Genomic DNA, 277,065 nt, shown 5'->3' with positions numbered 1-277,065 from the left:
ATAACCTCGCAAGAAACTCAGATCATGAGCAATTAGGGATGAACAATATATGTTGCTCTTACTAGTTGTGCCAACATCCCACTAAAGAGTAAATCTAAAAATGAGCAAAAATAGAATGGATAGGCAAGAAATTCTGGTTTTGACAGTAATGTCTTCATCTTATAAAAAGATTTTAAAAAGGACAGAGATAGTAGCAATTTATTAGATGAGTGGAATCACATCTTAAACCAAAGCAGTGTATCAGAGTTTAAATGTTAACTATAATTGTCAGCTGGCAGCATCATTCATGTCTGTATGCACTAAGTAGGAACCTAGGAGCAGGAGACCATTCAGCCATTGTAGTTTATCCTCTCATTTAATTGATCATGGGTAATTTGCTTTTTAACTCCATCTATCACCTTGGTTCCATATCCATAACAGCCTTACTCAACAGAAATTTATCAACCTCGGTTTTGAAATGTTCACATGAGTTTCAACCCTATGAGATTTTTGTTTTTGTTTCTATTATTCTGTGCATGAATATTAACTTGCTGACATCACCCCTGAACTGCCTGGCTCTAATTTTAAGATATGTTCTCCCCACTGTCCCCATTCTGGACTCAATGGTTTAATGGTAGTATCTCCAAACGGTAATTCAGAGGCCTAGGCTGAGGCTCTGAGAATACAGATTCAAAGCCGACACAACAACTGGTGGAATTTAAGTTAATAAATCTGGAATCAAAAGCCAGTCATAATAATAGTGACCTTGTAATTATCCATTGTCCTTAAAATTCAACTAGTTCACCAATATCCTCTAGGAAAGGAAATCTGCCACTCCAACCTAGTGTGGCCTTTTTGTGTCTTCAGACCAACATCAACGTGGCCGACTTCAACTGCCCTCTGAAGTATTCTGCAAACCATTCAGCACAAGGACAATTAGGGATGGACAACATATACTGGACTTACCAGTTATACTTACATTCTATAAAATAATAAATTTTAAAAACTTTTCCTCCTCCCTTACCATAAAATGATGATTTAACTCCATGTACCTGATGAAATATTTTAATCATCCTAACTCCCTCAATAGAACACCTTGTAATTTTCCACACTCAATTTTTATATAGTTAATCCAGGCAATGACCATCTCCAATAAGGGCTGAAAAATGTGTTGCTGTAAAAGCACAGCAGGTCAGGCAGCATCCAAGGAGCAGGGATTCCTGAAGAAGGGCTTATGCCCGAAACGTCGATTCTCCTGCTCCTTGGATGCTGCCTGACCTGCTGCACTTTTCCAGCAACACATTTTTCAGCTCTGATCTCCAGCATCTGCAGTCCTCACTTTCTCCATGTCCAATAAGGGGCAATCTAACCACTGCCCCGTGACATTCAATGCTGTTATTATCACTACCAACATCCTGGGGATTACCATTAACCAGAAATTCAACTGGACTAACCATATAAACACAGTGGCTACAAGAGCAAGTCAGAAGATAGGATTACTACAGCAGGTAACTCATCTCCTGACTCCCCAAAGCTGTCTATCATCTACAAGGCCCAATTCATAGAGTCAGAGTCAAACAGCACAAAACAGATCCTTCGGTCCATCTCATCTGCACCGACTAAATATCCCAATCTAACCTAGTCCCATTTGCTAACATTTGACCCATATCCCTCTATTTCCCTCCTATTCACATGCCTATCCAGATGCCTTTTAAATGTTGTAATTATACTCACCTCCACCACTTCCTCTGGAAGATCACTCCTTACACGCATCACCCCCTGTGTGAAGAAGTTACCCACCAGGTCATTTCAAAATCTTTTCCCTCTCACCTTAAACCCTTTAGTTTTGGACTCCCCACCCTAGGAAAAATCATCTTGGCTATTCATCCATTTCCCTCATGATTTTGTAAATCTCTATAAGGTCATCCTTCAGCCTCCAATCCTCCAGGGAGAAACGCCCCAGACTATTTAGCCTCACCCTGTAACTCAAACCCTCCAGTCCCTGCAATATCCTTGTAAATCTTTTTTGTACCATCTTGAGTTTAATTACATCTTTCCTATAGCAAGGCGACCATGAAGAGGAAGGGTTTAGAGGACTTTAGGCCAAGTGCTGGCAAATGGTACTAGATTAATTTAGGATATCTGGTTGGTATGGACGAGTTGGACCAAAGGGTATGTCCTTGTGCTGTACATCGCTATGACTCCATGATGCTATGACCAGAATTGTACACAATGTCTTATTGGCGACAGCCTCACTTCTGTCCTGCACAGCTGCAACATGTCATCCAAATTCTTAAACTCAATGTTATGGCCACTGAAGACAAGCATGCCAAACATCTTCTTCACCCCTCTGTCTACTTGCAACTCCACTTTCAAGGAACTATGCACATGCACCCCTAGGTCTTTTTCTTCAGCAACCCCAGAGCCCGACCATGAAATGTGTAAACCCTGACCTGTACAAGTCAGGATTGTGATGGAGTACTCCTCATTTGCCTGGATGGGTGCAGTTCCAACAACACTCAAAAAGCTTGACACCATCCAGGATACAGCAGCCTGCCTGATTGGTACCACATCCACAAGTATCCAATCCTCTTTCACCGATGCTCAGTAGTAGCAATGTGCACAATATACAAGATGCACTGCAGAAATTCATCAAAGATCCTTAGACAGCAACTTCCAAACCCATGACCATTTCCATCTAGAAGGACAAGGGCAGCACATACATGGGTACCCCATCACTCACCACCCTGATTTGGAAATAGATTACTATTCCTTTACTATCACTGGTCAAAATACTGGATTCCTCTCCCTAATGGCATTGTGGGTCAACTGACAGCATGAGGACTGTAGCAGTTCAAGAAGACAGCTCACCACCACCTTTGCAAGGGCAACTATGGATAGGCAATAATTGCTGACTGGTCAGTGACACTCACATCCCATGTCTGAATAAAAAATAAAGAAATAAAAAGTCCAGCTGTAAACTGAGTACTACCTGGGGGTTTCACTTTGTCACCCACCAGATGGGACCATCCCAATGAATGGAGAAGAGGACTCCACATATGGCACCAAATCATCTTCCTCACAATCTTTTTACAGTATCCTCAGGCACCCACCAATCACAATATCCACAACAGATTTACATCAGATTTGCCTTGTATCAATGACTTCCAATGCATTCTTCGTCAAAAAGGAGATGTCATACCCTCCACTATCTTACAAAGAAATTAACTTGCACGGAGACTGGTCAGCAGATAAGAACTTATGGGATTCAGGGCAATTTGGCAAATTGGATCTAAAGTTGGCTTAATGGTAGGATCTTAAAAATGTGTTGCTGGAAAAATGCAGCAGGTCAGGCAGCATCAAAGGAACAGGAGAATCGACGTTTCGGGCATAAGCCCTTCTTCAGGAATGAGGAGGGTATGCCAAGCAGGCTAAGATAAAAGGTAGGGAGTAGGGACTTGGGGGAGGATGCAAAGGTTGACAGTCAAAGGTTGTTTTTCACTGGAAACTTGCAACCACTGGCATTCCACAGTGTTCAGTGATGGGTCCCTCGTTGTTTGTAGTGTGCATTACTAATCTAAACCAGTTGTTTTAAACTAGCATGAGGTGAGAACCGTGCTGTGAAATGTTCAGGAAGTAGCGCCACTTTATCTTTTTGTCGAGACCTAATCCGTGCTTCCATTTTCTCTGGAATCTCAGATTCTATTATGGAAGACAGTATCGCTTGCTGCCAGGTGCCCATATCGATTGCACAAATGCAAGTCTCCAGAGTTATGTAGGGATAGAAGTTGAATACCCTACAGGTGCAGAGTTTCAGTGCCAGCCATGTGCAGGAGAAGGGAAATCCACTTGATTAAAATGGTTCTGATATGGATTTATTTGTCTCATTGAAGTATGCCTTGATACTGAAAAGGTTGGTAACTAGAGGTGGTATGATTAGTGAACTTGCAGATTACATGGAAACTGGTCATGTGATAAATAGCAATAATCAGGAGTAGACAATGATGAAGCATAATGTCACTGCAATAGTAATTCAGAACCTCAGGCTGAAGTTCTGAGCTTAGAGATTTCAATCCCATCTTGGCAGATGGTGAAATCTGAATATAATACAAATCTTAAATAAAAGCTAATCTAATAGTCACAATCCAAATTGACAATTAATTAAAATCCTGTCTGGTTCACTGGTGTTCAGAATTCCGTTAAAAACATTTTAAAATTCATGGTGATTGAGGAGATAGGGAGAATTTGATTAGGGTCCTCGAAAAAAGCATTCAGTGCTGTCAAGAGAATGTACACCAAGGGGAATGTTCATTAAGAGACACCCATTGCCCTTGCAGCTGACTTCTCTGCCCAACTATTTCCATGACCCATAACAGACAAAACCTCCAGTCTTAATTAGCCAAATTATTTAGTTGTGACTAAATAATTTGGTCACTAGGTCACTATCATCCTAGGACTCCAGTGCCTGTCCTTCTTGCAGCAGCCACATATTTCCCAAAGGCTTTGTTAAATCTTGGAACCCCTACAATGTGGAAGCAGACTATTCAGTCCATCAAGTCGACACCAACCTTCCAAAGAGCATCCAACCAGGCTCACCCCATCCCTGTAACACTGCATTTCCCATAATTACTCTACCCAACCTGTACATCTTTGGACTGTATAAGATAGTCACCAAAAATATAGAGCAGCAATTTCAAGTGAACATAAGGACATCAGAGCAGGAGTAGGGCATTTGGCAATATGAGGCTACTCCATCATGCAATAATATTATGGCTGGTCTGATTGTGACCCTCATGCTACTTTCCTGTCGGTCCTTTAAAGCCTTAGCTCTGTTTCAATCAAAATATTGTCTAACCTTTGATATTGCACTTACTCTGGTCGCTACTTCAGGCCAGTCTAGTGCCCTGGACTTCTTTGGCAGATCTGGGGACAGAGGATGGCTCTCCTCTCCACTTCCTCATCCTCCAAGATCTCCAGTTCACTGTTGGCAAAGTGGGGCACAAATTTGTCTCTCTCAAATAATTATTTCAAACTGCACATCAATAAATACACCAAGGGCAGTTCTTGTTTTATCTGTCGAGCGCAAGATTGTAAAGAGCAACATTGTGAAGATCGGATCATACTAGTCAGGTGACCAGCAAAGAACTGAGCGAGTAAAGTTACCAGGGCTCATCAGGGTAAATTCCCTGAAATTGCCACTTCTGTTGGGACATTAGATTGGGTGCACACTTACTGTGTCAGGTAGATGTAATAACAAAACACAAAGCGCAAATCTTTGAAAAGTTTTATCCAATGTCCTGGAAAATGTTAACAGCAATGTTACTGAAACAATCCTATCACATTGCTGCCTGGAGGTGCTTGCTGTATTCAACTGAATTCTGTGTTTCCTTTATTACAACAGTGACTAAACTTCAATACTTATGACTATATCTCTCTTTGGGATGTCCTGGTATGTTAAAAGGTGCTACCCAGATGCAAGTTCTGTTGTCTCTTCTTACCCGACTCAAAATTTGTATTTCATTACTTATGTAGAAACACAAAGAAACATGTCTACCATAAAAGAGTGGAGTCCTCTGTGACTTGCTTATAATCTATAGGTTTTCACTCACATGAAGTGTCAGCAATGAAATATCTTATAATACTACATACAAGACATATTATTATCTTACATCAAACTGTCAAATTTCAGATTAATGCAAGCTGTGTTGCAGCTAATGAAACTACTTCACCTTTTATTCACTGTATTTCCTTTCCCCTGACTGCTGTATAGCTTTTACCACTGTATTTTAAAAGAAAAGCATGAAATGAGAAAGAGGTCACTCAGGCCATCAAGTCTGCCATGTTCACATAGAGTGTATAATCTTTCCTATTGCAATCTGTGCCAAGTTCACATCTTCAGGCACAGTTCAAACAAATAAAGGACATAGAAAGCCCAACAACCACAGGGAAGTAAGTCTGATCTCAGTAGTGGGGAAGCTTCAAAATATAATAATTGATTGTCACTTGGAACATATGCAACATAATTAAGGACAGCCAGTATAGATCTGCAAAGGTGGGCGGCAAGGTGGCACAGTGGTTAGCACTGCTGCCTCACAGCGCCAGACACCTGGGTTCAATTCCCGACTCAGGCGACTCTCTGTGTGGAGTTTGCACATTCTCCCCGGGTCTGCGTGGGTTTCCTCCAGGTGCTCCAGTTTCCTCCCACAATCCAAAAATGTGCAGGTTAGGTGAATTGGCCATGCTAAATTTCCTGTAGTGTTAGGTGAAGGGGTAAATGTAGGGGAATGGGTCTGGGTGGGTTGCGCTTCGGCGGGTCGGTGTAGACTTGTTGGACCAAAGGGCCTGTTTCCTCACTGTAAGAAAAAAAAATAGATCTGCAAAGGTATATCATGCTCAAGTAACTTGCTGGAGCATTTTGGTAAGGGTATGAAGTCACATGTAGACCAGACTGACTAACGGCACTACTGAAAAAAATCCAAAGAACTGTGGATGCTGGAAGTTAGAAGCAAAATGCATAAATTGATGTAAAATATCAGCAGGTCTGGTAGCATTTGAGGAGAGAAAGCAGAGTTAACATTTCGGATCAAGTGACTCTTCTTCAGAACTGATTGTAGCTAGAAAATGGTTGCTACTTTTGTATTCAATACCTGAACTAATAAAGGCAAGATATGTCTTATTAACAACCCTATTTCCAAAAGTCACTGGACTCTGGGGCAGTTCCAGCAGATTAGAAAACAACAAATGTGATGCCACTATTTAAAAAAGGCAGTAGACAAAAGATGGGGAATTATAGATCTGATAGCTTAACTTCTGTAGTGGGGAGGATGCTTGAGTCTATTATCAAGGAAGAAATAACAAGGCATCTAGATAAAATTAGCCATGATCTTATTGAATGGAGGAGCAGGCTCAAAGGGCCAGGTGGCCTACTCCTGCTCCCAGTTCTTATGTTCTTATTTCACTTGCCCTTCTGCCTTCAAGGATCTATGGACATGCACAGCAAGGTCCATTTGATCCACAGTACTTCCCAGGATCCAAACTTTCATCATGCATTCCCTTGTCTCATGACTGATCCCATCATTCAGGCACTGGGAAAATTCTGCCTAGGACTCCTTCAGTCTCGCTATTGTGTCAGCATGAATTATGGGCTCAAGTCTCAGAGCTGAGACTTTAACCACAAACCTTCTTAATCAAAGACAAAAGCATTGCTCACTGAGCCACAGGTGACACTTCACTTTGAAAGTAAGGCAAGTAAATGTAACATATTTTCACTCTTCATACCTTGGCTGTCAGTAAGGGCATTGTGAAAGGCACTTATTATGAATGATTTGGAGATGCCGGTGTTGGACTGGGGTGTTCAAAGTTAAAAATTACACAACACCAGGTTATAGTCCAACGGGTTTAATTGGAAGCACACTAGCTTTCGGAGCAACATCACCTGATAAAGGAGCATCGCTCCGAAAGCTAGTGTGCTTCCAATTAAACCTGTTGGACTATAACCTGGTTATGTGTGATTTTTAACTTATTATGAAGTGAGTGTGGGAGTCTATTAAGCAACATTCTTAGACATGCATTGTCTGACATAATATCTGGACAATATTTGACATAATATTTGCCTCCCTCCTGCCAAATACTGAAACACACTTCCAAGGATAAGCTTTGTCCGGTTGAGGCCAATTAATTCAGCACAGATTGGGGCTTTAACCAGGGATTTGTAAGACCCAACAAGCAGTGCATTTAGCAACTGAGCATCAGGGAAATTTTAAAAAATTTTGAAGACGGGACAATTTATCATTTTTTGTTACATATTCAGTACCTGTGCTACCTGAATAACAGAGTTTCTCATTTTCTCTTTTTAAATGCAGTATTAGAACATAAGAAGTAGAAGTGGAAATCAGCCATCTGCCCTGTTGAGCCTGCTTCACCATTCAATAAGATCGTGGCTGATCTTTTCATGGACTCAGCTCCACTTATCTGCCTGCTCACCACAAACCTTAATTCCTTTACTGTTCAAAAATCTATCTTTGCCTTAAAAACATTCAACGCGGTAGCATCAACTGCTTCACTGGGCAGGGAATTCTACAGATTCACAATTTTTTGGGTGAAGAAGTGCCTCCTCAACTCATAAATCTTCTTCCCTTTATTTTAAGGCTATGACCCTAGTTCTAGTTTCACTCACCACTGGAAACAACCTCCCTGCTTCTATTTTCCCTTCATAATTTTATATGTTTGTATAGGATCCCTCCTCATTCTTCTAAATTCCAATGAATATAATCCCAGTCTACTCAATCTCTCCCCATAAACCTGTCCTCAATTCTGAATCAACCAAGTGGACCTCATCTAACGCCAATACATCCTTTCTCAAGTAAGGTGACTAAAACTGTAGCCTCACCAGCTCCCTACACAGCTGCAGCATAACCTCACTATTTTTAAACTTCATCCCTCTAGTAATGAAAGATAATATTCAATTTATCTTCTTAATTACATACTGTTTTGAAAGTTTATTTTCATTTGAAAACCTTCTATAAGTAATCTTCTGGTCATTTGTGTTTTCTTAAGTGTTTCTACATTTGAATGCACACCTCTAGCTTAAGTTTTCCAAATATTTTTTTCCCAAATATTTGAATGACTATATCTGCTGTCTCAGCCTATGACATCTGTTGTACCATGCTGTCCTCTGCTGTTAGATCTGGAAAATACAACTGTTTATTCAGTACTGGAAGTACGGTAGATAGTAATTTGCACATTATCTGGTCAACTCTGAGATTTTAGCATCAATCATTACTAAAAGAATAGGAAGAGAGAATCCAGGTCTATACATCACCACTCACTTTTGTGGTATACAATCAACTCAAACTATAATGGATCAGATGGTGTTTGTGACTTACAGTACAAGGCTGTTCAAGTTGGTTCTGAATTGTCATTTATGACTTTCTTGTTAAAATTTTAAAAAGGAGAGATTTGACTGGTGTGGAGAATGGAAATATGACTCCTGAAAATGGAATGATGTGTATCAAGTATGCCTATGGGGGGTCACAGAATATTGCTGCAGCACTTTGCTCCAACTATTTCCTATGATGGAGAAGTCTAGAACAAGAATGCGTAACCTTTAAAATAGAGCTATACCACTCAGGGTTGACATCAGAAAGCAGTACTTGATACAAAGTGTAGTAGAATTCCGCAAAAAAATTGGAGGTTAACTGAAAACATGCAAACCGCGAGTGTTACATTTTTGAAGGTAAGGATGTTAGGGATGTGGGGTTAAGATGGACTAATGGGGTTAAGAAATGTCATGACCTAAATGAATTGTAGACCAGTTTTGAGGGGTGTCCTACTCCCTCAGTACTGCAATGGGAATAAGAGCTAGATTTTGTGTACACATTTCTGGTATTTGAACCCATAATCATTCTGGGACCATCAACACTCCATGTACCTTCAAGCATTGCTTTAATTTGTTACAATGGATAAGTTTTCAATTTTGAGACATAATCCCAGCCAAAGATATTCTTGAAGCAGAAGCTGAAAAAATCAAGAGGGTTTCTATTTTTTGATCTCTCCAGTGAAGATGAACAAAAATCCAGGATCAAAAATCAATGCCACACAGTGGCAAGTATGATGGAGGGGCGACAATTAATCAGGCATAAGGCTGGCAAATGAGAACCACACAGCCTTTTTGCTACTTCCTCAATTAGGTCCCTGCTGCTACTATTAACCCAGAATGGGTAATGAGGGATGAAGTTGGAATTGGTCCCTCAATCCGCATCTGCAGTCCTCACTTTCTCCCAGCTGATTTTAACCTACTGCGAGTCCTCTTACAAGGATGCCTTCCTTGAAGAAGCTCTCTTCCTCCCTCTACAAGGATTTCAGTGAGTCCCTCTCTCACTGCACACCCCAGGTCATCTCCTCTGCCCAGAAGATTCCTGAAGAAGGGCTCATGCCCAAAACGTCGATTCTCCTGCTCCTTGGATGCTGCCTGACCTGCTACGCTTTTCCAGCAACACACTTTCAGCGTTGGTCCCTCAATGTCAAGAAACGAGCTCTTGCAAAACTCCGTCCTTGCGCATAATTCCCACTTTGCCTAGGTCTAAAATGGTTCTCAGCCTCAGGTAGATGTAGATCCAGCAGCATCCATTGCCCTCATAGTTGCATTGCCAGGCTGCTGAACAGCCATGCAGGCAGGACTTCCAGCCTGAGGTTCTTAATCTTTGGGGAAAGCCTTATACTGCTAGTTAATTATGTAGAGGACAGTGCAGGGGAGAGAGGGAGAGAGAGAGAGAGAGAGAGAGAGAGAGAGAGAGAGAGAGAAAACCTGCACAGTTACCGCCTTTGCTGTTTGAATTCGTGTATCGCTGGACATCGGAGTGCATCTGGGAAAATTAACAAACAGTGAAATTCACAACTAATCTTGGAGGAACTGTTGGGCGAAGTTCACAGCACAGAATCAGATAAGGTAATTATTGTTTTAAGTCTGTCCAATAGAAAGGCTGCAGTAGTGGGTACAGTGGATTCTTTCTTGATTATATGTTTTTGGAGATAAGTCTCTTGATTAAACTTAAAATATAAGCCATAGCTATTAATTTAACCTGGGGCAGTGTTTGTAGAAGAATAAGACGGTGTTATTTTCTGGGTCTGTAGATTGTGAAGGAGCAAAAATGGCCTTTGCAGTGATATGTACTTCTTGTCAGATGTGGGAGTTAAAAGAGAGTTTAAGGGCTACTGCAGATTATGTCTGCCATAAATGCTGTTGGATGCAAATCTTATCAGATTGAGTGGATCGGTTGGAGAGGCAAATAGAAGCGATGAGGAATTTGCAACAGCTACAGTATGTGATGGATGGCAGTTATAGAAAGGGGAGAAAGTCTCAGATACAGTCACATAGATGGGTTAACTCCAGGAAGGGTAAGAGAGGTAGGCAGCTAGAGCAGGAGTCTTTTGTGGATATACCCATTTCAAACAGGTTTGCTGTTTTGGAAAATGTAGGGGGTGATGGATTCTCAGGGGAACATAGCACAAACAGCCAAGTTTCTGGTTTTGAGACTGGCTCTAATGCAACGAGGGGTACGTCGGCTTCCAAGAGATCAATTGTGTTAGGGGATTCTGTAGTCCGAGGTACAGACAGATGTTTCTGTGGCCAGTAGAGAAAAAGCAGAATGGTGTGTTGTTTCCCTGGTGCCAGGATCAAGGATGTCTCAGAGAGGGTGCAGAATGTTCTCATGGGGGAGAGGGGCCAGCAAGAGGTCATTGTCCACATTGGAACTAACGACATTGGAAGGGAAAAGGTTGGGATTCTGAAGGGAGATTACAGAGAGTTAGGTAGAATTTTAAAAAGGAGGTCCTCAAGGGTAGTAATATCTGGATTACTCCAAGTGCTACGAGCTAGTGAGGGCAGGAACAGGAGGATAGAGCAGATGAATGCATGGCTGAGGAGCTGGTGTATGGGAGAAGGATTCACATTTTTGTCTCATTGGAATCTCTTTTGGGGTAGAAGTGACCTGTACAAGAAGGATGGATTGCACCTAAAGTGGAAGGGGACTAATATACTGGCAGGGAAATTTGCTAGAACTGCTTGGGAGGATTTAAACTAGTAAGGTGGGGAAGGTGGGACCCAGGGAGATAGTGAGGAAAGAGATTGATTTGAGACGGGTACAGCTGAGAACAGAAGTGAGTCAAACAGTCAGGGCAGGCAGGGACAAGGTAGGACTAATAAATTAAACTGCATTTATTTCAATGCAAGGGGCCTAACAGGGAAGGCAGATGAACTCAGGGCATGGTTAAGAACATGGGACTGGGATATCATAGCAATTACGGAAAGATGGCTCAGGGATGGGCAGGACTGGCAGCTGAATGTTCCAGGATACAAATGCTACAGGAAAGAAAGAAAGGGATGCAAAAGAGGAGGGGGAGTGGCATTTTTGATGAGGGATAGCATTACAGCTGTGATAAGGGAGGATATTCCCGGAAATACATCCAGGGAAGTTATTTGGGTGGAACTGAGAAATAAGAAAGGGATGATCACCTTATTGGGATTGTATTATAGATCCCCCAATAGTCAGAGGGAAATTGAGAAACAAACTTGTAAGGAGATCTCAGCTATCTGTAAGAATAATAGGGTGGTTATGGTAGGGGATTTTTACTTTCCAAACATCAACTGGGACTGCCATAGTGTCAAAGGTTTAGATGGAGAGGAATTTGTTAAGTGTGTACAAGACAATTTTCTGATTCAGTATGTGGATGTACCTACTAGAGAAGGTGCAAAACTTGACCTACTTTTGGGAAATAAGGCAGGGCAGGTGACTGAGGTGTCAGTGGGGGAGCACTTTGGGGCCAGTGACCATAATTCTCTTCGTTTTAAAATAGTAATGGAAAAGGATAGACCAGATCTAAAAGTTGAAGTTCTAAATTGGAGAAAGGCCAATTTTGACGGTATTAGCAAGAACTTTCGAAAGCTGATTGGAGGCAGATGTTCGCAGATAAAGGGACGGCTGGAAAATGGGAAGCCTTCAGAAATGAGATAACAAGAATCCAGAGAAAGTATATTCCTGTCAGGGTGAAAGGGAAGGCTGGTAACTATAGGGAATGCTGGATGACTAAAGAAATTGAGGGTTTGGCTAAGAAAAAGAAAGAAGCATATGTCAGGTACAGACAGGATAGATCGAGTGAATCCTTAGAAGAGTATAAAGAAAGTAGGAGTATACTTGAGGGAAATCAGGAGGGCAAAACGGGGACATGAGATAGCTTTGGCAAATAGAATTAAGGAGAATCCAAAGGGGTTTTACAAATATATTAAGGACAAAAGGGTAACTAGGGAGAGAATAGGGCCCCTCAAAGATCAGCAAGGCGGCCTTTGTGTGGAGCCACAGAAAATGGGGGAGATACTAAATGAGTATTTTGCAACAGTATTTACTGTGGAAAAGGATATAGAAGGTATAGACTGTAGGGAAATAGATGGTGACATCTTGCAAAATGTCCAGATTACAGAGGAGGAAGTGCTGGGTGTCTTGAAGTGGTTAAAGGTGGATAAATCCTCAGGACCTGATTAGGTGTAGCCGAGAACTCTGTGGGAAGCTAGAGAAGTGATTGCTGGGCCCCTTGCTGAGATATTTGTATCATCGATAGTCACAGGTGAGGTGCCGGAAGACTGGAGGTTGGCAAACGTGGTGCCACTGTTTAAGAAGGATGGTAAGGACAAGCCAGGGAACTATAGACCAATGAGCCTGACTTCGGTGGTGGGCAAGTTGTTGGAGGGAATCCTGAGGGACAGGATGTACATGTATTTGGAAAGGCAAGGACTGATTAGGGATAGTCAACATGGCTTTGTGCGTGGGAAATCATGTCTCACAAACTTGATTGAGTTTTTTGATGAAGTAACAAAAAAGATTGATGAGGGCAGAGCAGTAGATGTGATCTATATGGACTTCAGTAAGGCATTCGACAAGGTTCCCCATGGGAGACTGATTTGCAAGCTTAGATCTCATGGAATACAGGGAGAACTAGCCATTTGGATACAGAACTGGCTCAAAGGTAGAAGACAGAGGATGGTAGTGGAGGGTTGTTTTTCAGACTGGAGGCCTGTGACCAGTGGAGTGCCACAAGGATCGGTGCTGGGCCCTCTACTTTTTGTCACTTACATAAATGATTTGGATGCGAGCATAAGAGGTACAGTTAGTAAGTTTGCAGATGACACAAAAATTGGAGGTGTAGTGGACAGCGAAGAGGGTTACCTCAGATTACAACAGGATCTGGACCAGATGGGCCAATGGGCTGAGAAGTGGCAGATGGAGTTTAATTCAGATAAATGCGAGGTGCTGCATTTTGGGAAAGCAAATCTTAGCAGGACTTATACACTTAATGGTAAGGTCCTAGGGAGTGTTGCTGAACAAAGAGACCTTGGAGTGCAGGTTCATAGCTCCTTGAAAGTGGAGTCGCAGGTAGATAGAATAGTGAAGAAGGCGTTTGGTATGCTTTCCTTTATTGGTCAGAGTATTGAGTACAAGGGTTGGGAAGTTATGTTGCGGCTGTACAGGACATTGGTTTGGCCACTGTTGGAATATTGCGTGTAATTCTGGTCTCCTTCCTATCGGAAAGATGTTGTGAAACTTGAAAGGGTTCAGAAAAGATTTACAAGGATGTTGCCAAGGTTGGAGGATCTGAGCTACAGGGAGAGGCTGAACAGACTGGGGCTGTTTTTCCTGGAGCGTCGGAGGCTGAGGGGTGACCTTATAGAGGTTTACAAAATTATGAGGGGCATGGATAGGATAAATAGGCAGTCTTTTCCCTGGGGTCGGGGAGTCCAAAACTAGAGGGCATAGGTTTAGGATGAGAGGGGAAAGATATAAAAGAGACCTAAGGGGCAACTTTTTCACACAGAGGGTGATACGTATATGGAATGAGCTGCCAGAGGATATGTTGGAGGCTGGTACAATTGCAACATTTAAGAGGCATTTGGATGGGTATATGAATATGAAGGGTTTGGAGGGATATGGGCCGGGTGCTGGCAGGTGGGACTAGATTGGGTTGGGATATCTGGTCAGCATGGACGGGTTGGACCGAAGGGTCTGTTTCCATGCTGTACATCTCTATGACTATGACTCTAATTCAGTGGGCCTTCACAAAAGAAGTGATGTGGGACTCTCATCAGCTCTCCTGACAGTGGTCAAGACCATGGTTGAGTCCATTAGATACCTCCTTGGGTGATTGGACATTGGAATGAGAACAGGACCAGCTGTGACACGCTATCCATGATCAAAAGACTGCTGACACTGACTACTTAGATGTGCACAGGAAGAATGGTGAGACATTAAACCTTCTAGGATAGAGAATCTATAGACCCATATTTCACATTCAGAGCCGTCAAAAGAGAACACAAGCAGGGAATAAATCCAGGAAAATTGGTGTTAACTTGGTTTTGATACTAAAGCACAGCTTGTGACTAATAGCAATTTATAGGAGCTGAATGAAGCAAATAGCTTTCTCTTGTTGTATATTTCCTTATGCTCCTGCGGTTATGCTTCCAGTTGGTTTCCTAATTATTCCTAACTTCTGGTAAATTGCACTGCCATTTAAGTGAGGCAAGCCTTTGTCTCAAATACACAGGGGTAAGTTCTAATGTCATCAATCGAGCATATTAGAAAAATGTTTGGAGTTTGTTTGTACTTATCATGAATGCTGTTAATGTTTTCTGCAGCGCTCCTCAAGTTCTTCCAGGTTGTGTAAAACACAGGGTAAATTCAGATTAAAACTGCCTCTTCACTGCTCCACAAATGTTTCTAAACCTCAGACAATGTATGCCTCAGGCAAAGGGTTGGCAGCAGTGCACAATTCATATTCTGAGTCCCCTGGTTTGTTAAAAACTACATTCAAAAAGCAATTGGCTGTTATACTGATTACACACAAGGCATTTGCCTCTGAAAATTGTGTTTAAAACTAGCCAAATTCTAGCCAAAGTTTAAATTGCAGTCTCTACAATTTGTGGCAGTGCTGCCCTTACAATAGCTCATTGTAAGGGCAGCCTCATTGGGAGGCTAGCAGTGTTGGTGTGGCAATTGAAAATAGCATTTTGGGATGCAGTACGAATAATTTGATAAATGACAAAGTAAGAATCGTGTTTCTACAGAATCTTCTATGACACCCCAAAACATTGCTTCCAAAGTGATTTCTTGAATAAACAAAGTTTGGGTTGTACTTTAGGAAATGCAGTGATCATTGCACATACAATTTGTATCAAACAGTAATTTAATATGAACCAGATAACCTACTATTCAATTAATGGTTCAGGGTTGAAGATCAGCTAGTTCGCCATTGAAACCATCCTCTTCTTTAAAATAGTGTTCATGCATCTGTTATTTGTACTGTGAGGGCAGACTGAACCTTAGTTTAACCTTTGACCTGAAAAGTGTGCACTTCCAGTAATACAACCATACCCCCTCCCACAACCCTAGTAATGTCCTGCAAATGTTGGAAATCTGAAATAAAATTTTGGAAACATCCACAGGTCTGTGACATTTGAGATGACCCGTGTACTGGGAAAAGCCTGTATTTCTTCAGTACTATTGACTTTAAGAAGAAAATAGACTGAGAAGTATTTTCAAAGTTGGTTAACGTGTTTCCTGCTGGTGACATTACCAGATTCCAAGAAAGGCCCTTATAATTTGGAGATGTATTGGGGTGAACAGCTAAGAAGCAAAAGTAAATAACAAAATAATTGCAGCAGTATTCAGTTTCAGCCTGTTCTGCCCCTAATGGCTTGTATCATAGGATCCTAGAGGAGGATACAGATATAGTAGATGCATTGGTTGTAATTTTTCAAGAACTATTGTATTCTGGAGAATAGAAGATGGTTAGAAAACTGCTAATGCAACACCTTTACTCAAAAAGGACAAAGGCAAAAAGCGGGTTATTATAGGCTGATTAGCCTAACATCTGTTGTTGAAAAAGGATTGGAATCAATTATTAAGTAAGTAATAGCAGAAGGTTTGGAAAATCATACTCTAATCAAGCAGAGTCTGCATTGCATCATGAAAAGGAAACTGTATGCTTTATTGGAGTTTTTATTATATTATTTTATTGGAGTTTTTCAAGGAAGTTTCAACCAAAATGGATAGAGGGGAATGAGTAGATGTGTTGTATTTGGACATCCAGAAAACATTCAACAAGGTAGTTAACAAAAGATTAAGTCATAAGATAAAGAGCCAATAGTGTTGGAGGTGTATATTCGCATAGATCAAAAATTGGTTCATGGACAGGAAACAGTGAGTGTGGATAAGGGGTGAGGTGCTTCTTCAAGTTGGCAATTGTGAGCAATGGAGTTTCACCAATGCTTGAATGCAAGTGTTCACAATTTAAATTAATAATTTGGGGGAAGGAAGTGAACGTACTGTAGCCACATTTGTAAATGACACTAAAATAGGTGGAAAGGCAATTTACAGCAAGATATTGATAAGATAAGTAAATGGGCATAAGGTTAGCAAATGAAGTATAATACGGGAAAATTAGAAATCGTTCACTTTGGAACAAAATATTATTTAAGTGGGGGCAGTGTCCTTGGATATATTTAAAACTGAGATAGTTAAATTCTTGATCGGTAGGGGAATCAAGAGTTATGGGAAAGTACAGAAACGTGGACTGATATAAGACCACAAGAAGCCGAAAGGAAATAGGAACAGGAGTAGGCCCTTTGGTCATCAAGCCTGCTCTGCCATTCAATAGCATCATGCAGAATCCTATTGAATGGTAGAGCAGGTTTGAGGACCAAATGACCTCCTCCTGTTCCTACTTCATTTCGGTTTCTTATGGACTTATGGAGTCAAATCAGTTGGATGAAAGTAAGGAATTCTATAAAGTGGAGATGGAGTTGGAGAAAACGTAAGATTACACGTGGCTTCATACTTTTAGGGAATAATATCAGTGCTTTTAAATAAGTAGGGTGTTTTTATTTTAGTGAGTGGTTCAGGAGGGTTTAAACTCAGAGGGTGGGAACCTGAGTTATATACCGGTGGTGAGAGTTGGAGATGAGGCAATAGCAAGACGTAGCGCAGCCAGTGGGAAAGAATTTCCTGGGAAAGAATCAAGGGATCGGTTAAAGTATGTTTGCTTTAATGCAAGGAGTATCAGGAATAAAAGTGATGAGCTTAGAGCATGGATCAGTATCTGGTGCTATGATATTGTGGCCATAACAGAGATGTGGGTTTCTCAGGGGCAGGAATGGTTGCTGGATGTTCCAGGGTTTAGAACATTTAAAAAGAATAGGGAGGGGGGGAAAAAAAGAGGAGAGGGACTGGCACTGCTAATCAGAGAGGGTATCACAGCTACAGAAGTTACCATTGTCGAGGAGGGTCTGCCTATTGAGTCAGTATGGGTGGAAATTAGGAACAGTAACGGAGCAGTCACCTCATTAGGGGTTTACTACAGGCCCCCCAATAGCAGCAGGGACATTGAAGAAAGCATAGGTTGGCAGATTTTGGAAAAGTGTGAATGTAGTAGGGTTGTTGTAATGGGTGACTTTAACTTTCCCAATATTGATTGGAACCTCCTTCGAGCAGATGGTTTAGAAGGAGCTGTTTTTGTAAGGTGTGTTCAGGAGTGTTTCCTAACTCAGTACGTTGACAGGCCAACGAGGGGAGAGGCCATTTTGGATTCGGTGCTCGGCAATGAGCCGGGGCAGGTGTCAGATCTTGCGGTGGGAGAGCATTTTGGTGATAGTGACCACAACTGCCTCACATTCTACATAACTATGGAGGAGAGAAGCAGGCTCCTCTCCGTGACTCCTTTGTCAGATCCCGCACCCCCCCACCCATCCCCCACTCCCACCAGCCCACATCCCACTCCCAGCACCTTCCCCTGCCACTGACAGAAGTGCAAAACCTGCATCCACATTTTCTCCCTCACTTCCGTCCTAGGCCCCAAAGGATCCTTCCACATCCGACAGAAATTTACCTGTACTTCCACACATATCATGGGGAGACAGGACACCAGCTTGCGGATCATTTCAGAGAACATCTCTGGGACACCCGCACTAACCAACCCCACTGACCTGTGGCTAAACACTTTAACTCCACCTCCCATTCCACCAAGGACATGCAGGTCCTGGGCCTCCGCCATCGCCAAACCCTAACCACCTGACACCTAAAGGAAGAATGCCTCATCTTCGCTTTGGGACCCTGCAACCACATGGGATCAATGTAGATGTCACCAGTTTCCTCATTTCCCCTCCCCCCACCTTATCCCAGTCCCAAGCCTCCAACTCAGCACCACTCTCTTGACCTGTCCATATTCCTTCCCACCTATCCGCTCCACCCTCCTCTCCAATTTATAACCTTTCCCCCAACCTTCATTTAACTAACACATTCCCAGTTACCTTCCCCCCAGCCCCATCCTCTCCCATTTATCTCTCAGCCCTCCTAGCCCACAAGCCTCATTCCTGATGAAGGGCTTATGCCCAAAACGTCGATTCTCCTGCTCCTTGGATGCGGCCTGACCTGCTGTGCTTTCCCAGCACCACATTCTCGACACTACTTATTCATGCTCAAGTCTCTAGAATGGGAAGTGAACCCACTAACTTCTGACCCAGACGAAATAATACATCCCAACTAATATTTAATAAAACTGTTTTTTTAAATGCATTCAGAGATACAGGCTTTGCTCTCTAGGTTGACAATTATTGTATATTCCTAATTACCCTGGTGCTGAGCTACCTACCATCTTGGATCATGAAGTGCTTTTGCCCGAAACGTTGATTTTCCTGCTCCTCAGATGCTGCCTGACCCAGTCTATTTGGTGTAAATACATCAACAATACTGTGAGGGAAGGAGTTTCAAGATTTTGACCTCGCAACAGTGAAGGAAAAGCCATATATTTCCGAATGATAAGTGGCTTGAAGGAAAACCTGCAGCTGATTGCTGTGAATCATTAATTTTCTGCCAATGTCCTTCTACAGACAGTAGTCATAGGTTTGTAGAATGCAGTCTAAAACGCCTTGATGACTTTTTGCAGTGCAATTTGTACATAACTGTTGCTACTATGTGTAGTGGAGGAAGTGGAATTTTGAGGATGTGGTGCCCACTAAACGGGCTACTTGGTCCTCGATGATGTCAGCCTGTCTGAGTGCTATTGGAGCTACACTCATCCACCAATAATATACAATCATATACCTGGTGTGCAGACAATTGGGAGTCAGGAGGTGAATTATTCACTACAGGATAGACCCAACCTGGTCTTGTAATCAAAGTATTTGCTGATCCTGTTCAGTTTCTGGTCAGTAGTAATCTCCAGGTTGTGGATAGTAGATTCAGCTATGTTGAAGCCATTGAATGTCAAGGGACAATAGCTAGATTTTCTCTTATTATAGATGGTCATTCCTTGGCACTTGTTTGGCATGAATGGTACTTGTCACTTGTTATCAGTCCAAGCCTGTATAATCCAGGTCTTGATGAATTTGAACATGGATCACTTCTATATCTGAGGAATTCCAAAATAGTGCTAACCATAGTGCACCATCAGAGAGCAGCATCCTCATTTCTGACCTTATGATTAAAGGTGGGTTAATAATCAAGCATGTCAGATGATGGGGACACTTCCTTGAAGAACTCCATCGGTGATGCCCTGGAGGGAAGATGATTGACCTCCAACAAGCAAACCATCTTCCTTTATATTTTGATTCCAACTGCAGGGAGTTTTCCCCTGATTCCCATTTACTCTAGTTTTTCTTGGGCTCGTTTAACTTTTTCAATTGTGACCTTGGTGTCAATGGTGTCCCTCTTACCACACCTCTGAAATTCAGGTCTTTTTTCTATGTTTGAACCAAGATGTAATAAGATCAGGAGTAATCAGTGAGTAGGTTACTCCTAAACCAAGTCAGCTGAATTCATAGCCCTTCTTAATACATTTCCTATCACCTTTGATGAATGAGAGTAGATTGATTGTTGGTAATTGGTTTAGTTGGTTTTGTCCTGTTCTTTGTGTGCAGGACATATCTGGGTAATTTTCCACATTGCCAGCTAAATGACAGTGTTGTCGTGTACTCAGAAAGTAGTAGACCTATAATTCCAAAAGCTTTCCAAAACTGATGTTTTCCTCATATCTGGGTCTGTTATAGGCAAATTGCTACAACTTAATTACTTTGATAGCTTTAGAGGTTGTATCATACAACTAGTTTTCCCTAGGAAAATTGTAAGCATTATATGAAAGAAGGGGATTGAGGCTAAGTGGATTCAAAAGAGCTGGTACGGACTTAATGTAATGGAGGTGCCACCTCTCAGATAAGGATTTGTTTGCCCTCCTTGGTGTATACAAATGAGACAAGAGAGCCATCAAAAAAGAATAGTGGAGTTCTCCAGGGTATCCTTTCTAATATTTATCCCTCAATCAGCCTCACTAAATACAGTTTATCTCATAATTTTCATAATTCTGTTTGTGGGACTGTGTGGTGTGGAAATGGACTGCCACAAGCCCTAATATTACAATAGTGACTATAGTTCAAAAGTACTTCATTAGCTATTATTCTTAGGTCATAAAGGGCCTTATATAATTGCAAATTGTTACTTCCTTTTTTCCAACAGCAGAAAAGTTTGAAAATCATTACCGAAGTAAACAGAAAATGAACAAATCAAAGTAGAGACAATGAAAATTAGGAAAAGAAAGACGGGCAAAAGTAGATAGAAAAAGGGAGAAGTGAAGAATTCAATAATGACGGTGCCCAGCCTAGTAGCCCTTGTGATGAACATAGTCTGTGTCTTGAGTGCGTGGCATACGATTCATGAAAATCTCACCCTGAAATCTTGCCTGCTATTGACCTTGTATATGATGCAAAGATACCTTGCGAGAACAAGAGGATGGCAATAGCAGAGAATCACAGAAAAGTGCAGCACAGGAAGACACTATTTGGCACATTAAGTCAGCACCAGCTTGTGAAGAAGTCAACTTAGTCTGACTCCCCCACTCTTTCATGATACCCCTTCATTTGTTTCCTTCAAGTATTTATCCAATTCTCTTTGGTTATCTGTATCCACCACTCTATCAGACAAAGAACTTCAATTTTTAGCCAATGGTTGGATATAGAATTTCTTCCTTCTGAAAACTCAGGGTTTTTTTGTCAATCACCTAAAATTTCTACTATCTTATTATCTACTTTTCAGACACTGAAATCAATTGAATGAAATTATTTAATCACATTGAACTATTCATGTTTATAAATTTCTCTAACATGACTTTCTTTAGCCTTCTCAACTCCAAGGTCAACAAACCCAGCCTCTCTAGTCTATACCAACATAATTATAATCACTCATTCCTAGAATCATTCCAGTAAATCTCTTCAATATCATCTCACAACCTCCATAATCTTTATAAATCGTGGTGGTCTGAAACAGACCTAATACTCCAGACAGGGCTAAGATTGCATTTTATGTAAGTTTATCATAACTTCCTGGCTTTTGTACTCTACACCTCAATTTATAAAACTAATCCGTCATGCCATTTTCAAAGATTTAGAATCATACACCAATATTTCATATAAGCTGTGTGGCTGAAATTTCCCTACAAAGTTTGTGCGAAGATTTGTAGCTCGGGTGCTCGTTGTTGTGGTTCTGTTCGCCGAGCTGGGAATTTCTGATGCAGACATTTCGTCCCCTGTCTCGGTGACATCCTCAATGCTTGGGAGCCTCCTGTGAAGCGCTTCTGTGATCTTTCCTCCGGCATTTGTAGTGGTTTGAATCTGCCGCTTCCGGTTGACAACCGGATTCAAACCACTACAAATGCCAGAAATTCCCAGCTCGGCGAACAGAACCACAACAATTTCCCTACAAGTTGACCTCTGAGTTACAACCTGTTTGTAGCTCAGCAAAAGAGTCTATTGGGGCCACACCTGAATTAATCATCCAAGCCCTTCAAAGTTCTAGATGGAACTCTGGAGCCTCCAAGTATTTCTCTTCCCACATCCCCTTTAAATTTACACCACCTAGTATGTATTGGCTTTACTAATTCTCATTACCAAAAGGTATCACTTCACACTTTTCTGCATTGGTTTTCATCTGCTCTGTATCTGACCCTTCCATTAGCCTGTCCAGCCTGTTCTCATGAAGTTTGGCAAAACACCTTCACTGTTGAATGGACTTTCAAATTTTGTGTCACCTGCAGATTTCAAAACTGTGACCTGTAATCCTTAAGAGCAAGGGCAGAGATTTTCTGAGGAATGAGAAGTTGACCACTGGAGCTTAAAGCAGCAGTGGACCTGATTAACAATGAGAGGGCTGGATTTCAGTTTTGGGGTGGGTGGATGGGGTCAATTTATTTCATCAGCAGCAGCAGTGGCAGTAGTGGGAAAGATGCTTTGAAGGTGGAAACAACATTTGCTGCCAGTGTAGGACCTCAGTGCCTGGGATTCTGCTGGAGGTCCATCAGGTTTACCTAGTAATCGCCTCACACAACAGAAGGTCTTCCTGATGTCAGCAAAATGCCTGCAGGGACATAAAGTAAGAATAGGCTACCAGGCAGCTCAATTCGCTGCCCAGTGGGTGATTATGCTTTTAAGCTTTCCAATGTAGGTAACCAGCCATGTTGGCAGGAGGAAGTGGGCTCATCTCCCAGCGCCTTTTCCCACAAAATTACCAGGGCTCAAGTCTCACAGTCTGTCTCCAATGGGCCAGAAAAATGAAGAAGGGGTGGGGGCAACACGACGCCTGGAGGAAGAGCGACTCATCTTCCGCCTAGGAACCCTCCAGCCACAGGGGGTGAATGCGTATTTCTCCAGCTTCCTCATTTCCCCTCCCCCACCTTTTCTCAGTCCCAGTCCTCAGACTCAGCATCGCCTTCTTGACCTGCAATCTTCTTCCCGACCTCTCCGTCCCCACCCCCTCACCTTAACCTCTTTCCACCTATCGCATTCCCGGCTCCCCTCCCACAAGTCCCTCCTCCCTACCTTTTATCTTAGCCTGCTTGGCACACCCTCCTCATTCCTGAAGAAGGGCTTATGCCCGAAACATCTATTCTTCTTCTCCTTGGTAAAAAGGAGTGAGTGGGAATAGAAGCATCTTTTTCAGGATGGCAGCCAGTGACTAGTGGAGTTCCGCAGGGGTGTGTTGGGACCACATTCACGTTATAGGTTCACAATTTGAACAAAAGAATTGAAGGCATCGTTGCTAAGTTTGCATTTGACATAAGGTGCAGAGATTGGTAGTGTTGAAGTGGGAGGCTGCAGAGGGACCTGGTCAGGCTAGGAGGCAAAGAAATGGCAGATGGAATGCAATGTGGAAAGCGTGAGGAACGAAGGAAGAAGAGACTATTTTCTAAATGGGGAAAGGCTTCGGAAATGTGAAACATTAAAGCACTTATGAGTTCAGATTCCATGTTCTCTTAAGGTTAAAATGTAGGTTCAGTTGGCAGTTAGGCAAGCAAATACAATATTCGCATTCATTTTGAGATGGCTAGAACGTAAGAGCAGGGATGTACTGCTGAGGCTGGAGAAGGCTGTAGTCAAACTGCACTTGGTATATTGTGAGCAGTTTTGGGCTCTGTATCTGAGGAAGGATGTGCTGGCTTTGGAAGGTGTCCAAAGGAGGTTTACAACAATGATCGCCAGGATGAATGGTTTGTCATATGAGGAGCTGTTGAGGATTTCGGATCTGTTCTCGATGGGGTTTAGAAAGATGAGGGGGATCTCATTGAAATTTATAGAATACTGAGAGGCCTGGCTAGAAAGAACATGGAGAAGCTGTTTCCACTAGTAGGAGAAATTAGGCCTGATGGCACAGAGATTGATAGGTTCTTAATTAGTAAAGGTTACGGGGAATAACATATTCAGCCATGATTGAATGGCAGAGCAAACTCAATGGGCGAATGGCTAATTCTGCTCCTATATCATATTTGTATGGATGGAAGATTGTGTCTCGTTAGCCAGCCAGAGTAAGCAAAAACAGCTTTTTTCAGATTGGCAAGATATAACAAGTAGCATGCCACAGAGATCAGTGCTGACACCTGTTTACAATGCATACAAATGATGAACGGACAGAAGATTTGGTTGCAAATTATACACAAAGATAGGTAGGAAAGTAAGTTGCGAAGAGAATGCAAGGAGGCAGCAAAAATACCAATGTTAAGGGATTAGGCAAAGATGTGGCAAACAGCACTTCATTTGGAAAACTGTGAATTTGTCTATTTTTGCAAGAATGAAAAAGGTTGGACAGGTTAGAATTGTATCCACTGGAATTTAGAAAGTCAAAGATAAACTCATTTGAAACATAAGATCATGAAGATCTTGCCGGGGTAGATGCAAAGAGGATGTTTCCTCGTAGGGAGAATCCTGAACTAAGAGATCACTGTTTAGAAATCAAGGGTCACCATTTAAAATGCAAGTGAGGTAATTCTTTTGAGTTTTCAGAATGGTTGGAACACTTTTCCAAAAAGATAGTGAAAGAATAGGGCAGCATTGGTAGATTATTGACTAACAAGGCAAAGATTATCAGAAGTAGATGGAAACATGGAGTTAAAGCCACAATTAGTCAGCCACAATGGTGAAACAGGCTCAAGTGGTTGAACAGCCTACTCCTGCTCCTAATCTGTTTGATTATATTCAACTACAATCTGTAACTTCATAACTTGAAATATTCCGCACGCTTATCAAATTGGGAGACCAACCCTAGTTCAATGAAGAGTGCAGGAGGACATGCCAGGAGCAGCACTAGACCTAGCTAAAAATGAGGTATCAATCTAGTGAAGCTATAACATAGAACTATTTGAATGCTAAATTGTGGAAATAGCAAGCAATAGACAGGGCTAAGTGATGCCACAAAGAAAGGATCTGATTTATGCTCAGCAATCCTGCCACATCCAGTAATGCATAGTCATGGAACAACTAGATAACCAACAGAAGGAAGAAATATCCTGATTCTCTATCATTGGGTAGCCCAGAGGAAGAGGCTGAAGCATTTGCATCCAACTTCAGCTGTAATTTTCCTGAGCTCCCCAGCATCATAGATGCCAGTCTGCATCCAATTTAATTCACTCTATGAGATATCAAGAAATATTTGAATAAAAGCAAAATACTGCAGGCTCTGGAAATCTGAAATAATATGGAGGTGCTGGTGTTGGACTGAGGTGGACAAAGTCAAAAGTCACCAGGTTTATTTGAAATCACAAGGTTTCAGAGTGCTGCCCCTTCGTTAGGTGAAGTGGAAATCTGAAAGAAACACAATGCTGGGGAAACTGAGCAAATCTGGAGCACCTATGGAGACAGAAACAGCAAACATTTTGAGTCTGGTATGATTTGAGTACATTTCTTTCTCCACAGAATCTGCCAGACGTGTTGAGTTGCCCCAGAATTCTATGTTTGACATTAAGAAACAGCTAGAGACGTTGGTTACTGCAAAGGGTGCCGACAACTTTCCAGCAACATTACTGAACATTTTTGTTCCTGAACAAGTTACGTCCTCAGGCAAGCTGTTAAACTGTAGCTACAACATTGGCATCTATTCTGGAATTAGAAAATTGCCCAGGTATGTTCTGGACACACGAAATAGGAAAATCTGACCCAGCAATTAACATGATAACATCACCTTAGTTGCCAGCAAAGTGAACAAGTAGTAATTGATGTAGCCATCAAATGCCACTTGCTCATTGGTGCTCAGTTTGGGTTCTGACTAGGGCCATTTTGCTTCTGATTTCATTACAGCCTGAGTCTAAACATGGACAAAAAAGCTGATATCCAGAAGTGTGTTCAGACTGACTATCTTTGACACTGATGCAATGATACACCATCTACAATATACTCTGCAATAACTCACCGAGTTATGTATCTACAGTAGATACATAAGAACATCATCTAAAAGTTCTCCTCAAGGCCACACACCATCCTGATTTAGAATTATATTGCCAATCTTCCACTGTTGCAGAGTCAAAATACTTTCTAACAACACTTGGATGCCACTACACTTCAACGACTGCAGCAATTCAAGAAGACAGCTCATCACCAGCTTCAATAAGACAATTAGGGATGGACAATAAATAAAGTCCTAGCCAGCTTCATCAACATGCCTTCAAAAAACAGATTTTTGAATGACTCATCCAGTTAGTTCCACTAGTCCACTTTTTCCCATAACCCTGCAATTTGCCCTTTTGAAAATTATCTTCCAATATAATGCCTGATGAATGGAGTTAATTTTAAACCAAGTTACTCTGTTGTCTCAGGCTGGAAGAATGGAATACTATCCTTCATTAGTCTCTGATATTAGCAGCCTCACCAGTAAATTCTCTACTTCACATGCCATTAAACATTAACAAATTAACAAGTAGATTGAACAATCAATTATGAAAACAATACACTTCATGGTCCAGAACAAAAACAAAATTCAATCACAGTTTGAGGTAGGGATTTGATGGGATATTTATCAATACTGAGATAACTCACTCATGGGTGGTCTGTTTGATTTCACTCAGCAGTGCAACATCACTAAACAGAGCAATATTTCATTTCTAAAATTCATTATCAATCTTGGCAATGTCAGGTAATGATAAACGTGATATCCCTTGTCACCCAGCAACCGACTTTGCATAAGCCAAGAGCCTTGGCAAGAGTCTTACACTGGCGATTGGTCCAGGATGCAAACATCATAGCAGTTTCTTAATTATTTAGCACAGTCCTGCATTACCTAGCTGTTGTGATCACAAATTATTTTAATGTTAAGAGAATTGAACTGTTTCCTGTTCATACTAATTGGAGAGAGTTCAGAAGATTTACCAGGATGTTGCTGGGACTGGAGGATTTGAGTTATAAGGAGAGACTGGATAGGTTAGGACTTATTTCATTGTAGAATTGGGGATTGAGGGGTGACCTTATAGAGGTTTATAAAATCATGAGAGGCATAGATAAAGCAAATAGCAAAAATCTTTTCACTAGGGTGGAGAGTTCAAAACTAAGGGGCATATTTTTAAGATGAGAGGAGAAAGATCTAAAAGAAACCAGAGGGGCAAAGTTTCGCACAGTGTGTGTTTCATATGTGGAATAATAATGAAGAAATACTACAGGAAATGGTACTGCAGGTACAGTTACAGCATTTAAAAGACATTTGGACAGATACATGAATATGAAAGGCTCAGAGAGAAATGGGCCAAATGGGACTAGTTTAGCTTGGGAAACTTAGTCAGCATGGATGAAGTGGACTGAAGAGTTTGTTTCCATGCTGTATGAGTCTACGAGTCTAAAGACACCCAGTTCAAGATACGACCCTCTGAGTGCTATGTGGGTGCAATCCATGCCACTCTGAACCTGTGGGAAACTCCAATGATGGCCCAAAATCCTAATGCCCTCTCGCTTGACACCCCACAATTGGTGGATTCTGGAAAATTGAAAAAAAATCAGTAACCTGCCCACAATTCATTTATGAGTTGAGGATTGTGAAATGTCACAAAGCTCCGCAGTAACTCCCCAAAAAGATCAGGGAAAAGATCAGTCTATGCAGCTGCAGGTCCAGCAGTTGGTGCAATTATGGCATGATGGCCTGGGACATCCTGAGTTGTCTTCAACACTTGTTGTAATTTGCTTGCAGCGACCTGCACCTGAGCACTAATACCACTTTTGACTAGTTGGGTTAATTGGCCTGTTTCTGGCCTGAAATCCTCTATTTCTATATTAAAACAGGGTCTATCAAATTAACCTGTCATGCCCAGTACTGAGTTGAATCTCCACAGGATTTTATAAATGGATACTGACAAAGCTGACAATTATTTCCCATCCTTGGTAAATCGAAGAAATTGCCTTGGCCTTTTTCTTGAATTGTTATGGATAAACAGATTTTAATGGGTGGAAAACTTCCCAGCCCTTGAGCAGCATGCAATAGAGAATTGGGGTAATATGGCATGCATGAAAGAAACCTGATTCTCTACATTGAGAAAAAAAAAGTCCCATAAATGGTTTCAATAGCAAATTCTGAGTTTTGCTAGTAACTTCAATGCATATTGCCACTCATTATAAGCTAATCAAACCTCATTTATATGCAGTTTGCAATTCCTCAATGCACTGGTGAGAAACTAGACTGCCCCAATTCTTGATCTGAAAGTCAGAGCCAACCTGACAAATACAGCTCATCATTTGTTCCTTTCGGCTTTCATCTTAAGATACAAACACCAAGATCTCATTGCATACACTTGTGAAGTCAACATCATCATAGCAGATCTTGGACTAATTTACAATACACCACCACTATAACTTTGAAGCTCATGGACACACAATATGGCTATGGCCCTGTTGGGTTGCTTTGCACAAAGGGGAAAACACCTATTTCATTCATCTCGACAAATGCATTTTATGGTTCTTAGCTTGCTATCTTAGTGCTTGCTCACTTAATACTTAATTGAGCACTCACAGCATCTCTGCTTTGCCTTTTAGCATCTTACTGCTTCAATGAGAACTTACAGACTTACAGCATCTCTGGCTTAACTTGCATTTTAGTGCCGATGGAAAGACAGACAACATATCACAGCGGCCACCACTGAACAGTCAACAGGATAGAAATGTTTCTTTACATCACCATTTGTTATGGTTCAATAGTGGATTTGGTGGGATGTAACAAAAATAACGCTATGGGTTAAGTGATCTAAATTGACACATTTATTAGTAGTTTTATATATAAATATATGAACATTAATTAGTACATATATAAAGCAGTAAAGATTAATAATCTACTTGAGATATTTTAGAAGCATTTGCAAACTAATGTGTGGATCTATTAGCTTAACCTACATAACATACATATATATAGGCTCTACATGTTAGTTAATCTGGTTACACATTTATTAACAACAAATGTACCATAACTGTCCCTTCTTTCAGCCTACTTGGGACCTCGCTTTACGACAGCTGGTCTGGAGAGCTTGGACTTCTTGGCACTAGTTGTGATCTCAGTCTGATGTGGAGTCCAAGGAGTGCTGTAGAGTCCCTGATATTAAATTTGATTCTGGGTGCATTCAGTACTTTCTCAGACATTCCATTGTGTAGAAAACCATCCTCCAGGTGGCCATGTCACATGGTTCTCCAACAGTCGAAATAATTGTCTTGTACTAAACCAGTAATTTTCCACTTGTCTTCAGTTCATTGTCATGTACAATTAACCCTTAACAATTAATGCTTAATGACATGGTTTGAAGATATAATTTTTAATCCTACCACTACACCATGTTACATCAGTGTTACATCTGCAAAATTCACCAATGACCTATTCTAAAAACACCAACTGTTTCAACCAAATGGCCACATCTAAATATCAAAGAGAACTGACCATAGCAGAGTAAAGGGTGTGGATCTTTGGGTTGCCACACAACTCAGTCAAGAGTATTGTCTAATCCCAGTCCAGGGAATTGGCTTCAATCAGACACATGATGTGATCAAGACCCAGAGATCCTTGCCCTTGAATTCCATGGATTTAACCACAGTTCTGTAAATCAAGTCCAATCAATCCAGGGATCACAGATAAGTGGTCAGGAAGCTGTAGAATTATTAGTATGGCAGTTGGGCAACCATCATCTGGGGGTCCGCAAAATGAGTTAGATAGGAATGGGGTGGGCCACTGTCGGTTCTAGAGTTTGGAAGGGCATTATCAGGGCAGTCCATGCAATATAGTGAAACTGGGAAACTCATGTGAGGTTGGAATGTTTTCAGCTATGACACTGACTCATGACAGTGAAGGACAAAATTCCAAAGGATGTGATCTGATATATTGATTGGGCATGGGGTACTCAGAGGTAGACTGGATTTCACAACTTACCTGTATCCTGGCTTCAACGGACAGACTGTGGATAGTGATAGTGAGCATGGCAATGTGGAAGAGAAACAAAGATCTTGAACAATAGATGGAGCCTGGAACTCATTCACAGGAGCATGACCTGGATTGCATGCCAAGCTTGAATGATAATTGAGCAATAGTCACCACCCATTCCTAAATGAGTACGTGCTTCCTTGTTAAATACATAGACTGTAGAGATGTACAACACGGACACAGACCCCTCGGTCCAACTCATCCATGCCGACCAAATATCCTAATTAATCTAGTCCCATTTGCCGGCATTTGGCCCATATTCCTCTAAATCCTTCCTACTCACATACCCATCCAGATGTCTTTTAAACTGTTGTAATTGTACTGGCCTCCACCACTTCCTCTGGCAGCTCATTAAGGCTTTCGACAAGATGTGAAAAAGTTGCCCCATTAGGTTCCTTTTAAATCTTTCCACTCTCATCTTAAACCTATGCCCTCTAGTTTTGGACGTGAAAAAGACCTTGGCTATTCACCCTATCCATATCCTTCATGATTTTATAAACCTTTATAAGATCATCCCTCAGTCTCCAACACTCCAGGGAAAATAGCCCGAGCCTATTCAGCCTCTCCCTATAGCTCAAACTCTCCAACCCTAGCAACATCCTTGCAAATCTTTTCTGCACTCTTTCACGTTTAACAACATCTTTCCTACAGCAGGGAGACCAGAATTTAATGCAGTATTCCAAAAGTAGCCTAACCAATATCCTGTACACCTGCAACATGACCTCCCAACTTCTACACTCAATGCACTGATCAATAAAGGAAAGCATATCAAACACTGCCTTCACAATCCTATCTAATTGCACCTCCACTTTCAAGGAACTATGAACTTGCACTCCAAGGTTTCTTTGTTCAGCAACACTCCCCAGGACCTTACCATTAAGTGTATAAGTTCTGCCCTGATTTCCCTTTCTAAAATGCAGCACCCCACATTACTCTGAGGTAACTTTCTTCGCTGTACACTACACCTCCAATTTTGATGTCATTTGCAAACTTAGTACCTATACTTCCTATGTTCACATCCAAATTATTTGCATAAATGATGAAAAGCAGTAGACCCAGCACTGATCCTTGTGGCACACCGCTGGTCACAGGCCTCTAGTCTGAAAAACAATCCATCCAACACCAACCTATCTTCCATCTTCGAGCCATTGCTGTATCCGAATGGCTAGTTCAGTCTGTATTCCACATGATCAAACTTTGCTAACCCAGTCTACCATGACGAACCTTGTCAAAAGCCTTAATGAAGTCCATATAGACCCCATCCACTGTTCTGCCTTCATCAATCCTCAGTCACTTCTTCAAAAAAAAAATCAAGTTAGTGAGACACGATTTCCCACACACAAAGCCATGTTGACTATCTTTAAATCGATCCTTGCCTTTCCAAATACATGTAAATAAACCCTGACCCTCAGTATCACCTCCAACAATGTACCGACCATGGATGTCAAGCTCACTAGTCTATAGTTCCCTGGCTTTTTCTTACCAACTTTCCTCAACAGTGGCACCACGTGAGGCAACCTCCAGTCTGCTGGCACCTCACCTACAGTTGAAACCTTTGCCTCTTGCCAAGTTTGCACTCGTGAATGATCATGTAGTCACACCTACGCACAGCAGCCATACATATAGAATATGAAAGAAGGTAAAATATATCATAAGGTCTTCATATTAATAAAGAGATCACTGAGGCAAAAGGTGAAGTGCAAAATCTTGTCTACACTCACATAGTTGAGAGATCCCAAAAAACTACTATCCAGGATTCTTTTGAGGTAAGCCTCACAAATATAACCTCCTTCCTCCTTGTCAACCATGCTAAGAGAATCCATTGTAAAGAAAAAAGAAAACCATGTTGGAATTGTTGGTGTGCATGATGCAATGTCAGTACAGATGCAACAGAGACAGAGAAACTGGGCAAATAAAATTGAACCATTATATGAAGTAGAGTTTCAGGAAGTACAATTGAAGTAGCTACGGAATGCGAATGTCTGTAACAATCATGAATGGGTTGCCTGTCTCCGTAAACAGACAAAAAAAGTTGAGGAAAGAAAGGGAAGAATCAGATATAAGCCTGATGAAGGTGAGGGTAGGATATAGATTAGAAACAAAGTCAGTGAAATGTTATTGTTCATAGTGGCAACAGGAAGCAACCCCAATACAGTCCTCAATGTACCAGAACAAGAGATGTGACGGGTGCCTAGGATTGGAATAAAAACAGTTCCATATTACCCACAAAAATGCAGGTATCACTAGAGGCCATGTGAGTACCCACAAAACCACTTGTTAACTTTAACTCTGTACACAGAATTTAAAAATCACACAACACCAGGTTATAATCCATTTATTTGGAAGTACAATCTTTGGAGTGCTGACCCTATGAAGGAGCAGCACTTCGAAAGCATGTACTTCCAAATAAACCTTTGGACTATATAACTTGGTGTTGTGATTTTTAATTTTGTCCACCCCAATCCACATCATCTCTAAATACTGTTTGATCTACAAAATTGTTCGAGTTTAATGTTTATTTCAGGTTTCAGATTTCCAGCTTCTGCCATTTTTTGTTTTGATACTTCAGACTCACAGTTTTGAACTCCTTCACAAGCTGAAATATTTAATTAAAATTTTGAAATTGTTTGGGAAGATAGATTTGAAGACCTCCATTAGGCCACCCATTATCCTTTCTTGTACAGAGAAGAGCTGAAGCCCATTTGTTCAATGTTTTAGATACAAAAACAGAAATTGCCGGAGAAACTTAGCAGGTCTGATTGCATCTGTGGAAAGAAAGGAGAGCCAACGTTTAGAGTCCAATGACCCTTCATCACATATTCAGATACTGCCAAACCTGTTGAGTTTCTCCAGCAAGTCCTGTTTTTTTTTTCCAGGATTTCCAGCATCCAGTTCTTGATTTTATATTATCCCAATGTTGCATAATGAGGATCATTTTTCTAATGTTGAGGATAAACTGTGTAAATCCACCCTCTCTCATATTTTTAAGATCATTTTTATAAAATGGAAAATAGAACTATTGAGGGGAGGAGAAGGCCTACTGGTATTATTGCTGGACTATGCGTCCAAAGAACCAGATAAGGTCCTGGGGACCTGGGTTTGAATCCTACCATGGCAGATGGTGAAATTTGAAATTAATAAGAATCTGGATTTAAGAATCTAATGATGACCATGAAACCACCTAAGATTCTTGGGAAAATCCATCTGGTTCACTAATGCCCTTTAGGGAAGGGTAACTGCCATTCTTACCTGGTCTGGCCTCCATAGGACTTCAGACCCACAGCAATGTGGTTAACTCTTGACTCTGTGCAATCAGAAATGGGCATAAGTGCTGGCCCAGCCAGTGACACCGTCCTCCTGTGAATGAATGAATTTAAGAAATGGTATTGAAATCTTAAAGGCTGAAATCAATAGATGGGTAAGAGATCAAGAGATTTTAAGCAAATATGGGTAAACACAATTAGCACAGAGATGAATCTTGGTCTACATGAACACCAGAGCTTCTCCTCCAAGATGAGGGTGAGAGTGACATTACACCTTCGGTCACAGAGGATGCCATTACTTACGAAAGAATGGCTTGTTCATTATTTCCTCATAAGCTAAATCATCTCATTTCTGGTATCATTTTTGTCAATCATTTTTTCACATTCTTTTGTTTTTCTATATTATTTTGATAATTTGAAGAGCTGTGCTATGCACTGGATTCCATGACAATAAGTTAAAAAAAAGATTTTACACATTCTCTAATACCTTCATATTCTTCTCACTATTTGAAGAGAATGACTGCGCACATTACTCTGAGACAAAATATTTTAAAAATGATGGACTAGAGTGGAAAGCAAGAAAAATGTGGAAGTCATACATATGGCACAGCGTGAGGCTGCGAAAAAAAAAGACTATTCAATTCCTTGGCACGATGGCAAAGAGTGCAGCATGTTCTCCTTAAAGCTTTCATGGTGTCTTTCATTTTGTTAAAGTCGCCTACACAATGTATTAATGAGATCCTTTTCTATTAATGCATTCAAACATCTTGTAGGGAGCCTGGCAGTGGTGGCAGCATAGGAGACGGTAGAGAGAATCAAGAATAATTAAAGATAATGGAAAAGCAGAATCTTGTCAATTTCAAAATGCTGTAGGGAGAATAAGATAACCATCTGTCCCAGCAGGTCATGTGGAGAGAACCTGATCACGCATGGAATTGCAAAAATTTATCAGTATGTGTTATTTTAATTAATTATACACCATTACAGAATCACGCAAATGAATCAACCCCCTAAGCAAAGGAATTTTTTTTACATAATGCTACCGACCATCCCAACCACTCACATATCAAAATTATTTGTGCCCCTTTTTACAGGGGCACTACTTAAATGGAAAATCTTTCAGATAACGTTGTTTTTGCTTGTTTACAGAGATATGTCACCGCCACCCTTATTGTGACCAAACTAATCTTCGTCAGTATTCATCGAACCAAATTAAAACATGGCTGTTTTCCCTCTGCTAATAAAAACAATCACTTGTCAAACAATTATGTGTGAACATGTTTATTTACGTTTAAGCTATGTATTAAAAACCTTACAATTCACAACTTTCTGCCCACAAACCAAATACATGAATTCTTTTATCAGCATATTCTATGAGAACATGTCTATTTGTATTGCTTTTCATTGGAGATGGCACAATTGCCTTACAGTTTCGATTCCAGCCTTGGGTGACTGTCTGTGTATCCATATCTGTGTGGGTTCCTGTCATAGAGTCATAGGGATGTACAGCAGGGAAACAGACCCTTCAGTCCAACTCGTCTATGCCGACCAGATATCCCAACCCAATCTAGTCCCACCTGCCAGAACCCGGCCCATATCCCTCCAAACCCTTCCTATTCATATACCCATCCAAATGCCTCTTAAATGTTGCAATTGTACTATCCTCCACCATTTCCTCTGGTAGCTCATTCCATACATGTACCACCCTCTGCGTGAAAAAGTTGCCCCTTAAGTCTCTTATCTCCTCCCCCCTCACCCTAAACCTATGACCTCTAGTTCTGGACTCCCCCATCCCAGGGAAAAGACATTGTCTATTTATCCTATCCATGCCCCTCATGATTTTATAAACTTCTATAAAGTCACCCCTCAGCCTCCGATCTCCAGGGAAAACAGCCCCAAAATGTTCAGCCTCTCCCTATAACTCAAATCCTCCAACCCTGGGAATGTCCTTGTACATCTTTTCTGAACCCTTTCAAGTTTCACAACATCTTTCCAATAGGAAGGAGACCAGAATTGCATGCAATATTCCAACAGTGGCCTAACCAATGTCCTGTACACCCACAACATGACCTCCCAACTCCTGTACTCCATACTCTGACCAATAAAGGAAAGCATACCAAACACCTTCTTCACTATCCTAGCTAGCTGCAACTCCACTTTCAAGGAGCTATGAACCTGCAATCCTAGGTCTCTTTGTTCAGCTGGGTGCTCTGGTTTCCTCTCCTAGTCCAAAGATGTGCAGGTTGGGTGGATTACCCATGCTATATGTCCTCATGGTGACCAGGGTTTTGTAAGCCATGGTTACAGGGATAGGGTAGAAATGGGATGCTCTTTGGAGGGTCAGTTCACATCTCATGGGCTGAATGGTCTCTATCTGCACTGTAGGGATTCTATGATTTTGTGATCAGGGAATACCTATCCCACTCTTGTTTTATCATTCATAAATTTTATTTGTGTTAAAATTAATGTGTGAATGCTTACAAAAAGGAGAACCAGTTAGGAAGATGAGGTGATGGAAACTGCTACAGGTATACAGAAGTACTGGTGGGGATGCAACAGAGATGCTAATGATTCACAAGGAGTCACAGTTTTGAGTCTCTTTTTTTCCACATGATCTTGCTCCAAATAATACTAAATTCCTCCTTCAAACTGCATTCCTGGTGTTCCCTTAAATCAATACTATCCACTGTTCTCGAAATGTTAATAACACTAAGTGCCTTAAGATCTCACGATTCCTCTTAACAAAGCCAAGCCTGATCAGTTGTTAGCAAAACATCCCTGTTCACTGTCACTAACAACTTTAGCAACTCAGGTGATTTTTCCTTTTAAAATAAACACCATAAAAATTCATGTTGTTGTCACAAAGTATTTAGCTGTTGTTTAAATACATAATATTGTTTCCCAAGTCAGAAGGCTCAAGTCCCATCCAGAGACCTGTGCACAAAATCAAGACTGATATTCCTACTGTGATTTGGAAGTGCTGGTGTTGGACTGAGGTGTACAGAGTTAAAAAATTCCACAACACCAGGTTATAGTCCAACAGGTTTATTTGGAAGCACTAGCTTTCAGAGCACTGCTCCTTCATCATGTATTGCATTTAAATTTCCAGAATGCATTTGGTTGTGGAGTAGAAGATCATTGGACACAATTTATAGCAAAAGTTTATAGTGTGATGTAACTGAAATTATATATTGAAAAAGACTTGGGTTGTTTAAGTCTCTCACCTTTTAGAATGGGCATGTTGGTTTCAGTTCTTTCATATGTAAACCTCAGAATTCTTTTTTTTAAAAAAAAGTTACATTCTCAAGTGAACTTTAACAACAGGTGCCATATTGGCCCAGATAATGCATTGAAGGTGTGAGGCTGTCTGTGCCCTAATGTTGACTGATTCTAATCTAAAAACGGAATTTACAGAAGCTTACATGGATTCACGCAGTTTTTGAGCAAAATAAAACATAATTCTGCAAGTACAAATTCACCCCACAAACTTACATATGCATGTGCGAGGAGGTATGAATATATGAGTGACAGCGTGAGTGTAAAGGGATACAAATCTGTCAAAGAGTTTGTGGGTGAGTGCATGCGTGAGAATACAAGAGAGGGTCTGCATGACTGCATGGGTCTGTAGAAGTGAGTGCCTGTGTCTGTGTAGTGCAGTGGGGTCACCTGTAGTGTGACATGAACCCAAGGTCCTCGTCAAGGCCATCTCCATGGGTACCGAACTTGGCTGTCAGCTTCTGCTTGGCCACTTTGTGTTGTTGCCAATCCTGAAGTCTGCTTTGGAGAACAGTCACCCGAAGAACAGAGGTTGAATGTCCAGGACTGCTGAAGTGTTCTCCAAATGGGAGAGAACACTCCAGTCTGTTGACTGTCGTGCAGTGTCATTCATCTGTTGTCGTAGCCTCTGCTCGGTCTCAGCAATGCACCATGCCTCAGGGGATTCTTGCCTGCAGCATATGAGATCGACAACATTGTCTGAATCACGAGTACCTGCCATGTACATGGTTGGTGGTGTCCCCATGTGTAATGGTGGTACACATTCCTCATGTATACTGGGACAGCAGGGTTGTCATATTTTGTATAATTAGAACAATGTCTTATCTGATATATTCCAGAAAGCTGGGTGCACTGAGTAGGACTGGAGTCAATTTTTACAGAGACATACAATACATGCATATGATTACAAATTAGGAGTACAGAGGGACAGGCTACTTGGTCCCTCAATTCTGCTTCACCATTCAATAAGATCATGGCTGATCTTATCATCTCCTTCAATAATCTTTGACTCCATTCTTAGTCAATGCCATTTTCAGTCTGTTCTTTATATATAGAGTAAAAGCAAATTCCCACCAACTGCATATAATTAAAGACAATTACAATGCAATAAGAGCTTCTGTCTCAGGAGAACATAAAAGGTAAGAACCACTATTCAAAAAAGTATAGGAGGTTCTCAGCATACTGGCCAATAATTATTCATCAAAGCAACACATCATTAGAACAAGGGTGAAGTCAGGAAAATCACAATCACCAGAGTATACAAGTTAATTATTGGAACTGTGGGCTCACAAGGGCCTGGGTCCTAATGAACATCATTCTAGGATCTTAAAAGAGGTGTCTACTGAGGTAGTTGATGCATTAATGTTAATTTTCTAAAATTCTTTCAGCCAAGGTCCCATGAGATTGGAAGATAGAAAATGTAACCCCTTCATTCAAAAAAGGAGGGAGACAGTTAGCTTAACATCTGTTGAAGGAAAAATGTTAGTAGCTATTATTCAAGTAATAACAAGACATTTTGGAAGTAATCAGGTAGATAAATAATTAGGTAGAGACAACATGATTTTGTGAAAGGGAAACTGTGTTTGACCAATTTATTGAGTTCCTTGAGAAAGTAATACGTGCTGAGGATAAAAGGGAATGAATAGATGTACTGCACTTAAATTTCCAGAATGCATTTGGTAAGGTGCTACAAAAGGTTGTTATACAAAAAAAATCTCATGGTGCACAGACAAGCATATTGACATGGATAGAAGATTGAATGGCTGCCAGAAAGCAGAGAGTAAATATAAATAGGACTTTTTTAGTTTGGCAAGTTTTTTTTTTAACAAGTTCACAGATATCCATATTGCTTCCTTTTCTCATCCAGAATAGGAAAAGTTTATCAATTTTGCTTCCAATTGCCAACCTGCCCTCACCTCCACCTTGTCCATCTCCTTTCTCTTCCTCAACATCTCTGGTGATAAGCTGGCCACCAATGTCTACAACAAACCCACTGACTCCCACAGTTATTTTGATTATACATTCTCATACCTTGCTTTCTATAAAAGATTCTATTCCATTCTCTCAGTTTCTCAGTCTCTTCCACATGTACTCCAATGCTGTCAACTTTAACAAGGAGGCCTCCAAAACATCCACCCTCTTTGTCAACTGAGGATTCCTCAGCACAGTAGTTGCAAGACCCTCAGCCAGTCTTATCCACTTCAGCCCTCACCCCCTCTTCTCCCTCCCACTGCAGCAATACGGTCCCCCCTTATCCTTACCTACCATTCCACCAACATCCACATCCAGAGGATCATTAGCCACTATTTCCGTCACCTCCAGCAAGATGTCACCACGAGACACAAATTTCCCTCCCCTCCCTTGTCAGCCTTCTGCAAGGATCTTTCCCTCTGGGACAACCTAGTCCACTCCTTCTTATAGAATCATAGCAACAGCAGAAAGAGTCAACCAACTACATGTAGTTGACAATCCTTTGGAGAAACAAACATTGATGCTGATGTTGTTGCTACTGCTGAAGGCATGTCAGGCTTTACAGGACTAAGAGATCACATTAGCTGGAGCATTGAGCTGACACCAAATCAGCTTCCCATGCTGACTGATGTCTTGCTCTGCAAGTGTCCAATAAGCATCTTGCCCATCAAATCTTTTAATTGCCTTAAATCTCAATCAGATTATCCATTACTCTTTAATTTCAAGCAAATTGAAGCCCATTACGTAGTGTGCTCAAATAAGTTACTCCTTGCCTTTCAGACCAATGTCATTCTTGCGAGTGCACTATACCCCTTACAAACCTTAATGTTCGCTAAAGGCTTTATTGTTCCTATTGACTAAATACATTAAAAATTGCTGGAAAGAAACGTCAAGTGCTGTTTGATTAACAAAGGTCTTCTCAAACAGCAGCCTTGCATGCATTTAAAAAAGCAAAAGAACGAGTCATTCACCTTAACCCAGAATAGAAAGGAAGCCAACTGAATAGGATTAAGGAATTTCATTAAGAAAAACCTGGAGCAGAAAAAAAATGCTCTAAAGTTGAAACCAATGCTGAAATAGGAACGCTGAAAGGTGACCAGAAGATAGATGTTCACTCTTGATACTTCAAGCTATGCAGATAAAATTTAGCTAATGGCTGTTAATAGCTTATTAAACTAGATGTAATATATTATCTTTTTTAAGAAACATGAAAATACTTTGTAAAAAAATTGAAAGAACTGCAGATGCTGGAAATCAGAAACAAAAACAAACTGCTGAAAAAACTCAGGTCTGGCAGTATCTGTGGTGAGAAATCAGAGTTAACATTTTGGGTCAAGTGACTTCTTCAGAACTGCAGGTAGCTGAAAAAGTTGTTCTTAATGCAGAAGATAGGGTGATGGGGTTTAAGGAGTAAACAATAGGTGGAGCTAGAGTCCAAATGGACAGGGAAAAAAGAAGAATTGTATAAAGGCGTGGATAATAAATAATTGCTAGTAATGACAAATAGTGTCAATTTGTGCGCATGCACTCATGCAGAGGTAGCTTGGGGAAGATGCTGAAGTCCTAAAATTGTTGAACTTGGTATTGATTCTGTATAGGTGTTCTGTGAAACAGTCACCCAATCTTTGAAAATACTTTGTGTTTTGCAAACTCAATGCAACCTTGAATGTGGAAATAGAACTGACTGTCACTGGAGTTGAATCCTCCCAGAAATTGCTCAATGCTTTGAAAGTGCTTATCATTGCATTATTCTAAATATTATATGATCATCTTGTAACCAGACTAATACTTCATATTTTCCAATATCAAAAGTATGTTGTCCATAATTTTCGATATCTATAACCAGTAGGTATACTTTCTTGCTGGCAGCATATACTTGGAAAATGGGCCCTCTTAAACCAGAGATATGAGGCTTTTAATGCTTTACTATCAGTTTGCCAGATGTAAAAAGCATAAAATACCACCTTGATTATATCTCTGCTTTTAATATTTTTACTTAGAAATCTCATTGACATTGCTCATGTAAACAGAAAGGTCAAACTGCTGGAAGCGGGGTAGTAACACTATTAAAACTCAAGAAAATAAGAAATTGATGTAGCATAATTGAAGCAAGTGATAACACAATTATCTACAGTCCACACCTAACATTTATAGTCTGCAATGATCGTTCCAAAAGTGATGAAATGTAAATATTCCTGATCACAATATCTTGTAGCAGTAAAATGCATTGACATTTATGCACAAACTGTACACTAAAATTAACTTAAGTTAGCACCTCACTGGGACCACTCAACTTTTGTGATCACTACCTACTGCACCATCATATCCATTTTATAACCTTTATATCTAATATATCCATTTTATAATTTGAGTGTCAGCTTTAATTCAGATAGAGGCACTATCGCATCCAAATCAAAAGGCTTTGGGTATGAGTTTCATTCCAGAATTGAATGCAAAAATAAGAGTTAACACTCTAGGGTAGAACTGTATTGAGTAGTACACTATCACATGAGCTGCCTTTCAGCTGAAATATTAAACCAAGGCCTCTTCTACCAGCTTGAGTCAGTCATTGTAAAGCATCCTATGGCACTAGTTTGAAAAGAAGGGAAGTTATCCTGTAATCTTGGCTAATATTTATCTATCAAACAATCAATCACGAAAGCAGATTGTCTGGCCATTATCACATTGCATATACCTTACTTCCTACATTAGATTAGATTACTTACAGTGTGAAAACAGGCCCTTCGGCCCAACAAGTCCACACCGACCCTCCAAAGAGCAACCCACCCAGACCTATTTCCCTACATTTACCCCTTCACCTAACATTATGGACAATTTAGCATGGCCAATTCACCTAACCTGCACATTCTTGGATTGTGGGAGGAAACCAGAGCACCTGGAGGAAACCCACGCAGACACGGGGAGAATGTGCAAACTCCACACAGATAGTTGCCTGAGTCGGGAATTGAACCTGGCGCTGTGAGACAGCAGTGTGCCACCATGCTGTCAACAGTGACTACACTTCAGGAAAAGTACTTAATCATCTGTGAAGTACTCCGAGATGACCGGAAGTCATAAACAGTACTGGCACATCCATTATATAATCACTGTATCTAGTTTATCCATCACTGGAAATGCCAAGGCCCTCCAAAGCAGGTCTTGATTCTGAACATTACTGATTCAACACATATATCCCCAGTTTGTTTGATAAGCAAGCAAAAGGGCGGACAGAATCTTATACGGGCCAGAACAGCCTGAACGATGGCAAGAAATGTGACAGGATTGCACGCAAAGTCCAGTGAAGCCAATCTTGATATTGGGAGAAACTTGCTGCATTTTTATGCAACTGATGTCAAGATGAAATTCTCAATACACAGGTTGAGATGCCTGTTGGGGGATTGGGGTGTGGGGGTGGTTATTGCTCATTAACTCTTATTAACTGCACATCTTACCTCATTAACATGCAGCTTCCTTTTTTCCAATCCCACCAAACAGATTGGACATGAAGAATTCTCAATATGGAAACAAAAGTAGGTACCTGGTGACATCAGCTGACCACTGGCTGCAAACAGCTTCCATGTTGGTCACCAGCTATATGCACCCCTCACCTATGTGCATTGGCATTCAACAATTGCTAACCCCCTCAGAATCTTGATGGCACCTCTCCAAGCTACTTGCAAAGTTCAGACCCACATTTTGGCCACACCAGAAGTTACGCTTAATATGCTGTCATTTGACATGCAGGGACAGGAACCCAGTTCATGGACTGAATCAGGCTACATCTCAGGGCTGCTCACTTGCTTTCAGTGCTCATTCACTTAGTGTCTATGTGAATAGTCTCAATATCCCTGCCTTGATCTAAGTTAAAAATCACACGATACCAGGTTATAGTCCAACAGGTTTAATTGGAAGCACACTAGTTTTCGGAGCGACGCTCCTTCATCAGGTGGTAGTCACTACCACCTGATGAAGGAGCGTCACTCCAAAAGGTAGTGTGCTTCTAATTAAACCTATTGGACTATAACCTGGTGTTGTGTGATTTTTAACTTTGAACACCCCAGTCCAACACCGGCATCTCCAAATCGTGCCTTGATCTACTTTGTCTATTAGCGAAGCCATGTGCCCAGGCAGATTTTCTTGCTGATTCAATCTGCATAATATGCCAGCAATTAAGGCAGCAAATATACACCACTTGTAGCAAACCAGCATCCAGGTCTCCTGTCTTGAAGGTACAGTCCTCACCAGTTAGCTGTCAGTCAAAGGGTCCTGGCACAGTAAGTTAAGAGCAGTCTCCAATCCCAGTACAGGGAATTAGTGATTTTCAGGTATTTGATTGGGTGTTCTTGGTCAGGGCCTCCACGGTTCTGCAGTCTAGGGAGTGGGTCACAGTCGATCCTATGACTCCAAACTGTCCAATGCAGAAAATACAGCTAATGCAGTCAGGGAGATGTACAAACATCAGTCAGAGGTCTGGGCACTTCTCATCCAGGGCTGTCATGTTAAGTAGCTCAAGGGGATGGCACATAGTCAGTCAGTCAGGTCTACTCAGAGAAACTAAGGCAAAAGGGCATTGAGGACACTGCTGTGGGAAAGAAATTCAGGATACTATTAGTGGAGACTGCAGGCTGGAGGGAAAGGAATGATAACTATAAAGTGGTGGGGGGATGGGGAAGGGTTTTTCAACTGTTTTTGCAGGAGGTAGAGAAAGAATGGAATAGAGTAATGCCGGAAGTGAATTTAAACATGGTTAAGGTCACCTTGGCTTCAAGGGGGGAGAAAGCGTACGAGCAGACCTGGGCATGGTAATATCATATGCCAGGGGCTGGGTGAGAAGATGGGCAGATACAGACTCAGACAGATTCAGTTAAAATCTGGAGAGGTGTGAAGCCAACAGGGTTCAGAGGAAGGGCTATAAGGAAGGGGATCAGGATGTTGCAGGCTCAACAACATGTAGAGGCAGAGGATGAAAAACCATTTCTTAATGATACTCCCCATTGTACTGGAAAATGAATGGTGTGGTGAAGAAGAAAATAGCTGCAACTGCACCTGTAGTGGGCAGGGCTAGTGTCTCAACTTGTGAGGAAAAAGCTGCAAGATTCAGTGATGTGAGATCCTGTACAGGGCAAGAACACTGCACCCAGAGGCATGATCTGTACAGGGCACAAACCTGTGGATTCCCTCAACACTGGCAATCCTAATGCAGAGTATGTTGCACACCTCTCATGAGACATTACTGACCAATTTATTCAGCATCAACACTTTTGCACACAGAGGCAAATTTAAGAATAGGGATGTTTGACCAGAAGGGGCAATGATGTCTATTGTTCCAAGTTGCTCGGCTGTGGAAGTCCTTGGAGGTTTGGTCGGGTAAATTTAGGGGTGTTTTTGAGTCGATGACCGAGACAGGCAGGAGGTCTCCTTGTCAGAGACAAGTGAATCCTCTTTAGCTCAAACTCCAATTTGTTGTCACCATGTGAAGAAGAGGCACCAGAAGGGTCTCTCTCCTCTTATCGCCATGCCTTCACGGTAAGACCAATCACTGTGACAATACAGTGCAGGTGTGTGTGTGCATCTCCAACAGGTCCTCTGGGTGCTGGATCTGGTTCTTCACGGCAATTGTCAATTTGTCCATATGGACTGCCAGACAACTGCATGTTTCAATCAGTTGGGTCTCCATGATGAAGTCAAGCTGCTTCTGCTTTATGACAGCCATTGCACTTGCAGTAACTGCCTGCTGCTCCTTTTCGTCCCTGCACATTTGGAGTAAGCCTCTAATTATCAACACTATGGGGATCTCACCAGCCTAGGGCTGAACAGGTGCCTGATTTCCGGCTGTCCTCCAAGTGCCACTGAACTGGCGTGTTTCTTCTAGGGCCAGCTTCGGAGCTATTGCAGTGAGATGCCCACCAATTTGTGCTCCCAAACTCTGAATTCTATTCCTTGGAAGTCTCATCAAATGGATCAGCTTTTTTCACTACTGGGACTGTGAACATCCTGCTGGTACCTACAAGATACAGGAGTGGGAAGATGTTGTATACTACCTCTAACCATTGATTGCAGTGAGTGATACTGACAGTGAGATTAATGAGAGTTGCAACAGAATGAACAGCTGTATTTACACAGTTGACAGGTCACAAGTGTTTTAGCATCTCAGAAGAAGAGATATCAGTCTTCTTTTACAAGAGAGAGGATTGTCTCCATATAGGAGATGACAATGTTGGCCACTCTGCACCCATCCTGGATCTGCTATCCATTGTGCACTGTTTTCTCATGGACTAAAAAGGTGGGATTGTGTACAATGAAAGTGGCTGGTACTGCTGTTCATGCTGGTGAGGTGTTCCGGGCAAATAAATAGGTACAGCAGAGACCATGCACTAGTAGTAGCATCTGTAGAGAGAGAGAAACAAAGATAATGTTTTGAGTTTGACGTGTGACGCTTCAGAACTAGATTTTGAAGAAGAGATATTGGACTCAAGATATTAACTCTATTTCTTTCCCTACAGATGCTGTCAGATCTGCTGAGTTTGTCTAGCACTTCAGTTTTATTTATTTCCGATTTACAGATTCTATATTATTTTAGCTTTATTTGTGTTTGGTAAGATATGGCAAGAAAACTCACTGGGCCTCATGAGGAGAAGTACTCCCCAAATCCCAACAATACTGAAGATGCCCAACAAAACACAACTTTCAGCTGGATAGTTTATTTATGTTTTAAAAAACAGATTTAGCAGGAAATAGTTCTAACATTTCACCCTGACAAAACATATCTGGGTATTTAAAAGTTTAGATTACTGAAAACAAGCATGCTGATCCATGCAGACATAACACAATAAAATGTTGGAATTCTAAAAGAACAAACCAAATTTTGAATACAATAGATTGGACAGTTTACTTCAAAACAACTTTAGAAACAATTGAATATTGAACACACTTAAAATACTGCATAAAACTGCCCTCTTCTGGCAAAGCACCTTTAATGCTATCAACTGGAATAATTAAATTTCGCTCAACAACAATGCTTTTGCTTTATTTTCCACACTATGTTTACATCAGGATTAGCAAAGTTATAAAAATAGCAAATTAGAGTCAATCATTCCTTTATAGCATGCACTCAAGGAATTCAGTTTTGCGAAATGCACAAAGTCAGGTCTTAAAACATATCCCAACAGATTTCACTGGCAGAATGTTCAGTGTACCTGCTTAAACCTTTAGAAAAATGCTACTAGGATTATACAAATATCAAACCTGAATGGTTCAATGTACTGTATCCCTTGGACTATGAGTTCATCTGTTAAATCTGATCAATGTAGACCATTAGTGGACTGCATTGCCAGACAATAACATTGGTGACCCTATGTTAATGTTCCTCATTGATTTTCTATCCAGAACTACAATCCTGACCATTCTGATATCAACAGCCGCTCTCGAGAATAATGCAACATTTTCAGGAAAAGCTTAATAGTTATATCCATATAACTGTGCATGGTCCTTTACATTGCACAAGGGCCAGATGACTAGAATTCCTCTTCCACCTGCAAAACCAGGCTAACCATTGACAGTACCTGTTCAATAATAAGGACTGCAGATGCTGGAAATCAGAATCAATAAAACGTGGAGCTGGAAGAGCACAGTAGGTCAGACAGCATCAGGAGAGCAGGAAAGTCAATGTTTCAGGTCAGGACCCTTCATCAAGACTGGGGAGGGAGAAAGGGAGCTCAGAAATAAATGTGGGTGAGGTGGAAAGGTGGATGGGATGGTGATAGGTGGATACAGGTAGGGGTTTATTATGACTGGTCATGGGAAGGGCAGATAGGTGAGGAGGAAGATGGACAGGTTGGGTCAGGTCAAGGAGGTGAGGAGTAGACATGGGAGATTTTGAAGCTGGTGAACTTACTATATGCTCCCAAGGCAGAATATAAGGTGCTGTTCCTCTCTCTTTAGACTATTCCCCAACATAATTTAGTCCTTATCCCTTCCCTCACCCTATCTTCTACATAGAAACCAATATTTTCCTAGCTGCGATCATTTCTGAGAAAGGGTCACTGGACCCAAAACATTAACTCCGATTTCTCTCCACAGATGCTGCTAGACCAGCTAAGGTTACCAGCAATTCCTTTTTGTTTCTGATTACAGCAATCACAGCTCTTTCAGATTTTATTTAGGTTCCAGAGTTAACTTGCCACTGTGATTGCTTGGCACAACTTTTTAATTTGTTCCTAGTCAGCCATCAGTCCCTCACAAATTTGAGCATAAGTGTATCCACAACCTTTGTCCCTATCCTAACGTGAAGTAAGACCTGTTCACTTCTCATTCACTTAGTCACCCACACTAGCTCCTGGTCCAGCAATACTTTGATTTTATCATGACAATATCTTGGGTACAAGTCTCTCCATGACATCTCCTCCCACATCTCTGAAACCTTCCCCAGCAAACGGGCTCCCAAGATCTCAGCATTGTTTTGATACTGGCCTCTTGAACACACCTTGACTCCTTGAGCATCTCTGAATCAGTGCAGCCAAGTCCTCATGTGTCGAGGTCCCAAGGTCTTGATTCCCCTCCTTTAACCTTCCTCCTTTTTCCTCTCTTAATATTTGTGACGATCCTTTAAAAACCATTGCCTGAATTGGTGGTCACTTGCTCTCCATATCTTCAAATACTATCTTTATAACCCTTTTATTAAAATTCTTTGGGAGGTTTTATTACTTGGAAGGTTCTTTACGAAGACCCGTTGCTGTCATTGATAAAAAGCCTCGCATCTCACGGGACAACCGTTGAAAGTTGCGCGTGCGGGGGCAGTTGAGCATGCGCAGAATGGGGGAAACCGCTGTTTCGGTTATGAGCATGCGCGCCTGGCCTACGATCGGTTTTTCGGATTTCCGGGGGAGTTAGTCTCATGCGGTGAGCATTTTCTGATAACGTGGGGTGTGCGGCTTTCTAAATCACCGGTCAGCAGGAGGAAGCCTTTAAAGAGCGTGCACGATGGACGGTAAATCTCCCTCACCGCTGGCTTCGGTGTTCATAGAGCCTCGGTTCGAGAGTTTAAAACGGAATGTTCTGGAAATACAAAGCAGGAACATCAGTGTTCAAGAGAGGGGCCGGAAGAACTGATTCATGTCACCGCTTCCTTTTATTCTTTCATTCCACGTGACCTTCAGCATTTATTTCCCATTACTAATTTTCAGTGAGCGAGTGGTGAACTGATGTGCTGTCGGTATGCACATTATAATGTTAGGGGGGGGGGGGTAGGGAGTAGGTTTCCAGGATTTTGACCCAGAGATTGTAATAGGTGACTCAGCAGTTAGGACTGCTGCCTCACAGCGCCAGGGACCCGGGTTCGATTCTCGCCTCGGGCGACTGTCTGTGTGGGTTTCCCTCCGGATGCTCTGGTTTCTTCCCATCATCCAAAGATGTCCAGGTCAGGTGAATAGGCCAGTCTAAATTGCCAGTAGTGTTAGGTGTATTAGTCAGTGGGAAATGGGTCTGGGTGGGTGACTCTTTGGAGCGTTGGTGTGGACTGAAGGGCCTGTTTCAATGCTGTAGGGAATCTAATTTAAAAATTCTATGACTGTGGACTGTGAAGTAGTGTTTCAGAACTATTAACATTTTTAGAAAGAGAGAACTTCAGAAAGTGTAGATGTTGTATTTTGATCTGATATCTTGAGTTAATGAGGCACTTTTTAAAAAGTTGAAAAATGCTGGATATACTTAGCAGGTCAAGTGTCTGGAGAGAAACGTGATGCTTCATTTAGTATTTGAAGTACTGTCAATGTTATTAGGTAGGAAATCCAGCAGCCAATTTGTGTACCACAAATGCCAACCTAGGAGAAAGTGAGGACTGTAGATGCTGGAGATCAGACTTGAGAGTGTGGTGCTGGAAAAGCACAGGTCAGGCAGCATCTGAAAAGCAGGAGATGCGATGTTTCGGGCATAAGCCTAGATTCCTGATGAAGGGCTTATGTCCGAAACATCGATTCTCCTGCTCCTCAGATGCTGCTTGACCTGCTGTGCTTTTCCAGCACCACACTCTTGACAAATACCAATGACCAGATGGCAGTAAAACAGTTAATCTGTGGGATAAACCTTGCCCAAGACAGTGGTGGCTAACTTCCTGTTATTCAAAATTCAAAACACCCACCTGATGATGCAGATTGTAGCTTTGTTGAAGTGGCAGCTGTAACAGTGCATCCACTTTTGCCAGCAAGTGTGGATGACACCCCTTGCCTGCTTAATAAGGCTGCAAAAACAGATTTTGCTGGAAAGGCTCAGGAGGCCTTGCAGTATCTGTGAAGAGAAATCAGTTGATGTTTCAGGTTCAGTTAAGAAGGCTCACCAGACCTGAAACGTTAACTTGGATTTATCTTCGCAGGTGCTGCAGACCTGCTGAGCTTCAGCAGCAATTATGTTTTTCTTTCTGATTTACAGCATCCACAGTTCTGAGTTTTTTAAAAATTTAATAAGCTAGCATCTTAGTTCAAATCCGAATAGAAACATGAGTTACCTGGGTCAACTGCTTAGCAGGCAGCTCTGCTAACAGTGATACTATCTTCAGTGCTCAAGCCTTTGGAAAGGATTTTGATGCCATAATTGCTCGAAGGGGCAAACAACGTGCTACTTTTAAGGTAAGAAGTCTGATGCTGGAAGACTGACTTACAAAACCAAAGTATATTTTTTCCACTTATTCCTATGGCATTGTTTTTTTTTACAGCCAGCAAGAGTGCAACTTCAGATTTGGAACATGCAAATTCTGTTTTATTGTTAGGAGCTTTCATTATTGTTAGTGATTATGAATAAATGATGAGTGAAATGTAACTGAACTAGAAATGTTATGATATTTTGGAAATATCTTAATTTGATTTTTTTTTCAATTTAGGTAAAGAATCAATTCTAGAATCTATATTCTTGAATTAATCAGAAACTGTCAATCTGAGAGGATACTTATGGCAACAGAAAGTATTATCCGGTCCAAGCAGACTACAGAAATTGTTGATGGAATCCTGACTGAGGTTGTGTGTACACTGTTCAGTGATCACATCTTTGTGGTGGTTACGCAGTATGGCAAAATGGGAACATTGATCTCTGTTGCACCACATTGTGTGGCAAATGAAATCAGCAAACCCACACTTAGCACAAAGATCCTCATGGGAAAGGATGAGGTAAGAAGATCAAGGGACAGGGAAGGTCTGAACAGGCTGGCTAGGTTGAGGGGTGACCTAATTAGATCTTTAAGAATGAATTGGTAGGATAGACATCAAAAATGCTTCCATTTATAGAGGAAACAAAAAAACAGGGCCATAAATGGCACAGTGGTTAGCACTGCTGCCTCACAGCGCCGGAGACCCGGGTGCAATTCCCGCCTCAGGCGACTAACTGTGTAGAGTTTGCATGTTCTCCCCGTGTCTGCGTGGGTTTCCTCCGGGTGCTCCGGTTTCCTCCCACAGTCCAAAGATGTGCAGGTCAGGTGAATTGGCCATGCTAAAATTGCCCGTAGTGTTAGGTAAGGGGTAAATGTAGGGGTATGGGTGGGTTGCGCTTCGGCGGGTCGGTGTGGACTTGTTGGGCCAAAGGGCCTGTTTCCACACTAATGTAATGTAATGTAATCTAATCTAATCTAAATAATTTATTTAATTAACACGTGCATGCCTGTGTAGCATTCATGAATATGTCATTCAGGTAGCTCACAATTTAGGCCCTTAAGATACTGTGTGTAACTGCACAATAAAGATACTATGTATTGAAATTAAACAGACTGTCAACATCAAAAATTGAGATTAAATTTTCTTCAATAAATTCAGAAGGATTGATTTTATCCTGGGAGTGATTGAGGTGAAAGGCATTTAAGGGGAAGCTAGGTAAACATACCAGGGAAAAAGAAATAGAAAGATGCTTAGAATTAGATGAAAAGGGAGGGAAAAGGCAAATGTGGAGCAAAAACAAAGATCCATACCATTTGATCCACTGCCATAACCTACATACAGTGCACTGCTTATCTTAAAAAAAAAAATTGTTCACTATTTGCTATGTTTGTTATCCCTGTGGTCAGTTTAGAACCTATTAATTTAGCAAGATAACCTCAGATTTTTTGCTGACTAAGTAATCAGTCTTGTTCATCTTACCTGGAAAGACATTTACTGAGAACAATTTTTTTTTAAGTGCTGTGGGATTTAGACATGAACTTTGTAGTCTGAATTATGTAGCTATGTGAGCAGCCTGAAAAGCTTATTTTGGTACCCTGGTTGAGATTTGGAGTTTAATAATGGGGAAGTGTTGTTATAACTGTAAAGGATGTTGGTGAGGCTGCATATGGAGTTTTTTGTATACAGTTTTGGTCCTTCAATTTAAGAAAGGATATACTAGATTATTGTAGAATAAGAAGAAACTTGTTTAGGCCTGAGATGCAAAGCGATTTTTTTCCGAGAATAGTGAATATTGAGAATTCTGTATCCCAGAAGGCTAGATCATTGAAAGTAGTAGTTGACGAGAATGTAGAATTTTTAAATAGTGGCATCACACTGGCACTGAAATTTGTATGTAGCTTTGAGTGGCAGACAAAGTACTTATTTGGCTTGTTGCAGCATCCTGTAAGGGGAGTAAACTGCAAATGAGTTCACTGAAAAGTAGAAGTGTAAGACAACTTGCTTCACCTGCTTTTTTAAATTTGAGACATCTCCAACTTCCAGAATAATCTGCAGTAAACTGGATGTCATTCAGGTTTAAAAGTGGTGTTGCTGAGAGGCTCTTTCATGAGTCTTCATGATATATTGAGAATGATGATTTCATCAGCATAGCACTATCTCTTGGGATCATTTTGATACACCCTATCTGAGCATCAAGCCAACAGTGAGCTGATGCCTATGGTTCTGTTCACCAGGATTGATGTCTACATGCAGAACTGTAGGAATCCCATTGGTCTGTACGCAATGATAGCCCAACCAATCAGCACCCACATTTCATGCTGTATAAATAGAAACTTTTCAATTCTCTGCTTTTTGCATTATCATCCTGATGAGTGCAAAGTGAAAAGCTTTGACTGTCTCTGTTATTGGCATTGATTTTATATTATGATTGTCTATTCATCTGTTCAGAAATTTAGCATATACTGTGACCTTGAGTATTACCATTATATGTCCTTTCAGAGTGCTTGACTGTCTTATTTCACATCAGTGGTCTCCCACTTCCCCCCAATTGAATGTTTCTGATATGTTTCAGCTTTTAAATTGATGATGTTGAGTGTTCACGTTATTGTGTACTTACAAAACCTTTTACTGTTTTTCTTTACAGCCTCTAATCCATGTTTATGCAAAGCACCTTGTGACTTTTGTGTCTGAGGAGTCTGGGAACAAACCAGTGCTACTTGCGTTGGCCCTCAAGGATGCAAATTTGGAGAGTATTAAATCTATCAAAAAATTGATTCAGAGTTGCCGACTCTGGTGAAATTCCCTAGTTAGACAGCACGGCTGAGACTAACTAATTTTTGTAAAAATCTGCTGTGACTTCTCCATTCATGGGCAACAATGTCACAACACAGTTTTCTACTTGAAGGGATGTTACTGAATGGAAATAAGAGTAGCTCCACTGTTTATTTGATGGATGACCATTGAACTGGGAAGCTTGTGTTTGTACTTAATTGAGGAACATCATTGCAACATTTTAAGACTCCACAAACTCCCAAGGCAATAGATACCTGATTTTTAATTCAGACTTATAATTGGATATTGAAAGTAAAATAGGACACTGGTAAAGGGACAATGACTGGCTAGATTTTGCATTCTGCTCTTGGAGAGGCAAAGAATTAGTGGAAATATTGGGAAATGTATTGGAATAAAAGCTTATGAAAAGGATTCCTTGTTAGTCAGTGCCTGTGGTTCTGGGCAGCTGTTTTCAGACTAAATCACAATGTTTTAACTGCTATTAAACAAGTAATAGCTTCTCACTGGTGTCCCAGATGAATTCATTCTATGGTTCCCTTTAATTTCTTGTTTAGTTGCCTCCTGATCTGGGATTCTTTCCACTTGAAAGGCTGCAACAAGCTGTATTAGTCTGGATCACGGGCAGCACGATCTCACTTCAACTGGCCATAGGTTCAAGCTGCTAAGGGTGCATCATCTCAACTGAAATCTCACCAAAACTGGGAGAATTATGTTTTTTCAAAATGTACTTTTTTCAAGATGCAAGTTAAAAATGCATAATTATGTCAAAACTATAATCTAGAGACAATTTGGGCATTTTGACATTCATCAGATCAGTAACTAAATTTAACTTTTCCGAGATTGTCGGGTCCCTTTGTTGGAATGATCATTTGAGATGCGTGCCAGTACAACCTTGGTCTTTTCACCTGTCAGATAGTGCCTTTTTCGCATAATATGGTGGCCCAGTCAGCTTTCATAAGGATGTTTGTCGTGGTTTTTCATCCTTGCTTTTGCAAGTCCAGTGCTTCATCCAGTGTGAAAGGGGCCTATGGAAAAAATGCTTATGGTGTTAGCATGAATCATACTGTGTACACCATACATTCAGATGTCAAGGATGTGATGCTCTCACATCTCTCCACACTATCTGATAAAGAAACGGAATGTGTCCATAAGCACTATTAGATATAGGAACAAAATGAGGCCATTTGGCCTACTGAGTCTGCTCCAACATTCGATCATGGCTGATCTATTACCCCTTTGATCCCCTTGTAAATCAAGAACCTCTCCATCCTGTGACTTGGCCTCCACAGCTTTCTGTGGCAGTGGGTTCCACAGGTTCACTATGCCAGCTGAAAAAATTTCCCCCTTCTCTGTTACAAAAGGTTATACCTTTGCTTTGAGGCTGTTTGTCAGGTCCTAGTCTCTCCAACTCATGGAAACACACCATGCCAGCTCCATCCAGCCCCCTCAGTATTCTGTAATTTTCAATGAGATCCCTCTCATCCTTCTATACTTCATTGAGTACAGTCTTTAAGACAAACTCTTCATCCCTGGGATGATTTCTGGACCTCCTTCCATGCCAGTAGATCTTTCCTTCGATATGGGGCCTAAAACTGCTCTGAATATTCTAAATGGGGCCTGATCAGATCTCAATACAGCCTCAAGAGTACATGTCAGTTCTTATTTTCTAGCCCTCCTGAAATGAAATTTTAAAAATCACACAACATCAGTCTAACAGGTTTATTTGGAAGCACGAGCTTTCGGGGTACTGCTGCTTCATCAGGTAGTTGTGGAGAATAAAATTGGAAGACACAAGTTTACAGTGTGATGTAACTGAAATTATATATTGGGCATAGGCAACATTGCATAATGGTGGTATCTATCTCATATGCTGCAGGCGAGGATGCCCTAAGGTGTGGTACATTGGTGAGACCAAACAGAGGCTACGGCAACGGATGAATGGACACCACGCAATAATCAACAGACAGGAGTGTTCCCTCCCAGTCGGAGAACACTTCAGTGGTCCATAACAGTCGACCTCTGACCTTCGAGTGGCCATCCTCCAAAGTAAACTTTGGGGCAGGCAATGACGTAAAGTGGCCGAGCAGAGGCTGATAACCAAGTTATCAGATGGGGACCTTGGGTTCATGACACACTACAGGTGACCCTATTGCACTACACACACAGACAGACGGACACACACACACACACTCCTACAGACTCATATACTCACGCAGACCCTCTCTCATATATTCCCAGACACACCCTCTCACACTTGTACCCCTTTACACTCACACACACATACACACTCTCTTACAGACACTCATAATCCCCTCTTTCCTCCCCTGCCATACATGCACATACAAGTTTGTGGGGTGAATTTGTACTTGCAGAATTACATTTTACTTTGCTCAAAAATTGCATGAATCCATGTAAGATTCTGTAAATCCTTTTTTTAAGATTAGAATCAGTCTGACCATTGTGGTACAGACAGCCTCACATAGGGAAGCTAACACCTTCAATACATTATCTGGGTTGACATGACACCAGTTGTTAAAAGTTCACTTGAGAATGTAACTTTTAAAAAAGGTTTTGCGATTTACATATGAGAGAACTGAAACCAACATGGTTTCTCATTTAAAAGATGAGAAGCTCAACAAACAATCCAGGTCTTTTTCAATATATAATTTCAGTTACATCACACTGTAAACATTTGCTATAATTTCTGTGTCTTACAATCTTATTCTCCACCACCATCTGATGATGGAGCAATGCTCCGAAAGTTAGTGCTTACAAATAAACCCATTGGACTATAACCTGGTCTTGTGATTTTTAACTTTGTACGCCCCAGTCCAACATCAGCGTCTCCAAATTCTAACATGAAAGCCTTCCTAACCTGCAGACTAACATTGAGAAAATCTTGAACTAGAATCCCTTTGCTTCAGATTTCTGAAGCCCTTCCCCATTTAAAAAGTAATATACATTTCTAGTCTTCTGACCGAAGTAAATAACCTCTCACTTTCACACATTACGTTCTGTTCGCTGCTTTGCCCACTCACCTCGTTATATCCAAGTCCTTCAGCCTACCTGTCCCTCTACCTAACTTTGTTGCTAAGTTTGCAGATTACACAATGCCCTCAGTTCCACCATCCAGATCAATTGTTACTGTATAATGTGAATAGTTGTGGTCCCAACACTGACTCCTGCAAAACTCCACAAGTTATCAACTGCCATCCTGAAAAATACCCCCTTTTTCTACTTTCTGTATTTAGCCAGTCAGCCAATCCTCTATCCAGTACCTTGTCCCTAATACCATGCAATCTTATTTAACAGCCTTTTGTGTGGTACCTTATCATAGGCCTAGAAATCCAATAGATCAGATCCACTAGCTCTCAAGTCTAACTTGCTTATTACCACAAAGAATTCTAATAAATTTGTGAAGCATAACCTCACCCTATTTCACTTGCACTTCAGCTGCTCAGCAATCTCATCCTTAATAATTGACTCTAAAAGCTTAGTCATAGTTATACAGCGTTGAAAAGGATCCTTCTTCAGTCCGACAAGGCCATGCTGACCATAGTGTTGAACTAAACTAGTACCACCTGCCTTATTCAAATGTCTTTTAAATGTTGTAACTGTATCCACATCCACCACTTCTTCTGGAAATTCATTCCACATATGAGCCACTATTTTATTTTAAAAAAGCTCTTTATTTCAAATTTCTCCTCTCACCTTTTAAAAATATGGCTCCTTGTCTTAAAATCCCCAAACCTAGGGAAAAGACTCCTGCAATTCACCTTATCTATGCCCCTCATTATTGTATAAAGCTCTACAATGTCACTGCAGTGAAAAAAGTTCCAGCCTCTCCAATAACTCCAACTCTCCCAATCCTGGCAACATCCTGATAATATTTTTCTTCCAAGAACAGGGTGATCAGAATTATACAAAGTTCTCCAGAAGAAGTTCTCACCAATGTCCTAGACAACCTCAACATGACCTCCCAACTCCTATGCTCAAAGGACTGAGCAATGAAGGAAAGCATGCTAAACACCTTCTTAACCATCCTGTCTATGTGTGACACAAACTTCAAAGAATTATGTACATGAATTCCTAGGTCTCTGTTCTACAACTACCCAGAGCCCAACTATTAATTGTATAAATCTTGATGTTGTTTGTTTTACCAAAATGCAATCCTTCACATTTATCAAAATTAAATTTCACTTGCTACCCCTCAGCTCATTGACCTAATTGATCAAGATATCTTTGTAATCCTAGGTATCCTTCTTCATTGTTCACTGTGCCACCAATTTTGGTGTCATCAGCAAACTTATCAATCATGCCTTCTATATTCTTATCTAAGTCATTTAAATACATGACGCACAAATTGGACCCAGCGCCGATCTCTGTGGAACACCACTGGTAACAGACCTCCAGTCTGAAAAATAATCCTTCAGCACCATTCTCTGACTCCTGCAGTTAAGCCAATTTTGTATCAATTGGCAAGCTCACCCTGAATCTCATGTGATTTAACTTTACTAATTAGTCTACCATACAGAACCTTGTCAAAGGCTTTACTAAAATCCAAGTAAACAATGTAAAAACAATGACTGCAGATGCTGGAAACCAGATTCTGGATCAATGGTGCTGGAAGATCCCAGCAATTCAGGCAGCATCGAGGAGCTTCAGCAAAATCGACGTTTCGGGCAAAAGCCCTTCATCAGGAATAAAGCTAACAATGTCCACCGCCCTGCCCTCATAAATCTTCTTGGTTACTTCCTCAAAAAAATCAAGATGCTGAAACACGATTTTCCTTGCTGAATATCCCGAAACATTCCTTCGCTCTCCAAGTGCATATAAATCCTATCTTTCAGAATCACTACCAATAACATTCTGATCATTCATGTCAGACTCACCGGTCTAGTTCCCAAGCTTCTCCTTACATCCCTTCTTAAACAAAGGCACAATAGTCACTTTCTAGTCATCCGACACTTCAGCCATAGTTTTAGACAACACAAATATTTCTGTAAGGGGCTCCACAATTTCCTCCCTAACTCCCCCCAACACCCTGGGATACACTAGAGCAGGTCCCAGAGATATATCCACTTTTATATTTTCTCAGACCCCCAACACTTGCTCTTCTGTAATGTGAACTGTTTTCAAAACGTCGGTATTTTATTTTCCTGAATTCTCTAGCCTCCAAACTTTCTCCATAGTAAGAACTGATGTGAAAAATTTATTTAATATCTCTCCCATCTTCTGATGTTCAACACAAAGATAACCTCTTTGATCTTTAAGGGGCCCAACTCTCTCCCCTTAACCTTAACTGTCAAGGCTATCTCATATCCCCTCTTTGTCTTCCTGATCTCCACTTAAGAATGCCCCTATACTCTTCATATTGTTCAAGAAATTCATTTGAACTAAGTAGTCTATATCCAAGATATGATATTTTTATATACTTATTAATGCCTCAATATCTTTATCTGTCCATTGTTCCCTAATCCTCCCAGCCTTTCCTGCTAACAGAAATATAATGACTCTGAATTTTTGTTATCGCACTTGTGAAAACTTCCCACTTATTAAACTTTCTTTTACTTGCAAATAATCTACCGCAATTCCATCTTACCATCGACTGAAGTCAGGCTAACAGGCCTATAGTTTCCTGTCTTCTATCTCCCTTTTTTCTTAAATGGGAGGGGTGTGTGTGAGAGAGAGTGACATGAGCTACTTTCCACTACTCTGGGACCCTCTCTGACTCCAATGATTCCTGAAGATCACCATCAATGTCTGTACAATATCCTGAGCTATCAGCTTCAGACCTTTCACCTTCCCCAGCACTTCCTTGTTAGCGATGACCACCATATTCACCCCCCCAAACACTTTTGAAGTTCTGATATGCTGCTGATGTCTTTCACATGCGTAGTTCTCCTGTAATACATGTGTCTTAAACACGACTTGGCTATAAGACGATTAGTGAATTGCAGACTTTTTCTCTCATAAAGCCAACTCCCTGTTACGCGGCCATCTCTTGTCACTTACCTGAACAACTAAACACAGCCTCACAATCCACTGTGTGCAAAGTGCAAATTCAGTCTGTTCAGTTAAAACAGGAATGACATCAGCGCGGTAAACCTTGAAACTTAGCTTCAAACTGGGAATTGTAGTTTACACTGTGAAGAAACATTATTTCAAACCAGAGGAGAATCTAGAGAACTGGACTTCCGCGTCAGCATCAGGTGGTCATTGCTTTCTGGTGGAGAGCTTCGTGGAAGGTACAATGCTGTAGTCAGTGATTTTAGTGTTAAACTTATTGTATCAGTTCATTAAAATATATGTTTTAAAGATTTACTCAGACTGTGCTATCATTTGTGTTGAACTAACATTTTTGTTTTGATTTTTACTGATATTTTTAGTGGTTCGCCCCAACCCTGTTTTTCCCATAGTCCCCATTCATTTATATTGTGCTGCACAGGAATGTGACTACCATGTTATAGGAGAACTACCTAAATTAAGTTTCTCTGCCATTACTTTGTTCCTGGTTACTATTCTCCAGCCTCATTTTCAAGCAGTCCAACTCTTATTTCTCTCTTTTCAATATGTTAAAAGAAAACTCATGCACCTTTTATGCCTTACCCTTCAATTTTTCCCCCCTTAGTGTTTCTTAAAATTATCCTCTGCTGGTACTTAAAGGTTTCCCAATCCTATGCCCTGCTACCAATCTTCACCACATTACATACTTTTCCCTTTGCCTGTATACAATTTCTGACTTCCATCATCAGCCAAGATTGCCTCATCCTTCCCTTAGCATGTTTCTTCTTCCTTGGAGTGAATTTCCGCTGTGCCTCCTGATGTAAACCCAGAACATATGCCATTGCTGCTCCACCATCTTCCCTGTTAGATTGACCTTCCTAACAAGTCTGGCCAGCTCTTCTCTCATGTCTTTATAGTTACGTTTACTCAACTGTAATGCTATTACATCTGATTCATGCTTCTCCCCCTCAAACTGCAAAGTGTATTCTGTCATGTTATGGACACTGCTTCCTGGGGGCTCCTGCATCTTCAGCTTCCTAATCAAGGCTACTTCATTACCATGGAGAAAGTGAGGACTGCAGATGCTGGAGATCAGAGCTGAAAATGTGTTGCTGGAAAAGCGCAGCAGGTCAGGCAGCATCCAAGGAACAGGAGAATCGACGTTTCGGGCATAAGCCCTTCTTCAGGAATGAGAAAAATGTGTCCAGCAGGCTAAGATAAAAGGTAGGGAGGAGGGACTTGGGGGAGGGGCGTTGGAAATGCGATAGGTGGAAGGAGGTCAAGGTGAGGGTGATAGGCCGGAGTGGGGTGGGGGCGGTGAGGTCAGGAAGAAGATTGCAGGTTAGGAAGGTGGTGCTGAGTTCGAGGATTTGACTGAGACAAGATGGAGGGAGGGGAAGTGAAACTGGAGAAATCTGAGTTCATCCCTTGTGGTTGGAGGGTTCCTAGGTGGAAGATTAGGCGTTCTTCCTCCAACCGTCGTGTTGCTATGGTCTGGCGATGGAGAAGTCCAAGGACCTGCATGTCCTTGGTGGAGTGGGAGAGGGAGTTGAAGTGTGCAGCCACGGGTTGGTTGGTCCGGGTGTCCCAGAGGTGTTCTCTGAAACGTTCTGCAAGTAGGCGGCCTGTCTCCCCAATATAGAGGAGGCCACATCGGGTGCAGTGGATGCAATATTTACTATAACATTTACTATAAACCGACCGACTCCCACAGCTACCTAGACTACACCTTCTCCCTCCCTGCCCCCTGTAAAAATGCCATCCCATATTCCCAATTCCTTCGTCTCCGCCGCATCTGCTCCCAGAAGGACCAGTTCCAAATCTGTACAACCCAGATGGTCTCCTTCTTCAAGGACCGCAATTTCCCCCAGATGTGGTCGACGGTGCCCTCCACCACATCTCTTCCACTTCCCGCTCCTCCGCCCTTGAGCCCCGCCACTCCAACCGCCACCAGGACAGAACCCACTGGTCCTCACCTACCACCCCACCAACCTCCATGAACAGCGTATCATCCGCCGTCATTTCCGCCACCTCCAAACGGACCCCACCATCAGGGATATATTTCCCTCTCCTCCCCTATCAGTGTTCCGAAAAGACCACTCCGTGACTCCCTCGTCAGGTCCACACCCCCCACCAACCCAACCTCCACTCCCGGCACCTTCCCCTGCAACCGCAAGAAATGCAAAACTTGCGCCCACACCTCCCCCTTTACTTCCCTCCAAGGCCCCAAGGGATACTTCCGTATCCGCCACAAATTCACCTGCACCTCCACACACATCATCTATTGCATCCGCTGCACCCGATGTGGCCTCCTCTATATTGGGGAGACAGGCCGCCTACTTGCGGAACGTTTCAGAGAACACCTCTGGGTCACCCGGACCAACCAACCCAACCACCCCGTGGCTGAACACTTCAACTCCCCCTCCCACTCCACCAAGGACATGCAGGTCCTTGGACTCCTCCATCGCCAGACCATAGCAACATGACGGTTGGAGGAAGAACGCCTCATCTTCCTTCTAGGAACCCTCCAACCACAAGGGATGAACTCAGATTTCTCCAGTTTCCTCATTTCCCCTCCCCCCACCTTGTCTCAGTGAAATCCTCGAACTCAGCACCGCCTTCCTAACCTGCAATCTTCTTCCTGACCTCTCCACCCCCACCCCACTCCGGCCTATCACCCTCACCTTGACCTCCTTCCACCTATCGCATTTCCAACGCCCCTCCCCCAAGTCCCTCCTCCCTACCTTTTATCTTAGCCTGCTGGACACACTTTTCTCATTCCTGAAGAAGGGCTTATGCCCGAAAAGTCGATTCTCCTGTTCCTTGGATGCTGCCTGACCTGCTGCGCTTTTCCAGCAACACATTTTCAGCTACTTCATTACCATCACTAAATCCAAAATTGTCTGTTCCCTAGTGATCTCTACCAAAATCTGCTCCAAAAAAACTATTTCGTAGAAATTCGGGGAATTCCTTTTCCTGAGATCCACTACCAATCTGATTTTCCCAATCTACCTGCATGTTGAAATCCCCAGTAATTATTGTAATAGTGCCTTTCTTACATACTTTTTTGATCTCCTGATTTATTTTCTTCCCCACATTTTGATGACTGCTAGGGGACCTGTACACAACTCCCATCAGATCTTTTTTCCTTTGCAAGTCCTCAAATCGATACTGTCTGACTCTATGTCTCTTCTTGCTATTGGTTTAATTTCATTTAACAGAAAACCCCGTCCCCTCTGCAATCTGGCTGTGCTTTCGCTAGGATGTGTATTTAGTTCCCAGCCATCAACCACTTGCAGCCACGTCTTTGTGATACCCACAACATCATCCTTGCCAATTTTAATCTGTGCTACAAACTAATTTACCTTGTTTTGTATACTGTGCGCATTTAAGTGCAATACCCTCAGTCCTGAATTGTCTGTTTTCTCCCCTCCCCATCTCATAGTTTATCTGCTGTGAGGTTAGATTCTGGATCCTTTCCATACTTTCTGTGATATTGCTCATTCTGGAAACTTCAACCTCTGCTGGTCCTTTCCCCCTTTAACTCTACATAGTTTTCCATGCACCTAAGCCACCCCTCATTACTTAATAAAGGCTTTATCCACACCCCTAGATATGGAATTCACAACAACATGTCAAGAAGGTTTTTCACAAATGGGGTTTTAATGGATTACAATAAAAAAAAGTCAATTTATTAAAACTATTTAGTGCATAGAAATGCTTTTTTGGAATTCTTGTTCTATTAATGTGTAGCCAGTGACTAATCTGTCTTTTATTTTAACAATCTTAGCCACTCAACAGTCTTTGCTGCCTACATGACTTACATGCTTTTCCTGATTTCAGGCATAGTTCAGCGAAACCTAACTCCATTTATTTACCTTGATATGGTGTCTGACTTTGCACCATTCGCAGGTCCCAATTTCTAAAATGGTACAGTTGATTGGAAAGCTATTGTGGTGAAATTGATATCCGGCTGAGCTGGATTCAGTACCCGCCTCTTTGCAAGATTATGGCACTGTGTCTCACCTACCTTTGCAAAAGAGGCAAGCCCAATGGTAGACAGTTCATAGAGTCATACATCCGGCACCTCACCTGTGACTATTGATGATCCAAATATCTCAGCAAGAGGCCCAGCAATCACTTCTCTAGCTTCCCACAAAGTTCTTAGATTAGGTTAGATTACTTTCAGTGTGGAAACAGGCCCTTCGGCCCAAAAGTCCACACCGATCCTCCGAAGAGCAACCCACCCAGACCCATTCCCCTACATTTACCCCTTTGCCTAACACTATGGAATTTAGCATGGCCAATTCCCCTAACCTGTACATCTTTGGACTGTGAGAGGAAACCCACGCAGACACTGGGAGAATGTGCAAACTCCACGCAGACAGTTGCCCAAGGCAGGAATTGAACCTCGGTCTCTGGCACTGTGAGACAGCAGTGCTAACCACTGTGCCACCGTGCTGCCCCAGTATAACGTTTTAGATTAGATTTCCTACAGTGTGGAAACAGGCCGTTCAACCCATCCAGTCCACACCGACCCTCCGAAGAGTAACCCACCCAGACCCATTTCTTCTAAACTTAATTTTCAGGGAAGGATTCTAGTGGATGCAAAGGCTATCAAGGGGAAACCATTTTAGTGGTAATGCTTGTTTTGATTTTTGATTAGCTTCCCTACGGTGTGGAACCAGGCCCTTCGGCCCAACCAGTCCACACCGACTCTCCAAAGAGTAACCCACCCAGACCCATTTCCCTCTGACTAATGCACCTAACACTATGGGCAATTTAGCATGGCCAACGTTAGATTTAGAGTACTTGTGGAAAAAGATAAAGATGGTCCAAAAAAATAAGACAAGGTCAATTTAAATAAGCTGAGGTGGGATTTGGCAAAATGGCCTGGAAAGGACTATTTCAAGGTAATCTGCATCAGTAGGAGGCATTCAAGGAACAGCTAAGGAAAGTTCAGAACAAATATGCTGGCACCAATAAAACTGGAGGAATTCCCTTGCAGCCAAAGAACATACATTACAGAATACATCAAGTAAAAAAAAAGCTTGTCAGTTGCCACAAGCTCAATGCTACAGAAAACCTAGTAAGAATGAAATGAAAGGGCAGTTAGGAGAACAAAGTGGGGAAAATTGGAAACTAAAATTAAGAAAAGGAAATGATCTTTTATAAATATATAAAGAAGAGGATAACCAACTAAATAATATGATTAATTAGAGACCAAAAAAGCATTTGTGTGATGTTTGAAAACATTTTTAATGAAAATCTTTGCAACTATTTTCTCAACTGTGGTATTAAAAAAAAAACAGTTAAATGTGAAGTATTGGGTGTGATAAACAGCAAGTTCTTTAAAATTTTCAAATGCTAAGTTACCCGGCCCAGATGGATGTTTTGCAAGCTGTAAATGGAAGCAATAAAAGATGTACCAGACGCTGTGGCAGTATTTTCCAATTCTCTCTAGCAACGGGCATAGTGCTGCAGGACTACTAATGTAATCTTATTTAAAAATAACAAGGATAATCTGATTACAAAGCTATCAAATGGTGGGGCAATTACTGAAAAGGTGCAGTAGCATAAATCATTTGGAGAGGCATGATTAATTAAGGGCAATGTTCAGGGATAGTCTTTTCTGATTAATTTGATTGCATTTTTTGAGGGTTAAGTTGGTAATGTGCTTGAGGTAGTCTGTATGGAATTCAGCAAGGTTGTTGCAAGATCCTACATGTCAGAAGTTGCAAATTGATCCAACATTGATTCAGTGGCAGGAAGCAAAGAATTATCAATGACAGGGTATTTGCGACTGAAAGTACATTTTCTGTGGAGTTTTGTGGGAATCAGGATTAGATCTTTATCATTCATGATATGTCTCGATCATTTAGACTTGAATGGGTGATGAAGGTGTTTTCAGATGATACAAAAATTGGCAATTAGGGTCATAGAGATGTACAGCATGGAAACAGACCCTTTGGTCCAACTCGCCCATGCCGACAACATATCCTAAACTAATCTAGTCCCATTTGCCAGCACTTGGCCCATATCCCTCTAAACCCTTCCTATTCATACACCCATCCAGATGCCTTTTAAATGTTGTAATTGTACCAGCCTCCACCACTTCCTGTGGCAGTTCATTCCAAACATGCACCACCCTCTGCATGAAAAAGTTGCCCCTTAGGTCCCTTTTAAATATTTTCCCTCTCACCCTAAACCTATGCCTTCTAGTTCTAGACTCCTCCACCCCAGAGAAAAGGTGTTGTCTATTTACCTTATTCATGCCGCTGATGATTTTTTAAACCTCTCTGAGGTCACACCTCAGCCTCCAATGCTCCATGGAAAATATCCCCAGCCTTTTCAACCTCTTCCTTTAGCTCAAACCCTCCAACCCTGGCAACATCCTTGTAAATCTTTTCTGAACGCTTTCAAGGTTCACAACATCCTTCCTATAGGAGGGACACCAGAACTGCACACAATATTCCAAAAGTGGCCTAATCAATGCCCTCTATAGCTGCAACATGACCCCAACTCCTATACTCAATGCTCTGACCAAAAAAAGTATACAAAATGCCTTCTTCACTATCCTATCTACCTGCGACTCCACTTTCAAGGAACTATGAACCTGCACTCCAAGGTCTCTTTGTTTAGCAATATTCCCCAGGATTTGACCATTAAGTGTATAAGTCCTGCCTGGATTTGCCTTTCCAATATGCAGCACCTCACAATTATTTAAATTAAACTCCATCCGCCACTCTGTGGCCCATTGGCCCACCTGATCAACATCCCATTGTATCTGAGGTAACTTTCTTCGCTGTCCACTACACCTCCAATTTTGGTGTCATCTGCAAACTTACTATCTCTCCTACATTCATATCCAAATCATTTATACAATTGACGAAAAATAGTGGACCCAGCACTGATTCTTGTGGCACACCACTGGCACAGGCCTCCAGTCTGAAAACAACTCTCTACCATCCCCCTCTGTCTATGCCCACTGCTTGCCCTCATCAATTCTCTTCATTATTTCTTAAAACAACTCAATAAAGTTTGTGAGACATGATTTCTCACACACAAAGCCAGGTTGACTATTCCTAATCAGTCCTTGCTTTTCCAAATACATATAAATTCTGTCCCTCAGAATTCCCTCCAATAGTTTGATCACCACTGATGTCAGTCTATACTTCTCTGGTTTTTTCTTACCACCTTTCTTAAATAGTGGCACCACATTAGCCAACCTCCAGTCTTCTTGCACCTTTCCTATGACTATCAATGATACAATTATCTCAGCAAGGGGACCAGCAATCACCTCCTTAGCTTCCCACAGAGTTTATGGTACACCTGATCAGGTCCTGGGGATTTTTCCACTTTTATGCATTTTAAGACATTCAGCACCCCCTCCTCTGTAATATGGACACTTTTCAAGATGTCACCATCTATTGTCCCACATTCTACACCTTCCATGGCCTTTTTCACAGCAAACACTGATGCAAAGTACTCATTTAGTATCCCTCCCATACTAGTATCTCCTCTTGTTCCACTTGTAGGCTGCCTTGCTGATCTTTGAAGGGCCCTATTCTCTCCCTTGTTACCCTTTTGTCCTTAATGTATTTATAAAATCCTTTGGGATTCTCCTTAACCCTATTTGCCAAAGCTACCTCATATCCCCTTTTTGCCCTCCTGATTTCTATAATCTGGTGTTGTGTGATTTTAAACTTTGTCCACCCCAGTCCAACACCGGCACTTCCAAATCATCTTTATTAGAGTGAGTAGAGTAACGTTTCATCCAGAAGTTAATTGAAATATGGAATTCTGTCTGCGAGGGTCATAGACCTAGAAATTCTGTTTTAAAAATAAGTCTTGAATGTGCACTTGAAGTGCTGTAACCTCCAAATCTAGAGCTGGAAGATGTGAGAGAAGTCTGTTCTTTGTCTGGCACCAACATGAACTGAATAGCCTCCTTCTGTGCTGTAAATCTCAAGTTTTTATGTTTTACATTTACTATCTTTGTGTGAGTCTAGAGGTTTTACACTTTGTTACTAAAACTTGTCGTTCATATCTTTAATCTTTCATCAAAGGGCAGGATGGTGAAAGATGGTGAAACAGCTTTTTAAAAGTATATTTTGGGGGGAATCAAACTAAATAATATTTGTGTTCTTCTTCAGTTCTCTGCTTGAAGGCAAATCTGATCCACAGTACTATGACATCTAGCGTTGTTAGGGCAAGGAGACTAGAACACAGTCAGAATGGGAAGTTTACCCATGCTCTTGGCATCAATCTGATCCACAACTGAGATTATCCAATTAACTTAATCCTCAAAGGAGTCAAAAAGGATGGCGCTGGAAAAGCACAGCCAGTCAGGCAGCATCTGAGAAGCAGGAGAGTCGACGTAATCCTCAAAGGAGTACAGATGGATGTGGTAACATAGACTTTTAAATGCATGTTTAATTTAGGGCAATGGTAGAGGCTCCATTTTTCTTTCTATAACATAGCAGCCTCTCCCATTCTTACTGCCTTCCACTCGCATACGTTGGAAGGATTTAACGAATTGAACCTCAACGTGTATGAACATAATATGAATGCAGATTCCTTGGCCATCAGATACTTAAGTTAGGCTTGAAGTAAGTTTCTGAGTCAGAAGCAAGCATTAGACCTATAAGATATCACTTTGTGTTCTTTCACTGTTAAAAATGGATGTCCAGTTATGAAAAATTAAAATGAGTTCAAACATTTCTAAATAATTCTGTTATCTAATGGCACTGAGATTGATGTTGTACACCATTTTTAAATTAAACTGTAAAAATCAATTAGTTATTATTTCATGTCTTACTGTCTTATTAATGTTTTCCTCTTCCTGTCCAGATGACATTCCTTGCTGAATTCAATACCATCAGATGATAATTTACCCAAGTAGGATTCTGGAAGCCTTAATTGCACTTCACCATGTGGGGGGTATCGTAGTTGAATTCTTCTCCTTCCAGCATTCACACAAGTTTATTTTCTAACTGAAGCTGCCAGATCTGGAGTGATTTTCTGAGACAGGCTACAGAGCTGTTCTCACCTTCCCAACTAGCTCAGTACAACTCAAGAACAGATTGAGGTACTTTCAATGCCTGTATGCAGCATTATGGACGTTCCCACCTCCTTATGCTTTGTTTGAGATGGTCAGTATATTACCACAACAATAATTCTGTGCACTGCTCCTTGTTCAAGAGGAACTGCTTAAAGATGCACTAATTTATGTATATGAGACTTCTTATTCAGCCTTCAGAGAGCCAAGACTTTTATTCAGAAGCTTTCCTGAAGTTTGGGGTTAGGGGTGTGCCGGTATACTAATGTAGTGTTTATGGTATAGGACAAATCATTTGGAGGCCTAGACTAATAAGTAGACAATAGAAGATCAAATTCTGTCAAATTCTAAAACCTGAAATCTGTTTCAAATATATAGAAATAAATAGCTGTCATTAGTAAAAGTGGCCACAGAGCTGTGAGATTTATCATGAAATCCCAATTGATTTAGTAAGGTCCTTCCTGCTGTCCTTATCTGGTCTGGCCTTATGTGACCCCAGTCCCACCCAAACGCAGTGGCTGTTATCTTTGAAGTGTCTTAGTAAACAAAGTCATATCAAAATTACTACAGTGGTTGCAAAAGTCCCACCATCTTGCACAAGGTAATACAGGATGATTTTGCCAATAACACTATATCTTCAGAATTAATTTTACAATGGTAGAAGGTCAGAGTCTAACTCACTGCAATTCAACCTGTCAAATCCCCAATGAATAAATTTGATGATAACTAATTTCTGAAATGTAACAGCTCGCTTGTGCTAATGCATCTGACATCTCTATTCAGGATGATAGTAACACCAGGGAATGCAGTACTTTGTGTCTGATTCAGAACAACCTGCTGTGTTTGGAGTTAATTAAAGTTAAGTATTTCCATCAAAATCCTTGCATTTTATTACCACTATATAAACACTAGATGACAAAAGTGATTGTACATCATATATCTAATTTTATTCATCATACAATCAGTTCCCCATAATTAAAACTGAACAGGATCCCCTTCACTGATCAGCTCTTTGATACCATGTCATTTAATTAATTACTACAGCAGACAATTAAAAGCTTATTTTAGTGGATTAGGTGGTATGGTTGTTAAGTATTATTCTTGCAGCATCGGGACCGAAGTTTAAATACATTACAGAATATTTGGAGCAAAATTCTTTCGACCTCCAAGGGTCCTAAATGAAATAGATTTAGAAAGTCCCCAATGTGTGTGACAAGGTTGGCTGCCAAAGAAAACAATATAATTTTAAAAAAAGGTAAAATTAACAATGAATCTACCTCTATGTATTCTAAATCATAGATAGAAGTATGCAGTCTACAATACCGATTCATTGTTAAGGAAATTTCATCTAATGCCTGCCAAGATATATTGTGTTTTCCAAGCACAATGTATTTATGATTGGTTTTATGTAACTTTTAAGCTGCTGACACATGACATCTATTATGAAATACTAATCAAAACAACTGCAAACAAGCCAGTTTTCATTGTGTAAGTATAAATATCTTTTAATAGTAGGACAAGGGTTCCTAGAAATAAACTAACATTTGCACAGGGTCCTCAGAAACGTTCCGATTTGAACATGATTAAAAGTGTGTTGACATGTTCATGGGCTCAGTAACTTTGCCAATATTTGCACCAATCCTTGAGTGTAACAGTGTTTGCAGGCCATCCTTTGGACCATGCTCCTACTCATATGGAATTCTCCAGAAGGTACCAGCATTTGCAAGGAGGACCCCTTAAGTGTGTTGGTATTAACATGAATTTCCAAAAGTTCCACTTCATAGGCTTGAGCACAAACCAAGTTGGTCTTTATGTTATTACTGTGGGAGCTTAACCTGTATTACAAAAATGTCAACACCAAAATACAATTGATTGAAAAGCATGGTGTTGTCCTGATGTTACAGAAATCACTATGAAAATGTAAGTCCTTGTCCTCTTAAATTTATCAAATTCGTATTGATTGTTGAGATACAATTTTCCCATGTGATTTCCTACTATCCACTCAGAAAGCCTCTTCCTCAAAACAGTCATGGAGAGAGAGATAAGATAGGGACTTCCTTTTCTGAAGATGTAGTGACTGCTGTTATCTACTATGATCTGACTACTTTATCATCTAAGTACTACAGATGATTTTACATGTGTATGGAATGTTGTTCCTTATCATAAGAGAGCTGGAATGCATAGTGATGGAAGTTCTGTAAACAGTGTAGAGAGTTCTTATGAAACCCATCTGGAGTAATCTATTCAGTTTTAGGTACCACACATCATGAAATCATAGAAAATGATCACACAGGAAAGACTATTTGGCGTATTTTCTAGCTGACTGAAAAATAATTATCCAGCCTAATCTCACCTTTCAGCTCTGGATCTGTAATCTTGTAGCACATATACAAGTGCATTTTAAAGCAATGAGCTTTCTTTTTCTATTAATCTTTCAGTCAGTGAATTTCAAACCCTCAACATTCACTGGGTGGAAAATGTACTCAACTGCCCTATAATCCTTCTACCAGTTACTTAAAATTTATGCACATCAGTTATGCACATTTATGCACATCTCTCTTCAAAGGAAAATGTGTCCTATTAACTCTAATTTAGCCCCTTATAAATACTTTAATTAAATCTCACCAGATCTTCCCCTGTTTGTAAGAAAACAACTCCAGCCTACCCAATCATCATGGATAGACCTTGGAGGGGCTCCAACTCTGATTTATCAAAACAATACTGGGGATAAAGTTACAGAGACAGATTGCTTTTACAAGGCTGTATTACCTTGAAATTAAATTTCTCATTCTTATCTATTTATCTATTCTTCCAACTCCCAAAGAGATACTGCAATCCTCCAATTTTGGGCAAATAGAAAACTTGATATTTTGTCATTAGTTTTCTTCAAGACCAAAGAGAGGGTTCATAACCTTTCAGCTCACTAACTCCCTATTTCGAAAAGTTTGGTGTCATCAACAAGGGAATCTAGGAGGGACTTATTGTTGAAATGAGCTTCCTTTTTCTATTAATCTTTGTGGAAGAAGTAGAAACAAAAATGTGCTCCATACTGGTTTTGTTTTAATTTGTAGTGTTTGTTAGGTTTAGAAGAAAATAAGTAACATTTGACTATATCAAGAGTGATTTCTGATTGAATGTACAAGGACCTCTCACTGTTGCATTACTTTTACACTATTTACCATCTACTTTGTAATTTGCATTAAAATAACATACTGTGGATGCTGGAAATCTGAAATAAAAACAAAGTACTGGAGAAACTCAGCAGGTCTGCCAACATTTGTGAAGAGAGAAGCAAAATTAACGTTTCGGGTCATAAGATCATACAGCACAGAAACAGATCCTTCAGTCCAATTTGTCCAGGCCAACCAAATTTCCCAAATTAAACTAGTCCTACTTAACTACATTTGGTGCTTTTCTCTACAAACCTTTCCTATTCATGTATCTGTCCAAGTGTCTTTTAAATTGTAACTGTATCTGCGTCCACTTTCTCTGGTAGTTCATTCCACATACAAATCAACTTCTGTGTGAAAACGTTGCCCCTCAGGTCCCCTTTAAATCTTTCTCCTCTCACCTTAAAAATATGGACCCTAGTTTTGAACTCCCTCTAGGGAAACAACCTTTTTCTATTACCTTATCTATGCCTCTCATGATGTTATGAACCTCTACAAGGTCACCATTCAACTTCCTATGCTCCAGTGAAAAATGTCCTAACCTATCTAGCCTCTATAAGTCCCCTGGGCCAGATGGGATTTAGAACATAGAACAATACAGTGCAAAACAGGCCCTTCAGCACTCGATGTTGCACCAACCTATGAACTAATCAAAGCCAATCCCCCTACACTATTCCATCATCATCCATGTGCTCATCCAAGGACTGTTTAAATGCCCCTAATGTGGCTGAATTAACTACATTGGCAGGCAGGGCATTCCACGCCCTTACCACTCTCTGAGTAAAGAACCTGCCTCTGACATCTGCCCTAAATCTTTCACCCATCAATTTGCAGCTATGTCCCCTCGTACAAGCCGATGTCATCATCCTAGGAAAAATACTCTCACCATCCACCCTGTCCAATCCTCTGATCATCGTGATGTCTCTATTAAATCTCCTCTCAGGCTTCCTCTCTCCAATGAGAACAGACCCAAGTCCCTTAGCCGTCCTTCAGACCAGGCAACATCCTGGTAAATCTCCTTGGCACCCCCTCCAATGCCTTCACATCCCTCCTGTAATGGGGTGACTAGAACTGTACACAATATTCCAAGTGCGGCATCCCAGGATTCTCTGAGAAGCTAGGGAGGAGATTGAAGAACAATAGGTTTGATCTTTATCTCATCATTGTCTACATAGTGGCAGAAGACTGCAAATCTTGTCCCCTTGTTCAATAAAGGGAGTAGAGACAACCCTGGTAATTACAGACCGGTGAGCCTTATTTTGGTTGTGAGTAAAGTGTTGGAAAGGATTATAAGAGATAGGATTTATAATCATCTAGAAAGGAATAATTTGATTAGGGATGGTCAACACGGTTTTGTGAAGGGTAGATTGTGCCTCACAAACCTTATTGAGTTCTTTGAGAAGGTGACCAAACAGGTGGATGAGGATAAAGTGGTTGATGTGGTGAATATGGATTTCAGTAAAGCGTTTGATAAGGTTCCCCATGGTAGGCTATTGCAGAAAATACGGAGGCATGGGATTGAGTATGATTTAGTGGTTTGGATCAGAAATTGGCTAGCTGAAAGAAGACACAGGGTGGTGGTTGATGGGAAATGTTTATCCTGGAGTTCAGTTACTAGTAGTGTACTGCAAGGATCTGCTGTTCGTCATTTTTATAAATGACCTAGATGAGGGTGTAGAAGAATGAGTTAGTAAATTTGCGGATGACACTCAGGTCAGTGGACAGTGCCGAAGGATGTTGCAGGTTTCGGAGGGATATAGATTAGCTGCAGAGCTGGGCTGAGAGATGGCAAATGGAGTCTAATGTGGAAAAGTGTGAGGTGATTCACTTTGGAAGGAGTAACAGGAATACAGAGTACTGGGCTAATGGTAAGATTCTTGGTAGTGTGGATGAGCAGAGAGATCTTGCTGTCCATATACATAGATCCCTGAAAGTGCTACCCAGGTTGATAGGTTGTTAAGAAGGCGTAAGGTGTGTTAGCTTTTATTGGTAGAGAGATTGGGTTTCATGCCATGAGGTTATGCTGTAGCTGTACAGAACTACGGTGTGGCTGCACTTGGAGTATTGCATGTAGTTCTGGTCGCCGCATTATAGAAAGAATGTGGAAGCATTGGAAAGTGTGCAGAGGAGATTTACCAGGATGTTGCCTGGTATGGAGGGAAGGTCTTATGAGGAAAGGCTGAGGGACTTGAGGCTGTTTTCATTAGAGAGAAGAAGGTTGAGAGGTGACTTAATAGAGACATACAAGATGATCAGAGGATTAGATAGGGTGGACAGTGAGAGCCTTTTTCCTCGGATAGTGATGCTAGCACTAGGGGACATAGCTTTAAATTGAGGGGTGATAGATATAGGACAGACATCAGAGATAGGTTCTTTACTCAGAGAGTAGTAAGGGTATGGAACGCCCTGCCTGCAACAGTAGTAGACTCACCAACTTTAAGGACATTTAATAGTCATTGGATAAACATATGGATAATAATGGAATAGTGTAGGTTAAATGGGCTTCGGGTTGGTATCACAGGTCGGCGCAACATCGAGGGTCGAAGGGCCTGTACTGTGCTGTAATGTTTTATGTTCAAACCCTCAAGTGCAGCAACATCCTGGCAAATCTTTTCTGAACCCTCTCCAATAATAACCTTCTTACAGCAGGACAACCAGACTGCACGCAGTACTCCAAACGTGGTCTCACCATCTTGTACACTGTCAACATGACGTCCCAGCTCATGTCCTCAATGGTCTGAGTATTGAAGGCAACTGTGCTAAACACCTTCTTAACCATTCTGTCTACCTATGACACAACTTTTAAAGAACTATGTACCTGAACCCCTAGGTCTTTCTGTTTGACAACATTCCCCTGGGTTCTACCATTTACTGTATAAGCCCTGCCTTTGTTAATTTTACCAAAGTGCAATACCGTACATTTATCCAAATTAAACCTCATCCACCACTCCTCAGCTCATTTGCCCAATTGATCAAGATCTCTTTGTAATGTTAGATTACCTTCTTGACTATCGACTATATCACCACCATCCACAAACTTACAAATCATGCCTCCTAAATTTGCATCTAAAACATTTATATAAATGACTAACAACAATGAACCCAACCCCAATCCTATGTTAACTGTTGTGGTCATTCGGGATATTATGACTGCTGTTAGTCTATATATGCTGAGGTTACTGGTAAAATATCAGTTCTGCTTCCAAATCTAATCAATAACCTTTACTGAAAAACACGTACATGGATGTTAAACATGAATAAAGCAGGTTTAGCTGCACACAACTAATTAATCTGCCATCACTCTGCATGTTAGACTGATATAAAGATGACATTTAAGCAAGTTTGCAGTGTTGCTATTGCCTGTACAATTACATTGCAGTTAAATTCAGAAGAAAAAAATGTCCAAAAACAAAAACTGCTGGTTATGAATTACAAGTTTGTAATTGTCAATTATCTTGACCAATACAGTTTATATTGTGTAAATATCAGCAGCCCATGATTTTTAACTGCCAGTAAACATTAATAGACTGAATTTTCTGCAGAACCGACTTTGTGGAAAGAGTCGTAAGCACCAGTTTTCAGTGACCAAGATCTATGCACCAAATTTGAAACTGAAGTTAGGAGCAACTATTGTCTAGTCAGAAGTAAAAGCCAAAGGTGTAGGAGAGAAATCAGAGACTCAGTGTTAACCCTGTGTTCCAGCTTGAACTGGAAAACAAGAACCATAATAAGTCTGTAATGTTGTTGTCATTCTTTGATAAGCATTACTTAAATAAAGTTTCCTGGGTTCCCTTCCCAGTTGTTCCCCTGAACAGATATCAGGAATTGAGTGTAGATTGTAACCTAAAACTTACCTATCCCTCATCTTGTTTCCTTTATGATGCTCCTTGAAACCTACCTCTTTGATCATTTGTCCTGATACCTAATGAGGCTGATGGCAAATGTTTATTGCTAAAACTTCTGTGAAACACCCTGGGATATTTTACATTGGCAATGCTGTACAGGTACAAGTCTTTGCTGTTTGTAACAGAGTAAAGCTTTTAAATGTTTTGTAAGGTTGATTGAGAGAAGCTATTACCTTTGAAGGACAGTCCAAAACAAGGTGCATATCTTGAAATGAGAACCAGATCAAGGACGATGACATGAAGCACTTCTCCACACAAAGGGGCGTAGCAGCCTCCTGGCTGCTAAAACACAGATAGATTGTTAACCTAGCCAAACAGCAAAGGATGCTGGCTACATTCGCCAAATAAAATTCTGAAATCACAAAACCAACACACCAGATATAGTGCAAACACAACACTATGGAGCTAATGACATTAGCATAATGTAAAAAGCATCAGTTACTCTGGACAGACATACCCCCAACAACGTATCCATTAAATAAAGCAGAGCCCAGAAAGAAAGACATTGGGTCCTGCTACACAAATAAACTAACAGTAGCATGCCATGTAAATGATTGACTCCTGTTTCAAACTATTAAGTGTATTTCCCTGATTGGTCAAAACTATAGAAAATTCCAGAAAACCATCTAAAAAGTATAAAAACAGCATTCACCTGCAAACCTTTCTCTTGGAACTGCTCTTGGAATCTCTGGAATCATCTGAGGCCTTCTGAGGAGACCAGCTCACATCTAGAGATGATCTAGAGATGACATGGAGGAGCTGGTGTTGGACTGGGGTGGACAAAGTTAAAAATCACACAACATCAGGTTGTAGTCCAAAAGGTTTATTTGGAAGTGCTAGCTTTCAGAGCACTGCTCCTTCATCAGGTAGCTATGAAGCAGGATCATAAGACTCAGAATTTATAGCTAAAGATCACTCTATCATGTATGCAACTGATATGATATATTGAACAAAGCTAGATTGTTATTAAGTCTTTCATCTTTTAGAATGGGTTGCAGGTTTCAATTCATTAATATGTATATCACAGAACTTCTTTCAAATCACATTCTCGAGAAAACTTAAGTTTTATATAAAAAAATGACATCTCAGCTCAGACAATGCATTAAAGGTGTGAGGCTAGAGTTTGTCTGTTTCCCAATCTTGAGTCAGACTGGTTCTATTTCTAAAGTAGGAATGTATAAAATGTTACATGGATTGACTGCCTGCAGATTGTGTGCATTTTGAACAAAATAGAATGTATCTGCAATTACAATTTTGCAAATGCAAATTCACACCATAGACTTATACATATGTGTGCATGCATGTGAGGGAGGGAGAGAGAGAGTGTGTGTGTGCACGCGAGTGAGTTTTTGTGTGTTTGAGCCTCTCTGGGGGAGGGTGTATGCGTGTGTTTGAGAGAGAGTGTGTGTATGAGTGAGGATCTGCGTGAGTGTGTGAATATGTGAGAGTGTATAGTGCAGTGGGGTCACTTCCCATGTGACATGTACACAAGATCACTTTTGAGGCCATCCTCATGGGTACCAAACTTAGCTATCAGCCTCTACTCAGCCTCTGCGTTGTTGCGTATCCTGAAGTCCACCTCGGAGGACAGTCATCTGAAGATCCCAGGTTTAATGTCCCTGACTGCTGAAGTGTACCCCAACTGGGAGGGCACATCCCTGTCTGGCAATTGTTGCGCGGTGTCCATTCATCCATTGCCATGGTGTCTGTTTTGATCTCACCAATGTACCATGCCTTGGGCATCCTTGTCTGCAGCGTAAGTCACATGAATACCTGTCGTGTACATGGTGGGTGGTGTCTCAACATGTAATGCCGACACTCTGACATGTCTTGCAGTGGTTGCCCTGATAGGATTGTGTGTTGTTGTGGTCGATGTTGTACTGATGGTTGGGAGTTTGCTGTGAACAATAATCAGTTTAATGTTTGGACGTTGTTTAAAGGCAAGAGGTGGAGGTGTAGGGAAGGTTTTAGCAAAGTGCTCATCCTCATTGATAATGTGTTGTAGGTTGTGTAGTTTCTCCACTCCCAGGAAATACTGGACAACAAAGGGTACCCTATCAGTCACATCTTGTGTCTGTCTCCTGAGGAGATCATTACGGTTTCTCACTGTGGCACATCAGAGCTGGCAATTGATGTGTTGAGCATCGTACCCTATTCTTATGAGGGTGCCCTTCGTCAAGTGTCTGCCGCATTCCACCTCATCTGAACAGATCCTGTGTACGCATAGGACTTGTCCATAGGAGATGGCTTTTTTAATATATTTAGGGTGGAAGCTAGAGAAGTATAGCACTGTGAGGTTTTCCTTGAGTTTGTGGTAGAGTGAGGTACTGAGATGCCCGTGCTTGATGGAGATATGTGTGTGTCCAACAATGAGACAGATACTAAAGAGTAGTCCATAGTAAGTCTGATGGTGGGATGAAATTTGTTGATAACTGTGTAGTTGTTTCAGTGACTCCTCGCCATGGGTTCAGAGGAAGAAAATGTCATCAATATATTTGGTGTATCATGCTGTTTGGAGGTCCTGTGCAGCAAAGAAGTGTTGTTTGAACTTGTGCATGAAAATGTTGGCATACTGGGGTGCAAATTTGGTCCCCATGGCTGTTCCGTGTGTCTGGATGAAGAACTGGTTGTCAAAGGTGAAAATGTTGTGGTCAAAGATGAAGCTGATGAGTTGTAGGATGGTGCTTGGAGATTAACAGTTGTTGGGATTGAGTACTGCGGCTGTTGCAGTGATGCTGTCATCGTGGTGTATGCTGCTGCAGAGTGCCAAAACGTCCATTGTGACGAGGAATGTTCCTGGTTGAACTCGACTAGTTGGTGGGTCTGAATTTCTGTAAGAAATCTGTAATGTTGCGGCAGAAGCTGGGGGTCTCCTGTACAATGGGTTTCAAGATGCCCTCGACATAACCAGAGTGGTTATCGCACGGGTTTCCATTGCCTGACACAATGGGATGACCAGGTGTGTTGGCTTGGTGTATCTTTTGAAGGCAGTAGATGTCTTCTACATGAGAAGTACGTGGGATGAGAGTGCATAGAGAACTCTGTAGGACTGGATTAAAAGTCTTGATCAATCTGTGTGTTCTTTGGTCGGTAGTTGCTTGTAATGTTCCTGGTTGTTCAATTGCGAGACCAAGCAAATGCTACAACAACGGATAAATAGACACCGTGCAACAATCGCCAGACAGGGATGTTCCCTCCCAGTTGGGGAACACTTCAGCAAACAGGGACATTCAGCCTCTGATCTTCGGCTGACCATCCTCCAAGGCGTACTTCGGGATACACAACAATGCAGAGCGGCCAAGCAGAGGCTGACAGCCTCAACAGAAACCTTGGGTTCATATCACATTACAGGTGATCCCATTACACTATACACTCTCACACACACACATATATATGCACTCTTACATACACACACAGTTACGCAGACCCTCTTTCATACACACACTCTCTCAAACATACACACATACATCCCCAGAGAGGTGCACACTCTCAAGCATACACTCTCACATGCACTCACATGCATACACACTCTTTCCCACACACATACACAAGCACACACACATACTCTCTCTCTCTCTCTCTCTCTCTCCCTCACATTCACATGCACATACACATAAGTCTATGGGGTGAATTTACATTTACAGAATTGTAATTGCAGATACATTCTATTTTGTTCAAAAAGTACACAATCTGCAAGCAATCAATACTGGCAGTCAATCCATGCAACATTGTATAAATTTCTACGTTGGAAATAGAACCAGTCTGACTCAAGATTGGGATACAGACAGACTCTAACCTCACATCTCTAATGAATTGTCTGTGCTGAGATGTCACCTTTTTTTTAATAGAACCTCAAGTTATCTCAAGAATGTGATTTGAAAGAACTTCTGGGATTTACGTATTAATGAACCAAGACCTGCAACACATTCTAAAAGATCAAAGACTTAACAGCAATCTAGGTTTGTTCAATATATCGTATCAATTGCATGCATGACACAATTATCTTTTGCTATAAATTGTGAGTCTTATGATCCTGCTCCAAGCCTACCTGATGAAGGAGCAGTACTCCTAAAGCTACTACTTCCAAATAAACCTGTTGGACTATAACCTGGAGTTGTGTGATTTTTTTAACTTCATCTACAGAGAGAGAGAGCAGCTTTGCAGACCCAGAGACAGAGCCACAGAGAAAATGACTGTGTGTAAATTTACAAGAGACTCAGGAAGTATTATAAGCTTAAGGGGCCAAGTAAGATTATGGATAGTATGTTTAGTATTAAAGATTATTGTAATTTTGTTCTAATATTATGGACTGTTTTGTATTGGTCCAGCTTGTGTTTATGTTGATTTGACCACTTTGGTGTTTTGGGACACCTGGGTAAATTCATTCAGAACATTCTGGTTGGAGTTTTCAATAAGTTTTTAAAGAGGAAAGACAAGTGGACATTTGGAATACAAAAAAAACGGATTGTTTAGTCAAATTAAAAATTCCACACAAACTGCTTTTCTTTGAAGCGAGGTATTTGGGGTGGCAGAGTGACTCAGTGGTTAGGACTGCTGCCTCACAGCACAGAAGACATTCTTGCACATTCTCCTGGTGTCTGCATGTATTTCCTCCAGGTGCTCCAGTTTCCTCCCACAGTCCATAGATGTGCGGGTTAGGTGGATTGGCCATGGGAAATGTTGGGTTATAGAGATGGGATGGGACTAGGTGGGAAACTGTTCAGAGGAGTGGGGTGGACTTGATGGGTCAAATGGCCTGCTTCCATGCTGTACGGATTCTATCATATCATAGAATATCATAGTTACCGTATCAAGGTAGGCAGATTTTATGATTCAGGTCAAATATGGGCTGGATCCATGGACTTGGATGGTTTGTTCTGATGTGGACAATTATGAATAATAAACTGGTTTAGCTGAAGAACAGCAGGTTTGATCTTAAACGAAAAGCCACTTAATACCCTAACTCTGAAATAATCTGAATCACTGCACACCCTAACCAGCAAACAAAAGAATGATATAACAAAACAAAGAATTGAGGATGCTGGAGAGTCGGAAACAGACAGAAATTACTTGGGGGGGTGGGGTGGGGTAGCGAACATAGCAGTTCTAGGGGTGTCTGCAGAGAGGGAAAAAAAGTTAACATTTTGAAACCACAAACCCCTCTTCAGAATAGTGGGTCACAGCCTCCAAACTCACTCGAGGAAACCCAGCATGGACTCCTGGTCTCGACGTGAAGACCAGTATGGACTCCTGGCATTGAGGAAGCCTAGTAAGACCAGTATGGACTCCCGGCATTGAGGAAGCCTAGTGTGGACCTCAAGCCTCGAGGTGAAGCCCAGCATGGACTCCTTCCTTTAGAAGGGCTGTAATGAGATTAGATTCCCTGCAGTACGGAAACAGACCCTTCGGCCCAACATGTCCACACTGACCTTCCAAAGAGTAACCCACCCAAACATATTCATGTACTCCCTACTCATGCACCTATCACTATGGGCAATTTTAGCATGGCCAATTCACCTGACCCACACATCTTTGGACTGTGGGAGGAAACCAGACCACCCAGAGGAGCCACAGGGAGAACATACACAGAAAGTTGCCCGAGGCTGGAATTGAACCTGGGTCCCTGACGCTGTGAGGCAGTAGTGCTAACCGCTGAGCCACTGTGCCACCCCAAGGTAATGTAGAACTTTTACCTTTATTTCTTTAGTTTTCTAATTTATACCTAATATTTTGTACCTAAGATGGTGCTGGTAATGACGACTTTGCTGTATTGTTGTATCCCTATACTTGAGTACATGTGACAATAACCTTACAGTAATTCTAATTCCTTTGTTCCCATTCCTAATCCTCGGTCAGAGGAGCATGCGCTTTTAGTCTCGATGACCTCACTGCTCCCCAGCGTTCCACCTGGGCAAGGGCAGCGCATGCGCGGAGAAGGCTCAGGTGAGCTGCAGCAATTCAGGATATTGCACCTGAGATTGGTTTTTTCATGAGAATGGCAGCAAGGAAAGTTTAAACTGTTATTCATGTGACGCGTTACCTTTAACATGTAAAATTAATACCAGAAACGTTGAACGTATTTACTCTTAATATGAATCGGGCCTCTGAATGAGTTTACCTGGAAATTCGGTATCTACCTGTCACTAAAGTGATCGGTCAGCTATAAACCGGGATAAAAATAGAAAGTGCTGGGGAAACTGCCATAAACAGGACTAGGAAGCCGCCACCGCCTTTATTACCGTCTCGGGGATGTTCAGCAAACTCTATCTGGAACGTGACAGTCATCGACAGCAGCGCCTTCGTTCCTTCACGGAGTGAACCTGGATTGAGAAAGGATTTAAATGTTTTGAAGGTAGGTTGCTTGATTTCCAGTGTCTCCTTTTATGATCATTTGTTGTAATTTTTACTCTTTTTTTTTCAAATGAAGAAACCCAACAAAATGCCCAAGGCCTCCACTGTTTCAGCACCCATGTGTATAACTCCCTGAGCCTTTTTAATTATGAATTGTCACGCTCAACAATCAGATCTCTGGGCACTGAAACGAAACTGCTATTGGAAGACTTTAAATATTTGGAGATTCAGACAGTGATTTCTTTTCTGTTTGCAATGCAAATAAGAAAATCCAGTATTGTGGGTTTTCTGTTTCCTGTATACTTTAAGATGAAACGTTCTCTTCATCTTCCTGCCTCAGTAACCCTCCTAACCCTATGGGGGACAGTAGCAAAGTGAGTTACAGGCAGCTCTCTAATAAAGCTTGGAACGTTTATGAACATCTCTAAAACTGATCAATTGGTCATTTTACAAATTGGGATCTTGCTGTATGCAAATTGGATAATATGTTACAATAGCAATTATATTTCAAACTATTTCATTTTTCTGCAGTAGCTTGTGACATTCTGAGTGTGTGAAAATAATTCAAGTTGTACTTAATTTACTTTAGAAACTGTCATTAATTAGCAGAAGTAAATCTTTACAAAGCCACTGTGGCAAATCACTTGGATGGGAAACTATCCTGTCGTACCAAATAGAATATTCTTGGTTGTGTATTGACTTGAAAAAAAGTTCTGTTTAGTTAAGTACCCTAGATTTTGTTTGTAGTTTTTTTTATTTTAAGGACTGATTCAGTGTACAGAAGAAGAAAGTCAATATGTACTCAACAAATTACATTGTTTTATGCATGTCATTAATTGACTTCCATCTACTATTGTAAATGGGAGAATTGCAATTCAACTTAGCATGTTTCCTTTACTTTTTCAGTAGCACTGTTGCCTGAATCAGAAAATCATGGGATTGGGTTGCACTCTAAAGCACACGTTGGAGATTTATATTTCAGTACAGTATGAAGAAGTGCTAATTGTCAGAGGTTCCACCTTTTAAATGAGATTCCAAACCAATACCCCATCTGCTTTTCCAAGCAGTTGCAAAAGACCCCAAGGTGTAGCTTCATAGAAGCATAGGAGCATTCTCAGTAATGTCCTCACCAATATTTAGATCTAAACCAACACAACTACAACAAATTATTTGGTCATTTGTTACTCTGCTGTTTGCAAATTGGCAGCTGTTTCCTCAGCAGCATTGACCACTTCAAAAGTATTTAATTGGCTCTAAAATGCTTTTTGACATCCTGGACGTTTTCTTCTTTGAAAGCCTTTTTGGTCAAGCTCAGATGAATGGAAAGTTTATTCTCTCCTGCCACAAATGTCTAATTGGACGGCATCAAGGTTCAGGAGAAAATGAGAACTGTAGATGCTGGAGATCAGAGTTGAAAAGTGTGGTGCTGGAAAAGCACAGCTGGCCAGGTAGCATCTGAGGAGCAGGAGAGTCGATGTTTGAGCATAAGCTTTTCATCAGGAATGTGGGGGAGGCCCAAGGGGGCAGAGAGATAAATGGGAGAGGGGTGTGGCTGGGGGGACAGGTAGATGGAAATGCAATAGGTAGATGGAGATGGGAGGTGATGTTGATAGGTCAGAGCAGAGTGTGGTGTGGATGGGTGGGAAAGAAGATAGACAGATAGAACAGATCAAGAGGGTGGTGCTGAGTTGGAGAGTTGGATCTGGGAGAAGGTGGGGGGAGGGGAGGTGAGGAAACTGGTGAAATCAACATTGATCCCATGTGGTTGGAGAGTCCCAAGATGAAAATGAAGTGTTCTTCCTCCAGGCATCGGGGCTAGAATCTGGCAGTGGAGGAGGCCCAGGATTTGCATGTCCTTGGAGGAGTGGGAGGGGGAGTTGAAATGTTCAGCCACAGGGTGGTGAGGTTGTTTAGTGCATGTGTCTCAGAGATGTTCTCTGAAACGTTCTGCAAGTTGGCAGCCTCTCTCCCCAATGTAGAAGAGACCATATCAGGAGCAACAGACACAGTAGATGACGTGTGTGCAGATGCAGGAAAATCTCTGCCTATAGCCTCCAACCTTATGGTCCAGGAACCCCGCACCACCCGATTCTACTTCCTATCTAAAATTCACAAACCCTACTGCCCCTGTCGACCCACCGTCTCAGCCTGCTCCTGCCCCACCAAACTTATTTCCACAAATCTTGACACCGTCCTGTCCCCCTTGATCCAGGACCTCCCCACATACATTCAAGATACCATCCACACCCTCCACCTCCATGACTTTCGGTTCCCCGGCCCCCAATGCCTCATCTTCTCCATGGACATCCATCCCTATACACATCTGTCCACCATGACAAAGGCCTCCAAGCCGTCCGTTTTTCCTCTCCCACTAACCCAACCAGTACCCTTCCACCGACACACTCACTCGATTGGCTGAATCAACAATTTCTCCTTCGAATCCTTCCACTTCCTCCAGACCAAAGGGGTAGCCATGGGCACACACATATGACCTAGCTATGCCTGCCTCTTTGGGTACGTGGAAAAGTCCATCTTCAGTAGCTATACTGGCACCATTCCCCACCTTTTCCTCTACAACATCGATGACTATATTGACGCCACCTCATGCTCCCATGAGGAAATTGAACAGTTCATCAACTTCATGACCAGCTTCCACCTCAAGTTCAGCTGGACCATCTCGGACACCTCCGTTCCCTTCCTGGACTTCTCAATCTCTATTTCTGGCAACCGAATCAATACGGACATCTACTACAAACCCACCGACTCCTGCAGCTACCTGGACTACACCTCCTTCCACTCTACCTCTTGTAAAAATGATATCCCTTACTCCCAATTCCTCTGCCTCTGTCTCGTCTGCTCCCAGGAGAATCAATCCCATTGTAGAAAATGGCTTCATTCTTCAAGGACTGCAATATCCCCTCCTACGTGGTCAAAGATGCTCTCCAGTGCATTTCCTCCATTTCCTGCACCTCTGCCTTTGAACCCCACCCCTCCAATTGCAACAAGGACAGAACACCCCTAGTCCTGACCTTTCACCCCACCAACTTCTGGATGCAACGCAACATCCTCTGCCATTTCAGCCACCTACAAACAGACCCCATCACCAAGGATGTATTTACCTCTGTGCACATCTCTCCCCTCACCTCCATCCAAGGCCCCACAGGATCCTTTTATATCTGGCAGAGATTTTCCTGCACCTGCACACATGTCATCTACTGTGTCTGTTCTCCCAATGTGATCTCCTCTAGTTTGGCGAGACAGGACGCTAACTTGCTGAATGTTTCAGAGAACATCTCTGGGACATATGCACTAAACAACCCCAATTGGCCTGTGACCAAACACTCCAACTCCCCCTCCCAATCTGCCAATGACATGTAAGTCATGGGCCGGCTCCACCGCCAGATTCTAGCCACCCTGATGCCGAGAGGATGAACGCCTCATCTTCTGTCTTGGGTCCCTCCAACCACATGGGATCAATGTTGATTTCACCAATTTCCTCATCTCCCCTCCCCTATCTTATCCCAGATCCAACCCTCCAACTCGGCACCATCCTCTTGATCTGTCTAATCTAACTATCTTCTTTCCCACCTATCTGCTCCACTCTCCACTCTGGCCTATCACCTTCACCCCCCCACCACCATCTACCTGTCGCATTCCCAGCTACCTTTCTGCCCCCCCCCCACATTACTGTTGAAGAATTTATGCTTGAAACATCGACTCTCCTGCTGCTCTGATACTACCTGACTGGCTGTGCTTCTCAGTGCCACACTTCTTGACTTTGATCTCCAGCATCTTCAGTTCTTACTTTCTTCCAAAAGTTGAAAACCCTAAACGAACCACTCTGTAACTATTTAAATTCCAAAGATTACAATGCTCTTTGTTTAATCGCAATATGTATTTTGACTTTTAGAGTTCAGGTATCTATCTCGTGGCTTACATTGCATCCCCTCCTAGGCAAACATATCCATCCAAAGTGGTGTCCTAAACTGCTCAGATCCTTCAGGTATGGTCTAATTAGGGCCTTGTATAACTGGAGGATGACTATTACCCTTTTATGAAACAGCATTTAATTAGTTTTTTTTATTATTTCCTGTTCATGTTCATAATATCTTAATGATCTATGTATTTGGGCCCAACAAGTCTTTGTTTCTAGCTTTTCACATTAAGCAAATTTTTTTTTTGAAATATTTAGAATCAAAATGCTTGAGTTGTCATGTGTTCACGTTGAAATTCATATGGCACAATTTTCACTATTCACTTAGTATTTCAATGTCTCCTTGCATTTTCTGCTTCCATTTATCCTGATTACAGCACTGTCTTTCTTCCTATTGTTGCTAAATTTGGAACTGTGACTTCCTATCCCATCATCTAAGTGTTAAGAAGTATTTTCAATTATTAAGGCCCCAACATAGGTCCTTCAGGACTTTACTAGCTACACCTTTTAAATAACAGTACCTGATCATTATTTCCTATTGTCTGATTCCTTCCACTCTATCAGTTTCTTTACTGAGGCAATAATTTTCCACAATTTACAATCTTCAATTTTAGCTACCGATGTCTTTTGAGGCAACTTTACCAAATACCCCATGAAAGTTCACAGAACTGTATTCTATAGACATTCTGTTGCCCACTATTTTAGCCAACTCTTCAAATTGTTTCATCAGGTTTGTCAGGCATGACTTACCCTATGTAACTGTCAGGTAGAAGTCAGTGTTGTAACTGTACTGAAACAATGTGGAAAATTGCTCAGGTATGTCTTGTATACAAAAAGCAGGACAAATCCAATCCAGTCACTTACTGCCCCATCAGTTTACTTTCAATCATCAGTAAAGTGATGGAAGGTGTCATCAACAGTGCTAGCATGCAGCACCCTGCCCAGCAATAACCTGCTCACTGTTGCTCTGTTTGGGTTCTACCAGGGCTACTCAGCTCCTGACCTCATTATAGCTGTGGTTCATACATGGAAAATAGGACTGAATTCCAGAGGTGAGGGGAGAGAAACAGGCTGTGACATCAAGGCTGCATTTGACTAAGTGTGGCACCAAGTAGCCCTTGCAAAACTGGAACCAATGGAAATCTTGAGGAAAACTCTCCACTGGTTGGAGTCATACCTGACACATAAATGGTTTTGGTTGTTAGAGATCAGCCATTTCATCCCCAGAACATCCGTGCAGGAGTTCCTCAGGATAGTGTCCAAAGCCCAGCCATTTTCAGCTGCTTCATCAATGACCTTCCCTCCGTCATAACATCAGAAGTAGGAATGTTTGCCAATGATTGCGCTGTTGGCAATTCTCAGATACTGAAGCAGCCCATGCAATAAGATCTGGGCAATATCCAGACTTGGGCTGACAAGTGGAAACTAATGTATGTGCCATACAAATGCCAGGCTGTGACCTTCACCAATAAGAGATAATCTAACCACTGCCCTTTGACATTTAGTGGTGTTACCTTCACTGAACATCACCCCCCCCCCCCGCCCCACCACATTCAGTTTCCCTCTGTCACCTTTCTTAAACTACCATCCATAATTTTCCATTCTAAAGAACAGATCTTAATTGAAATAATCTTTTGTAGATTTTAGTTTAGACAATGTCCTTACCTATAAAATCAGAAGATGAAAACTAACCCCTTATCCTGGGGTTTTTATTTTGCTCTTTAGTACTATTAATTTCTCTATTACAGTTCCCTTGCTAATGTTATTTTTCCGCCCCTGTTCATGTTTGTATAATGGTATCCTTGGAGTGTGTGGCATACTGACCTCTATTCTACTCCAAATTCTGATGCAAAGTAATTATTCATCTGTATTCATATAGATTGGGACACATAGTCCATTGTACTTATACCAGCTCTCTGAATAAGCTATTAGTTAGCCCCACTTACCTTGTCTTTCCTTGTAGCTCAGGATTATTTTGGTTTTTGAAAGTTAATGTATCTGCTTTCATTACCCTTAATGCATCGCATGTCAGATGATCGCAACTAGTTGAGTCTGAAAAAAAAGTTCCTACCATTACCCTTGTGTTTTTACCAATTTCTTTATTCATTCATGGGATGAGGACATCGCTGGCTAGACAGCATTTATTGCCCCTCACTAATTTGCCCAGAGGGCAGTTAAGTGTCAACCACATTGCTGTGGGTCTGGAGTCGCATTCAGGCCAGACCAGGTCAGGATGGCAGCTTCCTTCTCAAAAGGGCTTTAGTCAACCAGATGGGTTTTTCCTACAATTGACAATGGTCATCATTAGATTCTTAATTCCTGATATTTATTGAATTTAAATTCCACCATCTGCTGTGGCAGGATTCAAATCCAGGTCCCCAGAACTTTCTCTGAATTGTCAATGATAATACCACTGGTCATTGCCTCCCAATCTCTCATTATATTAAATCTTGGTTGTTGTACCACTCGCAAAAGTTTAGCGCTATTTTGTCAGAATATTGATTAGTTTGAAGTCTCTTTTGATTACCTGATAAATTTTGAGGTGAAAGCTGTTGTTGGATAGAGCTCCTGACCCACCCTGTGTGACTGAAAAATAACATATTGTGAAACTGGTTTGAAAGGAAATTCAGATTGTGATTGACCTTATCAGTATCTAGGCTGAAAATGTGTTGCTGGAAAAGTGCAGCAGGTCAGGCAGCATCCGAGGAGCAGGAGAATCGACGTTTCGGGCATGAGCCCTTCTTCAGGAATGAGGAATTTGTGCCCAGCAGGTTAAGATAAAAGGTAGGGAGGAGGGACTTGGGGGAGGGGCGTTGGAAACGCGATAGGTGGAAGGAGGTTAAGGTGAGGGTGATAGGCCGGAGTGGGGGTGGGGGGCGGAGAGGTCAGGAAGACGATTGCAGGTTAGGAAGGCGGTGCTGAGTTCGAGGGATTTGACTGAGACAAGGTGGTGGGAGGGGAAATTAGGAAACTGGAGAAATCTGAGTTCATCCCTTGTGGTTGGAGGGTTCCTAGGCGGAAGATGAGGCGCTCTTCCTCCAGCCGTCGTGTTGCTATGGTCTGGCGATGGAGGAGTCCAAGGACCTGCATGTCCTTGGTGGAGTGGGAGGGGGAGTTGAAGTGTTGAGCCACGGGATGGTTGGGTTGGTTGGCGCGGGTGTCCCAGAGGTGTTCTCTGAAACGTTCCGCAAGTAGGCGGTCTGTCTCCCCAATATAGGGGAGGCCACACCGGGTGCAGCGGATGCAGTAAATGATGTGTGTGGAGGTGCAGGTGAATTTGTGGTGGATATGGAAGGATCCCTTGGGGCCTTGGAGGGAAGTAAGGGAGGGAAGTGTGGGCACAAGTTTTGCATTTCTTGCGGTTGCAGGGGACGGTGCCGGGAGTGGAGGTTGGGTGGGTGGGGGGTGTGGACCTGACGAGGGAGTCACGGAGGAGTGGTCTTTTCGGAACGCTGATAGGGGAGGGGAGTGAAGTATATCCCTGGTGGTGGGGTCCGTTCGGAGGTAGCGGAAATGACGACGGATGATACGATGTATAAGGAGGTTGGTGGGGTGGTCGGTGAGGACCAGTGGGGTTCTGTCCTGGTGGCGATTGGAGAGGCGGGGCTCAAGGGCGGAGGAGCGGGAAGTGGAGGAGATGCGGTGGAGAGCATCGTCGATCACGCCTGGGGGGAAATTGCAGTCTTTGAAGAAGGAGGCCATCTGGGTTGTACGGTATTGGAACTGGTCCTTCTGGGACCAGATGCGGCGGAGACGAAGGAATTGGGAATATGGAATGGCGTTTTTACAGGGGGCAGGATGGGAGGAGGTGCAGTCTAGGTAGCTGTGGGAGTCGGTCGGTTTATAGTAAATGACCGTGTTGATTCGGTCACCCGAGATAGAAATGGAGAGGTCTAGGAAGGAGAGGGAGGAGTCTGAGAAGGTCTAGGTAAATTTGAGGTCGGGGTGGAAGGTGTTGGTAAAGTGGATGAACTGTTCAACCTCCTTGTGGGAGCACGAGGCAGCGCCGATACAGTCATCCTCAACCTCTCCACCCCTCTCACCCACTCCAATCTCTCACCCTCAGAACGTGCAGCCCTCCATTCCCTCCGTTCCAACCCCAACCTCACTATCAAACTGGCAGACAAGGGAGACGCGGTAGTAGTTTGGCACACCGACCTTTACATCGCTGAGGCTAAACACCGGCTTGTGGACATCTCCTCCTACTGCCCCCTTGACCATGACCCCACCTCCCACCACCAAACCATCATCTCCCAGACCATCCATAACCTCATCACCTCAGGGGATCTCCCATCCACTGCCTCCAACCTCATAGTCCCACAACCCCGCACCACCCATTTCTACCTCCTGCCCAAAATCCACAAACCTGACTGCCCCGGCCGACCCATTGTTTCAGCCTGCTCCTGCCCCACCGAACTCATCTCTGCATACCTCGACACGGTCCTGTCCCTCTTGGTCCAAGAACTCCCCATCTACATTCGGGACACCACCCACGCCCTCCACCTCCTCCATGATTTTCGCTTCCCCGGTCCCCAATGCCTTATCTTCACCATGGACATCCAGTCCCTGTACATCTCCATCCCCCATCACGAATGACTTAAAGCCCTCCGCTTCTTCCTTTCCCGCCGTACCAACCAGTACCCTTCCACTGACACCCTCTTTCGCCTGACTGAACTGGTCCTCACCCTGAACAACTTCTCTTTCCAATCCTCCCACTTCCTCCAAACCAAAGGAGTAGCCATAGGCACCCGCATGGGCCCAAGTTATGCCTGCCTCTTCGTAGGATATGTGGAACAGTCCATCTTCCGCAGCTACACTGGCACCACCCCCCACCTTTTCCTCCGCTCACACCCCTTATCAGTATCTAATATCCCCTCATTATTCAATAATGGAAAGAGCTTTAAATAGTGCAACAGAAGTTTTACTTCCACATGTGAGTGTAGACAAGCCCTTGGTTTTAGGTCTCGTCTAAAAATGGCAGTTCCAACAATATGAAGTGAGAATCTCTGCTTTAATTTTGCGCTTAAGTCCCTGAAGTAGAATTTGAACAACAACCTTCTGACTCCTCGATAAAAGTGCTGCCCACTGAGCCAATGTACAATATTTCTACATCAAATAACTCTCAATTTCCTGGTAAATCACAATGGGTTATTGCACAATAAAACTGAGGTGATTGCATCAATTAATAGTCTTGCAACATGTGTTTGTATGTGAACAACTAAACTGAGCAAACACACTAGGTTTACAGTCAAACCTTGGAAAATATTGAAGCAATATAATGTTACAATCTAATTTTCTGGCTCAGGAAATGATTTTGAAGCTACCATTCTGACATGGAAAATGTACATATAAATACATGTTTTGAACTGAATATTTGGCCTCCGCTCAAGTCATTGGAATGATTGGAAGCCAAGTTACACCCAGCGCCAAGCCCCTGTAAATCCCAACCAATAATGAACTAAACCTGCTGCCACATATTCTCTTCTACATACTACATTGAGTAAGCATGTGAAGTGTTTTTTGAAGGTTTCATCATATAGGATGTGAAATGACCTGATAAACAATTGAATCTGTCTAAGGCCCGGGATATCTTTTGAATCTCTGAGCTATGTTATAGTTTCACCATACCTTGGTGAGGGCACTCTTTTCAGGTCACCCAATATTGATGTTAACACCCACAAAAATATGGTGGTGGTCTTGATGTGTAACTTCCTATAGTCCTACATGCCTTTGTGATATTTGTGCTCCTGCAGTTTTGTACTTTGGTGTGAGGTGTAACAATGGTGCAGTGATAGTGTCCCGACCTCTGATGTTCAAGACTCAACTGTGCCAGAGGTGTGTAAAAATATTTGTGAACAGGTTGATTAGAAAATATCTAACAATGGGAAGCACGATAGTCTTGTTCAATATTGTTGTCATCTTGTTGTCATATCTACCTCATCTGATGATAATTGAAGTTGAAGTTCAACTCAAGGTAGGTAATTGTACTTTTTCTTTTCTGGTGCCTATGATTCAGTGCCACATGGACTGATGGGTTGCCCTGCGAATTTTCAGTTTTAAAAGTATGAACTAAGGATTAAAGATTGTTCTTTGGTAAGGTAAATGCCAAAAATGAATCATTATGGCACCGAGCAAAATTCTGCGCTCCATGTAAGTAGTCTGGAAGTAACCACCCACCTTCAATAAACTTGAACTCATTGAGAGCTTTACTTCTCTCATTCTGGCTCCAATTAAATCCTGTTCACCCATCACTTCTGCCACTGATTGACTTACTTTTGTTTCCAGTCTGGTAATATCTTGATTATTATAATTTTGGTTTGCAAACTTTACACAGCCAGCACCACCCTGTCTCCTTAACTTACTCTAGCACTACAACCTGAGTTCTTTGTACTCCTCCAATTCTAGTCTCTAACACTTGTCTGATTTTAAACACTACCATTGACAACCAGGCTTTCAACAAATTAGGACTCAAGCTCTGTAATTTTTGCCTGAAAATACCTCTGCTTTCTGTCTGTCGTCTTTTACATTCTTCTTTAAATTGACCTATTTGGCCAAGTTTGGCTCAATTTCAAATTTTGCCTCCTCATAATCGCTAATTTTGATGCATCTTGGTTATGTTATTGCACTACTTAATGTAAGATTTTATAATTATGTAATTTTAATGTATCTGATTTGAAAGGGCCTTATGAATGTTTGATACAGGATTGATTTTTCTTTTCCCCAATGTACACAGATGAACAACAGTGGAAGCCCAACATTTGCAGGAGTGACTCCAGTCAACTTGCTCTCAACATTTGCTGCTTTGCATGTGGCAAGTACAAACAAGTCCAAGAATTTGAGCATGCCCCTGGAGCTGTCTGTCAAAAACTCAAGTACAGAGGAGCAAAGGTTTTTCTTGGAGACGCCAGCAGCACAGGCACTCTCTGGGATATTTGTTTGGGCGGCTCTGATTGTGACATTTCACCAGGTGAGATTGAACGTATGAATTAGGAGCAAAGGTGGCATCATTTAGCACCAATCACAGCTTCTTTGACCAAGCTAAATCACAAACCAACCTTCCCAGGGAACTCTGGGCCAAGAGCATTAAACCTGTTGTTCAATTGTTGCAGTCCTTCAAGAACTTGTTCAAAGGTAGAAGACAGGTGGTGGTGGAGGGTTGTTTTTCAGACTGGAGGCCTGTGACCAGTGGAGTGCCACAAGGGTCAGTGCTGGGTCTACTACTTTTCATCATTTACATAATTGATTTGGGTGTGAGCATAAGAGGTATAGTTAGTAAGTTTGCAGATGACACCAAAATTGGAGGTGTAGTGGACAGCAAAGAAGATTATCTCAGATTACAACAGGATCTTCATCAGATAGGCCACTGGGCTGAGAAGTGGCTGATGGAGTTTAATATAGATAAATGCGAGGTGCTGCATTTTGAGAAAGCAAATCTTAGCAGGACTTGTACACTTAATGGTAAGGTCCTAGAGAATGTTGCTGACCAAAGAGACCTTGGAGTCCAGGTTCATAGCTCCTTGAAAGTGGAATCGCAGGTAGATAGGATAGTGAAGAAGGCATTTGGTATGCTTTCCTTTAATGGTCAGAGAGGGGAAAGATATAAAAGAGACCTAAGGGGCAATTTTTCACGCAGAGGGTGGTGCGTGTATGGAATGAGCTGCCAGAGGAAGTGGTGGAGGCTAGTACAATTGCAACATTTAAAAGGTATCTGGATGGGTATATGAGTAGGAAGGGTTTGGAAGGATATGGGCTGGTTGCTGGCAGGTGGGACTAGATTAGGTTGAGGTATCTGGTCGGCATGGACAAGTTGGACTGAAGGGTCTGTTTCCATGCTCTAAGACATCTCCAAGACTCTATGATTAATTGAAATGAATGATTTATACAAGCAATGCAGTTCCCATCCCATGGGTTGGTGAATAAATAAACCATGTGAGGGGTGCAGTGTCGAACAGACCTTTTGAAAGCATATAATTTAAATTATGGGGTGTTGATTGTTTATCATGGAATTTAAAACCATTGAAACTGTCCAACTTCTCTTGTATTTATGCTCCACAAGAACCTCTCATTCCTCTTCTTTTAATTATGTTCAATCTTGTGTGTATCTGGCTTTCCCTTAAATGCATCTACACAACTGAACTCAACTATTTAATGTGGTATTGTATTTTAATTGTTCTGAAGAGATAAATCTCTCCCACTTGTAAAATGAATTATTTAATAAAATAGCCATTTTATATTTATGATCGTTAGCTTCAGTCTTCCCCACAGAGTAGATGATGTAGCTTTACATTCCTCAGATCACAATCATGACCTCTAACTGGGAAGTGAATGAGGACATGGACTGTTCTCCAAGTGTTAGATTGACTAGCACCATTCACAGCTCGGACTGAACAGAGAAATGGGCCACTTGAAGTGCAGGAGGTGCTAATGGAATGATGTGTGCTGTGCTATAATTGCACAGGGAGAACAGCATTAGGGGAAAGTACTGGTTGTTTATTTTAAAAGCTACACTTAAATTTTAAAATGTTCACAGTACTTCATTGAGTAATTAAAATGGATTCAAAGTCCTTATATGCAACAGGTGGTTAATCATTCACAAAGATCCAATGACCATTTACCATAAACTGGTTCTAAACTGGAAATCTGGTCAGAATCTGCATAATAAACTGGTACTAGAACATCAGCTATCATGCCTTGCTGTAAATATGGTTTACAAGCAACAAATGTTCAGTGTGAATTGGTGATTAAATGATCATTAGGTTTTAAAGTCTTAAAGAGTGCAGGTGAAAAAAGTAGCTAGGGTTTACAAAATCTTTTGCTTATGGTGTTATCCCATAGACTGCTGGAACGTGAAGCTTTGCCTCCAGTTGTCAACAGTTTGGTGCTGGTACTATTGCCTCAAGATCATGTGTCCCATTTCAGATCCTTGAGTATGAAATCGAGGCTGACATTTCCAGTGCAACACTGTTGGAGTACTGCCATTGTTGAGAGTATTGTCTTTTTGGATGAGGTGTCTGTCCAGAGCTTGTCTGCTCCCTGACATCGGCGAGATTCGACAAACCACTTCCCATAACCTACTTACTATCCTGGCTAACATTTATGGATTATTTGTAGATGACCTCATTGCATGCAGCAATGTCATACCAAAAAACAATCTGAGTACTGTGTTTTCTACATTACAGCTAGTTAAAATAGTACTTACGGTATTGCTAATGTTCTAAAGTGTTTTGAAACAATTTGGAAATCTGAAGAACATTATATGATTGTAAAGTTCCCTTTTGTAGTATGATGGGATACATTTAAGCATCACACCTTGAACCTGAACTGTTAGCATGGCTTTAGTACAATACTACTATTTGACTTGGCTTTGACCCAATTATTGACTTTGCAATTTTAACTCTAAAGCAATTACCTGCAGTCTTGACTCCAGAGAACAACGTTATACATGCAATTCAGTTTCTGCTGATGATGTTTGACTATGTATGTTAGACGAAGGTTGCTGGACTGTTGCATGTACTGGGATATTAGAATACCCATACAAATTTCTTTCAAGCATAGATTTGTTTCTCAATTCTACACCATACCTGACACTGTGTTGTGCTCTCCAAAGAATCTACACTGTTGGAGGTGTGGAATGTTTGGTTAAGAAAATAAGGCATTCAAATTATTTTATCTTCATAAAATGCAAATAGGTACACTTAGAATATTTGATGAAGTTTAAATCCACATTCCTATTAATTTTGCCACCAGAAACCCAATGTGAATTAAATCATTCTGGATGTAGGTTTGTTTACTGAACTGGAAGGTTCATTTTCAGACATTTTGTCACCATACCAGGTAACCTCATCAGTGAACCTCCGGATGAAGCTCATTATATCATTCTAATTTAGGACTTATCAACCAAAGAGACAATAGTGCTAAGACTGAGGGACAGGATGTACATGTATTTGGAAAGGCAAGGACTGATTAGGGATAGTCAACATGGCTTTGTGCGTGGGAAATCATGTCTCACAAACTTGATTGAGTTTTTTGAAGAAGTAACAAAGAAGATTGAGGGCAGAGCGGTAGATGTGATCTATATGGACTTCAGTAAGGCTTTCGACAAGGTTCCCCATGGAAGGCTGATTAGTAAGCTTAGATCTCATGGAATACAGGGAGAACTAGCCATGTAGATACAGAACTGGCTCAAAGGTAGAAGACAGGGTGGTGGTGGAGGGTTGTTTTTCAGACTGGAGGCCTGTGACCAGTGGAGTGCCACAAGCGTCGGTGCTGGGTCCTCTACTTTTTGTCATTTACATAAATGATTTGGATGTGAGCATAAGAGGTACAGTTAGTAAGTTTGCAGATGATACCAAAATTGGAGGTATAGTGGACAGCAAAGAGGGTTACCTCAGATTACAACAGGATCTTGACCAGATGGGCCAATGGGCTGAGAAGTGGCAGATGGAGTTTAATTTAGATAAATGCGAGGTGCTGTATTTTGGGAAAGCAAATCTTAGCAGGACTTATATACTTAATGGTAAGGCCCTAGGGAGTTTGAGAGGCATTTGGATGGGTATATGAATAGAAAGGGTTTGGGGGGATATGGGCCAGGTGCTGGCAGGTGGGACTAGATTGGGTTAGGATATCTGGTCGGCGTGGACAGGTTGGACTGAAAGGTCTGTTTCCATGCTGTACATCTCTATGACTCTATACCTGAAGCAAAATACTGCATGAGCAGGAAATATGAAATGGAAATAGAAATTGTTGGAAAATTAATGGGTTAATCAGTATTTCAGTTTGGTGAGCTGTTGTATAATCTTGTATTTTTCACTTTCTAATCAACTTTGAAGTAGGAGCAGGAGTTGGCCATTTACCCATGAGCCTGTTCTGTTATTTAGTAAAATCATGGGTGAACCAATGATAGGCCTCAACTCCACATTTAGAGATCTATCAGCAGGAACTTAACATGGGAAAAGTGGGAGGAACTAAAGGTTTGTGATGGTGGAGGGATGAGTGATTCAGTGAAAAAAAGCAGGAAGGGGGTCAGGTGATACACTGCAAAAGCAAGTATAAGGAAAAAAATGGTATCAAGATGTGTAAATGTCAACAGCAGGACCATTCTAGCACTTGTTGCCTAAAGAAGCAGGAACAAAGGGTTATGATGCACTTGCCAAGACTCCTAGGGCCAATTCATTTTAGAATATATTCTCTTGAACTTCAAAGAGAACAAGCTAGCAAGTAGATGTAAATGGAACCTGGTTATGGGGTGTTATTTGCTCTGGGCTTTTATGTTCCAGTATTAATTGCAATTTTGTAATGTTCTCCCAATGTACCTGGCTTGTTCTGTGGCTACATCCAGTCACATTAAACTTCTTTGATAATGCTTTTTTTCATAATATTGAATGCAGTAACACCTCTTGCTTCCTCATTTCTATCTCATCCTAAAATTCTAAATGCTGCATTTGTAACAAATTGATTTAGTCTTCCACGTCTTGCTTTCCTATGTTTGAGCACATTTCTCTGGCCAATCTCCTCGTACCCTGCCCAACCATTCTTTTGTTGCATTATATCCCACGATTCCATTTAATACCTTGTCATGTGAAAAGTGAGTATCAGAGGGCTGTTCTCTTAAAAGGTATTAGATGCTGTTCCTTGATGAATGTTTTGCATAAACCATCTCAGGAGAGGAGGGCTGCTACACTTAAATGAGCGAACTAAGCATAGCCTTAGAATCTAACCTGAGACCATTCTATTTTGGATTACTCTGCTTGCTATCAACAACAATCTGTATGTATATAGCACCTTTGACACCTTGAAACATCCCACAGCATTTTGGGAGCATCTCTGAACTAAATTTGGCATAAGTCCCGTAAGGAAATATTAGGACCAGGTGATCAATGGGGTGGTCAGAGGCAAGTTTCAAGAAATGCCCTCAATGAAGCAGAAAGGTTCAGGGATTGAATTCAAGAGCTTTGGGTTTAGTCTACTGAAGGCATGGCTATTCAGTGGAGAAATAATGTGAATGTGCAAAATGCCAGAATTGGTTGAATTTGCGGGATTTTAAGGTTGTGGAGATTAGAAGTAGCGATTTGAAATTAAAGGCATGGTCCCAAAGTCTTTTCTACCCCCCCAAGTAATTTATCTTCTACACTTTGTACAACAATCATTTTAATTGAATAATATGTTTCTAAAAATGATTATTGACATGTTGTTCCAGTATCATGATGATAATGATGGGAACTCCTAAGGCTTCTAAGGTTCTGTATATGTTTTCTGCATTAAACAGTCACTCATGGGGCTGTATTTTCCAGGGATGTGTGTGTTTCATTGTTTGCCACATAGATAAGATTTGAAGTTCAGATTAGGATGCATTAATCTATCACTCGCAAAGGCAGGCAATGTATGTTACAGAAAGAATGCAATTATTGCCTATCCTGCATAGCAAAGTGCCTTGAATATGACATTCACTATGAATGTCAGTTGTGTTGTATTGAATTATGTTTGATAAAAGCACATTTAAAATTGATAAAAATACACATTTGCAAATGCCACAAAAGTTGGTGGAAAGGGAAGTTGCAAAGGGATGCAGTTTACAGATGAGATTGATAGGTTACTTAAGTGGGCAGAACAGAAAAAAACCCTTCGGTCCACTCGTCCTTGCCGACCAGATATCCGGAATTAATCTAGTCCTAGTTGCCTGCATTTGGCTCATATCCCTCTCGACTCTTCCTATTAATGTACCCATCCAGATGCCTTTTTAAATGTTGAAATTATACCAGCCTCCATCACTTCCTCTGGCAGGTCATTCCATAAGCACACCACGTCTGTGTGAAAAAGTTGCCCCTTAGGTCCCTTTTAGTGCTTTTCCCCTCACTTAAACTTATGCCCTCAAGTTTTGGACTCCCCTACCTAGCAAAAAAATCTTGGATATTCACCCTATCCAAGCCGTTCATGATTTTATAAACCTCTATAAAGTTACCCCTCTCCTCTGATGCTCCAGAGAAAATAGCCTCAACCTATTCACCCTCTCCTTGTAGCTCAAACCCTCCAACCCAGGCAATACCCTTGTAAATCTTCTCTGCATCCTTTCAAGTTTCACAACATCCTTCCCAGCAGGAAGACCAGAACTAAATGCATTATTTCAAAAGTGGTCTAACCGATATCTAGTACAACCGCAACATGACCTCCCAACTCCTGTACTCAATGCACTGACCAATAAAGGCAAGCATACCAAATGCCTTTACTACTCTGTTTACCTGTGATTCCACTTTCAAGGAACTATGAACCTCCACTCCAAGGTCTCCTTGTTCGGCAACACTCTTCTCTCAGGGTTGCTTTGGAACTCCTTTGCACAGAGAGCTGTGGGGGCAGAATCTATATTTAAGGATGAGCTAGATTGTTGATCAGTAGGGGAATTAGGGGTTATGGGGAAATGGCAGGAAAATGGATGTGAGGAATGTCGGATGACTCATGATCCTATTGAATAGCTGAGCAGGCTCGAAAGGGCCAAACAGCCTACTCGTGTTCCTATTAGTTGCACTTAAGTTTAATGGCTAAACATTATAAAATTATCTGTACAGGGTAGGCATGGCTGTTGTTAAATCAATCTTTTACACTAAATTATATTTTCAGTTATATTTTTTGCTGTGTCAAAATTTACAAAGACATTGCACAAGATCTGACATTTTCTTAATTTTTTTCAAAAAACGACCTCCTGTTGCTATTGAATTTGCTTCAATCACCTTTTCTCACATGTTCTAAACCTTTGCTGCCATTTAGGAAAAAGAAATCCTAATTTTCCCTCTGGATTTTTTTATCTGAAATCGCTGGCATTGTTTTGAAGTGAGAGTTCTGATGATCTGGCTATCACTCTTCACTGAGCCAACATTGAAAAGTCCAGGTTATGTCTTAATTACTGGTTGTGAGATATTGCTGTGAGGATGCCAAGTGTTTAAGTTGTTCCAATAATAACCTAGGTTGTATTCAAAAGCAATTCCTTGTCCATGGGCTATTTTTCCAACTTGGCTTTTTTTTGTTTATGCACATTGTTAATAGGTGTTTCATTGAACACGGCTCTGACCTGGCTAGAGTACCACACTCTCAGCCAGATAGGTTGCTTTGTTTAATTGTCCTAACCTGGAATAAAAGAAAACCAATTTGAATAAGATGTTGTCAGGTGGCCTTCAACAAAGAGGGTTGAACGTTAATGCCTATTGCTTATTTCTATGCTCTAAAAAGGGCAATCTGCTTTCATAAGCAATAGAGGGATTTTTGATATCAGGTTTGAATCATTTGGATTTAAATTAGGGAGAATAAGATTTTTTTAATTTGCATTTCTTTAAATTTCACCTCTCAACAGATATACCAGCATCTCCGACACTACAGCTCACCCAACGAACAGCGCTACATTCTCCGAATCCTTTTCATCGTTCCCATCTATGCCTTTGACTCCTGGCTAAGCTTGCTTTTGATCAGTAATGATCAGTACTATGTTTACTTTGACTCTGTGCGAGATTGTTACGAAGGTGAGTAACCATTGTGATAGTGGAAATTAGCAATTTTTGATATGTTAAATTTTAAGCTGTTGAGAAAGAGCCATTATAATAATGCTTAGTGGTCATAACCTTTTGATCATTTATTGGAGCATCCCACCCCCTCTCTTGTCTCTTTCCTCCCCCATCAGCCACATTTGGGGAGACAAAAACAGAAATAGCCGGTGAAACTCAGCAGGTCTGACAGCATCTATGGGGAGAAAGCAGAGTTAATGACTATTCATCAGAACAGAAAGGTCACTAGACTCAAAAGATTAGCTCTGCTTTCACTCCACAGATGCTGCCAGACCTGTTGAGTTTCACCGGTAATTTTTGTTTTTGTTTCAAATCTCCAGCATCCACAGTTCTTTGTTTTATTGAAATTTAATGAGAACCTGTTTGCCACAATAAATGTGGGAAGTGGGTGGGTCATAAGGATATACATGAATTCACAATAGTGTTGGATTGGGACTGTTAGAAGCAGGAAGTCACGTGATGAGATCATCAGGAATATGTATAACCAGAATTGATACCCGTAAATTACTGTTCCAACTGAACACCAATCTAACCCACTTTAGAAAATGTCAAGAGCCAACCACATTGTGAATTAGTCAGTTGAAAGATGTTGACGAATCTGTTGAGGTAATACTGAAACCAGGTGCCTTTTATGGTCACTTTTTCTAGTGCCACCCTTTAAATAGCCATCGGTGTCCTGTTTTAAAACTTGCTGTGGTAACATTTTAATTCATAGAATGTTGGATTAAGACTCCTGTAATATGCAGAATTATTTCCTGGATTCTGTCTTTGTTGTACCAATTTTTTGGCATGTTCGTTGTAATTAATTTTGCTGTGTAAATTGTAAACTGTTATGCTGAATACAGAGAAGGTGAGGTAAATATAGTCACTGTTTATTTATATTGAAATTCCTTTGGAGAATATTTTGTTGTCAGTTTCTTCAAAAGGATTAAGAACTACTTTGTATACTTTCTACCCCCACCCTGGAGAAGGTTATGAAAAATGTTTGATTCACATGTTAAACACGAAGACCAGAGTCATTCTCTTTTTTTTCTTCATCTGGATGAACAATGGAAAATAGCTGTAAATCTACAAACATTTCAAGTATTCAGAAAAAGCCTTCTATGAAACTGATAGATCTCTTCAAACTCTGCATTGGTAGATCTTCAAAACATTACGTCTGAAACTGTTTTTTTTTGTTTAGCCAGCAAAGATACTGGGTTAAGTAAACATCTGCAGTGATTTTTTGTTCAATGAAAGATTTTAAGTTTGTTTAATGGTCGGTTATTGCTGAAAGTTATAGTATAAGAGAAGTATCTAAGTTATTGTTTTGACGGTATCAGAACAGTAAATTGTATAATTATTATTGTACTGAGGACTTTTCATGTACAGCTTTGTTAAAAAATGTTTTTTTATTCATGGGATATGTGCATTTGCTAGCAAGTACATTATTTATTGCCCATCCCTTATTGGGTGTGAGAAGATTGTGGTGAGTGGTCACCTTTAACTACTGCAAGCTTGTGCTTGTAATCTTGTAGTGCTTTTAAATTTAGAAAAAAAACTAAGGATTTGACTCAGCAATGAAGGAGTAATGGTCATGTGTTTCCAAGTTAGAATGGTGGAGAAGAACTTGAGATGGTGGTATTTCCATTTACCAGCTGTTTTGCTTTTGGCAGTAAAGGTCACAGATTTGGAAAGTGCTGTCCAAGTTGCTGCAGTGTTTCATACAAACTGCTGCTGCCATGGGCCAGTAGTGGAAGGATTAAATTTATATGGTGACAGATGGGCTGTCATTCAAGTAAGTTGTTTGCCCTGGACCATGTTGAGCATCTTCATTATTGATGGAGCTGCACTCAGCTGGGAAGTTGGAGTATATTCCATTATACTACTGACCTGTGCCTTGTCTAAGACTTTGGGTAGTCAGAAGATGAGTTTCTAGCTGCAGAATACCCACTCTCTGACAGTGGTTAAGTGGCTGATCCAGTTAAGTTTGTGCGGGTCTCTTGAGCCACAGTAGTAGTGTCCCTATTTCTGGGTCAGGAGGCCTCATTTCAAGTCAGAGTTTGAAAAGTGTGTCATAACATCTCTGAACAAGTTGATTAAAAATTGCTTTGGTTAATATTGTCATGCAAGGAATGCAATGCTATTGCGTATCAAGAGGAGTGGTTAGATACTTTTAAATCATCATTGTGTTGCAGTTATGACATGAGTGTTATTTGCCAGTTAGTAGCACTAATCTGAATGTTTTGCTGCATATGAACAGAAGTTGCTTCATTATCTGAGGGATTGCATTAGTAAATGCAATCTAGAGTGAATATTTCCACTCCTAACTTGCTGTTGCTTGAAAGTCATTGAAACTTGTTGCTTTCACCTGATCAGCATCTCATTTCTCTCATCATATTTATTTTGCTTCCCTTTAAAAGCACCCAAAAAGGATTGAATGAACTGGATTTGAGCTCCATTTGCTCCAAAGCTCCAAAGTTAATGCCTTAAGCAGATTACACCACATATGCACTAAATCTTTTGCCATTGTGCTTGCATTACAAGTAGCTTTCCTTTTTGCTGCTGACATTCACTGAATGGTAAACAAATAATGAACTTTGTGTGACAAGGACCACAGGTTCAGATTCCATATTACATTTAACTCAGTCATAAGGTGGTTAACCTGGAAGAGCAGGTTTGCTTTTTGGGTGTGTCTTACACAAACACCCAAAGGTGTATCCTCATCTGTACTCAGCATCTCTGTGTGAAGATTGTATTGCAGTGTTACTGTTCAGAACTCCAAAAGTTGCTGTGGAGTTTATAGCACTCATTTATAGCACTGCTATGGTTTACCATAGTAGTGCTATAAATGAGTTGGCATGCATCAGAGTCATTGGGGTACAATTAAATCTTCCAATTTGACTCCGCTGACTCAGGATAGACAAGGAATCAAAACTTAAAAGTTATAGCCTTCACTTATTACGCTAGACTTTATCACTGGTGCAACAACTTACATTCTTATAACACCGTTAATGCAATAAAATGTCCCAATGTGCATCACAAATGTATTATCAAAACTAATTTGTCATCTAATAAGGCCATATTGGGAAAGAAGAGAGAGCGAGGCAGAGAAATTTGTGGTGGAAAATTCTAAAGCATGCATCTTAGGTGGTTGACAGCATGGCTACCAGTGAGGGGTCAAACGAAGTCAGGGGCCTCACAAGGCCAATGTTATCAAAGGATCTAGATGATCTAACTAATTATTTGATCTAAGGCCACAAAGGCTTGTCTTGATGATGCAAGACCAGATAACTAGCTTGACAGGCTGTTTTACAGCTGGAAGATGAAGGCCAGTATCCCAAAGCAATTCAATCCAGGTCTTTTTCCTTCAAGGTTGGTCAAAGAGAGTTATTAACGTGGGAGGAAAGCAAAGGGCCTGAGATTCTACGCATATGAGTACTAACGAAAACAATATATGAATGGCAGAATCACACTCTATGCTCAGACAAGACCTGGAATATGCAGAGAAACTTTCTAATTAGGGCCATCTCCTGGGACCCATCCTTACCTCAAGAGAAGTGAATCTTTACTACCGATGTGTCAATTTAACTGTTCGAGATAATTGGGTGCATAAATGCTTTATAAATTTTAATTATTGAATCAGTTAGAACCTCTGGAGTCTGGGGTTTCCTTTCTGACATGCAAGATTGAATTTCCTCTGCCAGGGTTGTCTTTGAATTATGTATGAATGTACATCTGTTATGTTTCCCAATCTGTGGATTTCGAAATATGTTACCTCCAGTGTCAGATTGAGAAGCTAAAATGCAGCCAGAATTTGCAAAAGCAAAGCTTGAGTGTCTTATTTCGACCAAAGCTAACTGTCTCTTTAAAGTACTGCAGTGAATGGAGGTCTTCAAATGTACCATCAGTGATCTCATACAAGGTAACAGTAATTAATGGCACACTTTCAGAATAAACTGATTTATCAAACAGTAATATTTTAGTAAATTACTTAGTGATCAATAATTATTAGATTTATTCCACTGACCAGCTCTGGAGAATTGTGCAGTTTCTACATGATAAAGAAAACAATCATTCCATGGAGCATTGTACTTCCTCCCCAACTCTTCCCAGAGCAGAGCTGTTTTGGAAGATTCCATTTATAGACATTCTGTTTAGGAACAGAGTACATGGACCTTGTAAGGCAGTATTTCTCCTCAAAGTACTTTTATGTAAAGTAGTCCAACTTAACAACTCAGCATAACACATCACTCATCATTTGTAGATGTCAATTACATTTGAATGCTGTTCTCTTGGTTGAATAGATTAATCCAAAATCAGTCACGTAATTTGTTCTCTGTAGCCAGCTGCTAGGATCCAGCACTAATGCTCTTCATTAGTCCCATGGTGATCATACAATGTTTTGCTGTTTACTACAGCAGTGTTCTCTTTATAAGGTCACTGTAGAAGGGGCTTAGTTGCCTACATGCTTAACAACAGTGGCGATTAAATCAAAATGACTCAATATAGTAGCAGGAGCAGATTAAAGATTATTGAGGCAGAGATCTGTTTGTTTGCTGAGGGAGTGGAATGAACGGAAAGAAGGAAGTTGAATCTCCTATTTAATTTTCCTTCATGTACACTGTACCACCAATCTTTCAGAGGTGGATGATGCAGCTATTCTCTTATCTAATCTCAGATTTCTGCTTGTCAATCATTGCATGATATAAAAACAATTCAGATTCCTTATGGGGAAGGAAAGGTGGAGAGTCAAATTTCCTGCCCCTTCACACATCCTTTGCTCCAAGTTGATTTGGGATTGGTTAATGCATAAAACCAATATGTTGCCCGTGCTTCACATAAATATTTGTTTATGTAATTGGAAACATCACCAGTTGGAGCTTACTTTCGCACACCAGTGAGATTAGATTTCTAATGCTTGGTTTGTGTTTGCATTATACATTGACATGCACCTGTTGTATTTTCGTTTGGTCTGTTAAACAACAAATAACCTGCAACGTGTATTTAAATTATTGTGTTAAGAGATGAAGGGAAAGGCACACTGAAAAAGCAAAGGTTTGTATTTATTATATCTAGCTTAAAAAGTTCATTAACTCATGATGTCTCTATATGGAATAGAAATTTCATGATGTGCTGTTTTTGGTGCAGATTGTGATTGATTGACTTGTTTCATGGAGAAAAAACACATGAATTAACAGTAATCATTTTTAGTAAGTACAGAAAATTAAGTTCCAAACAATTTGAAGAACCCCATCATCTTGCACCTCCCTGGCATTCCCTTTTCCTCTACCTCTGGATAAAATTATCCTCCTATTTTATTATAAATTTCTGCAGCAAGGTGTAGTAAACAGAGATATTTGCAATTCCAGTCACTTGCAGAGAGGTGATGCCCAAGTATGACTGAGGGGGGAATTACTCAATCTCCATTCTGACTAAGAACAGTTGTAATACTCTATGCAGACGTAAAGCTTTTGCACTAAATGATTTTAACGTTTCCAATCTCCTTCCTTTGGGCTTAGATAACACATATACCATGAGTCAGACTGAATTACAAATTTCGTGGGACGTAGCTAGTGTTAGAGGTGCAGCACTCCAGCTGGGGTTGAATATGATGCATGGATCAATTTGTGGAAATAACAGCAACTTGTGTTACAACTCTATGTTGTTCCTTTAACATAGTCTCAAGGTACCTCACGGTTATGTTATCAGGCAAAATTTGACTTTGAACCATGCAAGAAGAAGAAATTTAAACTGGTGATCAAAAATTATTTTGAGGAGTGCTTTCTAAAAGGAGAATGATGTTTAGCGATCTGAAAAGGATATTCAATAGCTTAGTGTCTAGGCAGCTGAAGGCACCACTGCAAATGGTGGAGGGAACTATCTGGAATGGACAAGAATGTTACATATCAGGCAGTGTGTTTAATTGCTTAACGTTGACATTGGTACCAAAGTTTTATTTCTGAAGTATTCCATTCCCTGTGTTCTTTAGTGAAACCTACATGCTAAGCTGAGATAACACCCTGCTGTAGAATAATGAACAAGTCCTATTATGCTAACACATCATCAGTGATGCATGCTAACATGGGGGACCTGTGAAAAGCCTCCATTGCTGATGACTTGATGAAGGAACTGATCATGGATCTAGACATGCTGTTTCAACGGAGCACAGAGACTAACAACTTTCAAGAAGTCTCACTCTAGTCTATTTGATCTCAGCAGCTCTTCACTGACTATAGGTACGGCTGTGTCTCTGTTTAACAGTCCCACCTAAAACTCCAATGATATATAACAGAGGTCACAGACTGGTGCCCTGCTCCTTTTGAATAAAGAGATATCCTGCCTGGACGTCCTCCTTTCAGTCTGAGTGGCTTATTGTCATTCTTTCCACCAGTTATATTTACCGGGTGCTGGAGTACAGAGTATTCTGGGTGTTCCATTACACCTACAAATCTGTGTACCTCAGCAGGTTTCCTTATTCCATTGAATTCCTTAACTCCACAAGTCAGCCTGCAGATCAGAATGCTCCAGCTATAGTTCTTTAACAAGCAATTCTTTAGTTTAACTTAAACCTTCTTTACGTTCAAACATGACAGCAGCCAGCCTGATACAGTGTCTCTTGTGCTGAAGAGGTTAATGTACTGTAGGATTAATTCTCTGGGACCCTTTGATTAGCCAATTGAGGTCTTCTATCCCAGTTTTCCTGGATCTCTTGACTTCAAGCAAGACCACTTCAAGGTATGGCAGATTTGCTTCACACTTTATTCCCTCAGTGCTTCTATCCAAATCTACAACATGATGTTTTCCATAAGCACTTTTTTTACATCATGCTTCTGTTTAGAGTTTCACAGAGGTTCCACATTCTTTGGATCCCATTGATGGTCTTCCAGATGAAGTGAATTACTATAATGTACCACAGTGCCAGAACCTTGTCTTTTCAAGTGCTGGTGATTTGCCTCCTGAGTCTACCCTTCATTGACTCCTCTTCAGTGCCTTCAAGTGTATGCCCTGGTTCTAGCAGTTGTGGCAGATGATATGTCTCACTAGTTTAAGATTGTGCTTTCCAATCAGCAAAAAGTGAACCACAAATGTTCTAACCTTCCTGGAGATGGGCTGACAAAAGAGGAAAGAAACAGCTTGAATGGTGGGTTAGTGGTAGTGACAGAAGTTTTAAGCAGTAAAATGTTAGAAATGTTAATGATTAAACACTATGGTTTTATAGGGATAGACTGAAAGACTTGGCAGACAAGATTGGGGGTGCGGGGGAATTGTGTAGGATAATGGGTGAATTCTAATATGGTAGTAAATAGTATCCATTACCTGCAATGCCTGTTGACATGGAGCGAGGGAATATCTGCAACTAAGACTGAACGTTTAGGATTCCACCCATTTAAAGTATAAAAAAGTAAATTCTTCATAATCTTAACAGACCATAGGGTTGCTTTCTCATGAGAGAGAGTGGGTCACTACATTTCAGGTGAGGGGTGAGGTTGAGAGGAGAGTCCTTCAAGGAAACCTCAGCCACTGTGGGAATTGAACATATGCTGTTGGCATCACTCTACATCAGAAACCAGCTGTCCAGCCAACTGAGCTCACAGACCTCCAGTTAAAGTATATAGTGTAAATGGTCAAAGCTGATCGTTATGATTATGAACATAGACCTGCCTTTCTCAACAACCTTAGTATGATCTCACTACACCTGCTATGGACTCCATGGATAATAGGTTAACCTAATACATACTTGAAAGGTTATTGGCCTGGGGCCCATCCTGCTTGTTTGGAATGATGCTTGCCGCAGATGGAACAACGAATAAAAATAGTTTAAAAGGATAATTGTTTCTTGTTTTCTTGAATTGATCTGTGCTGTCTTTCTTTTCAGCTTTTGTGATTTACAATTTCCTCAGCCTCTGCTATGAGTACCTGGGTGGAGAAAGCTCAATAATGTCAGAAATCAGAGGGAAACCCATTAAGTGAGTTGTTTCCATCTTTCTTATGCATATCAACCTCGACACTCACAAGTTTTGGATTTGAAGGCTTCCACTTAAAAGCAGAGTACCATTATTAAAAACACTATGGATCTGAAATAATCACTAATCAGACTTCCTGTCCATTCAGCACAGAAAAACAAATATAGCCAAAGACCAAAACAAAATATTTTTTTCTTTTAATAAAATCACCGCTGTTCTTCTCAAACATATACCAAAAAACAGCAGGGAGGTCAGCAGTTCATTAGTTGCATTTTTGAATTTTCCTGAACCACCAGTGAAATCAATCCAGGATTACTGGATTGAAGACAGGTTGAAGACTACATTTGAAGTTGGGGATTGTAGGCTAACTGCAAGGAATGCACTGAATTTTTGGAAACTGTTTTGGTTAGGCATTATCCAAAAATCATCTTTACAGGAAGGGAGATTCCACTGTACAACTATTCTGTTCTATTTCATATTGTCTTTCCCACGTAGTGATTAATCCAATCTCAATCATTCCTCTTTTGAACACAATAAAATAATTAGATTAGATTCCCTACAATGCGGAAACCGGTCCTTTGGCCCAACCAAGCCACACCGACCCTCTGAAGAGCAACCCACCCAGACCCATTTCCCTCTGACTAATGCACCGAACACTACGGGCAATTTAGAATGGTCAGTTCACTTAACCTGCACATTCTTTGGATTATGGGAGGAAACCGGAGCAAACCCACGCAGACACAGGGAGAATGTGCAAACTCCATACAGACAGTCACCCAAGGCTGGAATTGAACCTGGGATCCTGGTGTTGTGAGGCAGCAGTGCTAACCACTGCACCACTGTGCCGCCCCAAATGATAGGTCTGTTTGTAAAACAGTTAATAAAACTATGAGTGTATAATAGTTTCTTTGTAGATATAGTATACCTTCCTTATTTCTGTCTCATTCCAGGTCCAGCTGTATGTATGGAACATGCTGTCTGATGGGTATGACATACTCCATTGGATTTTTACGGTTTTGTAAACAGGTGAGACTGTGAGAAGTCTGAGTGCGTGTTTGTATACTTGCTGATGATTAGATAGCAATTCTGTTTTCACTTGCATCCCTTGGTCAGTCAGTATTGATCCATTTTTTAATGACCATATGAAATAGCACCAAACATTTTACTGGAATAGTAAAAGGCTATTTGATCCATGCACAGATTACATACAGTCTACAGCAAGACTACTCAGATTTAGATAGCACCTTTTTTTTAAAAGCAAGTCTCAAGGTGTTTCATACTAGGGTAATCAAACAAAATTTGATCGAGCCACATGAGATATCCAGATAAATGATTAAAAACTTCATTAAAGAGTTTATTTGGAGCATCTTAAAAGAGAAGGGGTATAGGGAGGCAGTCCCAGATCTTAAGGCCTCAATAGCTGAGGGAATGGCCTCCAGTAGTTGACTGCTGAAATCAGAGCTCTGTAAAAGTGCAGAGATCCTGGAGGGCTGTAGAACTGGAGGTGTGTATTGAGATTGCATCTATTTATACATCTGTTTTTTTAATTTGCATTTCATATGTGGCTAGTGTCTAATGTACAGCGCTGTGATAATGCTGATTTGGAGGTGCCGGCGGTGGACTGGGGTGTTCAAAGTTTAAAAATCACACAACAGCAGGTTATAGTCCAACAGGTTTATTTAGAAGCACTAGCTTTCAGAGTGCTACTCCTTCCTTAGGTGGTTGTGTTGGGCATCTACCTTGTTGGAGATGCCTTTGCCTGACACTTGCAAAGTGCAAATGTTGTTTTCCACTTATCAGCTCAAACCTGAATATTGTCCAGGCCTTGTTGCATTTGGATATGACTATTTCAGTATCTGAGGAGTCATGATTGATCCTGAATAATGTGCAATCATCAGTGAACAACCCCACTTTTAAACCGATGATGAGTAGATGGTCATTGAAATACGTGATGATGATTGGGCCTAGAGCACTATCCTGATGAGGTTCTGCAGTGATGTCCTGGAAGTTTCCTCTGTACCAAGTATCACTTCATCTGATGAGGAGCAGCGCTCCAAAAGCTAATGCTTCCAAATAAACCTGTTGGACTATAACATGGTGTTGTGAGATTTTTAACTTTGTGCTGTGATAGCCTTTTTATCAACTCATTCCCATCCCTTTGGTATTAAACTATAGTTATATTCTAATTCATAATACCTAAATATTATTAAACAACACTACAAAACATTACTTACTTATTACATCTTCACTATTCATTCCTAGCTTGCATCTCTGCAGAGAAAACATTTGCTCCAGGATCCATTGATTATTTGCCAGTTTCCATTTTGACCTATGCTTGTATTCCCTAATAAAATGCATCTTTACTGGAAACATCCAGTGTGGTAAGAAACATTTAAGCAGTGTGAAGCAGAAAACAGGCTGAATTTTACTAAAATCAGCCAAGTGTCAACTTCATGGAGTTTCATAGAGGGGTTTCTCTCTGTGTGTCCTAGTATGTTTTCTCTGCTGCTGACCTCTTTATGTATGCACAACATTCCTGTAGTGCTGTGTTCACCAGTGGCAGAAGTGTTTGTTGTTGCCAGGATCTTCAGGATTTGTGCTTCTGGCACTGTTTTTTAAAGCCCAGCTGTGCAGTATGTTAAATGCAGCCACCCATTAGTAGCCCTTCACAGCACACACATGGGAGCAAATTTAACAGGAAGTCTTCTGAGGGCACATAAATGGCTCTGATGACTCTTGTATTAAAACAGATCATGTTTGTAAATGTGTTGCCACATACATCATCTACCTGATCAGCTGACATTGTAACTGCTGCTACAAGAATCAAGCTCCAGAAGGTACCTTTCCTAATAGTCAGACCACATTAGAAATGCTTTCTCCCTGGCACTCAGCGTAGCATAAGATGTTCTCGTTGTTAAATGTGTGAACCTCGCGTTGTAAAAGCCACAAATGGTTCTTTTTATATTTTCTAACCAGCCTGTTCCAGAGATGTCATTACACACCTTTTTGAAGTAGGTGGAACTTGAACCTAGGCTGATGGGTTAAGAGTTAGAGACACTACCACTACACTACAAGGACTGTTAACTATTGTAGATGATATGTACTTCTGCTATTGAGTGGTGGCAGAGGAAGTGAATGTGGATGTAATCATTCGGGTTGCTTTGTTCTGGATGGTGTTAATCTGTTTGGAAACTGTTGAATTTACATTCATCCAGGCAAACGGGGAGTATCCCATCACACTTCTGATTTTATGTCTTGTAGATGGTGGACAGGCTCTGTTGAGTCAGAAAGTGAGTTATTTGATGCAAGATTCTTTGTCTTGGACCTGTCTTTGTAACTACAGTATTTGGCTACTCCAGTATAGTTTCTGGTCAGTGGTAAATCCCAGGATGTTGATAGTAGGGTATTCAGTGAGGGTAATGCTATTGAATGTCAAGGGGCAATGATTAGATTCTACCTTGTTGGAGATGGCATTTGCCTGGCACTTGCAAAGTGCAAATGTTGTTTTCCACTTGTCAGCTCAAACCTGGATGTTGTCCAGCTCTTGTTGCATTTGGATATGACTATTTCAGTATCTGAGGAGTCACAATTGATCCTGAATAATGTGCAATCATCAGTGAACAACTCCACTTCTAACCTGATGATGGATGGATGATCATTGAAATACGTAATGATTGGGCTAGAACACTATCCTGATGAACTTCTGCAGTGATGTCCTGGAAGCTTCCTTTGTAGCAAGTTTCACTTCAGCCAGCAGACAGCTTCTCCTTGATTTGCTAGGACTCATTGATGTCACACCTGGTCAAATACTGCATTGATGTCAAAGTTCAGCTGTTTTGTCTATGTTTGAACCAAGGCTGTAATGAGGTCAGGAGCTGAATGGCTCTGGCAGAACTCAAACTGAGCATCACTATGCAGGTTATTACTGAGCAGGTACTGTATGATAGCATTACTGATGACCCTTCCATCAATTCACTGAGTATACACTGGTGGAGCAGTAATTAGCTGGGCTGGATTTGTGTACAGTACCTATTTGGGCAAATTTCCACATCGGCAGGTAGATGCCAGTGTTAAAGCTATACTAAATTTGCTTGGCTATGAGCACAAGTTCTACAGCATATCTCCAAGACAATTGCTGGAAAGTTGTAACAGCTCATATCCTTTGCAGTATTTGCAGCCTCTGTCCAGTTGAGAATTGGCAGACTCGATACTTGTCTGCAGTGGATCCTTGGGAGCAGCCAAATGCATAAAAATTACCGCAGATGACACGTTGATCAACGGGATAGGATATCCACCAACTCCGTCAACTTGCATCTCTTTCTCCAGTTTGGTTATAGTGTTCTGGGACATTTTTATTCCGTGGCTACACTGCGCCTCACCCATCTCAAGAAAAAGGCACTGTGGACGATAAACTTCAGATCTAGTGTACCACCATCTCATCCTTGGGAGGACCTTCTGCTGTAACCTTTTCAGGTGGAGGCTGTTTGATAATGATTGAAGATTGCTGCTGGTTCTGGGCTTGCTGAAACATTTGCTCTTCCTCAGTTTCTCTGCACCTTTGTTGTATAGAAGCCACAATGTCAATAACCCCTGCTGTGGCTGGACCTATTAGTTACTGTTCGAATTAATCTATGTTGGGAATATCAGAAGCAAGAATTTCTTAGTAATGTGAATTGTCAATACTGGATCACACTTAAATGACAACTTAGCATAGTCATTAATATAGTGGGATATGTGTCACTTGCAACAAGGTGGCCTTTCAATACCTGTACATGAACCTTTGGCAGAGTAGTCTTTATTCTGAAGCATGCAGCACAAGCCATGCCACACAAAGAGAGGAAGAGATTGTAGATCGAATAGAATTACTGAAACCTTGTCCTGTTCCACTATTTATTCTCTTCCCCGCTCTCTCTCTCTCTCCTCCCTGCTCCCCCCCCCCCCCCCCCCCCCCTTGCCCTCAAGAAAGGCAGCATTGCATTAAAAGAATATTGTCAAAATATGCCCTTGAATATCCCATGAGATACTGAATTGTCTTTGTGAATTGTGGCCACTTTTTAAGGATCCCTGTTTCACTAAGTTGACTATTATCAATTTGTAATGACAAATGGTGTGGTCAAGATTGCTTGAGGCCAGGATTTTGTATTCTACACACTTGGTCACTCGATGTATTTCACCTGCAGAATTCTATAATTCTGTGTATGTGCTTGATTAAAGCAATTGCCTCTTGAAGGGCCTTACGTCATTCATAGGTGTAGCCTGCTACTTCAGACAGGAAAAGCATTTACTTTCTGGATCAGTGGTGCTGGAAGAGCACAGCAATTCAGGCAGCATCCGACGAGCAGCAAAATCGACGTTTCGGGCAAAAGCCCTTCATCAGGAATAAAGGCAGAGAGCCTGAAGCATGGAGAGATAAGCTAGAGGAGGGTGGGAGTGGGGAGAAAGTAGCATAGAGTACAATAGGTGAGTGGGGGAGGAGATAGGTCAGGGAGGAGAGGGTGGAGTGGATAGGTGGAAAAGGAGCTTCCGTAATTACACCGGCACCACTCCCCACCTCTTCCTCCGCTACATTGATGACTGCATTGGCGCCACCTCGTGCTCCCGCGAGGAGGTTGAGCAATTCATCAACTTCACCAACACATTCCACCCTGACCTTAAATTTACCTGGACCATCTCTGACACCTCCCTCCCCTTCCTGGACCTCTCCATCTCCATTAGTGACGACCGACTTGACACAGACATTTTTTACAAACCCACCGACTCCCACAGCTACCTGGATTACACCTCTTCCCACCCTATCTCTTGCAAAAATGCCATCCCGTATTCCCAATTCCTCCGCCTCCGCCGTATCTGCTCCCAGGAGGACCAGTTCCACCATAGAACACACCAGATGGCCTCCTTCTTTAGAGACCACAATTTCCCTTCCTACGTGGTTAAAGATGCCCTCCAATGCTTCTCGTCCACATCCCGCACCTCCGCCCTCAGACCCCACCCCTCCAACCGTAACAAAGACAGAACGCCCCTGGTGCTCACCTTCCACCCTACAAACCTCCGCATAAACCAAATCATCCGCCGACATTTCCGCCACCTCCAAAAAGACCCCACCACCAGGGATATATTTCCCTCCCCACCCCTTTCCGCCTTCCGCAAAGACCATTCCCTCCGTGACTACCTGGTCAGGTCCACGCCCCCCCCTACGACCCACCCTCCCATCCTGGCACTTTCTCCTGCCCCGCAGGAACTGTAAAACCTATGCCCAAACCTCCTCCCTCACCTCTATCCAAGGCCCTAAAGGAGCCTTCCACATCCATCAAAGTTTTACCTGCACATCCACTAATATCATTTATTGTATCCGTTGCTCCCAATGCGGTCTCCTCTACATTGGGGAGACTGCGCGCCTCCTAGCAGAGCGCTTTAGGGAACATCTCCGAGACACCCACACCAATGAACCAAACCACCCCGTGGCCCAACATTTTAACTCCCCCTCCCACTCTGCCGAGGACATGGAGGTCCTGGGCCTCCTTCACCGCCGCTCCCTCACCACCAGACGCCTGGAGGAAGAACCCCTCATCTTCCGCCTCGGAACACTTCAACCCCAGCGCATCAATGTGGACTTCAACAGCTTCCTCATTTCCCCTTCCCCCACCTCATCCTAGTTTCAAACTTCCAGCTCCGCACTGTCCCCTTGACGTGTCCGGACTTGTCCGACCTGCCTAGCTCCTTTTCCACCTATCCACTCCACCCTCTCCTCCCTGATCTATCACCTTCATCTCCTCCCCCACTCACCTATTGTACTCTATGCTACTTTCTCCCCACCCCCACCCTCCTCTAGCTTATCTCTCCACGCTTCAGGCTCTCTGCCTTTATTCCTGATGAAGGGCTTTTGCCCGAAACGTCGATTTTGCTGCTCGTCGGATGCTGCCTGAATTGCTGTGCTCTTCCAGCACCACTGAACCAGAATCTAGTTTCCAGCATCTGCAGTCATTGTTTTTACCTAAAGCATTTACTTTGCCCACCCCAGGTGTGGCAACGGCCATTTTTTCATTTCCATTGCATCTCAGACGAGAGGGAACACAGCTCACACTTCATATAGTGTGTCATAAGCTCAGGCTGGTAATGGAGGGGCCCTCCATACCATCACCTTCATTTCTTTCTTGCAGTTCCTGTTAATGCCATCTGTTCTGAGCTTCCCACTCAATTCCTTCATTTAAGTTTTCATCTCCCCACTTGATGCTGTGACCCCCAGTACTACAGCTTAATTATTGCCAATCATCATGAGCTGATATAATCATTTTAACATCTTAATTGAAGCAATATTCAGTATTCTAATTACAATCCAAGCTCATAACTTAACTTGTACTTTAGCTCTGTAAGACCCAGTGGATTTTGGAATGAAATTGCACTGCACATTGTCCAAGATCAGTATATTCTTCTTGAGGTGTAATGCCTAGAGTTGAATGCTGTTCTCAAATTGGAGGCTGCCCATGGCTCTGTACTACAGTTTTAATAAGCAACATTCAAGCATTGCCCCTCTTTTGTATTCCAAACACCTTGTGATAAAGGCCTCTATTTCACTACGTTTCTGATTACATTTGTGCAGTACTAGCAGTAACTTTTAACGATTTGTATACTTGTCATCTTTTGCTCCTACACTATTTCTTGATTGTCATTATTTTTAACAAAAAGCATCGAATATGTCTTTCTCTGTTCAGAAATATGACCTCACATTTGCCTGTGATGAATTCCACCTTCCGTAGTGTTAACTATTAGTTTAATTTGCCTGTGTCTCGAGTTAACAATCTGCTTTTCAATTACTATGATTCTCTATGACATCTGCAAGACATGGTTATATAACTTGCTCTTTTTTTATTCAAATCAATTACCTAGTTAGTGGAAAAGCAAAGGACCCAAAACAATTCTTGTCCTGTTTTGTTGAAGCATCCAATTATTATAGATATGAAATAAAAGCACTGCTGGAGAAACTAAGCAGATCTGGCAGCATAAGTGGGGAGAGAAACCGAGATAATGTTTTGAGTTCAATTACTTTACTGCTTTGGATTGCTAGCACTTGCACTTCTTCACTGTTGTATGTGTATGGATCTACCATTCAGAGTGTCCTTGTTTATACTTAATGGTTTCATTGTCTTTGCTCTCAGTGCATTCTCATGTATAAAGTTGCTTGTTTCTGCATGTTGCTGTCTGTTTCAATTACGCCTCTTGTTGAATGGAACAGTAGTGTCTGTTGATATCCAGTTTTGTTTAGTGTATTTGTAACCATATGCATGGTAACATAGTGCTTATGTTTCTGGACTATTAATCGGAAGGCCAAGACTAACACCTCAAAAAATAGGAGTTCAAATTCCACCCTGGCAGATGGAGACTTTAAATTTGACTCACTAAATATGGAATGGAAAGCTTGTTTGGTGAAACAATGGGATTGTCACAAAATTCCATCTATTCAGTTATGCCATTCAGAAGAGGAAATCTGCACCCTCAATCAGTCTCTTTTGTATGTGATTCTAGACTCAGAGTAATGTGGATCAATGGTGCTGGAAGAGCACAGCAGTTCAGGCAGCATCGAGGAGCTTCAGCAAAATCGACGTTTCGGGCAAAACCCCTTCACCAGGAATAAAGGCAGAGAGCCTGAAGCGTGGAGAGATAAGCTAGGGGAGGGTGGGGGTGGGGAGAGAGTAGCATAGAGTACAATGGGTGAGTGGGGGAGGAGATGAAGGTGATAGGTCAGGGAGGAGAGGGTGGAGTGGATAGATGGAAAAGGAGCTAGGCAGGTCGGACAAGTCCGGACAAGTCAAGGGGACTGGAAGTTTGAAACTAGGATGAGGTGGGGGAAGGGGAAATGAGGAAGCTGTTGAAGTCCACATTGATGCCCTGGAGTTGAAGTGTTCCGAGGCGGAAGATGAGGCGTGGGAGGGGGAGTTGAAATGTTGGGCCATCCGTTGCTCCCGATGCGGTCTCCTCTACATTGGGGAGACTGGGCGCCTCCTAGCAGAGTGCTTTAGGGAACATCTCTGAGACACCCGCACCAATCAACCAAACCGCCCCGTGGCCCAACATTTCAACTCCCCCTCCCATTCTGCCGAGGACATGGAGGTCCTGGGCCTCCTTCACCGCCGCTCCCTCACCACCAGACGCCTGGAGGAAGAACGCCTCATCTTCTGCCTCGGAACACTTCAACTCCAGGGCATCAATGTGGACTTCAACAGCTTCCTCATTTCCCCTTCCCCTACCTCATCCTAGTTTCAAACTTCCAGTCCCCTTGACTTGTCCGGACTTGTCCGACCTGCCTAGCTCCTTTTCCATCTATCCACTCCACCCTCTCCTCCCTGACCTATCACCTTCATCTCCTCCCCCACTCACCCATTGTACTCTATGCTACTCTCTCCCCACCCCCACCCTCCGCTAGCTTATCTCTCCATGCTTCAGGCTCTCTGCCTTTATTCCTGATGAAGGGCTTTTGCCCGAAACGTCGATTTTGCTGCTCGTCGGATGCTGCCTGAACTGCTGTGCTCTTCCAGCACCATTGATCCAGAATCTGGTTTCCAGCAGCTGCAGTCATTGTTTTTACCTCAGAGTAATGTGGTTGAGCTGCCTTTAGCTCTTCGCTGCACTCTGAAATGGCCTGACTAGCACTTTAGTATTCAAGAAGATGACCACCACCAGCTTGAGGTTAATTCGGTTTGGAGAAATATTTTCTCTTGCCAGTGACAGCCAAATGAATGCAGAAAACAGTAATCTAAAGCTCTGTCACAGCCTTTAACTCTGAGCATGTCTTCACAAATTGATCGTTATGCATGAGTTGGGTGCTACAATTGACTAGTCTTTTAGCTGATACTGAAAGGGTGCAAAAAGACGTATGGTACTCTTGTCTTTATTGGTCAGCGCATTGAGTATGGGAGTTGAGGGGTCATGTGCGGCTGTCAGGATATTGGTTCAGCCACTTTTGAAGTACTGCGTGCAATTCTGGTCCCCCTACTATAGGAAGGATGTTGTGAAACTCGAAAGGGTGCAGAAAAGGTTTCCACGGATGTTGCTAGGGTTGGAGTGTTTGAGCTATAGGGAGAGGTTGAATAGGCTGGGGCTATTTTCCCTGGAGCGTCGGAGGCTGAGGGGTGACCTCAGAAGTTTATAAAATCATGAGGGGCATGGATAGGATATATAATCAAGGTCTTTTCCCAGGGGTGGGAAGTCCTAAACTCAAGGGCATGGGTTTAAGGTGAGAGGGGAAAGATTTAAAATGGACCTAAGAGGCAACTTTTTCACAGAGTGGTGCGCGTATAGAATGAACTGCTAGAGGAAGTGGTGGAGGCTAGTACAATTACAACACTTAAAAGGCATTTGGATCAGTACATGAATAGGAAGGGTTTGGAGGGACATGGGCCAAATGTTGGCAAACAGGACCAGATTAATTTATGATATCCGATCAGTGGAGACGAGTTGGACGAAAGGGTCTATTTCTGTGCTGTCCATCTCAATGACTGTTAGTGTGGCCATTAGATGAAAGAGAGGGTTGGCTTCAACACTAAGAGAGCAGTCGGTTAGATTTCCACATCACAAACCGATCCCACCTGAGACTATGGTTGAAACTGCCTTCAATAGAGCTTTTCTCTTGCAGAGTTTAACTTGATCATTATATATGGTATACATATTATATATGATTCAAATTCAATCCCCAGGGACTGAGCACACAAGTCATACTCCATGTAGTAGTGAGTGTGCTATATTGTTGTAGGTGTCATCTTTTGGAGGAGACATTGAACCAAGGCCATATCTACCCTCTTGGGTAGTACTATTTTGAAGAAGAGCAGGGAAGTTCCATTTGGTATCCTGGTCAGTATTTATTCTTAAACCCAGTGATCCAATTATTATCATACTATTGGGCTTTTTTGTGTGCAGTTTGGCTGTCATGTTTCATGCAACAGTCACTGCAGTTCAGAAGGTGCTCCACTGGTTATTAAGTATCTTGTGTGGTCCTGACAGTGCAAGGCACAATTGAACTGCAAATCTTTCTTTATGTGCTTTCCTGTAGTGATGCTTCATATACAGCCAAAGAGGGAACCTGCTCAAATGTTCTTTGCTCCTTGTGGAGATGTGCTTTTTGTGTATTTGGTGGAATTTTTTTTAATGTTCATGTGAGTGAGAAAAAGGGATAAAAGGGGAAGAAATTGACCCTGCCATTTTGATTGCTTTGTCCTAAATTTGAGAGTATTTTATTCACTTGGGAGTTGATTCATTTGTGTTAGGGATGTTAAATTACATTTTATTAATGTTTTAGTTCCTTGTTGCTTACCACAAATCCTGCTGCCTGCCCCTTCTAGGCTACCCTACAATTCTGCGTGATTAAACCTCTAATGGCAGTGATCACCATTATTTTGCAAGTGTATGGCAAATATCACGATGGAGACTTTGAGTAAGTTGGCACTTTAAATATCACTTTTCAAATGTAAGCTCTGGCTTTTATTGTTAAAACTTAAAATCTTTGTTTAGTTAATACTTTTTTAAAATGCTTCTTCCTCAGGTGTAATGTGAAGAGCGGGATTAGGTACTTTGAGGTCAATTGAAGTGAGGTTAAAGTATTCTTGACTTAATGATTTGTCTCTAAATTCAGCTTTCCTGGATAAATTGTCTGTAAACCAAGTCGTTTAATTCTCTGTTGTATGGAAGGTTAAGCTCGTATTGCAAAGCAGTAGAAAAGTTTCCTTCACTCATTTAAGCAATATCTTTGGAAGAGCATACCTGAGACAATATTTCTCATAGTATAGACTAAGTAAAAGATAGCATCACCAAGTATTTGTGGCAACACACACTTCTGTCTTATTTGTGTACAGTGTAAACTAGATGACTAGGTGACCAGACAAGTGGGAAAACAAGTACATCTTTGGTCATTTGGGTGCGGTTGTTGCAGTGATAGCAACTGATACAAGAACATCAGAGGTTTTGAATAAAGATTGTCTGCATTTATTGGTGGCTGGTTTAGACTGAAAGTAGCGAAGCAAGATGGGAACAGGTGAATTATCAAATTTCTTGGCAACAGATAGAGGTGGTAGCAAAAATAAAAGGCATAATGCAAAAAAGTAAATATTTAACCTTGTGTGTTTATTAAAAATATTTAAATATATAATATTTGTGTTTATACATAGTTAATGTTTAATATTAGTACAACTTAACTTGTTTGTGGCCACTGTGGCTTGGAAACTAGCTGACTCCAGGTAGAATGTAATATTGCCAAATAAGTTCGACACATTAGTCCCTTGAGTAAGAACATCGTAGTAATAGGCTCTAAAGTTGAGCTGTGTGTGACATATTTCTACCAATCTCTAATATAGGATGAAATAATAGATAGGAACTGGAATAAGCTATTTACCTCTTGGAACTGCTCTGGCATTTAATGGCTGAGACGTGTCTCAACTCCATTTAAACTTCTTGTTCTGTAACCATTAATAAAATTCATAATAATCTCAGTTTGAAATTTCCAATTGATTCCTAACCTCAATAGCTCTCTTTAGGGGAGAACTGGCTGCAGTACACCTCCATTTGCTCTACTCTCCCACCATAGGAAATGGGTTCTCTTTCTGAACCCTATCTGAACCATTCGTCACCTATTGTATTACAATACTTTTCCATAATTTGACTGTAACTTCCCCACAGATTTCTGACTTGCATGAAAATTGTAAGATAATTTACTTGGAGGTGGGGAATGGATAAAGCGAAAGAAATGTTGGTGAAATGTGCTTCAGCAGCTAGGGCATATTGTCCCAAGGACCTATCACTTGTTTGAAAAGGGAAAGATATAAAGAATAGCCATGCACAAGAGGAGTTGACACTGTGGCAGAGTCATTGAGATGCAGTAGACCAAAACCATGGTTTGGATTGAAGGAAAGTTGATCCCAAGAAGGCATCGAATAGAAAGAAGTTCCCTTTTTGGGACAATCCTTATCATCAGGAAGTTGGAATTGTAGGGGTTTGTTGGACCAGTGTAATTGCTGTATAAAGATATTTGGTCTCCCTATGTCATGTTTTTGGGTCAGCCCTATAGCCTCTGAGTTCCTGGAACTTCTTAAACATTCTCTCTACTGTTTCAGTATATCAGACAGTAAGATTTAGCAAATATTTCAAACCCCACTAAAGATTCACTATTATTGCCACTAAAACACAGCAGTTTTACAGAGATACTTTTAACCTTTGTGAGTAATGGAACTTGAAGTGGCCAAATTTCTCTACTTTGGGAGATTGAAGAATTAATCCTCTCTTGATGTTGTTCTTTGTCTCTGCTACTGGTTTGGCTCTTCAAACATGTTAAAATTGTTGTTTTTATATTGTTCTTGCAGATTCAAAAACAATTTTTTTTCTTAATAACTTTTCAGTGTCTAGCTAGGCAGCTGCTTTCTCATTTAATCCAGTCTGTAATCTCTGCAAGAGTACATCAAGTCTTAGTTAGTCATTAGTAGCCTGAAGCAATAATACAGTTTGAAGCCAGTAGTAATCCAGAATTTCGAGATCGTCCTTTTCTGTTTCCCCGAGAACTAGTACTAAAAGTCCATACTGAAATGTCCAAATTCTAGAAGTGGAGTTTCTCAATGTGTAACATTTGTAGAGTGAAGATTGCAAGTGGAAAACCCAGTGCCTACCAAAATCTATCTGTATTAGTATTGACATTAGCAAAGTTCTAAAAGATGGACCCTGGCAAACACAGAACTTGATAAGTAGACCATACGAAAAAATGTTGAGATAAAAAAAACTTAAGAAAATGCTTAGAGATGCAAATGAATTCTCTTGTTGCAAATTAATTGTCCATTTTATTTCCACAGTGTGAGAAGTGGATATCTATATATCACTATTATTTATAACATCTCTGTGAGTCTTGCACTCTATGCATTGTTCCTCTTTTACTTCGCCACAAGTGAACTCCTCAGTGCGTTTGATCCTATTCTGAAATTCCTGACGGTGAAATCTGTTATTTTTCTCTCCTTCTGGCAAGGTGAGCATCCAGAGTGTCTCTTTTAAAAACCTATAATAACTTTACTCCAATTGAGAAAAAAAATTAACAAAGTACTATGAAAATAAGTGAAGTTGAGGAACTTGACTTTTTCACCAAAAGTAATGGGGGGTGGGGGGAGAAGAAGGGATGGACAGGCCCCCAGGATCTGATGTTAAAAGAATTGCAAATGTCATAATGTCATGCTAGATTCAGGAACTCCAGAAAATAGGAGGAAATCAGGTATTTAACATTGCGGAGAAGTCATTGGAATCTATCGTTTCGAGGTTAATTGACTCTGAGTGAAGACAGATGTGAGCTTCTATTTGTGTGTCATGGCTGTGCACAGAATGGCAGCTTGTTGGCCAGTTAAGTTTCTGCATTTCTGGTGGTGTGGTGATAATGACTAAAACATGGGTTCAAATCCTGCCATGGCAGCTGGTGAAATTCAAATTCAGCTAATAAATCTGGAACATTAAACTGGTTTCCATAATAGTAACCATGAGACCATCAATTTTTGTAAAACCCATGTGGTTCACTGATTTTCTTTAGGGAAATCTGCCATTCTTACCCAATTTACACATGAGTCCAGACACACAACAATGTGGTTGACTCAACTGCCCTCTGAAATGGCCTTGTAAACCACACAGTTCAAGGGCAAATGGGGATGGGCAAGCATGTCATGAAAGAACAAAAAATGCAATTTGCAAATTAAATGCTTAGTGATGTTTGAGAGTGATGCTGAGACATATATTTTAAATTCTATTGTTCACTCCATTAACATGGCACATAAGTTGTTATACCTCCTAATGTGGATTGGATCATATTCCCTCAGGAATGCTGCTAGCGATCTTGGAGAAATGTGGAGTAATTCCAGAAGTCCAGATTATTGATGGCCATGAAGTCAGGGCAGGGACAGTAGCTGCAGGCCACCAGAACTTCATCATCTGCATTGAGATGTTCTTTGCTGCCGTTGCCCTTCGCTATGCCTATCCATCTCAAGTGTACAGTGAAAAGCGTGAGACCACACCAGGTAGGAAGACCCACTACTCCAAGCTCCAGCAGCTGACTAGTGGAATAGGTAGTGCTAAAGTTATTTGTTTGTCGCCTCAGTGTTGAAATTTGGGATTTAGAGCAGATGTTACCTAGTTAAGTTCAAGGTGTAAAATTTAGTTCACAGATCCCAACTTGCAGTTTTCTGCTATTTTTAGCCTTTGTTTCCTTGCCAAGGCAGAGGAAAAATAAACTATCTCCACCTCTGCTTTTTGAGAGAGAAAAAGGAATAAATGTTGGGAAATGGCTTGTTATACACATACACACACACACACACAAAATTAAGGCAACCATGCAAATCGTTGTTCACATAATTGAAGAATAATTTGTATTTATTTGGCGCTTTTCACGATCTCAAGATAAGGTGCTTTAGTTTGTCACATATTCCTTATCATCAGTATATTGGAACTGGCTAGAAAAGTCACAAAGACACTATACTTTCAGAAATCTTGTATATTGTCCAGATGCAAGCTCTGCTCATGAACTATTCATACACTCAATTTCTAAATGCTGAGAGAATTTATTTTAAGGATGATTGACTTTTCAAATCTAAAAACCAATATACACTGGAAAACTTAAAAACCTTCCACACTAGGAGCACGACTCTTTAGTTTATGTCCTGCCAGCACTTCCCAATCAAACTACTTTCTCTCCATCTCTACTCTTTTCATGCATATAGGACTGAGGCAAATGATCTTCATGCTCATGATGGACAACAACAGGTATTGTTGAGGTTGAAACAACAAGTATCACTGTCTTGAAGAAAACACTCATGATCTTTTTTTCAGTTGTCCGCCTTCTAGTCTGGAGAAAATGATTATGTGGGTGATGGGAATCTCTGGTCACTCACCAACCAAGAATGAATGTCAAGGTTTCCAAGACAGAAATGGGCCATCTTACACAACCGGTCTTTGCAAGCAATCATGCTGCACGTGAAGCACTTCCAAATTAATACCAGCTCACTTAGTAGAAATCACTGTTATTTTCTCTGTCATGTTTATCCAGCTTCCTCTTAAATGCATCACTTTATTCACCCATGGTAGCAGCTTGCACATTGTTACGACTCTGAGTAAAGAAGTTTCTGTTCAATTCCTTTTTGGATCTATTAATAAAGGCAGGCTGCTCACTGAAGCACACCTCAGCTGAGCCCTGTGACTGATTCTGTCCTGGCTGATAGACTTCCAGGGTAGTTCCAATCTATCTGTTCTCCTTTCTGCACTCTGCACCACTGACACAATTGCTCTGTCTGATCACTTCCAAACTACTGAAAGTAACTGTGAATGGCAAGTTGGAGATGATAATTTGACTTACAAAAGAAACAATTTATAATAATAGACTAATAAATCAAAACAAAACAAAAATTGAAGTGAAACCTCTTTGCCCAGAATGATTAAAATGTGGAACTTAATATCAAATAAAGCAGTTGAAGTAAAAAAACGTAAATATGTTTAAGGGAGAGCTAATTAACTATGTGTACGAGAAAAGGACTGTGCTGATGTTAGATGGGGTGTGCAGAGGCTGTTGTGGAATATAAATACTATCATGGACCAGTTGGGTTGAATGGTCTCTTTTTACAATGCTATTGATGGGACATACCTTGTGATTGCGTCAAGGTCTAGGTTCTTTTAGATTGCTGTGACATCATTTATTGATTTTTACCCTTGAAGTAAATAGGGGTGTCTGGAAGCAGAAAAAGCACAACACTGTCTGTAATCAATTAATCCTTGAATATTTCAAACTCTCACTTGACTAACTTGTTGTCCACAGGTAACATAGCTCCCATGCAAAGCATATCCAGCGGCCTAAAGGAGACTATGAATCCAAATGACATTGTGCAGGATGCGATCCACAACTTCTCCCCAGCCTATCAGCAGTATGCACAGCAATCAACCCAAGATGAAGTAACACCCAGACATAATGGACATACCTTGCCCCAAGCATGTACCCATTTTGCAAACCGCCGAAAAACTGGTGAGAAGATTATCCTCATCAGCTCTGAGGATGAGCTGTAGACTTGAGTATTTGTCTTGTTTTGAGAAAAAAACAGAAATGAGATGCTGAGACAGGTAGTGACTCATCTTTCTCATTCATCCTTCCAGAGATCAGGAATTATTCTGTTCCCCTTTCCTTGGAATTGGTCTGCAATCTTTGATTTTCTTTTACTTCAAAGTGTTTTGACTTTAACTAATTCCTAAATCTGAAAGTAGAACAATGTGTATAGGCAGATCCCGGCAAAGCCATGGAATTTTACTGGAAGTAACCCCAGCTGCAGGTGTATGATGTTCCATACATATGCATACACTTAAAGTCCATATTCTTGTGATCTCCTATTTGCTTGCATGCAGTCTTTGTGCATACATCATACTCTCATCCTTTTATACATTCTTCCAATAATGTACATGCACGCTGTCATGTTCGCCCTTTTGCACGTGCATGCTTCCTCTTGTGCTCACACCCCTCTCCCTTGCTCACAACAGCACAGTTTCTTTCCTACATACAGTGGGACAGACTGGACATTGATCTGTTCTCTGGATTGCTTGTTGTTATGTTATTGATTTAAAGAATCTCACACAACTAAGGTATCTGTTTCAGAGATTATCTCCACATTCTGTGTAAAATCACTGAAGGATATACTTATTTCCCATGATTGAAATTTTTAAATACCTGGTTAGTTAATGACAAATCAATGCAATGTCTGTCAACTTTGTTGCACTGTAGCCTTTTATTATAAATTCATTTTAGAACTAGCTTTTCCTCAATATCTTCCCACCATCAATCTCCAACTATCAATATTCTGGGATCATTGACGAGAAACATTTAATTGGATCTGGCACATAAACACTGTGGATACACGAGCAGGTCAAAGGCTGTTAATTCTGTGCCTCCAAAGCTCCTCTGCTGTCTGGAAGGCAGTAGTCAGGAATGTGATGGAGTACTCTTCACTTGTCTGAACGTGTGGAGCTGCAACAACACTTGAGTAGCATGACATCATGTAAGACAAAGCTGTCACATGGTTGATATCCTGTGCACTACCTTAAACATTTACTTCCTCCACCAGTGGTGCATTGTGCCAATTTTGTAAAATCTACATGTTACACTAGCAACTTTTCAAGACGACTTCAACACCTTCTAAATCCACAATTTCTACTACCTAGAACAAAGGCAGCAGGTACATGGGAACATTATCTACAATTTCTCCTCCAAGTCGCACGCTATTGATTCTGAACAAGGTACCAGGCCAAATTCCTGGAACGCACAACCCAACAGCAATGTGTAGGAGTACCTTCGTTTCTCAGACTGCAGCCGTTCAAGAAGGCAACTCTCTGATGTACAATTAGGATGGGTGATAAATTGCTGACCTCACCTGTGCCACAGACATCTCATGAATTATTGAAATGTTATTCTTGCTAAAAGAAATACAATCTGTAGCAATACATTCCCCATCTCACCATGCCCACAACTGCTGAAATTATGTGGGCTCAATGCACTTGTGACTCCTCCTTTCTCCTATATGATGGGCTTACAAGAGCCAAGACTTTTTTTTAAACAAAAGTGTAAAAATGGAGAAGTTGTGTGTTATTGGATTGAAAAACGAGTTTGGACACCATCGAGAATGTACATTCAAATTGGACCAGTCTAACTGGACGCAGCATTCTACTGTGTACTTTGCTTAAATAATGGACAACAATTGAGCAAACGGGTACCCTACATTTGACAGTCAACAGTGGAAGAACGATCTTCAGTGTTTATGTACACTTGCTGTGCTGTATAACTGCTGTTGATGCTGACTGGGGAGGTACAGAATGGTAAATGGTTCTTCCATGCCAGACTCTGAATTCACAAACTTAAAGGCAAATGCTGAAAAGCAAATAACTAATCACAAATTATGTCCACCTCTCGTAGTTAAATGTTTGATTGTGATAACAACTATTTTAACTTCAAGAACTGATGGTTGTATGAAATCAGCAACTATAGAGGCAGATTCAGGATTCCCAAGCAGTTTACATTGTCTTTACATTCTTCAATTTAAGAGGAAGTACAACATCATAAATTGATTAAAGAGTTGGAGTACAAGTTTAAATGATTATGAATGCATTTAAATGTTTGTGGGGAAGTGTAAGAATAATTGTATGTATTGTATCTACAGGCTATGAACTGTATCTCTAATTTTGTTATGAAGCAAATGGACTGAGTCTTTCTTTGTTTTTACCTGGTTCTTAACCAATTTTTTAAATTATTACTTACTGCTGTTTTGATACTTGTATTGTTTCAATGGACAACAGGGTTATTGCAAAAGTGCAACAAGGTTAAGATAACCCTATGATACAGTAATGAATCTGAATGTATTTTTCTATGATTATTTATCAGGGTAGCTATTGGCAAAAATGTAGTTTACTAATTAGCACTGAAATCATAGAATCCAGTTAGATGAGCAACTTAACACTTTCTTCCCAATTGCTAATCCTCATGCATGATGGTTTGAACACTTTCCTCTGTTCATTTATGTTTCAACCTGTTCAACAATTCACTCCTTCACTCATCCTCCTTCTTCCAAATAAAAAGACGTTACTGTGTATATCTGCATGAGTTCCAGCTATGTCTACTTGTTGGCATGAATGTCTCTGGTCAGGAATTGCTGTGCGGAAGCAATATACAATGTCAGGAGAGCAAATAAGCCCTACAATGCATTACTTCCTTTGCAGAAATATCATCTCACTGCAGCCAACTAATATTTGGTGTTAAGTGTCAACTATGAACTATTGTGTAGAGCTCTTTTCTTTTGAATAAAAGATGATGTTCAATCTCCACTCCACAGACTTAACCACGTAATCCAGGTTGATGTTCCAGGACAGCAGTGGGGAGTCCATAATGTCTGAGGTGGTGTCATTTTGAGAAATGTTGAAAAGAAATGGATGTTAACTATTCCCTTGCATTATTTCAAAGAGAAAGGGAGTTCTCCCTTGTACCCCAGCAACCATTTATCCTTCAACCAACATCAGGAGAAAAAGTTATTTGTTCATCACATTGCTGTAGGTATTTTAAAACCACCTATTCTGACATGTTATGACATATCTCTAACAGCAGGTGGGACTTGAACCCAAGGTCTTCGGCCTAAAGATAGGGACACTATTACAGTGCCATCATGTTGCAACTTACAGGACTTCATATTAAAATTGGCTCTTGTATATCCTTCAAAAATGCTTCACTGACTGGAAAGTACTTTGGGATATTATGAATGGTGATAAAAGTCTTGGCAATAATCAGATTTCAAACAGAAATCTCCATCTCTGAAGAAAGGGAAAAAAAATCAGTTTAGAAAAAATTTATTTATGCACAATTATGCCTCAATGTAAATACAAAAAATAATATTTTAGCTCCTTGCATGAAGAGCCAGCTTCTCCCCCCCCCCCCCCCCCCCTCTAAAAAAAAGCATTCTTTGCAAGGACCCACAGTTGATTCAGATGCTGTTAACAAGAGGGAGGAATGACTGGTGCAGATGACTGATATCTGAGAATACAGCAGTCATTATCTCCTCCTCCTATGTCAAACTCCTGGAAGTAGTCCAAATGCTGGAATCTAAGTACCTCGTTCCCCCAGCTGGTCCATCCGGGCTGCAGATTTCGGGCAAACAGCTCCAGGCAGTCTGGGTTTGGTCTGGTCAATCCTTTCAGCACCTCCCCGAGTGGCGGCTTGTGAGAATGAAGGAGACAGGGAACACTGACCAGCAGCTTGTGGTCAGGCACTGTGGCCGTTTCGGTGACATTTTCACCATTTTGTCTTTCTGAGCTTCCTTTATACCTGCCTAGAACCAGGATCTCATAGGGTTTCTTGTGGGTAGAGTCTAAAGGGACGACAAACTCTCCATACCTGGTTACCTTCACCCAGTGCCACTCGGCAACTACCTCAACGGACCAGCTGGGATATAACTGTTCCTTGACAAAGCGCAGGTGTCTTTGCCGATTGGTGACCCAGCTCACCACCAGGCAGCCTGGAGCCGAGAGTTCTGGCACAGGAATCTGTTGGATCTGCCATGGGAAGAGGTGACTGTAGCCTTTGCTTCTCTTGACTGACTTATTTTCCCAGGGTGGGTCCAAAGTAATCACGTCATACTTTTTGTAGCCCAAGAGGGGTTCCATGCAGGAGATATCTGACAGGAGAAAACTGGAGTGTGGTGGGAGCAAGTACCTCTGTCCCATCAACATTACAATTCTGGCACAGTCTGTACTGTTTTCAGTCAGGCGGCCCAGCAGATTCAGGTCTGCTGTGGAATCTGCCTCATCGCTTATTACCTGCACAGGCTGGTGCTGTTCCTGTGCCATCTGCTTTGCCATTGAGCAGAGCTCCACCAACATGGAGTCAGCAACCACCAGACTGATTTGTTTCTTAATGCATTCCCTTCCAGCCAGTACCTTTGGGACTATGCCTTGATTCCCAAGCTCCGTGCTTTGCTCTATCAGCTTTCTGGTGCCACTCCGAATAGCCAGGCAGACCTGCTTATGGTATTCCTGTGCTTCTACCTCTCCCTGGTTCAGTGCATGACGTTTCCTCTTGCGCTTTCTACCTTTTGTTCTTGAGTCTTCACACACTGTCTCTTGATCTCCTGTTGTTTCTGTGTCAGCAATGTGGGGCTTCTCAATGTCAAAATATGCTGCCTTGAAAATGTATCTACAGCATCGGGTATCAAGTGGCATGTGGTGGCAGCATCTGTATGACTGGTTGACGTAGGCTTGGTGATCCAGTAGCCATCCCACAGTGTCGCTCTTGACCACAGACATCACTGCCAACACTTGCAGTAAAGAATGTAGAATTTCAGTGTTGACTCCTACTTCCACTCTGATAACCCAGCCTCTTCTTTCACCATTAACTCGCCTACTTCCCTTTCTCCACTGACTCAGTTCTCCTCCACAAACATGCTTCTCCCCTGTCCGCCCTCACTTATTTGAAAGATGTGCAAAGAAATCGGTTTTCAGCAAATTATTAGCTGCTACTTCAGTTGTAAACTTGAAATTTCCGAACACCAGTATGGAAATCTGTGGATTAAACCCAAAAAAATTAAGTTAGTTTGCAGTGAGACTATGACGAGTGAGCACAAACTTTGTTCTTGAGGACCAAACATAAAATAGATTTTGAAAGCACAATAAATAATCCATACACCATAAGGGTTAGTGTCATAGTTTAGGTTATTGTATAAGGTGCACTGCTGCACCTGACTACTGAGATAGCTACATCACACTGACCATTTGATTCACTCAGGTCCAGAATCCTCCCTGCAAACATTGATTTGAAAAGTATCGTAGTAAAATCTCAACAGTTGTGGTGCAATTTGACATGAGGACAGCACCTCCCACAGGGTACCACACTGTGCCTTGTTGAAATGAGTTAACTCGCATTTATTATGAGCCTTTCCCATTTTCAAAATCTGGTCAGGTTCATCAGGAACATTTTGCCCGAAACATTGATTTTCCTGCTCCTCGGATGCTGCCTGACCCTGTGCTTTTCCAGCACCACTCTGATCTAAACTCTGGTTTCCAGCATCTGCAGTCCTCACTCCCTCCCTACTGGATTGGTCTGATGACTTCATAATTATTAAAAAGGTGGTAGAGGGGGAAGAATTTTTCATGGGTTCCAGAGTTTTTGGGATGTTGGGTCAGTGCACAGAGATTCTCTACAACTTCTAACAATTCCTTCCTATTAGTTAAAATATTTGGATATGCAATTCTATCAACAATTCCCATTCAGTTTTGCTGTCAGCTGTTGTAACATAATTGCACACTGTGGCACTAGGTAATCCTGTGGCTTGAAGTTCTGGAGTCTAGCTCAACTGTTTTCATCTTATAAATAAGATTATCATTGGAGGGAGAAAAATAATATTAAACCGACTTTGGGTTGGACTAAGGCTACATTACCACTGCAGTTCTCATACAACGGAGTCAAAGTTTGTCCACAATGAACTTGCTACAATGTAGCAAAACTGGGACTCCCTTTCAGAGTCTAACATTTTTCTGTGTGTTTTGTTTTTGCAATGATCTATACAATTTGTCAGATCTGACATGGACTACTTGAACAATGAAAGGATTCAAATTCCAAATTTATTGTTGTGATGTATTAGTGGAAATAATTTTCTAAATAAAGACATTTTTCTGAATATGTGCAAGATCCTGTTTTCTAATTTGTTAAATTTTTGCTACGAAACTGCTAATTTGAAATAGAAAATGGATTTGTTTGCAGCTACCTATCGAAGTATTTTTGAAACACATATCTAGACGGTTTTGAAGAGGGAAATGCAACAGCCAACTTGCATACGGTAAGATCCTCCAAACAGGAATGTGAAAATTACCCTATGATCTGATTTAGGTGAATATTGATCAAGAACATCAGGGAGTACTCCTGCTCTCTGAAATAGTACCAAGCAACCTGACTGGTCAGACAGGTTTAAGTATCTCATCCCAACCTCAACACCTCAAGCATTCTTGCACTCCTTCAGTATTTCATTGCGGTGGCAACGTGGATTTTGTGCTCAGATCTCTGCAGTGAAACTTGAACCCACAATCTGCTGCCTCAGAGTTCGAGCAGCTGAGTCAAGCATGAGGCATTTTGTAGATATACCGAAGGTGATACGAATCAACCATGATCTAAATGAATATAAGAACAGATCAAGGCATTAAATGCCTACTCCTATTCCCATGTTTTTGTGCATTGTAACATCTTCCAGTGTAGGCAGACATGCTTTGGTTTAGTTTTTTTATTTGCTCACAGGTGGCATTGACTAGACCAGCATTTATTGCTCATCCCTAAATTACCAGAGTCAACCACATTGCTGGTTGGTCTGGAGTTACATATGGGCTAGACCAGGCACATTGAACATTATAGGCCCTTCGGCCCTCGATGTTGTGCCGACCTGTGGAACCAATCTGAAGCCTATTTCATCCATATGTTTATCCAGTGATCATGGGATGGCAGTACGCTTCCCTCAAGGACATCGGTGAGCAGGATGGTTCTTTGCCTTACAATCTGCAACGATTTCACGGTCAGAACTCTTAATTCAATCAAAGTTTCACTATCTGCCATGGCAGAATTCAAAAACAGGTTTGCAGAACATTAGAAACCGGAAATCATGACAGGTGTGGCAGCACCTGTGGACCAAAAGCAAAGTTAACGTTTCTGGTCCAGTGACCCTTCTTCAGAACTGATTGTAGCTAAGAAAAGATTGGTAGCTTTCTCTGCTGAGTTTCCCCTGCAATTTGTGCTTTTGCGTCCGATTTCCTGCATCTGCGACTCTTTGGGGTTTATTTTTCCTCCAGAACATTAGTTGAGTCTCTCGATGACTAGTCCAGCAATAACACTACTGAGGTTGTAATGAATTTTTGGAAATTCCTCCAGCACAGAATCAAAATGTAACTGTCCATTATTCTCTCTGGGACATAGTGTAAAAGAAATGTGACACTCACTTCACTACAGCAGTCTCTATTAGAGGATTCTGTGCACCACTCTTCCAGAGCTCCTCCTTTTGATTCTCTGCTGAGGAACTAGGAATTTAACAGGTCCAAATCTCAACCATTGAAATGAATAAACACTGACTAGGTAATTATTTCCTCATCCAGCATGCAAACAGCCCAACTCATAGTAGGAAGTTACATCACAGGAAGAGGAAGTTATATCATAAGCTGATTCGACTGTACCTTTAATAAATGCGAAAGGCTGGAGTGTTTGAATTTTACACTCTGGAATTGTCTTCTGCTGCTATTGTTGATTTAAAACATTGCTCAGTGACTCACTTAGTCCTGGAAGTTAAGACAATGACAATATTGCCGTTGTATTATAGCACAGGAGATGATTCAGACCATATGACTTTACTGTCACTTTGAAAGCTCTGACCAATTAGTCACATTTGCTCTCCTGCTCTTTCCCCACAGATTTACAACTTTCTTGCCTTGATGAGGACAGACCATTATTGACTTGATGTGGAGGTGCCAATGTTGGGCGAGGGCAAACTAAGTCAGATGTCACATAACACCAGGTTATAGTCCAGGTGAAAATGTGTTGCTGGAAAAGCGCAGCAGGTCAGGCAGCAACCAAGGAACAGGAGAATCGACGTTTCGGGCATAAGCCCTTCTTCAGGAATGAGGAAAGTGTGTCCAGCAGGTAGGGAGTAGGGAGGAGGGACTTGGGGGAGGGGCATTGGAAATGCGATAGGTGGAAGGAGGTCAAGGTGAGGGTGATAGGCCAGAGTGGGGTGGGGGCGGAGAGGATATTCCCAATTCCTTCGTCTCCGCCGCATCTGCTCCCAGGAGGACCAGTTCCAAATCCGTACAACCCAGATGGCCTCCTTCTTCAAGGACCGCAATTTCCCCCCAGACATGGTCGACGATGCCCTCCACTGCATCTCTTCCACTTCCCGCTCCTCTGCCCTTGAGCCCCGCCCCTCCAACCGCCACCAGGACAGAACCCCACTGGTCCTCACCTACCACCCCACCAACCTCCATGTACAGCGTATCATCCGCCCACATTTCCGCCACCTCCAAACGGACCCCAGCACCAGGGATATATTTCCCCCCCTCCCCTATCAGCGTTCCGAAAAGACCACTCCCTCGTCAGGTCCACACCCCCCACCAACCGAACCTCCACTCCCAGCACCTTCCCCTGCAACCGCAAGAAATGCAAAACTTGTGCCCACACCTCCCCCCTTACTTCCCTCCAAGGCCCCAAGGGATACTTCCATATCTGCCACAAATTCACCTGCACCTCCACACACATCATCTATTGCATCCGCTGCACCCGATGTGGCCTCCTCTATTTTGGGGAGACAGGCCGCTTACTTGCGGAACGTTTCAGAGAACACCTCTGGGACACCCGGACCAACCAACCCAACCACCTTGTGGCTCAACACTTCAACTCCCCCTCCCACTCCACCAAGGACATGCAGGTCCTTGGACTCCTCCATCGCCAGACCATAGCAACACGACGGTTGGAGGAAGAGCGCCTCATCTTCCGCCTAGGAACCCTCCAACCACAAGGGATGAACTCAGATTTCTCCAGTTTCCTCATTTCCCCTCCCCCCACCTTGTCTCAGTCCCAACCCTCGAACTCAGCACCGCCTTCCTAACCTGCAATCTTCTTCCTGACCTCTCCGCCCCCACCCCACTCCGGCCTATCACCCTCACCTTGACCTCCTTCCACCTATCGCATTTCCACCGCCCCTCCCCCAAGTCCCTCCTCCCTACCTTTTATCTTAGCCTGCTGGACACACTTTCCTCATTCCTGAAGAAGGGCTTATGCCCGAAACGTCGATTCTCCTGTTCTTTGGTTGCTGCCTGACCTGCTGCGCTTTTCCAGCAACACATTGTCAGCTCTGATCTCCAGCATCTGCAGTCCTCACTTTCTCCTTATAGTCCAGGTGAAGTCACCTGATGAAGGAGCAGTGCTCTGAAAGGTTGTGACTTTAAATAAACATGTTGTGTGACATCTGGCGTTGTTTACATGAACTTTAGTAAAGCCTTTAAGAAGGTTCTGCACGGTTGGCTAATTAGTGAAGTTATATCACATGGGATGCAGGGTGAGCTTGCCAATTGGATACAAAATTGGCTTGACAAGGAGAGAGGGTGGTGGTGGAGGTTGTTTTGCAGACTGGAAGCCTGTGACCAGTGGTATTCTACAGCGATTGATACAGGGTTTGCTTTTGTTTGTCATTTATATAAACAATTTAGTTGAGAACATTGGAGGCATGGTTCGTAAGTTTGTGGGTGACACTAAAATAGTGCAAGTGCAGAAGGTTGTTGAAGGATTACAAAGAGATTTTGATCAATTTCATCAATGGGCTGAGGAGTGGCAGATGGAGTTTAATTTAGATAAATGCGAGCAATTGTATTTTGGTAAAACAAGCAAGGGCAGGACTTGTACAATTAATGGTAGGTTCTGGGTAGTATTGTAGAACAGAGAGTCATAGGGGTTCAAATACATAATTGAAATTTGCGACATAGGTAGGTGGGGTGATGAAGAAGGCGTTTAGTACACTTGCCTTCATTGCTCAGACTATTGAGTAAAGGAGTTAGGAAGTCATGTTGAGATTGTACCTGATGTTGGTGAGTCCTCTTCTGGAGGACTTTGTGCAGTTCTGGTTGCCCTGCTATAGGAAGGATATTATTAAATTGGAGAGGGTTTACCAGGTTGTTGCTAGGAATGGAAGGTGAAAAAAAATAGGCTGGGACTTTTTTTCACTGGTCATAGGTGTTTGAGGGGTGACCTTATGGAGGTTTAAGGTAAATAGAAATGGTCTTTTCCTTCGGATGGGGGAGTTCAAAACTAGGGAGAGAGGAGGAAGCTTTAAAAAGGACATGAGGGGCAATTTATTTATACAGAGAATGGTGTGTGTATGGAATGAACTACCAGAGGATGTGGTAGATGCAGATTCAGTTATAACATTTAAAAGACATTTGGATAAGTACATGAATAGGAAAGGTTTGGAGGGATATGGGCCAAATGCAGACAAGTGGGACTAGTTTGGTTTGAGAGTGTGGTTGACTTGTTGGACTGAACCATCTGTTTCCATGCTGTATGACTCTATGATTATGGCTCTAAGTATTTAATTGACTCCTCCTTGAGAGTACAGTCTGGTCTTTGAGAATGTCTGGTCTTCTATAACATGCTAGTTGTGTTCTCATGTAACCTCGCATTACAGAAAACCGCGCAGTAGAAATAAAGGGGTCAATGGGAAAAACAGGGTTGGGGTGAACTACCAAAAATATCAGTAAAAATTAAAACAAAAATTGTAGTTAGCCTAATCCAAATTATAGTACAGTCTAAGTAAATGTTAAAATCATATATTTCAATGAAATAATGTAATAAATTTAGCACTTTATCCTGAAAAATTGGAAGGTAACTTGAAGGGGTTTCTGAGTCTGCTGAGTTATAGTGCTGTATTAAGATAGGGGCTGAGGGTTATCATCAGTATCATCATCACTTTCAGGTGCAGTTCTAGTTGCAGGGTTAAAACAAAAAAAATTAGTTCAGAGGTAGATAGCTGTGGTTCATTGTCCTCAGACTGTTTCTTGGGTGTTGACTTAAAAGCATCTAGTTTTTGCTGCTTTTCCATCTTTCTCCTTTCATGAAGAAGCTGTTCATAGAGTGACACATAAGACTTTATGCCACAAACTGCTATCCTCCTGCACTCTGCATTGTCATCATTGTCTTCTAAGCGGCTGCAACTGCTTTTCAACTTCCCTCCGGATAGTAGACAAAAGAGAAGTGGAATGTTCTCGTGATGCTGCATCCTGGACTTAACTGTCTTCGTCTCGAGCTTCAATTTCCCCAGCAAAAGGTTGTTGTGGATCAGCTATGGAGAGGTCTTCACAATGGGACTGAAGCAGTTCCTCGATATCCTCAGTCTCCACTTCTGCAAATCCAACTTGCTTTGCAAGAGCAGCACAATGTGCTTTGATTGCTCGAAGCTCCTCTAATGGCCCAATGCCTTTAAAATTATGAAGAAAATCTGGGAGAAGATTCTGTCAAACTGCATGCAAGCAGTCCTGACTGACATCACCCCAGGTCTCCACAATGATGTCAATACCATTCTTAATGTTAAAGCTCTTCCAACATTGAAGAACACTCATTGTCGCCCTCAGTAGCTGCAATCAGCTTCCTGAATGTGTGCGTTAAGTAAAAGCTTTAAAAGCTGCTGTTGCATCCTGGTCCATGGATTGAATTGGAGACGTTGTGTTCAGAGCTTGAAGTAGTACTTTGATGTTTTCAGAAAGTTCACCAATGGTGGAGGATGGCTTGGTGCATTGTCCAGAGTGAGGAGACTCTTGAGATCCAAATTTTTCTACTGAAAAAATTCTAAAAACATCAAAAATAAGGTCAGAAAAAAACTTTGCGTCATCATCCAACCTCTTTTGCTTGATCTGAAGTAAACACCTTGAGTGGACTCAGCATACCGTGATGCCTAGTGCTGTAGATGTAATCGCCCAATAGCCAACGGGAGTTTGTATTTTAAAAAAATCTTTCCCCAATTCACCACTTGCATTACAGTCAAATTGCACTGATGAAATGTGTGTTTATAGAACAACCTGTACTATTTCATCTGCTTGCATCACCCTTGTATCCAGACAATTTTCAATGTTACCCAGCACTCATTAGAGAACTGTAAATACTGGAGATCAGAGTGAATAAAGATTGCTGTGCTTTTTCCAACTCCACTCTTTATCCACTTGCCACTAATTATACCAAGCTTAGATGGTGGCCAGATTGTATGGCGTATGGAACAGACTGTTTCAGTATTTGAGTAATGATGAACAGTGCTGAACGTTGTGCATTATCAGTGAATATTTCTACTTCTATTCTTATGAAGGAAGGTCAATGATGAAGCAGCTAAAATGGTTAAACAGAGAACACTATCCTGAAGTTTTCCTGCAGTGAATTTTCCAGGACTGAGATGATTGACTTCCAACAATCACAATCTATCTTCCAACAATCTTTGTGCTGCAACCAATAGAGATTTTCCCCCAGATTCCAATCGATTCCAATTCTGCTTTGGCTCCCTGATGTCACACTCTCTCAAATATTGTCTTGATGATGAGAAGTCACTCCCACCTCACCTTTGGAGTTCAGTTTTTTGTCCTTTGGACCAAGGCTACAATGAGGTCCTGAGGGCCACACAGAGATCCTGACCTAGTATAGGCTACAGAAAAGAACAGCCCTCAGACTAGCCGAATATCAATCGGGTAGACCCTTTGCAAGATAGTGAATTTGATAGGTGTTGTGTGAAGCCAAAATCCAGTGTGGCCACTCACCCTGGCCAAATAGCCAATCTGGCATCTTGGGAGAATCAGAGCACTTGTAAAAGTGGCGATGTGGCTTAGTGGTAGCATTCTTGTCTCTTACTCAGAAATGATGTGGAGGTACTGGTGTTGGACTGGGGTCAAGAAGGTCAGAAGTCACTCAACACCTGGTTATACTCTAACAAGTTTATTTGAAATCCCAAGCATTTGGAGCGCTGCCCCTTCGTCAGGTGGTCACTTCAGAGCAGTTCTCTGAAAGCTTGTGATTTCAAATAAACCTGTTGGACTATAACTTGGAGTTGTGTGACTTCTGACCTTACTCAGAAAGTTATAGGATCAAGTTTCACTCCTGAAATTTAAGCTCAAAATTCTAGATGTTACACCCCCTGGAGGGCTGTACTATGGGAGGTATTTTGTGTAAGACAATATACTAAGGTCCCAACTGCTATCTTATGTAGATGTAAAAGATGCCTCCTACTATTTTGAAGAATGACAGAGCTGTTTTGCACGAAACTTTAATGATATTTATTCAGGGATAAATATTAGTTAAAAACAGATTTCTGCCAATTATTATATTATTATTATATTATTTTACTGTTTGTGCAACAAGTATCTGCAAAGTGGCTGCTGCTTTAGCTACATTACAACTACACTTCATTAGCGGTAAAGCACTTTGGGAGAACCTGGGATTATGAAAAGTGCAAGTCTTATTCTGCAACCCTGAGCAGCCATTGCTCCCCAAATTGTGAATTCCTCATTATCAAATGCCGCTCCTTCTATCTACCATGGGAATTTACCGCGGTTGTACTAACTGCTGTGTATCTACCGTCACAAGCAAAGGTTGAGGAAGCTCTGGATGTGCTGTACTCCACCACTAATACCCCGGAGACAGAACACTCCCGAGGTCCTGTTTATTGTAACTGGCGACTTCAAGCCAATCTAAGGAAGGTGTTGCCCAGGTACCACCGCTCCTCCCCCCCCTGCCTCATTTCAGGAACTCTGACCAAAATGCCGTGTTTCATCTACCGGCTTACAGGCAAAAGCTCAAGCAGGAGACCCCCTTGCAGATACAGGTCCAGTGCTGGTCAGAGGTGGCAGAGGATCAACTCCAGTGCTGTCTGGAATCGGCTGATTTGGCCAAGTTCAAACAGTCCGTAGGTACCTTGGACAAGTATGCCACCACTGTCACAGACTTTATCAGCAAGTGTATGGAGGACTGCACTCCGAAAAAGTCAATCCGGGTGTTCCCCAATAGGAAACCCTGGATGAATCAGGACATACAGAACCTACTAAAAACCAGGCGTAAGATCAGGAGACCCACTCAAATATAAGGAATCCAAGTATGGCCTTCGCAGAGCCATTAAGACAGCCAAGGACCAATACCGATTCAAACTAGAGACCCATACAGACACCCGGCAACTATGGCAAGGACTGAGTGACATCACAGGTTCTAAAAAGAGACAGTGCAAGATAGCAGATGATGACACGTCCCTCTCAGATCATCTCAACACCTTCTAAGCTCGCTTTGAGCAGACTTTCAGCAGAAAGGTAACACCTATTCCGACAATTACTGACGAACCTGTCCCAACAGTCACTGTATCAGAGGTGAGATCAGTTTTCCTTCGTGTGAATCCAAGGAAAGCGATGGGACCAGACGGAGTACCAGGCCGTGCACTCAGAGCATGTGCAGATCAACTGGCAGAGGTCTTCTCGGACATCTTCAACCTCTCCCTGCAGCAGACCACTGTCCCTGCCTGTTTCAAGAGGGCCAACATCATCCCTGTGCCCAAGAAGGCTCATGCAGCATATCTCAATAACTACTTCGGTGGTCATGAAGTGCTTTGAAAGGCTGGTCATGGCTTAAACAACTCCAGCCTCCTCAATACTCTTGACCCACTCCAATTTGCCTATCAGACCAACAGATCCATGTCAGATGCCATATCACTTGCCTTTCACTGCTCCCTAGAACAATTTGACACCAAGAACAGCTACATAACCATCCTAATCATTCACTCCAGCCCAGTCTTCAACACTATTATCCCCTCGAGACTGATTATTAAACTTAGTGATCTCGGACTAAGCCCCACTCTCTGCAACTGGATCCTCAGTTTCCTGACCCAGAGGCTACAATCAGTGAAGATTGGGGACAACATTTCATCCTTACTAACACTCAACACAGGACCCTCCTAGGGGTATGTACTCAACCCTCTACTGTACTCACTGTATACCCATGACTGCATCGTCAAATACCAGACTAATGCCATTTATAAGTTCGCTGATGACACGATAGTCGGTCAAATCTCAGATGGTGACAAAACAGCCTACAGACAGGAGATGGAAGACCTGGAAAAATGGTGCACTGAGAGTAACCTAGCTCTCAATGCTGGCAAAACCAAGAAACTCATTATTGACTTTCAGCAGGATGTTTCTCATGCCCCCCCTTACACATTAACAGCACAGAGGTGGAACGAGTGGAGAGTGTCAAGCTCCTGGGAGTGGTCATTCACAACAAGCATTCTTGGACTCTTCGTGTGGATGCACTGGTTACAAAGTCTCTTCCTCAGGCAGCTGAGGAAATTTGGCATGATGGCGAATCCCTTGCCAACTTTTATAGGTGCGCCATAGAGAGCACTGTGTCTGGATGTAACACTACCTGGTATGGCAACTGTACAATTCAAGATTGGAGACGGTTACAGAGAGGGTGAACTCGACCCGGACAATCACAAAGGCCAACTTCCCATCTATAGACTCCATCTACCAGGCTCACTGTCAAGGAAAGGCCGCCAGCATTCTCAAAGATCCATCCCACTCTGCAAATGTTTTTCTAAAACCTCTACCATCAGGGAGAAGGAACAGAAGCCAGGATACACGCACCAGTTCAGTTTCTCGCCTACTGTTGTTACAATACTGAATGGACTCACAAACTCTTAACATTCGCCTGCACCTGTGTTTTGTTTTTGCCACTGTTTACCTATTATTTACTTACCTATGCTACTTAACTCTGTGATCTGCCTGTATTGCTTGCAAGACAAAGCTCTTCACTGTGCCTCAGTACACGTGATAATAAATTCTATTCAATTCAATATTCAACCAATCACAGACCTTTTTTTGTTCATCTTCCCACTCTTTCCACTTTTGCTTAATGAAAACTTCTTACATTTCTACCTTTTTCCAGGTCTGATGAAAAGTCACTGACCCGAAATATTAAACTCTATTTCTCTCTGAGCAGAAACTGGGTGTTTATTATGAGTAACAGGCACAAAGATGTAGTATGATCACATTCCTGCTAGTGGCGCTACTGAGTCATTGAAAGTTGAGCTCTCAGCTAGGAATTGCAACAGGACAGAAGTGTACCCTGTATAAAACAAAGAACTGCGGATTTGGAGATCTGAAAAAAAAACAGAAATTGGTGAAGAAACTCAGCAGGGCTGGCAGCATCTTTGGGATTAAAGCAGAGTTAACATTTCAAGTCCAGTGACTCTTCATTGAAGACCTGCTGAATTTAGAGTCATAGAGACGTACAGCACAAAAACAGACCCTTCATGCTGACCAGATAGCCTCCTCTAAGCTAGTCTCATTTACCAGCAGATGGCCCATAACCCTGTAAACCCTTCCTATTCACATACTGATCCAGATGCCTTTTAAATGCTGTAATTGTACCAGCCTATACCACTTCCTCTGGCAGCTCATTCCATACACACACCACCCTCTGCCCCTTAGGTCCCTTTTAAATTTTTCCCCTCTCACCCTGAACCTATGTCAATTTCTGCATTTTGTATTCTTTATATATTTATTACATTGTATTTTTCTTCTGAAGTTTCTTCTATTCCTTGCTCTGTTAGGTTACCTATGGCTGAGTTGGGAGCACACTTTTTCTCATTCAGAATATTGTGGGTTCAAGTGCCCTAAAGAAACTTGCCATGTTTTCTACAATATATCAGTGACTACATTTCAAAAGTAAACCACTGACTGGATAGGATGTCCTGAGTTTAGATTCCAAGTCTCTTTTCCTCCTCTCCCTAATGCTCCGATAGTACGTTTTAAAAGTATATAGAACCTCTGAGAAATGTTGATAGAGTAAATAAGGGGAAACTGTTTGGTGGGGGAATTACCAACAGATTGAAGATAATTGGCTAAAATTTCTGATGAGAAATGAGTATCTCTCACACATTAGGTTGTGATGATCTGGAATGCACTGTCTGAAAAAGATAGTGGAAGCAAAGTCAATGAAAATATTGCAAATGTGAATTAGATAATTTAAGAATTATAGGGAGAAAGCAGGGATAGGGGGAGGCGGTGCAGATTGAAGAACTGATTGGAAGAGTCAGTACAAGTACACTCTTCAAATGGGCTTCTCTGTCTGTGAAATTCTGATTCAGCCAAGTGACTTTCATTCCTCTCATATATGAATCTTGATAAAGAGTGGCAAACCATCTTACTGTGATGAGAGAGGGCGTGCAATTAGCTGATTTTCAGTTAAATCTATCCCTGTTTTCACACAATCTTCACATATACATCCATCCAAAAGGGATTGCTAGAAAGTGATCAGAAGAAAGAATCTAATTTCATCCCTCTGCATAGCTAATGCATCAACCACCCTCTATCACAACTACTATAACTGAGACTGATTAACACAGCACAGAGTGAGACTAGAATCTGCCTCCTTCCTGCTCTATATGTCTCAACGACACAGGTAAGCTGTAAATCATTACTGTTAAATTTTATGTGTTGTTACTACTGCTTATGATAAGTACAGTGCTTCAGTCCAGTAAGTACTATGCCACTTACTCTGATTATATGACAAGTCTCTGAGCTGCAAATGGGGTAAAATAATGCACAATGACATGGGTTTTTTTTAAATGAACAGTAATTAGGTCGAACAAGCCAACAACTTACTGATGGATCTCAAAGACCTTCTCACCATATCCCTCACTCAACTCCTAGATTGAGGAACATGTCCAGTCCAGAGATCTGAGCACAAAATCAAGGTTGACATCGAAATGTAGTACTGAGGGTCTATGGGTGCTGCCATTGGGTGCAATGTTAAACCAAGGCTGCATCACAAAAGCAAAATACTGGAAATCTGAAATTAAAACAGAAACAAACACAAAAACAAGTTTTGAAATGTTAACTCTGTTTATTGTTCCAGACCTGCAGAGTGCTTCAGTATTTTTGGTTTTTACTCCACTGTCCCTCTTCGATGGATATAAAATAAATTCCCATGACAGTAGTTCAAAAAAGAACAGGGATTTCTCCCCATGACCTGGCATGTACTTATCCATCAACCAATACTGTAAACAGATTCCCCATGAGAGGCTCATTCAGAAAGTAAGGAGCCATGGGATAGAGGGAATTTGGCTGGCTGGATACAGAATTTGCTGGTGCATAGAGGACAGAGGGTGGTAGTAGATGGGAAGTTTTCAATCTGGAGCTTGGTGACCATTGCTGTTCTGGGACCTCTGCTCTTTGTGATTTTTACAAATGACTTAGATGAGGAAGTAGAAGGGTGGGTTAGTAAGTTTGCCGATGGCATGAAGTTTGGTGGAGTTGTAGATAGTGTGGAGGGCTGTTGTAGGTTGCAGTGGTACATTGACGGGATGCAGAACTGGGCTGAGAAGTGGCAGAGGGAGTTCAACCTAGAAAAGTGTGAAGTGATTCATTTTGGAAGGTTGAATTTGAATACAGAATACAGGGTTAAAGGCAGGAATTTTAGCTGTGTGGATGAACAGAGGGATCTTGGGGTCCACGTCCATAGATCCCTCAAAGTTGCCATCCAAGTTGATAGAATTGTTAAGAAGGTGTATGGTGTTTTGACCTTCATTAGCAGGGGGATTGAGTTTAAGAGCCGTGAGGCTATCCTGCAGCTCTATCGTGCCCTGGTTAGACCACACTCAGAATATTGTGTTCAGTTCTGATCATCTCATTATAGGAAGAATGTGGAAGGTTTGGAGAGGGTGCAGAGGAGATTTATCAAGAAGCTGCCTGGACTGGAGGGCATGTCTTATGAAGAATATTTGAGGGAGCTAGGGCTTTTCTCATTGGAGCAAAGAAGGATGAGAGATGACTTAATAGAGGAGTACAAGATGATGAGAGGCATAGATAGAATGGATAGCAAGAGACTTTTTCCCAGGGTGGAAATGACTATCACAAGGGGGCATAATTTTAAGGTGACTGGAGTAAGGTTTAGGGGTGATGTCAGATGTAGGTTCTTTACACAGAGAGTGGTGGGTGCATGGAATGCACTGCCAGCAGCGGTAGTACAGTCAGATACATTAGGGACATTTAAATGACTCTTGGATAGGCTCACGAATGACAGTAAAATATAGCGTACATTGGTTAGATTGATCTTAGAATAGGATAAAAGGTCGGCACAACATCGAGGGCCAAAGGGCCTGTACTGTGCTGTACTGTTCTATGTTCTACATTTCCAATTGTGAGAGTATGTTCTGGGTAAACTGACTGCCATGTATCCTATATTCAGGGTGACTGACTGTTAACAATAAAATCAAATTTAACCCTGTAAATTCATCTCTAAATTGAACCCAGAGTTAATTTTCTTGTTACCATTCAATGCGTGTTTACTTTGTGTTGATATATCGTCTTTTTATGATTCAGACAATTCATGCCATAATTGATCTCAGTAAAAGCTTAATATAAATGTGAAATCCGTGAAAGATGTTCCTTTATGTGATACTGTGTAGAAACAGGAGGAGCAGTGGTGACCATTCAGGCAGACCCAGCAGTAACACTGCTAGAGACAAGATTGAGATGGGACTGGAGAAGGGACAGAACTAGGACTAAGGAAAGGCTCTGATGACATCAAGGTCTCTCAAAATGTTGGCTTGCACAGAAACGTTAACTCTGCTTTCTCTCCACAGATGCTGCCAGACCTGCTGAGTTTTCCCAACAATTTCTGCTTTTGTTCCTTCAAAACAACTTGCTTGGATGTACAACATTTTGCAACATCCTATGGTTGTGAAAAGTTTTGTGGTACAGTAGTCCATCCCTAACTCTGAGACAGAAGCTACAGGTCCAGGTTCCACTCCAGGATTTGATAGTTAAGGAGGGTGCATTCATAATGCAGCTGGTAATCCTTACAACATACAGCCTCAGGCGACTCTCTGTGTGGAGTTTGCACATTCTCCCCGTGTCTGCGTGGGTTTCCTCCAGGTGCTCCGGTTTCCTCCCACAATCCAAAAATGTGCAGGTTAGGTGAATTGGCCAGGCTAAATTGCCCGTAGTGTTAAGTGAAGGGGTAAATGTAGGAGTATGGGTCTGGGTGGTATACACTTTGGTGGGTCGGTGTGGACTTGTTGGGCCGAAGGGCCTGTTTCCACACTGTAAGTAATCTAATATGTCAATGACAGTCAGTAACAGCAGATGATATTCCTGATCATCCATGTGATGACATAAAATTGGAGCTTCTACCATCATTGTCCATGCCTCCAGGCAACAATATACATGTAAACACAAATGTTGCCACAGTATCTTGGACTCCTTGGGAGACTTGTTGGCTCAGTTGGTTGGAGAGGATCAGATAGGTGTCAATAGCACAGGATTCAATCTCTGTTCTGCTGGATTCAAGACTTGCCTCCTTATTCTCTGTGATGGAGGCTATTGGTTTGATCTGCCTTTGGGGAGAGAACTCAATAAGATCTCTGTAGCTTTTATTCTTCACCTGTTTCACAATCCCGGTTGTACAATAGTTGTGAGTTAAATTGTGCCTTGCTTTTTCAGTCCACATTGTTTGTCGTGTGTATCCAGTATCGTCTATGGCTGTAATGTTTATTCAGTGTCATTTACAAGCCTCCTGATAGCATAGTAGTGCACTGTTTGCTATTCTGGGAATCCAGCCTTTTGAATCTTGTGAATTACTACACAGCATCGTGTAGATGGTTTGTTCTGCTAAGATTGTATCTAAAGTCATTCCTGAAGAAGGGCTAATGCCCGAAACGTCGATTCTCCTGTTCCCTAGATACTGCCTGACCTGCTGCGCTTTTCCAGCAACACATTTCCATCTCTGATCTCCAGCATCTGCAGACCTCACTTTCTCCTCTGCTACGATTGTGTCTCAGTAGTGAAAGGAATGAACGTTTACAGTGGTGGATGAGGTGTCAATCAAGTGGGGCTGTTCTGCCTTCATTGTGTCGAGTTCTTTGAGTGTTGTCACAGCTGCACCAATCTGGCATGTGGATTGTATTTCATCACACTCCTGACTTGTTCTTTGGAGACGGTGGGCAGGCATTCTCCTGATCAGTGTCTAATTGACTCCATGATGAAAAGTGCGTGTATGGCTGCTGTACAAGCACAGGACTAAGCAAGGCTATGATGATCCCCCACAAAAGTGAGTGAACACTCTGACAACCTGTATTATACTAGGAACACATACACAGTGTCGGGGCATTTGGGAGAAGGCCAGCTGTGCTCCATGGAGAAGCAGCCAGCTGATCAATGGGTCAATGCCATAAAGAACTGAGAGGGAAAGTCAGGAGGAAAATACCTGTACTTCCTTCAAGGAAAATGAATGATTCCTCCATTTCCCCCAGTACGTAATCAGACTGGAAGAATTGGCACCTCTTATTTTTGAGCGTTGACGTGACGTCACGTAGCAATAAATTGTAGAGTGTTAGTTTTGACTGTGTAAGAGGTAATTCGTTTCTAACAACTGTCAGTTCAGTCACAATGACCTAGTCTGTGGTTTTCTATTGTTGGGAATGTCTACTGTATCATTTCCCTGAATCATTCATGTGGTCAGTGAAAGAACAAGAATTGAGGTGGGCCAATGAGAATTTAATGCAGCTGGTCCTACAGTCTGGAAATAAATCCAGGCTCCTCTCAACTCCCCCACCTATAAACAGTTTGTTAAGGAAGATAATTGATGCTCTCTTTTCCTACCGGTTACAATCTCTCAAAGTCACTGCCTATTCTTCAGTACTTTATTTTATAATCATTGTTGTTTGGTTGTAACACGAACACCACTGAGGCAGAAAACTATAGTTTTGGGCTGTTTAAAAATCAGCTGTGTTGGTGGCTGCAGAAACATCTACAATAAGGTTAGGTTAGGATGGTAAGTTATGGATATCAGTGAACCATGTGGGTTTGTGTACCAATTTGACTGCTTATATCTCCTTTTATGTATCACCTATTTTCTTTGTACATTACTATCAGAGGGTTAACTAAACTTCCAATGAAGTTCACTTCCAGCTCTGACTTGAAACAAGTTGCCACTCTTACAGTAGGCAGAGAATTTAACTTATATTTATTCAAAGATACTGCAATCACTTAAATATCTAATAAACTTATACAACTTACAGCAAGGGCTCAGACCTGATGTATATCTTAACTGGCCACATGACCTATCCAGTCTAACGTCACTGTACATTTCTGGTAGCCTTCTTCAATAACGTAATTCTTTTTCAAAATAATTTATGAAATTAGTTTCAAGTATGCTTTGTGCCAGAGAATTTTACTTTCCATCTGCTGTACAAAGATTAATATCTTTGATTTTCTTGTGCAATTATTCAAATTTTATGTGAAAGACATATTTATATTCAGAATTTAATATATAATTTACATATGAAACAGTATCTATAACATATTCAGTACGATGTCTCACATAGCAGTCTGCACATTATGTATACTCAGCTTTAGGTGTAAAGTAATTAACTGTTTTACAAATTAGATTATAATGTTCATACATTTCTATTTTTAATATTTTAAATGCAGTATTTTAGTGTCTGGACTGAGTAATAATGATATAAGTTGAATTAAGTATTTGTTATAAACTTTATATCAGTATCTCTACTTTGGGGATAATTTTTGTTTTCCCGCCACCTCTGAGGTCTCTGTGACGTTGCCGGAATGTTCATGAATGAAGTCACATGGGCAAACAGCGGGTGACGTCAGCGCTCCCGGAACTGGGCTCCGTGAGTGAGTGAGGGAGCCCGGCCACTGAGAGGGGGAAGAGAGCGTGTCCCCAACAGGTAGGGGCGCCGGCTTTATCCACCCCTGTGTTTGTCCTGCTGCAATTAACTATTCATCATCGGTAACTGGGCATTGAAATATTGGGAAACAGCATGGACAGTGGGAGATGGGCACTGGGTGAGGATAGGCCGTGGGAAACTAGTCAAAAGGAACAGGGAAAGCGTGAGGGGGTACAGGGAGTGAAAGCACAACAGAGTGGGCACTGAAAAAAAACCATGGAGAGAGTGAGAAGGATCATAGAGCATGGGGACTAGGAGAGAGATGGAATGAGCATGGACAGTGGGAGAGAGGAAGATGGGGTGAGTGTACAATGGGCACTGGGAGAGAGAAAGATGGAGTGAATGTACATTAGGCAATGGGAGAGAGGAAGATGGGATGAGCGTACAATGGGCATTGGGAGAGAGAAACAAAATGGACACAAGGATGGAGTGTGGGTTCAGAGGGAGCAAAAGAATAGACCCAGAGAGAGAGAGGGAGCGAGAGCATAGCCTCAGGGGTACAGGGAGAGAGACAGTGCATGTATGGGCTCGGAGAGAGGCTGCAAAAGAGAGCGTGAGGACCATGAAAGAAAGCAGGCACGAAAGACTGAAAAATAAAGCGTAGACACTAGGTGTGACCACTGGTAAAATGCATTGGACTTCAGCAGTTATTGTAATGGAGCAAGTGTTGGCAGGGAGAATAGGTACTCTAAGAAAAGGATGGCATTAGAAGACTGGACAGTGAAAGGGACTACAATGTTTTGGATACTGTGGAAGAGATTGGCATTAGGAGAGAAACTGGAAAATGAACAAGAAAGTTTCACAAAACCCAACAATGTTTAAGAATATTCTAATCTATTTCAGATTTTTGTCAATTATTTTATATTTGTAGCTTCTGGTTGTGGCCTTTATTCAAGAATGCATTGAGAGTTGAGGTTTTCTGATTATCTGTTCTTTACATTTGTCATTCTCCTAGCAAGAAGCAATCACATTTCAGAACTGTAAGGAAGCAAGTTCATGGAGGCCAGCTCATCCAGGCCTATTGGTTAAATAATCTAAAATATCTATAGATATTTATATAATATACAGGTACGGTTCAACATTTGAAAGACATTTAGTTAAGTACATGAATAAGAAAGGTTTGGAGTGATATGGGCCAAACGCAGGCAGGTGAGACTAGTTTAGTTTAGGATTAAGGTTGGCACGGACTTGTTGGACAGAAGGGTCTGTTTCCATGCTGTATGACATGACTCTAAATCGATCTATCATTTATCTTTCAAACTCACCCTGCATTTGCATCTAAACACCTTCAAAGACAAAAATGTGCAATAACATGCAATGTTAACAATGGCAGACTTTCAATCTACTTGCTTTCTGCTGTTGGTAATGGATATTTGTGGTCTGATTCTAACCCAGTATGCATGCAGTATCTGAGTGAGCCAAATCCTTGGTAAACATGATGACTCATCATTGTTCTGGTGCTTTCTACAGTCTCAACTCTAATAGCATAGCCAGTAAAATTTAGAAGTGTCTGAGTTATCGTATGTGATTAGTGCCAATGCATCGTCTTTTGATACATGTATATAGCATATATTTAAATATACATTCTGTGTCTGCAATTGGACCTCTGCTGACTTTGTACAGTTACTGTGCTGTAAACAGTGACTCATTGCTCAGCTATGCCACTTTAGGAGAATGTTGTGGGTGTGTGGCTTGATGAATTATGTGGTTTGGTGTCTAATTGCACCAGTATTGTGAATCTGTCAGAAGGATTTCTGTGTCTCTTTACAAATGTTATTAAATGAGAGATATTTAATGAGAAATATCATGTAATATCATTTAATATTATGACCATTCACATACATGTGCAAACATCAGGTAGTGTCTTTTGTCTGCCGGATGTTCAATGTTATTGTGTCTAGGTTTGTGATGATTAGGGTCAAAGTTCAGCCCTTCCTTGTTTTTGTTTTTATTTGCCAGTTAACACCCATTGTTGTTCCTTTGGAACTAAATACAGAACAACATGAAGTCGGAGGAAACCTAAAAGGATGTGGAACATGCTACCATGTGGAATGGTTGTAGCAAAAGGGAAGCTAGAAAAATGCACAAGGGGTAAGGGAATAGAAGTTTCTGCTGAAAAGGGAGTGTAGGTGGCTTATGTGGAGTCTTCAGCCAAATGTTGTAAATTTAATGTGATACTGTGGAAAAATTAATAAAGAACATATAGCATCACTTTATTTATATATTTAAATCATTGAACATTATTATTAGGTTCAATCAGTCTGCTGAGGAAAATCTTACCTGTGCTAATGCAGTTCAATACTGTCCATGACTCTTAATTTGACACCTGCAATTGCAGCATTTGGCACTCTGAGAAGTTATTCAAGACTTGAAAAGTTAACTCTCTTTCTTTTGCCACAGACTGTCCAGATGTACTAGGTAGTTTTTTTCCCCACCACTTTGTTTTTATTTCAGATTTACAGCATCTGCAGTATTTTAATATGCTTTTAGTATTATAACACTTAACATGGACCTGTTAACTATGAATAATTGACACTATTGTTCACTGTTCAAGAAAATTCCTTGGAAAATGTACGCAAGAGAAAGCAGAAACCATGAAACCATTAAACATTAAATGTTATAATGGGATTGAAATGTCTTTCCAAATGGACAAGTTTCTTCATCTGGATCCTTCCATTATCTGATGGAATTTGATGAGGCAAAGGGGGTTTCTTCATTGCACGCCCTCTGCCCTTGTCTTCAAATCACTCCATGACTTCAGTACATTCTATCCCGATATAAAAGTCAAATACTGTGGATGCCAGAGATCTGAAATAAAAACAAATTCTGAAAATACGCAGCAGGTCTGGCAGCATTTGTGAAGTGAAATAGAGTTAATATTTTGGTTTGATGGCATTCCGTGAGAACTGATGATCAACAGGTCATCAAAAAGTAACTCCATTTCTGATCTCGTATGCTGCCTGACTCATTGAGTATTTCCAATCCTTATCTAACCTCTATACCCACATCTGCAATCCTTAGTTCTCTGACTATGGCATGTTAGGCACACCTGCCCATTCCACACCAATGTGCTTCTACTTTCCATAATACGAAAGCTTGTTATCTTTATTGTCAACATTTTTCATCTGATATAAACCTGCCATTGTGTTACAGCAAGTCTTGTTTGATCAACTCCTTTTCCTTACCAACATTGACCAAATTTTCTCCTAGAGCCTCAATTTATAATCCTCTGTTACATCCTCAAATGTCTTCACAACTTCACCTATTCCAACCTCTATATAAACTCTTCCAGTTCTTTACTGACTCCTGAAACGCTAACCTTCCACTTGTAGTATGCTAGGAATTCCCAGTCCCTCCTTCATCCCACCATTGATGGTCGACTCTTTTGCTGTTTTGGTCCTAATCTATGGAGCTTATTGCCTTTCTGGAAATCTTCTTGTGACTCCTCGTTCCAAACCAAGCTTTTAGTCATTATCACCTACCATGTTCATTCTTCTGTCCCTTCAATAAATATTTTACATTCTGCCTTTATATAAATGTGAGATGCTACATAGAACACTACAGTGTAGTACAGGCCCTTTGGCCCTCGATGTTGCGCCGACCTGTCATACCAATCTGAAGCCCATCTGTATTCCTGATGAAGGGCTTTTGCCCGAAACATCGATTTTATTGCTTCTCGGATGCTGCCTGAACTGCTGTGCTCTTCCAGCACCACTAATCCAGAATCTGGTTTCCAGCATCTGCAGTCATTGTTTTTACCTAGCCCATCTAACCTACACTATTCCATGTACGTCCATATGCTTGTCTAATGACAACTTAAATGTACTTAAAGTTGGCGAATCTACTACCATTGCAGGCAATGCATTCCATACCCTTCCTACTCTCTGAGTAAAGAAACTACCTCTGACATCTGTCCTATATCTATCATCCCTCAATTTAAAGCTATGCCCCCTCGTGCTCGCCGTCACCATACTTGGAAAAAGGCTCTCCCTGTCCACCCTATCTAACCCTCTGATTATCTTATATGTCTCTATTAAAACACCTCTCAACCTTCTTCTCTCTAATGAAAACAGCCTCAAGTCCCAGCCTTTCCTCGTAAGACCTTCCCGCCATATCAGGCAACATCCTAGTAAATCTTCTCTGCACCCTTTCCAAAGCTTCCACATCCTCCTTATAATGCGTGACCAGAACTGTACACAATACTCCAAGTGTGGTCGCACTAGAGTTTTGTACAGCTGTAGCATAACCTTATGGTTCTGGAACTTGCTCCCTCTATTAATAGAAGCTAAAACACTGTATGCCATCTTAACAGCCCTGTCAACCTGGGTGGCAACTTTCAAGGATCTGTGTAACTGGACACCGAGATCTCTTTGCTCATCTACACGACCAAGAATCTTACCATTAGCCCAGTACTTTGCATTCCGGTTACTCCGACCAAAGTGAATCACCTCACACTTATCCGCATTAACCTCCATTTGCCAGCTCTGCAGCTTATCTATGTCTCTCTGTAACCTACTACACCCTTCGTCACTATCCACAACTCCACCGACCTTAGTGTCGTCTGCAAAAATACTAACCCACCCTTCTATGCCCTCATCCAGATCATTTATAAAAATGACGAACAGCAGTGGACCCAACACCGACCCTTGTGGTACACCACTGGTAACTGGACTCCAGGATGAACATTTCCCATCAACCTCCTCTCTCTGTCTTCTTTCAGCAAGTCAATTACTGATACAAACTGCTATATCTCCCATAATCCCATTCGTCCGCATTTTGTACAATAGCCTACTGTGGGGAACCTTATCGAACGCTTTGCTGAAATCCATATACACCACACCAACCGGTTTACTCTCATCTACCTGTTTGGTCACCTTCTCAAAGAACTCAATAAGGTTTGTGAGGCACGACCTACCCTTCACAAAACCGTGCTGACTAACCCTAATCAAATTATTATTTTCTAAATGATTATAAATCCTATCTCTTATAACCTTTTCCAACACTTTACCAACAACTGAAGTAAGGCTCACTGGTCTATAATTACCAGGATTGTCTCTACTCCCCTTCTTGAACAGGGGAACCACATTTGCTATCCTCCAATCTTCTGGCACTATTCCTGTAGACAATGACGATTTAAAGATCAATGCCAAAGGCTCGGCAATCTCCTCCCTGGCTTCCCAGAGGATCCTAGGATAAATCCCATCCGGCCCAGGGGACTTATCTATTTTCACACTCTCCAGGATTTCTAATACCTCCTCATGAACCTCAATCACACCTAGTCTAGTATCCTGTATCTCAGTAGTCTCCTCGACAGCATTGTCGTTTTCTCGAGTGAATACTGTTGAAAAGTATTCATTTAGTGCTTCCCCTATCTCCTCTGACTCCACACAACTTCCCACTATTATCCTTGATTGGCCCTACATTTTGGAAAGGCAACTCAGGGAAGGACTTGTACAGTTATGGTAAGATCCTGGGGAGTGTTGCTGAACAAGGAGATCTTGGAGTGCAGGTTCATAGTTCCTTGAAAGTAGAATGCATGTAGATAGGACAGTGAAGCAGGCATTTGGTATGTTTACCTTTACACATTGAGTGTAGGAGTTGGAAAGTCATGTTGTGATGTTACAGGACATTGGTTAGGCCACTTTTGAAATAATGCATGCAATTCTGGCCTCCCTGCTATAAGAAGGATGCTGTGAAACTTGAAAGGATTCAGATAAGTTTTCCAAGGATGTTGCCAGAGTTGGAGGATTTGAGCTGTAGGGAGAGGCTAAATAGGCTGGGGCTGTTTTCACTGGAGCGTCAAAGGTTGAGGGGTGACCTTATAGAGGTTTATAAAATCATGATGGACATAGATGGGGTGAATAATCAGTGTCTTTTCCCCAGGGTGGGGGCGTCTAAAACTAAAGGGCATAGGTTTAAGATGAGAGGGGAAAGATTTAAAAGGGACCTAAGGTGCAACTCTTTATTGCAGAGGGTGGTGCATGTATGGAATGAGCTGCCAGAGGAAGTGGTGGAGGTTGGTACAATTTTAACATTTAAAAGGCATCTGAGTGCATAAATGAATAGGAAGGATTTAGAGGGATATGGGCCAAATGCTGGCAAATGGGACTAGACTAATTTAGGATATCTGATTGACATGGACAAGTTGGACCAAAGGGTCTGTTTGCATGCTGTACAGTTCTATGACTCCCCTCTTTCTTGGGATTGTTTCAATATTAAAGCAGCTATACTAACAAATATCAACACTTAATAAGGACTAGATTGAATTTTTCTTGTTTGAACTGTCCTTGTCCTTGTCTTTGTCTCCTCATCATTAGAATGTATTGGAACATTTCCTCCATTCTAAAGGTTCCCATGTGTCCTAGAATCATCTCACTGGACTTTCCCATGTTTGGAAGGACATAAGTGGGCATAAAGATTGGAACAATATAACTTCATTGCTAATGAGAACACTGGCCAAAATTTATTTCTCAATCAAATTTTAAAAAAATAAATCTCATTATTTAATTGCTGCTTATGGGAGCTTGCTGTGTGAAAATTGGCTGCTGCACTCCCTATATTACAACCATGTACTTTTAATGCAAGTACATCATTGACTGGCAACGGATTTTTGAACATCCTGAGGGAAGATGGCAAGGGCAACAAGGAGAACTCCTCAATGCTTCTTTGAATAATGCTGTAGGATATCTTGCATCTACCTGCAGGGCAGATGGATTCCTGGTTTTAAAGCTTTGCCTGAAAGTTGATACTTCTGACGGTACAGCATTTTCTCAGTACTTGCCTGAATCCAGATGTGCTTAAGTCCTTTCAATGGAATTTGAACCCGTAATTTACTGACTCAGCAGAGAGTGTTTTCTGCTATCAACTATGGTTTTGTCATCACAGAACATAGGTAGGTGAGCCATCACAGTAACTTAACATTTCAACAATCAACCACCACTGACCTTCAGTCGGAACGTTTGGATCTTTCTGGTATCTCGCATGAGGAGAACCTGGTTGTATCACCAGACTTTAGTCCCGAACGTAGAAATTTACAACAAATAAAGAGACCTGTTGACTATCACATCTGTGTTGGCTGAGAAGTGCTATTGAACTTAATTGACCTACCAGCCCTTGAGTCTATAGTTCTGAGGAATTTGACACCTCCACTACATTGCTGTTTGTGGAAGCTTTCTGTACACAAATTTCCACAACTGAGACTACATTTTATAACTATTTGTTTGGCTGTTAAGCACTATGTAACTTTCTGCGTTTGTGAAAGGTGCTATATAAACGGAAGTATATTTAAAATATGATGACAGCCTTCTGCTTCTCCCCACTTTCGAACGGAATTCCAGATTCCCTTCATCTAGAATTACTCCACTCCTCTTTCATCTTTCAATGAATTACTTTAAATCTATGACTTCTCTGTCAAAGGAAACGGATCCTTCCTAATCATTCCATCTAGACCCTTCCTAATTATATGCACCACAATTATAGCTCCTCTCAGCCTTCTGTTTTTTTTTTCAGAGAAAAGTCCCCCAGTCTATCCACATGTTCCTCAGAGGGCAAGTTCAATTTGTGGTAATATGCTTGTGAATCTTCTCTGCACCCCCTGAAGTGTAATCCCATTGTTTTGGTATTGGGATGACCAGAATTGTACACAGTGATGTAAAAGTGGCGTAATTGGTGTTTTAAACTGTTCTAGCATAACCTCCGTGTTCTATAATCTCTGTGCCTCAGCTAAGAAATGGAAGTACCCTGTTTGTTTCCTTAAGCACATTAGCTACCTTGTTACCTTTTGTAAATCTATGAATATGTTCTTCTGTACTTCACAGTAACCTACCAATCATATATTCACTTTGCCCTTGCAAATGACATTAATGTACACCCCTCAGGATTCGATTCCAAATGCCACTTTTCTATCCACGTTGACTTCGTACAGGCTCCAGCTTACTTCCTCACTAAAAACTACATGGCTATTGTTTCTATCATCTATAAACTTCCTCATCGTACCTCTTATATCTTGGCCCAAATCATTGATGCGTACCACAAGCAGCAAAGAATCTAGTCTTGAAACATAGTGAAATCTGTAAAGGAATTGAACTGTAGCTTTATAACAACGTATTGTGTTTGTACGTCACAAGAAGCCAACACGTGGGGTGGTAGGAGCCAGTAGTCACACTATACCCGGAATAGCATGTTGGTTCTTCTGGAGCCTGCTGACAGGATAACTGACAGTTCTGTTAAAAGGGAGTTCATTTAGGCTTGCCTGTGTTTCTACATTCGTGTGGAATGATTAGCTTGCTGTGGACTGAGGTACTCTTGTTTCATTTCAACATCGATTGGATCTCACTTGTGTTCCTTGATCTACATGGCTCCCTGTCCAGCATCAGCTTGATTTTTAAGTCTCATCCTTGAATTTAAATTTCTCGCAGACATCTCACCCCTCTCTATTCCTCTCACCTTTACCAGCCCAACAGAATGGTTGACCCTCCGTATCCTTTGGGAGAAGAACTTCCTTCACATCTCAGCTATAAATGAGTGAAAGGTTCAGTCTTTCAGAAGAGTGCATCCTGGTCTCAGCTCTGAACCTTTTTCTTTTCTTGACTTCGGCCCATTCAACCTGAAATCAATACTACCCTTTTATATTTGATTCCTGCTTTAGGCTCCTGGCTGAGGATCGACCAACTTTCAGAAGTAGTCTCTTGTGTTCATTTAATAACTTTAATAATTTGTGTTGTGCAGTGCATTGAGGATCAGATTGCTCCCTCAACATCCTTTCAATAGTGGCATATTACAACAATTAGTATTTCCATGGTGACCACTGGATTCACTCTCTGGGGTTTCTAATGGACGTTTGTGTTGTTCCTCTGCTCTCCACCTCAATGAAAGTGGCTTCAAGAGGTGGGGAAAGAGGTGTTTCAGAACCCCTCAGCCTGGACTGGCAGGCAAGACCATTGCATAAATAAAGTTGCAGTGTGCATTTACAGGGAGTCGATGTTATGGTTTAAACATTAGCAAATTACTTGCTCTGGCTGGACCTGTCTGATTATTGACGTGTATGGTTTCATTGGTTTTTTTCTTTCCTCCATGCAACTCTTTTTTAGACTACGTCTCCTCTCTTCATGTCTGGTAAGTATTTCAAAAATAATTTACCTGGAAGCAGAACAGCCCTTACAGGGTAATTAGATAATGAGATATGGAAGAAATGAAATATAGTAGATGGATTGGAGGCAGTCACAAGCATATATTAGTTGGAATGTTATTCCTGTGCTATATATTCTACACCTGTCCACACAATGCAAGTTTGTAGTCCACATCTCTGTATCAGTACATCTGCTGAAAGACTGTCAGGTGTGCCCAGGCATCTGTGTGAACTCGAGCAGCTCAAACACAATGTTGGATGAAGTGTGTTGTTGTTGGAGGGAGATTCTCTTTGGCTGAAACCCCATGTACACTGGCAGATAAATGGGATTGACTTAAAAGGAAATGGAGTATAAAATAGGAAACAAAAGCAGAAGTTGCTTTAAGTTCTGAGGAAGCAGAAAACTGGACCCGGAACATTAACTCTGATTCCTCTCCCCAGATGCTGCCAAACCTGCTGAACTTTTCTAGCAACTTCTGTCATTGTTTCTGATTTACAGCATCCACAGATCTTTCATTTCCTTTATAAAATGGCAACGTCTTGCTAAAGCTACACAAGACCACACATGGAATACTGTGAACAATTTTGGTCCTTTTATCAAAGGAAAGATATACTGGCATTGGAGGTAGTCCTGAGAAGGTTCTCTAGTTTATTTCTTGGTATGGAGGGGTTTTCTTATGAGGAGAGGTTGTCTAAGTTAAGCTTGTATTCATTGGAGTTTAGAACAATAAGAAGAGATTTTACTGAAACTTATAAGATTCTTAGGGGACGTGACAGGGTAGATGCTGAGAGGTTGTTTTCCCTTGTGGGAGTGTAGGACCAGAGGCCATCATCTCAAAGTTAGGGGTCTCCAATTTAAGACAGAGATGAGGATGAATTTCTTTTCTGGCGTAGTTGATCTGTGGAATTCTCCAGCAGGGCTGTCGAGGTTTGATTGTTCTGTATATTCAAGGCCAAAATGGTAAGGGCGTCAAGGACTTTTGGAAAAAGGTAAGAGAGTGGAATTGAGGATCATCAGATCAGCTGTGATCCCAGTCAATGGCAGAGCAGACTCGATGGGCTGAATAGACTACTTCTGCTCCTACATCTTATACAGAGTCCATTTACCCTGCTTATCATAAATGTTACAAAATCCTATTAGGGCAAGGCCCTGTGCTCTGCAAACAGAAAGCAAATGTCCAGGCACTATTAATTAAACAAAAGCTGCAGAGACCACACTGCTCTGGTGAACTCTCCATGACAACACCTCAACCACTCACAATCCATTGGCCAACCAATCAACACTGTCGTCTCGTGTTGTTCCTTTGAAGTTTGGAATTCTTGCATCTATTCTGATGAATGCAAGACCAAAAAAAGCCTCAACAACGTGTCTCCTTTTTTTCAGCAATACCCACATTTATTCATCTCAGTTTTGAAATTTTCAGTTAATCCCTGGGATCAGCAGCATTTTTAGAGAGATTTCAAGTACCGCTTCTTGACATCACTCCGCCATGACCCAGTTCTAATTTTAAGGTTATACCTATTTGTTATGGATATTCTTGAGATGTGGATTGTTTCTCTCAAGGAAAGTAGTGGGGCACAACCCAGGTAACTGAAAATCGACTAGTCTAATCCTTACATGGCCAAACACCTGGAATCCATAAAATCAAGAACAGTTGAGCACTTGGCAATACAAGGGGCAATTAGAAGGCCCGATCATCTTTGCTAAAGACAAGTTGTATTTGACCAACTTAGAATTGTTCTTTTTTGAAGAATTCATTAGTTGATCAGGTAAAGGAATTACTTTAGAGGCTGGTTCTGCAGTGGATAGCTGTAATGCTAACAGTTAGTTATATAATTGTTCTGAAAATGTAAAAAAGCAAAGCTCGCTCTGAAGATAGACTGCTTAGAATTTTATTCGTTCTGGTAAAATGCTTGTGGAATTTCAATGATTTGGAACAAAAAGAAACATTGCATTATTGAAACAACATTCACACACTCGGCTGCCACAGCATTTCACAGTCGTAGTTATAGTTGTAATGAAGAAAGCACAACAGCTAAAGAGATCTATTACATCCACCTAATGGAATGTACAGGGTGTTTTGGTTAGCTTAGCTGGCTGGATGGCTGGTTTGCAAAGCAGAGTAACAGCAACAGTATGGGCTAAATTCCCACACCAGTTGAGGATACCATGAAGGACTCTCCTTCTTAACGTCTCCCTTTGCTTGAGATGTGCTGACTCACACGTTAAACCACCACCAGATATCTCTCATAATGGACCAGCCCTATGGTCCAATAGGGCTATGGTGACTTTACCTTTATATAGGATATTGATTTAACATTTCAGTTGAAAGGCAGCACCCCTGACAGTATAGTACCTTCACATTTTTGCACTGGAATCTCAGTTGAGATTTTGAGCTCATGTCCCTGGAGTGGGGCTTGAATTCACAACCTTTTGACTTGGAGGCATACTATCTGCCTTGTCTCAGCTTATCATGTATTCCAAAACTTGTTGCTCGGTCAGTTTAACTTTATTATAAATTGAATGATTTAGACTTGGGCAGGAATAGGAGAAGATTCTAAATGTACGTTAAAGGTGTTGTACAAATGCGAGTTGTTATTGCTTACTTTGGCAAATAGTGGGAATCAAAGTTGTATCTTCCTGATGATTTTCTCTGACTTTGGGTCATCGATGTATTCACCAACCCACAGGGATTAAGTAGGGAGGAAATGTTTCGTATTGAATGTTTCCGAATTGATCATGGCTACAACTACAGAGTTTGCATAATTCTCAGCCCAGGATGGTGTGAGCAGGTTAGAGTTGCAGGGAATGAGGGGAGCTTACAATCTGCTCGAGTAACATTTTGTTACAGCCACAGAGTGGAGCAGCAAAGACAGTCATGCATTTAGAATGGAAGGCATATTGCAGTTTGTGTAGAAAGGTTTGGTTGGTGTACACAATCACTGATCTTCAGGATGTGGTCTATTGCTGCAAAGTTTGTATGTAAATAAGTTGGGGGGGTTTAGCTACGATCTGTCTCACATATAACACCACCAAGTGCTCACTCCCACTCGTCCACCGCTTCCATTTTAAATGCCGTTCTCATTTACTTGATGTCTCATTCTTTCCATTCTTTCTTTTTGAGGGTTTTTGAGTGTGGGGGGTTCTCTCTAAAGTGTCTTAAGTCTTTCGGTTTTCCTGATTCTTTAATGTAACCATCTCCAGGCAAGGTTCATGGTTTGAATCATAGTCATAGAGATGTACAACATGGAAACAGATCCTTCTGTCCAAGGTGTCCATGCTGACCAGACATCCCAACCCAATCTAATTCCACCTGCCAGCACTCGGCCCATATCCCTCCAAACCCTTCCTATTCATATACCCATCCAGGTGCCTTTTAAATGTCACAGTTGTACCAGCCTCCACCATTTCCTCTGGCAGCTCATTCCATACACGTACAACCCTCTGTGTGAAAAAGTTGCCCCTTAGGTCTCTTTTATCTCTTTCCCCTCTCACACTAAACCTGGACTCCCCCACACCAGGGAAAATACTTTGTCTATTTATCCTATCTATGTCCCTCATGATTTTATAAACCTCTATAAGGTCACCCCTCAGCCTTCGACACTCCGGGGAAAACAACTCTAGCCTATTCAACCGCTCTCTATAGTTCAACTCCTCCAACCCTGGCAACATCCTTGTTAATCTTTTCTGAACCCTTTCAAGTTTCACAATAACTTTCCGATAGGAAGGAGACCAGAAGTGCACACAATATTCCAACAGTAGCCTAACCAATGTCCTGTACAGCTGCAACATGAGCTCCCAACTCCTGTGGTCAATACTGTGACCAATAAAGGAAAGCATACCAAACGCCGTCTTCACTATACTATCTACCTGCAACTCTACTTTCAAGGAGCTGTTAACCTGCACTCCAAGGTCTCTTTGTTCAGCAACACTCAAACTTTAGAATTATAAATCCTGCTAAGATTTGCTTTCCCAAAATGCAGCACCTTGCATTTATCTGAATTAAACTCCATCTGCCACTTCTCAGCCCATTGGCCCATCTGATCAAGATCCCATCATAATCTGAGGTAACCTCCTTCACTGTCCACTACACCTCCAATTTTGGTGTCATCTGCAAACTTACTAAACTATACCTCTTATGCGCGCATACAAATCATTTTATATAAATGATGAAAAGTAATGAACTTTGGCATTTTATGGCAGAGAAACAGAGCTTCATCCCCCACCGCTACAAACCCCATCCCCCATTGCTCCAAAACAGCCAGCAGGGAGGTACTTGTTCTATGCAATACTCTCTTTAACAGAAGTGATATTTGTGAGGGGTGGTGTGATGTATAAAGTGTCATGCTCCATACCATTTTGGGGAGTGAAAACAATCCCTTTTTCTGCTGTGGTGTGTGTTAATTCATTGTTAAATTCTTGCGGAGGCTTAGAAACCCAGTAAAGGTCTAATTTGGGGCAGGTAGTCCCCCAGAAAAGAGTTCCATGGCGCTGGGACTCTGATGACAGTAATAAGTTTTGCGTGGGAATGATTGGATCTGGATGCAACTCTCCCTTCAGGCACTTGAACCTAAATTCGAGACTGCTGCTTCTTGCAGTGTTCAAGAAGTGTGGCACTTCTTGAATGATATTAAACAAAGACTGTATCTGCCTTCACAACTGCATGGTAAAGATCCCATGACACTGCAAAGAAAAGCAGGGATGTTGTCCTTGGTTTCCTGAACATTATTTGACCATTAACCAGTACCATTAAACCAAACTTCTGACCATATGCAAACTGGCTGCAGTATGATAAAGGCAAGCACTTCTAATGACTAATATATCCTTTACGACAGTGGTAAAATGCTATGGGCTATCCTAAGTTTGTGAAAAGTGCTACATACTTGAAAGTTCTCTCTTCATCACAACATGTTCTAGTCATGAAATTGGGCATGAGTACTGGAGTGGGGAGATGGGATCGTACTCTCTTGGGGTGGACAGTGTTTTCATCCCCATGTTATTGTCTCAGCCTGGGTACAGTTACAGAGGGGCTTCCTGTCCTCTGCTCCCTGCTTCAGCCAATCCCAATCCCCTCCTCACCCAGCAGCTCTACACAATGCTGAACTTCAATGGGTAATGATCAAAAGCATGGACCCTCACCTTTCAAAATACAGGTAATTAACTTTAGGATATGGCATTGCAGATATTTGCTGGTGGTCAGCGAACTCCTACAAATGGCGAAGTACTCCCAAAATACTGTTAGGTGGGGAGTTTTAAACTTTTGCCCCAGTTGCCATGATGGAGTGACCAAACAGAGGTGTATATGATTTGAAGATACTGTTATTCCCATTGGTGTGCTGCTGCTCTCTCTCTAGGAGCTATAGATCATGGGTCTGGCAGTAGATATGAAGAATTTTAGTGCGTCATATAAATGCCAGAAGGCAGGAGTATTGGAGTAAATGTTTAAGGAGGGATGCTAATCAGTGGACTGTCTTTTTCTGGATAATGTTCTGCCCTAAGATGCCAAGGCCAATTGAAAGACGGGTGACCCAGCTGTAATTGGCTTTCTCATTGGGGCCATTGAGGCTCAGACATCCCCGCCGTGACGTTGTTCCATTTGGAGCGTCCCGCGCAGTCACTGATTAACGTGCAATGGAAACCTCTGGCTGTTTATTAAAAAAGTTCTAAATCTAAAGGGCTGTCAGTAAGTCTGACACGATGGTTAAATTATACAGGCTGCCTCAGCAATGAAAGATGTACCAGCAGAATTTTCTGATGGAAAGGAAGACCCTGATTTTGTTTCAGGTATTTCCAAATCGGCCTGTTCAGGGTTAAGTTTTAGACCCCTCTGGAACAAGTGAGACTTGAATCCAGGCTGCCTGGCTCAGAGGTAGAGACACTACTATTGCACCACAAGAGCCACCCCCTGCTTGTCTTTGTTTTAATGATGAACAATTTAAATAATTAGATTAGATTAGATTAGATTAGATTACTTACAGTGTGGAAACAGGCCCTTCGCCCCAACAAGTCCACACCGACCCGCCGAAGCGCAACCCACCCATACCCCTTACCTAACACTACGGGCAATTTAGCATGGCCAATTCACCTGACCTGCACATCTTTGGACTGTGGGAGGAAACCGGAGTACCCGGAGGAAACCCACGCAGACACAGGGAGAACGTGCAAACTCCACACAGTCAGTCGCCTGAGGCGGGAATTGAACCCGGGTCTCTGGCGCTGTGAGGCAGCAGTGCTAACCACTGTGCCACCATGCCGCTCTATAATGGTTTATGCTTTCTATTTTGCTGTGTTTGCAGGTGTAATTCTGTCTCTGTAATCTCTGATGTTGCTGGGGTAATGACGGCTAATCCCAAAGGAAACAAAGCAATAAAGGTGAGGTTTTTGTCTTGTTTGCTATAGTTTAATGGCTCAGTACGTTTTTGTTCTTTCTCAGGACCCTGCTGGGAGAGCAGTAAAATGGAAAGTTTTAACAATTAAAAAATATTTTTGACTGTAATTCTATTTCTAAGTATTTCAGTAAGCCACAATGGATTTTCATAATGCTCCCCGCACCTCCAACATAGTAGAGCTGTAAGTCTCTAAGCTACCAATGTAACCTGCTATCATGCATTAAGTTGCATATTGTTTTAGACATGAGTGTGTTCTCAATTAGACTCAATAAGGTATTCCTCTACCCCCTATAAATCCTGGGCCTAGTCAAAGGAGGAGGATGAAGGCAGCAATCAACCCTAAACAGAAGGTGGTAACATTTGGCATTGCAGCACATGGCATATGATGTTCTCATACCTAATCATCATGTATGTAGGGGTGTTGTTGAAAAGCATTGGTGGGTTGCTGTAGTATGTGTTGTTATGGAGCTTCACAATCTTTTATTGTTATTTGGGAATGAGATGGAATTAAAAGAAGGAATGATGTAAGCTTTATGTTTGATTTATACTTCTGTATTCTTGTTTAGAAGGGGAAAGGACACCGTTTTAGTTTCATTAATGAATTTTAGATTTTTTACTTGCATTTTTAATGAATGTTTCCAGCTTTGTTGTCAAGCTGGGGTTTTACAGTTCAAAGTAATAAAAAGAAGGGGAAATTAGGCTATTTTATAGTGACTAGGTATCCAGTGACACAGAAGGAGACAGACGCATTTAGAATGTCAGTGAGTTAGTCTGCCCAGGGGTGCTCCACTATGGAGGCTGGCCAGAAAGTTATAGGAAGCTGAGCATATGGAAAACCATGGGTTTTGCTATGAAGGTGATTAGAAGTCAGTAGGAAGAAAGCTCTAAAAACCATTAGTAGGACGGCACAGTGGCTCACTGGTTAGCACTGCTGCCTCACAGCGCCAGGACCCTGGGTTCGATTCCAGCCGAGGGTGACTGTCTATGTGGAGTTTGCACATTCTCCCCATGTTTACATGGGTTTCCTCCCACAATCCAGAGATGTGCAGGTTAGGTGGATTGGCCATGATAAATTGCCCATAATGTTCAGGAATGTGTAGGTTAGGTGCATTAGTCAGGGGTAAATGTAGAGTAATAGGGGAATGGGTCTTGGTGAGATATTCTTTGGAGGGTCAGTGTGGACTTGCTGGGCCAAAAGCTGTTTCCACACTGTAGGGATTCAATTATACTGTGATTCTATGATTACATCTGTGCCAATTGATCTAGAAGCTTTAGCATGGTTGGGGAGGGTGAGATTTAAGTGTCTGTAACATTGTTGGGGTAAATTAGTTATGTAGTGTAACATAGCTCTTGCTTTGGTTTTCTGTAATGAAGTTTTGTTATTCTGTTTAAAGTACCTTGGAAGCCTCCTTTGAATATGTTCAGTAACTGACCACAACTATAAACCAAATGAAAGAAATAAAGTTTTGGTCAATCAAGCCAGGTCTCACTCTGGGATTAGACTTATTTGGTATTACCATCAGTAACGATTATAACTTGCAGATGATGCACTCTGCAACCCTTGTGTACTGGTGGTGATGCTGGTGATGTTTTTAGGCGCTGACTGAGCAGAGTTCTTTAGTGGGAAGAAGTGGGGTTTCTTAAAAAATACAGTGCTTGAGAGTGCTAGTAAGCAGAGGGCAAGGGAATGAAAGACAATGACTTGAAAGTATTTTCTGATTACAGGTTAAGAAGGAGGCCGGTGAAAATGCCTTGACCCTCAGTGACCAGGAGCTGGTCTCCATGACAGTCCGAGAGCTGAACCAACATCTGCGAGGCCTAAGCAAGGAAGAGATTATTCAGCTGAAGCAGCGTAGGCGGACATTGAAGAACCGGGGTTACGCAGCCAGCTGCCGGGTCAAACGCGTGACACAAAAGGAGGAGCTGCAGCGACAGAGGGCTGACCTCCAGCAGGAGGTGGCAAAGCTGTCCAGAGAGAATGCCAACATGAGATTGGAACTAGACGGTCTGCGGTGCAAGTACGAGGCCCTCCAGAACTATGCCCGGACTATGGCCAAGGGCCCCACTCCAACCACCAGCGTCATCACCATTGTCAAGTCATCTGACTCTTAGAGCCACTTCCCTCTTCCTGGTCTTCCATTGGAACTTTCAGTTGAAGGGTTGGGCAAGGGCATTGATGGGTGATTGAACCAAGATGCGTAATTGAAGCTAAGAAAGACATAAGGCACAGGCTAATTGAATTGATCTGAATGACCTGCTCTTATGTGAGGGAATGCTCTTAATCAGTTCGCCTTCTTGAGATCATATACAATGGCGTGATGTTCACCACTGAACTAGGGCCTTTCCTGAACATTATAAAGCTGGGACTGCAAGACAAAGCCCTCAAGCTTGCAAAAACCTGCAAACCTGAAACTAAAAAAAAAATTCTGGGGTGGGTGAAAAAGTGTCTTGAAGCCAGCCCTAGACCTAAATCAAAGGGTTAATTTGCCTGAAAGCTGAAAAGAAAGACCTCCATAACTGGAATCTGTGCACTGTTAAGAGTCTGGATGTATGATGAGACCAGAACCAGATCAACCATGATCATATTGAATGGTGGAACAGGCTCGAAGAGCAGGAATAGGCTATACAGCCCTATGTTCCAATGTAACTTATCATGGCTGATTCTCATGGTCTCAACAACTGTTCAAGTAATTGAATGGGAAGGTAATCCACACCCAGTAAAGACTTAGGAGCATATCTTTTGAAAACTTCTGTGTGGCTTTCAAACATTTTACTTGTTTCTGTCCTGTGATTTTATGAAACAAAATGTGGAGCAATGTGTACAATTGTCCTTTGGCAAGCTGCATAAAACAAAAAGATATATTTTTTATTTAGCACTGAATTCGAGTGAATATGATCCTTTGCAAACTTGCATGAAGATTGACTGACTGTGTTGGACAGGGTCGCCACTTTGAATGAGTGTGTCCTGAGGATGTTGCCCCAGGATCGAATCTGAGCATGTGAGAAGCTTGGAAGGCTTTTCCTGAAAAGGGTAGCTTTCACATTCTCAGTAGTGTTAGGAGAATTAGAAGAGGGAAGGGGAACAAAGACACATTTTGGAAACCGACCACATTATTTGCACTGAGAGCTGCCATGGCATGGGTAGTTGAGCTAGTTTTATAAAAGGAAACAATTCCAATTAAAGTTCTTCAGTTTCCTCAGCACCAGTTACCCTAACGGGAAGAGTGTGCTGGTAATGAAGTGCCAATATTCCATGAGCTATCACAAGTACATAACATATTAATTCTGACCATGTATACAAAATTAATCTTGTTTTCCCATCGTATCCTCATCCCAAAAGCACAAAGTCAACAGAAACTTTAGCTCATCAGCACATTTTACCAAAATGGTAGCCTAAATCCTCAAGTCTCCATGAAGTAAACTAACTACATGCTGTGTGTATTTTCTGTTCATTACTTCATCTCGGACTAATTCGGCTACATCCATTATGTTAGTCAAACTATTGTTTGGTTAATGCGGATTGATTCATTGCTACTAGATGGGCTTGGTTATGATCAGGGCACATCCATCCCATGTGCAGCTTACGTTTCTTTTGTGTTTTGCCCTAACAGCAACTTACAATGCATTTAACATCATAGAATATTGCCAGGGGTTTCAGAAGAGGATTATATTAAAAGAAATATGCCAACAATTAAGTATTATTTTCCAGTGGAGCAGTAATGTAGGACACTGAGCAGTAAATTTGTACACAGCAAACTTCTACTATTTACAATGGGAGTGATGTTGGTTGAGGAATAAATATGAGGCAAGGGTACTGGGAAGAACTGGCACACTCGTCTTTGAATTAGTGCTAGGGGAACTTCTTTCTAAGCAGCCACTATTGCCTTTGGCTAAATGGCTAGTGTGCAATACAGAATTATGCTAACAGTGCAGGTGAATTCCTGTTGCAGCTGTGGGAGACTTATGACTTGCCATCTTACCCTGATCCTGAGAGCGGGAGGTACCACTAACAAAACCTGCTGAGGAGAATGGCTCCAGATGAAACATCAGCAGAGCAGAGTTCATAGAATGGAGCGTCTCTCTATGCTACTTATCTATGCTACTTAACTCTGTGATCTGCCTGTGTTGCTCGCAACACAAAGCTTTTCACATGTGACAATAACTTCAATTCAATTCCATTCAATATATCTAACAAGAAACAGCACAGCACAGGAACAGGCCCTTCAGGCCCATCGAGACACGTAGTCTTTCTAAACTAAAAACCTTTTGCCTCTAGTCCCTGCCCATTCATGTATCAGTCAAGGTGCCTCTTAAACATCGCTATTGTGTCTGCCTTCACCACCTCTTCTGGCAGCTCATTCCAGGCAATTACCACCCTCTGTGGGGGGGAAAAAACTTGCCTCATGCATCTCCTTTAATCTTACTCCATTTACCTTCAACCTACGTCTCCTAATAATTGACACTGCTTCCCTGGTGAAAAAGACTCTCACTATCCATTATTCATGCTTCTCATAATTTTGTAAACTACTTTTAGGTTGTCCCTCTGACATTCAAGTGGGGTAAAAAAAACAAGTTTGTCTAGTCTCTCCTCATAGCTAATACCCTCCAAACCAGCCAACATCCTGGTAGACTGTTTCTGTACCTCTCCAAAGCCTCAACATCCTTCTGGTAGTGTGGCGAGCAGAACTGTTTGCAATGTTCCAAATGTAGCCTTACTCAAGTTCTGTGCAGCTGCAACATGACTTGCTAATTTGTATACTTTATGCCCCGACCGACGAAAGTAAGCTTGTCCCATGCCTTCCTGACCACCCTATCCACTTGTGTTGCTACTTTTAGGGAACAGTGGAGTTGTATGCAAGATCCCTCTGTGTATTAATGCTTCTAAGGGTTCTGCCACTCACTTAAATGTCCCTGCTGCATTAGACCTCCCAAAATGCATCACCTCACATTTGTCTAGATTAAAGTCCATCTGCTGTTTCTCTGCCCAAGTCTTCAGCCTGTATATATCCAACTGTATCTACTAGCAAACCTCTTCAGTATCCACAGCTCCACCAAGCTTCGTGTCATCTGCAAACTTCCTAACCAACTACCTTCATTCTCCTTCAAATCATTACAAACCACAGATGTCCCAGCACTGGTCCCTGCAGAACACCACTGGTCACAGATCTCCTTACACCACTACTCTCTGTCTTCAATGACCAAGCCGGATCTCCAACCATCTTACCAGGTCACTGCTGATCCCATGTGACTTCACTTACTGTATCAGCCTGCCATGAGGGACCTTGCCAAAGGCCTTGCTGGACAACATCCATCGCCTTGCCTTCATCAATCATCTTTGTCACTTCATCAAAAAACTTGATAAAGTTTGTGAGACTTAACGTTCCCCACACAAAGCCACGCTGCTTATTGCTAGCAAGTCCATTTTTTTTCCAAATATGAATAAATGTCGCTAAGAAACTTTTTTCCAATAATTTCCCTACCACTGACATATGGCTTAGCGTCCTGTAATGTCCCACATTATCCCTGTTCTCCTTCTTAAACAAAGGAACAATGTTGGCTATTCTCCAGTCCTCTGGGACTAAAGAGAATACAAAAATTTCATTAAGGCTCCAGTAATTTATTTCCCCACCTCTCTCAGTAATCTGGGATAGATCGAATCTGGTCCTGGGGAGTTGTCCACATTAATGGCTTTCAAACATCCAACACCACCTTTTTTTAATATCAACACACCCCTCTCTAAATTCACCACACCCCGTGTCCCTTTCCTTTGTGAATACCGCTGCAAAGTATTTATTAAGAATCTCACTCACTTACTCCAGTTCGGTGTATAAATTCTCTCCTTTGCCCTTGAATGGACCTACCCTTTTCCATATATACAGATAAAATGCCTTGGGGAATTTCATTAATCCTGTTTCCAAGGTTATTTCATGGGCCTTTTAGCCCTGCTAACTCATTGTTTAAGTTCTTTAGTGTTTTGTTTGTATTTTTGGAGAGCTGTCTTCAGTTTCCTAATCGTTATGCATGCCTCCTTTTTCTTTTTGACTAGCTCACAATTTCTGTTGTCATCCAAGGTTCTACACTCTTGCCATCCTTATTCTTCATTTTCACAAGAACGTGTTGGTCCTAATCAACTGGCCCTAAAAGATTCCCACATGCTAGATGTAATTTATCCTCAAACAGTTGCTCCAATCTTCATTCCCCAGCTCCTGACCAATATTGTGGCAGTTAGCCTTTCCTCAATTTAGTACATTCACCTAAGAACTATTCATACCCTATTCATAAGTAAATTAAAACATATGGAATTATACTTACTGTTCCTGAAATGTTCCCCTTTTACATGAAATTTCAATGACCTGGCCAGATTCCCAAGTACTAGGTCTAATATGGCCCCTTTCCCAGTTAGACAATTTACATGTTGCATGAAGAAAACCTCCTAGAATTGCCCCTCGAATTCCACCAACTCCCACACCACCACCACCACCCACCCTAAGCCCCTGGTACTAAGGGAGTCCCGAGTCCGAGTCAATATTGGGGAAGGTAAAATCACCCACCACGAAAACCCTGTTGTTTTTGCATTTTTTCCACAATCTGTCCATATATCTGTTCCTCTATCTCCCATTGGTTGTAGTGTGTCCTGTACTGAAGTGATTGTAGCCATTTGATTGCTGAGCTTTACCCATATAGTCTTGCTGGATTGGCTCTCTAACATGTCCTCCCTCCATCAGCTGTAATATTCTCCCTTATCACATAACTCCTCTACCTCTTTTACATCCTTTCCCATCACATTTTAAACATATAAATCCTGGATTTAAGCTGCCAAACATGTCCCTTTCTCAACCAAGTCTGTGTAAGAACTACAGCATCATGGATAGATACATCAATCCAAACTCTAAATTCACTTGCCTTACCTGTTATACTCACAGTAAAACAAATACATTTCAGACTGCCAGTCCTGCCATGTTCAGTAACCTCTCCCTGTCTCTTCTTCCTCTTTAACCTTACTGGCCTAAATCTCACACTCCTCAATCGTTTCACTTATTGACCTACTGCTCTGATTCCCCCCTCTCTGACACATCAGTTTAAACCCTCTGAGTGGCAGGAGCAAACCTCCCTGCTGCCAGCATATTGGTGCCCCTTCAGTTTAGGCGCAACTGGTCCTTCTTGTCCAGGTCCCACCTGTCCTGGAAAACATCCTAATGATCCATATACCTGAAGCCTTCCCTCCTCCACCAGCTCTTTAGCCAGGTATTTAACAGTATTCTCATTCTATTGCTAACCTCACTATTATGTGGTGCAGATAGTAATCTAGAGATTACAGCCTTAAAGGTCCTGCTTCTCAATTTACTACATAATCACCTGAACTCCTTTGCAGGTTCTCTTTACTCTTCCTACCTACGTCATTAATACCAATATGGAACACACCTCTGGCTGCTCACCCTCCCTTAAGAGAATGTCTTGCGCCTGCTTAGAGACATCCTTGACCCTGGCACCAGGGAGGAATTACACCATCTAGCAGCCTCTTTTGCGGTCACAGAAGGGCCTTTTTGTGCCCCAACTGTACAGTCCCCTATTACTATTGTTCTACTGCACTTTGATCCTCTCTGCTGCACAACACAGCCAGCTGTGGTTCTACTTGAAAGGTCAGACAGGGCCTTGGTTTTAACATTTCATGCGTCACGATTGCTTTAGAGATTGATCGCTTTTAAAAACGTCAAATCCCCGTGATGCTAATGGAAAGAGAATCACTGGACAAGATTTCACTCTCAAACTTTTACTGCAAAAAGCTAACTAAAATCAATATAAATTTAAACATTTATTACTCGGGTGAAGGATATTTAAAATAAAAAGGTAAATTCACTTTAGAAAGTCAATATGACCAAGAGATGCCTCAGGTAGTTACATGCACTTACTGCCTTCTCAAATTTGAGATCACAAACAATCTCTCAATTTTTCCTACTCTGCTTTTGTTATGTAGGATCTCAACCTTCCCACTCAATCATTTTGATCATTAAATCTTATTAGTGAGCAACTGTTTAACATCGGAACACTGTTCACAGTAATGAGGTAAGTATCTACAAATCCTCTCTCTCAAGGGTACAGCTATTCAGAGATCATTTTAACCAACCATCTCATCCTGTTCTCATTCTGATGTAAACACTCAATTCACTCACAATTGCCTCCTGAGTGGTACTACAAGCCTCCCTGCATTGGTGACCCTCTAGTTTAGTTGCAACTTATCCTCCTTGTACAAGTCCCACTTACCTTGGGGGATCTGGAATAATATTGTCTTTTTGTTGTCGAAGAGCTCCCCTTGCTCCCCTCACACATATTCTGTATTCTAAACTGCTGACCAGACAGTGGGCTCAAACCCAGGCAATTGGTTTTCTATTAACTTTTTGCTTCAATTTTCATCCCTACTGTAGCTTCAGCTCACATGGACATTCTTGGAACTTATTGATGTCATAACCAACCATCTCTCTTTCAGCAAATTTCATTATGGTCTTGAAGAGGTCATTATTTTCTTTATGTGCAAAGGTTTTTCCCAGAACACACGTCATGAAAGATAGTATCTCTAAGGTTGCCTCTAAACTGCAGTGGTATGCAGGTATTCAATAAACAGGGAACAAACAGAGCACACAAGTAAGATTCGTTTCAGGATGTGTATATGCTCAGCTCATCTTAAGGAACTGCTCAGTGCAACAAGACAACTGCAACCAGATGTTGAGTATAACATTGCCTCTAACAACGCAAGCTTAGATTGTGTACTCAAGTCTCTGAATGGAACTCCAAACCACACCGCTGTGACTCAGAGAAGAGAGAACTACCCACTGAGGCAGAAATAAACACTTTGACTGTTTTGGGGAGGTGGAAGGTAGGAGTGTTTGCAAATTAGGCATTCCAAAATGGAAAATAAAGATGGCCATCTCGTGTATATCTAAATATCAATGTGAAAGGTGTGGGAGCAGTTTGCAAAGAGTTCTCATTTCTATTACTGGAATAGAAACTGGGTGTGTAGGTTTGTAATGTGAATTGCTCTATAGGAGCCTCAGTCAAGGGCAAATTTTAGCCATTCTGTTAGAACAGAACCTGTGGGTTTGGTTTGGTTTGGTTCCAGTGACTCGCATAATATGCTCTGGTGTGACACCCTGTGGTTTACTTTTTAACGAAGTCACTTTGAAGGATTTTGATTGATTAAAGTTTCTGTGAGTATCCCTCAACAACAGTTTGGACTTCAGCACCTAGTTCATATCCCACCTAGTTAGAAAAAAGTTCCAACTGTGCAGTATAAAGAGAAATTTTTGCCTTTAGGGGAAAACCAATGATGGAGAAAGGAACAATATGTTAATAGAAGCAAGATGAAGAATGGTGGGAGGAGACTTAGACCATGAGATGGAGGAGCAGAAGTAGTCCATTTGGCCTGTCAAGTCTGCATTACCATTCAATTAGATCATGGCTGATTTGGTAATCCTCAACTCTACTATACTTCCTATTTTAACTCTTGATTCCCTTACTAAATAAACATCTATCCATCTCAGCCTTGGATATACTTAATGACGCAGGCTCGACAGCCCTCTGTGGTAAGGAATTCCACAGATTCACTACCTTCAGAGGACATTCCTGCTCATCTCTGTCTTAAAAGGGCTATCCCTAACTTGTGAGATGATGCCTTCTTCTGAGATTTTCCAACAAAGGGAAACTACATGCCCACAGCCATTCTGTCAAGTTCCCTTAGAATTTTGAATGTTGCAATAAGTTTGCTGCTCATTCTTCTAACCTCCAACCTACACAAACTCTCCCCATATGACAATCCATCCATACATGGTATTAACCTGGTAAAACTTCTCCAGACCTCCTCTAATGCCAGGATATTTTTAAGACTATAAGACACAGGAGCAGAAATTAGGCTATTCAGCCCATCGAGTCTACTCTGCCATTCAATCATGCCTGATAAGTCCTCAACCCCATTCTCCCCATAACCCTTGATCCTCTTTGATAAGGGGCCCAAAACCGTTCAGTTTTCCAATTGTGGTCTGACTTCTGGCTTTGTATAATTTTATACACCTTCCTATTTTTTAAACTTTATTTCCTTTGAAACAAAGACCAACAGCCCTTTTGTCTTTCTCATGATCTGCTGAACTTGGATGCTAGCTTTTTGTAACTCATGCACAAGGACTCCCCAGTCCTCTGTGCTGCAGCTTTCTGTAGTTCTTCCCCATTTCAATAATATTCATCTCTTTTATTCTTCTTGCTAAAGTACATAAGCTCATATTTTCCCACTTTATATTCCATCTTCCTTAACTTGTCTATATCCCTCTGTAGACTTCTTATGTCATCCTTACTGTTGCCTTCTGACCTATTTTTGTATTATCCACAAATATGGCATTAGTACATTCATCTCTAACATCCAAGTCATAGAGTTACAGATGTGTACAGCATGGAAAGAGACCCTTTGGTCCAACTCGTCCAAGCCGGCCACATTTCCTAAATTAATCTAGTCCAGCATTCGGCTTATATCCCTAAACTCTTCTTATTCATATACACATCCAGATGCCTTTTAAATGTTGTAATTTTACCAGCCTCCACCACTTCCTCTGGAAGCTCATTCCATACACCCACCACTCTCTGCATAAAAAAGGTCCTTTTTGTCCCTTTTAACTTTTTCCACTCTCATCTTAAAACTATACCCTCTGGTTTTGGTCTGCCCTACCCTGGGGAAAAGACTTTGGCTATTCACCCTATCTTTGCCCCTCATGATTTTGTAAGCTTCTATAAGGTCAACCTTCAGCCCCCAAAGCTCTAGACGAAAACAACCCCAGACTATTCAGCCTCTTTCCCAGATTATTCAAACCCTCCAACCCTGGCAACATCCTTGTAAATCTTTTCTGAACCCTTTCAAATTTCAGGGATACCAGAACTGAAAGTATCCTAACCAATGTCTTATACAGCTGCAACATAACCTCCCAATTCCTATACTCAATGCACTGACCAATAAAGGAAAGCATACCAAACACCGCTTTCACAGTCCTATCTACCTTTGACTCCACTTTCACCGAACTATGAACTTGCACTCCAAGGTCTCTTTGTTCAGCAAAATGCCACAGGTACCATGAAGTGTGTAAGTCCTGCCTTAATTTGCCTTTCCAAAATGCAGTATCTCACATTTATCTAAATTAAACTCCATCTGCTACTCCTTTGCCCATTGACCCATTTGATCAACACCCTGTTGTACTTTGAGATAACCTTCTTTGCTGTCCACTACACCAATTTTGGTGTCATCTGCAAACTTACTTATCATACCACCTCTGTTCACATACAAATCATTCATATAAATGACAAAAAGCAGTGGACCCAGCATCAATTCTTGTGGCACACCGCTGGTTACAGATATCCAGTCTGAAAAACAATCCTCCACTATCTTCAAGCCAGTTCTGTATCCAAATGGCCACTTCTCACTGTATTCCATGTAATCTAACCTTGCTAACTAGCCCACCATGAGGAACCTTGTTGAAAGCCTTACTAAAGTCCATATAGATCACGACCACCGCTCTGCCCTCATCAAAAAACTCAAGTTAGTGAGCCACCATTTCCCAGCCACAAAGCCATGTTCTCTATCTGTAATCAATCCTTGCCTTTCCAAATACATGACCTCTATTGAGAACAATTGTAGCTCCAGCACTGATCCCTGTGGGTGTCCACAAGTCACAGTCTGCCAGTCTGATAATGCTCCCTTTTTGTCAGGTCTGTCTCATATTAGTTAGTAATACTATTAGTTAGTAATATATGAGCATCAGCATAGAACAGATGGTCTGTTTCCGTTTTGAAATGTTGCACTCTAACAAAGTAACTGGTACAGACTGCAGGGAAACCACAGCTCTGGTCTAAGCCCTCAGTGAAGCAATAATTTGCAGCGACGGTCACTTTTCGGTACAGGACTCCATGACCTTCATAAGAAATACAGGAACAATTACAGCTCAAGGAGTCCAAGAAGTGTGTGCGAACTACATTCTCAACTTTGCTGCCTCGATTGGATTGCAACCTGTAACTCACCCATTCGAATACACTATATTGTTCTTCTAAACTCTTAACTACATTCCAGTTTGTAACTTATTCCTGAATATCCATTATTTATCTATAAATTCCTTGAGATCCTCTATTAATGGTTGGCATGCAGCACATGGTTGCAGTGTAACCCTTTAGTGAACAGTGCCCCTTTCCAAACACCCTGCATCAGGCTAATATTTATTGAAGCAGCTGCTAAGAGATGAGAGTTGTTCTTCTCAAAATAACAGACCTGTCACTGGAAATCAAATCAAATAACAGATAGTGTGACATGGCACTTCTCAATCCCGCTACCTTCACTTTAAAAAGTGCGTAGAGAGCACTTATACTCTGCTCTAACTTGATCAATTGTAAGAAGAATCACTGGAGAAAAAGGGAGAAGAAAGCGAGAGAGTTTATTTGGTGAGAGATGAGTATTAATTCAAGTTTTGTATTTTCTCTCCTCCTCCTCCTGCAAGTGACATATCAGTCATGTAGCAGGATATGGTAATTGACTGATTTAATTCACACAGGTGTACAGAGTCTAGGATGCGAGCTGTGGAACTCCCTCCATAAACCTTTCTGTCTCTTTATCTCATTTTCCTCTAAGGCACTGCTTAAAACCTAACAATAACATCTTATGTGGTTCAGTGTCATCATTTGGTGATGCTCCTGTGAAGTGCCTTGCAATTAAGTAAAAGGTGCTATATAAATACAAATATTTGTTCTTGTTGAATGTAACTTCAAATTCCAACATTGCAGCTTCAGAATTTGACTTTGAAAATCTACAACTGATGTCCTTTAGGAATGGAAACATGTGATCTGGCCTACATGTCAGTCATGTTGTACACCAACATGGTTGACTCTTTAGATTACTTACAGTGTGGAAACAGGCCCTTGGGCCCAACAAGTCCACACCGACCATCCAAAGAGCAACCCACCCAGACCCATTCCCTCTACATTTACCCCTTCACCTAACACTACAGGCAATTTAGCATAGCCAATTCACCTAACCTGCATGATTTGTTTTGGAGAAACCCACGCAGACACGGGGAGAATGTGCAAACTCCACACAGACAGTTGCCTGAGGCGGGAGTTGAACCCAGGTCTCTGGTGTTGTGAGGCAGCAGTGCTAGCCACTGTGCCACCGTGCCGCCCATAAATTACCTCTGAAGTGTCTAAGTTATTTCAAAAGAGCTACAAGGAAGATATTGCATTTCTGTACCACCTTTCATGACATTAGGACATCCTAAAGGGATTTGCAACCATTGGATGACTCTTAAAGTCTAATCACTGTTAAAGGAAAGAAAAACGTATTTGGACTGAAACAATTTAGTTAGAAAGCTCACCACTTTCTCAAGACATTTAGGAATGGCAATAAACTTTAGGTTTGTCAGTGATGCCCATATTGAGAATACATTTTTAAACAGGGCTTGAAGCACTTGTAACCTTGTGCCTTTTCTGATCAGACAGGGTTACTGCTGACACTACTATCTCTGCCTTTGGACAATCAGTCGAGGACTGAGTGTTATCTGCTCCATTTGTGTAGTCCATATGTTGATATTTAGTTTCAATGGTCATCATGGCAACAAAGCCAACCACTTACTGATTTCACTATCAGCTTGCACTTACAGAGCATACTTCACAAGAGGCAATTTTAACATTTTGGTACATGAACTATTAGGACAGGTGACCAAGTGCTTCAGCAAAAAGGAGGAGCAAGAGATGGAGAGCAGAAATGTTTGGGGAGGGAACCATAGAGCTTAGAACCTCATTTAAAACATAGATAATGTTGATTTTAATGTGCTATGATAGAGACACAGTAAACTGGGAAAATCAACAAGATCAGTGAGATTATTCAGAAAAAGAACCAATATAATACGATCAAGTTCATATGCCAAAGGAGTAAGAGCTCTATTTACCAAATTAATGTTACAGATGACAAAAGAAGGAGCACCACAATGTAAAAAGTAAAAGATAAAGCATACTAAAATGCTGTAAAGAGCACACAGCCTGGTAAATGGCAAAGGTGCAATGTAGTAAAGGCTGGTAAAGCCAATAGTAAGAGTTACAAAAAGGATGCATGTAAAGAAACTTACAAAATGTCAAAATCACAAAGGCTTTTTTTTCCACTATATCAGGGAAAAGAGGGTGGTCCAGAACAATGTGAGCCATTTGTTAACTGATAATTCTGACACTTTCACTGAAATAAGGAAATGGAGCACATGCTGAATAACTAAGATGAGTATTCACGTAGAGAAAGTGGTCAGTCTGCTGAAAAACCAGGGAAACCAATAATGAAACAGGACAGGGTCTTAGCAAAATTAACATAACTAAATAAACATAGATGTGTCAGACCAAAGGGCCTTTTTCTGTGCTGTAGATCCTTCTGACTCTATAAAAGAATGACAGTAATGAAGAAAAGAATGATAGCAAAGAATAACAAATCCCCAAGAAGAGATGATTTCTGTTCCAGGCTTTAAAATGTGAGAATACTAGAGTGATAGAGTTAGGGAATTTGAAAACTACTCTTGATTTGGGAACTGTTCCTTTAGGTTAGAAAATATAACATTTTATTCCACTGTTTAAGAAAGTTGAAAAATCACACAACACCAGGGTTATAGTCCAACAGGTTTAATTGGAAGCACTAGCTTTCGGAGCGCTAGTCCTTCATTAGGTGGACAACCACCTGATGAAGGAGCAGTGCTCTGAAAGCTAGTGCTTCCAATTAAACCTGTTGGACTATAACCTGGTGTTGTGTGATTTTTAACTTTGTACACCCCAGTCCAACACCAGCATCTGCAAATCTTAAGAAAGGTGAGAAAGGGAAACTGGGGAATTATAGATGAATCAGTTAACATCTATTACCAGGAAATTACTAAAGTCTGTCATTAAAAATAGGGTAACTGAACAAATTGAAAAGTTTTTAGACAAACCAGGATGGATTTGTGCAGGAAAGGTAATGCTCAGCAGCCCTGATTGAAAAATGTTTTGAAGAGATGCCCAAAGAAGTGGATAGGTGAATGTCTGTAGATGTTACTTATATGGACTGTCTCTCATAAGGTCAGGTCCTGAAATTGAACACAAATTATTGACCTGCTCAGGAAATTGGCCAATCAGCTAATTTGCCATAAATGGGCAGGTAGTGTCATTGGCAGGATGATGAGTGGTGATCCACAAGGAACTGTTTTGAGATCATGACTTTAATGACAAAAATTTTGTTTTTCTTTATGGGATGTGTGTGTAACTAATAAGGCTAGTTTTGTTGACCATCCCTGATTGCCCTTCAGTTTAGTGACTTTGCTCAGTCACTTCAGAGGACTGTTATGATCCAATTTCATTGCTATGGACCTGGAAACACAGAAAATAGTTGCAGCTATAGGCCATTTGATTCTTTGAGGGGACCCTGCCATTATAATGATCACGGCAGATCATCTGTTTCAACATTACAATCATACTATATCCATAACCCTTGACACCTTTAGCATCTAGAGTGCTAACTCTTTCTTTCTTATTTTTATATATTATATATATACATTCAGTGGTACAGGGAGTTATTCAAGAAGGGGAGAAAAGAGAAATGTAGTTGTAATTGGGGATAGAATGGTCAGGGGAATAGACACTGTCCTCTGTGGGCAAGATCAAAAGTCACAAAGGCTGTGTTGCCTGCCTGGTACTCAGGTTCAGGATATCTCATCTAGGCCGCAGAGGAACTTGAAGTGGGAGCGGGACGATCCATTTGTTGTGATCCACATAGGTAACGAGAAAATATGTAGAAAGAGGTTCTGCAGAGGGAATACAAGCAGCCAGGGGCTAAATAAAAAATATTGGAACCAAAAAGGTGGTAATTGCTGGATAACTACCTAAGCCACAAGGTAATTGGCACAGCGTCAACAATATTAAAGAGGTAAACATGTGGCTGAAAGATTGATGTGGAAGAATTGGGTTTGAATCATGGGACATTGGCACCAGTACTGGGAAAGGAGGGAGCTGTCCCAATGGAACAGGCTCTACTTGAATCATGCTGGGACTAGAGCACTAGAAATCACATAACTAGGGCTGTCAATAGTGCTTTAAACTAAATATTGGGGATTGGGGGTCAGTTTTCTAATTGAGAAGCAGTGTTCAAAAAATACAAGAGCAGCCAGTGAATTTGCCCTCAAAAATTCAATCTACCTCAGGAGTGATTAAAGTTTTCATTACATTAACATCCCATATTAGGGAAGGAGATCAATACTGCCAGACTACTCCAGTGCACTTGCTTCTGAATTAAAAGGTCAGAGGTTCAAGATCCTTTCACAAGGCATCAGATGATCACCAGCACATGATCTCATGAGTGAGCCACACACTGCTGGACTTGCTGTTTTTCAGTTGACATGGTAAACCTAAAGGTGCAGCTGACCAGCCTGCCTTGTCTGTGGATGTGAAAGATTTCTCAGCACAGCCTGAAAGAAGAGCAAAGGGTGTCCTTTCTGACGCTGGTTAGTGATAATCTCAGCCATTCTGAATGTAAAACAAAACTTGTCATTATCACATTACTGTTGCAGACTGACTGATGCCTTTCCTAATTTATGAAAGTAACTACGTAAAAACAACACTTAAGTCCAGGATGTTCTGAAGGTTGTAAGGAGGTGCAGGAAATTGGACCTTTTCAGTCCAGACTTGCATTGCAGGGCTGACCACAGCAGATCAGCTCCACTTCCTCGCTTTCTGCTGTTCTGTATCAATGGGTGAACAGCATGTCAACACTTGATCTTACCTCATGTCAATACTTGCATTTCCAGCAGATGTCACCGCGTATCCTGTCCTGTATCAGTGAGCGGGTTTAAACCTAGGAATCGGAACTCCAGTGAGTCTTTGCTTTTTTTAAAAACCCAGCGATGTCATTGAAAATTATAATCTCGGGCCTCAAATTGCCTACCGGGTCTCAATTTGAACATATACTCCCGTCGACAAACCTTGGGACTGAAGCACTGTTCAACTTGAGGGTGGGGAAAAACTTGAGGCCCGAAAACTGTTCACAAAATACAGCCGCGATGTAGCTGAAACCGCGCAGATCAATGCCGCTGCACCCATGCTGGCATTTTAATGAAGGACATTGACAAAAGTACCTTCGTTTTAACGTAATTCCTTCGTCAATTTCTGCTTATTCTATCAGAATTAGTGGCTGAAATGAACACACAACTCTACTCGACAGCACCACTCAGTGGTGTAGCCATCTCGACTCAGAAAAGCTCAAGCATCCCACTGAAATACTGACTGCAGGTAGTTTAGAGAACCCCTACAGTGTGGAGACAGGCCATTTGGTCCCAACAAATCCACACCGACCCTCCGACGAGTAACCCACCCAGACCCATTCCCCTACCCTATTTATTACTCTACATTTACCCGTTAGTAATGCACCCCTACACATTGATGAATTTAATTTATTGTCACCGTGTGCTGAGGTACAGCAAAAAGTTTTGTCTTGCTACCAATACAGGCAGGTCACATTGTTAAGTAGCAGATATAAGTAAATAATAGGTAAACAGCGGCAAAATTTTACTCTAGTGATGGAGAGGGATAAGTGTGCACTGCAGAGCAAGAGTTATGGCTGGGGGCAGGGAAATTATGATGCGGTGAGGCATGACTTAGGATGCATGGCTTGGAAAAGTAGGCTTCAAGGCAAGGGCGTAATTGATATGTGGAGCTTGTTCAAGGAGCAACTATTGAGTGTCCTTGATAAGTATGTACCTGTCAGGCAGGGAGGAAAGGGTCGTGTGAGAGAGCCGTGGTTTAATAAGGAATTGGAATCCCTTGTTAAATGGAAGAGGGCGGCCTATGTAAAGATGAGGCGTGAAGGTTCAATTGGGGCGATTGAGAGTTATAAGGTAACCAGGAAGGACCTGAAGAGAGAGCTAAGAGCAGCAAGGAGGGGACATGAAAGGTCCTTAGTTGGTAGGATTAGGGAAAACCCTAAGGCTTTCTATAGGTATGTCAGGAATAAAAGAATGACTAGGGTAGGAATAGGTCCAGTCAAGGATAGTAGTGGGAAGTTGCGTGTGGAGGCTGAAGAGATTGGGAAGACACTGAATGAATACTTTTCATCAGTATTCACTCAGGAACAGGACATTGTTGCCGATGTGAATACTGAGTCACAATTAAGTAGAATGCATGGCTTTGAGGTATGTAGGGAAGAGGTGTTGGAAATTCTGGAAAGGGTGAAAATAGATAAGTCCCCTGGGCCTGATGGCATTTATCCTAGGATTCTCTGGGAAGCAAAGGAGGAGATTGCAGAACCATTGGCCTTGATTTTTATGTCCTCGTTGTCTACAGGAGTAGTGCCAGAAGACTGGAGGCTAGCAAATGTGGTTCCCTTGTTCAAGAAGGGGAGTAGGGATAACCCTAGTAACTATAGGCCGGTGAGTCTCACTTCTGTTGTGGGCAAAGTCTTCGAGAGAATTGTAAGGGATAGGATTTATGAACATCTGGATAGGAATAATGTGATCAAGGATAGTCAGCATGGTTTTGTGAAGGGCAGGTCGTGCCTCACAAACCTTATTGAATTCGTTGAGAAGGTGACTAAGGAAGTGGACGAGGAGAAAGCGGTAGATGTGGTGTATATGGATTTTAGTAAGGCGTTTGATAAGGTTCCCATGGTAGGCTACTTCAAAAAATACGGAAGTATGGCATTGAGGGTGAGTTGGAGGTTTGGATTAGGAATTGGCTGGCTGGAAGAAGACAGAGGGTAGTAGTTGATGGTAAAGGTTCATCTTGGAGTGCCGTGACTAGCGGTGTTCCGCAAGGATCTGTTTTGGGACCATTGCTGTTTGTCATTTTTATAAATGACCTGGAGGAGGGGCTAGAAGGTTGGGTGAGCAAGTTTGCGGATGATACGAAAGTCGGAGGAGTTGTTGACAGTGAGGAAGGATGTGGCAGGTTACAGCGAGATATAGATAAGCTGCAGAACTGGGCAGAAAGGTGGCAAATGGAGTTCAATGTAGCTAAGTGTGAGGTGATTCACTTTGGTAAGAGTAACAAAAAGATGGGGTACTGGGCTAATGGTCGGATACTTGGTAGTGTGGATGAGCAGAGGGATCTTGGTGTCCATGTACACAGATCTTTGAAAGTTGCCACCCAGGTAAATAGTGCGGTGAAGAAGGCATATGGCGTACTGGCTTTTATTGGTAGAGGAATTGAGTTCCGGAGTCCTGAGGTCATGTTGCAGTTGTATAAGACTCTGGTGCAGCCGCATCTGGAGTATTGTGTGCAGTTTTGGTCGCCATACTACAGGGAGGATGTGGAGGCACTGGAACGGGTGCAGAGGAGGTTTACCAGGATGTTGCCTGGTATGGTAGGAAGATCGTATGAGGAAAGGCTGAGGCATTTGGGGTTGTTTTCATTGGAGAAAAGAAGGTTTAGGGGTGACTTGATAGAGGTGTACAAGATGATTAGGGGTTTAGATAGGGTTGACCGTGAGAACCTTTTTCCACGTATGGAGTCAGCTATTACGAGGGGGCATAGCTTTAAATTAAGGGGTGGTAGGTATAGGACAGATGTTAGGGGTAGGTTCTTTACTCAGCGAGTCATGAGTTCATGGAATGCCCTGCCAGTAGCAGTGGTGGACACTCGCTCTTTATGGGCATTTAAACGGGCATTGGATAGGCATATGGAGGATAGTGGGCTAGTGTAGGTTAGGTGGGCTTGGATCGGCGCAACATCGAGGGCCAAAGGGCCTGTACTGCGCTGTATTCTTCTATGTTCTATGTTCTATAAAAATAAAAACACAGGTACAGGCAATTGTTAAGAGTTTGTGAGTCCATTCAGTATTCTAAGAACAGCAGGGTAGAAAGTGTTATAAAACCGGCTGGTGCATGTGTTCAGGCTTCTGTACTTTCTCCCCAATGCTAGAGGTTGTAGAAATCCCTGAACACTGTGGGGCAATTTTAGCATAGCCAATCCACCTAGAATGCACATCTTTGGAGTGTGAGAAGAAACCCACGCAGACACTGGGAGAACACACAGTCACCCAAGGGTGGACTCGAACTCAGGTCCCTGGCACTATGAGGCATGAAGCCACCATGCCACCCATAGTCCTTAGAATATAGAACTGTACAGCACAGGAACAGGCCCTTCGGCCCAGGATGTTGTGCTGAACATGACGCCAAATTTAACTAATCCTGCCCTTGGTCCGTATCCCTCCTTTCCGTGTGTGTTCATGTGGTTATCTAAAAGTCCCTTGAACACCCCTATCCTTTCTACCTCCACCACCATCCCTGGCAGTGCATTCTAGACTCCTTCTACACTGTGTAAAAAAAACTTGCCCTTCACATCTCCTTTGAACTTTCCCCCTCTTGCCTTAAGTGCATGCCCCCTTGTATAAGACATTTCAACTCTGGAAAAAAGGATTCTGACTGTCAACCTTATCGACGCATCTCATAATTTTATGGACTTCGATCAATTCTCCCCTCAGAGAAAACAACTCAAATATTTCTAGCGTTTCCTTATAGCTTATACCCCCTAATCCAGGCAGCATCCTGGTAAACCTCTTCTGCACCCTCTCCAAAGCCTCCCCATCCTTGCTGTAATGTGGTGACCAGAATTGAACTCAATGCTCTAAGTGTGGCCTAGTCTTATAAGGTTGCAACATGACATCCTGACCCTTGTACTCAATTCCCCAGCCAATAAAGGCAAGCCATATGCCTTCTTTACCACCCTATCTACTTGTGCAGTCACTTTCAGGGAGCTACGGACTTGAACCCCAAAATTCCTTGTCCCTTGGAACCAGGCACATTTAAAACTATGACATCTTTAATAGCACCTAAATTACGGCCATCTTTCCCCTTCCCTACAAACATGGGGAGAACAGACTTCATATTACCTCTGAACTGAGCCCATGTGCTGTTAGAATCTTCACACCCTTTCTAAATCCACTTGGGCTCTGATTTTCTAAAGTTTCAGTTAAATCACAGCACTTCAAGTGGCGTGGTTTTTATTTCTTCTGTTTAAAGGGATGGAGAGATCAGTGTTACCCCAAAGCACTTCATGGGAACAATGATCAAATGAACTTTGATATCAAATCACATGAAGAGACAATCGGACAAATGCTGCATGTTTCGTCAAAATGTGATTCATTTTTCTCACACAAACACATTAAAGAAGGGCCCTGGTAGAAACAAAGAGCAAGTCCTGGAATTTAAGGTTTGGATTGCTGAAGACATGATCATCAATGATGGAGCAATGCACTAGAGGCTAGAACTAGGAAAGTGCACAGGGTTGCAAGGCTGGAGGATGTAAGAAAGGTGAGTGAGACCATGTAGGGATTTGAAGAAAATGGATGGAAATGTTAAAATCGGGATCTTGCTGGAATGGAAGCCAATGTAGATCAGTGAGAACAGTGGAGAAAACAGTGGTCAGAAGTCACATGACACCAGGGTTATAGTCCAACAGGTTTATTTGAAATCACAAGCTGCTCCTTCAAGTGAAATCCACCTCTAAAAGGAGCAGTGCTCCAAACGTTTGTGATTTCAAATAAACCTGTTGGACTATAACCCTGATGTCATGTGACTTGTCCACCTCAGCGCAACACTGGCACCTCTGCATTATGGCTACCCAAGAGACCGAATAAGATTACAACCCAAGATGTTTCACAAATTCAGATTTTACTACCTTCTGGTGAGGAGGCTGCTTGCTGAATATTTTGAGATCATTTGTATGCAAGTCAGCTGCCTGATGTCGAAGAGCCTCCTTCGATGGAAACATGGAAGATACAGGGAGGACTAGGCCATTTGACTCCTCAGTCTGTCATGCAATTTGATCCTGACCAATCATCACGTTTTTTTGAATCCATTTTATGGGATGTGAGCCAATGTAATTATATGGTGAATCCAGTTGAGTTTCTGATCACTGGTGACCCCCAGGATGTTGTTAAAAATCACGCAAAAACCAAGTTATAGTCCAACAGGTTTATTTGGAAGCACTAGCTTTCTAAGCATTGCTTCTTCAGGTGAAGAAGAAACAGCGCTCCGAAAGCTAGTGCTTCCAAATAAACCTGTTGGACTATAACCCGGTGTTGTGTGATTTTTAACTTTGTCCACCTCAGTTCAACATCAGCTTCTCCAAATCATGTCTACCCTAGGATGTTGGTAGTGCAGATTCACTGATAGAAACACCATTGAATGTCAAGGGGCAGTGGTTAGATTGTCTCTTATTGGTGATGGTCATGGCCTAGCATTTGTGTGGTGTGAATGTTACTTGCCACATGTCAGCCTAAGCCTGATACTGTCCAGATCTTGTTGCATTTGAACATAGACTGCTTTAGTATCTAGTGCTGAACTTTGCACAGTCATTGGTGAACATCCTCACTTCTGACCTTATGGTGGAGGGAAGGTCATTGATGAAGCAGCTGAAGATGGTTGGGTCTAGGACACTACCCTGAGGAACTCCTGCAGAGATGCCCTGGAGCTGAATGACTGACGTCCAGCAACCACAACCATCTTTATATGTGCAAGGTATGGCTCTAACTGTGGGTGGGTTTGCCCCAATACCTGTTGGTTCCAGTTTTGCAAGGGCTCCTTGATGCTGCATTTGGTTGAATGGAGCCTTGATGTCAAGGGCTGTCGCTGTCATTCTTACCTCCCTTCTGGAGAGGTTCAGTATCCTAACCACCCACTCCTCCCCCTCACTCATATCCTTTGATTACTTTAGCCACAAGAGCCATATCTACCTTTTTGTTGAAAACATATCATATTTGGCCTCAACTACTTTCTATGGTAGTGAATTCCATCGGCTCACTACTCTCTGGGTGAAAATTTCTCCTCACCTTAGTCCTAAAAGGTTTACCCCTTACACTTAAACTATGATACCTGGTTCTGGACTCCCCCACTATCAGGAATATCTGACCTATCTAGTCCTGTTAGAATTTTATAAGTTAATATGAGATCTCCCCATATTCTTCTAAGCTCCAGTGAATCCAATCTTAACTGACTCAGTCTTTCCTCATAGATCAGTCCTGTCATCCCAGGAATCAATTTGGTAAACCTTTGCTGCACTCCCTCTACAGCAGGAACATCCTTCCTCAGATAAGGAGATCAAAACTGCACACAATATTCCAGGTGTGGCCTCGCCAATGTCCTATACAATCGCAGCAAAATATCCTTGTTCCTCTACTCGAATCCTCTCTCTATGAAGGCTGACATACAGTTTGCCTGTCCCACCTGTGCGGTCAGTTTCAGCGACCAGTGCACAAGGACACCCAGGTTTCGTTGAACATTCCCCACTCTCAATTTACAGCCATTCAAATAATAATCTGTCTTCCTATTTTTGTGCATAACCTCATATGTTCATCTGTATTAAACTGCACCCTTCATGCATTTGTCCACTCACTGATTCTGTCCAAATCATCTATGCATCCTCTGCCTTGTATAAACACACAAAATTAGCAAATTCAAATCCATGTAAAATCCAGCTGTTCCAACAGGAGACATGTGTTGCTAAAAGAAGCACTCTTAACTGGCACTAAAGCCCCATGAATTGGGAAAAGCAGGTTTCTTAAAATTAAAGAAGATCTGTGCACGTAAATACTTTATTTATTGCTGAAAGTACTTAATGGGATTTTTACTGAAACATGAGAATGAAACGACTAAAATCCACCAGATGACTGTCTTAATTTGCTTTTGTTACGTGATGTTAATGAATTGACAGCACTCATGAACAAGACTTAGGGAAGTTTTATTTCAATGTGCACCAGGGTTGAATAACCCACTAGAGAATTATATTTACTCATGTCTCTGACTTAGCACACAATGTAGGCTGACACACCTGAAACAAGCCTGACAGTCTGCAAAGAGTTTGTATTTGTCAGATGACCCTTTAAACCCAAAGTGAAACTGAAGAAGTTTCTGAAAAGAAATTTCCTGGATATGGCATCGCTAAAGCTAAACTCTGGCTGAGGTTGTTACGGGGAATTAAAGCCAAAGATAAAGCTAATTGAGGTAGTGCCTTGTGTAGCCTGATCTCTGCAATGGGATACCATTATGGGATGCAGAGTTTATGTGAGGTGCAACAAAGCTCCCTACAGAAAGGTAGGTTTTCTGTTTTGCAGGAAGAAAGAAAATAGAATGGCAGAAGCTGTTGAGAAACTGTATGTGAGCACTAACAGGGCCTGAATCCTAAAATTGGGGTGAGTACCTCATCTACAGGGCAGTGTGGTGGCTCAGGGATTAGCATTGCTGCCTCATAGCCTCACAGCATCAGGGACCTGGGTTTGATTCCACTCTCAGGAGGCGGTGGGGGTGGGGTGGGGGATGTTGTCTGTGTGGAGTTTGCATGTTCTCCCTGCGTCTGCATGGGTTTCTGCTGGATGCTCTGGTTTCCTTCCACAATCCAAAGATGTGTGAGATAGTTGGATTGGCCATGTTAAATTGCCCCATAGTGTCCAGGGATGTGTAGGTTAGGTGCGTTAGCTATGGGAAATGCAGTGTTAAGGCGTAAGGGGATGGATTTGGGTAGGATGCTTTTTGGAGAGTTGGTGTGGTCTTAAAAGACCAAATAGCCTGTTTCCATACTGCAGGTGTTCTATGGATACACTAAGTAGCTGAGGGTTTGTTTGGAGGAGCAGACTGTAAACTGGGTGCTGTTGGTTGGTCAGTTGAACCTAGCTCAATGCTTACCTCCTTTCCCGTTGAGTGATTGGAACTAGGAAGGCACCCAGTTTAAAAATACTGGATCTCCCATTTGAGAGAAAAAAAGGATTCTATTTTTTGTCTCTAAGGTACATTGGTTTGTGGAATTTCCTTCCCCAGAGAGAAATGGAGGTTCAATCATTGAATATTTTTAAGGCTGAGTTCGATTGAGTTTGAACTGACATGGAAATCAAAAAGTATAAAGGATATACAGGAAAATAGAGTTGAGGCCACAATTAAATTATCCATCTTCTAATTAAATGGCGGTGCAGGCTCCAAGATCTGTATGAGTCATGCTTGTTCCCAAGACTCTGAACAGCTACAGCACCAAGATACACACGACCCAAGTGAGAGAGAATGTGTAGGTTTGAACCTTGTCGCTGTTGATGCTATCTCAGGATACAGCTATGGACAAAAGGTCTCTGCGGTTAATATGATTTGAGAACGGAATTGATTTATTGAGAAATGTGAATGTTCATAATTAACAGAGGCAGTTCCAGAGAAGCTTGAAACTACATGCAAGGCCACGTATGTACGAAGGGTTACAGTTTTCTAAACTGTGTCTTTGTTGGTATTCACTATTAAAAATGAAAATGATCTTATCAAGTGAAATAGTATTGGTTGTTGTGGTTCTGTTCGCCGAGCTGGAAGTTTTTGTTGCAAATGTTTCGTCCCCTGGCTAGGCGACATCATCAGTGCTTGGGAGCCTCCTGCGAAGCGCTTCTTTGATGTTTCCTCTGGTGTTTATAGTGGTCTGTCCCTGCCGCTTCCGGTTGTCAGTTTCAGCTGTTCGCTGTAGTGGTTGGTATATTGGGTCCAGGTCGATGTGTTTGTTGATGGAGTTTGTGAATGAATGCCATGCCTCTAGGAATTCCCTGGCTGTTCTCTGTCTGGCTTGCCCTATGATAGTAGTGTTGTCCCAGTCGAATTCATGTTGCTTGTTGTCTGCGTGTGTGGCTACTAAGGATAGCTGGTCGTGTCGTTTTGTGGCTAGTTGATGTTCATGTATGCGGATTGTTAGCTGTCTTCCTGTTTGTCATATATAGTGTTTTGTGCAGTCCTTGCATGGTATTTTGTACACTACATTAGTTTTGCTCATGTTGGGTATCGGGTCCTTCGTTCTGATGAGTTGTTGTCTGAGCGTGGCTGTTGGTTTGTGTGCCGTTATGAGTCCTAGGGGTCGCAGTAGTCTGGCTGTCAGTTCTGAGATGCTCCTGATGTATGGTAGTGGTATTGGTTAGTTAATATTTGCTTAGTTTGAGGTTGACTTTGAGTTTGACAATTAGAGTAAATGCTTTATAAAGTGAAACCCTTCCCTCGATGCCTTTCATCAACATCATTTGGAGATTCCTTTCTTTCTTCTATGAGATCCGACCACACCCATTTAATTTCACTTCCTTCATACTGTCTCGGTTCATGAATGAGTCTCCTGACTACCACGTAGCTTTCGTTCCTGATCCCCTGACATTGTAATCTCTCTTCCCTTTCCTTGATTACTGGATGCCTTTCTTTCCAAAACTAATGTAGGTCTCTTCAAAAGATCACACTTAAGGACATCCTTTCAAATTACCCCCCCACCTGATCTCCACCCCATACTTCTTTTCCAGGGTCTTCATAGAGTCATTGTCATAGAGATGTACAGCGTGGAAACAGACCCTTCGGTCCAACCTGTGCATGCCGACCAGATACCCCAACCTAGCACGTGGCCCATATTCCTCCAAACCCTTCCTATTCGTATACCCATCCAAATGCCTCTTAAATGTTGCAATTGTACCAGCCTCCACCACTTCCTCTGGCAACTCATTCCATACATGTACCACCCTCTGCATGAAAATGTTGCCCCTTAGGTCTCTTTTATATCTTTCCCCTCTCATCCTAAACCTATGCCCCCTAGTTCTGTACTCCCCAACCCCAGGGAAAAGACTTTGCCTATTTACCCTATCCATGCCCCTCATAATTTTGTAAACCTCTAAGGTCACCCATCAGCCTTTGACACTCCAGGGAAAACAGCCCCGGCCTGTTCAGCCTCTCCCTATAGCTCAAATCCTTCAACCCTGGCAACATCCTTGTAAATCTTTTCTGAACCCTTTCAAGTTTCACAACATCTTTCCGATAGGAAGGAGACCAGAATTGCACGCAATATTCCAACAGTGGCCTAACCAATGTCCTGTACAGCCACAACATGACTTCCCAACTCCTGTACTCAATACTCTGACCAATAAAGGAAAGCATACCAAACGCCTTCTTCACTATCCTATCTACCTGCGACTCCACTTTCAAGGAGCTATGAACCTGCACTCCAAGGTCTCTTTGTTCAGCAACACTCCCGAGGACCTTACCATTAAGTGTATAAGTCCTGCTAAGATTTGCTTTTCCAAAAAGCAACACATCGCATTTATCTGAATTCAACTCCATCTGCCACTTCTCAGCCCATTGGCCCATCTGGTCAAAATCCTGTTGTAATCTGAGGTAACCCTCTTCACTGTCCACTACACCTCTAATTTTGGTGTCATCTGCAAACTTACTAACTCTACCTCTTATGCTCGCATCCAAATCATTTATGTAAATGACAAAAAGTAGAGGACCCAGCACCGACCCTTGTGGCACTCCACTGGTCACAGGCCTCCAGTCTGAAAAACAACCCTCCACCACCACCCTCTGTTTTCTACTTTTGAGCCAGTTCTGTATCCAAATGGCTCCCTGTATACAGTGAGATTTAACCTTGTTAATCAGTCTTCCATGGGGAACCTTGTCGAATGCCTTACCGAAGTCCAAATAGATCTTATCTACCACTCTGCCCTCATCAATCCTCTTTGTTACTTCTTCAAAAAACTCAATCAAGTTTGTGAGACATGATTTCCCATGCACAAGATCATGTCGACTATCACTAATGAGTCCTTGCCTTTCCAAATACACACACATCTTGTCCCTCAGGATTCCCTCCAAACAATTTGCCCACCACCGACGTCAGGCTCACTTGTCTATAGTTCCCTGGCTTGTCCTTACCACCCTTCTTAAACAGTGGCACTACATTAGCCAATCTCCAGTCTTCTGGCACCTCACCTGTGACTATCGGTGATACAATTATTTCAGCAAGAGGCCCAGCAATCACTTCTCTAGCTTTCCACAGAGTTCTAGGGTACACCTGATTAGGTCCTGGGGATTTTTCCACCTTTTCCCATTTCCAAACATTAGCATTTCCTCCTCTGTAGTATGGACATCTTGCAAGATGTCACCATCTATTTCCCTACAGTGTATATCTTCCATATCCTTTTCTACAGTAAATACTGATGCAAAATACTCATTTAGTATCTTCCCCATTTTCTGCGGCTCCACACAAAGGTCACCTTGCTGATCTTTGAGGGGCCCTATTCTCTCCCTAGTTACCCTTTTGTCCTTAATGTATTTGTAAAAACCCTTTGGATTCTCCTTAATTCTCTTTGCCAAAGCTGTCTCATGTCTCCTATTTGCCCTCCTGATTTCCCTCTTAAATGTACTCCTACTTCCTTTGTACTCTTCTAAGTATTCACTCAATCTATCCGGTCTATACCTGACATATACTTCCTTCTTTTTCTTAACCAAACCCTCAATTTCTTTAGTCATCCAGCATTCCCTATACCTACCAACCTTTCCTTTCACCCTAACAGGAATGTACTTTCTTTGGATTCTCGTTATCTCATTTCTGAAGGCTTCCCATTTTCCAGCCGTCCCTTTACCTGCGAACAACTGCGCCCAATCAGCTTTCGAAAGTTCTTGCCTAATACCATCAAAATTGGCCTTTCTCCAATTTAGAACTTCAACTTTTAGATTTGGTCTATCCTTTTCCATCATTATTTTAAATCTAACAGAATTATGGTCGCTGGCCCCAAAGTGCTCCCCCACTGACACCTCAGTCACCTGCCCTGCCTTATTTTCCAAGAGTAAGTCAAGGTTTTCACCTTCTCTAGTACGTTTATCCACATTCTGAATCAGAAAATTGTCTTGTACACACTTAACAAATTCTTCTCCATCCAAACACTTAACACTATGGCATTCCCAGTCTATGTTTGGAAAGTTAAAATCCCCTACCGTAACCACCCTATTATTCTTACGGATAGCTGAGATCTCCTTACAAGTATGTTTCTAAATTTCCCTCTGACTATTAGGGGGTCTATAATACAATCCCAATAAGATGATCATCCCTTTCTTATTTCTCAGTTCCCCCCAAATAGCTTTCCTGGATGTATTTCCGGGAACATCCTCCCTCAACATATTGTCATTTCACAGGTCCATGCTCGTCTTTCCTGCATGGCCCTTTTGAATGTCTCCCGTCAGCTTTCTATTCATGCCACAGCAGTGAAACAACTCCACCCAAAATCAGAAGTGACATCCTGTCAGACTGTGGTGTGCATCTCTCTTCATTGTCGTCCAGCCTTCGTTCTCTTTTGATACTCCAACAAGGCATGGCTAATCTGTACCTGAGCACAATTTACTCACTTTTGCTTCATGCTCCTAGATTCCCTTACCCATCAAAAATCTATGAAACTTTTGATAGTTCCAACAGTTCTGATCTCCGTCTACAAAAATAATACAGAGGCTCTTGAGAAGCTGCGTCAATGACTTCCAGAGTTGATACGAGAACCGAATGATTATAAAGAGCAGGAGAGGTTGTATAGGGGGCTGAGTTTTGTTTTTGCCAGAAATTAGAAGGCTGAGGAGTGACCTAAGACTGGTTTTGAAAATTCTGAAGGGGATGAATAGGGTTTACGTAGAGAAGATGTTTCCACCTGATTTGATTTGATTTGATTTGATTTATTATTGTCAGGTGTACCCTGGGAACAGTGAAAAGTGTTGTCTTGCGTGCTCTACGGGCAGATCATATTACTGTATAGAAGTGCATCAGGTTAAAGAACAGAGTGCAGGATACTATGTTACAGCTGCCAAGAAGGTGCAGAGAGAGACCAACATTAACGTTAAAGAGGTCCATTTAAAAGTCTGATAACAGCGGGAAAGAAATTGTTCTTGAATCTGTTTGTAAGTGTACACAAAGGTTTATATCTTTTATATCTTATAAAAATAGGTGGAAGAGAGTATAACCGGGGTGGGAGGGATCTTTGATTTATGTTGGTTGCTTTCCCAAGGCAGCAGGAAGTATCGATGAAGTCAATGGATGAGACGTTGGTTTGTGTGATGGACTGGCTATGTTCAGACTCTCTAAAGTTTCTTTCAGTCTCAGGGAGAGCAGTTGTCATATGACGCTGTGATGAACCCAGATGATGGCTCTGACCTCCATAATTGCGGAGTGCTTTTAGAGGTTAGTTATACCTCATATCAACTAGGAGAAAGTGAGGTCTGCAGGTGCTGGAGATTAGAGTTGAGAGTGTATTGCTGGAAAAGCACAGCCGGTCGGGCAGCATCCGAGGAGCAGGATAATCGACATTTCGGGCCAGAGCCCTTCATTGGGAGTTCCTGATGAAGGGCTTTGGCCCGAAACGTTGATTTTCCTGCTCCTCGGATGCTGCCTAACCTGCTGTGCTTTTCCAGCAACACACTCTCGACTATGGCTCATATCAACACTAGCTTCCCAGTCTGTGTTGATCTCTTACAAATTGACAACTGGCACAACAGATCCCTGGCAGCTGCCATTTCCCTGGCTCTACACTCATCCCTGGAACATCAGGATAATAAGGATACCTATGTCAGGCCTCTACTTATCGATTACAGCTCCACCTTCAACACTATAATTCCAACCAAAGATATCTCCAAACTTTGAGACCCATGTCTTGACTCCACCCTCTGCAACTGGATTATCGGCTTCCTGACCCACAGACCACAATCAGTGAGGACAGGCAACAACACTTCCGCCATGACAATCCCCAGCACTGGCATCCTGCAAGGCTGCGTACACAACCCAGTACTGTACTCCTTATATACTCATGACTGTGTTGCTAAGTTTTGTCAAAACTCCATCTACAAGTGCGTTGACAACACCATCATTGTAGGCCGGATATCAAACAATGATGAGACAGAATACAGGAAAGAGATGAAGTGTGTGGTGTGAGGACAATCTCTCTCTCTCTGTCTCAATGTCAGCAAAACTAAAAAGCTAATCATTGACTTCAGGAATCAAGGAGGAGGACATGTCCCTTTCTACCTCAGTGGAGCTGAGGTGGAGATGGTCAAGAGCATTAAGTTCCGAGGAGGATCATCACCAAATATCTGTCCTGGACCACCCATATTGATGTGATGGTCAAGAAGGCATAATAATGCCTCCTCTTCCTCAGGAGGCTAAGGAAATTTGGCATGTCATGAGGACTCTCATCAACTTCTATAGATGCACCATAGGAAGCATTCTACCTGGATGCATCACGGCTTGGCACGGCAACTGTTCTGCCCAGGACCGTAAGAAACTACAGGGATGTGTGAACACAGCCCAGACCACCATGCAAGCCAACCTTCCGTCCATTGACTCCATCTTTACTTCTCACTGTCTTGGAAAGGCAGCCAACATCATCAAAGACCCCTCCTACCCTGGTTACAATCTCTTCCAACCTCTTTCATCAGGCAGAAGATACAAAAGCTTAAACACATGTGACAACAGGTTTAAGAACTGCTTCGTTCTCGTTGTTAGACTTCTGAATGGACCTCTCAAATTTCAAATTTAATGTTGATCTTGCTTTTCTGCACCTCCTTTGCACCCGTAATTTTGTATTCCTCACTCTATTCCTTCACCCTATGATCTCTGTATGGTATGATCTGCCTGTACTGCATACAAAACAAAACTTTTCACTGTACCTAGGTACACCTGACAATAATAAATCAAATCAAATCAGATTGGATGCTTTCTATAGTGCATCTGTTAAAAAGTTGTGAGCGTCTTTATGGACATATCAAATTTCCTTAGCCTCCTGAGGAAGTAGAGGCATTGCTGTCTTTCTTGACGATAATGGCAAGTCCACAACTGGGAGATAAATGTGTAAGCATCCATAAAATTGAATAAGGAATTCTTTATCTCGAAAGTGGGGAGCCTACAGACTTGAAACAACTGTGGATCTGTTGGTAATACTCTTGTCCATGAGTCACAAGGATCTGATCTCATTCCAGGTCTTACATACAAAGATCAAAGCTGACATTCCAATGAAGTAGTGAGAATGGTCAATGATTCTATCATTGGATGCACTGTTAAACTGACGTGCCACCTGTCTGATCACTGGAAATGAAAACTTCCATGGCACCGTTTTGAAAAAGAGCAGTAGTGATACGAGTGTCCAGGGTAATGTTTATCTCTTAGTCAACATTGTACTAATAACCTGGTCATTGCCATATTGCTGCATATGGGAGCTTACTGTGCATCAATTGGCTGTTCTGATTTTTGCATTACAAACTGTCCCTTTGCTTCAAAAAGTACTTCATTGGCTGCAGAGTGCTTTTAGATGTCAGATTGTCTCCTAAATGGTATGTACATGCAGGTTTTCCTTTTAAAACAACACGCAGTTCGGACAAAGAAATGTGGCATTTGAGGGGAAACTAGAAAAGCACATGAAGGAAGACTAGAGGGTGAAATGAAATGGGCCAGAGGAAGAAAGCTGATGTGGAGGACAGTAACTAACACTTGGGCCTAATGATCTGTTTCATTTCTGTTCATTCTATGTAATTGAACATGTATCCTAAATCTTTTTGGACAGGGATAATTCCAGTTGGCTTTTACTCCTCTTCATGGATGTGGACATTACTTTTTGCCCAACTTAATTGCCTTTGAACAGGTGGCAGTGAAGCAGTGGCCTTCTTAAACTGCTGCAGTTCATATGGGATGGATACACCCACAGTGCTGTAAAGAAGGTAGTTCCATAAATTTAATCCAGCAACAGTGATGGAACAGTGATATTTTTCCGAGTCAGAGAAGTTTGTGACTTGGAGAGGAACTTGCAGGTAATGATGTTTCCCTGTGTCTCCTGACCTTGTCCTTCCAGGTAGACAAAAATCACAGATTTGCAAAGTGTTCCTGAAGGAGCCTGGGCAAACTGCTGTAGTGAATCTTATACATGCTACACACTGCCATTATCTTTTAAGTAAAACAAAATGTTTACTCCTAATTGCTGTAGCTCTAATTTTATAAGCATATTCCTATGTTCTGGATTTTTCCCATTCTGGCCTGTGTACAAAAATCCCTTTACTTAATTTCATGTGTTCATGGTGACTGACTGCTTTGAGATAACACACTCAATGGGAAGCATTGAGTTAACTGGAGTGAATACACTCTCCTGCAATTTAACCCTGTTAAATTGACTGTGTCTAAGGTCAAATCTTTGATGCTCCTTGGGGCGGGAAGGACTGAGGTTGTATCTTGCAATGATTCCAGCAGAGGGCACTGTGCGACATATAAATGGGAAAGAGCCTCAAAGCAGCATTGAAAAGCTTCTGGAAGGGCAAAGGTTGAAACAGTTTGGAAAAACGCAGGGTGAAAGACACATAACACTGTTGGTTTTCTGTCTACAAGATCCAGAGGAACTCATCATTCAGCAACAACAAGTGAAGTAAGCATGTCTATACATTGCCGAAGGTTCATGTAAGAGGGCTGTGTGTGTTTACAGATATGACAAATATATTGCATTGGGCAGGCTGTATGAGAGTAATTTACAAGGGGCCCTGTGGATAAGCTATCCATTACTAGCAGCACTGCTGTTTTTATAAATACAATGCTGGCAATGCAAGTGTTGCTCTTTAAATGGATTTTCTGTTAAAATTCGGCTTGCCACTATGTCCCTCTCTGAAAAAGCGTTGATTATATTTTTGTCTGGTGTGCTAAGAAAAGGCATTGCTTAATTGAATCCTGAGATAGTAGTATGAAGTTCTTGTAAAAATGATATTTGGCCGCATTGGCGGGACAACATTTGCACCAGTGTTTTTCTCCCGACACCAATACCAGGGTATTTTTTCCCAACACTAACACAGTTAGTTGATGCACACATTTCCTGCCTCCCCTATTTTTGTCTGGTCATTTCTCTCCTTTTGAAATGAACATACTCCATTGTTGGCATGTGGTTTTCCCTGTCACCCTGAATAGCCAATCAACTTTACTTCCTAACCTCAGCTTGTCTCTTCAATAGCCTTCGTTAATGTCAAGTCATCCCTTGACTGCAAGTGACCATTTTGATAAAGGATAGCATTACAGCTGTGCTGAGGGAGGATATTCCCAGAAATACATCCAGGGAAGTTATTTGGGTGGAACTGAGAAATAAGAAAGGGATGATCACCTTATTGGGATTGTATTATAGACCCCATAGTAGTCAGAGGGAAATTGAGAAACAAACTTGTAAGGAGATCTCAGCTATCTGTAAGAATAATAGGGTGGTTATGGTAGGGGATTTTAACTTTCCAAACACAGACTGGGAATGCCAGTGTTGAGGGTTTAGATGGAGAGGAATTTCTTAAGTGTGTACAAGGTAATTTTCTGATTCAGAATGTGGATAAACCTACTAGAGAAGGTGCAAAATTTGACCTACTCTTGGGAAATAAGGCAGGGCAGGTGACTGAGGTGTCAGTGGGGGAGCACTTTGGGGCCAGCGACCATAATTCTATTAGATTTAAAATAGTGATGGAAAAGGATAGACCAGATCTAAAAGTTGAAGTTCTAAATTGGAGAAAGGTCAATTTTGACGGTATTAGGCAAGAGCTTTCGAAAGCTAATTGGGGGCAGATGTGCGTAGGTAAAGGGACGGCTGGAAAATGGGAAGCCTTCAGAAATGAGATAACGAAAATCTAGAGAAAGTATATTCCTGTTAGGGTGAAAGGAAAGGCTGGTAGGTATAGGGAATGCTGGATGACTAAAGAAATTGAGGGTTTGGTTAAGAAAAAGAAGGAAGCATATGTCAGATATAGACCGGATAGATCGAGTGAATCCTTAGAAGAGTATAAAGGAAGTAGAAGTATACTTAAGAGGGAAATCAGGAGGTCAAAAAGAGGACATGAGATGGCTTTGGCAAATAGAATTAAGGAGAATCCAAAGAGTTTTTGCAAATACATTAAGGACAAAAGGGTAACTAGGGAGAGAATAGGGCCCCTCAAAGATCAGTAAGGCAGCCTTTGTGTGGAGCCGCAGAAAATGGGGGAGATACTAAATGAGTATTTTGCATCAGTATTTACTGTGGAAAAGGATATGGAAGATATAGACTGTAGGGAAATAGATGGTGACATCCTGCAAAATGTCCATATTACAGAGGAGGAAGTGCTGGATTTCTTGAAATGGGTAAAGGTGGATAAATCCCCAGGACTTGATCAGAGAAGTGCTAGGGAAGTGATTGCTGGGCCTCTTGCGAAGATATTCGCATCATCAATAGTCACAGGTGAGGTGCCGGAAGACTGGAGTTTGGCAAACATGGTGCCACTGTTTAAGAATGGTGGTAAGGACAAGCCAGGGAACTATAGACTAGTGAGCCTGACGTTGGTGGTGGGCAAGTTGTTGGAGGGAATCCTGAGGGATAGGATGTGTGTGTATTTGGAAAGGCAAGGACTGATTAGGGATAGTCAACATGGCTTTGTGCATGGGAAATCATGTCTCACAAACTTGATTGAGTTTTTTGAAGAAGTAACTAAGACGATTGATAAGGGCAGAGCGGTAGATGTGATCTATATGGACTTCAGTAAGGCGTTCAAAAAGGTTCCCCATGGGACACTGATTAGCAAGGTTAGGTCTCACAGAATACAGGGAGAACTAGCCATTTGGATACAGAACTGGCTCAAAGGTAGAAGACAGAGGGTGGTGGTGGAGGGTTGTTTTTCAGACTGGAGGCCTGTGACCAGTGGAGTGCCACAAGGATTGGTGCTGGGTCCTGTACTTTTTGTCACTTACATAAATGATTTGGATGCGAGCATAAGAAGGTACAGTTAGTAAGTTTGCAGATGACACCAAAATTAGAGGTGTAGTGGACTGCGAAGAGGGTTACCTCAGATTACAACAGGAACTTGACCAGATGGGCCAATGGGCTGAGAAGTGGCAGATGGAGTTGAATTCAGATAAATGCGAGGTGCTGCATTTTGGGAAAGCAAATCTTAGCAGAACTTATACACTTAATGGTAAGGTCCTAGGGAGTGTTGCTGAACAAAGAGATCTTGGAGTGCAGGTTCGTAGTTCCTTGAAAGTGGAGTCGCAGGTAGATAGGATAATGAAGAAGGCTTTTGGTAAGCTTTCCTTTATTGGTCAGAGTATTGAGTACAGGAGTTGGGAGGTCATGTTGAGGCTGTACTGGACATTGGTTTGGCCACTGTTGGAATATTGCATTCAGTTCTGGCCTCCTTCTTATCGGAAGGATGTTGTGAAACTTGAAAGGGTTCAGAAAACATTCACAAGGATGTTGCCAGGGTTGGAGGATTTAAGCTATAGGGAGAGGCTGAACAGGCTGAGTCTGTTTTCTCTGGAGTGTCGGAGGCTGATGGGTGACCTTATAGAGGTTTACAAAATTATGAGGGGCATGGATAGGGTAAATAGGCAAAGTCTTTTCCCTGGGGTGGGGGAGTACAGAACTAAAGGGCATAAGTTTAGGATGAGAGGGGAAAGATATAAAAGAGACCTAAGGGGCAACTTTTTCACACTGAGGGTAGTACGAATATGGAATGAGCTGCCAGAGGAAGTGGTGGAGGCTGGTACAATTACAACGTTTAAGAGGCATTTGGATAGGTATATGAATAGGAAGGGTTTGGAGGGATATGGATCGGGTGCTGGCAGGTGGGACTAGATTGGGTTGGGATATCTGGTTGGCATGGATGGGTTGGATTGAAGGGTCTGTTTCCATGCTGTACATCTCTATGACTCTATGATGAGACAATGCTTTATCTAAGACTCTGACAACAATTCTGTACCTGATTATTTCTTCTTATAATTTACTGACTAATACTTCTGTGCAAGTCTTTACAGGTCATTGATAAATGCATCAATACTTTTCCCTTGTTTTTGAGTGCACTTATTAAATAAAGTTTGTTTGACAATGGTTTTGTTTTCCAAAGACTGAATTCAACTTTGATTGCTTTTATTGCTTCCTCATTCTTAGCCTTTTCACTTTCAATGAGGAGAAAGTGAGGTCTGCATATGCTGGAGATTAGAGCTGAAAATGTGTTGCTGGAAAAGCGCAGCAGGTCAGGCAGCATCCAGGGAACAGGAGAATCGATGTTTCGGGCATAAGCCCTTCTTCAGGAATGAGGAAAGTTTGTCCAGCAGGCTAAGATAAAAGGTAAGGAGGAGGGACTTGGGGGAGGGGCGTCGGAAATGTGATAGGTGGAAAGAGGTCAAGGTGAGGGTGATAGGTCAGACTGGGGTGGGGGCGGAGAGGTCGGGAAGAAGGTTAGGAAGGCGGTGCTGAATTCGATGGATTAGACTGAGACAAGGTGGGGGGAGGGGAAATGAGGAAACTGGTGAAATCCGAGTTCATCCCTTGTGGTTGGAGGGTTCCTAGGCGGAAGATGAGGCGCTCTTCCTCCAACCATCGTTTTGTTGTGGTCTGGCGATGGAGGAGTCCAAAGACCTGCATATCCTTGGTGGAGTGGGAGGGGGAATTGAAATGTTGAGCCACAGGGTGGTTGGGTTGGTTGGTCCGGGTGTCCCAGAGGTGTTCTCTGAAACGCTCCGCAAGTAGCCGGCCTGTCTCCCCAATATAGAGGAGGCCACATCGGGTGCAGAGGATGCAATAGATGATGTGTGTGGAGGTGCAGGTGAATCTGTGGCGGATATGGAAGTTTCCTTTGGGGCCTTGGAGGGAGGTGAGGGGGGCGAACTCATCTCCGCCTACCTTGACACCGTCCTGTCCCCCTTAGTCCAAGAACTCCCCACCTACGTTCGGGACACCACCCATGCCCTCCACCTGCTCCATGATTTTCGCTTCCCCGGTCCCCAGCGCCTTATTTTCACCATGGACATCCAGTCTCTGCACACCTCCATCCCCCATCACGAAGGACTCAAAGCCCTCCGCTTCTTTCTTTCCCGCCGTACCGACCAGTACCCTTCCACTGACACCCTCCTTCGACTGACTGAACTGGTCCTCACCCTGAACAACTTCTCTTTCCAATCCTCCCACTTCCTCCAAGCGAAAGCAGTAGCCATGGGCACCCGCATGGGCCCCAGCTATGCCTGCCTCTTCGTAGGATATGTGGAACAATCCATCTTCCGCAACTACACTGGCCCCACCCCCCACCTTTTCCTCCGCTACATCGATGACTGTATCGGCGCCGCCTCGTGCTCCCACGAAGAGGTTGAACAGTTCATCCACTTCACCAACACCTTCCACCCCGACCTCAAATTCACCTGGACAGTGTCAGATTCCTCCCTCCCCTTCCTCGACCTTTCTATTTCTATCTCAGGCGACCAAATCAACACGGACATCCACTACAAACCGACCGACTCCCACAGCTACCTGGACTACACCTCCTCCCATCCTGCCCCCTGTAAAAACGCCATCCCATTCTCCCAATTCCTTCGACTCCGCCGCATCTGCTCCCAGGAGGACCAGTTCCAAAAACGCACAACCCAGATGGCCTCCTTCTTCAAGGATCGCAATTTCCCCCCCAACGTGGTCGACGATGCCCTCCACCGCATCTCTTCCACTTCCCGCTCCTCCGCCCTTGAGCCCCGCCCCTCCAACCGCCACCAGGACAGAACCCCACTGGTTCTCACCTACCACCCCACCAATCTCCATGTTCAGCACATCATCCGCCGTCATTTCCGCCACCTCCAAACGGACCCCACCACCAAGGATATATTTCCCTCCCCTCCCCTATCAGCATTCCGTAAAGATCACTCCCTCCGTGACTCCCTCGTCAGATCCACACCCCCCACCAACCCAACCTCCACTCCCGGCACCTTCCCCTGCAACCGCAGGAGATGCAAGACTTGCGCCCACACCTCCCCCCTCACCTCCCTCCAAGGCCCCAAAGGAAACTTCCATATCCGCCACAGATTCACCTGCACCTCCACACACATCATCTATTGCATCCTCTGCACCCGATGTGGCCTCCTCTATATTGGGGAGACAGGCCGGCTACTTGCGGAGCGTTTCAGAGAACACCTCTGGGACACCCGGACCAACCAACCCAACCACCCTGTAGCTCAACATTTCAATTCCCCCTCCCACTCCACCAAGGATATGCAGGTCTTTGGACTCCTCCATCGCCAGACCACAACAAAACGACGGTTGGAGGAAGAGCGCCTCATCTTCCGCCTAGGAACCCTCCAACCACAAGGGATGAACTCGGATTTCACCAGTTTCCTCATTTCCCCTCCCCCCACCTTGTCTCAGTCTAATCCATCGAATTCAGCACCGCCTTCCTAACCTGCAATCTTCTTCCCGACATCTCCGCCCCCACCCCAGTCTGACCTATCACCCTCACCTTGACCTCTTTCCACCTATCACATTTCTGACGCCCCTCCCCCAAGTCCCTCCTCCCTACCTTTTATCTTAGCCTGCTGGACAAACTTTCCTCATTCCTGAAGAAGGGCTTATGCCCGAAACGTCGATTCTTCTGTTCTCTGGATGCTGCCTGACCTGCTGTGCTTTTCCAGCAACACATTTTCAGCTTTTCACTTTCAATCCCTTGTTTGACTCGGACTTTGTGTATGCAACCACTCCTTGCATGCAATGGTATACTGACTTGATAATTGCTTAAACTTCACAGTGAACCCAAATTTGTAAATCTTCAATGTGAATTCAGCTTGCTCCTGCTTCATCCAGTCCTGTGATCTGTTTGAACATTTTGCTGGATAGCATACATTTCCATGCTTTTTCTTTCATCCACTACCACCATATATGATTTTTATGTCATTATGTCAATATTTGCAGAATCTTCTGAGGCCAGGAAAGTATCAAATTTATTTCAGAAACATCTTAATGGAACTTCATCTAAAAACTATACTGTAGGTGTAGACTTGATGGGCCGAATGGCCTTTTCTGTGCCTCATGACTCTCTGACAAGGCTGCAAAAGAGAACAAGATCTTGTGATATTATATTTTCCCTATGGTGTATACTATGTGTCATCAGCATATCGCATATTATGCCTTAACCCTTCACACTACAAGCACTACACCTTAGAAAGAGTGTTTTGACCTCTGAGGGATTACAACATAGATTTATCAGAACGATAAACGTTGAATTGCAAGGAGAGATGTTAGAAGCAAGGAGTGTTTTCCTGGAAACCTTGACGGTTAATTCATCAATGTTTTCAAGATATGAAGGGGAACAGATAAAGTAAATTGGTAGAAAATAATTGCACTATTTGCAGAGTCAAGAATGGGGGTATAGTCAAAATGTTTGAGTTAGTTTAATAAGGAACAAATTCAGGAACACTCCTACATGTGAGCAGTCTTCTGCAATTGATGCAATATCAATTGGAAAATGTTTACCTGAGGCTGATAGGTTTCTGTTACTCAATTATGTTGAGAGATATGGGCTCAGTCAGATATATGGAGTTCGATTAAAGATCAGACAAAATCATGTCGAATGGGTCAAACAGACTCAGGAGTGGGGTTGGTGAAATGATATTTTCTTGTACCTGTGTTGGCAGCCAGTTTGGTCATTAATGAGACCAATTGTAATGCAATGGTGACTAAATGATTTGATTTCAGTAAGATTGTTTGAGGGGTATTTATTGGGCATGAAACCATGGAGAATTTCTGTGCAATTCTTTGAGCTAGTGCTATGAGATTTTTTTAACTTGCACCTGAGGGCACAGATGGTATCACTACCAATTCACTCAACTCCAATAATGCAGCACTCTTTCATTTTTATAGAGTCTGACCAGATTTTGTGTCGGTGTCTGTGCAGTGGGACTTGAACCCGTGACGTCCTGACCTCGAGGTAAGGCTAACACTGACTGTAGGGGTAACCATCGCAGAGGGCAGTGTATAGGCCACTGAGCCATCAGTGCAGCTCAACATTTCTACTGTAAAATGCTACTGATTTTATTCATTCAGCCATTTACTAAATGCTGTCATCCAAGATTGAGAATCTCATTACTGGTCTTCGACTAGAATGTGATGAGATAAAAACAGAGAGTTTTGATTCTGGAGTATGTCACACACAACATCGAACAATACAGCGCAGAACAGGCCCTTCAGCCCTCAATGAACGAATATAAGCCCATCCCCTATACTAGGAGAAAGTGAGGACTGCAGATGCTGGAGATCAGAGCTGAAAATGTGTTGCTGGAAAAGCGCAGCAGGTCAGACAGCATCCAAGGAGCAGGAGAATCGACGTTGCGGGCATGAGCCCTTCTTCAGGATTCCTGAAGAAGGGCTCATGCCCGAAACGTCGATTCTCCTGCTGCTTGGATGCTGCCTGACCTGCTGCGCTTTTCCAGCATCCCCTATACTATCCCATCACAATCCATATGCTTTTCCAAGGACTGTTTAAATGTCCCTAATTTGGCTGAGTTAACTACATTAGCAGGTAGGGCATTCCATGCCCTTACTACTCGCTGAGTAAAGAACCTGCCTCTGACATCTGTCTTAAATCTATCCCCCCTTAATTTGCAACTAAGCCCCCTCATACAAGCCGATGTCATCATCCTAGGAAAAAGACTTTCACTGTCTACCTTATCTCATCCTCTGACCATTTTGTATGTCTATTAAATCCCCTCTTAGCCTTTTTCTTGCCAATAATAACAGACCTAAGTCCCTCAGCCTTTCCTCATAAGACCCTCCTCCAGACCAGGCAACATTCTGGTAAATCTCCTCTGCACCTTTTCTAATGCTACCACATCCTTCCTATAATGGGACAAACAGAAACGTGCACAATATTCCAAGTGAGGCCGCACTAGCATTTTGTACAGTTGCAGCATGAGATCATGGCTCCAGAACTCAATCCCTCTACCAATAAAACCTAACACACCGTCTGCCTTCTTAACAGCACTATCAACCTGAGTGGCAACTTTCAGGGATCTATGTACATGGACACCAAAATCTCTCTGCGCATCCACACTGCCAAGAATCCTTCCATTGACCCAGCACTCTGCCCTCCTGCCACTCTTCCCAAAGTGAATCACCTCGCACCTATCTGCACCAAACTCCGTCTGCCACCCCTCAGCACAACTCCGCAGCCAATCCAAGTCTCCCTGCAACCCATAACATTCTTCCACACCGTCCACCACACCACCAACCTCAGTGTCATCTGCAAACCTACCAACCCATCATCCATGCCTGCGTCCAAGTCATTTGTAAAAATGACAAACAGCAGTGGTCCCAATATCGATCCTTCATGTTCAAATCACTGGAGTGGGTCTTGAATCCATGAACATCTGATTTAGTAGAAGACTGCCAATAATTGAGTCATAGCCGATAGTTAAACCAGTTCAGTTTGGAAACACTGGAAAAATAATGGGCCCCTGCTCCAGATTGTAACACAATGATTCCTGTCAGGAGCTCAGAACCACGTGGATAGGGGTAATACTCTCTCACCATCTTCATGAATTAAGTGTCACTATAGAAACTTTAACCCAGTAGCATATCATAAGACTCCTCCAACGAGATTTGTTAAACAAAAATTGGTCCTAAACCCAATAAGGAGACATTGTGACAAAATGACCAATAGCCTGGGCAAGGAGGGAGGTTCTACACAGTGTTTTAAAGAAGGAAAGTTTTAGGAAGGGAATTCCAGAGTCTGAAGGCAGAATCACAAATGGTGCAGCAATTTAAACTATGTCGGGACAAGCAGCCAGACATGGTGGAATAGAGATATCTCAGTGTCATGTAGGGTTGGAGGGGGTTAAGTAATGAGGAGCTGGTAGTTTTGGCACCCAGATTTCTCAAGCTCTTCACCTCTGGGGATTTACTCAAATGGGATCTGTTTTCAAGTTAATTGATAGAGATTAGTTGCTCCCCTCCATTACCATTGTATGTGTGTAGAGCAGGATGGTCTGAGGTCCAGTAATGGAATTGTCTCTTTCTATTTTTAACATACTGCACTCTCTGTGTGAGAGATTTTCCCATTGACGTTGTTTCAGTTCTTCTCATTTATGGATGAGCCATCAGTCTTCCAGGTCCAGTCTGTTTCATATTACTTCCCTCTTTCTCTTTCACCAGCTAAGTTTGTAAGCAACCTTCATGTGACCTCCTTCTCTGTCAAACATGTGACTCTTTTGATTTTTTTTTAAATTTGACATCACCATTACTTTGGATGAAAATGTGAGAGAAAAGACTGCTGAAAGTGGATGATTTAAAGATGGGGGGACCACAAATGTGCGTCTTTAAAACACTCCAGATTGGAGAATGGTTGAGGGAGGTGAGGAATTTCACAGAGTAGGGGGAGGAGGAACCAGCATAAGAGATGCAGAGATGAGGTTTTATCCTTTTGAAGTGAGAATGCATGGAGAAGCAAGTGCAATTAAGCTTAAAGCATGGGTCTATTGGGATTGATCCAAGCCATGGCCATCAATATCGTCAAGGGATTTATGCAAATGTAATTTAATCTTGTCATATAATTCGCCGCATTATTGGTGTAAACTGTCTACAAGACTGTTTTAACACATCCTTCAAAATGAATGAGCAGTTTCAACTGCTCTCCTGGGTGATGCAAAAGATGCCATAGCATCATTTGGAAGAGGAGCAGAGAGTCCTGAATCAATATTCATCAATAAAAATATTGAACTTTATCACATTGCTGTTTACATGAACTTGCTGTATGTAAATAGGTTGCTGTGTCTCCTGCTTTATAGCAGTGACTACACTTCAAAAGTACTTTATTTTTAAAGTTTGGGATGCTCTGAGATCATAAAGTTGATAAAGAAATGAAGGCCTTTCATATATTTCACCACATGCTGGTGCTGCTGTGAATCAGTGGGGAAAGTGTGAAAGTGTGATGATACAATAAAGACAGTGCATGGGAGGATGATGGTCCAGGAATTCTTGATGGGACTTTAAGGAAATTTCCAGGGAAGATTGCGCATTCTGCAGATCAGGGACCACCTCTGACAACATGGAGTTTTAAAATTCTGTCCAGTTGATTTACTGACAGTGCTCAGTGCCAGCAGACTGCAGGCAAGCCTTGCTTAATAGACTAAGTATTCCTGCTTTGATTACAGATACATTCTCACTCTTACACAGTTGAACAAACAAACAATTGGACGTATGGGGGAGTTCAGACCATTTAGTTATTGTGGCAGCAAGAGCTTAACTTAGGGGAAAAACAGATATGAAAGTATTGCATTTATTTAGCACCTTTCTTAACTTCAGAGGATCTCAAAGTTTTACAGCCAATGACATACTTTCTAAACTGTGACTATTGTTATGATTTTGGAAAAACAACAACCAATTTGCAGAGAACAGGATCCCATAAACAGCAATGAGATAAATAACCATGTAGTTCTGATTTTAGATATGATTTGAGGACTAAGTATTGTCTAGAGTACTGGAGGAATCTCCCCTACTCTCCTTTGAAATTGTACTGTAGGATTTTTAACATCCATCTGAGAGGGAAGCAGAAGTCTCGGTTTAATCCCAGAGGCAACAAACCCCCACCCCCCATCTCCTTGGAGGACCAGCCTAGGTTTTATGCTGCTCTGGAGTGGGACTTGAATCTGTGATGTACTGTCTCAGAGGTGAGGGTGCTGCTCCCCACTCTGTCATGGCTGACACTGTCAATGAAATAACTGACTGTCACTCTTCCAGGAGTAGAGGAATGGACTCTACAATGGAGATGGTTTCCTCTCTGTTTAACCTCCTTTGTTTATTGTGAAAAGACAATTGTTAGAAAGAAAATGCTGCATGATTGAATATTCAGTCCCTAAAGAGTTTTTTTGCATGTCACCGTGCCTCAGTCAGGAGCACTCTCACGAGCACCTCCCCACAGTGTTTCAAGGTCTGATATACAGCAGTATTTCATCTCTGCCTTGATCAATTGGACATTAGACAGATCCCCTACCTCTGACCACTGCAGTGACTGTGTGTGTGTGTGTGTGTGTGTGTGTGTGTGTGTGTGTGTGTGTGTGTGTGTGTGTGTGTGTGTGTGTGTGTGTGTGTGTGTGTGTGTGTGTGTGTGTGTGTGTGTGTGTGTGTGTGTGTGTGTGTGTGTGTGTGTGTGTGTGTGTGTGTATACACACGTGTACCGACCTGGGTTGTACATCTAATATGGCAAAAGGACAGATGGGCAAGGTATTGGAGGACGGCCTTTGCTTCACTAACCTCTCCATTTGAAAGGAGTTTGGGAAATGGGACAAAATTGCGATGAAAATAAAATAAATTATGTTCTTTATAATTATTTCAGGGTCAGTGTGATGGCTAATGAGAAGATGTTCCTGCTGAATCCCTTGGTGGGTGAAGAGGGGATGAAATCTCACCACGTGGTTCAAGGAAATGTAGTGCAGGGCTGTACCCATCGACACTGGTATCTGTGGGTATCGATTCCCACCATGATACTTCTTCTCGGTCTAAATGCCTCCTGGTCTCACCATTGGTGGACAGTCGGGCACTCTGCCATCAGCTGGGCAGAGGTTCCAGAGAGGGAAGTGCGCCATGTGCAACCCTGGAATAGGCAGGAGGATGGACGGAGAGATCTTGACAGCTGCTCCCGGATCCCGGAAAGCCGCAGGTTTGACTGTTACCCCGAAAGAGACCGAGTGGTCACCCGGGAGCTGTGTGAGCAGCGTGCCTGCTGTTTTATCCAGGTACCCCCAAATCTAGCTGGGGTGCCCTGGTGCTTCTACCCACCCAACTTTCCGAGTTACACCCTGAGGAACCGGACCCTCACAGAGCTGGGCGAAGCCGGAGAGCTGCTGCGATGGAATAAAACCTACTACCCACGGGATGTTTTCAAACTTCAACTCAACGTGATGTTTGAAGCCAACAGCAGACTTCACATCCAGGTGAGGAATTCCTACCCAAGCTGAAACGGTGCTACTTTTAAACCTTGGGATCTGGCAAATCTAGCATTTATTAGCCATCTTTAGGCATTCCTGGACTAGATGGTGCTGCTGTCGTTTGCTTGTACAGGGCATGAGTAAAGCAGTTGGATTTTTAATGACAAGAAGTGCATGTGTTAAATCTGCAGAGGCTGTTTTTCCAAAGGTCTTCTCAGGATGTGGGTGTTCCTGTTTGTCGCCTGTCCTGATTCCTGTCAGGATTCTGAATCCTCTCGAACTGTTCACTCATTACAACAGTGCCCACACTTCAAAAAGCACATAAGAGGCTGTGCAGCACTTTGAGACATCTGGAGGATGGGAAGGGTGCTATGCAAATGCTTTCTTCCACAAGTATTTTCCTGTGCTATTTCAGAGGGTAGGTAATAGTGAGGCACGTTGCTGTGGGACTGGAGTCACAGGTATTGACAAATTTCCTTTCCTTTAAGAACACTAATGAAACGGTCAAGTTTTCACAACAATCCACCAACTTCATCGTCATTATCATTATTGCCAGTTTTTAGCATGACAGTTTTAAAAAAGCCAACTTACATTTTCAAAGTATCATGGCAGAATTCAAGCTCTAAATTATTAGTCTGGAAAAAAGGAAGATATGCATTTGTATAGCATCCCTTGTGGGTATTTAGGTCTGTTTCAATTTAAGATTTACACGTTAACTCTAATAAAGAAGATTCTTGGGTGGGAGAGAAAAAGCAATAACTTCATTGCACTCCTGAGAAACTGGGTGTCTCACTGACAGGGCTTTGGCCTACTTTCTGTGACATCAGTGATCTCTTGAAACGAGGGTAATCCAGGCAGGTGCTTCATATAGGTTTTCTTTTTTCTTTTTGTGACACAACGTAGATAAATGATTCTTCAAATCCACGATATGAGGTTCCCATTGATGTTCCCAAGGCAACCCAGAAAGCTAAGAATCCATTGTATACTGTGGAATATTCTGTGGATCCATTTGGAATCATCGTGAAGAGGAGATCGACAGGGACAGTGCTGTATGTTCTTTAAAGATTTCTGTCCTCCATTTCATTCACCAGAATTTTCCAGATGGGCTGGGATGGGGGAGCAGAAGCAGGGAGAGAGAAATTCTTTCTTTGTGGATCCAGGTATGTGAGGGCGAGAGCATGTGTGAGGATGAGAGTGTACATACCCAAGACCTAGACTGTATATCAGGGCCCAATAACAGATGCTTGGGTAGTAGATATGGCTGCTGAACCCCGGTCTGGCATGGGGTCCAGGAGCAGCAATGGAGCCCCTGATTTTGACCCAGCCCTGCGCATAAGTGTGCTTGTGTGAGTGATCTTGTACAGACTGATAACTTTGTAAATACTGTATATTCTCATGTAAAAGTCTAATTTTTTTTTAGATTATTTTTAAAGGTTCAATTTATAGGGTCAACTATTACATGGGCACTAATTTTGAGGGGTTGAAATTCATGCTGCAGTTCAAAATACTGTATTATTAGCAGAAGTCGATTTGATCACTCAACTAATCCCGGGTAAAGAAGAAAAAACACACTGAATTACGGTAAAGGTAATTACCAGACAAAAGCAAGAGAAACAAGAATGAATTACTGGTAGTAAATTTTATTTATACATACTAGTATGAAAATTTAACATGTCAAAGTTTCATTGATAATGGCACACTTCGAATGAAACATTTATTAAATTCTGAATGTGTAAGTGTCTTGAGCTTTCCCGCCAAACTCTTCCATTTCCCTCCCATTTACTCTTGTATGTAATGAACCTCAGCGATATTAACGAATTTGTCAAAGAATTAAAGATATATGAGGCTAATATATCTATTATTCAGATGTAATGGCACAATTAAAGTGATTAATTTGTTAACAATATTAACTTTTGGATGTATAGTGAACTAATAGACTTAGTACTGGTCTGAATGAATCAATCACTCACAATGTGCTGTAGTAAACCACGTGGGCTAACTAGAGTTATGAATGAATGAATAGAGATGTAATACAGTAAACAAAGAATAATGAGCAGAGTTACCGGTATGAATGAATGAATATGATTTGTGGGTTAATGGGAACATGCAGTTTCTTTTGTAAGGGGTTTAGTAGGGTCGACTTTCACATGAGATATATGGAAAATACAAGATTGTTTGGCCAAAAGTCTGGGGTCGACTTTTACATGAGATTGAGTTTTACATGAGCATATACGGTAGTAATTCAGTGCTCCAATTAACAGCTGAAGAAGTGACACCACAAGATTTCATGTTTTAAAACTTATAATGAAAAGTCATGGACAAATTTTATGTGTTTCATTTTAGTTGCCTGTTATCAATATATTTGTATGTGGATGTGTGTACTTTGTTTCTCTTGAGTGTTTTATTAACCAACAGCAAGTTTTTGTGTATTTTAAAAATGAAGAAGATCATGTCATTTCTCACACATTGCCCACGTTGGTTATGAAAATATAATGAATCAAATACTTGGCTCATGCACCATCATCACACATGTTCAAAATTAATTACAGAGGAAGAAAAAAAATTATGAAAATAATTTAAGATGGTCTCTGTCTTACTGTAGGCCTGATGTTTCTTAGTTGAGTCATTGCTTTCACTGGAGTGAAGGTCTTGGAAAAACAAAGATTTCTTAGTAACTGTGAAGGTTCTCTTAGTTCCATCTGCCAGGTAGTAGATTTCAATGGTGAACTTTAAAGTGGAACAGGCTTAGAGAGAGCTTTCCTATCTTTCTCAAGTCATTTCATTGAGGCTGAGGTCACTGCAATGCTCTGTTAGCTGTACTTTTTTTAGATTAGATTAGATTACTTACAGTGTGGAAACAGGCCCTTCGGCCCAACAAGTCCACACCGACCCACCGAAGCGCAACCCACCCAGACCCATTTCCCTACATTTACCCCTGCACCTAACACTACGGGCAATTTAGCATGGCCAATTCACCTGACCTGCACATTTTTGGACTGTGGGAGGAAACCGGAGCACCAGGAGGAAACCCGCGCAGACACAGGGAGAATGTGCAAACTCCACACAGTCAGTCGCCTGAGGCGGGAATTGAACCTGGGTCTCTGGCGCTGTGAGGCAACAGTGCTAACCACTGTGCCACCGTGCCGCCCACATGCAAGACACTTTTTCTGATGGAGTCCTCCTCAATGTTGGTTTGACTTCTGCCGTTCTTTATAGGCAGAGAGTGAAGATAGCCACCATGTCACATGTCTTTTGTGAGAAATTTCCTGTCCTAAAATATCCAGAACCTGCTGTATTGTAGTCTTCAGAACTCTGATTTCCTCGACAGTGGAATTCTCCATGCAAATTTTATTAATAACTGATTTGTAAAAGTAGGTAGGTTACCATACCCACATAAAAACCTCTAGCTTATGTGAAACATATATGGCCTTAAATGAGCAGTATTTGGATTGTCATCTAATCTGAATCAAGTGGTTTGAGCCCTCTCTCAAGTACAAACAAGACCATGTAGGTTTGAGGAAGGGAGTTCTGGGAGGAAACGGAAGGACGGTCAGCTCAGGTTGAGGAGGCTAACTTAGCTCATGGGACCCACAGTTGGTCACATCCAGAAGTATGTCCTCTGTCCTTTCTGGAGATAAGATAGTTTCTTAATCCACAAAGATATCTGGTGAGCCATTTTGATTTTTCAAACTTTTATAACGTAGCATTTAAGATGTACCTTAAGAATTTATAATCTTGCCATGCCAGTACTTGGCACTGCAGTGGCAAAATATTAAAAGTACCATTGACTAACCATTATCTTGTCAATAACTTATAATTTAAAATCACAAAACAGAACATTTTCTCTTTTATTTTAGCACAAACTTCACAGATATACATCACTTTTATTTTTAGTAGGCATTCACTTTGCCTGGAACAAATCCAAGGCGATTCTGAACACCCCAGAAATTATTTCTGTTGTTTTCCTTTCTTGGCTTGGGGACTTTTACTCTCAGAAGTGTCTTTCATGGTGATGATTTTCTCTGAAAGGTTTTTCTCAAGTGTAAGCTTGTCAAATTTGCTTGCTCCATTTTAATGCCTCCTGAATTCAGTCTTCAGTCCAAGAATGAGCTCCCACCCACATTTCTGTGTGAACTACAGAGTTTTTCTGACTGTATTTGTTCTCTCCCTCCTGGGTCCTGGCAGACCAACTTTGTGTGTAAGTTTTCAGGCACATCTTGTACTGGTATCACCTGATGTTTGCAACATTCTTCTGGTATTTTAGAGACTTTCAGTCTATCCACATCTAGCCGATGTCAAGTCAGCATAGACTTACCAGACCATAGGGATGTTTTCTCTTTAGAAAGAGATGACTTATCTTGAAGGTTAACATACATCAAGCGAGGGGAGAGGTTGAGAAGGAGATACCTTCATGGTAACTTCAGCCAGTGTTGGGAATTGAACCCACACTATTTGCATCATACTGCTTCATAAACTAACTGTCCAGCCAGCTGAGCTAAACTGGCCCCCTCCATGGCTAGTACTTAGGCAGCTTCCATTGTCTTCAAATGTGAACATCTTGTAGCTGCACCAATTTGCGCTCCTTTAATTTCTAACAGTCAGACCACCCAAGCTTGCTATCAGATAGACAGTGAAACAGATCATATGACTGCCTTCGCTTTACCTTCATTTGGGAGCAATATCTAAAACCATAATTGTGCGTGTGTGTTTGTGTCAGAGTGTTTATTTCAGTGTCTGTGTGAGTGAGTGAATATACATGAGAGTGTATGTGTGCCTCTGGAGGAAGCTGAGTTAACAATAGTTTTATGTTATCACAGGGCAGTTCTGAGGAAGATTCACTGGACCAAAAACATTAACTCTGCTTTCTCTCCACAGATCTGATGAAGTTTTCCAGAAATTTCGGTTTTTGTTTCTGATTTCCAAAATCCATAGTTCTTTGGATTTTTTTAGCCTCACGGTCTGCATCAGTGACAAAGAGCTATTTGTGGAGCCATCACATTTGTGATATTTGAGTTTGGTGGAATGCCAAGATAGAGATTAAATGCTTTCAACCCTTTCAAGTTTTAATGGTCTTCATAGAATCTTGGAGACAGGCCTTTGGTCCATTGCACTTTGTGTTTAATGCATTATCCAATTAATCCCAACTCTCTTTGCTCTTTCTCCATAGTCCTGCCATTTTTCCCTTTTCAAATATTTATTCAGTCCCCCTTGTGAAAGTTATTATTGATTCAGCTTCCACCACCTTTTTTAGACAGTACTTTATAAATCACAACTCGCTGCAGAAAGGAAAATTCTCATTTTATCCAAGTTTCTTTGCCAATTGGCTATTGTCACTGACCTTGCTGCCTAATCATTCTGTCAGAAACAGCCATATTTTTGAACATTTCCTCGTAGCCTTTTCACTTCTAAGGAAAACAATCACGTTTTTTTCTGGTCTTCCTACTTTACTGGAATCCCTCATTTCAGTCAATCATGGTTCCTCTGTAGAAGCGGTCCCTGAATTATGAACATCTGAGTTATGAATGCTCATACTGATGACCAAGATCCTATACAGGGGTGTATTAGTATTAATTTTAAAGATCTGACATGTGAACATTTCCCTTCTACTTCTGAATGGCTATTTTATGTTACATTTATTGTGTTCCGATACATATTAATGTTCTGAGGATCTGGGTTCAAATCCTGCTATGACAAGTGGTGAAATTTGAATTCAATTTTTAAAAAATCTGGAATTAAAAATCTAATGATGACCATATGTCCATTGTCGCTTGTTGGAAAACTCATCTGGTTTGCTTTACCTGGTCTTCAAATCCACAGAATATGGTTGACTCTTAACTGTCCTCTGGGCAATTAGGGATGGGCAACAAATCCTGGCCTAGCCGGCCATGCTCACATCCTATGAATGAATAAAAAAAACCTACTTGCAACCCAGGAACTGCCTATATCTCCTTTCCACCGGCCTACTGGCCTCTCCCAATATGATGCTAACCCAGGCTGAGAAATTGGCCCACTGCCCCCAGGTCATGTACTAGCTCAACCTGGAGCCACCAAATGGCTGTCACACCATGCTATCTCAATCAGTCCAAGGGGGTAGGATCCCCCGTGTATTACTTGTGAACTGCAATGCTATTCGACCCCGCTGACCTCTCTGTGTTTTGAAACAGGTTAAACACGACGGTGGCTCCTCTGTTCTTTGCTGACCAGTTCCTGCAGATGTCGACCCTGCTGCCTTCAGTTCACATCTATGGCCTTGGGGAACACCGGACTGGTTTCCTGCAGAGCGTCCAGTGGAACACTTTGACTTTCTGGGCCCGTGACAGTGTGCCAAGGGTACAGTATGAATTGGAACATTTCAGAAACAACTCTGCATTAGGATGACTGAAGCAGATCTCTGTCCTATTTAGAATTGGCTACATTGTCACCCTCCAGCTACAGCTCAGCCAATCTAGCCAGATGGGGAATGGGATACCAAAGCCCAGAATTTACTCTGAAATATCATGAAACCACAGATAAATACCCAGGAACTAATGATTATTTCTCAGAACCCTGCTGTAATCCACACCGCGGAAGAAAAAAACAACACATTTTTAAAATCACTTTCATATCATCTAGAACGATGTTAGAGATAGGGACTGAGGATTCCAAAGGTCTTTTGACTGATAGTTTATATTTATGGAATGGGATGGCGAAGACTTTATTTGCTGCCCAATAGATATGGGAAAAGGATGATCATGAGGTTGGACATGTTGGGTGACCAGTGTTTTGGGTTTGGGGCTGTGTTGAGTAGCGGGGAGGGGGAGGAATCATGTTGAAATCTTTGTGAATACAGTCAACCAACTTACATTTGCCCCAAACATGCATAATATCAGGGAAGGGTTTTGGGGTAGAGGAGGTCCACAGTCAAAAACCTACCCAACCTCTGTAGGACTGTGCATCATCAAACTTTTTTGAACATACTTCACTATTAGCTGTATCCCTATCAAAGGAACAGTTTAATTAGGGCTTTGGTTTTACAACGGTTCCAGTTTTATAAAGTAAAGTGAGATATGGGTGGCCCAGTGGCTCAGTGGTTAGCACTGCTGCTTCACAGCGCCCGGGACCCAGGTTTGATTCCCGCCTCGGGTGACTGTCTTTCAGGAGTTTGCACATTCTCCCCGTGTCTGCATAGGTTTCCTCCCACAATCCGAAGATGTGCAGGTCAGGTGAATTGGCCATGCTAAATTCCCCACAGTGTTAGGTGCATTAGTCAGGGGTAAATATAGGGTAGGGGGATGGGTCTGGGTGGGTTACTCTTTGGAGGGTCAGTATGGACTTGTTGGGGTGAAGGGCCTGTTTCCATACTGCAGGGAATCTAAATCTAAAAAATCTGCATTTAATCAGGGCCTTTCACTCTACCGGCATTCGATCAGTTGTTGTTAATGTTTCAACAAGTTAAAAATAAACATGAATATAAAACATCCATAATCCTCTGACAAAGCAACCCTGCTTATGGATTTTGAAGGATTAACTAAATTTCTGCTGTGTGCTGCACCGTTATTGGACAATTAATAGGTTGTGTTAAGTCAGCTCTATACAACACACTGTAACTCATTTCATTTCCTACTTCTTTCCTCCCATCCTCTGAAGGCAATGCAGTGCCAAGGATGCCAGTTTTCTCCCATACACCAGCAAAGTGCCATTCTTTATCGCTGAGGTATGTGTCAGTTGGCTAATTAAAAGTGTCAGCATCTCTGTTAAAACAGGAGGAGACCATTCAACTCCAAAGTTGTTCCGCAAATCAACCTTCCTAGGTGGCTCCATTACTCAATGTTGGAACCTCCAATCACTTTCCCTTCCAGTTTGTATTGAGTTACTCAACCAGGTCCAAGTGAAAGCCTGGGAGCTTCTTGGTTCAACTACTCATCGTGCGGCCTCATTGATCCATACCAGGTACAGCCAAACAATCTGATCTTAGCTGAGGTGATGGTCAGGACATTATAGTGAGGCTCAGTGCTACTGGGGCAGTGAAAGCCAGGGTGGGAAAATCACTTCCATAACACAAAACACTCTTGGGTAATAAAAAATTATCAATCTCAGTTGTGAAATTTTTAATGATCATGCGGCCTCAACAGTTTTTTTCTAAGGGAGAGTGTTCCAGGTTCTCACCCATACAAATTGTATTTTTCAATTTAAGTCCCAGTGTAGCAGAAAAACAATAATTTCCCACCCTGTAATACAATTTTTTACGAATAATACTATTTTGAGTTCCACATTCTAACTAGACCCTTGGCTCTTAATTATTTAAAGGAGACTTCAAGTGCCCTCCTCTGTGGAGACAGATACAAAGGCCTGGATACTCTGAGAAATGGCAATCCCGCTAACTTTTAAAAAAAATTCCTGTTAGTTCCAAACTCCAAATTTCCAGCCAAGAAATTCTTATCCTGGCTTCTTCAGAGTTTCAGAACATAGCCGAAGCCAACACAGTTTATCAGTGGTGCAGGATATTCGGGAGAAAACAAACTACATTCCCCTTTAACAGCAGTCAGAGTGCTGTGTCTGAGATTTAAATGCTCATCAGCACAGACACATACTTTGTCAGCTGCTCTGAAGGGGTACAATGTCAGGTAAACATGGGGTTAGGGTGGCGGTTGGTTAAGGCGCAGGGATGTCAGGTGGATCGGTCACCAGTTGGGTTGTGCTGGGTCAGCGAAAGGAGAGTCTTACGGCATGGAAGCAGACCCTTTGGTCCACTTCATCCCATGCTGACCAAATTTCCCAAGCTCAACTAGTTCCACTGCCTGCATTTGGCCAATATCCCTCTAAACCTTTCCTATTCATGTACCTGTCCAAATGTCTTTTAAGTGTTGTGCCTGAACTTGTGTCAACCACTTCCTCTGGCAGATTATTCTACATATGAACCATCCTCTGTGTGAAAAGGTTGCCCCTCAGGTCCCATTTAAATCTTTCTCCTCTTAACTTAAAAATATACCCCCTAGTTTTGGACTCCCCCACCCAAGGAAAAAGCCCTTTGCTTTTCACATTATCCATGCCCCTCAAGATTTTATAAATCTGTCGAGGTTGGGGTGGGGGTGGTAGATGAGTCAGAGTTGGCAATGGTAGAGGTAGGGATGTCAAAGCTGGTAGCAGAAACAATGGAAGGGGAGGTAAGAACTGGTGGAAAGTGCAAGGTCAGTCTCTGGGTTTCAGGCCACAGGCCTGGGGACTGTCAGGGCAGGCAAGTATAATGATGGAATCGTGTTGAATGCAATGGGTCTGGCGGAGGTGTAATGGGGGAGGGGGCAGCTTAATAATTAACATAGGAATTAGACTAGGTTTTTACTTGTCTTTTTACTTGGATAATTAATTATTCAGTTTAAGTGGAACCTTTTGAACTGTCCACCTTTGATAGATTCTTGTTGTGGGTTCTAGACATGGGAATTGCCCATCAAAAAATTACAATTCTCTGATAATTCCAAGGCAGTCTGCTACATCTGGGATTCTGCAGGGTCTTGACTCTGCACTGCTCCAACAACTGTCTAATCATCGGACTATCTTGGCCAATACACTTATTTAGCTTCTCTACCTGTAACTTCACCTGTCTCAATCTGTAATAGAACAAAATTTGACTTGCTAATCTTTTCCTTTTCATTTTTATGTTGTTTCTTTGCTATTTTACATTCATATTCTGTTTTCACTTTCTTTGCTGCATTCTAATATTTCCCCAATCCTCAGGCTTATAAGTATTTTTTAACAACTTTATTATTCTTCTCCTTTCATATAGTACTATCTTATCTTTCCTTGTTAGCCATGGCTCTTTTGCTTTTCCAGTTCAGTATATTTGTTCTAAAAAGGTAATATGTTTTTTTTTGAAAACCAAGCATTAATTCTTTAAGTACTAACCATGGTATATGTACCATTATACTTTATAATGTACTTTTCCTGTTGACCACAGTTAACTTCCTTCTCAGACTTTCATAATTGCTCTTGTTGAGATTAAAGACTTAATTTCAGACTGAACAACATCTTTTTCAAATGTTTTGAAAACTTCTATCATACTATTCTCCAAAGGTTCTGTCCAACAGGATTATTAGCTATCCCTTTCTCACTGCATAATGCTAAATCCAAAATAGTCTGTGGCCTAGTTGTTTCCTCAACATATTGTTTCAGAAAACTATCTTGAACACCTTCCAGGAATTCTTTCTCTACAGCATAGGTGCTCATTACACTTAGAGGAGAAAGTGAGGACTGCAGATGCTGGAGATCAGAGCTGAAAATATGTTGCTGGAAAAGCGCAGCAGGTCAGGCAGCATCCAAGGAGCTGGAGAACTGACGTTTCAGGATTCCTGAAGAAGGGCTCATGCCCAAAACGTCGATTCTCCTGCTCCTTGGATGCTGCCTGACCTGCTGCGCTTTTCCAGCAACACACTTTCAGCTCCTTACACTTACCCAATCTAGTTTGAAGTCACTCATGCTTACTGGACTCCTCTTGCTGCATACATATCTGATTTTCTGATTTACAACATGCCATAAGACCATAAGACATAGGAGCAGAAGTTAGGCCATTCAATCATGGCTGATAAGTTTCTCAACCCCATTCTCTTGCTTTCTCCCCATAACTCCTGAATCCCTTGGCAATCAAGAAGCTATCTATCTCTGTCTTAAAAATACTCAATGATCTGGCCTCCACAGCCTTCTATAGGTTCACCATGTTACATGCTATGGCTGAAAAAGTTTCTCCTTATCTCCATTCTAAAAGATCTTCCCTTTTACTTAAGGCTGTGTACTTGGGTCCTAGTCTCTCCTAACAATGAAAAGGGGGAAACATCTTCCCAACATTCACTCTGTTCAGGCCATTCAGTATTCTATAAGTTTCAATTAGATTCCCTGCACACACACCCCCCAACCTTCTAAACTCCATTGAGAATAGACCTAGAGTACTCAAACATTCCTCATATGTTAAGCTTTTCATTCCTGGGACCATTCTCATGAACCTCCTCTGTACACGCTCCAGGGTGAGTACATCCTTCCTGAGACATGGAGCCCAAAACTGTGCACAATACTCTAAATGTGGTCTGACCAGAGCCTTAAAGAGCCTGAGAACTACATCCCTGCTTTTATATTCAAGTGCTCTCAATGCCCTACATTACCACCACTGTGGGCTGGTTTATAAACTACTCTGACCAATGTTTGCTATCCCCTGCTGTTTCTTGGTTTTACCCAAACAGATTCTACATCTTATTCTACTGAGCAGAGATCCTCTTTTCCAAACACACTGATGGTGTCATTTATTATCAGCACTACCCCACCTACACTTCCTTTTTGCTTTACTCTCTGAAATGTTGCACATCCTTAAATACTCAGTTCCAGCCACATCTCCATTGTGGCAATTAGATCATGCCCTTTATTTCTCCTAGTGCTATCAATTCACCTGTCTTGCGAAAATGCCACATGCATTCAGATAAACCTCTTTTAATCTTGTCTTTTTAACACTTTTCGGTAATTTGACCCTAGTTGGATTTTTTTTTGCTGCTTTTGTATTTCATTTGTAGTGTTTCTATTTCCCATAACCAATTTTGTTTTTATACTCTCTTAATTCCCTCTTAGGTTTCATTCCCCTGACAAGCTCATTTAAACCCTTTCCAACAGCACCTGCAAACCTCCCCAGGAAGATATTAACCCATCTTAGGGAATGTTTTGTTGCTATTTTTATCCTTTAATCTTCCATGGGATGTGGATATTGCTGTAAGGCCAGCATTTGTTGCGCATCCCCAATTGCCTCGAAAACACAGGTTCGCTAGGTCACTTCTGAAAGCAATTAAGAGTCAAGCACATTGCTATTGGTCCAGAGCCACATGTTGGCTAGTCCAGTGAGGGATAGCAGATTAATGAACCAGATGAGTTTTTACAATAGTCAAGGATAGTTAAACTGGACCTCTGGATTACTCATCCAGTGACATTACCAATGCACCGCCATCTACTTAAATTAGTTATATGGATACCAGTTAACCCGAATGTTGACTAATTCTACTGCATGCAAACTGCTTCTAACCTTATTCCCATCAGCCAGAGCTGTGTAGAGTGTGTGATGTGATTCTTTATTCTAAAAAAACTGCTTGGTTCTTGTGTTACAGGAGTTTGTTAACCTCTATGGGGTCCACCCCTTTTACCTGTCTCTGGAGCCCGATGGAATGTCACATGGTGTTTTCCTCCTCAACAGCAATGCAATGGGTAAGCACAAGGGTTTCTGGGAGGAAATAAAGCATTATGAGAAAGTCATTTAACTCAACTTCTAATTGAGAGATTCTTTTTCATCCAGCTGAGTGAGATGTTTATGGTGCGATATTGATTGTGAGGTATTTATGGGAATCTACAGCTCATACATTAATATTTTTCACACTATTATTAATTATTACATTGGTAATCTGGTAATTTCACAAGCCTTTTTATTTGCGTTGAACCGCAGTTCCTCAGTTACTACACTGAAATACATATCCTGGGAGTTGGGACTGAACCCACAGCTATCTGACTCAGAGAGAAGAGCATTAAATGAGTTGTAGTTATCAAGTTAGATGATTAGTTATGGTTTTGGTCTTGAAGTGTTGGATATTTAGTTTAAGCTTTGGCAGTGAGATGTTGAGTATTGACTTAGATCAAATATCCAACATGCAGCATCAAAAGTCCAAGTCTTCGTGATACGATGCATACCTGGGCTTTGGTGGTAAGGTTTCGGTAATATTTGCATTATGCATGCTTGTTTTGGAGGTGTGCTTGGTTGACAAATAGTCACATATGAGTTGGAAGATGGAGCAGGGTTTGATTGTGATACTGAAATGCATTAAGACCCTCAGCATTTCACTATAGAAATGTGTAGAGGCCAGAGAATGGAATGATTAGAGGTGAATATTATCTCAAGTTGCTCTAAAACCCACTTTGACCAATTCAGACAGTCATGGGGAAAACAATACCATGATTAGTGTGTGTGGAGATCAGAAACTGGAAAACTCAACTGTCAAATAAAAGGAGGCAAGTGCTGTTCCGACATGGATTTAGGATGTCAACTAAGAAGTGAAGGAGAAAAGAATTGAGCATTAAAAGCATTTAATGAACAGGACTGCCATTAAAAATCTTTCTTCCTGATGCAGATGTGGTCCTCCAGCCTGCTCCTGCCCTGACCTGGAGAACTATTGGAGGGATTCTTGACTTCTACATATTCATGGGCCCTGACCCCAACTCAGTCATCCAACAGTACCTAGAGGTCATTGGTAAGTTTCAGAGCATACAAAATTTGCTGAGTGATAGAAAACAGACAGTCATTGGTCAATGGATATTTTCTGAGCTGGAGAAGGGTTTATAGTGGAGTTCCCAAGGGGTCAGTATTGAGACCCTTGCTTTCTTGATACATATTAATGATCTTGATTTTTGTTTGTAGCGAATAATTTCAAATATTGCAGATGACACAGAACTTGGAAGAATTTTAAACTGCAATGAGGGCAGTGTAGAACTTCAAAAGGACAAAAAAGGTTAATGGAGTGGGCTGATAGGTTGCAGATGAGGTTCAATGCAGAGAAGTGTGAGGTGATGCGTTTTGTTTGGAAGGACATTGAAAGACAATAAAAAGATAGTGGGGTACAATTCTAAAGGAGTGCAGGAGCAGAGGGACATGGTCATTGAAGGTGTCAGGAAAATTGGAGAACACCTAATGGAACATAGTGTTCTCAGCTTTATTAATAGGTACATATTAACTTGTATAAGATACTTGTGAGACTTCAGCTGTGAGACTTGTGAGACTATTGTTTACAGTTTTGGACACTACCATACAGGAAAGATGTGAATGCATTGGAGAAAGCTCTGAAGCGATTTAGAGGAATTGTTCTGGGGATGAGGAATTTCAAGGATGCGAGTAGATACAAGAAGTTGGGACTGTTTTCCACGAGGAGAAGAAGGCTAAGAGCAGATCTGATGGAGGCTGTCAAAAGCGTCAGTACATGGAATAGAGTAGATAAGAGGAAACTTGCCGCTTGTAAAAGGAACAAGAATGGGAGGACAAGGATTTAAAGTGATTTGAAAAAGGAGCAAATGTGATCACGCAACAAAAGTAAGAGTATGGAATGTACAGCCTATAAATGTGGTGGAGGCATGTTAAGTTGAAACATTCAAGAGAGCTTTGAACAGTTATTTGGGTAGAAATTATGTGCAAGGTGTGAAAGAAAATATACAGGAATGATGAGCTAAATAGCCTCCTTCTGCGCCATAAGACTTGTGTGATTCTGTGAAAAGAAAAAGAATAATGAGCTCATGATCAGGTGTCTATATTTATACATAATAGCAAATATGTGGCATTGCTGACTAATTGGAATGGTGTGATGATATATTATGACAGGGACTCTATACTGTTAAACTCAGAATGATTCATACAATAGTTCTAGTTCAGCTGTACTTACCTGGTCTTTCTCTTTGAGACAACAATGTCCATTTGTTATCAAATGATTTGAGTTAGTTACTGTTGGTATGTTTGTGGAATTGCCACTTCGGGTCAGTTTCAATTGATGCTGTTGATGGGAATCCAAAGAATGTGCAATTTCATGGTGAGCTATATTAACAAACTTGACTGTAATTGTGGGCAGGGATAGTTTGTTCAAAGAGCCAGTATAAGCACAATGGGCCAAATGGACTTTTTAGTAACATTTTAAAATTCTAATACCCTGGATTTGTTTGACTGGCAAAGTTAAATTTGTTGCATTCTTAGAGCTTAACAGCACAACATTTTTCTGTGCAGCTCAGAAAAGGTAAAAGTTATGGACGTAAGAAGTAGAAATGGTCCTAATTATAAGCACCACTGTTTATAAAGTTGTGGTATCCACTTTTGCACCTTGTTTTGACATTTTTTACACTTTTGCACTCTTTTTGAAGTATAATTAATGTCAACGTGGATTTATGTGAAGGAAAACATGTTTATAAAAATCTGTTTGTGCTTTTGAGGATATCACATGTAAGATGGTTAAGGGGGAACAGGTTGAATGCAAAGTACTTTGATTTTAAAAGCAAGCATTTAATAAGGTGCCACACAAGAGATTATTAAATACAATTAAGACGAGTGAGATTGGGAAGAGTATATTATCATGGTTTGAAGGTTGATAAATGGAGTGAAGGAATGAATAGGACATTTTCTGGTTGGCAACCTACAACAAATAGGATCCTTCGAGAATCAACATTAGGGTCTCAGCTATTTACAAATTAAATGAAGGACATACATGAAGGGAACCCAACATAATATATCCAAACTTGCTAAGTTATAAAGTTAAGAGAGACTGTACAAAGAACAAAGAAAATTTACAGCCCAGGAACAGGCCCTTCGGCCCTCCAAGCCTGAGCCGATCCAAATGTACTGTCTAAACCTGTCGGTCAATTCCTAAGCATTTGTATCCCTCTGCTCCCCACCTACTCGTTCATCTGTCCAGACGCATCTTAAATGAATCTACCGTGCCTGCCTCTACCACCTCTGCTGGCAACACGTTCCAAACGCCCATCACCCTCCGTGTGAAGTGCTTGCCACGTGTATCCCCCTTAAACTTTCTACCTCTCGCCTTGAAAGTGTGACTTCTCGTTATTGAATCCTTCACCCTGGGAAAAAAGCTTGTCTCTATCCACCCTGTCTATACCCTTCATGATTTTGTAAACCTCAATCAGGTGCCCCCTCAATCTCCTTTTTTCTAATGAAAATAAGCCTAACCTACTCAACCTCTCTTCATAGCGAGCACCTTCCATACCAGGCAACATCCTCGTAAACCTTCTCTGCACCCTCTCCAAAGCATCCACATCCTTTTGGTAATGTGGCGACCAGAACTGTACACAGTATTTTAAATGCGGCCAAACCAATATCTTGTATAATTTTAACATGACCTGCCAGCTCTTATACTCAATACCCAGTCCAATGAAGGCAAGCATACTATATGCCTTCTTGACCACCCTATCCACCTGTGCAGCAACCTTCAGGATACAATGGACCTGCACTCCTAAATTTCTCTGCCCATCAACTTTTCCCAAGTCTTTTCCATTCATTGTATAATTCGTTCTAGAATTAGTCTTGCCTAAATGCACCACCTCACATTTGTCTGGATTGAAAACCATCTGTCACTTTTCCGCCCAACTCTCCAGTCTATCTATATTCTCCTGTATTCTCTGATATTCCCTTATGCTTTCTGCTACTCCTCCAATCTTCGTGTCATCTGCAAACTTGCTGATCATACCAACAGTGCCCTCTTCCAGATCATTTATGTATATTACAAACAACAGTGGCCCAAATACTGACCCCTGTGGAACACCACTGGTCACCTTTCTCCATTTCAAGAAACTCCCTTCAACTACTACTCTCTGTCTCCTGTTGCTCAACCAGTTCTTCATCTACCTAGCTAGAACACCCTGCACACCATGTGACTTCACTTTCTCCATTAGTCTACCATGGGGAACCTTATCAAATGCCTTACTAAAGTCCATGTATATGACATCAATAGCCCTTCCTTCATCTATCAACTTGGTCACTTCCTTGAAGAACTCTATTAAGTTGATAAGGCACGATCTCCCCCACACAAAACCATGTTGCCTATCACTGATAAGCCCATTCTTTTCTAAACATAAATGGATGCTATCCCTCAGTACCTTCTCCAGCAACTTTCCCACCACCGACGGCTCAGCGGTCTGTAGTTACCCAAAATATCCCTACTACCCTTCCTGTACAGGGGGACATGAGCAACCCTCCAGTACCTCACCTGTATTTAAGGATGCCACAAAGATATCTGTCAGGGCTCCAGACTATTTCTTCTCTCGCCTCCCTCAGCAACCTGGGATAGATCCCATCCAGTCCTGGGATTTTGTCCACCTTAATAACCTCTATCCTACCCAACACATCTTCCCTACTTATGTCAACATGATCCAGACTAATCAAACTTCTATCTCTAATCTCAACATTCATCATGTTCCTCTCCTCAGTGAACACTGATGCAAAGTAATCATTCAGAATCTCACCCATTTTCTCAGGTTCAACATGCAGCCTTGCTTCGTTATCCTTTAGTGGATCAATCCTTTCTCTAGTTACTCACTTGCTTCTTATATAAGAATAAAATGCTTTGGGATTCTCCTTAATTCTGCTCGCTAACGCTATTTCATGACCACTTTTAGCCCGCTTGATTCCTCGTTTAAGACTTGTCCTACTCTTCTGATATTCTTCCAGGGCCTGTGCTGTTCTTAGCTGCCTGGACTTTATGTACGCTTCCCTTTTCCTCTTGGCTAGTCATACAATTTCTCCTGTCATCCATGGTTCACGAATCTTGCCCTTCCTATCCTTTGCCTTCAACGGGACATGCCGATCCTGCACTATCTTTAATCTATCTTTGAAAGCCTCCCACATCTCAAATGTGGACTTCCCTTCAAATAGCTGTGCAATCCACATTTCCGAGCTCCTGCCGAATTTTGATATAATTGGCCTTGGCCCAGTTTAGTACTCTTCCCTTAGGACCACTCTCTTCTTTATCTACGAGTATTCTAAAACCTACAGAATTGTGGTCACTGTTCCCAAAGAAATCCCCCACCGCAACTTCTACCACCTGGCCTGGCTTGTTCCCCAGTACCAAGTTCAATATGGCCTCTTCCCTCGTCGCTCTAGAAAACTCTCCTGGATGCTTCTTACAAATTCTACTCCATCCAGACCTCTGACGTTAAGTGTATCCTAGTCAATGTTGGGAAAATTAGAATCTCCCATCACCACTACCCTATTGCCTCTACATCTTTCCATAATCTGTTTACCTATTTGTTCTTCTACCACATGCTCACTGTTGGGAGGCCTGTAATACAGCCCCAACAATGTAACTGCACCCTTCTTATTTCTCAACTCCACCCATAATACCTCACTACCCACGACCTCCATAGTGTGCTCCTTTAGCACAGCCGTGATATCGTCCTTGACCAGCAGTGCAACTCTACCCCACCTTTTTACTTCCCTCCCTATCCTATCTGAAGCGTCTAATATCCTGGAACATTTAATTGCCAATCATCATGCCCTTTCTTCAACCAAGTCTCTGTGATTGCAATAACATCATATTCCCAGGCACCAATCCAAGCCCTAAGTTCATCTGCCTTACACACTATACTCCTTGCATTAAAGTAGATGCATTTCATGCTACCAGTTTTTTTGCACTCATCTGCTCTCTGCCTACTCTTCCCTTTATTAATGTTATCTTCATAATTCTTACAGTCTCCAGTCTCCACCTCACTGCCTACTTGTTTTCTCTTCTGGTTCCCAGCCCCCCGCCACATTAGTTTAAAACCTCGCCAACAGCAGTAGCAAAAATTCCCCCAAGGACATTGGTTCTGGTCTGGTTCAGATGTAGACTGTCCATTTTATAATAGTCCCACCTTCCCCAGAACCGGTCCCACTGGTGGAGAATAGCACTAACAGAAGTTTCTAGGGTAATTCGAGAGGAACAGCAGAAATTTATCCCAAGTAAGAAGAAACACGCTAAGGGGAAGACAAGGTAACCATGACTGAAAATAAAAGTCAGGGACAACACAAAAAAATAAAAGCATGTAATGTAGTGAGGATGAGCAGGAAGCCAGGAGATCGGGAAGCCTTTAAAGCCAGCAGAAGACAAGTAGATAAGCAATAAGAGGAGAGAAGATGATATATGAGGGTAAGCTTTCGAGTAATCTAAAAGAAGATACAGGGATGAGTGAAGTGGCCATCACTAAGGAGAAGGTACTGGGGAAGCTGTAAGGTCTGAAGGTGGTTAAATCACCCAGATCAGGTGGTTTATAGCCCAGAGTTCTGAAGGAGATAGCTGAGGAGATTGTGGAGGCATTGATATTCTTTCAGGAATCATTGGAGTCAGGAATGGTCCCAGAAGAGTGGAAAATGGCTAATGTATAAAATGTATAAAAAGGGAGGCAGAAGTTGGGAAATTATAGACCAGTTAGCCTGACCTTGGTCTTTATTAAGATTTTAGAGTCTGATATTAGAGATGATATTGCAGAGTACTTTGAAATGCATGGTAAAATAGGACAGAGCCAGCTGCTTCATGAAGCAGAAGTCATTCCTGACAATCTGTTAGAATTCCTTTGAGGATGTAATGAGCAAGTTAGACAATGGAGAGCAAGTGGATATGACCTATTTGGATCTCCAGAAAGTCTTTGACAAAGTGACACACAGAGGACTGCGAAATAAGAAAAGAGCCCATGGTGTTAGGGGCAAGGTACTGGCATGGATAGAGGATTGGGTGACTGGCATAAACAGAGAATGGAGGATAAAAGACTCTTCCTTTAGGATGGGAGCTGGTGACTTATAGTGTTTTACAAGGGTCTGTGTTGGGATCACCAGTATTCATGTTATACATCAATGATCTGGACAAAGGATCTGAGGGCATCGTTGCTAAGTTTATGGATGACCCACAGATATGTGAAGGGACAGATAGTTTTGAGGAGGTGGGGAGACTGCAGAAGGACTTGAACAGACTAGGAGAGTGGGCGCATTGTGTGAAAGTGAGATCCTGCATTTTGACAGGAAGAGTAGAGGAATAGACTGTTTTGTAAATGGAGGGGAAAGCATTGGAGATCTGTAGCTCAAAGGGACTCAGGAGTTCTCATTCAGGGTTCTCTTAAGAATAATGTGTACTTTCAGTTGGCAATTAGGAAGGCAAAAGTAATGTTAGCATTCATTTTGAGAGGGCTAGAATTCAGGAGCAGACTTGTACTGATGAGGCTGTATAAGAGCGCATTTGGAATATTGTGAGTAGATTTGGGTCCTGTATCTAAGGAAGGATGTGGCAGCATTGGAAGGAGTCAGGGGAGGTTCACAAGAATGGTCTTGGAAATGATGGGCTTGTCATGTTAATAATAGTTGAGGACGCTGGGTCTGTACTCGATGGAGTTTAGACAAATGAGGAGATCTGATTGAAACTTACTAAATACTGTGAGACCTGGATAGAGTGGATGTGGAGAAGATATTTCCTAGAAGACTAGTAGGAGACACTCTGAACTGAGAGCTCAGCCTCAGGGTGAGGGAATGACCCTTTAGCACTAAGATGAGGAGGAATTTCTTCAGCCAAAGGGTGGAGAATCTGTGGCATGTTATTGCAGAAAAGGGCTGTGGCAGGCTAAGACATAAAATCATGAGGGGTATGGATAGGATAAATAGACAGAGTCTTTTCCCCACGTGGGGGAGTCCAGAACTAGAAGGCATAGGTTTAGGGTGAGAGCAGTAAGATTTAAAAGGGACCTAAGGGGCAAAGTTTTCAAGCAGAGGCTAGTACGTGTATGGAATGAGCTGCTAGAAAAAGTGGTATAATTACAACATTTAAAAGTCATCTGGACTGGAAAGGTTTAGAGAGATATAGGTCAAATGCTGGCATACGGGGCTAGATTAATTTCAGATATCTGGTTGGCATGAACGAGTTGAACCAAAGGTTCTGTTTCCATGCTATACAGCTCTATGACTCTGACATTGAGTGTAGTTAAGATAGCGATAGTTCTTGATTGGTAAGGCGATCAAAGGTTACATAGAGAAGGCAGGAGAATGGGGTTGAGAAATATATCAGCCTTGATCAAATGGCAGAACACAAATCAATGTTCCAAATGGCCTAATTTGGCTCCTGTATCTTGTAGTCTGTAAGAAAGATGCTGCAGTGAGTTATAAACAGATTGAATGTGTAAAAAAACATAAATGGAATGCAACATGGCAAAACGTGAAACTAGCCTGTAGAGTAGGAAAATTGAAAAGACAGAATAATTCAAATGGCGAGAGACTGTGGAATATTTGCACTTAAATTCTTACACATGAATCACAGAGTGTTAACATGCAGGTGCAGCAAACAATTAGGAAGGAAACATAATATGTCAGCTTTAGTTACAAAGATACTGGAGTTTGAGTAGGGAAGTTTTACTACAATTATAATGGGCATAGGAGAGATTGCACCAGCAATCCAATGTGCAACTTTGGTCTTCTTACCTGAGGAAGAATATACTTTCCCCAGAGGGCAAACAAGGAAGATTCACAAGGCCAATTTTGGGGTTGAGGGGATTGCCCTCGGGGAGAGATTGAGCGTTTTTGTTTTAATTTCCTGGAGTTTAGAAGAATGAAAGGTGATCTAATTGAACCCATGCTTTGACAGGGTGGCAACTAACAATATGCTTTCCTTTGTTGGAGAATCTAAAAGATGAAGGTCATAGACTCCGAAAAGTTATTTACAACTGAAATGAGGAGAATTAAGACTTTAGTCAAAGTGTGGTGAATTTTTGGAATTCTTTACCTCAGAGAATTGTGGATACTCCATCATTGATAATATCTGAGATCGAGAATGATACATTTTTGGATACTGAGGGAATTAGGGTTTGGGAATCATATGGAAAGATGGAATTGACATAAAATAAACGTCATGGTCTTGTTCAGTGGTGGAGCAGATTTAAGGCCAAATGGCTTATTCTAATTCCTATTTCTTATCACCTTTGGTGACTGTAGCTCTTGAGAAAGGGGAAGAGCGGGCTTTCAGTGAATCATATGTTAGGAATCATTAAATGGCAAGTGGTGGAATAAATATGCTGAACTGAAAATATATTCTAATTAGGATAATGTATGATTGCGAAGTAATGTTGCAGAGAAAAATTACAGGACGTGTTCTACCAAAGTGTATGACAGTTCACATTGTATGCAGACTGTTTGTGTTAGCAGATAATGAGCATGTTGTCACATTTTTCGTAAAAGTCCACAAAAATATTGTAAAGCTTGGCACAGATGAAAAAGGAGGTTTAGACTTATACCATTCTTTTGAAGAAACCAATGATTGTGACCTGCCTCTTTTCCATTTCCTGCATTAGACTAGTGACAATGGGCAGATTTCTGATTTCAGTAACAATGGGCAGATTTCTGATTTCAGTGACAATGGGCAGATTTCTGATTTCAATGAAGTGCCATTTTTATTGCATTTCAGGTTGGGCTTCTCTTGGCCAGGCCTCACAGGTTTTCATACACTATCAAACTAAACTTACTTCACTCAATATGAACCTTGCCCTTATGGTGGCATGCCCAACCTATTCTCCCACTCCCCATTGGGAGAAGTACTCACTACCGCCATGGCGTCCCAGGATTCCAAGTGCTAATGCCATCTTTCAAAGGCTTTTGTGAACACAGCCAAATGCTGACAGTCTGGTGAAGCCCTGCACGGTTCAGGTCAATTGCCCCATATATGGCAGGTAAGAAACATTTAGTGTTGCACTTTGTGGCGGGGTCCTGGAGGACCTGGCAGATACAATGGTGTAAAGGAAATGCCTCTCTCCACCATTGTCCCCCCCCCCCCCCCCCCAACCCCCAATATCATTTTCGTTAATGATATCATCCACCTTAACAGACCGTGATACACAAACAGAAAGCAGGACGGAACACTACTGCTTCACCAGAGGATGACTGATGATGTTACCTAGCATGGTGATGAAAACAAACCTTCCAGTTCAGCGACAAAACTTACACCCTGAATAATGAGGCTGTTAATGAGTGATAATGCATGCAAATAGGCCTATTGTCACTTACTAATGAGAATCTCAGCTCATCGTTCAGCACTTGCTTGAAAACGAGACATTTGGCTGTCGAGTTGAGAAGGTCCTCATGTGACATCTCTCCCTATTTTCTCAACTGTCTAACCATGGGCCTTGTCATTTAGGGGTCTGGAAGATTCCACCTGATGCTTCACAGCTACTTCATTTATTGTAAATTCTTTGGAATGTCCTGAGCATGTGAGGCACTGTCAAAATGTTACTACTTCTTTTCTCTACTGCTTATCTTCTTGTCAATTTGTCTTGTGAATGATTGCAGAGGTTTTGCCTCCCAGTCTTTCCTGGAGACCATCTCAAAGTACAGGCAATGTATTATTTGAATAATTGCTTTTGTGTATCAGTCTTGACCATTCCTTTACCCCTTTGTAGCTGTGTGCTACTGTCTTGGTTTTAACTGTTATTTTCTCTTTCTGAATGTTTGTGTTGTCCTGTTGTTGTGTTGCTATTTCTTTGGTTAACTAACTGCCTCCAGGATGCATTGGATTGTTTTGTGTCTTGGCAGGTTTGCCAGCGATGGTGCCTGCTTGGGGCCTTGGATTCCATCTCTGCCGCTGGGGATACGGGTCAAGTAACACCACTTGGGAGATAGTGAAGCAGATGAGAAAAGCTGGCATACCCCAGGTTCATGAAATTAAGTTCTTTACTTACCACGTGTCAGATTGATAGGCAATGTGTGGTTAGGGGTGGGAGGCAATTGTGTGGGGTGGGAGGGGAGTTACGCTGGGCTAGAGGCACATAATGTGGGGTGGGAAGGGAGTTACCTAGGTGAGAGGCACATTGTGTGGGGTGGAAGCGGTGTTACTCTGGGAAAAAGGCACATTATGTGGGGTGGGAGGGGTATTACCCTGGGCGAGAAGCACATTATGTGGGTTGGGAAGGGTGTTACTCTGGGCGAGAGGCACATTATGTGGGCTGGGAGGGGTGTTACTCTGGGCGAGGGGCACATTATGTGGGATGGGAGGGGTGTTAGTCTGGGCGAGGGGCACATTATGTGGGATGGGAGGGGTGTTACTCTGGGCGAGGGGCACATTATGTGGGGGGGGAAGGATGTTACTCTGGGCGAGAGGCACATTATGAGGGGTGGGAGGGATGTTACTCTGGGCGAGAGGCACATTACGTGAGGTGGGAGGGGATTTGCCGTTGGCTAGAGGCACATTATATGGGGTGGGAGGGGTGTTACTCAGGGCGAGAGGCACATTATGTGGGGTGGGAGGGTTGTTACCCTGTGCGAGAGGCACGTTATGTGGAGTGGGAGGGGTGTTACTCTTGACGAGAGGCACATTATGTGGGATGGGAGGGTTGTGATCCTGGGGGAGAGGCACATTATGTGGGGAGGGAGGCATGTTACCCTGGGCGAGGGGCACATTATGTGGGGTGGGAGGGTTGTGATCCTGGGTGAGAGGCACATTATGTGGGGTGGGAGGCATGTTACCCTGGGCGAGGGGCACATTATGTGGGGTGGAAGCGGTGTTGCCCTGGGTGAGAAGCACATTATATGGGGTGGGAGGCATGTTACCCTGGGCGAGGGGCACATCATGTGGGGTGGAAGCAGTGTTACCCTTGGCAAGAGGCACATTATGTGGGGTGGGAGGGATGTTACACTGGGCAAGAGGCACATTATGTGGGGTGGGAGGGGTGTTACTCAGGGCGAGAGGCACATTATGTGGGTTGGGAGGCGTGTTACCCTGTGCGAGGGGCACATTATGTGGGGTGGGAGGGGTGTTACCCTGGGCAACGGGCACATTATGTGGGGTGGGAGGTGTGTTACCCTGTGCGAGGGGCACATTATGTGGGATGGGAGGGGTGACCCCGGGCGAGGGGCACATTATGTGGGGTGGGAGGGGTGTTACTCTGGGCGAGAGGCACATTATGTGGGGTGGGAGGGGTTATACCCTGGGCGAGAGTCATATTATTTGGGGTGGGAAGGGTGTTACTCTGGGCGAGAGGCACATTATGTGGGGTGGGAGGCGTGTTACCCTAGGGGAGAGACACATTATGTGGGGTGGGAGACGTGTTATCCTGGGCGAGAGGCACATTATGTGGCGAGCGAGCGGTGTTACTCTGGGCGAGAGGCACTTTATGTGGGATGGGAGGAATGTTACTCTGGGTGAGAGGCACATTATGTGGGGTGGGAAGGGTGTTAACCTGGGTTAGAGGCACATTATGTGGGTTGGGAAGGAGTTACCTAGGGGGGAGGCACATAATGTGGGTTGGAAGGGGAGTTGCCCTGGGCTAGAGACACATTATGTGGGGTGGAAAGGGAGTTACCTAGGTGGGAGGCTCATTATGTGCGGAGGGAGGCATGTTACTCTGGGCGAGAGGCACATTATGTGGGGTTGGAAGGGTGTTACTCTGAGCGAGAGGCTCATTATGTGGGGTGGGAAGGGTGTTACTCTGGGCGAGAAGCACATAATGTGGTGTGGGAGGGGTTATACCCTGGGCGAGAGTCATATTATTTGGGGTGGGAAGGGTGTTACTCTGGGCGAGAGGCACATTATGTCGGGTGGGAGGCGTGTTACCCTAGGGGAGAGACACATTATGTGGGGTGGGAGATGTGTTATCCTGGGCGAGAGGCACATTATGTGGCGAGCGAGCGATGTTACTCTGGGCGAGACGCACTTTATGTGGGATGGGAGGAATGTTACTCTGGGCGAGAGGCACATTATGTGGGGTGGGAAGGGAGTTAACCTGGGTTAGAGGCACATTATGTGGGTTGGAAGGGGAGTTGCCCTGGGCTAGAGGCCATTATGTGGGGTGGAAAGGGAGTTACCTAGGTGGGAGGCTCATTATGTGCGGAGGGAGACATGTTACTCTGGTGAGAGGCACATTATGTGGGGTGGGAGGCGTGTTACCCTGCGCGAGAGGCGCATTATGTGGGGTGGGAGGGGTGTTACCCTGGGCGAGAGTCATATTATGTGGGGTGGGAGGGGTGTTACCCTAGGGCAAGAGGCACATTATGTGGGGTGGGAGGGATGTTACCCTGGGCGAGAGGCACATTATGTGGGGTGGGAGGGGTGTTACTCTGGGCGAGAGGCACATTATGTGGGGTGGGAGTGGTGTTACTCTGGGCGAGGGGCACATCATGTGGTGTGGGGGGGTTGTTACCCTGGGCAAGGGACACATTATATGGGGTGGAAGCAGTGTTAACCTTGACAAGAGGCCCATTATATGAGGTGGGAGGGGTGTTACTCTGGGCGAGAGGGACATTATGTGGGATGGGAGGAATGTTACTCTGGGCGAGAGGCACATTATGTGGGGTGGGAAGGGTGTTAACCTGGGTTAGAGGCACATGATGTGGGTTGGGAAGGAGTTACCTAGGGGGGAGGCACATTATGTGGGTTCGAAGGGGAGTTGCCCTGGGCTAGAGGCACATTATGTGGGGTGGAAAGGGAGTTACTCTGGGTGAGAGGCTCATTATGTGCGGAGGGAGGCATGTTACTCTGGGTGAGGCACATTATGTGGGGTGGGAGGCGTGTTACCCTGGGCGAGAGGCACATTATGTGGTGTGGGAGGGGTGTTACCCTGGGCGAGAGGCACATTATGTGGGGTGGGAGGGGTGTTACTCAGGGCGAGAGGCACATTATGTGGGTTGGGAGGCGTGTTACCCTGTGCGAGGGGCACATTATGTGGGGTGGGAGGGGTGTTACCCTGGGCAACGGGCACATTATGTGTGGTGGGAGGTGTGTTACCCTGTGCGAGGGGCACATTATGTGGGATGGGAGGGGTGACCCCGGGCGAGGGGCACATTATGTGGGGTGGGAGGGGTGTTACTCTGGGCGAGAGGCACATTATGTGGGGTGGGAGGGGTTATACCCTGGGCGAGAGTCATATTATTTGGGGTGGGAAGGGTGTTACTCTGGGCGAGAGGCACATTATGTGGGGTGGGAGGCGTGTTACCCTAGGGGAGAGACACATTATGTGGGGTGGGAGACGTGTTATCCTGGGCGAGAGGCACATTATGTGGCGAGCGAGCGGTGTTACTCTGGGCGAGAGGCACTTTATGTGGGATGGGAGGAATGTTACTCTGGGTGAGAGGCACATTATGTGGGGTGGGAAGGGTGTTAACCTGGGTTAGAGGCACATTATGTGGGTTGGGAAGGAGTTACCTAGGGGGGAGGCACATAATGTGGGTTGGAAGGGGAGTTGCCCTGGGCTAGAGGCACATTATGTGGGGTGGAAAGGGAGTTACCTAGGTGGGAGGCTCATTATGTGCGGAGGGAGGAAGTTACTCTGGGCGAGAGGCACATTATGTGGGGTTGGAAGGGTGTTACTCTGAGCGAGAGGCTCATTATGTGGGGTGGGAAGGGTGTTACTCTGGGCGAGAAGCACATAATGTGGTGTGGGAGGGGTTATACCCTGGGCGAGAGTCATATTATTTGGGGTGGGAAGGGTGTTACTCTGGGCGAGAGGCACATTATGTCGGGTGGGAGGCGTGTTACCCTAGGGGAGAGACACATTATGTGGGGTGGGAGATGTGTTATCCTGGGCGAGAGGCACATTATGTGGCGAGCGAGCGATGTTACTCTGGGCGAGACGCACTTTATGTGGGATGGGAGCAATGTTACTCTGGGCGAGAGGCACATTATGTGGGGTGGGAAGGGAGTTAACCTGGGTTAGAGGCACATTATGTGGGTTGGAAGGGGAGTTGCCCTGGGCTAGAGGCCATTATGTGGGGTGGAAAGGGAGTTACCTAGGTGGGAGGCTCATTATGTGCGGAGGGAGACATGTTACTCTGGGTGAGAGGCACATTATGTGGGGTGGGAGGCGTGTTACCCTGCGCGAGAGGCGCATTATGTGGGGTGGGAGGGGTGTTACCCTGGGCGAGAGTCATATTATGTGGGGTGGGAGGGGTGTTACTCTGGGCGAGAGGCACATTATGTGGGGTGGGAGTGGTGTTACTCTGGGCGAGGGGCACATCATGTGGTGTGGGGGGGTTGTTACCCTGGGCAAGGGACACATTATATGGGGTGGAAGCAGTGTTAACCTTGACAAGAGGCCCATTATATGAGGTGGGAGGGGTGTTACTCTGGGCGAGAGGGACATTATGTGGGATGGGAGGAATGTTACTCTGGGCGAGAGGCACATTATGTGGGGTGGGAAGGGTGTTAACCTGGGTTAGAGGCACATGATGTGGGTTGGGAAGGAGTTACCTAGGGGGGAGGCACATTATGTGGGTTCGAAGGGGAGTTGCCCTGGGCTAGAGGCACATTATGTGGGGTGGAAAGGGAGTTACTCTGGGTGAGAGGCTCATTATGTGCGGAGGGAGGCATGTTACTCTGGGTGAGGCACATTATGTGGGGTGGGAGGCGTGTTACCCTGGGCGAGAGGCACATTATGTGGTGTGGGAGGGGTGTTACCCTGGGCGAGAGGCACATTATGTGGGGTGGGAGGGGTGTTACTCTGGGCGAGAGGCACATTATGTGAGGTGGGAGGGGTGTTTCTCTGGGTGAGAGGCACATTATGTGGGGTGGCAAGGGTGTTACCCTGGGCGAGAGGCACATTATGTGGGGTGGCAAGGGTGTTACTCTGGGCGAGGGGCACATCATGTGGTGTGGGGGGGGTGTTACCCTGGGCGAGGGACACATTATATGGGATGGAAGCAGTGTTAACCTTGACAAGAGGCACATTATATGGGGTGGGAGGGGTGTTACTCTGGGCGAGGGGCACATTATGTGGGGGGGAAGGATGTTACTCTGGGCGAGAGGCACATTATGAGGGGTGGGAGGGATGTTACTCTGGGCGAGAGGCACATTACGTGAGGTGGGAGGGGATTTGCCGTTGGCTAGAGGCACATTATATGGGGTGGTAGGGGTGTTACTCAGGGCGAGAGGCACATTATGTGGGGTGGGAGGGGTGTTATCCTGGGTGAGAGGCACATTATGTGGGGTGGGAGGGGTGTTACTCTGGGCGCGGGGCAAATTATGTGGGGTGGGAGGGGTGTTACTCTGGGCGAGGGGCACATTATGTGGGGTGGGAGGGGTGTTAACCTTGACAAGAGGCACATTATATGGGGTGGGAGGGATGTTACTCTGGGCGAGAGGGACATTGTGGGGTGGGAGGGGTGTTATCTTGGGTGAGAGGCACATTATGTGGGGTGGGAAGGGTGTTAGCCTGGCCGAGGGGCACATTATATGAGGTGGAAGCGGTGTTACCCTTGGCAAGAGGCACATTATGTGGGGTGGGAAGGGAGTTACCCTGGGCGAGAGGCACATTATGTGGGGTGGGAGGGGTTATACCCTGGGCGAGAGTCATATTATTTGGGGTGGGAAGGGTGTTACTCTGGGCGAGAGGCACATTATGTGGGGTGGGAGGCGTGTTACCCTAGGGGAGAGACACATTATGTGGGGTGGGAGACGTGTTATCCTGGGCGAGAGGCACATTATGTGGCAAGCGAGGGGTGTTACTCTGGGCGAGAGGCACTTTATGTGGGATGGGAGGAATGTTACTCTGGGCGAGAGGCACTTTATGTGGGATGGGAGGAATGTTACTCTGGGCGAGAGGCACATTATTTTGGGTTTGAAGGGAGTTAACCTGGGTTAGAGGCACATTATGTGGGTTGGGAAGGAGTTACCTAGGGGGGAGGCACATTATGTGGGTTGGAAGGGGAGTTGCCCTGGGCTAGAGGCACATTATGCGGGGTGAGAGGGGTGTTACCCAAGGGCGAGAGGCACATTATGTGGGGTGGGAGGGGTGTTACTCTGGGCGAGAGGCACATTATGTGAGGTGGAAGCACTGTTAACCTTGACAAGAGGCACATTATGTGGGGTGGGAGGGATGTTACCCTGGGCGAGAGGGACATTATGTGGGGTGGGAGGGGTGTTATTCTGGGCGCGGGGCACATTATGTGGGGTGGGAAGGGTGTTACTCTGGGCGAGGGGCACAATATGTGTGGTGGGAGTAGTGTTATCCTGGGCGAGGTGCACGTTATGTTGGGTGTGAGGGGTGTTACTATGGGCGACGGGCACATTTTGTGGGGTTGGAAGGGTGTTACTCTGGGCGAGAGGCTCATTATATCGGGTGGGAAGGGTGTTAATCTGGGCGAGGGGCACATTATGTGGGGTTGGAAGGGTGTTACTCTGAGCGAGAAGCACATAATGTGGGGTGGGAGGGGTGTTACTCTGGGTGAGAGGCACATTATCTGGGGTGGGAGGGGTGTTACTCTGGGCGAGAGGCTCATTATGTCGGGTGGGAAGGGTGTTACTCTGGGCGAGGGGCACATTATGTGGTGTGGGAGGGGTGTTACTCTGGGCGAGAGGCACATTATCTGGGGTGGGAGGGGTGTTACTCTGGGCGAGAGGCACATTATGTGGAGTTTGAGGGGTGTTACTCTTGGCGAGCAGCACATTATGTGGGGTGGGAGGGGTGTTACTCTGGGCGCAAGGCTCATTATGTGGGTTGGGAGGGAGTTACTCTGGGCGAGTGGCACATTATGTGGGGTGGGATGGCTGTTACACTGGGCGAGGGGCACATTATGTGGGGTGGGAGGGGTGTTACTCTGGGCGAGAGGCACATTATGTGGGGTGGGAGGAATGTTACTCTGGACGAGAGGCACATTATGTGGGGTGGGAGGGGTGTTACCCTGGGCGAGAGGCACATGATGTGGGGTGGTAGGCATGTTTCCCTGGGCGAGAGGCACATTATGTGGGGTGGGAGGGGTGTTACTCTGGGCGAGAGGCACATGATGTGGGGTGGTAGGCGTGTTTCCCTGGGCGAGAGGCACATTATGTGAGGTGGGAGGGGTGTTACACTGGGCGAGTGGCACATTATGTGGGGTGGGAGGAATGTTACTCTGGGCGAGAGGCACATTATGTGGGATGGGAGGGGTGACCCCGGGCGAGAGGCACATTATGTGGGGTGGGAGGGGTGTTACCCTGGGCGAGAGGCACACTATGTGGGGTGGGAGGGGTTTTACTCTGGGCAAGAAGCACATTATGTGGGGTGGGAGGGGTGTTACTCTGGGCAAGAGGCACATTATGTGGGGTGGGAGGGGTGTTACCCTCTGCGAGGGGGACATTATGTGGGGTGGGAGGGGTGTTACCCTGGGCGAGAGGCACATTATGTGGGGTGGGAGGAATGTTACTCTGGGCGAGAGGCACATGATGTGGGGTGGTAGGCGTGTTACTCTGGGCGAGATGCAATTTATGTGGGCTAGAGGCACATTATGTCGGGTGGGAAGCGTGTTACTCTGGTCTAGAGGCACCTTATGTGGAGTGGGAGGCGTGTTACCCTGGGTGAGAAGCACATTATGTGGGGTGGGAGGCGTGTTACTCTGGTCGAGAGGCATATTATGTGGGGTGGGAGGCGTGTTACTCTGGTCGAGAGGCACATTATGTGGGGTGGGAGGCGTGTTATCCTGGGCGAGAGGCACATTATGTGTGGTGGGAGGGGTGTTACCCTGGGCAAGAGGCACATGATGTGGGGTGTTAGGCGTGTTACCCTCGGCAAGAAGCACATTATGTGGGGTGGGAGTGGTGTTACCCTGGGCGAGATGCACTTTATGTGGGCTAGAGGCACATTATGTGGAATGGGAGGCGTGTTACCCTGGGTGAGAAGCACATTATGTGCGGTGGGAGGCGTGTTACCCTGGGTGAGAAGCACAATATGTGGGGTGGGAAGCGTGTTACTCTGATCGAGAGGCACATTATGTGAGGTAGTAGGGGTGATACTCTGGGCGAGAGGCACATTATGTGAGGTGGGAGGGGTGTTACCTTGGGCGAGAGGCACGTTATGTTGGGTGGGAGGCGTGTTATCCTGGGCGAGGGGCACATTATGTGGGGTGGGAGGGGTGTTACCCTTGGCGGGAGGCACATTATGTGGGGTTCGTAGCGTGTTGCCCTGGGCGAGAAGCACATTATGTGGGGTGGGAGGCGTGTTACGCTGGGCGAGAGGCACATTATTTGGGGTGAGAGGCGTGTTACCCTGGGCGAGGGGCACATTATGTTGCGTGGGTAGCGTGTTGCCCTGGGCGAGAGGCACATTATTTGGGGTGGGAGGCGTGTTACTTTGGGCGAGAGGCACATTATGTGGGGTGGGAGGGGTGTTTCCCTGGGTGAGTGGCACATTATGTGGGATGGGATGGGATGGGTGTTACTCTGGGCGAGAGGCACATTATGTGGGGTGGGAGGGGTGTTACCCTGGGCGAGAGGCACTTTATGTGGGGTGGGAGGGGTGTTACTCTGGACAAGGGGCACATTATGTGGGGTGGGAGGCGTGTTACCTTACGCGAGAAGCACATTTTGTGGGGTGGGAGGCGTGTTACTCTTGGCGAGAGGCCCATTATGTGGGTGGGAGGGGTGTTACCTTAGGCAAGAGGCACATTATGTGGGGTGGGAAGGGAGTTACCTTGGTGAGAGGCTCATTATGTGGGGAGGGAGGCGTGTTACTCTGTGCGCGGGGCATATTCTGTGGTGAGGGAGGCGTGTTATCCTGGGCGAGGGGCGCATTATGTGGGGTGGGAGGCGTGTTTCCCTAGGCGAGGGGCACATTATGTGGGGTGGGAAGGGAGTTGTCCTGGGCTAGAGGCACTGTATGTGGGGTGGGAAGGGAATTACCTTGGTGAGAGGCACATTATATGGGGAGTGAGGCGTGTTACTCTGGGCGAGAGGCACATTATGTGGGGTGGGAGGCTTGTTACCCTGGGCGAGAGGCACATTATGTGGGGTGGGAGGGGTGTTACTCTGGGCGAGAGGCACATTATGTGGGGTGGCATGGGTGTTACTCTCGGCAAGGGGCACATTATGTGTGGTGGGAGGGGTGTTAATTTGGGCGAGAGACACATTATGTGGGGTGGGATGGGTGTTCCCCTGGACGAGAGGCACATTATGTGGGGTGGGAGGGGTGTTACCTTGGGCAAGTGGCATATTATGTGGGGTGGGAGGGGTGTTACTCTGGGCAAGGGGCACATTATGTATGGTGGGAGGGGTGTTTCCCTGCGCGAGGGTCACTTTATGTGAGGTGGGAGGGGTGTTGCCCTGTACGAGAGGCACATTATGTGGGGTGGGAGGCGTGTTACCCTGGGCGAGGAACAAATTATGTGGGGTGGGAGGTGTGTTATGCTGGGCAAGAGGCACATTATGTGGGGTGGGAGGGGTGTTACCCTGGGCGAGAGACACATTATGTGGGGTGGGAGGCGTGTTACTCTGGGCGAGAGGTGCATTATGTGGGGTGGGAGGTATGTTACCGTGGGCGAGAGGCACATTATGTGGGGTGGGACTCCTGTTACCTTGGGCGAGGGGCACATTATGTGGGGTGAGAGGCGTGTTACCCTCGGCGAGAGGCACATTATGTGGGGTGGGAGGTGTGTTACCCTGGGCGAGGGGCACTTTATGTGGGATGGGAGTGGTGTTGCCCTGGGCGAGAGGCACATTATGTGGGGTGGGAGTCCTGTTACCTTGGGCGAGGGGCACATTATGTGGGGTGGGAGGCGTGTTACTCTCGGCGAGAGGTACATTATGTGGGGTGGGAGGCGTGTTACCCTGGGCGAGAGGCACATTATGTGGGGTGGGAGGTGTGTTACCCTGGGCGAGGGGCACTTTATGTGGGGTGGGAGCGGTGTTGCCCTGGGCGAGGGGCACATTATGGGAGGCGTGTTTCACTTTGTTGGGTTTGGAACCTGGGTTTAGGTGAATTGACTGCAGTCATGGAGTATCTGTGAGGTTGGTGTTTTGCTGGAGTCAATAATTACGGGGCTGTTTGAGCTGCATTTGAATTGTTTCTAATAAAACAGACTCCTTTCCCTTTTCCTACAGGATGCTCAGTGGAATGATATTGATTACATGATTGATTATCGGGATTTCACCTTTGACCCTCAGAACTTTGCCACCCTTCCTCAGATGGTTGCAGACCTGCACTCCCATGGACAACAATATGTCATGATTGTGGTAATTACTAGCAGCCAATGTAACCATCAGAATACCGCGGCAGCATAGTGGAATTTCAGGTTCATATGTTGGTTTACAAGGGGAGCAAGATGCATTACAACACCACCAACTGTGTTCCCTCCGCATCACACACCATCACACACCATCTGACTTGGAACAATATTACTGTCCCTTCCCTGTCAGTGGGTCAAAATTCGGGAATTACGTCCTTAACAGCAGTGTGGATGTGAGACTGTTACCCCCTCAGGTCAGCTGGTGAGACAATAAATGTCAGTAACAACCATGACTCAAAAAATATTTGATAAAATTAGTACCCTTCACCCAGAAACAAGAAGCCCCCTGTTGTATTAAATGTTTTAAAGGCTAATCACACCCTTTAGATTGTAAGGAGATGCCAACTGTTACCATGATATTGATCCTAGGTTTATGATTTCATAGAGAATTCCAAAGGTTTAACTCTGAGTTAAAAATATTTCTATTCATCATGGACCTAAGTGGCATCCCTCTTGATTTTAAATTGAACCCCCTCGTTTTAGACTCTCCAACTAGGGGAAATATCTCATCTGTGTATCCCATAAGTATTTTGTAAATGTCAATGAGATCACCTCTCAGTTTTGGAGAATGCAGTCCCAGTTTGCCCAGTTTCTCTTCATCTGACAGTCCCACCATTCCAGGATTGAGTCTGGTGGACCTTTGCTATTTTCCCTGTATGTCAACATCTGAGATAAGGGGACCAAAACTGCACAAATTGCTTCCAGTGTGGTCTGTTCAGTTGAAGAAAGGCTTCACTAATAGAATCTCTACAGTGTGGAAGCAGGCCATTTGCCCCAATGAGTCCACACTGACCCTCTGAAGAGTATCGCACCCAGACCCAACCCCATACCGTTTCCCTGTCCGTCTGCACTTCCTATGACTGATCCACCTAGCTTACACATCCATGGACACTATGGGCAATTTAGCATGGCCAATCCACCTAACTTGCACATCTTTGGAATATGGGAGTAAACCAGAGCACCCAGAAGAAACCCACACAAACACACAGAGAAGTGCAAACTCCACACAGGCCAGAATTGAACCTGGGATCCTGGTGCTGTGAAGCAGAAGTGCTAACCACTGAGCTACTGTGCCATCCCTCATTGATTCAAATCAACTTGCAATAAAATGTGACATCACATTAGCTTCCGAATAGCTTGTTGCCCATCTATGCATTTGTTTTCTGAGTTATTTTGCAGGACCCAGGAATCAGCAGTGTCCAGCCACCAGGTTCGTACTGGCCATATGACGAAGGTCTAAAGCAAGGAGTTTTCATCAACAATATGTCTGGAAGCCCTCTGATCGGAAAGGTATAGGTGCTTTAAACAGCCTGTATGGTTACTAAATATTGGAATAGTCATTACATTGTAGGTCAGTGTCTATCAAGACAAGTCATCCTGCAAGCTTTTATCTACAGATGCCTTCGATTTATTTCCAAGGATATACTATCGAAGAATTGCTGGCGTCACATTCTGAGTGTTGGATGTGTACTTGAGTTCTTTTGAGTTAGATTTACCACAGTACATGGAGGGCAGGAGAATGGGGTCAAGGATGGTCCTAAAATTATTATTCATCAAAATTGCTGAACTGAAAAGAAAGATCTCCCCTAATAATTCAACGGTTAAATGTATTTCTACTGTGGTTCAATCAAAGAATGTGTCGCAATGGTATCTGTATTCCTTAGAGTTATGGATTTCAAATAATTATATTGGGGAGTAGGGTAGGAGGAGCATTTCAACAGCCATGAAAAGTAATGGCCTATTTGTCCAGTTTACACTGCCAGAGTTAACTTATTTGAAGGCTGGGGATATGGTGGTGGGGCACTGTACAGGAGGGAGAGTCAAGCCAATGGGTGGTCTTGGAGTCCCAACCTGTTGATAGGTGGAAATAGAATGGAGGCCTTCCCTCAATGCCTCATTGGCAGACTCCTAAATGATTGGCATTGGGACTCATCCCCAAATCCCCTGACCAGGGAGAGAATTTTTCTTTGTGTGCTGTATCCTGGCCAAGCTGTGTTTGTTGTCCATCTCTAGTTAACCCAAAGAACTATCTATGTAGTGTGGAATTGGGTGAGAGGAGGTAGCAGGTTAAGCTCCCTGAAGGGTATCAGTGAACCGGTTTGCGTTTTTAATAATCCAGCAGTGTTTGCGGTCATTTATATAATGATTGAGGGGGCGGCACGGTGGCACTGCTGCCTCACAGCGCCGGAGACCCGGGTTCAATTCCCGCCTCAGGCGACTGTCTGTGTGGAGTTGGCACATTTCTTCCACAGTCTAAAAATGTGCAGGTCAGGTGAATTGGCCGTGCTAAATTGCCCGTAGTGTTAGGTGAAGGGGTAAATGTTGGGGAACAGGTCTGGGTGGATTGCGCTTCGGCGGGTCAGTGTGGACTTATTGGGCCGAAGGGCCCGTTTCCACACTGTAAGTAATCTAATCTAATCTAATCGAAATCCCTCATTGCTTGAAAGTAATTTTGGGGCCAGGATTTTCAAGAGCTGAATGCTGTTTAAAACAAATTCCTCCTGGAGACAGAGGAAGAATAATCCCAATTGGAATTGTTTTAAATGTATCTTTACCAGATAGACACTTGGATTTAATAAGATCTTCTCTGTTATGTTATGGGATGCAGGTTTGGCCTGGATTGACAGCATTCCCTGACTTCACAAATCCCAACACGCACCAGTGGTGGTTTAAGAATTTGCTGCAGTTTCACAAAGCTGTGCCCTTTGATGGGCTCTGGATTGTAAGTGCCATTTTTATAAACAGACCATTCAGCCCCTTGGATTTGTTTTTTCATTAAGCTAAAGCATGGCTGATCTGCATCATAACTCTCTTCACTTAGCTTTGTTCCATATCAGTTATAACTTCACTCAACAAAATCAATCACTCTTACCTTTGAAAGTTTAAATTAATCTCCAGTGCCTATAGCCTTCTGAGGGAAAGAGTGTGAAATTTCTTCCTTTGTCATAAAGGTGCTTCCTGACTTTGCTCTTCAATAGCTTAGCTCGTATTTTAAGATTGTTACTTTTTTTTTCTTGAATCCCTGACTGGGGAGAGAATTTTTCTCTGTGTGCTATATCCTGGCCAAGCTGTGTTTGTTGTCCATCTCTAGTTAACCCAAAGAACTATCTATGTAGTGTGAGGAGGTAGCAGGTTAAGCTCCCTGAAGGGTATCAGTGAACCGGTTTGGGTTTTTAATAATCCAGCAGTGTTTATATAATGATTGAGGTTATGGACAGTGATAGTTCAAAGGCAGACTGTCTTCTTCACCCTGTCACTGACTCCTTCTCAATGAACTGAGTCAGTTCTACTCCCTCTGTGCAGGAGGGAAAACTGCTGGAACTGATGCAATGTCAATTTGAATGTGGTCACTGGTGATTGGGCTATGATGCTATCCCAAACTAAACAATCTCCCGATGTTCACCTTTCATTCATGTAGCACACTAATGTGGTAAAATATCCCAAGACATTTCATGGGATTGTTATCAAACAAAATGTCGCACTGAACAACATACAGTGGTTTTTTAAGGCAGAAAGTTCAGTCATTGAATCAGATTTTAAGCAGCATTTTAAAAGAATGATGAGATGTAGAGAGATTAAATGATTATCAAAGGGAATTGCAGATCTTAGAGTTAGAGCAATTAAAGTCATGGTCACCAATGGTGCAGAGCTGATGAAGAGCTTCTGCTCGAAATGTCGACTGTCCTGCTCCTTGGACGCTGCCTGACTGGCTATGCTTTTCCAGCATCACACTTTTTGTTGCAGAGGCAAAAGGCCAAAGGAGGGCTGAGGATTGCAGGGTTGGAGGCTGGAACAAAGCTATGGAGGAGCAAGAGCATGCTAAAACACACACACAAACTCTTCAAATGTACAATTGAAGGCTGCAGACACGGTGGGAGATGTGGTCCTTCCACTCTGTTACCCAGTGTCTGCTAACAAATACAAGAATGAAAAGAAATCCAATGTTCAGACAGGGGCCTTGCTTTATTTTGTAATTTGAACAGGAAAAGGTTCGTGACTATTTAGTGCCATTCTCCCCTCTGCAAATCTAAGGTCAAATACAGAGCAGAACAGTCCTTTTATGTCATATAATGATGCCAATATCATCCTTTTGCCATTTCTTGTCCTCTAACTGCAACAGATTATTTTCATTTTTATATAGAAATTATAGCCAAAGACCATCTGATCCCCCAAGGGGACTATGCAAGTATCCTGCTTCACATGAACCTCTTACCATTTTATTTTCTCTTATCCAATCAATATATCCTTCTATTTTCTTCTTGCATGTGCCTATTTAGGTCCCTTAAACCCATCAATGCTGTTCACTTGAGCAACTCCAACAAAGACATTTCTATTGGGCTTATTAGTGACTACCTTATGTCTATGGCATTAGGTTTGGATTCAGGCAAAGTTAAATAATTTTTCCTGTGACAACCCTGTCATCGTTTTAAAGGCTTCTTTCAAACTTCTCATTGCTCAACTTTCTTTTTTCTTCCTTCTGGCCTGTTCAGTCTTTCCTGATAAATATAACTCTTCAGTTCTGAAACTATATTGTCGATCACTTTTGTAAATTCTCCGTTGTCCTTCTATTGTTTTTTGTAATAGCAAACCTGAAATCTGTTTAATATGAATTCTAAGACTTTTCAATTTTATTCAATCTTTCATGTTAACCTTATCTTAATTTTTTTAACACCCATCATTCTGGAATCTTCTAGGATATGAATGAGCCCTCAAACTTTGTGGATGGATCGCAGGCTGGTTGTCCTTCGAATGAACTTGAAAATCCACCATACGTCCCAGGTGATAAATGAGTCACTGGTGTGAATAGAGAGAGAAATAGGAGAGGGATATCACATAATTCCATGTAATCTAAAAAATTGGATATCACAATATTCACTCTGAACTAGAATCTAAATAATTTTAGTGTGGACGTTGTCAGTAATTTACATTTCTAAAGTTAATCGACATGAACGATGAAAATTCCAGTAGTGATTGTGAGAGTCAGCAATGACAGAGAGAGTCTGGAGAGAACAGCAGGCGGGAGAGTCAGTAGTGAAGCAACGAGTGCAAAGCACAGAAGCAAGCCATGAGTCGGGGGAGAGAATCCTGGGGCAGGGGATTGATCTCGAGTGAGGGTAGAGTTCTTTGTGAGGGAGTGAGTCAGGAATGAGGAGAATCTCCCTGGTAAGGGGAACATCAGTACTAAGGGTGAGAGATGACCATGAAGGAGAGAGTCAAGAGCGAGGGCATGTTTCTTGTCTACTGTTTGTAACTTGTCCCATTTTGGACTTTTCTCTGACAGGAGTACTAGGTGGCACTTTACGCAGTCAAACTATTTGTGCCTCGGCAAAACAGAGTGCAACAACACACTATAATGTACACAGTCTATACGGGCTCATGGAGGCCAAAGCCTCTGCGAGGTGAGTAAACTTTCACACAATCCACAGAGGTCAGTATTAGTCCTTTGGGAATCTCATTGAACAAGTTGTTGTACCATTGTTCCCTTCTTTCCCACACCACATTGTGAACATGTGGTTTGGCAGTGAGAGTGTGGGAGGGAAGAACTTAGTGAATCTGTCTACCAACTGTGAGAGTTGTCTTTCAGAGTAAATCACTGCCTTGAGGAGTAGCCTATAGATTTACCATAGCTATCCAGAAAACTCGGCAAGTCGCATTACATTTGACAATGGTGGGTTTTATAGTGCTTTCTGAAAGACCACTGGACTGAGGGTAGTGAAGAGAAGAGACGATATGTTGACCTCCCTATTTCCTGCATGTCTTGGAAGAATGCGGTAGGTTACTGAGGATTATTGTCTGACACAATTTGCTGTGGGACACCAAACACACTGAATATTGCAGTCATTACATTGCATTAGTGAATCTTTGATTTGACTCACAAAAAGGGAGTTTAATGAAATAGCCAGTCACCAGAATGCATTTGCGTCCTTGGACATGGAAAACATCCATGGCACAGAAGGAACCTTGTATTGGATGAGAAGCGAACGTGATTGTTGAGGATGCTGGAATTGATATGTTTCACATGACCTGATTGCTTGATTGATGTCTTTAATGCCGGGTGAAAAAAATGGATTCACGTGCCAATCTCTTGGTCTTTTCTGCAGCCAGGGGACCTATATGCATTTGGTCTAGCATATCTAGATAAAGAACTTGAAAAATAACCACTTGTTTGCCTTTGTAGATTACATTCTTAGACAGTTCTAGTCTGCCTCTGAGTGTTTGGAATGTTTGTATCAGCCTCAGAGACCTACTGGCTGCATTGAGGCTACTTGCTGATTATCATAATTTTGAATTGTACACAGCTGGTGAATCTGCTCTGATCACTGTGACCAACCAAATGTAATCAAAGTAAAGACTATCTTCTAACTCCAGTTCAGTAATATCATCTTCTAGCTCTCAAATATCTTTGTTGTTAGCAGGTTTGGAACTTGGCTAAGAGCATTGGAAGTAGTCATTTGGGATTATCTAAACTGTACCCCTGGATCTTAACAAGTTGTTGTTGCTGTAGAGGTGCACTGTGACGGCTTTTGACAGATCAGTTCTAACGGTTTACCGAATCGGTACATATGAAACAGTTGTGTTCCAAAAGCCAGATTAAGAGTTTCTCTTTCAGTGTTGGGATTGTGTAACTAGGCTGTCATAGCACCTTAGGAACAAACCCAATAGGGCTGCTGTCCTGTAATAACCAATGTTCTGAGGCCTGTCTGAGTTCCATCTACTTCCATTGTGGTAAGCTCCAAGAGATCGTAATTTTGCAGAATACGTGGCTGAAACTGGCTGAATCTTTGAGAGATTAGAGAATATGCTGGTGATCTTCCTGCAGAGTGCTTTTTGCAGAGAGGATTCTGCACATTGGTTGTAAAATTTGGAATATATGAAGATAAAAAGTTAAAGAACCTGAAGCACCTTTGTAAATCATCTTTATCTTGTGTAGTTATCTTCTGTATGTCTGCTATTTTGGTAGTATGAGGTCTAATGCAAGTTAACAAATAGTTTGAACTGAGGAAATTAGTTTGGTCACATTTATTTGACATTTCTTACTATTGAAAGCAAGAAATGGTTTCTTGTCACTGTCATGAGCTCTGTGTTATACTCGTGTTTAGTTTTTCCATGGACTGCAATGTCATCTGTGACAATGCTGCTCCTTTAACAAGGTTATGGTGTCCTTGGATTTTTTGTTTCAGAGATGTTGTAAAAGATACCGACTCCAAAAAGTCTTAAGTTGAAGGGTTTTAGGACCAATTAGATGATTGCTAACAGATCCTGCCTCACGCAGAAGGCTTTAAAGCTTTTCAAAAAAGGGGAGTGGTCAGTTCTCCCAGCTCAGCTTATCTCTGGTTTGGTTTAGTCTGGCTTTTCACTGAAAGCATTCAGGCAGTTTTGAAGTTGCTGGCCCCAAAGAAGCAGATCCAGGTTGATCCTCCTCTCTCTCTGACATTTCTCCTGTGAGACCCTGTGTTTGATTTTACCTTTTGTGCAAAGGGGTGTTTATGTGGATTGTTGCAAGTATTTGGAACAGCATCATTAAGTTGGTGTAATCCGTTGGGTCTTCAGATACGTTACGTTATTGGTTATTCTGTTCTCTTTTGTTTGGGTTATATTTGGTATATTCTGTTTTATCTTAAACTAAATGGTTTGACCAGCTACACCTCTCCTGGAATGTCTGCTTTACATCTGCTTAAGACAATGTTAGGGTCTGGGCTACATTCTTGAAATGTGTTGAGGGGGTCTGGACCTGTCATAACACATCTGCAATGTAGAAACAACCTGATAGATTCTCAGTGATATGATCCATATATTGTCAGAAAATAACCTGCCTGATGGTGTAAAGACCACTCCTACCTTTAGAACTGTGGACTAAAGTACAGGAAAAGACATTGCTTTAAATCATGGAAGTTGTGCCATAAGGTATTTGCAGTTTTAAAATTAGTCACAGGAACAGTTCAGGAGCTGTATACACAACATAAATTTATTTGAATGTTTGTATTGCATTCAGAGAAGTTTTGCCCAAAAATAGTACTCCAATTATTTTTTTCAGTTGACTAGTTTGAGAGATCAGGAAAACTCAGCATAGTAACAGCTTCTTCCTTGGTTTCTGGGCAAGTGGCAGCAGCCTTGTACATGGATAATAGAGGAAAAACTTCTAGCCTGTAAAGAGATAGCATTTGAATCTCCTTCTCTCCATTCTGTGTGGAGAAGTAACAGGAAAATTTCTGAAAACTGTTATTACCCATTATTTCCCTATAAACCTCGTTGTCTGCAAATCCACTATTGAAAGGAAAAGGGATATGAAAGAGTGAGAGTCAGTAAACCAAAACCCTTATGTCCTCATCAAAGAGTTGAAAGAAAATTGAAAGATGTCTGTGATCCTCGCTGGTGGCAGAACGGTGCTTCACCTCTGTTATTTTCCCCTTCTCACTTATATTATTTGTACCCTGTTTGTCCGTGTGCCTCTTTGCATGTGCTTGGGAATTTTAAAAAGGAGTTTAATTTATGAAGTTATAAATTTGCAATTCATGCTTCTTTCTTGCCATTGGTTAAAAACTGTTTGATTACAATAAATATTATTCTGTTGTTAACAAAAAACCTGGTGGCCATAGTAATCTAACCGGAATTAGACAGTTGAATAGAATTAGGTAGTTTGGGGGTTTAATCAAACTTCATATTTGTGATGACTCTGGGAATAGAACAGTTTATTCCAACACACTGCCCTCGTGAGGAGTGACCACAGATAATCCAGTTGGTAATCTGAGGAAACCATATCTATGAGGAAGTGTTCCAAATGTTGTAATTTCATGTGACTCTGGATAAAGAGATATGGACCAATTTCTAGACATGGCACTAAGCTTGGAAAATTGCTTGGCACCTGGGAACTTGGGATTAGGTAATTTCAGGGTAGGCATCTGGGGAATGATGAGGGCCTCCCTTTAATGCGATATTCAGTCATCTCGGATCGAAACATATGCATATAGCATCACCCTTCTTCAGAAACAAATAATAGAGTTGCAGCAGTATGATGTGTGGCTTTGGGAATGATGCTGTTTTGGACCAATCCCAGTTTGAGTCTTGAATATAAACACTGCACTTGTGAGGAGGGTTGATGCTAGTTCGAGCATCGCCTTTGAAATTGCCGATAGCATCTGACCTGTCTGGTTAAAGGATAATCAGTTCATCAATGGACTCAGTATTGCTGGTGCTGCAAATGATGTGTTTGTTAGCCTTTGGGTGGTAATGATATGATATGTAACCATTAATAGAATTGTCTATGTATCAATTATAGTAGTAAGTTTTCTATCTCTACTCCAATGAACTGTATTGACACTGAAACTGGATAATGCTGATGCACAGAATGTCAGACCCATTGTAAGCAGTTATCTTATTGAGTGTGGTCTGCTGTATATTTCCTGAGTCCATCTCTGTAAGATGTGTAAAGGGATGATATTTGCACTTACACCATTGTTGCTCTTAGCACTTATTGCATGTTATCAATTCCTTTTGAGATCGGTGAAGTCTTCAGCTCTACTGTATCCACGCGGTGTGTTCAATTGCCCGTGTGCACAGTCTGATGGAATTCTGTAAGTTTTATTGTTGCAGATGCACCTTGAACTTCAGTGACGTGTTTGTGTGCTGTAGCTGGAACTTTGGAAATGACCTTGACATCGTTCCATGCTTTACTCTTCTTCACGTGCTGCTGTGCAACATTGTGTTATACTTTGGATTTCTTGCAGAGTTTAGCTTAATGTCATCTGATAGAATAAAGCTTGTGGATATGATTAAATACTGGAGACTGTTCTGGCATGTGAGACCAATCACATTTCATATAAGATTTGGATGTTTTACTGAACCTGTGGATGGCTTCAGTAGTTGTTGTAGAGTCTAGTTCCTGAAGATGTTGCTGGCCTGTGACAATTGCATAGAACACGTGCCCTTCTTCTAACAGTGCAGCGATGTTTTATTCTTTGCATTTGTCAAGAAGTGTCACTTTGTACGATTTAACGGCTGTAGAGGCAGTGATCAGTTCCACAAGCATTTCAGCTGACTTACTTTGGCTGAAAACACTTACCATACCTTTTGTGTCGATCCCTGACTGTGAATTAGTTGACTGTTTCTTATGACTGTTGTTGGTATGACATGACATCAAGCCTGGGTGAACTAGTCTTGAATGACTGACTGAAGATGCACTTGGGTTAAAACTACAATACCAAGTATGAGTCTCTTTAACTGACTTTTCTCATTGGGATGCAATCTATGCAATAGCACAATAACGTTGTATGGACAGGATCTATCAGAGGCTGTCTTCTGTCTGTCAGAAGCTGACAATCATTGCAAGGCTTTCAGTCTGTGCAGAGCCAGTGGTATGTATGACATTTTACTTCTGTCCAGGGTGGTCGACCTGTGTGGGGATAACATTGCAGGATCTTCGGTCTTTGTGGTGCCTGCAATTATCAAAGGACCTGCAGTCAGCATGGGAGGAATACAGTCACTGCAAAACTTGTGGTCAGTCAGTTTCAGACCTGGGCTCAGTGTGATAGTGTGGGGCCAGTGTTCTGAGCATTTCCTGTGATCTCTATGGGGCCCGCAGTAGGTTCGTGGGTCTGCAATCAGTACGGCAAAACATCTGGACGTGGTGGGGTCTGTCGTCTCTGATAGTAAAGTGGTCAGGGTGGGGCCATTGGCTAGTGTGAGATATGTGGTCAATGAGCCCTGATCAGAGTGGGATTGCTGTTTGTGTGGTACCTGCAATTTTTGCAGTGTGGGTAAGGTCTTGTGGTTAGTGGGTCCATTGTGGTTAGTAAAGGGACTCTGGTAACTCCTAGTAATTGTAAAAATCATAATCAACTAATATTTACAGCATGTTAATTGGCTGAAATCTTTCTTTTTCTTTGTTCCAGTGCTTTAGTTAAAATCCGTAAGAAACGTCCATTTGTAATTTCCCGATCAACATTCCCAAGTCAAGGCAGGTATTCTGGACACTGGCTGGGAGACAACGAGAGTAAATGGAAGGACATGCACTTTTCAATTGCAGGTACTGAGTGGCCCCTTTTTGTGTGTGTGTGTGTGTTTTTTGCTTGCGTGTGTGTGCACGCATGCGTATGGTTGCATGTAGGAATAGGCCCTCCCAACTAGCATTGTGGTTGGACCTACACCACATGGACTGCAGTGTTTCAGAAAGATGTCTCACTACCAAACTTCACAAAGTGATGACCATTGAATGCTGCCCTATTTGTCAGCTGATGTATACCAGGAATGAATAAATAAAAAGACAATAATGGAAAATGAGTATACACAAAGGATGTGTTGTGTGTGTGTTTGAATGAGTGTGCATATATTTTAAAAGTTGTACATGAATTTATGTGTGTACACACATTTTATATATGTTAATGAATATTTATGTTCATATCTCACTCAATCATTCCTGTACTGTCTAATAATTGGCTCCCAGACTGACAATGTCTGAATTTTATAGTTCTCATACTTGTGTTCAAATCCAAAGGCTGTGGCCTTTACCCCAGCTCCCAATTGAACATTCTCAATTTTAATTGCTCTACATTTCATGACCGTGCCTCAGCTGCCTGGAATTCTATCCCTAAATTTCTCTCTCTCTCTCTCTCTCTCTTTCTCTCTCTCTCTTTCTCTCTCTCTCTCTCAAGAAGTTCCATAAAAACTACTTTTTTGAACAGCTAGTCCTCATATCACCTTACATGACGAGGTAACATTGTGTTTTATTTCAGATCATCAGCATCTGCATTTTTTGCATTTGTCTACCCCCTCTGTATTCTGCAGGCATCCTGAACTTCAATATGTTTGGCATTCCTCTTGTGGGAGCAGATATTTGTGGATTTAGGGGGAGTACCACTGAGGAATTGTGTATCAGATGGATGCAACTTGGTGCTTTCTACCCATTCTCCCGAAACCACAATACAGAAAAGGAGAAGGTACTGAGAAAGTTTGCAGGATTTAGAAAATATGTTTATGTTTTATTGTTTTATATATAGGATGCAGACTAAGATACTGCAGAAAGAGGTAGCCATCATTTAAAAGCACCTTTCATAACTTCAGGATATTCTGCAGGCAGTAAAGTACTTCAGAAGAGTGTATACTGTTGTAATGCCAGAAACATACCAGCTTGTTTTTGGACTGCAAAGACCTACAACAATGAATTAAATTATCAGATAATTTGTTTTTGAGATGTTGTTTGAGGAATACTGATTGATCAGATCAAAAGGGAGACCTCCTCTGCTGTTCTTCTGCAGAGTGCTGTGAGATCTTTGACATCTATCTGAGAAATGGATGGCTCCTTAATTTAATGGCCCGTCCAAAAGATGGGACCTCTAATTGAACAGTGCTCCCTGAGATTCAGATTTATCATAGCATTGTTCATAGGAGCAAGAATTCAACTGATGCCTTTGCTATTAGAGAGAGAGAGCTTTCCTTATTCTTCTAGAAGACTGGAGCCTCCCCAAATCTCCACTGTCCCTGATCAGAGTGCAATCTAGCCACAATCACAGTCTAGGGTCTCTTTTTCTATTGAAGGTTATGGGCAGAGGAACTACTATTCCAAAGAGTCTGGAGTCCTCTTGCAGCAAACCAACTTGAGTGTTTAATGAGCATACCGTCCAACAGAGAACATGATTGTAAGTGGAAAGAAATTTGAGGATGGCATTTTGCTCTAATTCGAACTCCTTTCGGCAGGATAGTGTCTAGCTTAGCCAAGCGACGGTTCTGAAATCAGACCCTCGTGAAAGTTAGGAGGACAAAATGACCTTGAACTTGATGGTGCTCTGCATTGCTCCCCTGCCTCTTGTTAGTACTAAAGAGGACTGATAAATGCTTGGATTGATTAGAGCACAGGAGGACACCATTCAGCCTTCAGAATTGTTACTCTGCTAGAGCAGGCTAACATATTTCCACTTCTCACCCTCTTCCTACAGCCCTGAAGATGTTTTCTCAGATAATTTCAAAAGGGAATTGAAAAACCACGCCGAGGACATTTATATAGATCAAAAACTTAATGTTTCACATTTTAATATAGCGAATGTTCAAAAGTGAATTTCTTTTCTGAAATGATGTCTTTGGTTCTCCAGTCTCAGGACCCTCTGGCTTTCAGTGAATCCGCTCAGGACGCAATGAAGCGTGCTCTCTTTATCCGCTACTCGCTGCTCCCATACCTGTACACACTTTTCCATCACTCACATGTTTTCGGAGAAACAGTTGCCAGAGCCATTCTTTTTGAGTAAGTTGTTGTTTATTGTTTTGCAATGATCCCACTTGGTGACAATAAAGGATATTCTATTTGATAAACTGCACCCAGATGGTGTCTCACCTGCTAATGTATTCGCTGACTCCCACAGATTCTCAGACTGGTTACACCAATATCAGTCCATGTTTTAATGTTTATCCATTATTGTCTGGTGCTCTGAAGGTTGCTTTGGCTTGAATCTTCCCACTGCCTGACCTTTCCATCCAGATTTCTGCTTGGTGCAAAGTGGGCATGTTATTCCTACAAACAGCAGCTAATGGGGCCAGGTCATAAACTAAACCAGGGGTGGGGAACCTGCGGCCTTAAGGCCACATGCCGCCTTCTAGGCCATTATGTGTGGCCTTTTGAATGAAGTCAAATTTTGCAGAACAAATCTTTTATTTTTTATTAATATGTTTTTTTCGTCCTTTATTATTTTAATTTTAATCTTAAAATGAATGTATTTAAAATACCAGAGAGTTAACTTTAGAATTAACTTTTTTTTTCATTTTTTATAGCTAGTTAGTACATAGTAGTTAGATTTTTACAAAATAATGTGAATTTTGAAGAATATATAATTGAAGTTTCTTGGATGCGGCCTTATTAGATTACAACTAATATAATGCGGCCTTCCAACATGAAAAGGTTCCCCACCTCTGAACTAAACCTCTAACCTCTCAGTTCAAATGTACGTTCTGCTTGTTTTCCCAGTGATTATGGATAAAATTCCCAATTTGACCATCTTTGAACACTGTTCCTCACTGGTTGTGTCCTAATGCAGCAGAAATTGATTTTGTTTAGTTTGGAGAATGAGATAGTATTTTTGTAGGCAGAGGGAGGGTGTAGATGAGGTGGAATTTATTTGTGGAGAATTTTTTGCTGGGTGTTGTATTGAAGTTACCCTTATTCCTTTACAATTCAGGTTTCCTGAAGATCGAAACACCTACTCCATCGACAAACAGTTTCTATTGGGTAGCAGCCTCCTCGTTAGCCCAGTGTTAGAGCCGGGGGCAGTCACTGTGATGGCATACTTCCCTCAAGGAGTTTGGTATGACTTTTACACAGTAAGTAGGGGTTTTCAGTCAATCAATAAGTGATGAGAAGATACAATGTGCTGGTGCAGAAATGTGTTTTGATGACAGGCTGTGGACTGGACAGTGACTTAATCACAGAGCTTGATCCTGTCCTTCTCTACATTAGGGTTATGGAGTCATAGAGAGGTACAGCACGGAAACAGACCTTTCAGTCCAACTTATCCATGCTGACCAGATATCCCAACCCAATCTAGTCCCACCTGCCAGCACCCGGCCCATATCCCTCCAAACCCTTCCTATTCATATACCCATCCAAATGCCTCTTAAATGTTGCAATTTTACTAGCCTCCACCACGTCCTGTGGCAGCTCATTCCATACACGCACACCCTCTGCGTGAAAAAGTTTCCCCTTAGGTCTCTTTTATATTTTTTCCCCTCTCACCCGAAACCTATGCCCTCTGGTTCTGAACTTTCCCACCCCAGGGAAAAGACCTTGTCTGTTTATCCTATCCAGGGTTGCCAACCCTGCTGGGACCTGTCTTTGAGTTTTTGTCACAAAACCCCATGTCTGCATCTGGCTACACAATTTCCCATTTATTGATAATTTGGCTATTAAACAGAATTATTTATGGAGAATGGATTGTAATGTTCCTCTGATTCATATTATCCTGTTTATTGCTCACAACAGTATTCTGGAAGGTCAGACCTAGATAGAAGCCTTTGAAATTGTGAATAGGTTGGACAGGGTAGATACGGAGAAGATGTTTTTGTTTGTGAAATAAAAAAGATAGTCACTAATAAATTCAATTCTGTCATTGCGGTGCAGAAGGAAGCTATTGGATCCACTGAGTCCATGCCAGTTCTTTGTGGAGCAAGTTAAATACTCCCAATCTCTGATCTAACTCTGCAGATTTGCAAGTTCCTTTCCCTCAATTATCCATCCATCCAGTTTCTATCTGAAGTCTCTTTCTGTTCCACTGTAGGCTCTCTTTTCCAGGGATGAGAGAAAGAGACGGATTGATGGAAGTGCAAGTGGATGGGACAGCTTTTAGTGGTGCTGCAGGTGGTGGAAAGGATTTGAGGTTTTCTGTCGGAGTGAGGGCATTCAGGGCTGATGCAGGAGATTGTGGTGTGGGGTGATGAGAGTGAGTGAAGGGAGGATATTTCAGGAAATAATGAGCGTGACAGACTGCTGTTGGGAGTTGTTACAGTAGAAGAGATAGAGCAAGTGTGAGATTGCAGAATGTGGCCCTTTCCCTGTGTTACATAAAGGCAGACAATCGAATCTAATCAGCCTCCCTACCTTACTATTTGCAACACAGTAAAATTAAAACTAAAAACCTTCAAAGATCCTAAAACTTGACCCCAATGATTCCTCAACAGAGTCTAGGAATAAAGAGTATTAGACACCAGGTTTGTGGTTAAAATAATACTGTAACTTTAGTAGAGCAAGCAATATGGTAATCTAAGTAATGTCTGTGATGTAAATCCAATAACCTTTGTTTACAGACCCCGCTCTCTCTCTCAAACGACATGATGTGGAGGAGCCAGTGTTGGACTGGGGTGGACAAAGTTAAAAATCACACAACACCAGGTTATCCTGATCAGGTGAAGGGAGCAATGCTGCAAAAGCTAGTCCTTCCAAATAAACCTGTTTGCCCATCACCTGGTGTAGTGTGATTTTTAACTTTCTCAAAAGACAGACAGACAAACAAATACAGTTAAGAGATACCTTAAGAGAAAGGAAACATAACAAAACTAACCAAATTACTTGAGCAGTCTCCTAGATGTGTTGCTTCACAGGTTTGCAGGATAGTCTCTTGATTGATTTTCTGAAGGTATTGATCAATGCCACCTTTTCCAGTTCACTAATGAAGTCAGTGATATGTAGTTTCTATTCTCTGGCAACACGACGCCTGGAGGAAGAGCGCCTCATCTTCCATCTAGGAACCCTCCAACCACAAGGGATGAATGCAGATTTCTCCAGCTTCCTCATTTCCCCTCCCCCCCCACCTTATCTCAGTCCCAACCCTTGGACTCAGCACCGCCTTCTTGACCTGCAATCTTCTTCCCAACCTCTCCGCCCCCACCCACTCTCCGGCCTATCACCCTCACCTTAACTTCCTTCCACCTATCGCATTCCCAACACCCCTCCCCCAAGTCCCTCCTCCCTACCTTTTATCTTAACCTGCTTGGCACACCCTCCTCATTCCTGAAGAAGGGCTTATGTCCGAAACGTCGATTCTCCTGCTCCTTGGATGCTGCCTGACCTGCTGCGCTTTTCCAGCAACACATTTTTCAGCTCTGATCTCCAGCATCTGCAGTCCTCACTTTCTCCTAGTTTATTCTCTGAATGTCCAATAAATGATAATAAGAGGTGAGGCAGCTTTCAAATATTCATACAGTAGCACCAATGACCAAACTCCTCCTCTCAGAATCCCCCAGTTCAAAGCAATTCAGAAAGCTGTGGTCCTCTCCTAGTTTCATCATGTTCGCTTCCAGACTTGTTGGCACTAATTCCCTGATACTTGCCTAGTTCATGTCTGCTATCTGGTGAAGCACATGCCCTCAGAAGGCAAAGAGTCAATAGAGTTCTTTGATCAAGAACCAGCCTTCAATTAACTTGCTCCTTGGCATCAAAAGCAAATAAGAGCTTTTTTTTAACAGAAGCTGCTGTTCACAGTCCAAATGATACCTTTTTAGCTCTTAGAGTATAGTTCACAGCTCCAAACTAGAAACTGGTTTAAAAAGTAAGAAAAGTAATGAAAAATCAGTGATGATTCTAACACCTTAGCACAACAGACAATATAATTGAACCTGTCATGGTAGTACTGGCTGTTCCTCCACATCATTGAAATGTTACTGGCCTGGATGGTGACGTCTGACCAAGCTGCCAGGGGCAAACATCCTTTGCAAGTCCTCCAGAAAATGGATGCCTCTGCTTTGCCAGGACCTTGACCAGGGCCTCCAAGTATCTGTTGGAGAATTGCAGTGCCATCTTCCCCTTTCAGACATCTTCAGAAAACGTCCTTAATCAAACGGGCATCTTCAGAATGCCAGTGCTTGTCCAGGCGCATAGCAGCCTTTCAAAGATAGCACGGACACCCAGGAATATTAGTCTTTTCACAGATATCCACTGAGTGGTGAGTTGTTCCAGGAATGGCGTGTGTTAAGTGGATGGAGTCGGACTTGAGTGACACCATAGAAGAAGATAGTTAATGAGGTGCATTTAGTTGGATACAGTGAGAAACCTCACTCAGTCTCACGGAGAGAATCCCTCCCAAAAAACTCAACGAAACTAAAGATTCAGCCCAAGAATCCAGTTTCACTGCCATTTCTCTCTTCCTTATTACAAACTCCAAAATTCTAAAATTCTCTAAATCCTAAGAATTACAACAAATTTTTGGCAGTATTATAAGCCTCCTCCCTAGCTGTAATGCTACCATTCATTTCCCCTGTTAGCCATGGCTCTGTCACATTCCTATTACCCAACAAGAGAAGAACGTCCTTTGAAAATCAAGCATTAATTCTTTAAACACTGGCCATTTCCGATCTACTGTCAAATTTTTTTTTAATTCCAATCCTCCACAGTCAATTTCCGCCTCATGCCTTCATAATTGTCCTTGTTTAGATTTAAGACCCTCGTTTCAGATTAAACTATACCTTTTCAAACATAGTAGAAAATTTCTTTCAGACTATGGTCACAATTCTCTGACAACAAGATTGTTACTTAGCCCTTTCTTATTGCATGATGTCAGATGTAAAATAACCTGTGCTCTAGTTGATTCCTCAACATATTGCTCTGGAGAACCATCAAAAACATACTTCAGGAATTATTCCTCCATTCCATTGGTATTTATATACACACACATGTACACACATATATCTACATTATCACAACTGTTTGGTGGTCTATAAACCATTTCTTCCAATATTTGTTGACCCTTGCTGTTTCTTAACTCCACCTAAACAGGTTTCACTCCTGTTCTTTTGATGAAAGAACCTTACTCACAAATATGCCCTGTACACTGATCGCATCCCTGATTACAAGCACTACCTCAGCTCTTTTGCTTTTTCACCTAACCACCCTAAATGTTGACTATTCCTAAATATTCAGTTCTGAACCTTGGACACCCAATAGCCATGTCTTCATAATAGCAATTAAATTATACTTACACTCATGCCATCCATTCATCTATATTGTTGCAAATGTTGAGTGTGTTCAGGTAGAGTGCTTTCAATTCTGCCATTTTAACACTGTTCTGTACTTTGACCCTGGTTGTTTTGAGGTTATTTCTACTGCCTTCACTTTCATTGGCAGCTTTTCTGTTTCCTGTAACCGGCTTTATTTTTATTCTATCCAAATTCCCCGAGCAAATCTCCCTGCAAGGAGAGTTTCCTGCATCCTCTAACATGCATCACACACACTTTCTATTTAAATATACTTTCTATCTATCTTGTCATCCAAGGTGCCCTGCCTTCGAGTTCATTTATCCATTACCCTTGTTGATATGCACCTAGCCAATCCTAAATATCTCTTCCTCAAAGATCTTGTCTTGTTCTGTTCTATTTTCTTTCCTGTCAACGTTTGGTTGAGTTTTAACCTGACTCAATCTCCTCTCATCCCACTGAAGTTATCCCTGTTCTAATTTGGAAATTTTACTTTAGATTTTTCCTTGTTTTTCTCCATTATCAATTGAAACTTTATGGTACTCTGCCAATCACTCTGACCCCCAGAGTTGCCCAGAGACAAGTAGTCCACTCAGTGCAGCTCATTCCCCAGCACAAGATCCAGCAAAATCTCCTTCCTAGGCGTAGAGAACAAACCAGTCAAGGAAGTTCAGAAATCTCTCTCTGTCCTTACTTTCACAATAAGGAATTTGTTGTAATTGTAACAAGATCACCCAGACAGACCTCATCACATATAAGTTCCCTAATTGGGGCTGTTAATCTGGTCCAACCAGGGTGTCTCGGTTGACAGAAATAGACAGAAGTGTTAAGAGATTCTGTTCATTCCGAGAGCCGGCTCTGAGGAAACCGGACCAATGTAAATAAAGGATGACTTGGTGACAAGATACTGGCCTTTGTGGAGTTATTTTATAATTAAATATAAATTACTTTACTCGTGCTGTAGTTAAAATGTGGAAGTGGTTGAAGCAAAAGCTTAGCTGTGTTCGAAAGGAAACTAGTTGAGTAAATGAGAACAGAGGATGTACTATAAAGCTGCAATGACATAGATGGACTGGGAGAAGTCTTGTGCTGTGTATGAACACCAGCATAGCATTACTGGCCTCTGATGCTCAGTTTCTGTGTTGTATGTTCTGTGCATTTCTATAGTCCAGGAATCTTGAAGACAATCCCGAAAGGTTGGTGAATCAACACCATCCACTTGCACAAACTGGGGACACGGTCTAATGATCATGTGCAGGTATTCTGAGTAATGCTAAGAGCAGTTTTGTAATCTGGGCTCATACATTTATTTGGGGATTCTTTACTGAAGCCCTCTCAAATGATACCCTTCAACTAGCTTCACTAAAACACATTATAATTATCAGCTTGTTGTATATATGCCTTCCTCTGCACAGATTGCCTTCTGTGATTCTTACATTTGCAACAATGACTATAATCTGAAATTAACGTCATTGGTTGTGAAGGGCTTTGAGATATGATTGAGGACATCAGTTGTTCTTGTTATTATATTGAAATAACAGCCAAATTGTACACAGCAAGATAATCTGGTTTAAAGTGTTGGTTGAAGGATAAATTTTGGCCTCGTCATTGGCAAAAGAAATTGCTGTGGTCTTCTCTGAGTTAGAGATCATTAAATCTTAAATCTACCTGAAGGGCAAACAAGTTCTCAGTTAATCATCTGTTTAAAAGGCAACATCTCTGACAAATAAACTGTTTGTTTCCACTCATTAATGATACAAAGACTTGGGGGGCACATATTAACATTTTTGGTCAAGTGATGCAGGAGGAATGTGAAGAATAATTTTTTTCTTGATGTAGCAAGTAAGCAGAACAGTGGCTCAGTGTTTAGCACTGCTGCCTCATAGCGCCAGGTACCCTGGTTCAATTCCAGTCTTGGGAAACTGTCTGTGTGGAGTTTGCACATTCTTCCATGTCTCAGTGGGTTTCTTCCCACAGTCCAATGATGTGCAGGTGAGGTGGATTAGCCATGCTAAATTGCCCATAGTGTCCAGGGATGTGTAGGTTCGGTGGATTGGCCATGGGAAGTGTAGGGTTACAGGGATAATGTGGCGGGGTGAGTCTGAGTTGGATGCTCTTCAGAGAGTCAATGTGGAGTTGTTGGGCTGAATGGCCTGCTTCCACACTATAGGGATTCTATGAAGTGGAAATGACCTGGAAGTTGTTGCTTATGGAGGAAAGGGGGAGTATTAATGATTTCAAAAAGAAACTGGGTTGGCTCTTGGGGAAAATAAACTGGTTGTGGGGAGCTTGGAGGGAAATAGCATTGGCCAGACTGACCTACTGAGAGCTGCCAGGGAGTTGGTGGAATGAATAGCTTCCTTCTGCACTGTATTGACTCCATAATCACTCTGCACTTGAGTAGCAACATGGTGTTTGTATTCATTTCTCAGGAGTGTACTTGAACCCATGCCCTCTGTCATGGAGGTGACAGCTCCACTGACTGACCCACAACAGGCACAGTCTTTCTTCCTAGGGACAGTCTTTTCAACATCATCACCCACTTTCCTCTGCAGTTTGGGTGCTGATATAATGCAATCACATACACAACTGGACAGATATTATGTGGAGTCTCAGTCATTGGCTTCTAGTTCAATGTCTTCTTGTTTACTTTCTCTTTACCAACAGGGTTCAGCCTTCAGTAGCACAGGAGAATATGTCAAACTTTCTGCCCCTCTGGACACCATCAACCTACATCTTCGTGAGGGAGCTATTGTCCCCACACAGGTAATGCGTGGTAACCTGCCACAGAGCTTTCTGGTTCATACTTAGATTTTTTGTTTTTCTTTTTGCAACACATAAGTGCCAGCCAATGATGATCATCAACAAGCATGAATCTGTCTATCTTCCCTTGATATCCAATAGAATTGCCAATACTGGATCCCTCACCATCAACATCCTGTGTTTGCCAATTGACCAGAAACTTAACTGGACCAGATATGCCTTTATAACGTCTACAAGAGTGGGTCAGAGGCTGGGATTTCTCTGGAGAATAACTCACCAGGTGCACAAAAACATTAGCACTCTCAAATTCCCATCAAACTACGCACCACCACAGGGTCAAACCTCTGAGAACATTCTCCCTAACAGTACTGTGGGTGTACCTACACCACATAGATTTCAGTGGTTCAAGAACTCAACTTGTCATCTTCTCCATTACGGAGGAGCGGAACAATGGCTCAGTGCTGCATCACAGTCTCAGGGACCTGGGTTTGATTTGACCCTTGGGTAACTGTATATGTGGAGGTTGCATGTTCTCCCTGTGTCTGCATAGATTTCCTCTGGGTGCTCTGGTTTCCTCCCAAAGTCTGAAGATGCACAGGTTAGATGGATCAGCCATGCTAAATTGCCCATTGAGTCCAGAGATGTACAGGCTAGGTGGATTAGCCATGGAAAATACAGGCTTTCAGTAATAGGGTAGAGAGAGGGTCTGGGTGGGATGTTCTTCAAAGGATCAATGTGGACTCAATGGGCCAAATGGCCTGCTTCCACACTGTCTGAATTCAATGATTCAAACAGCATGGAGGAGCAACAAATGTTGACCTTGGTAGCGACATTCATATCATAGAAATAAATAAAAATAAATTATACCTCTTCCAAATTTCTACCAGGTTTGTCCTTAAATTGAGTCTGATTCTCCAGTGTCAAATTGAAACTCTATTTGGCCTCTCTTGTGCATGTACAAGAACCCACGTACTATTTGAAGAAGTACAGGCGTTTTCTTCCTTATGACCTGATAAATATTGTTTCCTCAACCTACATCAGCATAAATAATTAACCACTGGTCTTTATCACATTGTTGTTTGTAATATTCTGCTGTTTTCAAACTGACTGTCACAGTTTTAACATGGAAACAGCGACTGCATTTCATGAGTTACTTAATTACATTGGAAGCTTCTTTGGGACATTTCTAAGATTGAAAGGCAAGAATGAAAACACATGTCCTTTCCTTTCCCTTTCATGATGCTGAAGTCTAATAGCTTTTCATTGGCAGGGAGGAGGCCATTCAGCTGCTCAAATTTGCTCTGCTATTCCATTAGGTTATAGCTGATTTTGTTCTCCAATTGCATATCCCTTCACAGTCCTACTCAACAATGCTTTCACCATCGCATGTTGATGCTCTGCCTCTGTTTCTGAACAGGAACCTGCCACAACCATCTGGGTGAGTAGTGGGAACCCTCTTCACCTGTTGGTGGCTCTTTCCCAGGATGCATCAGCAAAGGGCTACCTCTTCTGGGACGATGGGGAGAGCCTGGATACCTATGAGGGAAACGATTACACTTATGTTGAATTTGCTGTGGACAAGGTATGATCCTGAGCCCAACATTCCCTAATTCAGATATTGGCTGACATTTTATAGAATGCTAATTGATGATATTTCAAACTTATTTTAGGCTGGTTACTTCATCTACTTCTTACACCCCACTCCAGTCCTCTGTTCTCAGAGTTTCAATAACATGTTCATGTCAGTGTTGCATCACCTTGCACATTATCGACATTGAGATATTGACTCTTGTAATACAACATACCCCATAAGCACCATCTTCTCCACCTGTACAGCAGCCAAATACCCTCCTTGAACTGCGATCCAAGATTAGCTTGGAACTTACAACATCTAGTCAATTCTGGAGGGCTTCACATCAGATTCAGTTCATGGCGAATAGTAGATGAATGTGCAAATGATCAAGCCGAGCCCATGAGGGCAGTCCCAGGCTGTGAGCCTAATCCCAGTCCTGATCACCATTCAAAACCCCATTGGACATCTGCACTGGTGGGCAGTAGATAAGGCCTGCATTTTGTTCTGTGGTGTAACTATTTAAGGGTTGACAACTCTAGTTGGCTGTACTCCATGATATGTCATCACATTATCTCCAAATGGTCACACCCTCACCATCCTCCACCTGATATGTCACTCTCCCTTACTCCTGCCCTTCTCATAGACAAATGGGAAGTGAATAGACTCTTCCACTATCCTATTTCATCATGTCAGCTAAACAGTCTGCTTTCCCCATTTCTGATATGTATACAACAATAAACTAAAGTTTTCAAGGAGAATAAAGATTTTTTTTATTGGCCCTCTGACTTTTCTCTTGATTGTTTTCTCACAATAGTGTCCTGGAGATTTGTCTCTAATTTCTGGAACACAGGGTAACCGTTCTTCACACATGAGTTAGGAAAATACATTTGGGGAAAGCTTTTAAAGGCATTCAAGTGTTTTAAAGCAGCCCAGAAGTCTGATATATTTTAGTAAGAAGAACACAGACAGACAATGCAAAATAAAGAGGACAAATCTGAAGCAGGTCCAGGATCAAAAGGACCTGGGGTTTATATGTGCATAAGTCATAAAAATAGGCAGGACCTGGTGAGAGTGCAGTTAATAACCATACTGTCCCTTAGGCTTTAATAATAGGAACATAGAGTATAAGAGCTGGGTGGTTGTGGTGAACTCAGCTGGAGTATTGTGTCTCATTCAGGGTTACAAGGAGAAGCAGGGGAGTGGCATTAAATGACATGCTCATTTTGGAGAGCTGGCACATGCATAGTAGTCTAAATAGTCTCTTTCTGCGCAGTAACATTTCTGTGGTTCTACAAGAAGAGAGATCTGAGTTTTTCACTCGGTATTGCGTCTTATGGCCATGTGTTTTAATAGACAATAATATGACTTCTCAGGTACCCTTTTTACTGGATCGCCATGGTGACCCCTAACTGTCTAAGATTGCATAGGCTTATTGTTTAACCTGACTATCTCCTGAGTGTCGTGTTCTCTGATTGAATCTTTCTTATAATGTTGTATGTTTACACTGTAGAACCAACTGATCTCCAAAGTGGTCCATGTGAACATTGAGGCTACTTACATCAAGGTGAACACCTTAAGTGTCTATGGAGTCACGTTTCGACCATTGAAAGTTATTGTAAATCAGCAGCCAGTTTCCTTTTCCTATTCTTCAAACCAGGTAAGGCCTGATATTCCATAACTTCACCATCAATCATTCCTTTACATCACTGCTCATTTTTCAAAGGTGTGTTGCCTCTGTCACCCCCACCTCAGTTGTCTCCTTCCTCGATATTTTGTCCTCCAGCTATGTTGATCTCTTGCCTCTGATACACATCTGCCAGCCCCACTTTTCCTATCACCATCTTTTTCTCTGGCACCTCATCTCTGTCACCCTGTACCTTTCCATAATCCTTCAACAATCTGCATATTTCCAACTCTAGCCTCCTGTGTCTTGTCCCTTCCATTGTCCCTCTCATGGTCTAAGTCCAGCTCTGAAAATATCTCCCTGAACATGTTTGCCTGTCTATCTTTCCCTCTCCCTCCCCCTTCAAGCTATTTTTAAAAACTTATGTGGCTAGGTCTTTGATCCCCTGTTCTAATGGCTCCTGCTTGAGATCCTTGTCAAATTTGGTCAGATAAGGTTCCTGTGAGGTATTTTGGGACATATCATTCATGTCAGGCACTGTATTTTGACTGGTGCTGATGTAACATTCACTTACTGTCTTTGTATTCATCATTCTTTGGAAAAACAGAAAGTTTATGGACTAAATTATGTGTGAAAGACCACTATTTTGAATGAATATTTTATGGTGCATATTTCCTTGCAGGTTCTGACAGTTGACAATCTCCATCTCCCCCTTGAGAAAGAGTTCCACATCTCATGGTCATAACACCTTGGAGAAAACTTCAGAATGAGCAAACGTCCTGATAGGCAGACCAGGCCTGTGCTTGCCTCCTGTATGAAGCGATACAAACCTTCTGGAAATATACAGCAGACCAGTTGACAGCTGACAACAGAAAACAAGGGTGGGCTTTTGGGTGTGCACCTTTCTTGAAAGAGGCCCATTCTTCCAAAGCAGCTCTATGCAAACATACTCAAACATAATTTGCATTCAGGTTGAGTCTTTAATTAAATAAGGTTGTCCCTCAGCCAGTGAGTTTTGAAAATCTACTTTGAATGTTTTACTCATGTTGTCTGGTCTCTGATGTCTTTCCGGAATCTGTGGTTTTCAGATTCTGGTTCTTTTCTTCGCTCCCTTATTTAGCTTTAATTCCTTATTTCCCTTTCCCCATCAAATTATGTTCAACTTAACTCTGTACTGCTTGGCAAAGTTGATATTGAGATGATTCTGGTGTTGATGTGTAAAATAAGGCCTTCCAGGTAGCCTGCTGTGTAAACGAGAATAAATGAAATCTCTTTGTCTTCCGTTCATCAGGACATATGGAAAAAAGTCAAATTTCAAAAGAAGCAGCAATTTATATTGCATGAAGAAAGCCTATTGATTGGTCAGATTTGTTGAGTTGAGGTATTGACATGGAGAATGCATTAGTGATTATTGTTCACTATGATTTTGTTGAAAAACGTGGTGTGTGACAAATTCCTTTTTAACTTTTTATTTATTCACAGATGTGTCTATTGTATTTACTGCTGATTCCTAATTACATATGGGAAGGTAGTGGTGAGCCTCCTTGTTGAAGTGCTGCAATCCTTGGTGTGTAGGTACACGCAGCTTTCTGTTAGGGAGAGAGTTCCAGAGTTTTGACCCAGTAATAGCGAAGGAACAGCAATTATAGCTCCATGTTAGGATGGTATGTAACCTGGAGGACAGTGCAGGTGGTGATGTTCTCAGGCTCTGCTGGCCTTGTCCTTCTAGATTGTAGAGGTCACAGGTCTGGAAAATGCTGCAGAGGGCAGGTTCCTGCTGACGAATGTATGTAACTTCCACCAAATATAGATGAAAGATATTGCAAGCTCAGATAAGGCCATAACATTGGTCTTAGCAGCAATAGTAAGTAGGGCAGTGAGGCCTGAGCCATTTGCACAATATGCAAGCTTGACACTAAAATATTGCACATCAAAGCTATCTGATGAAATACTAGCTATCGTTTCACACTGTTTCTATGCACCAGCCACACAATTGCTGTTTTTGATTCCCATCTTGCTGACATCAATCCAAAAAGACGTTCTACTTACAACTTGGAAGTGCCTGGTGTTGGACCAGGGTGGACAAAGTTAAAAATCACAACACCAGGTTATTTGGAAGCACTAGCTTCCAAATAAACCTGATGGACTATAATCTGGAGTTGTGTGATTCTTAACTTTACCTCCAACACAAGTGAGTGATGAGTGATTTGAAATTCAGTGCTGGTGTTTGGTATCAAATGTCTCTGGCCTTTTGCAGCTGGTAGAGTGTTAATTGTACTCAGCCAGCCCATGGTTGCAAAACTCGAAACAAGACATTTAAGGTCAGATGTCAATCCACGAGTGGGTAACATTTACTGAGTCTCAACATGCTAAGAGTTGTTCCACCAATTTGACATCATCAGTCAGGCTCAGAAGTTTTATATATTCATGTGCAGGGGCTTGTCCACTGCTAGAGAAAGGAACTTTCTCAGGCATTACCCCTTTTCTGAATGAAACAATAACATGGGCAATAATAATTCCTTAGTGCGTTCTTCATGGCAATGCCTCAACCAATCAGAGATGTCTTGGCAACCAATTAGCACCTGTTTATCAAGCAAGAGAAATTGCTGTTTCCTTTGAAGTTTGTATTCTTGTATCTGTCCTGATGAGCACAAGTTGAAAAGCTTTGACAACATCTCACTTTTCAACAAAACTACCAATCTACAACTAATCAGTTCAATCTCTGCCCTTTAGCTGTGCTCACTTACTTGCTAAAACAAGTAGTGTAAATACTTGATCAAATAGGGAAAGATCTCTTGTATTTTAAAAAAATTCTAAATAAATGTTTGATGTGGATACACTAAGTCATTTTGATTTGGTTCCTTTTTTACCCTGTGAACTCAATGGAAGATGAAGTGTTATGGTGAAAGAGTGATGGAAACAGTTTCAAAGCTTTCCAAAGGGAATTGGGTAACTACTTTAAGGGAGAAAATGTGCAGGGCTGTACTGAAAGGATAGAGGAAGAGATATCACGGGAATTATAGCTCTTAAAAGATGTATAGATGTGATCAACTTGGATTTCCAGAAGGCATTTGACAAGATGCCACCTTGAAAGTTGCAATGCAAAAGAAGACCTTGTGGAGTCGAGGTTTATTATATTAGTTTAGAAGATTTTTAGGTGTAACAGTCAGTGTGCCAAAGGAATTTATGCTGAAGTCTCAGCTGTTTACAATTTATGTCAATAACTTGAATGATGGCACTAAAAATATGATTAAGAAATTTGCTGATGACACAAAGACAGAGGAGCAAGTTGTGAAGAAACCTAAGAAGAATGCAAATTGATATAGTTGGATCAGGTGAGAAGGCAAACATTAGGCAAGGGGAGTACAATATGAGAATATTTGAACTTGTCCACTTTAACTTGAAGAAGAAATCATTGTGAAGTGGGAGATGGCACGGGGCAGGGTGACATTAGGCTCACAGATACACAAGATGGCCAACGGACCACAATATGGAGAGAGACAGCAAACACAGACACTGCCTGGGGCCACCAGAATGCCAACACAATGCCCTCACAGCCTGGTTGATTAGTTGAAGGCGGGTGGGGTAGAGAATACACATGAGTAGCGTATATTGCCTGCTGAAGTGTCTGGGTCCAGCCAACACCTTTGTTAGAAATGCTAACAGTTTGATACTGACTCAATACAGGGGTGATAAAAGCCAGGGCTGCAGTAATCGCCGTTCTCAGGAAGGGCAATTAACGCCCATTACTACAGCAATGGATTTCCATGCAGACATTGAAATTGACAATGTCTGCGCTGAAACCGACAACGACCGCGCTGAAATTAACAAAGGCTGCGCTGGAACTGACAATGATTACAACACTATCAACGATTCTGCAATGTTTATAATAAACAAACTATGTTACAGAGACAATAACCTAATCACTCACCTATTACATCACAAAATGTATAAAGGTATCTTGACATGTGCTCCGTGCTGAGAGAAGACTCGCAGCTGACCACTGTGCTGTTGTTGTCTTTCTCTCCTCAGCGATCCGGTATTTTCCTTGTACAATAAACTCTGTCATTAAACCCGACTCTGACTCTGAGGCTGGTGATTTTCCCCACAACAATAGGCGCTGCAAGCAGAGTTCTTATTACTGTTTGTGTACCAATTAGCAGGCCTAAAAGAAGGCCTCCACGAGTTGGTGGAGAAAGGACCAGGAACAGAGCTGGAGGACAGAATACAAGAGTTAGAACAGAGAACAACGTAAAATACTGCAGCCACTGCAACAGAACCGGACACATACAAGCAGTGTACTGGGGACAGCATGGGACACCCCCAAATACTGCGGAACCACGGGAATCCCGAGGTCAGCAGAGCTGATACCCTCACAAATAGGGGAGGCTGGTTAAGGGAGAGGGCAGAATTTATGTGCCCGCAGTAATAGGAGGGAGGAAACATGAAATTATAGTAGACACAGGAGCGGCTGTATCCATCACAAACTTAGCTTTACCCCACACAAATAAAATGATTCACTTAACTGGAGTAGGAGGGGATAAAACACCAGCTTACCAAAGCAAAACTACGCTCGTAGAAATAAACAATATATATATACCCATGAGATTCTATGTACGCCAAAATAACGAGGGCACCATAATGGGCAATGATCTCATGAAAGAGTATAATGTTCTAATCGATTGTGCAAAAGGGAAATTGATTTGGCCCAGACAGTACGGTCAGAAAACTGAGATTGGGAAACTTACAAGTCACCTTGAAACTATTAAAGTGGCTACTGTCACCAGTAGGGACTGGAACCTCAAAAAGGGGGGATTCGGAGCCATCTGTGCCTCCGTCCCCGGAGCATGGGCAGAAACAAAGTTACATACAGGTCTAGTTAATATAGACCCAATAAGGGTTCCGGGATCAGAGAATAAGCCCCACCGGCATTACCCAATAAAACCCAGAGCAGGAAAAGCAGTTGTAAAGATAGTGAAAGGGGGAATCTAGTGAAACAGAGAATCCTGAAGGCAATCATGCTGGATGTCTTGAAACAGGTAACGGTGGATAAATCCCCAGGACCCGATCAGGTGTACCTGAGAACTCTGTGGGAAACTAGAGAAGTGATTGCTGAGCCTCTTGGTCTGTTTCCATGCTGTACATCTCTTTAAAAAAAACACAAGTACAACTAATTCTCCAATGTGGCCAGTACTAAAGCCTGATGGGAGCTCCAGGCTCACTATTGATTATACTGGAGTAAATAAGGTCACCCCCAACTTGCACCCCATTGTAGCAGATCCCTCCACCATTTTAAACGGCTTGGCCCCTGAGCACAAGATTTTTACGGTTTTAGACATAGCCAATGGGTTCTGAGTACCAGAATAAATTAGCTTTTACAGTAAGGGACAGGCAGTACACGTGGACTCGCCTGCCACAAGGGTTCCACAAAAGTCCCATATTTTTCACAAGGTGATGACCGACATTCTGAAGAGAGTAGATTTACCAGAGGGTAGCACTGCCCTCCAGTATGTAGATGATACTGGGGGGAATTGATGGAAGTCAGTCCTTACAGGTAGCAGAACTGGTAGCACTCACCAAAGCACTGGAACTAGCAAAAGGAAAAATTATGAATATATATATATATACATTTACAGACAGTCAATATGCCTTTGGGGTAGTCCATGACTACATGGTGGCATGGGGTAGAAGAGGGTTCACCACCGTGGGAGGAACCCCTAACAGACACCAATTAAGAATTCAGGCACTATTGCGTGCCAGTGAACAGCCAAAAGAGACTGCAGTAATAAAAATAAAAGCCCATCAAAAGGAGCCAGCAAAATAGAGTCCAAATTGGCTAAAATTCAAGGGAAACCAGGCAGCAGACCAAGCAGCTCAGCTCAGAAAGCACTAGAACAAGAAGCCATTGATGAGGTTGCAATAGCCATTATTGAACTAGCAAAAGACACTATCTAAACTCAGCAGCTACAGGAGGACACCCCACAGGGAGAGAGAGCGAGAGCAATGTGAACTGCAGGGGGATTTAAAGGGGAGGATGGTGTCTGGAGGTGAGCAGACAAGGTGGTAGCACCAGCATGTATACAGAACACATTGTTTGAACTGTCCCACGGGCTCTCCCATACAAGCAGAGAGACCATGATAGCAAGCCGAGGGAGAGAGTGGTGGTGGTGGAAGGTAATAGGAAGAGACGTAGCCAACCATGCACACAACATAACCCAGGGAGACCCATAAAGGTTAGGATGGGACACCAGCCCAGACCTAGGGAACCCTGGGAACACCTTCAGATAGGGCCACTATCACCCTCCCATGGGAAAACATACTGCCTGGTCATCATAGATCAATTCATCCAGTGGGTAGAAGCATTCCCGACCAAAAGCTCCACTGCGACCACTGTAGCCAGAATATTAGTGGAGGAGGTAATCCCCGAGTAGGGGTACCCCTCCAGATCAAGTCCGACCAAGGGACACATTTTACAGGCAAGGTCATGAAGACTGTCTTACAATTAGATTGGATTAGATTCCCTACAGTGTGGAAACAGGCCCTTCGGCCCAACCAGTCCACACTTACCCTACAAAGAGGAAACCACCCAGACCCATTTCCCTCTGACTAATGGACCTAACACTATGGGCAATTTAGCATGGCCAATTCACCTGACCTGCACATCTTTGGACTGTGGTCGGCATTAGACAAAAATTTCACTTTCCTTATCACCCCCAGAGCTCAGGGATGGTAGAGAGAAAGAACAGTACGCTCAAAAATAAGGCTATGCAAACCTCAGGCAGAGCATGGGCTGAGGTGCTGCCAGCCATACTAATGAAATTAAGAGCCACCACGAATCAGGCAACCGGGCTAACACCATCTGAATTAATGACCGGGCGAGCAATGCAATTGCCAGAGACAATAATCACAGGTGGCACCGATGTGGGTCCACTAAAAGACAAAATTCGACGATATGTGATAGAATTAAGCGCTCAATTGAAAGTGATGCAGAAGTCTGTGATTGATAAACAGGACAAAAAGGACAAGGCAGGGGAATTGGAAATCTTCCCTGAGATCCCAGCAGCAGGAATCCGCCCCCTAGTGCGAGTATTGCCCGACAAACCAGGCTTTGCCCCAAAATGGAATGGACCATATGACATGGTAATAAGTGGGGACACCTGGGCCTGCAGAGATATTAAAGGGAAAGGCACATGGAAGCACTGGACCCAACTCAAACCCCTTAAAGACTCCTGTCACCAAATCAATGTCATTGACCATTCCCCAGGTGCAGACAGGAACAGTGGACAAGACGGTCATCCCGGGGGGGAGTACCGAAAACATAACAACAAAGTGGACTGGTTGGGCCGAAGGGCCTGTTTCCACACTGTAGGGAATCTAATCCAATCTAATTGTAAGACAGTCTTCATGACCTTACCTCCTGATGAAAGCAAAGACTTTGACTGATAACTTTATTTCAACATCCAAATGTAAACATCTTTATGTATTTCACTATGTTTAAGTGTCGTGACTGTTGAGAGCATGTCAGGATTTGAAGAAAACCTCTTGTATAAAACCCACCTAAGTTTGCATGGAACCAAACTGTCTGCGACCCACTGGCGCAATCAGTGGAATCCCTTTTTGTGACAACCCCGGTGTGGACCCCTCACGACCTGTATACAGTGGACACCTCGGGAGCACCGTGTAGGGGGCAGATAAGAAAATACAAACGGGGACTCCAGGCTAGATGTGTGCAGCTGGGCAGGACCACTGGCCCATGGGGCTGGGGTCCCCAGCCTAGGGAAAGGAAGACCCATTTAAAATCTGGTAATTACCCACTCTGTTTCACAGAGCAGAGATAGGGATGCATTTATGCCTTGCTTCCCAAAAATGACTCATGCGACCAGACTCAGTGCACTTACCAACTCTGTACAGTCATCAGGGGACAGTTTACCTGCACCTGCAGCAAGCAGGCATGCTTGAATGTGACCGCGGGCAGACAATTTATATGTGGTCAGTGCAATGGCACCCATGTCAGCTCTGGGGGGCACTCGGGGGATCAGGAGTGACATGGGTGGACAGATGGATGGAAGGACAAGACAATGTATGTTTCTAAGCAGCGAAAGGGTTTGTTTTTCTATTTAAGGGGACTTTTGCGACAGACAGCCCAAACCTCCCAAACCTGTTCACAGTAGGGACAATTGCACCCCTTACTGTACCATGCCCCAGCCGGGGACACGTTCAGAGAAGGATAGTGACCCGCTCCATCAGTCAGGAGTTCTGTGCTGACTGGCAGGTCCTCACCACTTTGGGATCATCTTTGGGAAACGGATTCTTGGGATCTCTATCTTTGGGGGATCGCATCAGGGGTCGTCAATTTTAAAAACCAAAATTATCTTGTATGTGGTCTGACTATCTTAGGCAATAATACCTCAAAAGCTCTGGAAACAATTAATACAGAGCTGGCTGAACTCAGACTCTACACACAGCAGACATGTTATGCGGTGGATTATCAATTAGCACAACAAGGGGCGTTTGTACAATTATTGGTGTCAATTGTATCATCCATATTATTGATGCTTCTTATAACATTACAGAAGCCATCAAGAATATCCAAGACCAGCTAGATAGTTTTCAACAGGGAGCCACAATTACAGACAGCTGGCTAAATTGGTTGATAGGTAAATCTTGGAGACCCTATTTGGCACATGGGGTAGATCTTCTCATTGCACTCATGCTGGTATTCTGTGTGGGCCCTGGGTGTTTAAAGCTCTGCTGTAAGGCACGACTGACGAGAACTGTACCAGCAGTGAGTTCCCCAACGGAAGAGCCCCCAACGAAATTGACACTCCATGATCCCCCTCGGGAGGAGCAGCTTCTAGAGATGACCTACCTGTACATATAAATTGGATCATCTGCGGGAGATCTTTGAAGTCGCCTTCTTGACCACAAAGTGGGGAATGAAGTGGGAAATGGCACGGGGCAGGGTGACACAAGGCACATGGACACACAAGATGGTTGCTGAGCCATAAGTTGGCCACTTGACACACAAGATGGCTGCCAGACCACAAAATGGAGAGAGACAGCAGAGCAAACACAGACACTGCCTGGGCCCACCAGAACATCAGCACAATGCACTCACAGCCTAGTTGATTAGTTTAAGGTGGGTGGGGGAGAGAATACGCGGGCAGTGTATACTGCCTACCGAAGTGTCTGGGTCCTGCCAACACCTTTGATAGAAATGCTAACAGTTGATACCGACTCAATACAGAGTGATAATAGTAATCGCCCTTCTCAGGAAGAGCAATTAACACCCATTACTACAGCAATGGATTTCTGCATAGACATTGAAACTGACAATGTCTGCACTGAAACTAACAACAACCACACTGAAATTAACAAGGGCTGCGCTGAAACTGACAATGACCAAAACTATTAACAATTTTGCAATGTTTACAATAAACAAAGCATGTTACGTAGACAATAACCTCATTACTGACCTATTATATCACAAAATGTATAAAAGTATCTTGACATGTGCTCTGGGCTGAGAGAAGACTCGTAGCTGACCTCCGTGCTGTTGGTGTGTTTCTATCCCCGGAGCTCCGGTATTTCCTTGTACAATAAACTCTGTCATTAAACTCCGACTCTGACTCTGAGACTGGTGATTTTCCCCACAATTGTATTATTTAAATGGGAGAGTCTACAATACTCTGTGCTACAGAAGGATTCTGGTAATTGAATCATTAAAAAGTTAATATACAGGTACAGCAAGTGATTAAGAAAGTAAATTGAACATTATCATTTATTGTAAGGAGTATGAAATATAAAAATAGGGATGTTTTGCTACAGTTATACAGGGTTTTGGTGAGACTACATCTGGAATAGTGTGTAGTTTTAGCTTCCATATGTAAAAGATATGATTGCATTGGAAGAAGGACAGAGAAGATTCACTTAATTGATTTCTGTGATAAAGGGATTGTTGGTTGGACAGTTTGCCTCTACAATGATTTGAATTTGGAAGAATGAAAGGTGATCTTATTGAATCACATAAAATCGATTTTGGGGGAGGGGAAGGATTTTGACTGGGTGAATTCTGAAAGGGCGCTTCCCCTTGTGAGGGTTCTGGAACTATGGAACACAAAGGTCACCTATTCAATACAAAGATTTGTTTTTCTTTAAGCATTGTTAGTTTGTGGAATTTTCTCCCTAAGAGAGCAGTGGAGATAGGGTAACTGAATATTCTAAAAGCTAAATTTGATAGATTTCATGCTTGCAAAGAGAGTCAAAGTTGATAGTGGATAGACAAGAATATGGGGCCACAACCCAATCAGTCAAATGCTACAGCAGGATTGAGGGGCCGAGTGGCTTAATTTTTGTGTTAAGAGCAAGAACAGTCTTTATAGACTGGATAGCCTCTTCTGTGCTGTATGATTCTATAACAGACTGAAGAATCCATCATGAATCGTCAATTTTGGTGTTTTGTCAGTGTGTGGACTTCTTTAAATCCAGACTGAAGTTTGAAACTGTGCAGGATTTTGGTAGATCAGATTGGAGGTGATTTTGGGCATGTATGTGGTGTAAAGTTAATTTTATTACCCAGTCTGCCTCCGAGCACAGTTTTAAAATCAGAGCTCACCCCCAAACACCTGGTTGAATTTGACATTTAGTAGGACCTGAAAATAGTGGAATCCTCATCTCACTCATTCTTCCCTTCCTGTTTCTAATACAAGTTTTAATATCCAATTTTTGATTTGTCCTCAGGAAATATATGTCACTACCAAAGCTGGTGACCAGTGTCCATGTCTAGTGTCCTAAGGAAGCATTGCCAGTTATTCTTGAATGAAGGTAGTCCATGTGGTGAATGTGTGTTAGGGAGGTTGTTACAGCACGTTAACTCAAAGGATGAATGAATATTGATAGATGTAGTCTATTGGTGTTCTCATAGTATTGGTGCTTAGGTTCAGCTCACTATAAGTGTGTGGTGGAACTGGATGGCGATATCAAACAATTTCCTTTTGTCTCAGTTTTCTCAGTGTTTACTTGTATCCTACACAGTGGTCTGCTCTTTTTCCACATTTCTCTGTTGAATAAGAGGCCAAATACTAATGCTGCCAGCTATAGAATGGTTTTGCAGTTGAGCAGCAGGTAATCACTCCTGATGGTACACACTCATATTCTAAAAGGAACCTGCAGGATATTTTTAACGGAATATCCTTCTCACCTGTCCACTACTT

The 277,065-nt window shown here is 42.4% G+C and overlaps 5 protein-coding genes across 13 annotated transcripts; 4 read left to right on the top strand and 1 right to left on the bottom strand.

Moving 5' to 3' along the window:
- Positions 1-47,605: 47,605 nt before the first annotated feature.
- Positions 47,606-58,530, top strand: psmg3 (proteasome (prosome, macropain) assembly chaperone 3). Of its 2 annotated transcripts, none has more exons than XM_043686172.2 (3): positions 47,606-47,677; positions 49,650-49,932; positions 52,058-58,530. In XM_043686172.2, exons 2-3 carry the CDS (start codon positions 49,717-49,719, stop codon positions 52,208-52,210), a joined length of 369 nt encoding a protein of 122 aa, XP_043542107.1. In that variant the 5' UTR covers positions 47,606-47,677; positions 49,650-49,716; the 3' UTR covers positions 52,211-58,530. The 2 variants fall into 2 exon arrangements, with proteins under 2 accessions (XP_043542107.1, XP_043542106.1); XM_043686171.2 differs by having other exon boundaries at positions 47,663-47,765.
- A 21,758-nt stretch (positions 58,531-80,288) lies between these two features.
- On the top strand, positions 80,289-126,570 carry tmem184a (transmembrane protein 184a). The gene is made up of 9 exons (XM_043711834.2): positions 80,289-80,700; positions 91,367-91,600; positions 98,972-99,137; positions 107,038-107,128; positions 108,076-108,151; positions 118,456-118,547; positions 120,946-121,115; positions 121,948-122,145; positions 123,933-126,570. The coding sequence occupies exons 2-9, from the start codon at positions 91,367-91,369 to the stop codon at positions 124,175-124,177; spliced, it is 1,272 nt and encodes a 423-aa protein (XP_043567769.1). The 5' UTR covers positions 80,289-80,700; the 3' UTR covers positions 124,178-126,570.
- An 895-nt stretch (positions 126,571-127,465) lies between these two features.
- On the bottom strand, positions 127,466-179,611 carry mettl4 (methyltransferase 4, N6-adenosine). Its single transcript, XM_043711832.2, has 3 exons — positions 179,590-179,611; positions 179,238-179,309; positions 127,466-129,196 (listed from the first exon to the last, which is right to left on the bottom strand). The coding sequence occupies exon 3, from the start codon at positions 128,939-128,941 to the stop codon at positions 127,634-127,636; it is 1,308 nt and encodes a 435-aa protein (XP_043567767.2). The 5' UTR covers positions 128,942-129,196; positions 179,238-179,309; positions 179,590-179,611; the 3' UTR covers positions 127,466-127,633.
- Positions 146,805-165,312, top strand: mafk (MAF bZIP transcription factor K). Of its 4 annotated transcripts, XM_043711835.2 has the most exons (4): positions 147,887-147,990; positions 148,882-149,013; positions 162,347-162,422; positions 164,165-165,312. In XM_043711835.2, the coding sequence occupies exons 2-4, from the start codon at positions 148,967-148,969 to the stop codon at positions 164,549-164,551; spliced, it is 510 nt and encodes a 169-aa protein (XP_043567770.1). In that variant the 5' UTR covers positions 147,887-147,990; positions 148,882-148,966; the 3' UTR covers positions 164,552-165,312. The 4 variants fall into 4 exon arrangements, with proteins under 4 accessions (XP_043567772.1, XP_087853849.1, XP_043567770.1 ...); XM_043711837.2 differs by lacking the exons at positions 147,887-147,990; positions 148,882-149,013 and adding an exon at positions 146,805-146,922; XM_087997723.1 differs by lacking the exon at positions 148,882-149,013 and having other exon boundaries at positions 147,880-147,990.
- On the top strand, positions 178,836-269,930 carry LOC122560765 (lysosomal alpha-glucosidase). 5 transcript variants are annotated; one of them, XM_043711829.2, is made up of 21 exons: positions 178,836-178,959; positions 202,890-202,956; positions 207,358-207,955; positions 208,853-208,998; positions 214,114-214,279; positions 220,060-220,156; positions 221,071-221,190; positions 231,021-231,139; positions 241,267-241,398; positions 242,631-242,741; positions 244,060-244,173; positions 246,146-246,230; positions 246,733-246,850; positions 252,341-252,474; positions 253,233-253,384; positions 254,534-254,682; positions 255,611-255,752; positions 262,560-262,658; positions 264,073-264,237; positions 265,739-265,885; positions 266,535-269,930. In XM_043711829.2, exons 3-21 carry the CDS (start codon positions 207,368-207,370, stop codon positions 266,595-266,597), a joined length of 2,847 nt encoding a protein of 948 aa, XP_043567764.2. In that variant the 5' UTR covers positions 178,836-178,959; positions 202,890-202,956; positions 207,358-207,367; the 3' UTR covers positions 266,598-269,930. The 5 variants fall into 5 exon arrangements, with proteins under 5 accessions (XP_043567764.2, XP_087853852.1, XP_043567765.2 ...); XM_043711830.2 differs by lacking the exon at positions 178,836-178,959 and adding an exon at positions 179,192-179,327; XM_087997725.1 differs by lacking the exon at positions 178,836-178,959 and adding an exon at positions 183,741-183,759.
- Positions 269,931-277,065: the final 7,135 nt, after the last annotated feature.

This window comes from Chiloscyllium plagiosum, unplaced genomic scaffold (genome assembly GCF_037043375.1).
Source record: "Chiloscyllium plagiosum isolate Xiang-an unplaced genomic scaffold, Cpla_swu_hap1 HiC_scaffold_20, whole genome shotgun sequence".
Lineage (NCBI taxonomy): Eukaryota > Metazoa > Chordata > Chondrichthyes > Orectolobiformes > Hemiscylliidae > Chiloscyllium > Chiloscyllium plagiosum.
This window is presented reverse-complemented; position numbering and strand designations above follow the sequence as displayed.

Coding starts and splice junctions, on each gene's coding strand:
- psmg3 (XM_043686172.2), top strand. CDS start 49,717: ATGGCAACAGAAAGTATTATCCGGTCCAAGCAGACTACAGAAATTGTT. Junction 49,933..52,057: donor TCCTCATGGGAAAGGATGAG/GTAAGAAGATCA, acceptor TTTTCTTTACAG/CCTCTAATCCATGTTTATGC.
- LOC122560765 (XM_043711829.2), top strand. CDS start 207,368: ATGGCTAATGAGAAGATGTTCCTGCTGAATCCCTTGGTGGGTGAAGAG. Junction 241,399..242,630: donor AACAATATGTCATGATTGTG/GTAATTACTAGC, acceptor GTTATTTTGCAG/GACCCAGGAATCAGCAGTGT. Junction 246,231..246,732: donor AAATCCACCATACGTCCCAG/GTGATAAATGAG, acceptor TTTCTCTGACAG/GAGTACTAGGTGGCACTTTA.
- tmem184a (XM_043711834.2), top strand. CDS start 91,367: ATGAACAACAGTGGAAGCCCAACATTTGCAGGAGTGACTCCAGTCAAC. Junction 91,601..98,971: donor TGATTGTGACATTTCACCAG/GTGAGATTGAAC, acceptor ACCTCTCAACAG/ATATACCAGCATCTCCGACA. Junction 118,548..120,945: donor TATCACGATGGAGACTTTGA/GTAAGTTGGCAC, acceptor TTATTTCCACAG/TGTGAGAAGTGGATATCTAT.
- mettl4 (XM_043711832.2), bottom strand. CDS start 128,941: ATGTCTGTGGTCAAGAGCGACACTGTGGGATGGCTACTGGATCACCAA.
- mafk (XM_043711835.2), top strand. CDS start 148,967: ATGTGGAATGGTTGTAGCAAAAGGGAAGCTAGAAAAATGCACAAGGG. Junction 149,014..162,346: donor GCTAGAAAAATGCACAAGGG/GTAAGGGAATAG, acceptor CTGTGTTTGCAG/GTGTAATTCTGTCTCTGTAA. Junction 162,423..164,164: donor AAGGAAACAAAGCAATAAAG/GTGAGGTTTTTG, acceptor TTCTGATTACAG/GTTAAGAAGGAGGCCGGTGA.